At 42.6% G+C, this 265,012-nt stretch overlaps 1 protein-coding gene and 1 pseudogene across 9 annotated transcripts; both read right to left on the reverse strand.

Annotated features, from left to right (window-relative positions):
- Positions 1-9,923: 9,923 nt before the first annotated feature.
- LOC134350696 (ras and Rab interactor 2-like) lies at positions 9,924-185,795 on the reverse strand. 9 transcript variants are annotated; one of them, XM_063056254.1, is made up of 13 exons: positions 185,426-185,795; positions 121,174-121,267; positions 72,206-72,291; positions 67,937-68,031; positions 63,290-63,482; positions 56,856-56,967; positions 51,847-51,919; positions 36,686-36,777; positions 35,146-36,267; positions 28,389-28,694; positions 25,572-25,703; positions 19,822-19,988; positions 9,924-18,567 (listed from the first exon to the last, which is right to left on the reverse strand). In XM_063056254.1, exons 3-13 carry the CDS (start codon positions 72,245-72,247, stop codon positions 18,244-18,246), a joined length of 2,658 nt encoding a protein of 885 aa, XP_062912324.1. In that variant the 5' UTR covers positions 72,248-72,291; positions 121,174-121,267; positions 185,426-185,795; the 3' UTR covers positions 9,924-18,243. The 9 variants fall into 9 exon arrangements, with proteins under 9 accessions (XP_062912324.1, XP_062912322.1, XP_062912326.1 ...); XM_063056252.1 differs by lacking the exon at positions 121,174-121,267; XM_063056256.1 differs by lacking the exons at positions 121,174-121,267; positions 185,426-185,795 and adding an exon at positions 185,138-185,418.
- LOC134351158 (ferritin heavy chain, oocyte isoform-like) lies at positions 122,057-122,544 on the reverse strand (annotated as a pseudogene).
- Positions 185,796-265,012: the final 79,217 nt, after the last annotated feature.

Here is a 265,012-nt window from a genome sequence, read left to right on the forward strand (position 1 = left end):
AGACCCCTCACACCCTCTCCATGAACTGTTTGTTCTTCTGCCATCAGGCAAATGTTACAGGAGCATCAAAACTAAAACCACAAGGCTACTAAATAGCTTCCTCCCACAGGCAGTCAGACTGCTAAATAGCTGCTCCACCTGACTCTGCTTTTAACTTGCACTGGACACTTATAACTTGATTTTAACTGACATGTGGCTGTTGTGTTTTACTATTTATTGTTATGTTTATTATTTAGTGTTGCGTTTGTTATGTTATGATTGCACTGCTCCTGGGAAACGCTGTCTCATTCTGCCCTGCAGAGCTGATGTACAGTTAGAATGACAATAAAGTTTTTTGAATCTTGAATATGCCATTTTCCTTAATAATACCATTATTTCGTGATTCCTTTAATACATAGAAAGATATATACTCAGTGTCCACTTTATTAGCTATAGGAGTGTACCAAATAAAATGGCCACAGGAGCGGAATTGGTATGGTCTTCTGCTGCTGTGGCCTCTCCGTTCAAATTTCAACATATTGTGCATTCAGAGATGTTCTTCTCCACACCACTGTTGTAACATGTGGCCATTTGGATTACTGTTACCTTCCTGTCAGCTTGAACTAGTCTGGGCATTCTCCTCTGACTTCTCTCAAGGCGTTATTGCCCTCATAACTGCTGCTCATTGGATGTTACTTTGTTTATCACACCATTCTCCATAAACTCGAGAGTGTTGTGCAGTTTCTGAGATACTCAAACCGCCCCATCTGGCACCAACAATCATTCCACAGTCAATGTCACTTAGATTACATTTCTTCCCCATTCTGATGTTTGGTGTAAACAACAACTGAACCTCTTGACCATGTCTGCATGCTTTTATGCATTGAGTTATTGCCACATGGTTAGCTGATTAGATATTTGCATTAATAAGCAGGTGTGCAGGTGTACCTAATAAAGTGGTCACTGAGTGTAGGTGACAATAGTAAACCAAATACCAGTCTAAGTATATTATTACCCAAACCAGGGGTATAGCATCAGGAATTAGAACTGAATGGTATGAAGAAGGAAGACAAGTTTTTTCCAATGTGAGCCTAAAAGTCTTGATGAAGGGTTGTCTCTTTATTCCTTTCCATGGATGCTGCATGACCTGCTGAGTTCTTCTAGCATTTGTGTGTATTACTGTGAAAGATACTTAATCTGACACTACATTGAGCTCTATTTTTGGGTATCCCTGGAAGCTGTCTAATATTGTTTTAGGATAATCAGTGAGGGTTTAGGCAGTAATGGGATCTCCACACTGTTTGTAGCTTTCCAGATCCATTCTCTTGATACCCTGTCTTTCACCATATTAGCTCATTGTCCACACAACTGCTCCCCATTTCCTACCTTCCTCAGTCTCACAAGCAGATATTGATTTGCAAAACAATTGGTTGACAATAGAAGGGGAACACAGTATATTTAGCCTCACATCTTACAGTTTATTGTATTAAAATGCAAGATGAATTGTATAACATAGGACTGTATAACATATAAGGAGAAACCAGAATATATCTGAAGAATGCAGGAGAAAGTGTAAATTACATAAACTACAATTACTTTATTCAATAAATGCAGATAATTACTATAGAAAAGAAGGACTGAGAAGAGGGTAGTTACATACAAACTAAGTGCATAAAACTAGTATTGATGAGGTAGAGCAGTAGATGTAATGTATATGGATTTCAGCAAGGCATTTGATAAGGTACCCCATGCAAGGCTTATTGAGAAAGTAAGGAGGCATGGGATCCAAGGGGACATTGCTTTGTGGATCCAGAACTGGCTTGCCCACAGAAGGCCAAAGAGTGGTTGTAGATGGGTCATATTCTGCATGGAGGCTGGTGATTAGTGGTGTGCCTCAGGGATCTGCTCTGGGACCCCTACTCTTTGTGATTTTTATAAATGACCTGGATGAGGAAGTGGAGGGATGGATTAGTAAATTTGCTGATGACACAAAGGTTGGGGATGTTGTGGATAGTGTGGAGGGCTGTTAGAGGTTACAACGGGACATTGATAGGATGCAAAACTGGGCTGAGACGTGGCAGATGGAGTTCAACCCAGATAAGTGTGAGGTGGTTCATTTTGGTCGGTCAAATATGATGGCAGAATATAGCATTAATGGTAAGACTCTTGGCAGTGTGGAGGATCAGAGGGATTCTGGGGTCCGAGTCCATAGGACACTCAAAGCTGCTATGCAGGTTGACTCTGTGGTTGAGAAGGCACATGGTGCATTGGCCTTCATCAATCATGGGATTGAGTTTAAGAGCCGAAAGGTAATGTTGCAGCTATACAGGACTCTGGTCAGACCCCACTTGGAGTACTGTGCTCAATTCTGGTCGCCTCACTACAGGAAGGATGTGGAAACCATAGAAAGGGTGCAGAGGGGATTTACAAGGATGTTGCCTGAATTGGGGAGTGTGCCTTATGAGAATAGGTTGAGTGAACTCGGCTTTTTCTCCTTGGAGCAACGGAGGATGAGAGGTGACCTGATAGAGGTGTACAAGATAATGAGAGGCATTGATTGTGTGGATAGTCAGAGGCTTTTCCCCAGGGCTGAAATGGCTAGCACGAGAGGGCATAATTTTAAGGTGCTTGGAAGTAGGTACAGAGGAGATGTAAGGGATAAGTTTTTTATGCAGAGAGTGGTGAGTGCGTGGAATGGGCTGCCAGCGGCGGTGGTGGAGGCAGAAACAATAGGGTCTTTTAAGAGACTCCTGGATGGCTACATGGAGCTCAGAAAAATAGAGGGCTATGGGTAAAGCCTAGGTAGTTCTAAGGTGGGGACATGTTCGGCACAGCTTTGTGGGCTGAAGGGCTTGTATGGTGCTGTAGGTTTTCTATGTTTCTATGTTTCTAGCACTGCCTGATGTGATTAATACAGAAGAATGCCCATTGGCTGGTGTGACAAGTTGGACCAAATAGTCTGTTTCTACACCCTAAAATGCTATGATTCTATGTTATTATTGTTGTTGCAATCTTCATTAAAGATTCCAACATTTTGCCTAAAGATGTTATCTATAGCACCCACTATCTCTAAGGTAATCTCTTTCAAAACTTTGGGATGAAAATCATCTGACCCATGGGATTAATCTGCTTTCAGGTCCACAAACCTCTCTCATACTATTCTTTGATCAGTAGTTCTATTTTTGATTTCTGGAGATTTCACATGCTCACCTGGTGAAGATTGATGCAAAGTCTTGGCTTGATTCCTCTACCACAGGGAGCCCACTGAATTCAGGGTTCACATTCACTTTTCTCCCTCATACACTGATCCCACCTACTGATAAAAGAGCTGCCACTAACCTTTGGCAAGATTTTTCAGCTAACCAGGGATCCCCAGAGTGGAATGAGCTGAGTGCCAGGTGTTGACATGAGACCTTTGAGTCCTAAGTGCTCCCAAGTAGCTGCATGAAGTGTAATTGGATCAGGGAACAGTAGCTACTTTGAATGTGATCCATGACCAAGGTCCAAAGAATCAGACAAATTTGACTAGGCATGTGGCAGTTTTAGGATTGCTTGTGTGACTATTCAGAGCTGGAAGCAGGTGGGGTTGAAGAAGCACATGGGATGGTGGAGGGAACGGTCATAGCTCTTTCCTTGGATTAGTGTGGTGGGTAGGACAGGGGCAAGACATGTGGAGTTTCAGGGTCTGTTTGTGATCACAGGTGGCAATAAGGTAAGTGGGAATGAGGAAATATGGTTTGGAGACTGTGATCTCTATTGAGAGCCCTTGGAAGGGATGTCAGTGGGTTGGGCGTTAAGAGAATCGGGGTGGTCTTAGAAGGATTGGAAATTCTGCATGATTGGGATGTTGGGAGGGTCAAAGAGGTCATGGCTTGGGCCCTGGAGGATGTGCAGTGTGGGGGGTGGAGGGGAAGGGTGAGATAGTCAAAAGTGTAAAAAGTAAAAGAGGACCTTACTTGATAGGGGTCCCGATCCAGTGCTGCAGAGGAATGACCTAATTGCCCCTGAATTTCCAATGACATTTACTTCCAGACTGCTTAGCCCTAATTCCCTCATGATGTTCTAAAGGGAGTATTGCAAAGGGAATGATGTCATGGTGTGCCTGCTGATACAGAAGAACTTTTTTTGGAGACTGTGTGTCTCTAATACCTGGTTGAATTTCCCATGTGATGCTAAATTATCAAATTAGTCTTCATTGTGTTTCAGTCATGGTGGGGGCAAGGGGAGGGTGTTGTAGAATGATACCTAACTGCATAACACTTTGGGAAGAAAAATGCATTACCGAATCAGAAATTGGTTGGAGCCCAGAAAGATATCATTCATCCCATCCCACTACCAACACTCACCCCACAGTCCAGCAAATTCTTCCCTTTCAGATACTGATCCAGTTATCTTTTGAATGGTATGACTGAATCTGCTTTCACTCCTCTCCCTGGTGGTTCATTAGAGACTCTACCCACTCAAAGTAAAATGATTCTTCTCAGGGTACTTTTGGGGATCACCCTAATTCAATATACCTGGGTTCTGCCAATGAAGTGATTGAATTTCTTAGCCTCGGGAACAAATATAGGAGGGAATTTTATTTACAGTATCAAGACTCACCACCTTGGCAAGTTGAAATGCTTCCTTTAGGAAAGATCCCTAAAATGTATCTGAATAAAATTATTTTTGTAGCAATTGTCTCACTGAATAGAAGTGTGAAGATAAGTCATTCTGTATCAGTATTTCCAAGAGGTTCCAATCTGCAATGTAGGAAGGAAGAAGGAAGAGGAAATAATTTGGCACTAGGAAGCCTGAAACTCTGAAACTCAGAATTTCCCATGGCCATGGGCCAATCAGAGGAGGTCTGTCTCATGCAAATTGTCCAAGAAATGGTTTCCACTTTCTTCTGGCCCACACAGCATGCAGGAAAGGTACAGGCAGATCCAGCCCTTCCTGACTGTCCTCAGCCGTACGGTTTCCTGAGATCTTGGGAAATCCAACCTGCAGGTATTAAAGCTAATTCCTTAAATTGGAAACATGCAGCTTAAAATAAAGTGGCTTTCTGATATAGGATTGGTTCAAAATTCAAAGTGCATTTATTATATAAGTATGTATACTATATACAACCTTGATATGTCTCTTACAGGCAGTCATAAAACAAAGAAGCCCATTAGAACCCATTAAAAGAAGACCGTCAAACACCCAATGTGCAAAAAAAGAACAAATTGTGCAAACAATAAAAAGTAAGCAAATAAGTTTCAGAACTAAGGTTCATGAAAGTGAGGTCACAGCCAAAAAGCCAGTCAATATTGCAAATTGTCCAGGAGCCCGTTAGTTGCAGGCCACAGCCCCTGTTCAGCACAGAGACAAGTAAGCCTCGCCAAGCAGTGAACTGAACTCCAGCTCGTCCCTTGCCTCTGGTCCCAACACCTTGATCTTTTCAATCTGGCCTGGCATTGAACATCAGCTCATTCCTTGCTCTCGACTATGCCTTATCTGGGATCTGCCGCTTTCGATCAGCTCCAAGTCTGCTTCGGCAATGTCCGAGTATTGGCTCATTCCTCACTCTCGGGCCCAGGCCATGCTCCCTCGATACGGCCCATACACGCCCCAACTGTCCTGCAGCTTCAAGACTTCAGCCCACACCGCAAAAATGTCACATTGTGCAGGCTGTTCGAAAGCTCAGCTCCAGAAAGGAAATTACAGGCTATTGATTGCAGTGATCGTCGTCCAGAAAAAGGGTGATCAATAGTGTAGTGAATAGCTTTGTTTGCTGCCAGTGAGCCGTCGCTGCATTTCACCAGCGCCATCTTACATCGGTTATCTGTCCCTTTTAAAGGTGGTCATTTAGGGATCTATGGCCAATACACCTTTATCTCCTATCTGCCCTGGGAGATTAAATTAAACAACATCTCCATCTTTATCCCCGACCTCCCATGGGAGATTAAATTAAACAACATCTTTACTTCAGTATTGTCAAAAGTGAAAAAAAATCAATACTTGAGGCCAGAGAAAAATGTTACAATCGGAGTAGGGCCAAACTGCTGTGGTGGAGCATACCAGAGGAGTGATTGAGGGTAAATGGCATGTTTTTAATACACTGTTTCCACTATTCTCTGCTTTAAAGGAATAGAGCTTCACAAGAGCTGTGTTTACATAGCAATATTCCAGTGTGTCATGCTTCAAACTTTTTTCCTTCTCTTGTCCAAAACAACAATCCTGATTATGTCCAGGCGCTGAGTCGCTTTCCTGTTTTTAAAAGTGACGAGTTCCATTGAAACTGCCTCTGACTCATCCGTCTGTGCCCTTAAAAGAATCTGGTGGAGTCAGGAAGCTTTGTTTCAGAAGCAAATAGATTTAACTAACCAAAATGAGAAACATTTTTTGGGGTGGGAACATAAGAACTCAGTGCTGAAGCTAAATTTTGTCATTAGTACAGTGTGTAACTTTTAACAAACATAAGCTCACAAACTGGTCAAGTGGATACACATGTCCAACTGGGGAAGTGGCTGAAACTGTGAATCATTCTGCTGAACAGCTGTATGTTGTGTAACACATTGATTTCTTTCCTGTGTTCTCTACATTGATGCAGGGTGCTCTGACACTATAGCACAGGACATTTACAGTTATAATCAAGAGTCATCAACCTGAAAATTTAGCCCTTTTTCACTCTTAGAAGATGCTATCTGAACTACTGAATGTTTCCAGGTAATTTATCTTTGGAATTCTTGGTTTCCAAAGCAGGGAATTCTGCAAAGTGTGGATGAAGCAGAATACAACCTCAGTGGCACTAAACATCCATTTTTTGTCAAGGATTGGTCTCTAATGTCACTGTCCCAAATAGTAGCTGGGTGGGGGGCGGGGAGAACAGGAGCATAGAAGCCAAGTATTTTCAAATTGATCTTAGATGCTACTGAAAGCCAAGGAATATAGGTGACAAGCAAGTTTCAGTGTAGAACAGAGCAAGTGTTCAAGAGGTATAAAAAATTGATATTAGGAGCAACAAATGTGTGGCAGTCACACCTTTGCAAGTTTTAAAATACTTCAAACCACATCATTCCTCCACAACTCTACTCACTTTATACAAATCACTGTGTGGCTAAGCACAGCTCCAGTGCCATATTCAAGTTTGCTGATGACACCACTGTCGTTGGCCATATCAAAGGTGGTGACGAATCAGCATTCGGAGGGAGGTTGAAAATCTTGCTGAGTGGTGACACAACAACCACCTCTCCCTCAATGTCAGCAAGACCAAGGAGTTGACTCTTGACTTCAGGTGGAAGAAGCAGAAGGTTCATGAGCCAGTCCTCATCAGGAGATCAGAGGTGGAGAGGGTCAGCAACTTTAAATTCCTCAGTGTTATCATTTTGGAAGATCTGTCCTGGGCCCAGCATGAGTTCCATTGCCAAGAAAGCACAGCAGCACCTCTACTTCCTTAGAAGTTTGTAAAGATTCAGCATGTCATCTAAACTTTGACAAGCTTCTGTCGATGGATGGAGGAGAGTATATTGACTGGTTGCTTCACAGTCATACAGAAACACCAATGCCCTTGAATGAAAAAGCTTTCAAAAATTAGTGGATGCAACCCAGTCCATCGTGGGCAAAGCCCTCCCCACCATTGAGCACATCTACATGGAGCGCTGTCACAGGAAAGCGGTATCCATCATCAAGGACCACCACCATCCAGGCCATACTCTCCCTCTCTAGCTTGGAATTGGGAAGGAGGTACAGGAGCCTCAGGACCCACACCACCAGGTTCAGGAACAGTTATTACCCCTCAACTATCAGGCTCTTGAACCAGTGAGGATAACTTCACTCACTCCCAACACTGAACTGTCTCCACAACATATGGATTCATTTTCAAGGACTCTTCATCTCATGTTCTCAATATTTATTGCTTAAATTATTATTATTTCTTCTTTTTTTATATTTACTGTGAACACCTGCAAGAAAATGAATCTCAGGGTTGTATATGTGACATAAATGTATTTTGATAATAAATTTACTTTGAACTTTTACTTTGATAAAGATGGTTTCTTACTATAACTTCAGTGTCATTGCAAGGTTAGTAATTAACCTGGATTAAATGGATATGATACTTCAAGAGGAGGCAGCACTGTAGTTATTAGTTTTATTGTAATGTGGTCTATAACCCTTGATGTTAAACCAGTTAAGTTTGCTGCATAAACTCAACTCAATAATGTTACTCTTACCTCCAGATGTGAGGATACTTCAACCTCTGCTCAAGTGACAAGCTAATTCGAGCTATTACTTCATTTGGATAACAAGGACCTGCTGCATAGTTCGGCTTTTTTCTTGCCTGATGAGAAATTAAACTATGACAGATTTGAAGGAGCAAGAGGAAATCTTCTTGATATTCAGTCATTCTTTACTATGTCAGCTGTAGCTCAGTTGATGGCAATTTTGCATGTCTTTAGATTGTGGGTTTAAGTCCCTCTGATTTAGAATTAGAATCAGAATTTATTTTATTTCTACACAACCGATTAACAGGCGATGCCATAGCCACAGCACTACACAACGTCGTCACTCACCTGGAGAAGAGGGATGCTTATGTTAGAATGCTGTTCTTAGACACCATATTTAACACCATAATCCCCCCCAAGCTCAACAAGAAGCTCAGAGATTTTGGCCTGCACCTCGCCTTGTGCAGCTGGATCCTGGACTTCCTGTTGGATTGCTGGCAGGTGGTAAGGATAGGCACATTCACCTCTGCCCCTCAACACAGCAGCCCCTCGGGGCTGTGCCCTGAGCCCCCGCCTCTATTCCCTATACACCCACGACTGTGTTGCCACACACAGCTCCAATCTGATCAAATTTGCAGATGATGTAACATTGATAGGCCTTATTTCCAACAGTGATGAGACAGCCTACAGAGGAGTCCATGCCCTGACGCTGTGGTGCCAAGGAAACAATGCCTCCCTCAATGTCAAAAAAATGAAGGATTTGATTGTGAATTGCAGGAGGAACGGAGACAGGCTAGCCCCTATTGACATCAATGGGACTGTAGATGAAAGGGTGAGTATTTTCAAGTTCCTCAGTATATACATCACTGAGGATCGCACCTGGACTGTACATACTGGCTGTGTGGTGAAAAGGCACAACAGCATCTCTTTCAACTCAAGACAGCTAAAGAAGTTCGGCATGAGTCCACAAATCCTCAGGACTTTCTGCAGGGGCGCCATCGAGAGCAACTTGACTGGCTGTGTCACCGCCTGGTAAGGGAACCGTACCTCCCTCAATCACAGGGCACTGCAGAGGGTGGGTGTGGACAGGCCAGCAAATCTGTGGATGTGAACTTTCCTCTTTTCAGGACATTTACAGCAGAGGGCCGTAAAAAGGGCCCGGAGGATTATCAGGGACTCCAGTCACCACTTCCACAAACTGTTTCAGCTGCTTCCATCTGGCAAACGATACTCTGCACAGGCTTGAGCAAAGAAACACAGGCTGTCACATCAGAACAGTAATAAGAGTTGCAATGTTTGAGACGATGTGTGCAGATGAGCTCTTAAATAAGACTCAAGAGGGTTCACTGATGCAGGAGATTCCATAGCACTATTTCAAGGAGCTTTTCTTGGTGTGCTTTTTAGTGTTTTTCCCTCGATCAGAATCAGGTTTAATAGCATTGGCATTTGCCGTGACATTTGTTGTTTTGTGGTAGCAGTACATTGTAATACATAATAATAACTACAAATTACAATAAATATATAATAGTGAAAAAAGGAAAAAATAAAGAAGAAATCAACTTTTCTCTTGACTTATTACATACACCTAAGGTGCATTCTCCAGTTACCTTATAAGGTAACCGTAGCCGTCAGCCATAAGTAGATGTCATCAGGTGGTTCCCAACCTTCACTGAGTGTTTCGACCCTTAACCGTGACACTCTCCAGTTGGTAGGCTGGCAGTGGTGGCCAAATCACTGCCCGTCTGCTCCTGGCTTCCAGCTTCCCTCCTCTCGCCTACTCCAAATCCAACAAGAGGCTGGTTCTGCCTCTTCCCCCATCCTACGACCTTCTTGTTTTTTTGCTCCTTTTGTCCAGGCCCAGATCTGACAACAACCGCCATGCTGATTTGGCTGGGAAACCTCTGCAGCCGATCTCCACAGGGAACAACCATGCCTGCCATCCCTTGTCTTTACACTCCTGCAGTAAGGGCTGGTACTTCAAGGCCTTTCTCTCGTGGGCCTCTTCCCATCCCTCCTCCCAGGGCACAGTCAACTCAACCAGAATTATTTTCTTGTCTTCCGTTGACCACGGTACAATGTCCGGGCATGGGGTTGTGTGCACCACATCCGGGAACTGCAACCTCCTTCCCACATCGACCCTCTTCTCCCAGGACCTGGCCGTTAGCAGCAGATTGGGCTTTGGTTGTTTGGTTACGAAAGGCCTAGCTCCCTCTTTGATGAAGGTGATGGCCTTCCTCAAATCTGTGCCAGCCGTCCTCTTCTTGCATCTCTCCCACTCTAGTGTGTCAGCAAGAGCCAGAAGCACCTTATCATGGCACCACCTATACTGTCCTTGAGTTAGAGCTGTTTTACACCTGGACAGTATATGAGCCAGTGTCCCCTTTTGACCACAGAGCTTACAGTTCAGGTACAAGATAATGTGGTACAAGTTCTTCCTTTCACCAAAATGGTCATTTGCCTCACAGTCTGGTGAAACGACATTCTTTTCACACTACAACACACATTAAAGTTGCTGGTGAACGCAGCAGGCCAAGCAGCATTTGTAGGAAGAGGTGCAGTCGACGTTTCAGGCCGAGACCCTTCATCAGGACTTTTTTTCTTTTTTTGTTCTTTTCACACTACCTGCTGTATCTCTACAATTATGGAGTAAAATCATTTATTTAAGCATTTGGGAGAATAACGATGAGGTCAAAAGTTTTCAGATTCTTTCTAAACTCGTGTCAAACTTAATTACATAGTTTAGAGAAAAACTTGGTTTAAATGCATGCAGAGATTTTAGCTCACAAAATGTTTTTCATTTTAATTATTAGAAGTAATTCACTCATAAAAATGCAGAAAATGAATTGGAAGCTACAAGTTAATGGTGTCATTACAACATCATTCAGTAAACCAGCTGGTTGACAGGTCAGATGTAATTACTTTCTATGAATGACGAGCCCCACCATTCTCATAACAGGAAAGTGGGAATAAATAGGAAAGCATACCAGCTACTCACAACACACATAAAATGCTGGAAGAACTCAGCAGGCCAGGCAGCATCTATGGCAAAAAATTACAGTTGACATTTCGGGCAGAATCCCTACGGCAGAACTGGTGGAAAAAAAAGCTGAGGAGTAGATTTAAAAGATGGGGGAGGGGAGAGAGAAACACCAGGTGATTTTGGAGGGGGAGGGGTGAAGTAAAGAGCTGGGAAGTTGAGTGGTGAAAGAGACAGAAGGCCATGGAAGTAAGAAAAAGGGAGGCACCAGAGGGAGGTGATGGGCAGACAAGGAGATAAGGTAAGGGAGGAAAAAAGGGATGGGAGATGGTGAAGTCGGGTGGGGGGGGGGAGGAAGCGGTGGAAGGCATTACTGGAAATTTGAGAAATTGATGTTCATGCCATCAGGTTGGAGGCTACCTCATTTTTTCCAGTCCTGCTGAAGAATTTTGGCCCGAAATGTTGACTAATTCCCCCCTCCCCCGATAGATGCTGCCTGGCCTGCTGAGTTCCTCTAGGATTTTGTGTGTGTTGCTCGGATTTCCTGCATCTGCAGATTTCCTCTTATTTGTGATTTGACAGCTACTCACAAATACATTGATCAAAAATTTAGCTTCAGGCTAGCACCAGAAATTCTGTAGGGACTGTCTGTAGGATGAGGTTATGTTATTTTAATCATTGAGTCTTACAGCATATAAACACACCCTTCAGCCCACCATTAAACACCCATTTATACTAATCCTATTTTCCCATATCAGCTCCCTCCCCAGATTCTACCACTCACCTACACTCAGTAGCCACTTTATTAGGTACAGGAGTGGAACCCAACGTCGTCATCTACTGCAGTAGATAATCCAAGTCAAGGTGCAACGTGTTGTGGTTTCAGAGATGCTCTCCTGCTCACCACTGTTGTAATGCATGGCTTTTTGAGTTACTATCACCTTCCTGTTAGCTTGAACCAGTCTGGCCACTCTCTCACTAACAAGGTGTTTTTGCCCACAGAACTGCCACTCACTGGATTTTTTTGTTTTTTTTTACACCATTCTGTAAACTTTAGAGACTGTTGTGCACAAAAATCCCAGGAGATCAGCAGTTTCTGAGATGCTCAAACCACCCCATCTGGCACCAACAATCATTCCATGGTCAAAGTTACTTGCATCACATTTCTTCCCCATTCTGATGTTTGGTGTGAACAACAACTGAACCTCTTGTCCAAATCTGCAATGAATTGCTGCCACATGATTGGCTGATTAGGTATTTACATTAATGAGGTGTACAGAGGTATCTAAATAAAATGGCAACTGAGTGTATACACTAGGGGCAAGGAACAGCAGTGAACTGACCTATCAATCCACGCATCTCTAAGGTGTGGGAGGAAGCCAGAGCATCTGGTTAGGGGGAGGACATGCAAACTGTACAGGGAACGCTGGAGGATAACATTGAACTGGGTCATACTGTCGGAGCTGCAGGATTTCAGCTTTAATTATTTCATTGTTCTGCAGCCACCACTTAAAATGCAATATTTATGGGAAATGGTTCTGTTGTAGGAAATTTTTCCTAAAAATGTGATGACATTTGGCATGAGCTGAGTTGGTTATAAAAGTTTTTGCTGTACAAACAGGATGCTGCTGCGACTTACATTTGATAACTTTCTTTCAACGAGCTCTGAAATTACTTTTACACTTGCACAAAACTTCCACATGGGAATGAAAAAATATAGGTTTACTTCTGTGTTTGAATTTTAGGTGCCACACTGCTAAACCATTGTGCTTTGCATGTTGACACAGCTTCTATTTATCCAAGTCGATGTTGGGCACTTCCATGGGCAGCACAATAGCAGAGCTGGTAGAGCTGCTAACTCAGAGCTCCAGTGAACAAGGTTTGATGCTAACCTCTACTGTCAGTCACATGGAATTTGCACTCTTCCTCGGGGTGGGGTGGGGGGGAGGAAACTATTTGCACTAGTTTCCTCCCACATCTCAAGGACATGTGAGTTAGTAGGTTAATTGGCACTATAAATTGCTGCTACAATGTAGCTGTATGCTAGTATCTGTGGTGAGATAATGGGAATGTGTGAAGAGGGCTTGTTTTTGCTCAATACAAGAATGGTTACACACCCTGAAAATGGCAGGTCACAAGCAACAGGTTGTTCAGCTTAGGCTAACTCTTGGACACTTGGTTAATTGCTATCTGCTGGAACTCCAAAGTACTGGATAAGATACATAATTATAAAGAAAACTGCTTCATGTTTCCCTGTTAATGTCACAAGATAACCAGATATATTTGAACTGAAACACACACACACACTACATAACTGAAACATTCAATTTTTATTGAGTGCAAAATCCAATATTTCGGTTGTACGTAGTATGCACAGTATGTGGCTACAGTATAAAAGGGGTTTGGATTGATGTATCCAAATATTTTTGTCACAATGGTATACAAATTCTTAGTGCTGTTCTAAACTACAAATACAAATCACAAATGCGGTTTCATTAAAGAGACAATCTACCTAAAAGTAATCTTGATGCAAGCCAATTTTAGGTTAACAGTTTGTTCCCATAGTTTACAATGGTATAACCTACACTGAACTGGCAATTGTCAATTTTGCTTTCTAAACCGTCTGATGCACAGAACAAAGCTCAATTGTATCACTGAAATGGAAACTTGCATTAACCAGTGAATGAGCTGCCATTGCATAAAATGCCTAATTTTTCTAGAAATATACAAGTAAAAGAGATATGGTTCATGAAAACCTTGAAAATAAAAGAAGATAAACTTAAATGAAACTAATGGAAATCTAGAAACTCTTGGACTATAGGCTTGTTCAGAAGAATATAATGCCAATTCATGGGAGTCAAATCACAAAGTAATCCAGAAATCAGATAATGAATACAACCCACAGGAGAGCAACTCCCAATGCCTGTGGTTCTCTTGCGATTTATCAGTCTTGCAACTGCTGACAACATCAAGGAGGCTCATGTATAGAATATATATCTTACTGGCTTATATGGTTGAACAGAGAATCACACATCATGTGACCAGAATCAGAAATGAAATAGTTTAAAACATTTTTTGCAGCTAAGATATTATACTTTGTATGGCAGTCAACATTAAGCTTGGAAGACTTCAGGATATTTATCCAATAGTTGGCAAATAGCCAGGACTGCAGTGAGCAGCTCAAGAGAGGGATTAAATACTTGATGATGTGCAAATGATATAAATGCCTCTCATGCCCTATTAGTGGAAAATTTTGCATGTAGAATTTATATATATCTTTGCCTGTTTGACAAATCACCTTTGTGGAGGCCAAAAATGTCAGATCCTGGCCGTGTTGATGCCATCCTTTTGTTACATAGAGCCCAGTCACTGTGCAGATACAAACTGCATATGGAGCAAATTTATAGTATTTCACTTAAAATATTTGATTCCATTCTGTTTTTCCCTTAGACTTAATTTGCTTCCATGTCTTTCAGCATCAAGCTTTTCCTTTGGATTTATAAGCAAATAATAATTTTATTCTACAATCAGTTGGGAAAGTTTGGAGAAACATGGTAGAGCTCTTTATTATATTATTGTGGCCATCTGGAAGGGATGGTTCAAGGAAGTGGAGCATTTTGTGCTCCACTTTTAATGATATCACTGAGCACATTCAGCTTTGGTGCTGCATAAATCCCCATTTTCTGGGGACTGTCCATTCCATGAACCAAGAAGGAGCAAAAGGTTGGAGACCCAGGTTGCTGATCTTTTTGAAAAACAAACTGCTGGAGGAACTTAGCGAGTCAGGTAAGTATTTGTGGAGGTAAACAGAAAATCTGATGTTCTGAGTTGAGACCTGCATCAGAACTGGTCCACAGATTTTGCCTCACCCACTAAGTTTGTCCAGCAGCTTGTTTTTTTTTCCCAGATCCAAACATCTGCAGTTTCCTGTTATCTATGATCTTTTTTTTTTGTTGCTCCAAGGTTCCCTGTAGGAACAAATCTGACCAGACAATGTACACCAGACTGACCACACTAACAAAGTTTCAGAAGGCACTCCTCTTACCAGCAACTACACTTGTCGAGTGCTTATTTGCAGAGGTAAATCAGAACTGGAATCACAAGATTCATAGTTCTGACATGGTTTTATGCGTATATCTCTTTCTCTTCCAGTGACAACTAGAATATTCTCCACTGTGAGTTTCAAAGATCCAGGCTCTGCTCCTGATTTTCCTGTTGTGAATACCAGCATGAGGTCAACTATGAACTAGGACAAAGCAGGAAATTTAACACTGTCAGGATTGGACAAGTTCAGTGCTCCCGTTTACTGACCAGGAAGAGAGGTACCAGGAAGCAAGCCTTCCAAATGGCCTCATTGTTTCAATGTGAAGATTTCCACTTCCCATCACCCATTTTAAGCACCTTGAACTTAGTCCATCAACTTTAGAACCACTTTCTTACAACAGTCCAATTACAGCACAAAGAAGTGTTTGATTGTGTTAATCCCGGCTGAATCTTCACTCGAATTGTTGACATGAGAAAAGTACTTTAAAGTTAATCTAATTTCACAGTATAACACAAAAGGTCAATGCAGACTACAGTCAGTAATTAGTAGTGGGGCCCTCAATGCAAGTTGTAAAGATAGCGGCCATTGAAAAGTTACCGTTTAGTATAGCACACTCAAAACTGCTAGCTCGGAATGTTGAAGTTTCAATCGATTGCAGTAAAGATACAGTAATGTAAACAACTGACTTTAGATACAGTATCAGGTTTTCCTTTCTACCCTGAATATCATCTGGCATCCCAGCAGCAAAGGATGACAGTAGGTGGACTTACTGTAAGTGAGAGGTAAAGCTAGAAGCTAAATCTATGATTATCTCTCCAGGTCCGTCTTCTTTCCTGCTTGGTTCACTCTGACCTTCTGAGACACCAAATCATTTTGTTATTCTCTTATGCCAATCACTTCCTCCCATCCCTTCCTCATCCACACTTTACAATGCCCAACTTTATAATATTAAAGCTCCAAGGGGCTGAACCAATTAACATGAATTCTGTTCTCATCAAGTGAGTGATGATACTTATAGGGAAAACAGCATGCTTCATTTTGGGCATCTAGTGTTCATAAACACTTGGCTTAGATACAGCATGCCAGGTGAGGGGAACCAGTAAGTTAAACCCAGGCTGGGTCCACAGAAAACAAGTCACCACTAAACTCAGTCACAGTGTGGAGTGATACTGAATCTGCAGTGAACACTGTCACATTAATCCATACAAATCCCAGGCATACAGATGCCAGGTAATGAGGCTTAAAAATATCATTACCCTCAGAATTACATGCCTCTCATTATCTTGGTCCATGGGATAAACACAAGCCGGGCCTGATCAACTTTAGCTAGGTCGCGTTGGAAAGGGTGTCTAATGATTAAGACTCAAAACACCCAGTGACCCCAGGCTGCATTACTGATGACGTGTCCCTTTGAACATCCAGTTCATTAAGCCAAGTGGTATCGGACCAAAATAATGAAAGCCTTGGGCTGAATTAAAGTGGCTCCACTACATTACCCTATCCACCATAGCACCTCATACTTCACCACACAAAACTGCACAACCATATCTTTCCCAGACCCACATGTACATCCGCTAGTCCTACCCTCAAACCTAATCCTAAAGTCCAAGCAGGCACTCAACCCCACTAACCCTAGGTACACCCTGATTAACCCTGGCCACACCCCCACAAACCTGCAGCCACAACACTACCCTATCCGCCAATATCCCACATCCTCACCACACAGAACTCCACAACCATATCTCTCCCAACCCCACAATACATCCACCAGCCCTACCCTCAAACCTAATGCTAAAGTCCAAGGGGACACACCCCCCAACTAACCCTGGCCACACCCCCACAAACCCGATGATTTGTGTAAGGAGGAGCAAGATCCAATAAAGGCAAGTGTTGGACCTGGTTAATAAAGGTGTGGGCCAGATCAAAGTGGCAGGGTTGCGTGACACTGAATCACTATTAGTGTGCTTCAATACCCAGCCTCTTACTGTTTCCCACACCTTGTGTTTTCTCCAGGTTCATAGGAATGATATAGCCCTTCGTTCAAATTCTAGCTCTGCAAATGTCACCTCTAATTCCCTTGCCAATTGTTTAAAATTGATGCCTGCTGATTACTGATTCTATCAACTGGAAAACATTCCTCTTATTCACTCTATCATTCTGAAGACCTCCATTACACCTCCTCTTAATCATGTCTATTCCAAGGAAAACAACCTAGGTTTCTATAGTCTCTCCACATAACTATAGTCCTGAATCCCAGACATTGTTCCAATAAATCTATTCTGCACCAATGTGGAAATGGACACCAATCACTATGCCTGGAAGAGTAATCCCTTTCCTGTACAAAGGCTACAGAATATTGTGCAGCATGATACTGTAATCCATTTTGATGCTGGGGCCAAATCGAAATACCAATGATGTTGCAAGACAGAAAGCACCGACACACTACTACATTATTGTACAACATGTGTAAGGAGAATGATCCAAAGAATAATTTCATTCATCAGCGCAAACATTATGGTCAAGATTTAAAAAAAACAATATACATAGTGAATAATAAAAAAAAATCCCCAAATTAATTGTTACCATTATATGCCCAGATGTTTATAAGAATAATAAATTCTGGCTTATAAAATATAATAATAAGAGACCTCTCAGTTAACCAGCAACTGCTATCAAATTAATGTCTCTGGGATCCACAGAAACAGTCTTCCTATAGACATAAAACCATTTATGCAGCCTGCGCCCAAACTGATTTTATTCCCACTTTTTGTTTTAAATCTAAGAGCAGGATGCAAATCATCCAACTACAGTGACAGTTTTACTGATGCATTGCATCTAACTGGTCTTTGCCACACAGAGCGAATTCCTATTGCAAGATGATGCAGTAACCCAATAACCAGCTGCATCCCTTGCAAAGCATTGCACATGGTTCCATGAACATTGGCAAGGCTTCACATGTTAAGGTTTAATAGCATGCACCCTCAGCATGCTATTAAAGTGAGCACAAGTAAAATGAAATGGCCTTCAGGGTGTCTGACGGCAACAAAAATCCTTGTTCACGAAGTTCTGTTACATTCCTCAGAAACGACATTGTTGTTGTTGGGAAGGTCACTGTGCAGGCGCTTGTAGACAAAGTGGAAAAGCTGCGCTTGAGGCCTGCTGTGTAGCTCTGCTTTGATCTTCTGTGGGAAGGTGTCGAGAGCCAACTGCTGCCAAGTGTCATTTATGAGGAGGAAAAGCCCATAGTTCTGAGTGTCCTCGACTTGGAACTTGGCTGCACAAAGAGCACATAGCTCCTCTGTTGTAGTAAATGGTTGTACCAGTAAAGTCTTGGCTGTACAGCCACTTGTCATGTTGTTGAAGGCCACACGCAGGTAGTTCTATGTGGAGAGAGAAAAAGGAAGGAGATCATTGTAGCATTGTGTTTACGAAGCACAAAGTTGATCACGTCTAAGGATCTCCATAAGGATGAGTGATTGAGTACAAATGGATAATAGACCGGGCTTGAATGAAACAATACCTATAGATGAAGTTCTCTGTCTGAGGCCCAATACATTGAGGTACAATCATTGCTAAAGACTAACACTGCTGCAAAAAGACCAAACTACATAGAAATGATTCTTCTTTTTAAAACATTAAAATCTCTAATGTTTAATGGACTGTATGATTTCAGGTAAAAGAAAATGAAAGCAATTGGGTCTTGCTGAATTATTAAAGTGGTGCCTAATGTCATTTAGTTATATCCATGCTTACAGCTTCTGTAGCTGGCGCCACTGGGAAAACCAATACAAGATGCAGTCTATGGTGCTATATTGCTATCACAGTAGCTTATTAATTGCATCCCTAAACTTGTTCAATGCCAAGACCTACTGGTTCCCAATCAATACTGGGCTTAAAGTGCAGGAAGTGACTCCACATAAACCATGTTATACAAACTGTCAAAAATTACCAAGATACGTGTATCAGTAATTTATGAGATTACTAATAATGGTTTACACATCCATTGAGATCTCTAATTATTTAATTACACCTCAACACAGAAGTTTCTATTTTGAGGGTAAAGCTCACAGTGCAAGAGACTGTTCAACAACACAGAACGTAACAGCTATTTTAGCTATCAGTCCACTGCCTCCTCTTCTGTCACATTGAAGCCACTCTCAGGATGGAGGAGCAGAACCTCATATTCCATCTAGGTAGCCTCCAACCTGATGGCATGAATATTGATTTCTCCTTTGGGAAATTTTTTTTCTTTTTTTCCCTCCCCCCGCCCCCCTTCTGGTCCCTACTCTGGCTTCTTAACCTCTTCTCCTCACCTGCCTATCACTTCCCCCAGTGCCCCTCCTTCTTCCCTTTCTCCTGTGGTCCACTCTCCTCTCCCATCAGATTCCTTCTTCTCCAGCCTTTTTACCTTTTCCACCTACCTGACTTCACCTATCTAGCTTGTCCACCTCCCTCCCCCTCCCCTCCTCCCACCTTTTAAATCTGGCCTCTTCCCCCTTCCTTTCCAGTCCTGATGAAGGGTCTTGGTCCAAAATGTTGACTGTTTATTTGTTTTCATAGATGCTGCCTGAGTTGCTGGATTCCTCCAGTATTTTGTGTGTATTGCTGTTGTTGCTTTTCTTTGAGAGCCGCACCTGAAAGTCCTCCACAGAGGGAATGCTTCTATTGTTAGTGGTCCTCCTTTTGTGCCATTGATTCAGAGTATTCCTGGTCTGGGAGCTCAGTAACCTGGCTGCCTGTTCCTCTTGGAAATTCTTTATTAGTGAGAGGGCTCCATATGCACTAGTCAGGTAATAGCCACCTAGAAGGAATGAAACAACAGGGATTATAAGCACTTAAAAAAGTAGTGTTTGCCTCAATTAACTGACTGGATCCAGTTAAAACTCTGACATCACAAGCACTTTAATGCCTTAAGATTCAATGTCTTGTGAGTTCACTGAGAAAAATGCAGAATTAGGAAAGTGCATAGCCCTCAGTTAAGTTGACTGGTGAATGCTAACACTTTCAGCATTGTTGAGGTCAAAAGGATGTGAACGAGGTACTGTAAAGGGAAGTTCTATCAAAAGTAATGTATTGTGTACAACTGACAAAATTATAAGCAAAGAAAGCTAGAAATATGCAAGATAATTGTTTTTTTAGACATAAGACATAGGAGTAGAATTAGGCCATTTGGCCCGTCGAGTCTGCTCCGCTATTCAATCATGGCTGATCATTTTTTCTCTTCCTCAGCCCCACTCCCCGGCCTTCTCTACTCAACCTTTGATGCCTTGTCCAATCAAGAACCTATCAAGCTCTGCCTTAAATACACCCAACAACCTGGCCTTTACGGCTGCCTGTGGAAACAAATTCCACAGATTTACCACCCTCTGGCTAAAGAAATTTCTCCACATCTCTATTTGAAATGGGCACCCCTCTATCCTGAGAATGTGCCCTTTTGTCCCAGACTCCCCCACCATGGGAAACATCCTTTCCACATTGACTCTATCTGGGCCTTTCAACATTTGAAAGGATCCCTCCTCATCCTTTTAAACACCAGTGAGTACGGACCCAGAGTTATCAAACTTTCCTTGTGTGATAACCCTTTCATTCTTGGAATCATCCTTGTGAACCTCCTCTGAACCCTCTTCAATGCCAGCATATCTTTTCTAAAATAAGGAGCCCAAAACTGTTTACAATACTCAAGGTGAAAGTCTCAGCATCACATCCCTACTCTTGTATTCTAGACCTCTTGAAATGAATGTTAATATTGCATTTGACTTCCTCACCACCAACTCTACCTGCAAGTTAACCTTTAGGTTGTTCTGCACGAGGACTTCCAAGTCCCCTTGCATCCCAGATTTTTGGATTTTTTCCTCATTTAGAAAATAGTCTGCACATTTTTTTCTACTACCAAAGTGCATGACCATGTATTTTCCAACATTGTATTTCATTTGCCACTCTCTTGCCCATTCTCCTAATCTGTCTAAGTCCTTCTGCATCCTACCTGTGCCCCTCCACCAATCTTTCTATCATCTGCAAACTTGGCAACAAAGCTAGTTATTCCATCAGCTAAATCAACTGATATACAGCATAAATAGAAATGGTCCCAACACTGAACCCTGCAAAACACCACTAGTCACTGGCAGCCAACCAGAAAAGGATCCTTTTATTCCCACTCGCTGCCTCCTGCCAATCAGCTAATGCTTTAATCATGCCAGTAACATTCCGTAATACCATGGGCTTTTAGCTTGGTAAGCAGCATCGTGTGTGGCACCTTGTCAAAGGCCTTCTGAAAGTCCAAATATACGTCATCCACTGCATCCCCTTTATCTATCATATATGTAATCTCTTCAAAGAATTCTAACAGGTTCGTCAGGCAAGATTTTCCCTTAAGGAAACCATGCTGACTTTGTCCTATCTTGTCCTGTATCTCCAAGTATTCCATAGCCTCATCCTTAACAAGTGACTCCAACACCTTCCCAACCTCTGAGGTCAGGCTAACTGGTCTATAATTTCCTTTCTGCTGCCGTCCTTCTTTCTGAAAGAGTGGAGTGACACTTAAGGCTGATTTATACTTGTGTGTCAAATCAACGCCGTAGGTACGGCATAGCCGAGAACCCTACGCGGATCCCTACACCATAGCCTGATGCGCACCTCTCCCAAAATGTAACTACGTGTCGCGACAACGCAGACCGCAACAACTGTGATTGGTCCACTTGGTAGCATCGCATTTCCTCCGATGCTGCAGTAGCTTCCCATTGGGCGACTGAAGGGCAGGGAAGGAACTCTGGCTGCAATGCTTTCCATAAAGCTTTACAGACCTCCGAAATTATGGAGGACACATTTCGCTTTTACGAAAAGAGACACTCACTTTAAACGTGTTACCCCGAGAAAGACTACCATGAACATGAAGCCTTGCATGGGCAGGTGTGTGCGCATGCATGACGTGCGTGAATTGCAGAGCGACGCAGACACACCAACGCACAAGTATAAATGCTCACAACGTGCGTAGCCCACTTGCGTAGGCTATGGCGTAAGCTGGTATGTACAAGTATAAATCAGCCTTTACAATTTTCCAGTCCTCTGGCACCATGCCAGAGTCCAAAGATTTTTGAAAGATCATTACTAATGCCTCCACAATCTCTACTACTACCTCTTTCAGAACCCTAGTGTGCAGTTCATCTGGTCTGGGTGACTTATGTACCCTGAGGTCTTTCAGCCTTTTGAGCACCTTCTCCCTTGTAATAGTAACTGCACTCACTTCCCTAACACCCTTCAACATCTGGCACACTACTAGTGTCTTCTACAGTGTAGACTGATGCAAAATACTCATTTAGTTCATCTGTCATCTCCTTGGTGCCCTTTATTATTTCTCCGGCCTCATTTTCTAGCGGTCCTATATTCACTCTATACTTTTTTGGTTCTGGGTGGTTACACTATGCAGAGCTGGAAGATTTGGCAGAATGTTAATTTACATAAGGAACTGTGGAGGGAATTGATAAGAGTAAAAACATGAATTGTGACAGTGCAGGGTGAATTGCTTTTAGTGACAATGTTTTAAAATTAAAGATGGGCAATGTGATTAAGAAGGTTGTTGGTGGTGCAGAAAAATATTGTATTCATGATGACTCTTATCAATTCTTCTCCCATTACCTTGTACTTAATACTTATTCCCTCATGTACTCACCTATTCCCCTGAGTTACTTTGCCCCTTTAGTTGCACTAGAGGATAATTTACAATAGTCAATTGACGTATCAGTATACCTTTGGGATTTGGAAGGAACCCTGAGCATCCAGACGAAACCCACATAAATAGATGGAATTTTCCCAAAGCAATGGCATTGCTTGTGCTAGAAGTTTGCTCATTTTCACCTAAACTGGCGGAATTTAACGCTGGCTATTATTTGACAGGCTCAGACTGAGCCAGTGCTACCTTTTGTACAAGGATGTTTTGTTGAGGTACTATATTATTTGTCTTTTGATCAGTTGCTCTGCACCGGACGGGAGGGAGCCTGCTGTTGCACCTGGAGAGCGTGCCCAGGTTTTTTATGCATTTTGGATGTGGACTTTGGACTATAGCCTCTATTTCTGTCCTATAGTTTACATATTCTGCGTTTTTTCGTCTGATCTTCTCAGTTTTTCTTGTGCGGGGAGGGTGATTTGGGGGTCGATGTGCCTGATTCTCAGTTTTTTTTTTAAGGCGGGAGGAGGAATTTGGGGTTGATGTACCAAATCAGTTTTGTTCGTTTTTTTTTATGCAGGAAGGCAGATTTAGGGTTGATGATTGTGCTGCCTTTCTTTTCTTTCTTGGTTTCATGGCTGCCCAGGGAATTGAAGAATTTCAGAGTTGTATACTTTGATAATAATTGAACCTTTGATTTCTTGAAACCACATGAAGTGGGCCACAATATGTTTAAATCAGCAATTTATTTCCATTTGGGATCCACTGTCTGAAAAAGTCAACATGTTTGGACTGTTGATTATGGTCTGGTGAACCCTGGTGGTATGTAGGTTTTTTACAAGCATGGAAACAGCAGAATGAACAAAGTCACTCATTTCAGAAGTCCAATCAAATGGAGTTTGAAGAGATTTGGCATGTCAACAAATACACTCAAAAACTTCTATAGATGTACTGTGGAGAGCATTCTGACAGGCTGCATCACTGTCTAGTATGGGGGGGGGCTACTGCACAGGACTGAAAGAAACTGCAGAGGGTTGTAAATTTAGTTATTATTTTGTGGATTTTGATTATCTGATGCAATGTGCCTGCCATGATGCTGTAAGTTTTTCAGTGCACGTGCATAGATGTTCTTGTGCAAATGGCTCTAAACTCAACTTTGGCTCAGCATGATTTTGCCAGACTGTGCGTGACTCATACAATTCATCAAAGTACCCAGGACATCTTCAAGGAGTGGTGTTTCAGAAAGGCAGTGTCCATTATTAAGGACCTCCAGCACCCAGGGCATGCCCTTTTCTCACAGTTACCATCAGGTAGGAGATACAGAAGCCTGAAGGCACACACTCGGCGATTCAGGAACAGCTTCTTCCACTCTGCCACCCAATTCCTAAATGGATATTGAACCCGTGAACATAACCTCACTTTTAAAAATATATATTATTTATGTTGTTTTGCATGATTTTTAATCTATTTAATATACGTATATTGAAATTTATTTATTTATTTTTTTCCTCTTCTATATTATGTACTGCATTGAACTACTGCTGCTAAGTTGACAAATTTCACGACGCATGCTGGTGATAATAAACCTGATTCTGATTCTTGAATAGCCACAAACTTACTTCAATTAATGAATTAAGACATGGTTCTAAAATTAATGATTTTCTTTATAATCAGACATTTCCTATTTAAGTGTGCTTATGTGTCATCATAGACACTTGAGCCAAAATGCAAAATGGAGCAGGAATAAGAACACCCAGTACCCAAACAATAAATTTCTGTCTTGTAAACAGGATGTACGAACTATTTTCTTACAAAATCATTCCCAGTTAAACCCTGGTTAAGTGCCAGGAATGCATTCTGATGAGTTCCCCTGTATTCATTTCATTATTCACTCAAAAGCAACGGAATTGTTGAGAATTTATTTAACAGTCATTCATCCAAATTCATTCAACTTCAGGTTTTGAATCTATAATACAACAGATTAAATAGTGGTTTATCTCAATTTTACATCAAGACAACATATTTCTGATTCATCCCAATTACAAACAAGTAATGTGAAAGCTTTCCATTACTTTTGAAATTTAGATCCATCTTCTATTCCTCCTCTTCTAAAATTCTCTGTAGCTGTGTGTAATTTCAATGTAGGGGCAATGACACATCTAATCATTTATTAAGTAGATATAACTACTGACCTTTCTCTGATCTCCTTTCCCACTTGAGAAAGCTGCACTACTTGCTCCGACAACACAAGAGCTTGTCCTTTGGATAACCGTGGAAGCAAATAATTTTCTTCCTTTATTGTATGGTTGAAGGAACCGCTACTTCCCTTCAATGATTCGATTTATGAATCAGTCTGCTTAAGCCTAATCACTCCATCAGTACAACACTATGACCACTGGATATAATTGTGTCCTTCCTTGTAGAAATTGTGTATACTTTGTTTAACTGATGTTCTTATTTTGTGGATTTTGATTATCTGATGCAATGTGCCTGCGATGATGCTGTAAGTTTTTCAGTGCACGTGCACTGATGTTCTTGCGCAAATGGCTCTAATCTCGACTTTGGCTCAGCATGATTTTGCCAGACTGTGCGTGACTCATACAATTCATCAAATTACATAAATAAATCTTTGTATTAGACCTACTTCCACATCACTGAGCTAATGTAAATTGTTTGGCTAGTTCCATTCTAATCAACATTATGAATTATAGCTGTGTTATGTACCTTCACCATGCAGCAGTGATGGGTCCAAGAGCTCCATCATGTATTCAATTTCAATATCCAACTCAGGCATGTCACACTGGGCTATTATATAGGTCAACATCGGCAAGAAGTCATCAGCCCCATATAATCTCCCTGTGGATACAATTACACGTTGATTAGAAGATTTTTCTCAATTTTCTTATGATAGCAAAATGCGTTTTAAAAGAAAATGAGCTTTTGTACTGTAAACACTCTCATTCACAGGATGTTGCACTTTTTTAAACAATAACTTCCACTTGGTATTCATTCTCAATCATTCCTTGTCCATGAGGAACTCAGAACAAATACACTGGCAAGTTAGACATTGGGCAGACTGGGCAAAGGCAGAATTCCTGCCAGGAACCACATATTTCCTGTTTACCTTTACTGAGATTACATTTTTTTTAAATTCCCAATTTTAAATATGCAAAACAAAATCCAAGTTGAAAATTAGTTAGAAAACATTAAAGATTACCGGGAAAGAACTAGAACTGATAGATCCAGTGGGGATGCGATAAACGTGCAGGGATAAAAGGGGCAGAAGGGCGCCCCTGAGTGCCAACACAGCACGAGTAGATTGCAACCTAGGCAACTGAATTTGCCAACCCACCTACTTTCAGTTATAATTCCTATTACAAGAATAGCAAAATCAAACTCCACTTTAAGCGACGTTGCTTCTACTGCTTTAAGCAGTTACTTAATCAGCTGGCAACACTGGGATGTCACTATTGCATGTAAATATTGTTCTGAAATGAGATGCAGATGTACTTTTACAAAGATAACTTCATCGTTAGGTAGGCAGCAAGGTTGTAGAAGATGACAATGGAAATTCACATTGCTCCACATGCCTGTTTTTTGTATGTTGCTTGAATTATTCTATTGTCAAATTTGAGATACCCACTGGTGTTTGATTCTGAGCCTGCATTCAATTTGATGGCAGAACAGCCTTTGAGTCAGGTCATCTCATTCACAGAATATAAAGTCGGAATTCTATATGGAAGTATTCAACTGCGTCAAGGACCTTAAGGCAGTTAGCCAACATTACTGGCCTTACACATCCCAAAGCTCAGTGGCTAAACCTTGAACATCACACTGAGGAAGCTCCATTCCAAAATACACTAGGACAGCCGACAAAGCTAAGGGTGGCTGGCTCCAAGATTAAGTTTATCAAATTGTGATAAATTGTTAAAACAGTAACAAAGCTACCCAAAACACTTAAAAACCACAATAAAAGTTTAAAAACTTTAAAGCAAAATAATTTAAATATATCCTTATACCTAATCCTCATCTCACAATTCCCACTGGAATTATTGGTCTCTTGGACTCTGTGACAGGCACCGACAGTTCCTTTGTTCTCTACAACACCCCACTCAGCAATTCTCTGCAAAATGTCTGTGTCCTAACATTCTGATTTTGACTAAAGGTCAGGACATATTAAACCCATCTCTCACTCTCTTTCCCCACCTCCCACACTCACCCACACCCAGCAGGTGCACCTTGTCCAACTGAGTATTTCTAATATTTGCTGATTTTATTGGTATGAATGTTTGCTTTGCAAGTAAAACACAGATGGATGCTCTTCAGCCCATCAGGTTTATACTAGCTCCAAAAGACTACGCCTATCAGTCTCAATCACCCTGTCCTAGTCTTCTGTATTCTCACAACTGATTCTCTCTCACATACCCACTTTAGCTTATTTGCCTGTTACCGACACTGTGTGTTATTTTGCAGCAACCAATTAATAGACCAGCATGTCTTTGGGATGAAGGATGAAACCCGAGCACCCAGCAGAAAACCGTATGGTCAAGAGGAGAACATGTAAATTCCAGACAGACAAGGCCCAAGGACAAGATTGAATACTGATCCCAGGGACAGTGAAGCAGCACCATAAACACAGCACCAATAAGCCGCATTTCCGGGTTCAGCATTACCTTTTTTACTTCCAATCTGTATTTTCCTAAGCAGATGACTCACTTTTTTTCAGATTTCAGGATTAAGTTACATTTAGGCAGTATAAATTATTTTAGAAAGTGGATTTGAGCAGATCTACACAAAGCCACAGTTTGTAGATTAAATATCAGTGAAGACTTAGAGGTCACCCATTAACAACAAACTCTCTCATCTCCCCCACAACAGCCATCTGGCTCCAACTCTGGACAGGGCAAGTTAATTATCATTTATTCTTCATGTTTTCTTGTTAAAAATGCAAAGTGCAATATGTTTTATCTATTACACTCTATGTTGATTTGCATAATGGAAAGTGATGCCATGCAGAAATATCTAGTCTTGTCTTTTCAAAGCACAAACTGGGGAGGTCTGTCTGAGTCCAGTTGTGAGGGTCACTATCCAGTTATTACTGTATAATTCTGAAGACAGCATCCCAGTTAAAGCAAGCTTTCCAAGACTGTTAATTAGATCCACATCTTTCTCTCTCTCTCTTCCCCATGAAATTTATCCTGGCATCAACCTTCTCCAATTATAACTTCCTTGAAGTTCTTACTGGTCTCTTCATAGTTAGAAGCACTTCCTACTTAGTCATTTATACAACTTCTGTGTTCCCACATCAAACGTGTTTCCTGTTTATCAAGCATCAACTTGTGTCTCCTGTTTATCAAGCATTAATACATTTTATCAAGCCAATTAAAACATACCATCCCTATCAATCCACACTCATTTCATGAAATTATTGAGATATGATTTATATAATTCCGTAACACTTGCCCTTAATTTACCTTTGCCTGAAACATTAAAATTATCCATTTGCTAAACTATCGATAAATCAGTTAACTAGTATTGTACCTGAGTTGTTTTCCATTACAGTGTAGATAACTTTGCAGACCCTGAGCAGGAGAAACACCTTCTTCTCAGGAGAATACGTCTTGTGCATTTTTGAAAACTTATGTTTTATTTTCTCCAGGGTCATAGTATCAGGGATGGCCGCATTTACTCCCAGCTCCTGAGGTACTTTCTGCTTAACGGAGAGTAGATTTTCTTTTAGCTGCTTCCAGGAGCCATCAGCAGCATGAAATTGTAACAGGGTCGTATAAATGTAAGATTTCAGGGGCTTCAGAATGCATTTATGCATTGCTTTTTCTAAAACAATATCTGGAAAGAATACAAGAAATGAAAAGTTCAACAAGTCTGTAATGCACACATTATAATAATTGACCATGTCTTTCACAACAAATAAATCACATTAAAACATGCCACATATTGAAAACCTGTAAGATAAAGAACCTGAACTGATATTTATTGCAGTTATGGTTAGGCAAAATTAAAAGGAAAGTTTGCATCATTTAAATAACATGGTGAAAGGGCACAGGTATTCTTCTTTCATGATGTTATAGGAGGAATAAAAACATTTTATTCACCATATAACATAATGAAAGAAGATGAGTTTTAAAATAACACAAGAAGATGGTGTGGAGGAGAAATGGTATTAACATTTCAGGCGCACAACATTAAGCAAACGCAGTATCAGACATCAATTCATTGTTAGTTTCAGGATGGGTTTAAAGGTTCTCTGAATTGGTAGGGGGAGGTGTTGAGGCTGAAAGAAGAGAAAGCTTATGAAAGCCAGCACAAGAGAACACTAATAGTGAGAAAAGAGGGAGAAACGCTGCTGAGAGATCCCATCTGCGTTTAGGTCAAGTTAAATGCCTATAAATGTAAATTATTGCTTTGGAGCAAGTAATAAGAGCCCTTAAGTTATTCTCGCTCTTAATTAATATATTGGTGCTATGCATATATAACATATACAATTGACTAGTGTTGATGAAGCAAACCATTCCAAATATGGAAGAACAGGATGTTTGCCCTTTTTTTCTTCCAGTTTAAAAACAAATGTCTAGAAATTGCTCTATTCTACGTGAGGCTCACAGGACAATGTTGTTGGGTTTTCTGGATAACACTGTACTGAAATCATCATATTCCCTGTTAAGGTACTGTAACTTCCTACAGTTCTAAGGAGGCTGGTAAATAGCAATAGCCTTTCTCCCCCTGAATTCCACATCTACCTAACTGATTTGCTCAATTCCAGATCAATGAATTTCAGATTTATTTAAGATTTAAATTACCAAGCTGCAAGATGGGCTTTGAATTACCATTTTAACTTTGTGTTTTGCTTCAAAAAATTGGATAATTTACTGCTAGTCCAGTAACTTAACCAATTCTCAAATTTAAGAGAATAGCAGCTTCTTGAAACTACAGGAAAGAATTCCAGAATTTCAGCCCCTGACAGCTAAAGGTACAGCCATAAGAATCAAGGTGAAGGAAGAGGGGGATGGGAAAGATACCAGAGTTCACCAAAGCCTGTAAGGCTGGAGGATGTGATAGGGATAGCAAGGACAAGGCTGCGGAGTGATTTGATCAGAGGGATGAAGGAAGTTGGTGAGCACTGACCACACTTACTTGGATTGACAATTCGTTATTGAACAGAATAACTGGATCTTTCTCACATTGGCAGGCTGCTACTAGTCAGGTAACACAGGATTGGTGCTGGGACCAGACCAACAAATTCCAATATCATGATTTAAAGGCCGGGCCAGATTGAAAAGGCAAGGTATGGGGACCAGAGACGAGGGTTGGGCCGGTTTTGCTCACCACTTCACGATGTTTACTCAGCTCTGTACTGAACTGAGACTGTCGCCTGTTCCAGCTGCAGTGATGCCTGGCTTCATGCCTGCGGACTCACTTTCATTCTGAATGCTATTTGCCTACTTTTATTGTTTGCATGATTTGTGCTTTTTTTTTTACCCCTCTCCGCAGACAGGGCTCTTTTGGGTTTCTTTGTTTGTGGCTGTCTATAAGGAGACGAATCTCAAGGTTGTATAATGTATATAAAACTGTGATAATAAATGTACTATGCTCTGTATCACTAATTTGGTTGAAGGGACCAAATATCATGTTTCCTTAAGAAGGATGTGCCTGTTAGAGAAGATTCACTAGACTGATTTCAGGGATAGTGAATTTGCTGTATGGAACAAAATTTAGAAGATTGAGCCCACCCAGAAGAATGAGAGGTGATCTCACTGATTCATCCAGGGTTCAACAGGTTAGATGTACGGATGGTGTATACCACTGCACTGAAACCATTATATTCCCTGTTGAGGTACTATAACTTCCTACAGTTTGAAGGATACTAGTAAATAGCAAAAGCTTTTTCTCCCCCCGCCCCACCCCAGTCTCAAGATAAAGGATAGGACATTTAGGATACTGATGAGCAGAACATTCTTTTTTGAATCTCTACCCCAACAGGCTGTAGAAGCTCAGTTATTGCACTCATTCAAAACAGAGATTGATAGATTTCCGAAGATTAATAGAAGCAAGGGATATGAATATAGAGCAGGAAAACGGCAAGATCTTGCTGAATGGAGAGCAGGTTCTAACAGTTAAATAGCCTTCTCTGGCTCTTATTCATTACACCCTTGTAGAGTAAATTTGAAATATGAAGTGTTTGACAGCTTCGATCAGTGCATGCCTGTGAGCACAAGGCAAATGAGAAGGATAGAAGATAGCATGAAATAGAATACTGGCAGCAGAATTTCAACTTCTAGTTTAAGATGGCGCTACCGAAGACATGTGGTTTGAAAGCAAAGGAATTTGATTAAGAACATTATTAATAACACTTGTTTTAAAAAAAGTAAATTATGGTAAACTATCACCACAAACAATGAAGAGGCGAGTGAGGGCAAAGAGAACACAAAAGTTGGCCATGCTGGTACGCTGCAAAATCGATACACTTGGAATTGGAGCTGTATTGGCTGGAGTAGAAGATTCGGATGGGAGAAAGCAGGATGGAGGAGTTCCAATGCCTGTCCAGCTGGCCCGGGAGCGGGGGTGGACCATTCTAAGCACCAAGCTGATTTGGTGAGGTTGAGGACGGCTTCTTTGGCAGAAAAATCCAGGTCCAAAGCGAATGGCTGAGCGGCATGCTCTAGGCCCTGACAATTCACCAAGGTGAGGCCCGGGTCCTAATGCGAGGTACAATATGCTATTTGGACAATCTAAACACCAGCCCAGATAGACTGGAAGGGCAGGGTGTCAAGACTCGGGTGAGGTTGGATCACTCTAAGTACTGAGCCAATTTGGAGAGGTCCAGAACGGCTTCTCCAGCAGTGAAATCTAGGCCCAGAGCAATTTACCACAGCAAACCTGGTTATTAGTGTGAGATTTGGACAATTTAAACGCTGGCCCAGAAAGTCTGGGGGATCCTCTCTCCGCGACACTAAGGCTATGAGACTGTCCCAAGTTGCTGTGCTTCATGTCTGTGAACTTTGCGGTAACTTGCCCCGCTAATATGATGGACTGAATACCGAGGCTTTGGGCCTACTCAGAGCTGCTCCAGGTATTTGGTTCTAAGGATTCAATTTGATTCAGAATACTATTGTTGTTGCTGCTTGCTTCAATTGTTTCCACGATTTGTTTTGTTCTTTCCTCTTTCTCCGTGGGCACTGGGGGTTGGTCTTATTTTTCTTAATTGGGTTCTTTCGGGTTCCTTGCTTTGCAACTGCCTGATAAGCAAACAAATCTCAAGGTTGTATAATTTATACATTCGTTGATAACAAATGCACTTTGAAACTTTATCAGTCATATCTATCATGTAAACAACATTAATGCAATGACTGTTTCTATTTAAGATAGATGTATCTTGTTGCTATGTTGACATGGTTTGGATGGGAAACTGTCAGAGTGATTTTTGGGTTTAGCACATTTACATTTAGCAAATGATTTCTCAGCCATCAATCTTCAGATCTGAATGTAAATTATAGATTTAATTTAAATGAACAATAGGTTTTTTAAAGCTGTGAATCACAGACCTGACAATGATGATTAAAACTAATTTAGATGTCTGTGGTGTGGGTGAAAATCAGGAGATGTAAAGTTTGTGTGTAAATATGGAATTGTCCTTTGATGTTTAGCGCATAAAATACCGAGCTATATCTTGGGCCAGCGAGACCTTTCCACCAAAATGATGCTTTCTGTATCTTGTTTTGTCAACTACAGAAGCTGCTTTACACCTGTCCGTACTTTTCTCCCGTGACATCATTCACTGAACAACAGAGACAACATCCATCCATATATTTTATTTTTTATATATATATATTTATATACACACACACACACACACACACACACACATATATGTATACATAGATCTCTCTCTCTCTCACACACACACACACACACACACACACAAAATATACGTAGTAAACAAACTGGTTAAACAAACAGTCACAGCAATAAGGATGGCATGGGACCACATTTTTATTTTTCTACATAGTAAGCCAAAAGCTAAAACTGATCTCATTGGAAGCTTTTACAACTGATCAGTGTTCACTTAAAGACCAATGTTCAACAGACAGCACAACAGTTGCACTACAGCATAATGTCTCAAACTGGCAGCCAGGGAGTAGCTGAGCAGCAAGGCAGACCAGCAGTTAAAAGGTTAACTAGTGGTATTTACTTTGCTGTCTCTGGCAGTTACTGAAGTTGTTAAGCAATTCAGTTTTTCAGTCTCTGCAAAATGCTGAAGTCGCCAACTCTGAGTGACATCATCCCCTGGCGGGGGATAGTATTGTGCTGATTATTTTTAGAAACTGCAATCTCGTGCCTGGTGTTCATTTCCACTTCTATGGACTATGTTTTGTTGAAGATTATTAGCCCTCCCTTTAAGTATCAGTTTCTCCAAAGTTAATCGATTTCAAATCCAAAAGTCATAGTAAAAGTTAAAGAGCACAGATAGGCTCATAACTTACATGCAACAGAACCCGTTTAGGTTAAACTCATTTCTGATGAGGAAATTTTCCTTTCAATATGAGATCTGCAGAGTGATAATTGCATTTTCTATTCCCATTTCAGAGTTCAATCCCTCCATATCCCTGAAATTCTGAGATCTTTACCAGTTACATTATCCTCATAAATGGAGCTACTTTGTAACGTAAAAAGACAACTAATAAGGAAAATTTTGATCAGACTGCTTATATCCTGTTTAAAAAGTTGCTAATTCTGTTGTTTATCATATGGCACTATGCTATGTCAGCGATTCACATGCCAAACCTCTGGTTTAGAGAGGTTGTCACACAGTGCTGTCAAGGGCTGTCGGGCACAGAAGGCAAATCTCTGAGGGGGAACATTTAAGCAGCACAATAAACAAAGTACTAGTTTTACCTTTTGCCTAATTTAACACAGCACACTTTTTCCTCTCCCTCACACACTTTATATTTGTTCCAACTTTTAGCTGCCAGCTTTGCCTACTAGTAGATTCCCTACTTCATCAGTGCTGCTACAAATTGGACAGGTAAAGTAACAGAAAGATAACCCACAGACAATTCTTCTATGGATCATCTTTCCTTCTATGCAAGACTTTCTTTTGTTACTTTACTGTAAGTACAGATCAAATGAGATAAAATACTATGAACTTATCATTATGATTGACCGACCGTGTACCTGAAAGAGTAACTCTGCATTTCTCTCCACAGATGCTGCCTAGTACTTCCAGCATTATTTTGTTTCTGCTTACCAATAGATATGATTAAATACATGGAAAATGTTTCCTATCATTACAAGAGAAGGTCTGATTCATCCATTTCAACTTGTCTGACTTTTGACAAATAATCCGAACAAATCATTACAAACAATTCCCTATTCACTTAGCTCATTGCATAAATAATCTGGTCCAATTAAATAAATTATAAAACATTTTGTCAGAAGTGAAAACTGATAAAAAATACATTGTTTTCTTTTAAATTTGTCTTCCAGATGAACGATTATAACTGATACTGATTGACTATCAGTTATCAAGTCTTCATGAAAAATGGAAAGCGCTTTCATGCATTTCCTAAACACTGAAATTAAAAACATGTTTCACATTCAAAAGTAAAACCATATTTAGTTATATTGTTTCTAGGCTCAGAAATATCACAGTAGAGTTCTTGTAATATAGCCACATAATAAAGCAGTAGTTATATTTCTCTATAACTTCAGAGACTTTTTTTTTATTTAAAAGAGTTTGACACATTGCCTTAATTATTTTTTCCATTAGTTTTCAAGGGTGGCACCAGATTGGTCCAATGTTGAGAACCCATTACAATAAACCCCCTACTGGACACAACCAACAAGAATCAAAGGTTAACAAACATTATTTGTGCGCAATATGATGATGCACTCTCAGTTTTGTTACAGTGACAAAATGAATTATTTTAATGTAACTTCTCACACTAGCTTTCTGTGGCAGCAAATAAGGCCTCTTCTAACCAAAAATAAAGATTGTCCAAAGACTATGGTGCTGCACACTTTGTGATACAGTACTCTTTAATCCCATAAATTGCAGTATTTCCCATTATTTATTCAAATATCTAACAACAATAATTTCCACAAAGAGGAATGTTGTTTTCTCTGTATTGAGATAGAGCAATCTTATTACATGCAAAATAACTTGCAGAAATCAATAGTCTTCAGGATTTCTGCATATCACATTCATGTATTGCAGCAAGAGACCGCAAACTCTCAAGTAATTTCTGAAACTAAAAAGGGATATCAGCAACAATGTGCTTACCTATTTCATCTTCTGGAATGAGAGATTCTATTGGTGGGTTCAGTTCTGAGCTCTGGGTCAAGTAGATTTTCACTTGGGTCATGAACTGGCGAATAGTGAGCAGCATGTCTGTGCTGGAGACGTGGCAGTCCCTGTTTTCCTTGAAGAAGTTGATGTAGTCCTGGATCAGGCACCCAAAGTATGTGTGCTTGTCCTGGGCCATCTCTGCAATTTTCTTCACCATCCTTTTCTCTGGAGTCATAAAGGAACTGAACACGCCACTCACTTTTTGAATGTGTGTCTTTACAATCTTTGGGAAGACGAAGGACCCATGCCTTTTCTTCTTTGGGGTGCAAGGTGGGGGGTCAACCTCCTGATCGCTCTCGGCATCAGAATCTTCCAAACTGCTGTTTGTGTCACCTTCGTGATTGTATGGGCAATTGCGCTCAATGTCCATAGTGCTAGAATCCGATTCCGTAGATGTGGTTGACATGCTCATGTCACTCAGCCGCTGTCTGTCTTTGATTTCCTGGATCTGTGCACTAATACTTGCAGCTGATCTCTCACTGCTGCAAGCCACGTTGTGCAACATCTGAACCTCGCCCTTGCTTCCAGCAGTTACTGCCTCTTCTGCTGTGCAATCAAAAAGTTTCACTGCAGTCCTCAGCGGAGGTGTCGAATTTCTTTCTATTTCTGAACTAGTAGCCAGTTTCTTGTTGCGAGGCGGTGGAATTGGAGTCACTTTTGAGTCTGGGAGCTTGAACGTGCCAGTGTCTTCACTCGCCTGGTTGCTGCTTCTCCTTGTGCTGCTTGCCCGGTTCATATTTGTGCTCAGCCGTGGTGGTGGTGGCCGAGGAGGAGGGGAATAGGGCCTGCCTGTCTCCCTGGTTTTTGAACACTGCCTTTTCAGGCTGCTGTTAATATCTTTACTGTGCACTTCTAGAAAAAGGGGATTTATAAAGCACAAAGCACCATTGGTCTGGCTGCATTCCAGCTCTGAAGGCGTTCGTGTTCGTATGGAATGTAGTTCATCGGAGAGCGAGTGCTGCTTCTCCTCTGTGCAAGTACTGCCTCTGCCGAGAGGACTGGTAGGAGGTGCAGGGCTCTTGGCTACTCTCTTGTACACAGGAGAACTCCAGAACTCTGAAACAAAAGAATGCTGGAAAGTTCAGAACAGATGGGTTTTAGTTTCCAAACAGAATACGTTATTATGGATTAGAAATTAACTCCATAAAGGAATATGTTATTGCTGGATTAGAAATTAATTCACAGGGGTAGTCCGCAAACAATTACTAGTTTTCCCTCAAATGTCTCTTTATCAACATGTGAATAATTCAGTGACACACCCAAAAATGTGTTGTTATAAATTAATCATATCTTACTTTATCCAAAACATTACCGGATGTAATCAATGTAATAGACCTTTGATCTTGCATTCAAAAGGGTCAAAGTGTGAATACACAAGGGAAAACATCTTTGGTCACTTCTGTCTACAGACAAAGGCCACTGGGCTCATATTCTTGTACTTCATGCAAAATCTAAAGACCTAAAGTGTACTTACCCAGACCCAAGAACGCAATTGCTTCCAATTCTGTCTCTGTCTTGGCAGTTCTGATTCCATGAGGAAGTTTTAAAGGGAAAGGCAGCACGTCCCTTTTTCCAAACAAAAAAAAAGCCAAAACTAAAACCAAATGTTGAACCCACGTAAGGTTAGTTATCTAACAGAGAATATTTTGTCCCTTTGGGAAACCAAATACAAAAAATTTGGAGAGTCCCTTGTTTTGTCTGTAATCATTTATACATTCCTTGGTACTTTGAAAAGCATGCAAGGGTTGAGGCAGGTATTCATGCCAAGAAAATTTCCAATTTCATCAGACTATAATTTACAGCTCTGAACATTAACCTGTTTTGTCTGGCTTCAGGTGACTGGATCAAATTAGTGTGCGAAGGGCAGTGAAACTAATTTATTTTTGAAGAAAGCATCGCTTTGTCTCTAGAGCCTCTCATACAATAAAATGAAATAAAACAAAATTAGAAATACTCAGCTTGTCTGGTACCATCTGTGGAGGGAGAAACGGCTAATGCTTTAGGTTTGATGACCTATCATCAGAAGAAATATGCTGCTACAGGTCAGGTTGTGCTTCTCTGTAGCAACGGGTGCAGAGGAAACCATTTCACATCTCCACTCTGCCATTTAGTGAGTCTTTAGAAATGCATCCCAAGCATAGACAGCCAGTATCTGGCCTCTGTTCTTCCACTGAAAGTTCTGGTTCAAAGTACATTGAGGGGCTAGATGCATTTCATATCTGGTCCCTCAGATTTGTGCCAAACCTAGCTCCTTTTATTTGAAAGGGGCCACTAAAGGTAAATGAAGGGGAGTGGTTTTATTTCTCCTCTACCTTGCTTAGTATTTCAAAATTTACTTTCACAACATGAATTTTAAATAAATAGATTTAATTTCTTTATTAATACATTTAAAAAATTATATTTTTCTTTTACCCATCTCAAATACTTTGACCATCAGAGACATGTAGAACATGTCCTGGATAGCCTGATCCGTAAATAGACCATCAAGTGGTTAGGAATATGGGTGAGCCTCAGTCATTGCTTGCTGATCTCAGCACTTTGTGGGACACCTGCAGTAGTGAGAACTTGAGTTCAATTACATCTGTCAGGCTGAATTAGCAATTTCACTTACAAATCAGCCAGCAGTGGAGGAAGTGTGAATGCAAGGCACAGGCCAAATCAAACAGAATGCAGCATAGTAGTACAACTACCCTTTCCACAGATGTTACTGCCTGCACAGTATTTCCCATTTCTTATTCTATTGGGTAGTGTTCAAATATATAATTTGCCAGCTCAAGAAATTCATTAATTGGACACACCCCAGGTACAAAGTGCATCTATATAGTTACTGCTGATAATATAACTGAGGCAAGCTTACAGAGGGGATAATACTGCTACCACCAGTGTGGCAGGTCCTGAAAACCTACTTCTCCCAACAGCATGTTAATAAAATCCATAGATTATTTTGACCTGACTACGGGAAAATGATCTTCGTAATCAACCTATAAGAGCTTATGATACTATCAAGAGGAATTTATCTTTTTTCATCAACCACGGGTAAGGTCAGATCTACAGATATACCGTGGAGAGCTTTCTGTCTGGTTGCATCACCATCTGGGATGAAGGTGCCAACGGACAGCATCAGGAAAAGCTGCAGAGCGTTGTAGACACAGCCAACTGCATCATGGGCACTGGCCTCCCCAACACTGATGACATCTTCAAAAGGCGATACCTCAAGACAGCGACATCCATCTTGAAGGACCCTCACTGACCAGGACATGCCCACTTCTCATTACTACCAACAAGGGGAGGTACAGGAGACTGAAGATGCACACTTAATATTTCTACCCCTCCACCAATAGATTTCTGAATGGTTCATGAACCCATGAAAACTACCTCACTATTTTGTTCTTTTCTTGCACTATTTATTTATTTTCAATATATTTGTTATTGTAAGTTATAGTGATTTTTTTTATGTACTGCACGTGCTGCTGCCACAGAACAAATTTCATGACACACATCAGTGATAATAAACGTGATTCTGACTCTAATTTCAAAATGTTAAAAGGCAAATCCCTTCATAAAAGCTGTAGAAGATGTACAGCACAGGAACAGGCTATTCCTCTCATAGAGTCAGAGAAGTACAGCTCAGAAACAGGCCCTTTGGTCCATCTAGTCCATGCCAAAACCATTTAAACTTGCTACACCTATGACCTACACCAGGACCATAGCTTTACACGCACCACTTGTGCTGCCAGCTCATTCTACACTCTCACGAGTGAAGTAGTTTCCCCTCATGTACCCCTTAAACGTCTCACCTTTCACCTTTAACCCATAACCTCCACCTGTCGTCCCACCCAACCTCAGTGAAAAGCCTGCTTGCATTTAGCCGAACAATACCCCTCATAATTTTGTACAGCGTCCTTATAACTCAGGTCCTCCAGACCCGGCAGCATTGTGGCCATCCCTGTCAAAAACATGATCCAACTTCATCCCAATCAAATTTCTCAGTGTTGCATAATATCCTTTTAAACCATGACACATCACGAAAAATCCTGTTTGAAATACAATGAAAGGTTCTGCTTCTACCTCTGTTTTGAGCAGTGAATTCCAAATTCCCACCACTCCTCAGATCAAAATTTTTCTCTATTCCGTTCAAATCCTTTTACTAGTCTGCTTTGTGGCTTCTCTGCTGAAGAAACAGAGCAGATAAGGAGACACAAGAGAGACTGCAGATACTGGAAATCTGGATCAACACGCAGAAAACACTAGAGGAAACAGCAGGTCAGGCAGCATGAAGGAAGGAAATGAATAGTCTATGTTTCAGCCCGAGACCCTTCATAAGGACTGGAGAGGAAGGGGGAAGACCACTGAATAAAAAAGTAGGTGAAAGGGAAAGAGCAGGAGCTGGCAGATGATAGGGGAATCCAGGTGAGGGAAGCCAGAGGGTGGGTGGGGAGGAATAATTTGAGAAGCTGGGAAATGATAGGTGGGGAAGGCAAAGGGCTGAATGACTCTGATAGATGACAGTATACCATGGAATGAAGGCAAGGAGGTGGGGAACCAGAAGGAGGAAGGTGAGGACGATGGGCAGGTTTGTGATGCTGAGGAAGGCGAAATAAAGGAGTAATGGGGCCACAGGGACAAAGGAAAGGGTGGAGGAAGAAGAGTGTGGTTCCTGAAAGCTTGAGAAATCAATGTTCATGCTGTCAAGTTGGAGATAGCCAAGACAGAATATGAGGTGTGGCTTTTCCAATCTGCATCAGGCTTCATTGCAGCCATGGACGGACATGTCAGTGTGGGAATGGGAAGTAGAATTGAAATTGGTAGCCACCAGAAGGTCCTGGCTCTTGAAGAAGCAAAGGCACTCGACAAAGTTTTCCCCCTATCTAGAGGAAGCCGCACTGGGAGCGTCAGATAAATAACCCCGATGGGTACACGTGAAGAGATGCCTCTCGTCTAGAAGGAATGCTTAGTGCCCTGAATGGTGGTGAGGTAGGAACAGATTCAACATTTAGTCCAGTTGCAGGGATAAGTGCCTAAGAGGGTAATTGGTAGGGATAAACAAATGGATAAGGGTGTCACAGAGAGACGAGGTCTGCAGAAAGTGGAGAAGGGAGGGGAGAGAAAGATGTGCCTGGTGGTGAGATCCCATTGGAGATAGTGGAAGTAGTAGAGAATGATATGTTGGATATGGAGGCTAGTGGGATGTAGGTGAGGACGAGAAGAACCCCAACACTCTTGTTGGGTAGGAGGGAAATGGGATGTCAGCAGACATGGGAAATGGATGAGATGCTGTTAAGGACTGTATTGATAGTAGTGGAGGGGAAACCCTGTTTTCTGGGGAATAAAAGGATTTTTTGGATGTGCTGGTGTGGAAAACCTCATCTTGGGAACAGATGCATTGGAACTGAGAGAAGGGAATGGCACCCTTGTAAGTGACAAGTTGTAAGATGTACAGTTGAGGTGAATGTGGGAGGCAATGAATTTTTAAAAGGTATTTGTCTCTGGAGCTGGAGACAGGGAGATCAAGCAAGGGGGAAGGAGGTGTTGGAGATGGATCAAGTAAATCTGAGGGCAGGGTAGAAGTTCAAGGCAAATGTGAACTGATGATCTCAGTAGGGATGCAGGAAGCAGCACCATTGCAGTCATTGGGGCAGAGAAAGAGTTGGGAAGCATTATCGATGTGGAAAGCTTCAACTTGGTAACAGAATAAGTGGAGATGGAGAAACTGAACATAGAAAAGTACAGCACAGGCCCTTCAGCCCACATTGTTTTGCCAACCCTCAAACCCTGCCTCCCATATAACCTCCCACCTTAAATTCCTCCATATACCTGTCTAGTAGTCTCTTAAATTTCACTAGTGTATCTGCCTCCACCACTGACTCAGGCAGTGTATTCCACGCACCAACCACTCCCTGAGTAAAAAACCTTCCTCTAATATCTCCCTTGAACTTCCCACCCCTTAACTTAAAGCCATGTCCCCTTGTATGGAGCAGTGGTGCCTTGGGGAAGAGCCACTGGCTATCCACTCTATTTCTCTTAGTATCTTGTATACCTCTATCATGTCTCCTCTCATCCTCCTTCTCTCCAAAGAGTAAAGCCCAAGCTCCCTTAATCTCTGATCATAATCCATACTCTCTTAACCAGGCAACATCCTGGTAAATCTCCTCTGTACCCTTTCCAATGCTTCCACATCCTTCCTATAGTGAGGCGACCAGAACTGGACACAGTACTCCAAGTATGGCCTAACCAGAGTTTTACAGAGCTGCATCATTACCTCGCGACTCTTAAACTCTATCCCTCAACTTATGAAAGCTAACACCCCATAAGCTTTCTTAACTACCCTATCTACCTGTGAGGCAACTTTCAGGGATCTGTGGACGTGTACCCCCAAATCCCTCTGCTCCTCCACACTACCAAGTATCCTGCCATTTACTTTGTACTCTGCCTTGGAGTTTGTCCTTCCAAAGTGTACCAGCTCACACTTCTCCGGGTTGAACTCCATCTGCCACTTCTCAGCCCACTTCTGCAACCTATCAATGTCACTCTGCAATCTTCTACAATCCTCTACACTATCTACAACACCACCAACCTTTGTGTTGTCTGCAAACTTGCCAACCCACCCTTCTACCCCTACATCCAAGTCGTTAATAAAAATCACGAAAAGTAGAGGATCCAGAACCGATCCTTGTGGGACACCACTAGTCACAACCCTCCAATCCGAATGTACTCCCTCCACCATGACCCTCTGCCTTCTGCAGGCAAGCCAATTCTGAATCCACCAGACCAAACTTCCCTGGATCCAATGCCTTCTGACTTTCTAAATAAGCCTACCGTGTGGAACCTTGTCAAATGCCTTTCTAAAATCCATATAGATCACATTTACTGCACTACCCTCATCTATATGCCTGGTCACCTCCTCAAAGAACTCTATCAGGCTTGTTAGACATGATCTGCCCTTCACAAAGCCATGCTAACTGTCCCTGATCAGACCATGATTCTCTAAATGCCTATAGATCTTATCTATAAGAATCTTTTCCAACAGCTTTCCCACCACAGATGTAAGGCTCACTGGTCTATAATTACCCGGACTATCCCTACTACCCTTTTTGAACAAGGGGACAACACTCGCTTCCCTCCAGTCCTCCAGTACCATTCCCGTAGACAACGAGGACATAATGATACAAGCAACACACATAAAAGTTGCTGGTGAACGCAGCAGGCCAGGCAGCATCTCTAGGAAGAGGTGCAGTCGACGTTTCAGGCCGAGACCCTTCGTCAGGACTAACTGAAGGAAGAGTGAGTAAGGGATTTGAAAGTTGGAGGGGGAGGGGGAGATCCAAAATGATAGGAGAAGACAGGAGGGGGAGGGATGGAGCCAAGAGCTGGACAGGTGATAGGCTCCTGTCCCATGATCCTCTCGTATCCCTTTTGCCTATCACCTGTCCAGCTCTTGGCTCCATCCCTCTCCCTCCTGTCTTCTCCTATCATTTTAGATCTCCCCCTCCAACTTTCAAATCCCTTGCTCACTCTTCCTTCAGTTAGTCCTGACGAAGGGTCTCGTCCTGAAACGTCGACTGCACCTCTTCTTAGAGATGCTGCCTGGCCTGCTGCGTTCACCAGTAACTTTTATGTGTGTTGCTTGAATTTCCAGCATCTGCAGAATTCCTGTCGTTCGAGGACATAAAGATCCTAGCCAGAGGCTCAGCAATCTCTTCCCTCGCCTCGTGGAGCAGCCTGAGGAACATTCCGTCCAGCACCTAGGAATTATCTGTCCTAATGTATTTTAATAACTCCAACACCTCCTCTCCCTTAATATCAACCTCACTCATATTGTCCTCACCGTCATCAAGTTCCCTCTCATTGGTGAATACCGAAGAGAAGTATTCATTGAGCACCTCGCTCACTTCCACAGCCTCCAGGCATCTCTTCCCACCTTTATCTCTAATCGGTCCTACCCTCACTTCTGTCATCCTTTGTTCTTCACATAATTGAAGAATGCCTTGGGGTTTTCCTTTACCCTACTCGCCAAGGCCTTCTCATGTCCCCTTCTTGCTCTTCTCAACTCCTTCTTAAGCTCCTTTCTTGCTACCCTATATTCCTCAATAGACCTATCTGATCCTTGCTTCCTAACCTCATGTATGCTGCCTTCTTCCACCTGACTAGATTTTCCATCTCACCTATCACCAATGGTTCCTTCACCCTACCATTCTTTAGCTTCCTCACCGGGACAAATTTATCCCTAACATCCTGCAAGAGATCTCTAAACATCGACCACATGTCCATAGCACATTTCCCTGCAAAAACATCATCCCAATTCACACCTGCAAGTTCTAGCCTTATAGCCTCATAATTTGCCCTTCCCCAATTAAAAATTTTCCTGTCCTCTCTGATTCTATCCTTTTCCATGATAATGCTAAAGGCCAGGGGGCGGTGGTCACTGTCCCCCAGATGCTCATCCACTGAGAGATTTGTGACCTGACCCGGTTTGTTACCTAATACTGTATCTAGTATGGCATTCTCCCTAGTTGGCCTGTCAACATACTGTGACAGGAATCCATTTTGGACACACTTAAACTCTGCTCTGTCTAAACCCTTGGAACTAATCAGGTGCCAATCAATATTAGGGAAGTTAAAGTCACCCATGATAACAACCCTGTTATTTTCGCACCTTTCCAAAATCTGCCTCCCAATCTGCTCCTCGGTATCTCTGCTGCCACCATGGGACCTACAGAATACTCCCAGAGTAACTGCTCCCATCCTGTTCCTGACTTCCACCCATATGGACTCAAAAGAGGATCCTGCTACATTACCCACCCTTTCTGTAGCTGTAATAGTATCCCTGGCCAGTAATGCCACCCCTCCTCCCCTTTCCCCCCCTCTCTATCCCTTTTAAAGCACTGAAATTCAGGAATATTGAGAAACCATTCCTGCCCTGGTGCCAGCCAAGTCTCTGTAATGGCCACTACATCATAATTCCATGCATGTATCCAAGCTCTCAGTTCATCACCTTTGCTCCTGATGCTTCTTGCATTGAGATACACACACTTCAGCCCTTCTACCTTACTACCTTTACACCGTTTATTCTGCTTCTCTTTCCTCAAAGCCTCCCTATGTTAGATCTGGCTTTACTCCATGCACTTCTTTCACTGCTCTATCGCTTCAGGTCCCATCCCCCTTGCAAATTAGTTTAAACCCTCCTGAACCATGCTAGAAAAACTACCTGCAAGGATATTGCTCCCCCTCGAGTTCAGGTGCAACCCATCTAATCTGTACAGGTCCCACCTTCCCCAGAAGAGATCCCAATGATCCGAAAATCTAAAACCCTGCCCGCTGCACCAACTCCTCAGTCACGCATTCAACAGCCATCTTCTCCAATTCTTACCATCACTGTCACGTAGCACTGGCAGCAATCCTGAGAACGCCACCCTTGAGGTCCTGTTCTTCAGCCTTCTGCCTAGTTCTCGAAACTCACACTTCAGGACCTCAGCCCTCTTCCTGCCTATGTCGTTGGTCCCAACATGTATCACGACTTCTGGTTGCTTTCCCTCTTGTACCAGGATGTCGTGCACCCGGTCAGAGACATCCCGGACCCTGGCACCTGGGAGGCAACAAACCATGCGGGTGTCCTTCTCACGTCCACAAAATCTCCTGTCTGCTCCCCTGACTATAGAGTCTCCAATGACAACAGCTCTCCTCTTCTCCGTCCTACCTTTCTGCACCACAGGGTCAGACTCAGTGCTGGAGGCCCTGCCACTGTGGCTCACACCTGGTCGGTCATCCCAGCAACAGTATCCAGGACGGTAAACTTATTATTCAGGGGAATGGTCTCAGGGGTGCTCTGCACTTTCTGTCTATTCACCTTCGCTTTCCCCCCTCTGACTGTCACCCATCAACCTGCTTCTGGCAGCCTAGGTATGACTACCTCCCTGTAGTTCTCATCTATGACTGCCTCATTCTCTCTTACGAGTCGAAGGTCATCCAGCTGCTGCTCCAGATGCCTTACACGGTCTTCCAGATCGCCCAGCCGCGATCTGGAGAGAAGGGAATGACATCTTTTCAAGTGACAGGTGGGAAGAGGTATAGTGAAGTTAACTGTGCGAGGCAGTGACTTTGTTACCAGTGTAGACTTGGAACATGAACTGTTCCATGTAGCTGACACAAAGGCAGGCATAGCTAGGGCCCATGTGGGTGCCATTAGGGCAAGTACCAATTCTGCCAGCTAGAAGGTGGTGGTGGAGGGGAATTGTTTGGGCCTGTTGCCAAGAAAGAACTGCAGAGCCTTAAGACCTTCCTGATGGGGGATGGAAGTGCAGAGGGACTGGATGTCCATGATGGAAATGAGGCTGGGGAACTCTTAAGTTGTTGAAGTGGTAGAAAGCACAAGAAGTCTCACAGATGTAGGCAGGAAGGAACTGAATCAAGGGGTACAAAATGGGGTAGAGAAATAAGGACACAAATTCAGTGGGGCCAGAGCAGGATGAACTGTCTAAATATGTTTTTTTAGTATCTCCCTTCAACCTCCTTTACTCCAGATGACGCAGCTTTCCTAACTTATCCTAAAGCAGAAACGAAGGAGTCATAGTAATAATCAGCCACATATCCTCCCAAGTGTAACAACCTGACATCAAGTCTGCAAACGAGAGGTTCAGTAGATGTGGGAGCATTTAGCAGGTCAGGGGGCACCTGAGAAAGAGAACAGAGACTGCTCTGATGGAGGGTCTCCGACCTTTAGTACTAACTCTTTCTCCTCGTTTACCTGCCGAATGTTTGCAGGACTTTCCGTCTTTATTTCAAACTTTTAGCAGCTGCAGTTTTACTGATTTTTAGACTTAAAACAGAGCTTCCTCTATTCCACCACATAGTTGAATTTTATCCAAGGAATAGGAATTTATCCAATTAAAATCTTTTAATATTCCCTTAATCCTCATAGTCCCCCTCTTTTTGTGAGGATAGATATTCATTAAGAGCCACAACAGCAGAGGGCATCTACTTCATCTCTCAATGAGAAGTAACCAGAGGTGAATGCCTCTTGGCAAAGATGAATGTTTATTCATCTAGGCAGTTGGCTGATCACCAACACTCCCACAGCTGGCTGGGCAGCAGTCTACTGGTTAAGTGAATGGTCCGAAAGACGACTTCTCCTGAAGTGTCAATGTCAGCTTAGTTTATTAAATGGCAGGGTAGGGTTTAAAAACTAAGATGGCAAGCTTGTCCTCACATGGTTGCATGCATGCATATTGCTGTTTGTACAGCTGAATTTTTTGGCCACCCGGTGCATCTTTTCATAGAGAGGTATGCACTTGATCACATATAAATCAGTCTCCCACAGTGCAACCGGGAGCCAAATTCAAATTCCTTCTTCTCTACAGCTGTATGTTTCCCCCAAAGAATGAGAGGTAGGAACTGTTTGCTCCACATCTCATTAATAACACCCATCAAGTGCTAAAGGATTAGCATACCACCAGTAGTCTAAATCCCTTAGACATCAAGGAAGCTGGAGTTCTAGCCTCATCTTACTCATTAGTATAGGAGTTAACATCTAACATTGGTCACCCCCAATAAAACAGCGATACCCCTCTATTCAATAATAGTAAGCAGACTTATCCTCACTGCCTCTGTGTACCCAACAATCAGCCACTCTCTCAAATATCAGGCACTGTCCCCAAGGATCCTCACCTGCTGGCTTTCCTTATAAGCTTTGCTCAAAGAACCCCGTGGACTTCTTTCTCCACCATCCCCACCTCCCATCTCAGCATTAATTAAATTTAAGCCTTTCTGGTCTGCTTCTCATCAGGACATCACAGTCAGTGCAAATTGGTAATAACATCTCTGCCTCACTGGCAGTCAGCACAGGCACACCTCAAGGACGTGTGCTTAGCCCGATGTTCTACGCTCCATACTCATGATTGTATTGCTAGGCGCAGCTCAAGCACCATCTATAAACTGACGAATGACACCATTGTTGCTGGCAGAATCTCAGGCGGTGATGATCAGGCTTACAGGAGTGAGATAGACCGGCTGGTTGATTGGTGATGCAACAACAACCTTGCACTGAATGTCAGCAAGACCAAGGAATTCTTTGTGGATTTCACAAAGACAATTTCTACAGATATTTGGGGCAGAGCATTCCAATTGGTTGCATCACTGCCTAGAATGGAAGCTCCAATGCACGGGATTGAAAGAGATGCAGTGTGTTGTGGAGTAGGCCAGCACCATCATGGGCAGAAGCCTTCCCATCAAGGAGATCTTCAAAACGTGGTTTCTCAAAAAGGCGGCGTTCGTCACTCAGGACCCTCACCATCAGGGACATGCCCTATTTTCATTACTATCGTCAGGGAGAAGGTAAAGGAGCCTGAACATGCACACTCAATGATTTAGAAGCAACTAATATTTAGAGTAACACATACAAAATGCTGGAGGAACTCAGCAGGCCAGGCAGCATCTATGGAAAAGAGTACAATTGATGTTTTGGGCCAAGACTCTTCAGCAGGACTGGAGAAAAAAAGATGAGGCACCAGAGTTAACAGGTGGGGGGAGGGCAGGGAGAAACACAAGGTGAAACCGAGAGGGGAAAGGATAAAGAGCTGGGAAATTGATTGGTGAAGGAGGTATATTGTTGGAGAAAGGAGAATCTAATAGGAGAGGACAGAAGGCTAGGGAAGAAAGAAAAGGGGGGAGGAACTCCAGAGAGAGGTAATAGGTAGGCAAAGAGATAAGGTGAGAGAGGGAAATGGGAATGGGGAATGGTGAAGGGGGTGGGGGGCTGGGGGGTAGAGGCATTACCGGAAGTTCGAGAAGTCAATGTTCTTGCCATCAGGTGGGAGGCTACCCAAACGGAATATAAGGTGTTGTTCCTCCAACTTGAGTGTGGCCTCATCACAACAGTGGAGGAGGCCATGGATAGACATATTGGAATGGGAATGGGAAGTGGAATTAAAATGGGTGGCCACTGGGAGATCCCGCTTTTTCTGGCAGATGGAGCATTGGTGCTCGGCGAAGCAGCCTCCCAACCTACTTCGGGTCTCACCAACATACAGGAGGCCACACTGGGAACACCGGTATATGACCCCAACAGGCTCACAGGTGAAGTGTCGCCTTACCTGGAAGAACTGTTTGGGGCCCTGAATGGTAGTGTGGAAGGAGGTGTAGGGGTAGGTATAGCACTACACCTCAAGTTGGAGGAACGGCACGTTATATTCCATCTGGGTAGCCTCCAACCTGATGGCATGAATATCGATTTCTTCATCTTGCAGTAATGCACCCCCCCTTCCCTCTCTCACCTTATTTCCTTGCCTGCCCCTCACCTCCCTCTGGTGCTCCTCTCCCTTTTCTTTCTTCCATGGCTTTCTTCCTTTCCTATTAGATTTCCCCTTCTCCAGCCCTGTTTCTCTTTCACTAATCAACTTCTCAGCTCTTTACTTCACCCCCCCTCCCAGTTTCACCTATCACCTTGTGTTTCTCCCTCCTCTCCCCCCACCTTTTAAATCTACTCATCTTTTTTCCTCCAGTCCTGCCAAAGGATCTCGTCCTGAAACATCGACTGTATTCTTCCATAGATGCTGCCTGGCCTGCTGAGTTCCTTCAGCATTTTGTGTGTGTTGCGTGGATTTCCAGCATCTGCAGATTTTCTCTTTTTTGTTATATTTATGGTAATTTTTTGTCTTGCACTGTACCGCTACGACAAAACAACAAATTTCATGATATATGTCAATGATAATAAACCTGATTCTGACTCAAGTCCCTTGCAATTACTTCAAAGTTATTTTTACCGAAGCAAAGCAAACCTGACAACGTTAAAGTCTCCAACATCTGCTGAATGATTGCCACCTGAATTGTTGATCAAAGGTAAAAGAGCCACTGTGTATTTCCAAGTGTTTCTTTTTCCATATAATTTGGAGTAGCAGCAGCCTTGTCCTTGACACAAGGAGCCTTTGTGAAGTGATGGGGGAGGATATTTTGACTGGGTCAGGACCAGAATCATTACCATCGCTGCAGGACCCAATTACACACCAAGTGCACAGTGGAAATAAAAACATTTTCATGTTCTCTAGCCTTCATTCGTTTTGCACAAAAACGGGGCATAAATTTAGTCTTAAATAGTAGTTATGCCATCAAATTAATTCAAAAGCAGAGGATGAACCAAGTATACAACCTGTTTTGTCTTTGGTGAAAGGGATTTCAGTCGTTAACAAGATCCTATGGTAGGAGGTTCTAGGGCAAGTCTGAGCCCAACAACAGTCAAAAGTTCAAAGCAAATTTATTATCAAAGTAGATATACCATATCCTACCATAAGTATATGGTAATATATTTATATATAGTATTACATAAGATTTACACTTTAAGATTCATTCCCTTGCAGTCATTTACAGGAAAAATACAAAAGAATTTTATGAAAAACTGTACATAAATGCTGAAAAACATCAATGTGCAAAAGACAAACTATGTAAATAAAATTAATACTGAGAACACAAGTCGTAAAGAGCTGTCATGAATTGTAAACACACACTGATCACAGATTTTTATTTAGATATATAGTGCGGAAACAGGCCTTGCTGGCCCAATGATCCTATGCCACCCATTTACACCTATGTGACCAATTAACCTACTAATCCATATGTCTTCTGAATGTGGGAGGAAACCGGAGCACCCAGAGGAAACCCACACAGTCACGGGGAGACCATAGAAGCTACTCACCGATAGCGGCAGAATTGAACTGGGGTTGCTGCTGCTGTTAAAGAATTACACTAACCACTAAGCTACCATGCCACCATAATGCTGGCCAGTTTGCCTGTCTAGAATGTAGCCCCATGTCATTTAGCTTAGTACTTATACTGTTCTATTTTTGAACGTCTTCACCCTGATTGGTAAAATTTTATAGGAAAATAGGTTGCTCCATGCTGATATCGCACAGGGCAGGATTTTGCAGACAATGCAATTTACTTCCTATTCAACTATACCTCTTCCCACCCTGCCACTTCAAAAATGCCATTCCCTATTCCCAGTTCCTCAGTCTCTGCCGCATCTGCTCCCAGGATGAGGCTTTCTGTTCCAGGACATCTCAAATGTCATCATTCTTTAAGGATCGTGTTTTCCCTTCTACTGTCATTAATGATGCCCTCACCCGCATCTCCTCCATTTCCCGCACTTCGGCCCTCACCCCATCCTCCCGCAATCACAACAGGGACAGAGTTCCCCTTGTCCTCACCTACCACCCCACCAGCCTCCGGATCCAGCACATTATCCTCCGCAACTTCCGCCACCTTCAACAGGACCCCACCAGTAAGCACATCTTCCCCTCTCCACCCCTCTCCGCTTTCCACAGGGATCGGTCCCTTCGCGAATCCCTTATCCACACATCCATTCCCACTGATCTCCCACCCGGCACTTATCCTTGTAAGCATAAGTGCTACACCTGTCCCTACACCTCATCTCTTGCAACCATTCAGGGCCCCAAACAGTCCTTTCAGGTGAGACAACACTTCACTTGTGAGTCTGTTGGGGTCACCTATTGCATCCGGTGCTCCCAGTGCAGCCTCATCTACATCGGTGAAACCCGACGCAGATTGGGGGACCACTTTGTTGAGCACCTCCGCTCCGTCCGCCAAAACAGACAGGATCTCCCAGTAGCCACCCACTTCAACTCTGCTTCCCATTCCCATTCAGATATGTCCATACATGGCCTCCTCTACTGCCATGATGAGGCTAAACTCAGGTTGGAGGAGCAACACCTCATATACCGTCTAGGTAGTCTCCAGCCCCTTGGTATGAACATCGAATTTTCCAACTTCCGGTAATTCCCTCCCCCTCCCTTCCTCTATCCCTATTTCACTCTACCCCCTCCCCCAGTTCCCTCATGGTTCCGCCTCCACCTTCTACTACCCATTGTTTTCAGGGCTATGACGTCAACGCTTCCCCTCTCCCACCCCTTTGTCTTTCAAATTACTGGTCTATCAACTGACGCTACAAGCGTTCTTCAAATCTTTCCCCATCTTTCATTCTTCAGTCCTTACGAAGGGTTCTGGCCCGAAACGTCGACTCATCATTTCTGACTGATGCTGCCTGATCTGTTGAGTTCATCCAGCGTACTGAAAGTGTTGCTTTGATCTTTTACAGCATCTGCAGATTATTTTGTGTTTGCAATTTACTTCCTCCTCTTCCATGCCTCTGTCTTCACTCCCCATTCATCCATCTCAACTGAGAGCTTTTGGCCCCGTTTACAGTTCAACCAGGAGCAACAAACAATCTGGGGGAACTCAGGTCAAGTAGAATCTGTACGTGTGGGTTAGGGAAGGAACAGCTGACATTTCACTTTGATCACTGCATCAGGACCAAATTTAAAGACCAACCTGCTTACTGTCATACCAAGTTCAACACAAGAGTTTAACTTATTCACTTCTACGACTACCACCCAACACAAATTTTATCCTCTCCTTGCTTTGGTTTGTCAAAGGCAACTTGAAAGGATTCTTTTCCTACAAGTTATACACTTCATCACTCAATTATCTAATTAAAGATGTCTGACCTGATCTATCAAGGAGCTGTGACTTCTGTAACTCGATCCTGGTTTAAGTGCAGGACTGGCAGAACATACATACATTATATAATACTGAACTGTAAACCACTTTTTGCTAGACTGTGGCTCTTCTTACCTGCTAATACAGTAGAAAGCGATGAGCCTAAACAAGTCTGCGAAGCTCAAGCAGGAACCTTCAAGTGAGAATGCTGTGTAACAAGAAAGAGCAAAATAGTATAACCAGACCATTAAGACAGCATATGCATCTGAGAAAGCTATCAGACAGCATTGGGTATTCTTTTCAAGCTGTGCAGGAAACTAACCAAGTATCATGCCATATTTCATAACTAACAAAAAATGCAAGATGTCTGCTATTGAGATGCAGAAAGTAGACATGACTGGTTTGTTTTAAGCTGAAGCAGCTGTACCAGGCCCATTCACATGCCAAAATTTACTTGTTCCATACTTGCGGTAACATCTTCAAGGGCTTATTGAAATATCTTTCTTCCTGGGCAGAACAAAGTATATTTAGATTACACTTACATAGAATATAGAGACTGTTATTTTCATTAAAAACGTTGAACTTAATTGAGCAGCAGGGCTGAAAATCCAGTGCAATTTCCTGCAGTTCCATCATTTCCAGCATTTAATAGTAGAGCTGCCCACTTTGTAAACACAAGGACATTTCTGAACAGATGGTTAACATATTGTAAAATCTCTGCTAATATCTTATTGTTTGGAGAGGCTTTTTGTTTAAAGTTACATATAAGCATATTGCTAACCTCAGCAAAAAAAACCATGAGTGCTGTGGAAGGGTGGTTTCCAACAATCCTAATTTGGGAAAAAGCCAATGGAATTGGCGACAGGTCTCCCAGGAGCTGTGCCTTGGGAGAAAATGAATGCAAGTTAGCTTGGCTATTATAAACATTCCACTTGCCTGCAGATTAATCATTCCTTCTTGACCGTAGCAAGTTAGTTGGGATGGAAGTGGGGCGAGGGGAGGAAAACTAACAAAAATCATGTAGGTGGAGGTGGGGGGGGTGTTTGTGGGAGCACAGATTCAGGTCTTTCAGCCTAATGAGCCCATGCCAAGCACAGTGCCCACACAGCCAATCCTAATTTCCTGCACTCCAGCCATTTCTCTCAAAGTCCCACCCCTCCCCTATCCGAGTGTTTCTTAAGTAATACCACTTTACCTGCCGCAACGACTTTTTCTGGAAGCTCATCCATATATTCACCACCCTCCCTTTGTGTGAAACAGTTACCCCTCAAGATTTTCCCTGCAACCTGGCAGCTTTGCTGTTCCTCAGTAAGGCCTAAGCCATACCTCCCTAGAGCTAGCTATGAGTATGGGAGTCATTTTACTAAATGAGTTTTGGGTTTGGTTTTACTTGTTATTTTAAATAACTTATTTTGCAATGTTAAAAATATATAAACACTTTAGAAGTTACTCAGAGCAATGAATTTTTTGTTGCACTGAAAAAATTTGCAGTGTTGCATTGTGATTGATGCTGTAGAAAATCACTGCTGTAACCTTTATTTAATAATTATGCATTGTTAATCTTTTCTATAGTATTAAGTTAATTTGTAGACATATAAAATTGTTATTTACCTGAATGAAATGCTGTGACTTTTGTTTGTTTGGGCTGCCAAGGTGCCTCGCAATAACACTTTCAAACAATGGGTAAATATCATCCGATCAAATTCCCAATACTTCGTCAACCATACACATCCGGACCTTGACATTTGTAACTATTAGAATTTTAGACTTCATGACATCCCAAAGGTTTGGCCGCTGCCATCTCCTGCTGTGTGCAACATGCAAAGTCTACCAGGGCAATTTCCTGTTCCATCCATCAGGACCTTTCATGAGTCCCGAAGAAAGGTCTCAGCTGAAAACTTTGACTGTTTATTCCTCTCCATAGATGCTGTCTGACCTGCTGAGTTCCTCCAGCATTTTCTGTTTTACTCTGGATTTCCATCATTTACAGAATCGCTTGTGTTCCTATTTCACCCAAATTTTTTCAGTTCTCTACAAGGGACAAAGAAACCAGAGTGCACCAGAACAAGCTGGGATAATTTGGAACAGCCGTTCCATCTGCAATGATAAAGGGAATGCTGTATTCAGATTGTACAGCAGCCATTGGTCACCATTAAGATTTAAGCAGCAGCACCATAGCAAATGATGTAGTTCCAATATAGAAACAAAGAAATAGGAGCCACATTGAGCAAATTCAGGTCTACAAGCCAGCTTTGCCATTCATTTATTTATCATATGTGCTGCACATTGAAACATACAGTGAAACGTGTCATTTGCAGTGTCAACACGTCTAAGGATGCACTGGCAGTAACCTACTAGTGTCACCACCCATTCCAGTGCCAACACAGAATTCCCATAATGTTCAGCACAACAACAAAAGCAAAACAAGCCCCTTTCCTCCCTCCTACCCACCCATTCAATCACACATAGATAGGCCTTGGCTTCCATCCCCAGGACAGACCGCTTACGGACCTCCAGTGTACTTGTAGACATTGGGCCTTCAACTACTGGACACGCTGCCCTAGGAGATTCGAGCATTGGTTCTCGACTTCCAGATTCGCCGACTTCCTTTTTCAAGCCTAGCTGTTCGCATCAGTCTTTGGTATCTACTCCAAGACTAGCAGATCATGGACTCTATGCTTTGAACTCCAGACTCACAGGGATGTCCAAACCTGGAAGTTGTTGACGGGGGAGGCAGGGGTGGGGAGAGTCCATAAGGCATAGGAGCAGAATTAGGCCATTCGGCCCATTGAGTCCACTCCTCCATTTCATCATGGCTGATCCATTTTCCTCTCAACCCCATTCTCTGGCATTCTCCCCGTAACCTTTCATGCCCTGACAAATCAAGAACATATCAACCTCCACCTTGAATACACCCAATGACCTGGCTTCCACAGTAGCCTGTGACAATGGATTCCACAGATTCAGCACCCTCTGGCTAAAGAAATTCCTCCTCATCTCCGTTCTAAATGGACTCCCCTCTGTTCTGTGCCCTATGGCCAGAGCCTCCCCCATAATAGGAAACATCCTCTCCATCTAGCCTTTTCAACATTCGATAGGTTTCAATGAGATTCCCCTATTCTTCTAAGTTGCAGCAAGTAAAGACCCAGAACCATCAATCGCTCCTCATATGATAACCCTTTTCATTCCCAGAATCATTCTCATGAAACTCCTCTGAACCTTCTCTGACATTAGCACATCCTTTCTTAATGGCTGACCCTCTCTCTCAGGAGCATTTGCTTGTTCTCTTCAGCGTCATGGAGGACTACAGCACACAAAATGGCCCATTGGCCCACCCAGTCCCATCTGTCTGTACCAGGACCATATCCCTCCAATCCATGTACAGTACTGTGCTAAAGTCTTAGGTATATCATATACACCCTGCCTGGCGTCTCATGGCTGGGTGCGTCTGCGCCCACACCAACCCCGTGCCTGGCACTCCTTTTCTGCCACCTGTCCCACATTCCTCCCGCAGTCCTCCACCCTCACAATTCCCAGCATCCTTTGCTCCCACCAGATTTACAAGCTTGCTCTCAGCTCCATGTCGACAAATGCGGTACTGTGCACCCTAGATATATATAGGTGCTTCAGACTTTTGCACAGTACTGTAATTATCCAAACTTTATAAACGTTGTGAATGAACAACAAACTTCACAATATATGCCAGTGATATAAAACCTGATTCTGATTCATCACTACTGCTGGCAGCTGGATTCACACTCAACTCTCTCTGAATGATGTTCCCCCTCAGGTTCCCCTTAAATAATCCACCTTTCACCCTTAACCTATGACTTATATTTATAGTCACACCCAACTTCAGTCGGAAAGGCCTGCTTACACATACCCTATCTATACCCCTCTAACAACACTCCCCTCATTCTCCTTTGCTCCAGGGAATAAAGCCCTAAATTGTTCAACCTTTCTCAAGTTCTGGCAACTTCACTGTAAACTTTCTCTAAATTAATTCAATCTTATTGATATTTTTCTCTACCTGTTGATATCTTTTGTGTTTAAAAACATAACTACGCATTTTCTAAGTATATTCAATGATTAAGTTTCATTGCCCGGACCAACTACTGAGTTTAGCCATAGCAAGTTGGAGCTTTAGACAAACCTCTTCACTATCTATGGCACCCCAAATTTTCAGATCAAATTTAATTAACCTATCTCCTATATTCATATACAAGCCATAAATTTATATAACCAACGCCAAAGGCCCCACTGCAATCCTTGTTTTACACCACTAGTTCCTGGTTTAAAATCAGACCACCACAACCCATCTGTCTCCTATTATCAAGCTAATTTTGAATCCAATTTGCCAGCCTGCCATGGATCTTAAGGCCATATGGGGCCCTTATTACCATCCATTGTACTCCCCTCATCAATGTGCTTAGTTACTTCCTCAAAAGAAAAATTGCCACAGTATTTTCCATTAACAAAGTCAAGCTGACTTTATGTAATTAATCTGTGTTTTCAAGTGAAAATAAACCCTATCCCTTAGGACCTTTTCCAATGGTTGCCCTACTACTAACACAGAGACAGGATCCAAGGTCATTAGAATTGTGTAGCTGCAACATCGTGTCATCCATAGTTCGAGCATTTTAACACAGGAATGATGTTACAGATCAAGTCAGTTGACAGGCTTGCATAGGAAGTTGGAAGTCCATTTCTTCTGGGTGGTAGAAATCACAGGGTTGCGCAGTGGCATTGAGAAAAAGTTGGTGGGTGTTCAACCTGACCACTAAAGACTCCTAAGGCATCTTATCTACATGCAGGAAGTTGGAAAGGCAGTCACTACGTTCCATCACCAGATTTGATTTTACCAGCAGAGCTCCAAAAACAACTGGTGGAGTTCCAGCACAGCATGAAAGAGAAATGAGAGGAAGATCACACTGAAATAACACTCTTTTGAGTTGGGAAAAATGAAAACAAACCTATCTCCATTTGTTATTTTCTGCTTTGAAACTAAGAATTTATTGACTGTAACAAATTATTTTGCTTCTTCAAAACAGTGATGGTTTCTTGGTATATCTCGTGCATTATTGTAATTACATTATTAACACTTGTTCTTTCAATGATAGCAGAATTAAATGTCAAATACTTACTATATTGGCTTTCCTTTATTGGGAAGTCTTGTATAAAGTGTGGTCCTGGCTCAGATAATCGTACAGATATGATTTTTTTCTGTGTCCTGCCTGATTTTCGAACAAGGAAGATCTGTTACAATAAACAGATATTGATATCAGAGGTGATGGAACTGCTTGGTAATTCAAACAGGACTAATGATAAGGCAGCTCACTTCAAATGAGTCATCTTAACAAAGACTTAGTTAAGTAGTAACTGTTGCATTGAGGCCCAGCAAATCTTGAAGAACAGCACCTCATCTTCTGTCTGAAGATGTCACAGCCTACTGGATTTAATATTGAACTCTACAATGTCAGATATCTTGATTTCTACCTGCATCAAGCAAGTGGCTAGACAGGTCCTTTCTGCTCTGCATACATAATTCGCACATTGTTTTACTTTATCTCTCAGTAACCGCTCATATTCACTCATTGACCAGATAACCTTGTTTACAGTTTAGCTCAATGGTCAACTTGGTTTTACCTTATAAGAGACATCACTCCCTACACCCCCAGCAGCTTAACAAGTTTCCTTTGTCTCCTTCCCAGTTCCATGAAGGGTTGTCAAGCTGAAATGTTCACCCCCAGAGACACAGCCTGACATGCTGAGCACCTTCAGTATTTCCTGGTTTTAATTCAGATTTCCAGCACCTGCAGTTTTTTTTAAACCTGCAGCTGAGCCTTTACTGAGCTTGGCTGAGGGACTCAAAAGGATCAGAGACTGGTCCACTGATAAAATTAAGATGTGTAAATGCTGAAAGCACTGGAGAGCAAGGTCAGAACAAAGATCATCATGGAATGGACCCTCCTGTGCTTCAGTCTATCAGATTCTCTTTACCGCCATGCAAACAGCCTCTGCATTTGTTCATGAAGATCCTTCATATATTGGCTCCTGCTGAGGAAAGACCCTCAACTTGATTTGCCTTTTACAAATCTCTGATTTGTCCTTATCCCATGTTCATCAATACGTCATGGCTTGTAAGTTTGGGCATCTGCAAGGGTTGATGGAGGGGTTACTGTTTTCAATATTGACATGAAGATAACTTGCAGCCAGTTTAAAGGACGCATGATCACAATTTGCAGCAAAGGAGTGTCATGAGCTGGGAAGAGAGAAATAAATGTTTCAAGTGAATGTAGAGGGAAAAGAAATTGATAGTCACTGGTGAAATTTAATCCATGTAAACATAATGTGAATATTGAACAGAAGCACAAGTGGCAAAAAGGCCATAAGCTCCACTAGGCTTGTGGATCCAGAGTCAATCTACATGTGGTAAGATGTAAGATGTCGGTCCACAAATCTCAGAATTTTGATAACATCTCCAAGATGGCCCCTCGGAGGGCAGCAACTCGACCATAGCTGCCAATTTAACATGCTCATCAGCATGTTTATATAGTTTCATGTTTTTCCCTCCCTCTACCACTGTATTCACTCTCAGCCACCTCCCAAACTCTCCATGTCTTTAACTCTCTTTCGCATATCCCTGCCCCTTGTTCGGATTTATGGTGGTTAGTCCTTCAGCCATCTTGACTTTGTATTCTAGAATTACCTCCCCAAAGGTACTCCCTAAAAATCTCCTGTGTGTCCAGGCTGAGATATCTCTCCTCATTCATCCTGCTTTGCCTTGGTTTCCAATGCATCTAAATATGCTTCTGTGAAGCACATCAGAGCATTAAAGGTTTCTGTGGCAGAAAGCACAGTGACCTACGGGAAGATTTAAACATGTCATTCACCCTCCTACATCTGGATATGTCCATCCTTCAGAAGATTAATTTGGACTGTTGCTCACAGCAATGACCTTTAATATTAATAAAACTACCAATCTTAATTTAGATAGTTTATAATCCAGCTGTCGTAATTCATAATAATGACGTGCAGTTTCCTGGCTGTTTTCGTGTTTAAACAAACTGCTTGATCTTCACTTCCCCGACATAGCATGCAAGGTTATATAAACGTTTTGTGAGTTTATTTGATACGTATCTGGAATGGAGTAGGAAGGGGTGGGTGGCAGGGAGATTTACATTGAACAATTTATCAGGAATTTGCTTGCTTTTGGCCGCAATATGTGTTTTTTTTTATTCTAGTCACACACTGTAGCTATTCATTTAGAAATGGAAGAAATCCCTTTGGTAATTTTTTGATGAAAGAAACTTTGAAGTTTTTTTTATAAATTGAAAACTAACAAAAACTTCTTAAAATACAGACCGCCTAACAGGTGTGCCAAATTTTCAATGAGCAGGTGTACTTGGAAGAACAAGCTATAATGCTGAATCAATCACTGACCACTGGAAATTGGATAGTCTTATTTGCTCCATTGCATTTGTTACATTTTTCTTTGTTATCATAAAATTTTACTACGTCATAGCATTGCTAAGTAGTTCTTCTGCAGCCAGAATGGTGAATCTACTTAAAGACCCACCTGCACGTGATAAATATGTCACTCTGACCCTGCACTTTTGGACTGTCTGTGTCTGAGTGTGCCAAACAGTTGCTCTCCCTGCCCAACTTGGGAGACACTAGGCCTTCAGAACTAATGGACCACATGCTGTCTCTCCTGGGCAATCAACATCCTTGCCGAAGGGTCTTGGCCCAATAGTGTCGACTGTACTTTTGCCATAGATGCTGCCTGGCCTACTGAGCTCCTACAGCATTTTGTGTGTGTTGTTTGAATCAACATCCTTGTTTTATTTTTAAAGAACTGTTTATGCAACAAATGCCTGATCAAGTTCGCACTGCCTTTGCTAATATACCCATGAAGGACTAGAGGGAGCTTGCTAAAATGGCCACTAGTCTACACTCAGGCAGGCAGAGGTTCAACATTCCTCTTCCTTTCCCTGTCTCAATAAGCCCCGTCAGCAGAGCCTCCAGCATACTCAGAGGCATGACTCTGAACCAGAAAACGCTGGGTCTATGTTTTTATCATGTATGCGTTGGCACAAACACCAGGAAGTGCTGACTGCCATGCAGCTTCAACAGTGCTTGCACATTGGGACATAGGAGGACTGTGAACACCAGCTGCCAGGGTCATCTATTGTTCATTACAAACACACTTTCATGGATTACTTCCTGTGTGATACAGCTGCTCAAGTGAGTGTGGTGCCAGCCTTGCCCACTGATTATAAGGCAGAGAGTGATGGACCCTTGCTGGAGGCTGCTAAAGGTAGCAGGATCCAGACTTATGGGACACGACACGTGATGCCCTGTTTCACTGGACTACACTGCACATGGAACTTGGTCTTGGTTAAAGTTGCTAGATCTCTACTTGGCGCAGATTCCCTGTGCGCCAAAGAATTGTTAGTAGATCTCAAGAACTGCTGGCTTGTGGACGCAAAAGTCTTTGGGCCATTACCCTGTGGCCCCAGTAAGTTCCTCACGATGACTCTATCTAGCGCATGTACCGTCACATGTGAATTCACTTGCCTGCTAAGCAAATTCCCAACCTTCACCAAGCCCACATTTTCTACTACTCAAAGACTCAAAAGCATGGGGTTCAGTACCCCATTTCCACGAATTGCTCACCAGTCCATGCCCGTGTGCACAGACCATACACAGAAAAGCTGGCCAGCGAGTATGCTAACCTGGAAATGCTTGGCATTGTAAGCAGGTCGAATAGCCTTTGGGGCTCCCCTCTCCACATGGTCTCCAAGTCTCATGGTGGTTGCCGTCAATGTGGGGACTACCACCACCTCAACAAGGCCATCACACCCAATCGCTACCTAGTCCCTTACTTTCAAGACTTTAGCATGTTTAGACAAAACGATAACTTTTTCTAAAGTGGACTTAGTCAGGACTACCATCAGGTGCCTACATGTACTGAGGATGTCCCCAAAACTGTTGATATAACCCTGTTTGGCCAATTTGAGTTTCTGTGCATACCGTTTGGGCTAAAAAAAAAAGTACAGCATGGAGTTCCCAGCAATAATGGACACCATGTTAAAAGAATTAGATTTTCTTTTGGTTTAACTGAACGACATACTTGTTGCCAATGCATCCAGATTCGAACACCTGTCTCATCTCCACATACTTTTCAAGCACTTAAGCCAACATGGGCTAATTACTAACTCCACTAAATTCCAGTTTGGTTTGTCAACTATTGACTTTTTCAGCCACCGTTTCGCTGCAGGAAATGCGACTTCCCTGCCGTCAAAAGTTGCTGCTATAATGGACTTTCCAGTACCCCTGCACCACAAGAATTTTTAGATATGGTGAATTTCTATCACCATTTCATTCCACGAGCTGCTGAACTTATGTTCCCCTTGTATTGTGCCCTTAATGGCAGTGCCCCAATGGCATGCTTGGGTGGTCAGTAGACATGACGAGAGCATTTGATGACACCAAATGAGCTCTTTCAAACGCGACTTTACCGGCCCATGCACTCCCTAACCACTGACGCCTCAGCCTTTGCCATGGGTCCTGTGCACAAACAGCTGGCTGGAGGCATGTGTCAGCCACTCGCCTTCTTCAGCCGGCAGCTCCATCCTCTCCTTCCATGTTTGACTGCGAGGTTCTCAGTCTCTATCAGGCTGCCCGCCAGAGACTGCACAGCAGCCGTGCCACATGGCCTACATTTTGGAATTCACAACTGACGTACTGCACATCAAAGGGAAAAATAATGTCATAGCTGATTGCCTCTCACAGCCCGCCGTCCAAGCTACCAGACAGCAGTCATGGGCCTGTGGCTGGCTGACATCAGATTTGGGGATGCAGGAGTTTCTCTCCTGTGTGATGTCTCAACCAGTCGCCCTTGCCCCATAGTACCTGCAAACTGGAGGTGTACTGTTTTCAACTAGATTCACAGCCTCTCGCATCCAGGTGGGAAGGCTTCAGAGAAACCGGTTGCTTTAAAATTTGTGTGGCCTTGGGAAGGACATGCAAGAATGGAGTGCAGCCTGTGCTGTGTGTCAGCGATGTTTGACCACATCAATATGGACTTGGTAGGTCCTCTTCCCAACTCATGCAGTTTCACGCAGCTCCTTACCATGGTAGACCATACCACCAGGTGACCACAGTTTGTCCCTCTAACATCAACAACAGCTGCGGTCGTGGCTCGGGCATTCATTATCACCTGGGTCACTCAGTTCAGCATCCCATCTGATATTTCTCCCGACCAATGGCCCACAACCTTGGCATTAAATTACATCATACCACAGCGTATCACCGCAGTCCAACGGCCTATGCGAGTGGTTTCACCGTTCCTTAAAGGCTGCTCTGAAGGCCTCCCTGACTGATGAGTGTTGGCACAATCTTGGGTCTCCTGTTGGGCTCAGAATGGCTCCAAGAAAGGACCTGCAGTCCTACGCAGCTGAGTCTGTGTACAGGTAGTCACTACGGGTGCCGGGTGATTTTATTCCTGACAACACAAATGCCCGGTTGGAGTCTCAGCGGCATTCCAGCCTCCTCAGTAAACACAATTCTTTCACAGTTATTCCTACATCCCTTCATGAAATTCAGCACTCGTGGGTTCCAGCTAACCTGCGTTCTACCTCATTAATTTTTGTCCACCACGATGCACATCAACAACCCCTCAAGTCCCCTTATGATGGCCCATTCCGCAGTTTAAAATGAAGTGAAAAGACTTTTATTATAGATAGGAAGTTGAAACCTGAATGTATTTCTACAGATTGCCCTAAACCAGCCCACCAAGACCCGGAAGGTTCCACTACCATACCCCCTGCATGATGACATGACCACGTATGTGTCTGCAGACCTTTAGTTGAGCCAGAGGTCCCAGCTGTTACTCTAAGCAAGGCACATAAGACCCGAGCTGGGCAGCACCAGGCAGACTTACAATGCCAGTTTTGGTGAATTTGGAGTGGGGGGGGGGTGCTGTAGGGTAATGTAGTGGGTGACAGACAACTCGTATTGTTCATAATAGAAACCATTCCACATAATTCACAAACACCGTCATTGAATTGTTGTGGTCACTTCAAGAGACAGTGTCTAACGTAATGACGTCAGTGCAGGGCGACTGCTTTTGGTTTGATCGCAATGAAAGTGAAGGGCTGCGGCTTTCGTTGAGCACCTAAACCAACTCTTGCGTGTTTTATTCACAAAATCCTACAATGGTGGTCAATAGGTAATGAGTGGGGTGCAAGACAAAAGGCTGTATGAAGATTAGCTAAGGCAGATCAGGGATAAGGAGCACAAGTATTGATGTAACCAATTTGTACAGTCTCTGTCTTGTCCTCCATCTAGTGTGCTTTGAAAACTATGAACCGCTCCACTAACCCTCATGTTCTGAGAAGGTTCCTGACTCAAAAACACTAATTGAAGTTTCTTTCCACAGATGCTGCTTAACTCTTCCAGCATTTCCTTTTTTAACTGAGCTGATACAACTTTTCTCAAGTGCATCCTTTGAAAGAGAAATCCGAGGCACCTTACTCAAGTATGTCAGCTATCGTTTTCAGAAGTGACTTACCCCAGCATCCTCGGGCTGCAGAATGCGTAGACAACCCTCATCACTCAAGCCAAGTTGTAGCCAGACTGGATGGGTATGCAGAAGTCGATCAAAGATGCTGAGGTTGCATAGGAAGCTTTCATAGCCGGAATCCCTCAGCCAGTGTTTAGCAGCCTGTTCTCTCTCACGGTCATAATCCATATCCCTTTGCAAACTGAGCAACAAATCATCATCAGTGAGTAAAATAACTAAACCATCAGTTTAAAGTAGGCAGTGATGCAAGTAAACTAAGTATATAATTTTAACATCAGTTTCCCTGAAGGAGCATTTTAAAAAACATTTTCTATTTTAGAAACAACACTACCGCAACTGGGGAAAGAGACATTTTGGTGATCAGTCATTAACTCTTTCAAGTGGCAGCATGTAATCATTCATTTTCAGCTAAAATTTGATGAACAGCCATATAGGATTTCATGGACAACAGTGGCCAACCCAACGATGGACACATCCTTAAATGAATGAACTGGATGTCTAATCTAAGGAGCAACACCAAGAGTGAAGTACCAAGCTCAAATTTAATGTTGTTGCTTAAACTAGGTGAAGCGAAAGATTATTTTTTCCCACAACAGTTCCTGCATTTTGAGTGGAAGAAATCAGTGAACATATTAAAGTTCCAAACTAGTTATCCTTGCATTGCCACAATAACACATACCATGCAACTTGTCAGTGGGAACAAATTTTCTCAGTAATGTCTACGATTAATTACTCATGTCAGATCAGAGACTACCAGCCATTTCACTGTCCTGCAGCCAAGTCCTAATCCATGATAAACAGAGGTCACAGTTGACAATTGTGTTCTGATGACAGCAAGTGTCTGCCCATCCCACTATTTCACAGGTCTGATAACAAGGTGATCAGACTGCATTCTCCAATTTAAGTCTAATAACACAAACACATGCTCACTGTTTGCAACAATAAAATATGGCACTCCGTTTTGTGAAACCTTTGATCTGTTCTGGAGATTCATGTGGGCAGAAATTTGAAATAAGTCACGGTGCACTTAGAGAGCTGGTCACTTTCTTGTCATCATTTTACCCAAACTGGATGTCTATGGATATATGTGTTCTATTGTGAACAATTTTATCACTCAAATTGACAACCCTTGATTAAATTTTGAAGCAATAAGTTACTATTTGAATTTTCGATTTTGCAATCAAATTACACTTTGTACTTTCATCCCACTGTCATCTGAAGAATATGACTTTTGTTATATTGCTCAATGAACAATAATGCTCAGTTCCCCATCACTTATGCAGCAGCAATAGGGGACTATTAGGGGGTCAGATAGGTGATTCTGTGGACGCGGGAAAGAAATGCAGATAATAGATGATAGACAATAGGTGCAGGAGTAGGCCATTCGGCCCTTCGAGCCAGCGCCACCATTCACTGTGATCATGACTGATCATCCACAATCAGTATCCAGTTCCTGCCTTATCCCCATAACCTTTGATTCTGCTATCTTTAAGAGCTCTATCCATCTCTTTCTTGAAAGCATCCAGAGACTTGGCCACCACAGCTTTCTGGGGCAGAGCATTCCATATATCCACCACTCTCTGGGTGAAAAAGTTTTTCCTCAACTCCATTCTAAATGGTATACCCCTTATTCCTAAACTGTGGCCTCTGGTTCTAGACTCACCCATCAGCAGGAACATACTTCCTATCTCCAGCGTGTCCAATCCCTTAATAATCTTATATGTTTCAATAAGATCCTCTCTCAGCCTTCTAAATTCCAGAGTATACAAGCCCAGTCACTCCAACCTTTCTACGTATGACAGTCCTGCCATCTGGGGAATTAATCTTGTGAATCTACGCTGCACTCCCTCAATAGCAAGAATGTCCTTCCTCAAATTTGGAGACCAAAACTGCACACAGTACTCCAGGTGTGGTCTCACCAGGGCCCTGTACAGCTGCAGAAGGACCTCTTTGCTCTTATGCTCAATTCCCCTTGTTATGAACGCCAGCATGCCATTAGCTTTCTTCACTGCCTGCTGTCCTTGCATGCTTGCTTTCAGTGACTGATGTACAAGAACACCTAGATCTCATTGTACTTCCCCTTTTCCTAACTTGACTCCATTTAGATAATAATCTGCCTTCCTGTTCTTACCAGAAAAGTGGATAACCTCACATTTATCCACATTAAACTGCATCTGCCCACTCACCCAGCCTGTCCAACTCACCCTGCACTCTCATAACATCCTCCTCACATTTCACACTGCCACCCAGCTTTGTGTCATCCGCAAATTTGCTAATATTACTTTTAATTCCCTCATCTAAATCATTAATATATATTGTAAACAGCTGCAGCCCCAGCACTGAACCCTGAGGTACCCCACTGGTCACTGCCTGCCATTCCGAAAGGGACCCATTAATCGCTACTCTGTTTTCTGTCAGCCCGCCAATTTTCAATCCATGTCAGTACTCTGCCCCCAATACCATGTGCCCTAATTTTGCCCAAAAATTTCCTATGTGGGACTTTATCAAAGGCTTTCTGAAAGTCCAGGTACACTACATCCACTGGTTCTCCCTTGTCCATTTTCATAGTTACATCCTCAAAAAATTCCAGAAGATTAATCAAGCACGATTTCCGCTTCGTAAATCCATGCTGACTCGGACTGATCCTGTTACTGCTATCCAGATGTGTCGTAATTTCATCTTTTATAATTGACTCCAGCATCTTTCCCACCACCGACGTCTGGCTAACCGGTCTATAATTCCCTGTTTTCTCTCTTCCTCCCTTCTTGAAGAGAGGGACAACATTAGCCACCCTCCAATCCACAGGAGCTGATGGTACTTTGCCTCCCAGATGCTAGGGTCCGGGATGTTTCTGATCGTATCCACGATATCTTGAAGTGGGAAGGTGACCAGCCAGAGGTCGTGGTACATATTGGTACCAACTACATAGGTAGGAAAAGGGAGGAGGTCCTGAAAACAGACTACAAGGAGTTAGGAAGGAAATTGAGAAGCAGGACCTCAAAGGTAGTAATCTCAGGATTATTGTCTGTGCCACGTGACAGTGAGTATAGAAATAGAATGAGGTGGAGGATAAATGCGTGGCCGAGGGATTGGAGCTGGGGGCAGGGATTCAGATTTCTGGATCACTGGGACCTCTTGGCAGGTGTGACCTGTACAAAAAGGATGGGTTGCACTTGAATCTGAGGGGGACAAATATCCTGGTGGGGAGTTTTGGTAAGGCTATTAGGGAGTTTAAACTAGAATTGCTGGGGGGTGGGAACTGAACTGAAGTGATGGAGGAAAGGCAGGCTGGCTCACAAATAGAGAAAGCTTGGAGACATTGTGAAAGGGAGGATAGGGAAGGGATGCACTCAGACCGATGGTTTGAAATGTGTCTATTTTAATGTGAGGAGTACTATGAATAAAGTGATGAGCTTAGAGTGTGGATCAGCACTTGGAGCTATGATGTTGTGGCCATTACAGAGACTTGGATGATGTAGAGGCAGGAATGGATACTTCAAGAGACAGGCTTTAGATGTTTCAGAAAGGGCAGGGCGGGAGGCAAAAGAGGTGGGGGCATGGCACTGCTGATCAGAGATAGTGTCACGGCTGCTGAAAAGGAGGAAGTCATGGAGGGGTTGTCCACGGAGTCTCTGTGGGTAGAAGTTCGGAATAGGAAGGAGTCAATAACTCTACTGGGTGTTTTTTTATAGACCACCCAATAGTAACAGGGACATTGAGGAGCAGATAGGGAGACAGATTCTGCAAAGGTGTAATAATAACAGGGTTGTTGTGTGGTGGTTGTTGTGGTGTGTTCCCAAATATTGATTGGCATCTCCCTCGAGTGAGGGGTTTAGACTGGGTGGGGTTTGTTAGGTGTGATCAGGAAGGTTTCTTAACACAATATGTAGATAAGCCTACAAGAGGAGAGGCTGTACTTGATCTGCTATTGGGAAATGAACCTGGTCAGGTCTCTCAGTGAGAGAGCATTTTGGAGATAGTGATCACAATTCTATCTCCTTTACCACAGCACTGGAGAGGGATAGGAACAATCAAGTTAGGGAAACGTTTAATTGTAGTAAGGAGAAATATGAGGCTATCAGGCAGGAACTTGGAAGCATAAATTGGAAACATGTTCTCAGGGAAATGTATGGAAGAAATGTGGCAAATATTCAGGGATATTTGCATGGGGTTCTGCATAGGTACATTCCAATGAGACAGGGAAAGGATGGTAGGTTACAGGAACATTTCGCTGACATTAAATGTACCCATTCCAAATGTACCAAATGTACGTTATGTATGTTCCCGTACCAAATGTACGTTACAATTAAGCAACGTAATATAGATTCTGAATGCATGCAAATTTAACATGAATTCACTACTGCTTCCCCATCAACCAAAAATGTAGCACAATGGCCTGTTCTGTGCTGCATCTCAATCAATCAATCAAAAAATAAATCAATAAATAAATTGAGAAAGAGCAAGACATTACCACTCTCAGTAGCACTGTGAAACTCATCTGAAAGAACGATGAATTCCGCATAGAGTTAAGGGTTAGAATACAGTACATGCTGAAAGACAATTAGTTAATGTGGAGGTCATCAGCAATAAGTTGTGCATTAAAGTATGCATTATTAAATATGCATGTAAACTCACCATAGCCACCCAGCAGAGTGAGCATCTTCGTCTAAATCAGAAACTGAACTGACCATTTTCAGTTCTCCAATCTCGGACGCAAGCGTGTCAACCAGCTGTGATAAGCAGCCAAGAGTCTATTGTTAGATCATGGAAAGGTGTGGTGCTAATAACTAGTTAACTGGTCTGCAGAAGCTTTAACGTCACTGAGAACACCAAGTATTTAGGGCAGGATTTCCCCTGTACTTCAATGAAACATTAAAACTCAAATTGAAGGCAGGCACTTTCCAATGCATGATGCAGTTTATGGGTCACCTCTTAAATAACAATGACCTTTGTAAAAGATCCTGAAAGTATCGCAGAAAAAAAACTGATGCAGTGAACTGTCAGCTGTGTAGAAAACAGTAGATTAAAAATGTTAGTAACTGAGCTTTTTACATTGTTTGTTACACATGAAGCATTCTGTCAGGTCATTTAAAACATCTTTATTTCACAAATCCTTCTGCAGATATTAGTAAAATTAAACAAATGTGGTAAAGCAGCAGGATAATTCCTTTCTGTTGATCCAATTTTCCACAAAACCAACTGATGACAGTGACAAATGATCATTAATACCAACAGCAAACATCTCCAGCAGTGAAAATGTAAAACTGCAAGTACAGAGATTTTGTTTTCATTATTTTACATTTTTCTCACACTTTGCCACATAATTTAAATTTTGCTCAATAGTTAGTGATTTAGAATCTGCAGGGGCCATTTTACCGCAGTGGGGATGAAAATCTCTAAATTGGGCCTGGGCATGACCTTGAAGCACAGTATCTTCTTGTTTTGGTTTACCACAATATCCAGTCATAACAATGGAGTTCAACATCCCACAGGTAACGAAAGGTGCTTAAAGGAGAACAGAGCCTCTCAAGCAGGTACCACTAGTAAGATGTATACTTAATTCTTGTTTGACCAAAATTTCTACCCAGCATGTCACGAGATACCAAGGAACCTCTTTAAAGTAACTTTAAAAAAACAGAAGTGTCCACAAGTAACTTTCAACAAATAGGATTAACCCAAGGCACATTTATTGGTTTTCTCCACAGCGGTTTTACAGTCTGACTGTCTGCAGCATTTCCAGAGTATAAACAAATTCTCCACATGCTGCTAAGTTCCCATCACAACAACTTTTCCTTGAAAATTTAATGGCACTGAGCCTAAAGGATTAGGATGCATTGACTTGGAGTAAACTGTATAGCAGGGACAATCATAAAGGGAGAGGTTTGTCTCAGTTTCTTCTGCATTACAATGGGGAAACATTGAGGGCAGTTTACCAGAAAACTATTAGATCAATCTGCACAGATGGAGAGCAACTGATTTATTTAATTAACTGGGTGAGCTGCGTCCACATACAAACTTGGAACTAATTAAGATATAAATGTTAGGTTGTTACTTTATTTTCATTTGTAAGCCTATGTGCATTGAGTTGCCTACAAAGTCAATATTTACAGTGTTTTAATGTTATACTGGTTTCAATAAAGATTCAAACATATTCTAAATTTCAACTACTTTGCAAGGTTTGGATAGTTTTACTCTGGCTAGAAAGGGTCAGAGCTGAACACTGCTACCTTCAGCATACATCAGCATCTCTAGACAAATTCAAATCACGACTGTCATCAGTTATTCCAAAATTGCATCCTAAAAGTCAAATTGGTTTGCCTCATCCTGAACCAACATTACAACCATTTCATCCTAATGCATCTCAGCCTGATTGTTTGAAGAACCTCTTGCTCTAGATCTGCCCACAGAGAATCCACTGAATCATGTGCCAGAGTATAGCAAATTGCTACGCAAAAAGGTCATGCAGATCCTGTGGACAGCTGCCAGTGCAGTGAATGGCAAACTTTGTTCCTTTCCTGTTGATGGCAAAGTCAGGGGAGAAGGTACTGTTGTTCTACTCAATTAGTATGAGTGCCCGTCCACAAGTCTTGCAACATCTTACTGCTTCTTTCACAAGATCAACTCTAGCTGGTATCTTAGTCCTGAGAGTGGAGAAAAACTATATTTGTACCAGGCACATTGGTACATTCCAAGCTTCATTTGACATGCACTTTTTAAAAAAAAAATCATTATCAAAGGTAGAGTTATACTAATTCAGAAGTATAGCCAAAATACAATTTGCTTTCAGCCCCAATCAGATGCATGAACATTGAGGAAACATTAAAGTGAGATGCTCAAAAAAATAAAAATGACATTTTAAATGAATAAATCTTGACTTAAACATCATATCAGGGCATTATATATAAATAATGGACAGGAAAGATGCACTTTTAACAAAAATATTCAGCAGGAATGGCTTCTGTGATCTAGTTCAAACTATCTAAACAGTATGCTTACGATTGTTGGAGATAAGTTTTAAAGTAGCAGCAGGCTATTGCATAAAAACTTCCACTGTGGCTAAAAGAAAACAAAGTCACATGTTGCAATATGCATCAGCTGGGTTACAAACAGACTTCCTAAATTCTAAACTGCAGTGACCACAACTGAATTCCACAGAACTCACATTATGAAAACAAGCTTTTTGCCAACATAAGTACCAATTATCTTTGTTTATATTTCTTACAGAAGGGCAGTTATGCAAAACAGAATCTCTAGTCTTTTAACCAGTTAACCCAACTTTTGCTAAAAACATGAAGGAACACGTTTGTATTTATGTGACAGCTTTCAGGGCCCAAGGGTATATTACGATTAGTCACAGTATTTCTCATTTCAACCAACTAAATAATGAATTAGATCACAATGTATACATTTTCACTTGAGAATATGAAATGTAATGACTGTATTACATCATTCAGAAAAAAGAGCAACAGTTTATAATATAAATAAAGTTAAATACAGTTTTCATAGCTTTAAATTATCTTCAGTTACTAAGATTTATGCAACAAAGGGATTTCAGAAGTAGATACAAGGCAACGAGAACAAGCTTTCTCAATCTAACCAATCTTGGTTCCACCCACACGCTTCATTGCCTTTAAATTTTTAGTCTGTTCAGCAACTAGAAGAACAGAATTTTCTTCAATTATTGTGAATGGTCATGCCATTTCTTCTAAACACCCAGTCCATCCCTCTCTCTGTCACTCTCTGTTAAGGAACAGCTCAATTGCTGGATCTAATCTGGATCAAGTGTGTCTACTCATTGCTGTATTTCACTGGTGGCCTTCAGATCCCCTGTCTCCCAGCAAAGCTCAGAAAGTGCCTCTCTAGACATAGTACCTCGCCACTTTGCTTCCAAAGAGCTGCTTAAAATTAACCACCTATATCTCCTGGTACCTCACAGCGGTCTGGTGTTAATCTGTGGTTTATAATACTCTCGTGAAGAACTACTTCCATTGACATAGTTAATAACTTCTTGTAACACCAAAGGAAACTCAACAAAAGGGAAATTAGATATGGAGTATGAACAGAAATTCAGAAAATTAATCTAGCCCCTTTATCTTGGGTCTGATATCCTTGCACTTCTACAAACAAACTCCAGCTGATGCAGTTTTGCACATGCGTTTACTTTGTGATCTATCAGAACAATTTTCTGCTCCAATCTACACTTTTATCATGCCACCTAACGTAGTGCACTGAGCAGCAGACAACATGTACATGTCACCGTTCCTTCACTGACGTCATGGTGAAAAGCTGATGCCTAAGTACCAGTTACATCCTACAGAATTCTCCTTCTATATCCTAGCCTCTATATAAAAAAAGTTGATTCTAATCATATCCAGAGTTATTTTTGTTGACAGCCTTTAATCAAAAGTTGTCAAATTGGCAGCCAATTATAAATAACATCTATATCTAGCATGCTGATGAAGTTCATCTAGGCTTGCTGAACATGCCTTACCTTCTACGAGTCCATTTGATGGATTGTGATCAGCTTGTACTTGTCCTCTCACCCACTCTGTCCCTAGTTAAACTACTAACATTTGCAGCTGAGCTTTTGACTGTCTCAGCAGTACGTCTGCAGGAAAAAAGGAAATACAGCCAGGGTGGGATCATTTCCTCATCTCTCAAGCATGCTTCCTGGCATGTCCACTGATGGTAAAGCACTGACTGGACTGAACTGCTCTACTGCATCCTCCCCCCACTTACCCTGTCCACCCAGACCAAAATAAAAAAGCAACAGGCAGGACGGTAGGGGTTTGGCTGAAGAAATAAGGAAAGGAAAAAAAACAAACTAGCACAAAAAGCAAGGATACACGTTGAAGAGGTTTATAAATTACTTCTGTTAAAAACACTGTAACAAGATTACAATACCTTAAAAAAACTCCCTTTCCTCAGCTCAACCAGACTTGACATTCTCAGAGGCTATTTGGGAAAGTTTCAGGGTTAGCCAGACGGACCTGAAATCAAAGACATTTAATAGTTATTCCATGCTGAAGGAAATACTGATGTGCATTGCAAAACCACCAGCCAAAACACATTCGGCCAAATTCTATGACAGCACTATCCTCTCCTTCAATCCATAAAGCAAAGTAACATTATAAACTGGCCCCAAATCAGAACACAACACAAAGTTTAGCAACACTCTCTTCCAGTGTCCTCTCAGCTCATAATGTTAAAAACAGCTTACTGATCATTAACTATAAAAACTTAAAAGAGATGTCCCGTTCTTCTGTGTTGAGACTGCATGTTAAACACGCAGCTGCTTGCTCTTAAGTTTAAATTTGGAAAACAAGCTTATTCATTAACTTCATTTTTAAACTAATTATAAACCTAATCCTTTCTCAGTTGACCACAAAGTGATTAGTTATAGGTGCAAAGCAAAAATTGTTTTCTCACAACTGGTTATTCTCAAAGAGTTGCCCATATCTGGAGATCCTTTACAATCTTTTAATCAGAGCCAAATATCTCAAAGTTGTTACAGCAGGGCAGCAACATATTGAATAAATTTTATCCCTTTGATACAAGTTCAATTGCTCAAGATCTATGAAATATACAATACACCAATGCACATGTGTGCGCACACACACTCCAGGACTCATAAATGAAAGCCCCCCTCATGAGCCTCTTCTACAATTCATTCTCTCTGGCATGGTCATAGACAGATGCATGTCCAAGATGTAAATTAACAAAGACAATGTCAGGTAGACATGTCCTCCCTGTTGCTTCACTCACTATCTGCCACAGCCACCTGGGTAATTCAGCGCTCCACTAACATTCTCAACCGCTACAGAAGTGAGAGTGCTACCAAATAAACTACTCGTGACTCCTACGTACGTACATACTCACCCAATCATAGATAGGGCTTAAAGACATTTTGCAGCAACTCCACAGATATGTCAAAAAGATAGCTGAAAGGGAAGTGATACTGTTCCTGCCGTTCAGGCTTTTCACATTCAAAGATCAGGGAGTGGGAGTGCTAAGGATTAGGGCAAATGGTGAGATTGGTATTGTTAGTTAAATCACAGTTTCAAGAAGACATGATAACTTTGGAAGGAGCATCAAATGGAATTGTATGGGTTGAGGTAAAGAGTACAAAGGTGGTGGTCATGCTATAACAGGAAGACAGTCCAAGGAAGATAGAAAAGCAGAATTGTAGGTAAAATTGAGAAGTGCAAAAACAGGCAGCCATTTACTGTTTTCTTATTATAATACAGGCCATTCAGCTCATCAGCCACACGGTGGCTGCCAGCAGGGTAGTCCCATTCCACCTCCCCTTATTGCCTTAAAACTTAGTCACTCCCTCACATGCTCATCAAATCTCCTTGGATTCTTATTGTTACATACTTGCACTGAGGACCAATTTGCGACGGCCAATTAGCCTACTAACATGTATTTGGAAAGAGGGAGCAATCTGAAGGAGCCAGCTGAAAGCTACACCGGTACAGGAAGAACATTCAGGGTCCAGGATTGAGCTCAGGATCCTCGGAGATGTGAGGCAATAGTACTAGCTGCTGAACTACTGTGCTCTTGAAACCTTGGACGATTTCAACTAGCTTACATAGAGTTGATAGAAAAAGGCATAGAGTTCCTAAAATACATACAAGAGAATCTTCTGTGCTGATATTAGCAAATCCAACAAGAGAAGGGAAAGTTCTGCATTCAGCTTTAGCGAAAGTTGCTAGGAAATAGAATACGTATCAATATGAGAGCATTACTGTGGTGGTGATAATTCAATTAAAGTTATCATTGATATGGAAATGGATGAAGACAAGATAGAATCAAAGATTCTAATTTGTGGCAAGCGCAGTTTTACTGGATTAGAAGTGGTTTAGTAAGAATTACCTTAAAATAGTTTTGCAGTTAAATCACTCTCAGAGCACCAGGAGGCATTTAAGGAAGTTGTTCAAGGTTAACATTTTCCTACAAAGATATAGTGTGTGACTGCTGAGTCTAGAGGCATCAAAAGACAAAGAAGATATGACAAAAAACGTGTATTTCAGACAAGTTCAAGTTTCAAGCTTAATTATCGTTCAACCATACATGAATATAGCCAAACGGAACAGCATACCTCCTGGGCCAAGGTGCAAAACACATTACCAACAGCACGTTGTAGACAGCACACAGCATAAATAGTCCATATGGCTATGATCTCAGAAAACAGTCTCAAAGGGAAAAATAACATATCCCAAGTCCCTGAGTGGTCCTGGTCTTCCACAGACCGAACACTAGAGGGCAGCATCAACTGAAGGGGCCAGCCCCCAAACCAGTATGAAATCCAGTGGTACACAACCAGCTCCGGCATCTCCTTCACCAGCATCCACAACAACCGAGTCCGAGGCACGTGGGCCTCGTCTGCGCAACAAATGAGGCAACACAGCTACCCCGCCATCAGTCTCACCAACAAACCAGTGCCCTAACTACCAATGTCCAACAGATTGTTGTGATTACAATAGAAGTGTCCAAAACTACCACTTCCACATTTTTTTTTGAACTGTGGACCATTTTGGCACAGTAGTACACAGCAGGTCCAGGCAACAACACAAAAAACAGTTCACAATAAACCCAGCTCCATCGCTATCGAACAACTCGCTGACGTGATAATTCTGAAGTAGTTGATGTTTTTAGTATCTAGCAGTGACTTGTAATTGTAAAAGAGACTTATAGGATGAACAAATACACCTTTGACTGAAGCCAGAGTGACCGCTGTGTCTGAGCACCCAGCCACCTTACTGGAATTGGACGTTGTGAACACGTGGGACTTAGAAAAGCAAAGGAGTATGAAAGAAATACTAGCAGGCAAAATCACTAAAAATCCAAATACGTTTTACAAGTACGGAAGGAGGAGCAGGTTAACTCGGAAGGAAGGCCTGAAGGGCTGAAAGCTAATGTGGAGGTGGACAGCTTGTTTAACTTTCTATGTGGGATAAATCATACAACAAGCAAATGTTTGTAATCCACTTCTGGGAAAGTATGGTTCTTCATTTATAAAGGCATAAGTTAATCAGAGGGCAATCAGCATATTTTAAGGAAATATCCTCTCTTACTAACCTGACTGACATTTTGGTCACCGAGTTCCAAGTATGCCATGTAGATTTCAGCAAGACTTCTGACAAGGTGGCAGATAGGTCAAGACAGCAAAAGCAAATGAAATCCAAGAGATGGAGGCATATTGAATACAGATCAGTACCAGGAAGTACAGGGTTGACAATTGATTAGGGGACTGGAAGGGCCATAACCAGCTCAACAGGAGACAGATCTTCGTTTTTGTAATGTATATTAATGGTTTAAACCCAAATGTCAGAGGCATAACAAAGAGGGTTGCAGATTAGGGAAAAAATTAAGCCATGTAGTTGATGGTGAGGAGGAAATCCTTAGACAGAAACAGAAGGTGTAGAATAAGACAGGGTAATATACAATATGAGAGGGTATTGGGTGGCATAAGTACAAAGAGACATCGGAACGTACACACTCCAATAGCATCTACCTTTGCACAAGAGCTGAGATAGCAAGGACCAACATGCGCATTAACAACAGAGCCAGAGCCGCATCACCCAGAGCACCTACCGCCTTCACCTGCAGCCGCGGTGAAAGAGACTGTCACTCTCGAGAAAGTGCAAATAACCCCAAATCTACAACCCCAAGAACCATCAGAAAAAGTGTCACACTATCATCTCCTGGGAAGTACAGATGCCGCTGATGACAAAGTATAACGAGACACTGGAGAGTACATACACAGGTACGCAAGGTAATAATACAGATTAATAAAGTACATAAGAATTCACACCAGACGCCTTCCTTTATTAGTAGAGACAGATTACAAAAACAGGGAGATTATGCTCAGATTTTATATAAAACAATCAGCTCAGGTACAGTACATAGTCTTGTGGCCACAGATATGATTGCACTGGAGAGGAGGCAGAGGGGTTTCACCAGGACTGAAAGTTACACATATGAGGAAGGTCAGATAACCTGTGGAGTTTTCTTCAGAACAGGGGAGGCTGAGGAGAGACAACTGAAGTGCATAAAATTACAAATAAACTAAATAAATAACAAAGATCTGTAAACAACAGGAATTCTGCAGATGCTGGAAATTCAAGCAACACACATCAAAGTTGCTGGTGAACGCAGCAGGCCAGGCAGCATCTATAGGAAGAGGTACAGTCGACGTTTCGGGCCGAGACCCTTCGTCAGGACTAACTGAAGGAAGAGCTAGTAAGAGGTTTGAACAAAGATCTGTTGTTTTTTTTTCTCAGAGTTGTAAATCGCAAGGCATGGAATTAATTGGTGAAAGCATTAGAGGAGAGATGAAAACTTCACTAACGGGTAATATGGAGGCTAGGAATTCTGTCTGAAGGAGTAATGGAGGCAGAAGGCATCACCACACTGAAGAGCATTTGGATTTGTACTTGTCAGTAAGGTTGGCATTGGTAGCTCGTTTACCACCGACACCAATAAAAGATTTCCCATCACAAATAATAAATTTTCTGTTATGAAAATGGAATTAATATCAGTATAACTTTACAATTTACATTTCAAAAGGACTAGAATACGAAAGCAAGACTTTATAAAGAACTGGTGAGGCCTCACTTGGTGTATTGTGAGTAGTTTGGGGCCTTTATCTTAGAAAGGACGTGCTGAAACTGGAGAGGGTCAAATGAAGTTCACAAAACTGATTCCAGGATTAATCAGCTTGTCATATGAAGAGCGTTTGACGACTCTGGGACTGTATTCACTGGAATTCAGAAGAATTGAGGGGTGACCTAATTGAAACCTATCGAATGGTGAAAGGTCTTGATAGAGTGGAAGAGGACAGGATGTTTCCTATGGTGGGAGTGTCTAAGACCAGAGGGGACAGCCTCAGAATATAGGGGTGTTCTTCAAGGATGGAGATGAGGAGGAATTTCTTTAGCCAGAGAGTAGTAAATCTGTGGCCAAATCTTTATGTATATTTAAGCCAGAAGATCTGGGCTGAGAGGAAAATGGATCAGGCAAGATGAAATAGTGGAACAGACTCAATGTGCCAAATGGCCGAATTCTGCTCCGATATCTTACGGTCTATGGTCTTTACAAGAAAATATTATCTTATGATATGTATATATTATCATTAATATAGCTCAAAGGTCATGATGCAATGCATGAAGCTAAATATTTTTGAAATGTGGTTACTGTGCTAGATTTTTATGGTTAAAACTTTGCTAATGAGTCACAATTTAATAGTTTATTGACAGAGAAACAGTAAAATTGGCTAAGAAAACTTCTTAGTGCTCTCCACATTGCCTTATCCCACCACCAACCATTCCAAACCCCAGACATTGCTTTAAAATGGACAGTAATTCAGTATGTATTCAGTCTTGCAATAAGGTTCAGGACTGGCTCAATTCTTGCTAAAGCAGGAAACGTCTGCTCCGCCAACTCAGCTGAAACAGTTGCTATACCAACTGCAACAGACAGCTCCCCTCTCCAGAAAAATGCTGCTGTTTCTACATTAATTTGTTTACACAGTCTATGTTTTTATGAATGGAATACTGGTCCAACATCTCATCCAACAGGAAGCAACACAGCATGGTCAGTGTCAGTGCTCTGAGGTACGAGGAAAAATAGCAAAACACAAACTTCCAGGCTGGAAAGGATATCATCATCATCATTATCAGGTGCCATGCCCAGTTTGAGATCTGACTGCCATGGCCCACACACTCCTGTTTCGGGTCAAATGGATCAATTAATTGGTATTCATTTACAGTTCTCTGGCTGCTGTCTCCATCATCATTTGTCTTTGTCTTCTTCTTGCTTTCTTCCTTTCAGTCTTTCCCATAATTACAGTGCATTCTAACTCCTCTTTCCTAATCACATGTCCAATGAAGTTACGTTGCCTTTTCATGATCTCATACATTATTTCTCTTTTTGTGTTTGGTCTGTTCATGACATGCTCGTTAGATAATTGTTTCATCCATGATATTCTTTGCATCCTCCTCAAAAACCTCATCTCTGCTGCAACAATTCGTTTCCTCATGTTACTAAATATTGTCCAACATTCTGAGCCATATAACATAACAGGATAAACATAACATTTCTGTACTCTGAGGCGGGTTGTCATGCCTAGTCAGTATACTCTTCATTCTCGTAAAGGTGTCTTTTGCCATCTCTATTCTTCTTTTGATGTCGAAGTCGCACCTGCCATCTGATGTCACCCAGCTTCCTAAGTAGCAAAAGTTCTTTACTTGTTTTATGTCTTCCCCGATTATTCTCAGCCTGCAGATAGGATTCTCCTTCTTTCTGGATATCACCATACATTCTGTCTTTTTGCAATTGATAGATAGACCCATTTTTGCACTTTCTTCAACAATTATATCAATTAAGTTTTGTAGCTCTTCCTCTGTACTTGCAATTAACACAGTGTTATCTGCATATCTGAAATTATTGATGTTTTCACCACCAACTTTGACTCCCAAGATGTCTCTTATTTTTTGTAATATTGTTTCACTGTCCACATTAGGGGAGAAAATACACCCTTGCCTAATGCCTCTCTTTATTTTCGAAAACTGACTCACTTCTCCATCTATTCTTACAGCGGCAGTTTGCTCCCAGTACAGATTTCTGATTAGGCGGACGTCTTTCGAATTTAGATCTAGAGTTTCTTGTAATATTTCAAATAACATTGTGCTTCACTTTACCAAATGCTTTTGTGTAGTCAATAAAACAAACAAACCTTTTTGCACTTGAATAGCTGGGTCTGATAGTATCCTTAACATCAATATTGCGTTTCTTGTACCTTTGTCTTTCACAAAACCACATTGTTCTTTGACTATTTCAGCTTGTATCTTACTTTTAGCTCTCGTCATCAAAATTCTTAGAAGTATCTTGGTGATTTGACTCATTAAACTTATGGTCCTATTTAATTCACATTCTATTGCTCCAGCTTTCTTAGGAAGAGTGATAAATACTAATTTTTTCATCTGTTCCGGTATTATTCCAGTCTCATAAATGTCATTGATTAAATCAGTAAGTTTTTCAATTCCATAACCTTCAAGGGCAATAATTTGTTCTATTACTAATTCATCAGGACCTGCTGCCTTTTCTTCCTTCATCTTATTTATCGCATTACGAACTTCAGATTTTAAAATAATTGGACCTTCAATGTTTTTCTTAATTTCTGGTTTTTCGCCTCGATCGTCTTCAAACAATTCCAGAATATACTCAGCCCATCTGTTCATAATCTCATCTTTTTTCATGATAATGATACCGTCCTTTACTTTCAAACATCCACCTGAAGAACAGAGGAGCTTTTTACCAGTGATATTCTTGATTTGTTGATGTAACCTTTTTGGATCAGTAATAGGGATTCTTTCTATTTGCTCACATTCCTGGTTTAACCATTCTTCTTTAGCTTTTTGACATAAGCTTTTAACTTTTTATCTAAGGACTTATATACTATAGAATTTGCTTTCTTCTGTCTCCTTTCTTCCATCAGATTTTTGATTTCATCTGTCATCCATTTATTCTTTGTGCTTTTTTTCTTTTTCAGGAATCACTGACTTTGCTGATTCTACCAAGGCATCCTTTAGAGAGTTAAATTTCATTTCTACATGATTGCTATCATCTTCAACAGATTCTATTTCTAGACTTTGAAATCTATCCTTTACTTCAATTGTAAATTTTTAAAAAAGTTTTAGTAAAACTTAAAAAACTAAAACCTGAACTACTTCCTTGACTACTTGCAATTAATTAAAGAAGAAAACTTAAGACAAAAATTTACAATTTAGGTAAGGAAAGGAGATACAACATAATTTATCTTTGACAAACTTCTAAAGACACACAATGAAGAGCATCATGGCATGGTATGGAAACCCAAGAATGTAAATGACTACAGGAAGTCCATCACAGGGAAGGCCCCCCCCCCAAAAAACATCGAAAACCTCTACACGGAGAGCTGCCAAAAGTAGCAGCATCCATCAAAGACCCACACCATCCGGGCATGTTCTCTTCTTGTTACTACCATCAGACAGGAAGTATAGAAAATGTGGGTCTCTCACCACCAAATTCGGGAACAGTTATTGCCCTACAACCATCAGGCTCCTGAACCAGTGTGGATAACTACACCGGCCACAACTCCAAACTGATTCTATGACCTATCCTCCCCCCACCTCTTTATTCTGGCATCATTCCCCTTCCTTTCCAGTCCTGAAGAAAGGTCTCAGCCTGAAACATTGACTGTTTATTCACTTCCATAGACGTTGCCTAACTTGCTGAGTTCCTCCAGCACTGTGTGTGTGTGTGATGCTTTGGATTTCCAGAATCTGCAGAATCTCTTTTGTTTATAGAAACCCTACAACACAATACAGGCCCTTTGGCCTACGATGCTGTGCCGAACAAGTACTTACTTTAGAAATTACCGAGGGTTACCCATAGCCCTCTATTTTTTTAGGCTCCACGTACCTATCCAGGAGTCTCTTAAAAGACCCCATCATATCTGCCTCCACCACTGTCGATGGCAGCCCATTCCACGCCCTCACCACCTTCTGCGTAAAAAACTTACCCCTGACATCTCCCCTGTACCTGCTTCCGAACACCTTAGAACTGTGCCCTCTTGTGTGAGCCATTTCAGCCCTGGGAAAAAGCCTCTGACTAACCACACAATCAATGTCTCTCATCATCTTATACACCTCTATCAGGTCACCTCTAGTCCTCCGTCGCTCCAAAGAGAAAAGGCCGAGTTCACTCAACCCCAAGTTCATTCAACTCAAACATTTATCACAAATGTTTAATTAGAATACCACCTTAAATTAAGGGACTCACCCATTGAAATTGAAGGACTGATACTAGCAACTTTTTCCACACAATGGGATAATGGAAAGTATTTATGGACAAAAAATTGGGGGATAAAACTAATTAGATGCAAAGGGAAAATGTGGAGTTTAGACCTTGGACATGAACAAAAATGAGATGAATGACACCTTCTTCATCTGCAGGTTTCTTGTGAAGAGGTATTTGATGCTTGTTGTTACTTGTTGTCATCCCCTTTGCATCCTGTGAAATGATCCTGCAGGCTATTATTCAGCTTAGAGCAAAACAACTGATGGCGATCTCAGCAAGTTGAGCAGCATCTGTCGGGGGGGGGGGGGCGCGTGGTGACACACCAAATCAGCCAAATGGTTTTATAAGTCACATAGTTAATTAAATGGAGGTCTGTTTTTGGAGACCTGTGTGCAGAACTGTCTGTTTCAATTGACTGTAGTAAAAATACACCTGCATCCAGAAGGTCCAACTGCTGGTCAGTCAGCAGCCTGGCAAAAACTATACCACAAAGAGAAAAGAACACTCCAAGCAATGCTATGAAAAAGTTATTGAAAAGCAAAAGTCGGGAGATGGATACAGAAGTTCCAAATCACTGAATATCTCTTGTAGTACAGTTAAGTCAATCATCAAGAAATGGAAAGAATATGGCACAGCTATAAATCTGCCTAGAGCAGCCCGTCCTCAAAAACTGAATGACTGTGCAAGAAGGGGACTAGCGAGGGAGGACATGGGAGAGACTGCGCATGCAACAACTGTTGCCCGGGTGCTTCACCAGTCACAGCTTTATAGGAGAGAGGCAAAGAGAAGCCACTGTTGAAAAAAACTCACATGAAATCTTGGCTGGAGTTTACCAGAAGGCCTGTGGGAGACTCTGAAGTCATCTGGAAGAAGGTTCTATGGTCTGATGAAACCAAAATTGAGGTTTTTGGCTATCAGACTGAACACTATGTTTGGCATAAGCCTGCCAAACACCGCACATCATCAAAAACACACCATCCCTACCGTGAAGCATGGTGGTGGCTGCATCATGCTGTGGGGATGGTTCACTGCAGCAGGCCCTGGAAGGCTTGTGAAGGTAGAAGATAAAATGACTGCAGCAAAATAGAGGTAGGAAAATCAGATGCAGTCTGCAAGAGAATTGCAACTTGGGAGAAGATTTGTTTTCCAGCAAGACAATGACTCCAAGAATAAAGCCAAAGCTACACAAGAATGACTTAAAAACCACAAAGTTATTGTCTTGGAGTTACCAGGTCAGAGTCCATACCTCAATCCAATTGAGAATTTGTGAATTTAAAAACACAAACACGAGGAAATATCAGATGCTGGAAATTCAAGCAACACACATAATAAATGCTGGTGAATGCAGCAGGCCAGGCAGCATCTATAGCAAGAGGTACAGTCAACGTTTCGGGCCGAGTTCTGACGAAGGGTCTCGGACTTGTGACAATGTGACAGAGCTTGTGCAGTTTTGCAAAGAAGAGTGGGGGGAAATTGCACTGCCCAGATGTGCAAAGCAGCAAGAGACCCATCCACACAGACTCTGCTATAATTGCTGCCGAAGGTGCATCTACTGAATACTGACTTGGGGGTGGGGGGGGGAAGGTGAATTCTTATGCAATCTATTATTTTGTGTTTTGTATTTGTAATTAATTTAGATCACTTTGTAGAGATCTGTTTTTACTTTGACATGAAAGAATTTTTTTCTGTTGATCAGTGTCAAAAAGAGCCAAATTAAATCCACTGTGATTCAATATTGTAAAACAATACAACATGAAAACCTTCCAAGGTGAGTGAATACTTTTTATAGGTGCTGTGTGTATGTATGTGTATATGTGTGGCTATCACACACTTATACATACACATACATATACACACTGTTACTGATTTATTTATATTTTTCTATATTTATCATGTATTACATCGTACTGTTGCCACTAAGTTAACGAATTTCACAACGTACGTCAGTATTGTTAAGTCTGATTCTGATACACACAAAACACTGCAGGAACTCAGCAGGCCATGCAGCATCTACAGAAATGAACAAACAGTCGGCATTTCGGGCTGAGACCCTTCTGTAGGACTGGAAAGGAAGGGGGAAGAAAGCAGAATGAGCAGCAGAGGGGAGGGGAAAGTGTACAAGCTGGAAGGTGATAAGTGAAGCCAGGTGGTTGGGAGAGGAGGCAGCACGGTAGCATAGTGGTTAATACAATGCTTTACAGTATGAGGAACCCAGGGTCAATTCCTGTCGCTGCCTGTAAGGAACTTGTACATTCTCCCTGTGACCATGTGTGTCTCCTCTGGGTGCACCGGTTGGTAGGTTAATTGGTCATTGTAGATTGTCCCCTGATTGGGCTAGGATTAAACTGGGGGATTGCGAGGCCATGCAGCTTGAAAGGCCTGTTCGGTGCTGGTCTCAATTAATAAAATAAAGAAAGAAGCATTGAGGCCTTGGGTGAAGAAGGTGAAAGGCTGGAGAAGGAATCTAATAGGAGAAGAGAGTGTACTATGAGAGAAAGGGAAGGAAGAGGGGCACCAAGGGGAGATAGAAACCACAGAAAAACTGCAGCACAGAATCAGGCCTTTTGGCCCTTCTTGGCTGTGCCGAACCATTTTCTGCCTAGTTCCACTGATCTGCACATGGACCATATCCCTCCATACACCTCCCATCCATGACAGGCAAGTGAGGAGAAGAGAAGAGGTAAGAGGGGGGCCAGAGTGGGGAACTGAAGTGGAGGGAAAGGGAAAAAATACTAGAAGTTGGTAAAATTGATGTTTGTGTCATTAGATTGGAAGCTATCGAGATGGAATATGAGATCCAGCCTGAGAGTGGCAGTAAAGGAGGCCATGGACTGATATGTTGGAATAGCAATGGGGATTGGAATTAAAATGGTTGACCACCTGAACTCTCTGGCAGAGGAGGTAAAGAAATTGGATACAAACACTTTGTACAAGAGACTAAAAACTCTTATGGGCACTTGAATAGACAAGAAAATGAAGGCTATGGACCTGTGTAGGATTCGGCAGAGTGGGGCAAAACACCAAAATGGAAGTTGTGGACCATAATGCCTGTTTCTTTTATTTGTAATTTATTTTTTTTGAATTTATTTTTTATTGAATTTCATCATCAAACATTTCCATAAGACGTATTTCAGATACTCTGCATATATATCATAGAATCATATTTGTCACAAATCTCCACATAATATTTATCTGAGGTATACACTTATAGAAAGGAGAGGAAAGAAAGAACCATCGAAAGAAGAAAACTATGTACAGAGCAGGGAGTGATCTTTTTACAACATATTCACTGACTTGTGAGAATAAAATCAGGCCTATGAGGTGTTATGTAGTTAAACCATTTTTTAGTATGAATAAAATTGTTCCAACTTATGGTTAACAGATGCTGTTATCTTTTCCATTTTGTAAATGTCCATGGTAATTTCCATCCATACATTTAAAGCTAGGCTCTCCTGAGATAACCATTTCCTGGTAAGGGTCTTTTTACCAGCCACCAGCAGTACTTTCATTAAATATTTATCTCTTTTCAACCATTCTTGAGGTATATACCCAAAATATACGGCCTTACTCTCTACGGGTATTTCATAATGCCTGTTTCTATGTTATATAACTCTTACTCCATAAATTAATGTGTGGGGACATAACAGGGCAGATGCTGAGCCTATTTCCTAAGCCCAAAGAGTGTCAGATAGGATGCGATAGAGCATAGTCTCAAGATTTGGAACCATGTCAAAAAACTGAGATGACGAAATGTGTTTACTCAATATTTTGCAAGTATGCTTGCAGCTGAGATAAATAAACTTTTGACCTCTTACTCGAGTTGAGATGTAAGGAAAGAATGGTTGAGATCGACGATCAGTAAATTTTGAGTGGTAGAACAGACTAATGTGGCTGTATGCCTTGCACCAGCTTCTGTTTCTTAAGGACTCTCCAGGGCCTGGTCTAGTGACAAAGAAGGGTGATATACCGTAATATGGATCTGTAGAATTTTACCAGTGAATTCATAATTGGGAATTCCTGATACTAGCCAGTACAGCATGTTTCTGTTGTCATTTTTCTTTGAGTATGAAGTGTTCTCACCCAAGCCTGTCTCCTGCTGTCTCAAAAGTAGGTATTGCCTTGGTTGATCAACTGTTTAGGTCATCTATTCCCTGAACAATGATGGACTACCTACTGGGTGCGTGGAGTTGCAAAAAAAAAAAGCGGGTTTTGTACACCAGCACTCCACCCAAGTACCATTGGTGGACACCAACTTGTAGGCATTGGCCAACATAGATGAGGGGCTACTTTTAGTGCAGAATGAATGTGTATTTTCATTCTGTATATTGGATCCCAGGTTTATAACTATAACAGGTTCAGTATTTTCCGACTTCAACCTCTTGTGGTCTATTTGGCAGGTCAAGCTAACATTACTGTCACCATCGTCTCATTTATATATTATATAAGACTGCTTCCAATATTTATAGTGTACATTAGTGGCCATCTTATTAACTGCACCTGCTCGTTAATGCAAAATCTAATCAACCAATCATGTGGCAGCAATTCAATGCATAAAAATATGCAGACATCGTCAAGAGGTTCAGTTTTGCTCAGATCAAACATCAGAATGGGGAAGAAATGTGATCTAAGTAACTCTGACTATGGAATGATTGTTGGTGCCATATGGGGTGGTTTGAGTATCTCAGAAACTGCTCATCTCTTGGGTTTTTCATGCACAACAGTCTCTAGCCTTTACAGAGAAAGGTGTGAAAAGGAGAAGACATCCATTGAGCGACAATTCTGTGAGCAAAAACACCCTAATGAGAGAGCTCAGAGCAGAATGGCCAGCTGGTTTAAGCTGGCAGAAGGCTGTGTGTGTGTGTGTGTGTGTGTGTGTGTGTGTGTGTGTGTGTGTGTGTGTGTGTGTGTGTGTGTATACATATATCAGTTCAAGAAAGGGTTCCAAGTTATTTTTAGCAGAGTTGCATGAAGAAAAATCTGTAAAATCCAGGCATGTCATTTTGTTCGGGTAACTGCTGGTACATGAATGATAAATCTGAAAAACCTATACGGCTGGCTGTTACACAGACTTGTCTATTTAGCAATAGCCTTGCTTCCTTTCTCAGACATTTGGCATCTACCAGAGTACTGTAAATAACTCCTTCAGCAAATGCATTCTATTCCAAATTTGCAGAAGCATAAAGTTACATCTAAAGGCACAGAAGTCAAGTCTGTCTTTCTTGTGCATAGAAAACTTAACAGAAGGCTTTGTAAGACCGAGGGCCTATAAATTATTCTGAACATCAAAGTACGTATTGGACAAGTGATCCAATCCAATTTCACTTGAAGGCTCAAAGGAGTCATCTTGTAACATGGACTGTATATGATGGGATTAGTATATTAGAATCATAAATCACAGGCCTACTTTGTGACTCCCAGAGCCATGTGACACTGCCACTTCAGTAGTGGAGTGATTTTAGGCAGGTGTAACCATGAAAGATTAATAGGGTCAAACATCTCCTATCTTCAATGGGGCAAAAGCTGTCATTGTTGGGAACCCAATCAGTAAAGGAGGAAGTTTGACTTGGGAACGGACATCACTGAAGCCATCCTCAAAGATTCCAAGCATTGCTTGACCACCAGACTTGCCAATAGTGGCTTAGGACGGGGAGTCCTGAAAGTGTAACTGTTTCTTTACGAACAGAATGCATTGTGTGATATGCCTGTAGAGACGATGCTACAGGCAGCACAGTAGTGTAGTGGTTAGCACAACGCTTTACAGTACCAGCGACTCAGGTTCAATTCACACTGCTGTCTGTAAGGAGCTTGTACGTTCTCTCTGTGACCACATGGGTTTCCTCCGGGTGCTCCGGTTTCCTCCCACAGCCCGAAGATCTACTTGGGGGTTGTTTGGTGGTGCAGCTCGAAGGGCCGGAGGGCCTAATCCACACTGTCTCTATAAATAAATCGCCAAATGGTGTTGTTGATTGGATATTTTAACGCTGTCCTTTCATGCAAGTTATTGATGGCTGCGTGCCAACCCAAATCTGGTGCGTGTGATATTACACTTGATCTGAAAAACAAATCAAATGCTGCACCAAAATATTACCTTTTATGATAGAATTTCTATCACAATACATTTTCTTTTAAGAGAAAGTCCTCAACTCCGAATGCAGTCATCGGGACATCTTCATGACAGCTTTTTTTTTTAGCAGGCTTTCTTATTTTTACGAGGCTGAGTTGCTAGCTCGACGCTCAACCCAGCACGGATGGAAAGCGTGCAAGGGAGCCGGCTGGATTCTAACTCGGGAGCCCTCGCTCCGAAGTCCGGCGCTGATGCCACTGCGCCACCAGCCGGCTACCCCAATACATTTATCACTAAATTATTTATGAACACTGAATATGAAACCCTCTGAGCTTTTGGAAACTTTCATATCGGGTTATCTTTCTAATACTAAGATAGTCAGCTTGAATAAACTGCAAGAACTTGGCAAACTAAATGTATTTTCTCATTTTGTTACAGGTATGAATGTGGAGAAGGTGTAGTTAATGACGGGGGGTTATAGAATATAGAAGAAAGAACAGTACAACGCAGAGACAGGTCTTCACCCATGATGCTGTGCCAAACCAATTAAACTGTTAATGAAATGCCCAACTAAACTAACACCTTTTGTCTAAACAACATACATATGCTTCGATTCATATTCTTATTTAAGAGCTGCTTAAATGCCGATAATGTACATGTTTCTGCTACCACCCCAGGCAACCACCACTCTATGTATTTAAAGAAAAGACAACTTGCCCTATACCCTGGTGGACAAAAGTATCAATCCCTCGTGTAATCTTAAAAACCTCTATCAGGTCTCCCCATGACTTCCACTGCTCCAGAAAACAAAACACAACCTAAGTTTGTCAACCTTTCCTTCCAGCATATGCCCTCTAATCCAGTCAGCATCCTAGTAAGTCTCTCCCAATTCTCCATATCCCTCCTATAACACGACGACCAGAACTAGATACAATACACTGGATGAAGCCTAACTTTGGTTTTATAAAACTGCAAGGTATTTCCTGACTCATTAACTCAGTTCTTTAACTAATAAAAGCAAGCACGCCAAATGTCTCCTTTACCACCGTATCAGTCTGTTTGGCCACGTTTGGGGAACTAGGTACTAGGATCCCCATATCCCCTGCACATCAACACTCGCCTTTACATCTGATCTCCCAAAGTGCAATACCTCACATTTGGCAGGATTAAACTTCATCTGTGATTTCTCCACACAACCGATCTACATCCCATTGTATCCTTAGACAATTTGCTACACTATCCGCAACACCACCAATCTAGACACAGACCTCCAGCAGAGTATGTTCCATCGAACCTATTGTCTGTGGGTCAGCCAAAGCAGAATCCAAACAACCAAGTCACTGTGGACTCCTCTTGTGCCATGATGAGGCTACCTTCAGGTAGAGGAGCAACACTTCACATTCTGTCTGAGTAGCCTCCAACCTGGTGACATGAATATCGATTTCTCCTTCCAAGTAAAAAAAATGTTTCCTTCCCACTCCCTTCTTCTTTTATTCCCCACTTCAAACCCTTGTGTCATCTCACCTGCCTATCATTTCCCCCTGGGTCCCCTCCTCCTTCCCTTAACTCCTTTGGTCCACTCTCCTCGCCTTTCAGATTCCTTCCTCACCAGCTCTTCCCACACACTTGGCTTCACCGATTGCCTCCCATCTATCTTCCTTCCCCTCCCAACACCTTTTTATTCAGGCATCTTCACCCTTCCTTTCCAGTCCTGAAAAATGCCGACTGTTTGTTCATTCCTGTGGATGCTGCATGGCCTGCTGAGTTCCTCCAGCATTTAGTGTGTGTTGCTCCGAATATCACTCTGTAGGGGTAAGAACACTTTGGCTACTGCTGTGTACTCTGCTTAACATGGTTCACACTGGCAATTTCGGATGCAGCACTGCAGTGAGATGGTTTCACCATTCTTCGCAAAGACAGGACAGCTTAGCCGTTCAAAGGTAGAGGAGGCGAAGTATGCCTTATGATTAATTCATCATGGTGCACAAATGTCTCAGTCCTGCTCACCCCACCTGGAACTTCTTGCAGTCAAGTGTCATCCTTTTTATCTGCCAAGGATATTTCCTGCCATCATCCTGGTAGTGGTATACATTCCACCTCAGGCCAACGTCAGGCAGGCGCTGGAGGAACTGAACAACATAATTAGCAGGCACAAGACTACACATCCTGATGCTTTCCTCATCACTTGCAACAGATTTCAACAAGGCCGGCCTGTAAAAGTCTCTAAATCACTATCACCGCCATATCACCTATGAAACCAGAGGAGCCAACACACTTACTACCATTATACCACCATCAAGAACACTTACCGTGCCATCCCATGCCCAAACTTTGGAAAGTCCAATCACCTGCTGTACCCCTACTCCCAGCGTATAGGCAGAGACTAAAGACCACAGCACCAGTGGTGAGGACCAAGGTGGTATGGGCCAGTCAAGTGAGATGGAGCAGTGCTTACAGTTCTGCTTTGAGTTGGCGGACTGGACGATATTCAGGGATTCATCTTCGAGTCTGAATGAATACGCCACATTTGTCACCGACTTCATCAAGACCCATGTGGATGAGTGTGTGGCTTCGAGAACATATCAGACATATCCAAACCAAAAGCCATGAATGAAACAGGAGATTCATTGCCTGCTGAGGGCAAGATCTGCAGCATTCAGGACTAGTGTATCAGAACTATACAAGTAGTCCAGGTATGTCCTATGGAAGGCTATTTTAAAGGTGAAAAAACAATTGATGCATGTCAGCTCTGGCAGGGTTGCAGGCCGTTACTTCTTACAAAGTGAAACCTAACATGAATGGCTGCGATGCTTCACTCCCGGATGAACTCAATGTTTTTTATGCACTCTTTGGAAGGGAGAATAAAACTACCACCTGTGCAAATCCCTGCAGCATCTGGTGACCCTGTGATCTCTGTTGCTGAATTTTTCCCAGATATTTATTAACCACGGTTGGAATAGCACATTGCTCCTTGTCTTGACAGCAGTGAAGTAGTTCTCTTTCAAATACTAGAAATTTCCATTCTATTTATTTATTCATTCAATTCTGAGATACCACGTGAAATAGGCCTTTCTGGCCCTTTGAGCCATGCCGCCACAGTGATCCCCACAACCCCGATTAACCCTAAACCAGTCACAGGACAATTTACATTGACCAATTAACCTACCCTGTAGGTCTTTGGGAGGAAGCTGGAGCACCCGGGAAAACCCATGCATTCCACGGGGAGGACTCCTTACAGAACGGTGCTGGAATTGAACTCTGCACTAACCGCTATGCTATCGCGGCACCCATTCAAATGAAAAAAGACATTGTTCCATTCTTGAAAATAGAATAATCATCAAATTTCCCAGTGGTACATATTACCACAATGAAGTAGGTGGTAATTTGCTTCTCTTTACAGATTTGTCCCAGAACTTGCTGGGGTTTACTTACAACCTTTAATTTATGTATGTCACATCAATACTGCTCTCTACTTGTAAGAGGCTGCCATGTTATCTAGGAAGTGGCTGTAAAAGATGATTGCAAAGAGGCTTCAGACAGTCATTTTTAAGTGGAAGTTCTTAGAACTGTGATTCCTTTTAGAGTTCCCACTCACTTTGTACAGATCATCAAATTGTTCCTGGGAATTTCCCTGCCTGCATACATTATTACCAGACTCTGCATCACATTTACAACCTGGGATGTTTCATGTCATATTGGCTGGAACTGCTGCTATCTTGGGAGTGAAGGAAATTGGTGAATTTTGAAGCATTGTCTCAGAGATTCTAAATGTTGGATTCAAGATTCAGACAAGGAAAGCTGAGAAGGGTGGTTCATTTTAAAGTTGTATATTTTTCCCAGAGATTATTCTCACTTATCTCAGAGCCCATGTGCTTTGATCACTATCCATGTACGGTTTATGACAAGGTTCCATTCATAATCAGAACAGGTTTCTGTTAGCAAGTCAGAAGTGAACAGAAATAGCTGTGCTAATGAGAAGAGCAGCCACCAGGTGGTTTCACTGGCTCGGTCAGTGCTCCCAGCTCTGCACGGCTTGCCCCAGCCCCTGATTGTCGCGGCTCTGGTGGGAGTGGGGGTAGAAGCTAAAATGCTCCGCTCTCTTCTGGCACAGGATGCAAATTCATCCCGCTGCTCTCCCAAATGCTCATTCGTACATACCGGCAATACATATACCAAGCATTTGTCAGCTGCAGAGGACTTGAATTATGAATTCTGGATGAGTTTTAAAGTGTGACTTTAAGTTGATAGATCTTCCTTTCAATTCCTGGCATCTAATTACAGATCTGTCAGCATGTATTGCAGTGATGGTGTGGGAATGAACTGCAAAAGAATGTATTTGGCACCGGTAGCTTATACTCCACTCCCACCATTATGCTTCCATTGCATTTACATGTCCAGGCATGGCTGTCCGCCTCCTGGGTGAGATGCACTGCCCTTTTCTATTCAGGTAGGAGAGGGAAACATTTGTAATGTGTGTCACTCTGCTTAAGAAAGCTCTTGAGCAGTTTCAACAATTGCAAATTTGCTGCCAAGTTTACAACCATCGATTTCTCTCTTCTAGCACTGCCTTGCGTTAAGGTAGAGCATCATCAGTCAGATTGGGATCCCCAACTGTACCAAGGGTATCACAGGTAGTCCTTGTCATGCTTACAGTATTGTGAGGCAATGATTACATTTGTATCTTGTGGATTTCAAACTGCCTTTAGCCATGAAAACCAATGCTGCCAAGTTAATGGATTTTAGTGTATGGTAAGTGTGCCTGAGTTGCAAAATAATTAGCTAATCTGAAGATGGCTGCACATTATTGCTTCTTTGGAAGGGAGTGGCAGGTGTTTACCCAGGATGGAGTTTGACTGGTTTGAGGAGCAATGTATTTTTCTGAACTTTGCCGCTGAGTGCCCATTGTGACTATTTTCATCATGCAATCAAACCAGAGGAAGTTCTCAGTTGTAGGGTGGGGCTGGTTCATTGTACAAGGTTTCTGTAATAAACAATTATCCAGGAGGTGGCTAAGTTGGTCTGTGGACCTTTATATTTAATTGACCTAGATCTTGCTGGGAGTTGCAAGCGTTTCCCTTCGAGTGGAAATGTGCATGGGAAGTCAAGGAATTGATGAGGGAGGAACGCAGTGGAGTGGATAAGGAGGCACTGTGGTTAGCTTTGAGGTGGGTTGGAGGAAAGCACCCTCAAGTTTGGGGAGAGAAACATGCACTTCCGAGACGGTGGTGAGGGGGTGAAGGGTGGGGAATGGACATCCTGGAGCTAGGCATGGTTGAGGTAGACATGGACATCTAGAGCAAAGTTGATGGTGCAAATAACCAGAGGGAGCTGTTTGCTGATGTTAATCATTATAACTTCCATCAGGGAATGAAGTATAGGGGGATGTGTTGACAGTGCATTCCAAGGAAGCCCAGTAGCTGTCCGGGTGGCACCACACTGGAGTCATTTATTATAATACAGAAGGAGGGCGTTCAGCTGCAGAAAGGGAGGAAGTCATGGAGGAATCATCTACTGAGGCAGTGCAGGAGAAAGTCAGAAACAGGAAGAGACCATCACTCTCATGGAGTGATTCTATAGACAACCCCCCCCCTTCCTCCCATTTATGGAGGCAGATTTTGGAAAGGTTAATTATGCTGAAGCATATTGAGGTTACGAAAGAGGGAGTGTTGAAGCTTCTGAAAAACATTAGTCCAGATAAGATAAACCCCAGATTACGACTTGCAGTTGGTGAAGAGATTGCTGGGGCATTGACGATGATTTTTGCACCCTCCTCCTCCCAACAACAAGAGTGGTACCAGAGAATGGCAGATGTCCCATTGATGATGAAAGATAATAGGGATTATGCTGGGAATTATTGACCAGTGAGTCGTACGCCAGTGGTGGACAAGCTATTGGAGAGGACTCTTAAGGACAAGATGTGCCAGCATTTGGAGAAGCAAGGTCTTTTGGAGATGGTCAACATGGCTTTGCGAGGGCAGGTTGTCCCTCATGAGTTTCTGAAGAGGTGACAAAGCAAGTTGGTGAAGGTAGAGCAGTGGATGTGCTATATATGGATTTTAGTAAGGCATTTGATAAGGCTCATCTAGAAGTCATGAGACATGGGGTCCATGGAAACTTGGCTACTTACCCACAGAAGGCAAAGGGTGGTGGTACATGGAGAGGTCAGTGACTAGTGGTGTTCCACAGGGACCCCTGCTCTTCGTGATTTTTATAAATGAATTGCATGAGGGAAGTGGAGGGATGGGTTACAAAGTTACAGATGACGTGAAGGTTGGAGGTGTTGTGGATAGTGTAGAAAGTTGTCATAGTTATAGTGGAATACAGACAGGATACAGTGTTGGGTAGAAAAGTGGCAGACTGATTTCAGTCCAGAAAAGTATGAATTAATACACTTTAGAAGATCAAACTTGAAGGCAGAGTACAAGATTAATGGCAGAAAAACACACACACATCACTACACAGAAAACACATGTACTGTCCAAGTCCCTGAGCTACATGCAAATTGATGGTACAGCTCATCGCAGTCCAGCCTGTCTTTTCACCAGTTGAACACTGGAGGGCAGCACTGATAGGAGGCCAGCTCCCAAGCAAGCAAGAACTCCACACTACATTGCCTCCAGTGTTGTCTCACCTGGACTGCAGCAGTAGGCAACCCTGCGTGGGGCCTTGTTCTTGCTGCAACCGAGGTCACGCTACTGCCTCATCACCTAACAAGGGAAACAGGCATGCTGAACCTCACAACATCAATGTCCAACAGGGTCTTGGGATCACAAGAGCAATGCCCAAAATACTTACAATGCACACACCAACTTTGATGCCTCGAGTAGTCAGCAGCAGCACTGTTTACACCTGGGTCAGCTCCTCAGAACTCTCTCTGGCCTGTCCTCCAGCTTCTCCTTCTCCACAAGCTCTTTCGTCACGTCACCCCAGCCAGCGGCTCTGAATGACGAACAGATCACTGATGTGGTAGACCTGCCTTACGCGTTGTTCTTGTAATCCAGTATAGTCTTACGATCATAATAAAACACATTTTAAAAAGTACACCATTGGTTGGCCCCCGATAGGCCACTCCTTTCGAACGAGCCACTGTCTTACTGCAATGGTGGTTTGGGACTGCTTTGCTGCCTCAGGGCCTGAGCAGCTTGCAATCATTGAGGAAACAACTAATTCAAAATTCTATCAAGACACTTTACAGGAGAATGTCAGGATTGTAGTTTGTCACCTGAAGCTTAACAGAAGTTGAATAATGCAACAAGACAATGATCCGAGACATAAGAGTAAATCAACAACGGTTTAAACAGAAGAAAATTTGTGTTTTGGAATGGCCAAGTCAGAGTCCAGACCTTAACCCAATTGAAATGCTGTGGACAACCAACAGGAATTCTGCAGATGCTGGAAATTCAAGCAACACACATCAAAGTTGCTGGTGAACGCAGCAGGCCAGGCAGCATCTCTAGGAAGAGGAACAGTCGACGTTTCAGGCCGAGACCCTTCGTCAGGACTAACTGAAGGAAGAGTTAGTACAAGATTTGAAAGTGGGGGGGAGGAGGGGGAGATCCAAAATGATAGGAGAAGACGGGAGGGGGAGGGATGGAGCCAAGAGTTGGACAGGTGATTGGCAAAGGGGATATGAGAGGATCATGGGACAGGAGGTCCAGGGAGAAAGACAGGGGGGTGGGAGAACAGAGGATGGGCAAGGGGTATAGTCAGAGGGACAGAGGGAGAAAAAGGAGAGTGAGAGAAAGAATGTGTGTATAAAAATAAATAACGGATGGGGTACGAGGGGGAGGTGGGGCATTAGCGGAAGTTAGAGAAGTCAATGTTCATGCCATCAGGTTGGAGGCTACCCAGACGGAATATAAAGTGTTTTTCCTCCAACCTGAGTGTGGCTTCATCTTTACAGTAGAGGAGGCCGTGGATAGACATGTCAGAATGGGAATGGGATGTGGAATTAAAATGTGTGGCCACTGGGAGATCCTGCTTTCTCTGGCGGACAGAGCGTAGGTGTTTGGCAAAGCGGTCTCCCAGTCTGCGTCGGGTCTCGCCAATATATAGAAGGCCACATTGGGAGCACCAGACGCAGTATATCACCCCAGCCGACTCACAGGTGAAGTGTCGCCTCACCTGGAAGGACTGTCTGGGGCCCTGATGGTGGTAAGGGAGGAAGTGTAAGGACATGTGTAGCACTTGTTCCGCTTACATGGATAAGTGCCAGGAGGGAGATCAGTGGGGAGGGATGGAGGGGACGAATGGACAAGGGAGTCGCGTAGGGAGCGATCCCTGCGGAAAGCAGGGGGTGGGGGGGAGGGAAAGATGTGCTTAGTGGTGGGATCCCGTTGGAGGTGGCGGAAGTTACGGAGAATAATATGTTGGACCCGGAGGCTGGTGGGGTGGTAGGTGAGGACCAGGGGAACACTATTCCTAGTGGGGTGGTGGGAGGATGGAGTGAGAGCAGATGTGCGTGAAATGGGGGAGATGCGTTTGAGAGCAGAGTTGATGGTGGAGGAAGGGAAGCCCCTTTCTTGCTGTGGCATGAACTGAAGAGGGCTGTTCATGCAAGGTATCCCAAAAATAATGGTGAACCGAAAAGTTTTGTATGGAGGAATGGGTCATTGGCCATTGTGCAAGTCTGATCAGCAGCTACAGGAAACATTTGGTGGAGGTTACTGCTGCTAAAGGAGGTTCTACCAGATATTAAATACAAGGGTTCACGTGCTTTTTCCAGCCAGACGGCGAATGATTAAACAATGTGTTCAATAAAGACATGAAAAGTACAAGCGTTTGTGTGTTATTGGTTTAAGCACATAGTGTTTGTCCATTATTGTGACTTAGATAAAGATCAGACCACATTTTATGAGTAATTAATGCAGAAAACCAGGTAACTGAAATGGGTTCACAAACTTTTTCTTGCAACTGTATGTTGTGCTATTATTCTGGAGCGTAATTTTAAAAAATTCAAAGTGTGTTGGAGCGTTCATAAATAACATCGGCTAGTCTGGACAATCTGTTAGCCCAGTTCCACAAAAGACTCAAGCATTTCAAGGTAGACGCAAAGTCCACTTTATTTAGTTCTATCTTTTACGGATATTTCAGAATAAAGCCACTCTCTCGTCTACTGCAACAACACATTTCAGTAACTAAGTAATAACCTCCAGCATGAATTTAGCACACGTCACATTAAAGCGGCTGCTGCTTTTTGTATCGTTTTCAAAAGTGCTTGTATGTTTTACAGATGTAGCTTAAATAACTGTTACCCTCCCTTTCTAGAAGAGCCGACTTATCCAGTTTTGCGAGTTAGTCATTGAAATGAACTCTTTCTATGCGTGGGTTTAGACCAAGAGTTTCAACCAAAAGATTCTGATCAGTACTTTATTCACACAATAGGGTGTGAGCTGAGAATTGAACCTGGAAATCCCAGATGAACTCCCTTTTGTTTACTGGTGCCATTTTTACATACAAGTACACCAAGTTCTTATTTCCTGTGATGATATGGGAATAGACTTTCCGCAGGTAACAAAACACTTGGATGACAAAGGCCCCTCTCTTCAAGTTCTAAATGCATTGACATACATTAATGAACACGTCACTAAAAACAAATGGTATTAGTAAACAAACTTTCTATTGAAACTTGCAAGCAAGGATTGATTTTGAAATCTCAAGGTGCAGCTATGTAATAAAGACTATTCTCTCTATCAGAGCAACGTACATCATGAAGCCACTTGACACAACTGGTTTGGAAATTGATAGATTTTATTTATGTTTTTATTTAGCGATACAGTGCGGAGCAGGCCCAACAAGCCACACTGTCCAGCAATCCATCTATCTAACTATAGCCTAATCACAGGACAATTTACCAGTTAACTTTCCAGCCGATACGCCTTTGGAACATGGGAGGAAACCGGAGCAACTGAAGGAAACACACGTGTTCGCAGGGAGGGCAAAGAAACTCCTTACAGATGGCAATGGAACTGAACTCTGAGCTCCGCTCCAAGCTGCAATAGCATCCTGCTAACCACTACGCAACTGTGAGGCCCAATTTACACTTTACCGTTTATTATTGGCTCCTGAATGTGTACAATTATAGATATGTAGGAAAACATTCAATATGGGACCTTGAGTGACCTCACAAGTACATGGATGGCAGATCAGTGAATGACCGAATGAGTTGGAGTTGGCCTTTTGATTTTGTCCTTTATTGCATGCTCACCATTTAATAAGCTTTTTAAAATAAAAATCAGCACAAATAGAACATAGAACAGTACAGCACAGTACAGGCCCTTCGGCCCACAATGTTGTGCCGACCCTTAAACCCTGCCTCGCATATAACCCCCCACCTTAAATTCCTCCATATACCTGTCTAGTAGTCTCTTAAATTTCACTAGTGTATCTGCCTCCACCACTGACTCAGGCAGTGCATTCCACGCACCAACCACTCTCTGAGTAAAAAACCTTCCTCTAATATCCCCCTTGAACTTCCCACCCCTTACCTTAAAGCCACGTCCTCTTGCATTGAGCAGTGGTGCCCTGGAGAAGAGGCGCTGGCTATCCACTCTATCTATTCCTCTTATTATCTTGTACACCTCTATCATGTCTCCTCTCATCCTCCTTCTCTCTAAAGAGTTAAGCCCTAGCTCCCTTAATCTCTGATCATAATGCATACTCTCTAAACCAGGCAGCATCCTGGTAAATCTCCTCTGTACCTTTTCCAATGCTTCCACATCCCTCCTATAGTGAGGCAACCAGAACTGGACACAGTACTCCAAGTGTGGCCTAACCAGAGTTTTTAGAGCTGCATCACTACATCACGACACTCAAACTCTATCCATCGACTTATGAAAGCTAACACCCCATAAGCTTTCTTAACTACCCCATTGACCTGTGAGGCAACTTTCAGGGATCTGTGGACATGTACCCCTAGATCTCTCTGCTCCTCCACACTCCCAAGTATCCTGCCATTTACACTGTACTCTGCCTTGGAGTTTGTCCTTCCAAAGTGTACCGCCTTACACTTCTCTGGGTTGAACTCCATCTGCCACTTCTCAGCCCACTTCTGCATCCTATCAATGTCTCTCTGCAATCTTCGACAATCCTCTACACTATCTACAATACCACCAACCTTTGTGTCATCTGCAAACTTGCCAACCCACCCTTCTACCCCCACATCCAGGTCGTTAATAAAAATCACGAAAAGTAGAGGTCCCAGAACCAATCCTTGTGGGATACCACTAGTCACAATCCTCCAATCTGAATGTACTCCCTCCACCATGACCCTCTACCTTCCACAGGCAAGCCAATTCTGAATCTACCTGGCTAAACTTCCCTGGATCCCATGCCTTCTGACTTTCTGAATAAGCCTACTGTGTGGAACCACACTAACCTGTATCTTTTTCTGCATTTAAAATCTACAGAAATGTTATCTATCTTTGTCTTAAATATATCAGCAACTGAGCTTCCTTAGCATTCTGCAATTCCAAAGGTTTACTACCCTCTGTGTATGGAAATTTATTCTACTCTGGGAACTGATTGGACCATCCTTTTAAATGGTGTGACTCCATGATCCAGATTCCTTAGCTCGGGGAGATGCCAATAATGTAATTATCCTGTAAACCACTATCATATTTTTAAGTGTTACAACAAGATGATTTACCATTCTTCCAAACTCTAAAGAGTACAGATTGGGCCTGCTTAATATCTCTTTGAAAGACAAACTTTCCACGCCATGAACCTTTGCTGCACAAGCTCTTTCAAGATACAATGTAGTTTCCATATAATTGGAGCAAGATGTCTCTACTCTCCTTTTCAAATTATCTTGCAATAAAGACCTACATATCATTTGCTTTCCTCACTGTGCAGATCAAGTATCAGTCCTGGAATCATATCAGTATAAATCCGGACACACCAATATTACTGTATTAATTTCTGGACATTGACAGTATGTGAAAGACTTAGAAAAATAAAGGCTAGTGCTCATATTTTAGAGTATGCAAATCAGTAAAGACTGGCCAAAGACCACCCCAGTGATGTTCTTACTAACTAAAAAAATGTTATACATCCAATTCAGTGATGTGGCAGGAAATACTGCTAACTAGCTTCATGGCTATGACCAAATGTAGTCTTAATGTAGGACTGATATTCAACAAATCATCAGTCTTCCACTCACAATATGGACTAATCCCGTCGAGCTGATGGCCAGGTTCATAAAGTTATAAAGGAGCTGGATATATATATATATGTTTGTGCTGATCTTCCACAATTACCACGGACTATTGGGCACTGTCAAGTGTAATGTGGTTATTCACACAGGGAGTGAAATCTGAGCGGTGCAGACAATGTGGCCTGAAATGAATTGTTAGGAAACTGCTGGGATGTATTATTACAGAGTGGCAAAAGTGTGTGGAAGGAAAATGATAACGTGGTTTTGGAGGGGTCAATACGTATAACAAATCCAGTGGAGGTTTTTTGCTAAAGGATGTAATTAGAAAGGTTAATTAAAGAAAGTAGAAAGAATTCCGTTTATTTGTATTTTTAAAAGGCTTTTCATGAATTACATGAAAGGTTTTTATGGAGCTCATTGGGTGGGGTCTTTTAATGGTGCAGACGGAAGATTAATTAAAGAACAGTTAATAGATGCTAAAAGCAAAGGCAGCATTCTCAGATTAGATTAGATTAGATTATGAGGACACGCAGTCCTCTTTTATTGTCATTTAGTAATGCACGCATTAAGAAATGATACAATATTCCTCTGGTGTGATATCACAGAAACACAGGACAGACCAAGACTGAAAAACAAAAACCACATAATTATAACATATAGTTACAACAGTGCAACAATACCATAACTTGATGAAGAACAGGCCATGGCACAGTAAAAAAATTCAAAAGTCCCACATCTCACGCAGACGGGAGAAGGAACAAAGCTCGACCACAGTCCGACTCTGAGTCGTCCGAAAACTTCGAGCTCTGATCAGCCCTCCGACACCGAGTACCGAGCACAATCTCTATCCAAACGCTTCGACCTCAGCCTCAGTCGCCAGCAGCAGGCAAAGCTGGGGATTTTGGGGCCTTCTCTCTGGAGATTCTCGATCGCACCAGTAGCAGCGGCAGCGAACCGGCATTTCAGAAATCTCTCCAGATGTTCCTCTGTGCTTTCACGTCTGGCTCCATCAAATCAGAATTGTCCACAGCCCCTATTTAACAGTTACGATATCATTTCACCGGAGAGCTGCGCGCGCTGCGTCGCGCTGCCATCTTCTCCTCCCGCCGAAGTATTGGCAGGCTGTTATTAGTGTGTCGACAATACAAAGTGAGGAAAAGCTGTGAGAGGACGCAGAAGAATAGGGGGCTTCAGAATCAGAATCAGATTTACTATCATTGGCATGTTGTGAAATTTGTTATTTTGTGGCAACAATATATATAAAAATTAAACTAAGTGCAGTAATCATCATCATGTGACTTCTCACACTCTGAAACTTTTCGATGATTTTAAGTTCCCTGGCCCCCACCGCTTTATTTTCACCAGTCCCTATATGCTTCCATCCCCCATCAGGAAGGTCTCAAAGCTCTTCGCTTCTTTTTGGATTCCAGAACTAACCAGTTCCCCTCGACCACCACTCTGCTCCGTTTAGCGGAATTAGTCCTTACTCTTAATTATTTCTCCTTTGGCTCCTCCCACTTCCTCCAAACTAAAGGTGTAGCTATGGGCACCCATATGGGTCCTAGCTATGCCTGCCTTTTTGTTGGCTTTGTGGAACAACCTATGTTCCAAACCTATTCTGGTATCTGTCCACCATTTTTCCTTCGCTACATTGACGATTGAATTGGCACTGCTTCCTGCACACATGGTGAGCTCGTCGACTTCATTAACTTTGCCTCCAACTTTCACCCTGCCCTCAAGTTTACCTGGTCCATTTCCGACACCACCCTCCCCTTTCTAGATCTTTCTGTCTTCATCTCTGGAGACAGCTTATCTACTGATGTCTACCATAAGCCTACTGACTCTCACAGCTATCTGGATTATTCCTCTTCTCACCCTGTCTCTTGCAAAAATGCCAGCCCCTTCTCGCAATTCCTCCGTCTCCGTCGCATCTGCTCTCAGGATGAGACTTTTCATTCCAGGACGAAGGAGATGTCTTCCTTTTTTTAAAGAAAGGGGCTTCCCTTCCTCCACCATCAACTCTGCTCTCAAACGTATCTCCCCCATTTCACGCACATCAGTTCTCACTCCATCCTCCCGCCACTCACTAGGAATAGGGTTCCCCTTGTCCTCACCTACCACTTCACCAGCCTCCAGGTCCAACATATAATTCTACATAACTTCCGCCACCTCCAACAGGATCCCACCACTAAGCACATCTTTCCCTCCCCTCCCCCCCACTTTCCACAGGGATCGCTCCTTATGCGACTCCCTTGTCCATTCATCTCCCCCCATCCCTCCCCACCGATCTCCCACCTGGCACTTATCCTTGTAAGCGGAACAAGTGCTACATATGCCCTTACACTTCCTCCCTCACTACCATTCAGGGCCCCAGACAGTCCTTCCAGGTGAGGCGACACTTCACCTCAGAGTCGGCTGGGGTGATATACTGCGTCCGGTGCTCCCGATGTGGCCTTCTATATATTGGCGAGACCTGACGCAGACTGGGAGATTGTTTCACTGAACACTTATGCTCTGTCCGCCAGAGAAAGCAGGATCTCCCAGTGGCTACACATTTTAATTCCATGTCCCATTCCCATTCTGATATGTCTATCCATGGCCTCCTCTACTGTAAAGATGAAGCCACACTCAGGTTGGAGGAACAACACCTTGTATTCCGTCTCCAACCTGATGGCATGAACATTGACTTCTCTAACTTCCGCTAATGCCCTACCTCCCCCTCGTACCCCATCCTTTATTTAATTATATACACACATTCTTTTTCTCTCTCTCCTTTTTCTCCCTCTGTCCCCCTCACTACACTCCTTGCCCATCTTCTGGGCTTCCCCCCCTTTCTTTCTCCCTGGGCCTCCTGTCCCATGATCCTCTCATATCACTTTTGCCAATCAACTTCCCAGCTCTTGGCTTCATCCCTCCCCCTCCTGTCTTCTCCTATCATTTCAGATCTCCCCCTCCCCCTCTCAAATCTCTTACTAGCTCTTCTTTCAGTTAGTCCTGACGAAGGGTCTCAGCCCGAAACGTCGACTGTACCTCTTCCTAGAGATTTTAACGCAAACAACAGGAATTCTGCAGATGCTGGAAATTCAAGCAACATACATCAAAGTTGCTGGTGAACGCAGCAGGCCAGGCAGCATCTATAGGAAGAAGCGCAGTCGACGTTTCAGGCCGAGACCCTTCGTCAGGACTAACTGAAGGAAGAGTGAGTAAGGGATTTGAAAGCTGGAGGGGGAGGGGGAGATGCAAAATGATAGGAGAAGACAGGAGGGGGAGGGATGGAGCCGAGAGCTGGACAGGTGATAGGCAGAAGGGGATACGAGAGGATCATGGGACAGGAGGTCCGGGAAGAAAGACGGGGGGGGGTGACCCAGAGGATGGGCAAGAGGTATATTCAGAGGGACAGAGGGAGAAAAAGGAGAGTGAGAGAAAGAATGTGTGCATTAAAAAGAGTAACAGATGGGGTACGAGGGGGAGGTGGGGCCTAGCGGAAGTTAGAGAAGTCAATGTTCATGCCATCAGGTTGGAGGCTACCCATACGGAATATAAGGTGTTGTTCCTCCAACCTGAGTGTGGCTTCATCTTTACAGTAGAGGAGGCCGTGGATAGACATGTCAGAATGGGAATGGGATGTGGAATTAAAATGTGTGGCCACTGGGAGATCCTGCTTTCTCTGGCGGACAGAGCGTAGATGTTCAGCAAAGCGGTCTTCCAGTCTGCGTCGGGTCTCACCAATATATAAAAGGCCACATCGGGAGCACTGGACGCAGTATATCACCCCAGTCGACTCACAGGTGAAGTGATGCCTCACCTGGAAGGACTGTTTGGGGCCCTGAATGGTGGTAAGGGAGGAAGTGTAAGGGCATGTGTAGCACTTGTTCCGCTTACAAGGATAAGTGCCAGGAGGGAGATCAGTGGGGAGGGATGGGGGGGACGAATGGACAAGGGAGTTGTGTAGGGAGCGATCCCTGCGGAATGCAGAGAGAGGGGGGGAGGGAAAGATATGCTTAGTGGTGGGATCCCGTTGGAGGTGGCGGAAGTTACGGAGAATAATATGTTGGACCCGGAGGCTGGTGGGGTGGTAGGTGAGGACCAGGGGAACCCTATTCCTAGTGGGGTGGTGGGAGGATGGAGTGAGAGCAGATGTACGTGAAATGGGGGAGATGCGTTTAAGAGCAGAGTTGATAGTGGAGGAAGGGAAGCCCCTTTCTTTAAAAAATGAAGACATCTCCCTCGTCCTAGAATGAAAAGCCTCATCCTGAGAGCAGATGCGGCGGAGACGGAGGAATTGCGAGAAGGGGATGGCGTTTTTGCAAGAGACAGGGTGAGAAGAGGAATAGTCCAGATAGTTGTGAGAGTCAGTAGGCTTATAGTAGACATCAGTGGATAAGCTGTCTCCAGAGACAGAGACAGAAAGATCTAGAAAGGGGAGGGAGGTGTCAGAAATGGACCAGGTAAACTTGAGGGCAGGGTGAAAGTTGGAGGCAAAGTTAATAAAGTCAACGAGTTCTGCATGCGTGCAGGAAGCAGCGCCAATGCAGTCGTCAATGTAGCGAAGGAAAAGTGGGGGACAGATACCAGAATAGGCACGGAACATAGATTGTTCCACAACCCTAGAGATGCTGCCTGGGCTGCTGCGTTCACCAGCAACTTTTATGTATGTTGCTTGAAATTCCAGCATCTGCAGATTTCCTCGTGATTGTGATTGTGTGACGTATTGTGTGATGTTGGTGATCATGATTATTCTTTGTACAGAAATGGTTTGCCATTGCCTTCTTCTGGGCAGTGTCTTTACAAGATGGGTGATCCTAGCCATTATCAATACTCTCCAAAGATTGTCTGCACTACAGTAAGTAGTACAAAAACTGAGAAAAAAAATATAATGAAGGTGTGTTCACGGGTTCAATGTCCATTCAGAAACCTGATGACGGGGGTGGGGGGCGGGGGGGGAAGAAGTTGTTTGTGAAATGTTGAGTGTCTCTCTTCAGGCTCCTGTACCTCTCCTATGATAGTAGCAATGAGAAGAGGGAGAATCATGGGTGATGGAGTTCCTTAATGTTGGATGGTGCCTCCTTTCTCTAAACTCGAGAAAGTTTCGGCCAAATCTGCTTAATCTCTTCTCAATCAACAAGCTTGCCATCCAAGGAAATAAATCTAATAACCTACGCTTCACTTTTTGTGTTGTCAGAATATTCTTCCTGTTATTGGAAGACCATATTAGTACACAACATACTAGATGCTGATTCTATACAACTGGAGAAAGCTGCCCTTACTCCTATACTGAGATCCGCTTGCAAAAACACCAATGTATCATTTCCCTTCTTAATTATTTGCTGTACTAGCACAACAGTTTTCAATTCATCATATACAATGACTTCTCGGTCCCTCTGAATGCCAGCACCTTTCAGCCTGACTTTTCTTAAAAAGCTTCTCTGTCTCTCTTTTTTGCCCCCACCAAAGTGAACAATTTCATACTTTTCCCATATCACGCTCCATTTGACAAGTTCTTGCCCGTTTACCTTAAAGATAAAGATACACCGTTGGAATGTGGGAGGAAGCAGGGGCGCCAGAATCCGCACACAGAACATACAAACTCCTTAGACACAGCGGCAGGAATTGAACCATGATCAGCACTGAGTGACGTGCTAACCACTATGCTACAATGCCGCAATATTTTCAGCTTTCCAACCTGAAGCTTCTCTGCATCCTCCTGGAGTCCACGTTCCACCCAGCCTTGGATATATTACACATAGTCCTATCTGAGTCACTGAAGGAAAGTGTGAACAGCTGGGGCACCAGCAATGATCACAGTCACACCCATTAGTCAGAGCTCCCAACCCAAAAATTACTATTTCTACTGTGGGCTGTCCACTACAGGTTTCCCCCGCCATCCGAAGACAGAGCATTCCTATGAAACGGTTCGTAAGCTGGAATGTCATAAAGCGAAGAAGCAGTTACCATTTATTTATATGGTAAAAATTTGTGAGCGTTCGCAGATCTAAAAATAACCTACCAAATCATGCCAAATAACACATAAAACCTAAAATAACAGTAACATATAGTAAAAGCAGGAATGATATGATAAATACACAGCCTACATAAAGTAGAAATACTTTTCTACAATCATTGCTGCACTGTCTACCGTAGCGAAAATCTCACACAAGCGCTCTCGGCAGAAACACTCTCTCCAGTAACATTTAAGTTATAAAGCTGCCAAATCATACCAAATAACACATAAAAATACACAGCCTATATAAAGTAGAAATAATGTACAGCACAGTATCACTTACCGGAATCGGGAAGGCAGTGCCGAGCACACTGATGATGGTGTGTTGTGTGTTGGGCTGAGTCGTCGGAGGTTGGGGAGGTGCAGTGGTCCCCACCCTCCGGGCAGCAACCCATACCGATACCAATCTGTGAAGAATGCAGTGGCGCAGCTGTAACTGGGATGCACCCAGCGCATCTTTAAGAAAAAAACCGAAATAAACAAGCTAATTAATTAGGTGCCGCCCGGCACGTAAATCTCAGCCCAGATCAGAAGCGATGCAACCAGTAATCACCTCTGATCTGGGCCGACATTTACGTGCCGGCGGCACCTAATTAATTAGCTTATTTATTTTGGCTTTTCTTAAAGATGTGCTGGGTGCGTCCCGGCAACTGCTGCATGCTTTGGGGCAATGTATCAGTCCGCGGCCTGGAGGTTGGGACCACTTAGGTGGTGGGACACTGAGGTGTCATCTCGTCATCGTCTGTTTCCATCAGGGCAGGCAAGTCATCTTCTTCTATGTCTGCCTGCCTCGATGTCGAAGGTCAAGGTTCGTCGTCTGCTTTGGCTGACATGGAAAGCTTGAAAAACAACAGTATGCTTGACTGCTTAGCTTCGCACATTTTTCTGTCATACAGTTCTTTGTAAGCACTCAAACCATCCTGCAAATATGCCCTAAACCTACGTGCCCTTTCAAAATTAAAGTCGTACTTTCCTGCAATCATTGCAGCGAAAATGTCATGCAGTTGCTTCACGTTCAGTACGACTTCGCTTTCGGTCTGTTCGCTACTGCATTCAGTTTCGATTGTTATCCTTTCCTCTTCCAATTGCATCAGCTCTTCATCTATCAGTTCTTGGTCATGGGATGCCAAAACCTCTTCAACATCATCTTCGTCAACTTCCACAAGCCAAACTCACTTTGTCCTTACTTCGTTCACCACGATCGAAACGCTTAATTATGTCTAGTTTTACACTAAGTGTAACACCCTTACCAGCTCTTTTAGGCTTTTCCAATACCTTAGAACTCATCTTACTAACGGATGCTCAAAATAAATCAACATAAAGTACAGATGCTCACAGGCACGTGTTTAAGCAATGCCGGCTAGAATGCAGTTCCAGGGGAGGAGCTTGGCTGCTCGGGGCACGCGCTGCCTTTTTTCGTAACAATGAAAACACTTTCTGTTAGCAAAAACAGGTAACTAATGTAGGTCTTTCGTAACAGTGAGGTTTTGTAAAGCCAACATTCGAAAAGCGGGGACACCTGTAACTGATTCTAACTGCATGTCAGTCCAATGTCTCCAATATTACATGGTCTAATTTCGTTTAATGACCTTTGTGTAATATTGTAATGACAACCTTCTAAAAATCCAACACCACTGCATTAATTGGCTTTTAATGATTTTCACTGCTAGCTCCAACCTCAAGAAGCTAAGCTTTTACAAGCATAAGTTTCCTTTCATGAATCCAAGTTATTTCTGCCCAACTCTGCCTAAATATTTTTAGGTTCTCTTATCATCTCCTCAATGATAAATTCCAGCAATTTCTCTACCACTGATGGTTCTGAGGTCTGCTCTTTTTCTTGCCTTTCTTAAATAGTGGGGTCACATTGATACTTTTCAGTCAAAAGCAGCTGTTCTAGATTCTATCAAATACTGTGAGATGGTTACAGTATAACCACTTTCACCAAAACCATATCCTGGAAGATGTACCAAATGATAGGGCAGGGATAGAGGTGGGGTTGATCAACTTTCACCATTTCTTCAGCTGTCTAGCTCCCTTCTCACAGGAATGCAGTGTTAAGAAGGGTGTGGGTCAAGGGATCAAAGTAACTAGGACATTGGCTCTTGCACACACAAAGAAAAGTACTGGGCATAACAGCCAGGATGAAAAAAAATCAATCCCTGCAACACAGGGTCCCTGCCTGAAAAGTCGACTGTACCTCTTCCTATAGATGCTGCCCGGCCTGCTGCGTTCACCAGCAACTTTTGTGTCTGTTGCTTGAACTTCCAGCATTTGCAGATTTCCTCGTGTTTGCGTTTTTAAAATCAATCCCTGCAACTCAGAAATAAAATGCACATTACTTCTGCAGTCTTCCCCCCAACCAGTTCTCCAATTAATTTGCCAGGCACTGAAGAGGATTTTGCAAGAAGAATTTTAATGTCCACTGATAAAAGGGAAGAGATTTTAAGTTGATATGATGCAAACTATGTGGATAAACATGGATTCAATTTTAATCATCCAGATTCCTGTGGGATAACAATTGAGAAACCCAATCATTTACTCATCATTTAAGTTTCTTAGAAAGCTTAAAAAGGTCATGAATGAAAAGAGAGAAGTGGATCCCAAATGCATCATTGACAATGGGACTTAAAAAACTAAGATCATGAAGCAGGCAGACAGTCACAGCAACAAGTAGATTTAAAAAGTCAAGTTTCCTTGTGGTCTGAGTGTTACGGGCATTTTTCTCTTGGTCCTAAATAGGAAGCCTTGGGTACACATTGCTTCCAATTCACTCTCTTTGCCTCCTCTCTCTCCTCCAGTGATTTTCAATATCTGTTGCAAAAGGCCTGCTGTCAGGTCACAATTATCCAAATGTTGTTTGGACTGGCCAGGCATTTATGTATTTGTGTTTCCTTGAGATCTCCATATATCGTGGATAGTTGTGAAGAAAAAGCATTTCAGGATGTATATTGTATACAATTCTCCGACATTAAATCGGACCTTTGAATAAACATTATCCACTTCACATCATTTTTATACTTATATCAGCCGTCTCCAATTATACGGCATCTTTGGCAAGGCCCTATGTCCACAAGAGCTACACCAAAAAAAATGTGATAAAGGAACCACATAAAGGAGAAAACAGACTAGACAGCCAAAAGCTCAAAGTGATAAGTTTTCAGAAGAATCTTAATAGTATAGGAGCTAGGTTGCAGAAAAAGGTTCCAAAGTTTTAGATGGAAGGTAAGTCCCTGTGTGAGTTGAGCAAATGGTCAGAATTTGAGTCAAGTGCTGTTTATCTTTAGAACACTGCTTAAGTATTGAGATAATGATAGATCCCAATAATTAGATTCACTAACAAAGCTATTCCTGTTACAACTTTATGCTTGTTTCTAGAGGCAATAGCTTGACAAATCTACCAACATCAGCTCATCCATTTTGGATCCAATGGATTTTATTTAAATATGGAAAAATATGGCTTAAATAAAGAAGGAGAGCATGTTGTGAGCAATTCCCTTCCAACAGCTTTATTTAAGCACATATCCATATTTGATAAGTATTTCAACAAATTGAAATTATGCCACAAACTTTGCTTAACTCTTTGCCAAGGCTAGCAGTAACTGAACAAAGAATACAGCAACTGAGGAATCAGAATGTTCAAACCAAATTCATTAAAGTATAGTCACAGTTCCAGCGGAAAAGAAAGCAGGATGGTGGGCCAGATGAGTTATTCATTGTTCTTGTCAGCTACACCCATACTGTTTCCATTTTAAAAATTGTGGACTTAGAGAACAATAATTTTTTTCACATCAACCAAGGACTATCAGCAACTATTCGTGAGCACCACTGTCCAGCCCACGTTCACTAGAAACTAATTTTGTGCAAAGCAGAATACTCTAAAGGTTTTACTGCCTAGAAACCACATTCTAAGTCTAAACACTCTCATAATATTATTCTGACCATTTTAAGGTGGTGTCAACCAATTTAATATAGCTCCACTCTTGCCTCATTTAAAATACGGCAAAAAAAAATTGCCATGGGCATTTGTGCCTTTATCACACCAGTCCCTAACACTGTTCTTCTCTTGTAGGAGCACTATATGAATTGGCAATATTGCATCAGAAAGCTCTAGCAGTGTATGGAAAATATTACTAATACACTAAAGTCAATTCATCTACAGGTGCTACATTAATTTAAGTAAGCTGGCATACTGTACACCAATAGAAACTTGTTTGTCTTGCCCAAACTTCCAATAATTTCTTTCGCAATAAATTTATGGCATCAAAACAAGTCACTTGGCTCATCAATTTTTGCTGACACTTATAAGCCTTCACCTAGATTACCTCATTGTATATCTTAATTCTTTCTCCCAACATGAACATTAGTTGAACTGTCTCTGCATAACATGAAATGAAAAACATGACGTTTCTACACAAGGGTTCCACTGGATATTAACTAACAAATCCCTAATGCAGCTGCCCACACTGACTCCTCCTAACTACACTGTGGGGAATCAAGTTTCCATTAAGATTTAAAGATTTATCAGATAGAAAAGTAAAAATATTCCAAAATATTTCAGTTAAAGCCATGATTTATAACTTTTCCAGTTTGTCACATGATCATAAATGATAAAACAATAAAAAAAATCAAACAGTAAACATGAAATCAAACAGCAAGTTACTTTCCCCACGTGATAAACAGCTCTAGTTAAAATAAAACATTGTTGGCATATTACCTCACAATCCTACAGCAGTTGAGGTACGCAAGATAATGTACTGTAAATGGAAGGCTTACGAATACACCCTGCAGATTCTGCTCAATTAAGCTTAATTTGTGTACATTATGCAAAATTTATATTACAGTTTCTCAGTACTTCCAGCATTTTCAGTTTTCCATCATTCCTGGGTGTTTTGTTTTTATATCCGCAATTTCTGACCAACTTACTATAACAACGACTTTCATTTTTATGCAGAAAAAAAAGAGAAATTGCTTCACTAGAGTACTATCAAAAGGTCAAAATAGAAATAATTCAGTGGTTCATTGCCTTAAATATAGATATTCATTTAACACATGCCTGAGTCTCTCCCCCTATGATACCACATGCATAACACAAATTAAACATATCACACATTAGTTATTGACTGCAAAAACACAAGCTATTGCAAAAGCTTGCTAATAATGTATGTACACACAGAAGGAAAAGATGAAGCTGTACATGTGTTTCTTGGACGACAAATAAACATTCGAGTCAGACTCCTCAGATTAGGTGGTTACATGAAACACTGATAGCAGATTAGCTACAAGAATCAGTTCTCAAGACACACTTACCTAAAGCAGCTCTAGATAATTTGAACAGAACTGTGGCAGAAGCAGCATTCTTTACGAAGCTCAGGCATTAACGGAAACAAAGCAATGTACCGCCCTGTATCCTGCAAGTTGCTCTCCAGATTCCCACAGCATGTCTCTCTACTGGGGGAGCCAACAGGAGGAAAATTACTTTCACAGAGATTGTATTATGAGGTCATTTAATGGAAAGTTGGGCCTACAATCAAACAACGTTGTTTTTTGCCAGTGGACTTGTGTCTGGGATCTACCCAAATGTTACTTATTTCTAGAACTGCTGGTTCACGGCTCACTCCAGAATTCTAGCAAGGTAGAAATAAGTTCTGCAATACCTTCACAGCTTTACTTTCTCTTACTAACTACCCTTATTAACCAATCATCAAATGGCTTCATTATACAACTTATTAGCCTGTCAAATATGTTCTTTGTCCAATGCATCCCTCCCCCACCCTCAATGTAACTAAGCTTGATTTCTTATATTTCCACTTCTGTTGCTAGATCTTTGTCCGAAAACATTAATTCTGCTTCTTTACTCCCACTTACCCACAGATGCTGCCTGACTGGTTGAATATGTGTTTGTTTCAAATTTCCAGTTTTTGTGATTATGGCTTCTTCCAGACGTACATATTAATTTAATCTTTACATTATATTTGTGCCCATAACATTTTTTGCATTAGTTACCACAAAGTTGTATGTATCATTACATTTGCATTATTATACTCATTCTTCAACAAAGGCAACAGTGGAGTTTTTTTTCGATGATGTTGCAGAGATAGCCAATACAGCATATGCAATTAATATGGCGGTATATATAGAATTCCCCAATGAGGTTTTTTTTTAAAAGCTATGTAGTCCTGGAGGAGGATCTTGGCCTGAAATGTCGACCATCTATTCACTTCCACAGATGCTGCCTGATGTGCTGAGCTCCTCCAGCATTTTGTGTGTGTTGCTTTGGATTTCCAGCATCTGCAGACTTCGTCGTGTTTATGATGGGATTGTGATCAAGATTGAAACCCAGAGAATTAACGGGTCTGTAGTTCTAAGGAATGGAAATTGGTTCAGTGACCTGAAACAGGAGTACTAAAAGAATTATTTCTTCTGGATTGGAAGGAAGTATACAGCAAGTTCCCCTGGGGCCAGTACTGTGCCTACCATCTTTCTTCATGTATTAATCACATGGATTTGGACACAAGGGTAAAGTCTAAATGTGCAGATGACAAAATGAGGCACAGGGAATTGTGAAGACTGTACTATTGAAATCAAGGAAATAGAGAGAGACTCTAGGATGACTGGATAGCTGGCAATTGATATGTAAAATGAAGTGTTATATTTGGAAAGAAGAAAGGGAAGTGATAGAATCTGAGGGCACAATTTGAAAAGGAGTACAAGTGCAGAAAAGTCTGGGAATATTTGTTCCAAGTGGTGAGGCAGGTGGAGGAAGTGACTGGAAAAGCAGATGAACATTAGACTTTACAGAGTGTGCAGAAAGTCAAAATGAAATCAATTCCACAACTGTAATATTGTGGTTCCATTCTAGGTATCACTCTTTAGGGAGGATGCAATGGATTGAGCAAGGGTGTAGAAAAGATCTAGTAAAATTCTCCCTGGGAGGAGGCAATTTAATTACGTGGAGAAATGGAAAAAGCATGGTTGTTGTCTTTTTTTTCAGAAAATGAGGCTTTAGGAGGGTCAGACATAATTATTTAAAATTTATGAAGGATAGACAAGAGTAGAACATAGAAAACATACAGCACAATACAGGCCCTTCGGCCCACAAAGCTGACCCGAACATGTCCCTACCTTAGAACAGATAGAAAAACTATTTTCAGTGGCAGAAGGACGAAGAATGAGACAGAATGATAGTGACAGATAACAGAGCCAAAAGTGACAATAGGAACAACTGAGATTTTTATCCAGTGGCGTTGGGGTGTGGAATGAACAGCAGTGCTAGTGGTGGGGCAGATACATTGGCAGCATTTAAAAAGGAGATGAATCAGAAAGAACATTCAGCAACCCGGGACAGGGCTGTGGACTGGAACTAGCTGGATTGCTTTTGCACAGAGCAAGTATGAACTTGTTGGACTGAATATCCTTCCTCTGTGCTGTAACAGTTCTGTGACTTGTTTAAGGATTGGTACAAGAGGACTACTGGTACAGAATGCTGAAAAGTAAAGAATGATGGTTTTTGGGCGTCCTTCACAATATTAGCGACGCTGATTTGGGAAGAAAGAACGTAAGCTGAGATGTGAAAAGCAAAGGAAGTTCTCTGATTTTTGTGACTTGAGGCCTCTATGTGAAACAGTTCTGAACAACTGGTACCCACTGTTGTAAATAAGATGAAATATAACCAATAACTGAGAGGTAGTCACACCTTCCATCTCCTTTCAGATAGAATATATGTCACCAACAAGGTAGATTGTTAAATATATACTCCTTAAATGCCTTAAGGCAGTATGGATACATTCAGAGTCTGGCTCACTGAATTAGAAACAATTTATTTTCCTATTCTCATTTTGAAATGAAATTTTGAAAATCTTTCCTACAACTCTCCTCCCCCACCACACGCCCACAATCCTACCTCCCAAAGAAATTGGATTCACCAGAAGAGCAAGTTTGCACATATTCCTGGACATCGCACTGTGCATCAGGAAATTCTATACCCAATTTTTTGGTACTATTTTTGTTTGCCCCAGTATTATTTTCTCTATTGTAAAACACCCACCTCATAGTATGATGCTACTTCCACCATGCTTTACAGTAGGATGATGTTATCTGGCTGGTGCACAGTATTAGATCTACGGTACATTTTCCGCTAAAAAAAGAGCATATCCTTGCCCGTCCACTTTGCAAAGTGTCACTTAGAAGATACTGTAAAGATGTGGAATAAGGGCTTGTGGCCGGATGAGACTAAAGTGGAACTTTTTGACCTCAACACTAAGTGTGGCGTAAATCTAATACTGTGCATCAGGCAGGTAACACCATCCCTACTGTAAAGTAGAGATAGCATCATGCCATGGAGATGCTTTTCATGCAGGGACTGGAAATCTGGGTCAGGATTGATGGGAAGATGAATGCTACTAAATACAGAGAGATCCTGGATTAAAAACCTGCTAGCCTTTGCCAGAAAGCTAAAACTAGGGAGGAAGTTCGTCTTTCAGCAGGGCAGTGACCTAAAGCACATTGTGACAGCAACCATGGAGTGGCTTCAAATGAAGAAAATTTATGTCCTCAAGAGGCCCAGTCAGAGTCTTGACCTTAACCCGAATGAACATCTCTGGCAGGACCACAGAATTGCTGTTAATTGCCGCTCCCCAACTAACCTGACACAGCTTGAGCAATTTTGCAAGGAAGAATGGGCAAATCTTGCTCCATCACATTGTGCAAAATTAACAGAGACTTACCCAAAATGACCCCTGACTGTAACAGTTACAAGAGGTGGTTCAACTAAGCACTGAGCAAAGGGGAATGAATGCCTTTGAACTGCTGACATTCCAGTTTTTGAATTTTTAGTTTTTTTATGCTTTACAATTTTCCCTGTTTTTGGACTCTACCGTGGAAAAAAAAAGGAGCATGTGATTCACAAATAAAAGTTCTCAGTTAAATTAAATTCCTGGTTGTAATACTCATTTACATTAACAAAGGGTTGGGGCTGAATACTTTTACAAGGCACTGTATATCATGACAATAAACTTAAACATATTCTGACAGACATTGTGGGCTGAAGAGCTTGTTCCTCTGTTGCATTTGTTCTACCTACATTAAAATCTTTGTTCTATGTTCAAAGTACATCGCTCCTGTTCACTGACATCTGTGCCTTGGCTGCTTCAACCATTGAGGTCAGGGCGGGAGGAGAAGAAGATGGCGACGCGACGCAGCTCGCAGCGGCCACTCCGGTGGTGATATCTGTTATCTGTCAAGTAGGATGCCGTGCACAATCCTGATTTGATGGAGACAGACGTGACAGCATGGAGGAACATCTGGTGAAACTTCTGAAATGCCTGCTTCGCTGCTGCTGCTACTATGTGGTCCAGGATCTCCGGAGAGGAAGGCCCTGAGTCCTTGGCTTTGCTTGTTGCTCAGCGGCCGGGGCGGGGTCGAAGCGCTCGGCAGAGGATGGTACTCGGTGATCGGTGTCGGAGGGCTGGTCAGATGCTCGAAGTTTTCGGACGGACTCAGAGTCCGCTGCAGTCGGGTGCTTCCAATGGTACTGCATCGGCAAGTTTGTGGCGCTTGGAGGTTCATGGCAGGGAGAGTTTAACCCTTCTACCGTCTGCGTGAGATGATGAGGCTACTGGGACTTTGAGACTTTTTTTTTATCGTGCCCATGGTCTGCTCTTTATCAAATTACAGTATTGCTTTGCACTGTTGTAACTATATGTTATAATTATGTGGTTTTTTCAGTTTTAGTCTTGGTTTGTCCTGTGTTTCTGTGATATCTTTCTGGAGGAACATTGTATCATTTTTTAATGCATGCATTTCTAAATGACAATAAACGAGGACTGAGTGTTCTCATAATCTAATCTAATCTACAGTCACACTCAGGCAGCTGATGATCTCTGCTACATCTCACAGTTCAGTGCTTGCGGCTGCATTAACGATGCTGCCCAAACTCAAGGATAGGAGCTATTTTTCCTTTGGCCCATGACGGACGACTCTGAACTGTAGACTTTCGTAGAGTTCACTCACGCTCTTGGAGGCCTCTGCTGCCAGCAGCACCTGACTGTCACTCTGGAAGGTCATCGAGTTTCCCCAGAACAAAGGAAATACCTCCTGAGGCTGCTGCTCTTCATCAGCCTGTCCAGGTCCCCCTCCAGCAAGCTTCTTTTGTATCTTGGTCACATAGGAAGAATGGATCATTTTCCCCGACATGCCAAACACAAGAACGCATGAAAACAGAAGTAGGCCACTTGGCCGCTGAAGCCTGTCCTACCATTCAATGTGACCAGGGCAGATCTACGCTGGCCTGAATTTCTCTCCCGTGTCAGTTCCCCACAACGATCAATTATGGTCAGAGTGGGCTCCCTCAACTCTGCCCCTCTAGTCCTCAATACAGGAGTCCCTCAGGGCTGTGTACTAAACCCCCTCCTTTACTCTCTGTATACCCATGACTGCGTTGCCACCCACAGCTCCAATCTGCTAATTGAATTTGCTGAAGGCTCTACATATTTTGGCCTAATCTTAAATAATAATGAGGCCGCCGACAGAGAAGAACTCATCACCCTGACACAGTGGGGTCAAGAAAACAACCCCTCCCTCAATGTCGCAAAAACAAAGAAGCTGGTTGTGGACCACAGGAGGAATGGAGACCGGTCAACCCCTATAGACATGAAGGGATTGGTGGTTGAGAGGGTGAACAGCTTTAAGTTCCTCAGCATAAACATCATAAAAGCCAGGACCAACAGGCTCCAGGACAGCTTCTTCTACCAGGCCATCAGACTGATGAACTCTTGCTGACACAACTGTATTTCTGTTATATTGACTACCCTGTTGTACATACTATTTACTATAAATTGCACATTTAGACGGAGACGTAACATAAAGATTTTTAATCCTCATGTATATGAAGGATGTAAGTAATAAAGTCAATTCAATTACTTCATCCTTCAACCAATTATCCACCTCCACCTTTAATACTTCCAGCAAGTTAGCCTCCCTGGCTCAACAGGGTAGGTTATTTAGTCACTGTAAATTGCACCTAGCCTATAGGCAAGAGGAAGGATCTGGAGGGAGTTAAAATGGGGGCAGAGGAGGTGAAAGAGGAGCATGGGCAAGGGAAAGTTACTGGGGAAAGCTAACAGATTTGACGAGCTGAAAGACCTCCTTCTACATCACAAAGAAATATGGCAAATATAAGGCCTTCTGATAGAAAACAGACATGTAAAGCAGAAAGACCCAGGTTTAGTCCCTGTCTGTGTTGGTGATTTATAATATGCAGTGACACATTAAAATATGCATTTACAGGTTTCCCCCGCCATCCGAAGGTAGAGCGTTCCTATGAAACGGTTAGTAAGCCGAAATGTCGTAAAGCGAAGAAGCAATTACCATTCATTTATATGGGAAAATTTTGTGAGCGTTCGCAGACCCAAAACTAACCTACCAAATCATGACAAATAACACACAAAACCTAAAATAACAGTAACATATAGTAAAAGCAGGAAAGATATGATAAATACACAGCCTATATAAAGTAGAAATACTTTTCCACAATCATTACTGAACTGTTCTCCGTAGCGAAAATCTCACACAAGCGCTGTTGGCAAGAACACTCTCTCCAGCAACCTTTAAGCTATGAAGCTGCCAAATCATACCGAATAACACGTAAAAATACACAGCCTATATAAAGTAGAAATAATGTATGTAGTGTAGTATCACTTACCCGAATTGGTTCAGCGCCGAGCACACTGATGATGGTGTGTTAGACTGAGTTGTAGCAGGTTGGGTGGTGCAGTGGCCCCCACCCTCCAGGCCGCCAAGCGATACATTGCGGCGAAGAACGCAGGGGTCCAGCGGTAGCCGGGAGGCGCACAGCACATCTTTAAGAGAAAAAGCCGAAACAAACAAGTTAATTAATTAGGTGCCGCCCGACACGTAATTGTCGGCCCAGATCAGTGCCGATTTCTGATTGCGTTGTCTCTGATCTGGGCCGACAATTACGTGCTAGGCGGCACCTAATTAATTAGCATGTTTATTTTGGCTTTTTTCTTAAAGATGTGCTGTGTGCCTCCCGGCTACCGTTGCATTCTCCGCGAATCGGTATCTGTCCTTGGCCTGGGTGTTGGGGTGGTGGGACACTGGGGTGTCATCTCGTCACCTGTTTCCATTAGAGCGGCCGCTCATCTTCTCCTATGACTGCCTGCCTCGATGTCAAAGGTCGAGGTTCGTCATCTGCTGTGGCTGATGTGGAAGGCTTGCTTGACTGCTGAGCCTCGCGCATTTTTCTATCATACAGGTGTTTGTAAGCACTCAAACCATCTTGCAAATATCCCCTAAACCTACGTACCCTTTCAAAATTGAAGTCGTACTTCATCATTAGTCATTCGGTTTCTATTGTTATCCTTTTTTCTTCCAATTGCATCAGCTCTTCATCTATCAGTTCTCAGTCATGGGATGCCAAAACCTCTTCAACATCATGTTCATCAGCTTCCACAAGCCAAACTCACGTTGTCCTTACTTCGTTCACCACGATCGAAACACTTAATTATGTCTAGTTTTACGCTGTGTAACACCCTCACGAGCTCTTTCAGGCTTTTCCGATACCATAGAACTCATCTTGCAAACGGCTGCTCACAGGCATGTGTTAAAGCAAAGCAGTTCCGAATTTGGGGGAGAGCGGCTGCTCGGGGCGCGTGCTGCCTTTTATTGCGCGCTGAATGTTTTTTTCGTAACAGTGAAAACATCTTCTGAAAGTGAAAACAGGGTACTAATGTAGATCTTTCGTAACAGTGAGGTTTCGTAAAGCGAACGTTCAAAAAGCGGGGGACACCTGTATTTTAATTAATCGTGCATTGGGAAGAGGGCAGATTTCCAGTTCCTGAGTCCCGTCTGGCAAACTACAGGAAACGTGTGTTGAGTAGCAGATGACAACAGAATAAAGTTGGGCTGCAGTACCCCGCACAGGCAAAGACATAGTCAGTCACTTTCATAGCTCTACGCGAATAACTGTAACTTTTGCAAGGTAGTGGGTCACAACCAGCATGAAAAGCAGATATTTCAAGCAGATGAGAGGAAGCGCACAACCACAGAAAGGTAGGGATGCGTTTACAGTAAGTTTTAAACATTCTACACCCACATTATAAAAGAGCCTCATGAATAAATAAATATAATTGCTTCAAGTATGACTCACTTTAAAACTAATTTAATGATAATTCTTTGGAACTGGGCAATTTTCATATTTCAATCTTTCCTAGAAATGCAACCCAGAAAACATTTTTGACATCTTATAATTTCTTAACTGTCATCCTAAAAATAAGTTAAAACATTTAATTCCTCAAAGTTTCATTAAAGTCCCCTCCAGTGTATAGTGTATAAGTGTACAAGAGGACCACAACCTTGCGGTGGTTTGGAAGCTTGTGTGTCTCAATGAGCCGGAGAGCTATATTGGCTTCATGCTTTGGCTGTTGGTAGGATCACCCATGCCAAGTAGGTCAAAGGATAGGGGCCTGACTAAGAGCGGTCCACTGGTCCTCCAGGTTCATCAGTTCAGTTCAGGGCTAACATCCCTGACTATTACAGAAAGAGCAATGAAGAATCCTTCTACATCTGTGTGCGATGGCATTCCTGAGTCTCCACCTGGGACTTGCATGGCTGACAGTAGTGAAAACAGAGAGGAAGCTACCGGCATGTTGTAGAACTCCGAACCACACCTAGGGCACAATACAGAAGATGGCCAAGAACAAAAAGAGATGGGAGACCTTCATTGCTGCCCTATATGCTAGCAGCCACAATGGGCAGTAAGTAAGTGTATTAGAGACACATTTTTTTTAAAGGAAATAAGGAAAAATAACTAATGAAAATATCATGGAATATTGACGCTTCTTCTAAGAAATTAGGTTGAATGTGATATATACCTCACGGGCAGTGATTTTTTCTTTAATAACTTTCTTCAGAAAATATAAAAATACTTTGATAATTGGGGGGAAATAATTGTTTGAAAATACAATTTTTTGTTAAAACACATCATTATTCATATTGAATGTCAGCCTCCATTTTACTAGCAGCAAACAGAGGCTTCTTTCACTCTTGAAATAATTTACTGTACAACTTATCCTCTGAAATCTGAGCACCATGTCTAGGTTTATGTCAAAATTACTTACATGGATTGAATTAAACTCCATGCAGGACACACCAGTCACTTCTAAACAATCTTCAAACCTTCCCAGCTCTTTTCCCTTTAACCCATATTTATTTTTCAGTTACAGGATCATATCAACTGAATAAACTGTGTGAAATATTTATGAGCAGTTACAAACCAACTAGCTTGAATTATTTATTTGTACAACAGAGACAGATAGTATATATTTCTTCAGTATCTTGCCTCATAATCCATTTCAGTAGAGTCCAAAATCTAATCGCCAACACTAATTTATTTCTACATTAACTGAATAAACCAAAATCTTGTCCTCACTTCCTCACTTGCTGCAAGTTTAACTGATGACCCGAAACTGGGGAGGAGTGTGAGCCCTGAAGAGAATGTAGAGGTCTCCGAAATGATGTGCTCAAGTTGAGCGAGTGGGCAAATGCAGTCTAAATGTGGATTCACTTTGGTAACAAAACAGGAAGGTGCATTATCTGATTGAGGAGAGCTTAGGAGAGACCAGATGCAGCAAGGTCTGGATGCTTTTGTGCACCGGTAAGCAGGTAATTAGTACAACAGGTAGTATGTAGTGTTTCAGAGTCAGAGGAATTGCAAATGCAGGCGAACCACGCTGCAGTTATGAAGGGCAAGTGGTTCTACTTTGTTGGGAGTTTTGGAGGGGATTCGGTATGTTAAAGACTCTTAACACTTTCTACAGATGTACTGTGGAGAGCTTTCTGATTGATTGCAGCACTTGTATGGAGGCCCCAATGGACAGGATCACCAGGAGGCCTCAGAGGCTTGCAGACTCATTAGCTCCATCAAGGGCACAAACCTCCTAACATTAAGGACATCTTCAAAAGACATTGCTTAAGGAGATGGCATCAATCACTAAGGATCCTCACTATCTGGAAGATACCCTCTTCTTGTTGCTACCATTGGGGAACAGATACAGAAGCCTGAAGACCCACATTCAATGATTCAGGAACAGCTCCCCCACCCTCCCCTATCATTAGATTTCTAAAAAGTTCATGAACTCATGAGCATTACTTTGTTATTCCTTTTTTTTAAAAAAAAACACACTCTTTTATTTTGTAATTTATAGCAATTTTATGTCTTTGCACTATACTGCTCCTGGAAAACAAATTTCACTTTATTGTTAAGCCAGTGATAATAAACAATTCTGATAGACTATGGCTTAAAAATGAAGGACACTTTTTCGTTCTTGTAATGAGGGAGTGCTGCAAAGATTTATCATACTGATTTTCGGAAAGGCAAGACCAATATATGAAGAGTGACTGGAATGATTGAACTTGTAAATTCTGGAATTTAAAATGAAGTGTGGGGTCCTCATTGAAACTTTAAGCCCTGACTAAACAGACTAACTGCAAGAAAGCTATTCCCCATGGTGGGTAAATCCATAACTGGGGGGGAGGGGCAGCAGGGTGTACAGCCTAGGTTATTTAGGGCTGAGGTGAAGATAAATTTTTTCACCCAGGGAATGGTGAACCCACGGAATTCTCTGCCACAGTGGTCAATTGAAGCCAAGTCATGTAATATATTCAGAATGGCGTTAGGTATTGAACTGAAGAGGAGACAGTAAAGCTGTCTTAATGTAACAACATACAACATTGGTAAGACCGCATTTGCAGTACCAGACAGAGTTTGACATCCTTACCAAAGATGCACTTACCATAGGGGCAGTACAGTGAAGATTCACTAGACTTGTTCTAGGGACAGCAGGTTTGCCATATGAAGCAAGGATGAGTAGACTGTGACTATGTTCCCTGAAGAGAGAGAGGAAACTTCATTTAGGCTTTCAACATTGTAGGGCTTGACTGGTTAGATGTTTCTCTTGCTGAAGACACCAAGGATCAAAATAATGGGTAGGCCACCTGTAACTTAGATAAGGAGAAAGGTCTTCACTTGGAGGGTGGTAATTCTTTACAATTCTGATGTAGTTTCAACCCATAACTCCTCTTCTCCCACTGAATATGTTCACCTGCTGGGTTTCTCCAGTGGTTTGTTTGGTGGTTTTCAATTTCCCTACCCTGTTAAGCCATAGAGATTCAATTTATTGCATTCACTCAGAACAGATTGATAGGTTTCCGGATATTAAGGGAATCAAGGGTGAGGAGATAAGTGCAGAATGTGGCATTGAAGTAGAAATGCAGGCTCAAGGGCCAAAAGGCCCCCTTCCTGTTTCTATTTCTTATTTTTTTGGTTTTTTTTTTAAACTTAGAAATGCAGCACCCCCTTTCATCCCAACAGGCTTGCACTGCCCATTTACAGCCATGTGACGAATTAACCTAACCCAGTCATCTTTGGCATGTGGGAGGAAACTGGAGCACCCGGACGAAACCCATGCAGTCACGGGAAGAACATCCAAACTCAGCAGCAGAAATGAACCCAGGTCACTGGGACAGTAATAGCAATTCACTAACCATCAGGTTTCTGTGCTGTGCTACTTTTATGTGTGTTATTGGAGTTTGTTTTCAATTCATATTAATTTCAAAACTTCCTATAAATTACAAGCGAGGGCTACAAAAATTAAAGCTGAAAACACTCAGGTGCATCTATTCATTTTCCTCCAGGGAAAGCCTGTCACTCCCAGACTGTTCTCAGGGGCTCCCAGGCTCTTCAGGTTGGTGATGTGATCGCCAAGCTCCTTGATCATCTCCACTTGCTCATCCAAGCAGTGGTTCTCCAGGAGGTCACAAAGATGAAGGTCACTGTGCTGAGTGGAGAGTTCGGACAGATCCCGTAGACTCTGGTTCACATCCTTCTGCAAAGATCTCTGCATTGCTTCCAGACCACTGCTCTGGCTTCTTGATGTCCCTTCCAGCATGATCCTGCCCCCAACAGCATGCTTCAGCTCCCCATGAGGCTGGTGCCTGAAGAACTTGGGAAAGTAATGTAGACTAACATCCTGATCAAAGTAAAAGGGTGTGGAGAGATAAACACAGGAGGAATAGAGGTCCATGTTAATCTGCCTGTTGGCAGTTTTCTCACAGTTCTAGTGGCAATTCTGACACACTTGTGAAACATCCTCTTCGGTGAACATCTGCAATTCTCATTCAGCCAAGAAAGCCCCTGAGGAACTTCTGTAAATACGTGGTTACCAAAAATTCTTTGAACAATGCCCAAAAGCACTTCATTCTGCTGAATCACAACAGAGCTATATTTCATTAGAAGTTTGAGAAGACTTGGTATGTCACCAAAGACCCTTGCAAATTGCTACAGATGTACCATGGAAAGCAGCTTAACTGGGGTGGCATCACCATCTGGTATGGAGGGGCCACTGCACAGGATCTGAAAGAGCTGCAGAAAGTTGCAAATTCAGCCAGCTCTATCATAGTCACTAGCCCCCCCCACCCCCACCATCGAGGACATCTTCAAAAGGTGATGCCTCAAAAAGGCAGCATCTATAATTAAGGGCCCCTAGCACTCAGGACATGACATTTTCTCATTGCTCATATGAAGGTGGTGATACAGGAGCCTGAAGACACACACTCAACATTTTAGAAACAGCTTCTTCCCCTTCGTCATCAGATTTCCAAATGGACAATGAACACACACACTACGTTATTTTATTTTGCTCTCTCTGCTTTAACTTAATTTTATAAAAGTATATTTATTGTAATTTATGTTTTTTTATTATTATGCATTGCACACTACTACTTCTGCAAAATAACAGACTTCACAACCTATGCCAGTGATATTAAACCCGATTCTGGTTCTGAAGTAAATTTGCCTTTGAATGTTATCTGCGTTCAGTATTTCTTCTGGGCTCTTGTTCAAAGGAAGCATTGTTTGCTTGCCGAAATCATGCTCTGAATTGTTCTCCCTTCAAGTACAGGCCTTGTCCTTTTTCCCTACTTCTTAAGCAAATTGGCTTTCCTGCTCTACATTAACATAGCCTTAGCTTTACTTTGCAAATAAATGGTAAACAGTTTCACAATGATCAGTCCCAATATGATCAGACTCATACAGAAGGCCAACGACCAGGGCTTGTTCTTTCCCTGTTTTAATAAACAAAAGGGTATCACTAGCATACAATGCACTTTTACATAACGCAACAAAATAGTAAAGCTTCCAATCAATCAAAGACCCAATTTTTGAGGCAATGACATAGGGATTTCTGGGGCTGCCTGCATTTTTCGTGCTTAGTAGGTTCCCAGTTTATCATGTTTTTGATGGCAAGCGTTATGGGGGTTATGATACCTTGACCCTACTTTCCCCTTTCTTTGTGACTTAACGCGATTGCAACATTTTTCATCACTAAGGTCACGATGGAGATTCCTGTAAGCTATTATGTGGAATCCAGTTCCTCTGTCGTTTTGTGTATTACTCCAGATTCCTGGCATTTAGTCTCTCTTGCATCTCCATTTCATGGAATCTCGAGCATTGAAATGAGACATTATTCAGAACAGATCTATGCTGCATGAAAAAGACTAGCAGATGTAGGTGCAAGGACAGGTGAATTCATAACAGGAAACAAAGAAATGGTAGAGCGTGCTTTGGAATTGGTAACAAGAGGTGGCCAAATAATGAGCTTAGGAGGAATTTCTTTGCATACAGTGGTGGAAAGATGAATCTTCCAGATAATTTGACCACCTCTTATTTCTACAACACACATCAAAGTTGCTGGTGAACGCAGCAGGCCAAGCAGCATCTGTAGGAAGAGGTGCAGTCGACGTTTCAGGCCGAGACCCTTCATTTCCAGCATCTGCAGAATTCCTGTTGTTTTCTTATTTCTACATCTTGTTTTGGACTTGCCCCAGAAAGCAAAGTGTTTTTCCAATTTCCTCCAATCAAATAATTCAACCATAAAACAAACTCCTCTGTTTTATTTCCAAATGAGCTCCAGTGTGTTCACTCTTAATCCCAGAAATATTCTTCAAAATACTTCCTGCAGTTGACATTATGACAGCTTTCACAAGGGAGTTACGGAGTACAAGGTAGGTACAATACCTCAGAGGTCCTGGTGAAATACTGTCATATCAATTTTCCAATGATGATTAAGTCTTTCTATTATCTTGAAATGGGACATTGGGAACTGATGAACAAGGTTCGGCTGCAACCAGCGTGCTGTGCAGAGTTCTGGGAACCTTATTTCAGGAAGAGAGATTAATCAAGGGGAGTTGAGGAAAATATCTCAACACCCAACAGACACGAGAGATACGGGTGGTAGTTTCTTAAAAAATCATTTTTGATGTTTGTCTGTGATGTTTCGAAAAAAAGAAGCTGCTTCTTGCTAGGTTCAGCTGCCGCCATAGTAACTTCTTTTGACCTTGAGCAGAACACATTTCCAATAAAAAGGCTTCATCTAATGAATCCACCATTGTTCTTGTGTAAGTTATGACCAGAAAACAGAAATTTGTGGAACACTCTACCCATTGTCCCCACACTTGTCAAACTGTGAGAGACTAAAGACGTTGGTTTTCAAAAGGAATTGGGTGTCCTAGTACTCAAAAAAAACCTATAAATTAACATGTAGGTTGAACTAGTAAACAGAAAGACAATTGTTAATTTGCCCAATACTACAAGATAATTTGAGTTCAATAGAAATACTGTGCTCCAATGTTATGCGGCTCTGATAGGACCGCTTCTGAAATATTGTGCCAAGGTCTGATTTCACAACATCAGGAAGGACATTCTTTTGATAAAGCAACGGCTCACCAGATTGATTTGAGGAAGGGGTTACGCAGACTATGTTTATACTCTCTCAATATTTTAGAATGAAAGGCATCTCATTGAAATGTCCCATGAGATTTTCAAAGAATTTCCATAGTTTTTAAATCATGAAATAGAAACCAGAAAATATAAATCAACTCTCAATTAAGTACAGATCCAAAGCAAAAATTGGGAAACAAAGAATAAAAGTGAAAAGTTAAAAGATTTCTTTTTTCCAAAAACTGTACACATTCAAAATTTCCAGTATCAATTTTATTTTGAGGGAACGAGTCCACATTAATAAAACTGGAATTTCACAGGAGAGAAGTAGTCCAAAAATAATCAATTAATGCATTAAATATTTACTATTGCCAATCACACCATTTTCAAAGCTCACACCAATGGAATCACCTTAATGCAATTTTTTCCAAGGAATGCTACAGAAATATTGATGAAAGGTTCAGAGTTCCAGTGTCACTGGGTCTAACAATACACATGCAGATATGATGTTGCTCTCATATTAATTCCATTAAATTGGTGAACGTTAATCAACTCAATGCAATCATGTACACAAATTCACCCATTATAATATACAATTATTTACCCACTCCTCCCTTTCCTAAGCAATTTTTATACTGTACATAAATTACAACTGCTCCTTAACCCGTGTTACGATATAGAAACATAGAAAATAGGTGCAGGAGTAGGCCATTCGGCCCTTCGAGCCTGCACCGCCATTTATTATGATCATGGCTGATCATCCAACTCAGAACCCCGCCCCAGCCTTCCCTCCATACCCCCTGACCCCCGTAGCCATATATGTACACATAGTTTTCTCATAACTCTATTCTTTCAATGAGCTTATTCTCCACCAACCATAAGGAACAGTAGCCTACTTATGGCTGACTTGAATCCAAGTAGCATCTTTAATATGGTAAAATGCTTCTAAATCTGCCATATAAGCTTTTCTAAGTATAATTTTACAGTAAATAATAAAACCTTATTTGGGCAGATAACCAAAGTTGGGGGGGGGGGGGGGATAAAAAAAATACTGGACCTACCCTGAAAAGACACAGAATGCAGATTTAGTATCTGTGCAGCTGAGACACAGCCATCTGTTGTGGAGAACTGGAGGTATGAAACCTAGAGATATGCAAGGAGCCAGGGTTGGAGGGGTGCAGAGGTTTGCATGAAACCCACAGAAGTACTGAATGGGATACTGTGTTTTGGCATCTTGCAGCAACACGTTCATTCCCACAGCAGAGATTTAAAGACAATGTTAAATTCCTCGCATGCAAGCAGTGATTTCCTTTTTTGCCGAATGAAATAACTTCTCATTTTATGTCCCAACTTGGATTGTCACTGAATACAGTTTAAGTAGGAGGTCACCTTGAGGGCTCTGGTGATAGAAATTCAGGCACGTAGCACATTTTATCCTCTGCACCAAACACACTTTGTTGGAGGTGATGACATTCAAGCTATCGTCACCTACAAAGCAAAATCAAGCAACGTAACTGACAAAGTTTTGCTCCTAGATGACACATTGGTTATTTGTCAGTCTTCGTTTGTGTGTAGTTTTTCACTGATTCTATTGTATTCCCTTGTTCTACAGTGAATGCCTACAAGATAATGAATCTCAAGGTACTATACGGTGACATATACATACTTCATAATTCAAAGTAAATTTATTATCAAAGTACATATATGTCACATATACAACCCTGCGTTTCATTTTCTTGAGGGCATACTCAATAAACCAATAGAATAATAACCATAACAGAATTAATGAAATTCACCAGAGTGCAGAAGACAACAAACTGTGCAAATAGAAAAAGAAGAAAAAATAATAAAAATAAATAAGCAATAAGTATCGAGAACATGAAGAGTCCTTGAAAGCCAGTCCATTGGTTGTGAGAATATTCCAATGTTGGGGCAAGTGACATACAGTGAAGTATCCCCTTTGGTTCAAGGCCTGATAGTTGAGGGGTAATAACTGTTCCTGAACCTGGTGGTGTGAATCCTCATGGTAGCAGCAAGAAGAGAGCAGGTCCTGGGCCCCTGATAATGAATGCTGCTTTCTTGCGACCACGTTTCATGCAAACGTGCTCAATGGTAGGGAGTGCTTTACCTATGATGCCATGTCCAGAACTTTTTGTAGGATTTTCCGTTCACGGGCATTGGTACTTACATACCAGGCTGTGATGCAGCCAGTCAATACACTCTCCACGACACATCTATAGAAGTTTGTCAAAAAATCTCCACAAACTCAAGGTAGTAGAGGCGCTGCTGTGCTTTCTTCATAATTGCACTTATTATGCTGGGACCAGGACAGGTCTTCTGAAATAATAACACGGAGGAATTTAAAGCTGCTAATTCTCTCCACCTCTGATCCTCTGATGAGGAATGGCTCCTGGACCTCTGGTTTCCTTCTCCTGAAGTTAATAATCAGCTCCTTGGTCTTGCTGACATTGAGTAAGAGGTTGTTTTAATGACGCCACTCAGCCAGATTTTTCAATCTCCCTCCTATATGCTGATTCATCACCACCTTTGATTCACCTACTAGAGTGGTGTTGTCAGCAAACTTGAGTATGGTATCAGTCATGTTTAGCCACACAGTCATTAAGTCATACTTTAATAATAAATTTACATTAACTCTTTGAGAATCACCTTTGTGCACCTGATGCTATATTTTCATAATTTCTCACAAAATAGGAGAAAGCCTGTAGTGTTCTCGTGCAGTGTGTTGAAACTCTGACTAAACACAAAGTTAAACTGGAGCCAATGAAGACAAAGTCGTAGTAAGGTTAATCATTTACTGTTCACTCTTCCACATTAACATCGTATGGTGACAACTATTGATAAAAAAATACAAACATATACAGCAAACAACAGGAATTCTGCAGATGCTGGAAATGCTGGAAATTTTTATACACACATTCTTTTTCTCTCTCTCCTTTTTCTCCCTCTGTCCCTCTCACTATACCCCTTGCCCATCCTCTAGGTTCCCCCCCCACTTTTCTTTCTCCCTGGGCCTCCTGTCCCATGATCCTCTCATATCCCTTTTGCCAATCAACTGTCCAGCTCTTGGCTCCATCCCTCCCCGTCCTGTCTTCTCCTATCATTTTGGATTTCCCCCTCCGCCTTTCAAATCTCTTACTAACTCTTCCTTCAGTTAGTCCTGATGAAGGGTCTCGGCCTGAAACGTCAACTGTACCTCTTCCTAGAGATGCTGCCTGGCCTGCTGTGTTCACCAGCAACTTTGATGTGTGTTGCTACAAACATATACAGTGTCTGTTTCATTCTGGAGACCACGCGTGCTCTCTTCTTTTAGCAAGTGTCTCCAGCTGCCCCGAGTAGCGGGCAAGGGGGTCCCGTCAAACCACCATCGGGCTCGAGCCCACCCGTTTGAAATTGAAAAGGTGGCACGCACGGCGCCCCAACCACTGCTTCCTTAACAGATACCGCGTTAATATTTTTACTTCAAATACATTCTTATGAACTTACAGCGTTGCTTCTATAATGTTTCTTTGTGGGTAGAAATGGAGTTCTTCACGATCATGCTGCACGCATGGCACCCACCTTCACACCTTCCTGAACTGGAAGTTACACACAAGATGCAGTGAAACTGTAGGTAACGTCATCACATGCCGCGATATACCATAGACAATGAATTTACCTTTGTTAGACTGTAACTTAATTAACAACCTTTAACTAGAAACTAGTTACAAACAAATCATTTAAAACGTAGACCCAGCAAAGTCAAATAAATGCCTTAAGGGCAACACAAAGCCATTCAGTCTATATTAACTCCCACAGTAATCCCATCCTTCCAATTATTTCTCCACAACCTGTTCTCTTTCACAAAGTCACATACATCTCATCCAGCTACACAAGGCAATTCAGAGTAGCCAATTTATCACCCATTTAGGTCACAAAGACAGCACTGGAGGGATCATTGGAGCAACATGACCTGCATCACCATGGTGCCATTTTAGAAGATAGCAACACTGGATCTCTGCATCAGATACATGTCCTGGAGTGATGCTGGGGTAATTCCAAGGAGCACATGTGCTTGGACTCCAGTTGGAATATTTTAGGAACACCTTCTACCCACTCAGCCATCAGATTTCTGAACTGACAATGAACCAACTCATGAACACTACTTCACTAATTTTGTGATTTGCACTACTAATTTTATGTGCGCGCGTACACACACACACAAACACACACACACACACACACACACACACAATGGATTCCGGTTAACTGGGCCTTCAGTTGATCAGGGCAGCCATTTATTTTGGACAACTCGTAAAGAACAAAAACTAATCAAGAAAATTTCTGGGACTCCCCCCACTTATTTGGGACACTATAATTGGGACAAGAGATTGCTGCCAAACAGGTTCTAACTAGTGTCAATCATGTGCCCTCGCGTGGCTGCCTCAGTTAGCCAAAGTTTCATGGAAATAGAAAAAAAAACATAAAAATTTAAAAAAACTGAGTAACAAATTATGTATTTAAATGAAACAAATTAAAACACTACCAATTCAGAACAAATTAAAATGCTAACAAATAGTACCACAGTACCAAAAAACTCTATTAGTTCCAAATGGTTATCAATGGAGGAATTCATCCAGTGTACATAAAGAACAAAATCAGAGTGTGGCCATTAAGACATAATACCATACTTAGAAAAAACAGTTTTTAAATAGTGTCAGTTCACTGTGTTTGCGTTCAAAAAAGCAGCGATTTTTGACACTGATAGCTGGCAAGAAATAAGCATAAGACAATGCAGAGCTGTCTTGCTGACTGCGGTTTTCAGGCTTGGGTCAGTTGGGAAAATAAAGCAATTTCTCTACATCAACAATTTAAGCATTATGAAGAATTTGAAGGTATCTACAATCTTCTTGAATGTTCCAATGAAAATGAAGATATGGGGGATGCAATCGTCGATATCATTGTATGAATTCAGACAATCATCTGCACCAGAAGTCTGCGCTGATCTCGATCATTATGTGCACTGGATGAAATGCTCCATCCAAAGGCAGTGCCTATAAAAAGTATTCACCTCTCCCCCCTTAGAAGTTTTCATGTTTTATTGTTTTACAACATTGAATCACACTGGATTTAATTTGGTTTTTTTTGACACTGATCAACAGAAAAAGACTATTTTGTGTCAAAGTGAAAAACAAATCTCTACAAAGTGATCTAAATTAATTACAAATACAAAACACAAAATAATTGATTGCATAAGTATTCACCCCTTTTTAATATGACGCACCAAATCATCACTGGTGCAGCCAATTCGTTTTAGAAATCACATATATTAGTTAAATGGAGATCTGTTTTTGGAGACCTGTGTGCAGTCAAGGTGTATCAATAGATTGTAGTAAAAATACATCTGTATCTGGAAGGTCCAACTGCTGGATAGTCAGCATCCTAACATAAACTACACCATGAAAACAAAAGAACACTGCAAGCAACTCCTCAAAAAGTTATTGAAAAGCCCAAGTCAGGAGATGGATATAAGAACATTTCCCATCACTGAATATCCATCGAAGTACAGTTAAGTCAGACATTAAGAAATGGAAAGAATATGGCACAGCTGTAAATCTGCCTGGAGCATGCCATCCACAAAAACTGAGTGACCATGAAAGAAGGGGACTAGTGAGGGAGGCCACCAAGAGACCTATGACAACTCTGGAGGAGTTACAAGCTTTAGTGGCTGAGATGGGAAGATATTGTGTAAACAACTGATGTCTGGGTGCTTCACCAGTCGCAGCTTTATGGGACAGAGGCAAAGGGAAAGCCACTGTTGAAAAAAACTCACATGAAATCTAGGCTGGAGCTTGCCAGAAGGTATGTGGGAGACTCTGAATTCAGCTGGAAGAAACTTCTGTGGTCTGATGAAACCAAAATTGAAGTTTTTGGCCATCAGACTAAACGCTACGTTTGGCGTAAACCAAACACTAAACATCATCAAAAACAAACCATCCCTACCATGAAGCATGGTGGTGGCTGCATTATGCTGTGGGGATGTTTCACTGCAGCAGGCCCTAGAAGGCTTGTGAAGGTAGAGGGTAAAATGAATGTAGCAAAATAGAGGGTAATCTGGAGGAAAACCTGATGCAGCCTGCAAGAGAACTGCGACTTGGGAGATCGGTTTTCCAGCAAGACAATGAGCCCAAGCATAAAGCCAAAGCTACACAGGAATGGCTTAAAAACAGCAAATTAATGTCTTGGAGTGGCCAAGTCAGAGTCCAGACCTCAATCCAACTGAGAGTTTGTGGCTGGATTTGAAAAGTGCTGTTCAGTCACGATCCCCGTGCAATCTGGCAGAGCTTGAGCAGTTTTGTAAAGAAGAATGGGGAAAAATTGCAGTGTCCAGCTGTGCAAAGCTGATAGAGACCTATCCACACAGCCTCAAGGCTGTAATTGCTGCCGAAGGTGCATCTACCAAATACTGACTTGAAGGGGGTGAATACTTATGCATTAATTATTTTGTGTTTTATATTTGTAATTAATTTAGATCACTTTGTTGAGATCTGTTTTTACTTTGACATGAAAGAGTCTTCTTCTGTTGATCAGTGTCAAAAAGAAGCCAAATTAAATCCACTGTGATTCAATGTTGTGAAACAATAAAGCATGAAAACTTCCAAGTAGGGTGAATACTTTTTTTTATAGTCACTGTACACATTTTATGCAACTTATAGTTTATTTTTATGTATTGCACTATACTACCACTGCAAAACAACAAATTTCATGACATATGGCAACCATATTATACCTGATTCTGACTGGTTTTAATAACAAAAAAATTCAGTGATCCCTGTCTGGGAAAACACAGCAAATCCTCCCCAGCAGAGTAATTCAGGGCCCTAAACAGTCCTTCCAGGTGAGATGACACTTCACCTGTGAGTCTATTGCGATCATCTACTGTATCTGATACTCCCAGCATGGCCTCCTTTATGTTGGTGAGACCCAACATATATTGGGAGACCTTTTGCTCTGACTGCCAGAAAAAGAGGGATCACCCAATGGAGTGCATGACTTCCTCTACTGCCATAATGAGGCCACACTCAGGTTGGAGGAGCAACAACTTATATTCCGACTGCATACCCTTCAAACTTCAAGCTGATAGCGTGAAGATCGATTTCTTGAGCTTCTGGTAATTGACCCCCTCACCAGTCCAGTTTCCCTCTTTCATCTTATCTCCTTACCTGCCCATCACTTCCCTCTGGTGCTCCTCCCCCTTCCATTTCTTCCATGGTCTTCTGTCCTCTCCTTTCACATTCCTCCTTCTCCAGCCCTGTATCTCTTTCACCAATTTCCTAGCTCTTTACTTCACCCCTCCCTCTCTCCCACTTTCACCTATTATCTGCCACCTTGTACTTCTTCCTCCCCTTCCAGCACCTTCTTCCGCTAACTTCTCTCCATCCTTTCCAGTCCTGGAGAAGAGTCTTGGCCTGAAATGTCAACTGTTTACCCTTTTCCAAAGATGCTGCCTGACTTGCTCAGTTCCTCCAGCATTTTGTGTGTGTTGCCCAGCAGAGTAATTTCCCTGATGAACAAAAGTCACTGTGCTGGGTAGAGTAGAAATGTACAGTGAGCAGAGAATAGCTACATACAAATTATGCTCATAAGATCAACTTCAGGCATTGACATTAAGGGAATGGAGGGATCCAGAACATGTGCAGGCAGATGGGACTGCTTTAAATTGGCATCATGGTTGGCAAAGATTTTGTGGGCCCAACAACCCTTTCTTATGATCTAGCAGTGTGGATATTTGGCATAAGTAATGAGAATTAACCAATGTACACTGTCTGGGAATAGCTTTGCCACCATTTGAATCTTTTAAAGAAATGAATTGGGCGAGTCTTTGAAATGGTTTAGGTAGATAGGGAAATTAAGGTTTATGGAAAAAAGGCAAGTAGGTGGAGATGAGTCAATGGCCAGATCAGCTATGATCTTATTGAATGGCAGAGCAGGCTTGACAGGTTAGATGGCCAACTCCTGCTCCCATTTCTTATGTTCTTACAGATGCAACTGATGGGAGGCGAGAGACAAAATTGGAGGGTGCTGTGGTCACAGATCCTCACTGTAAGAGTCATGGGGGGGGGGATTTTGGAAGGGAGGTTGTGGGGATGGGTGGGGAAGAAAATAGTGAGAAATATGGTGCTGCAAGACAATGATGAGAGAGTTGACTAGTATTAAGTTCTGAAGCTACACGGAGTGCAGACGTCTGGAAAGCCTTCACAAGGGGCCAGACATCCGTGTGTCTATATCCCGGCTAAGGACAATAAATCTGGCAGGTACTTTTAAAAGTAAGCAGATGTTTCATTTTTAGAAAGGTAGCTCATTGTGAAGCACCAGCACATGCAGGATGTGATGTGGATCTGTGAAAGTTAACTCCTTGAAGTTCATGACTCACATGAGACAACTCATTGAGGGGAAAATAAAAAAAAAGAATCTCCTAAATTTGCACAAGCTCCAAAATGACAGGAGGTCAAATGAGCTCAATAGAAGACATTCTGCATACAAGGAAGTCAACAAAAATCAAAAGGAATTCACTGCAACAACAAGCACAAACATCTGCCCATTTGAACACAGATAAGTCCATTCAAGACCCTGATTATGATTAACCAGAAAATGTGCAATGCACTGAATAATGATGGATATTGAAAATAAAATTCAAATTACATGTCAATTACAAGTTTTTACCAAGTTGTAATTAATCAACGCCTTGATTCAGGTGTTTAAGTTTTCTGCCTTTTGTTTAGTGGTGCCCAGAACTTACAGGAAGTTGGCAGAAGAAAATGAGGTAGATAGGATTACTGGAAGAACATAAGAAATACTAAGGGGGAAGTCCCACAGTAAGGTAGCATGTGCAGTAATATAAGGGAGGTGTCAGGAAAGGCGTTTGCTCACAGTAGTCAATGGAGGGCAGTGAACAGCTGAGGGAAGAGATCAAAATTATCAAGTCAGAGTTGTATAGCACAGAGGCCTTTCAGCCAAATCATCCATGCTGGCCGTGAAACCCATCTATGCTAAATTATTTCCCTCTACGTTTTTGCAATATGTGTTCAAATGTTTTTTTAAATGATCTAATTACACATCCTTCTATCGCTTCCTCCAGCAGCTCATTCCATAAACACACGACGTCTGAACGGAAATATGTGCTCCTGGGTAGGAAATGTATTTCAATGACTTGGCATCCTTAATACAAGAAAGGTTCAAAGTTCAGAATAAATTTAGTATCAAAGTACGCACCGTACATATAATACCCCAAGATTCATTTTCTTATGGGCATTCACAGTAACACAAAAAACGCAATAGAATCAATGAAGAACCACATATAAAGACAAACAACCAATGTGCAAAAGATGACAAACTGTACAAATCTAGACAGAAAAGCAAATAATAACTAGACAAATAAATAAACAAACAAAACTGAGAAATGAGTTGTAGAGTCCTTGAAAGTGAGCCTATCGGCTGTGGATTCAGTGTTGTGGTTAGTGAAGTTAACCACTGGTTCAGAAGCCTGATGGTTGAAAGGTAATAACTGTTCCTGGACCTGGTGATGGAGGAGTTAATCCGTACCACATTTCCGATGGCAGCAGTGAGAAGCCTGGAAGTTAGGGGCTCTCGTTGATAGATGCTGCTTTCTTGTGGCAGCATTCCTTGGTGCTTAATGGTGGGGAGTGTTTTCCTGTGATGGACTGGGCTGTATCCACAACTTTGTGTGGACTCTTCCATTCGTGGGCATTGGTGTTTTCATACCAGGCCGTGAGACAGCCAGTCAGGGTACTCTCCACTGTGCATCTCAAAGTTTGTCAAAGTTTTAAATGACATGCCAAATTTGTGCGAACTTCCAGGAAAGCAGAGGTGTTGCTGTACCTATTTTTGTAATGATACATACATGCTGGTCGCAGGACAGATCCTCTGAAATGATAATGCTGAGGAATTTAAAGTTACTGACTCTCTCTGCAGTGAATTGAATATTTCAGTAATATTTGAGCAAAAATTGTAAATAAATTGTTTAATTAAGCATTTGTTTGTTTACATAACTCATTATCGGTGATACAGAATGCAAGTAGTACATGTATGGCAGACATCACTCTGCTACCACATCATATGTGAATGCCTCACAAAGAAAAAGAAAAGAACTGAATCCCCAACTCCTGTGTTTTTCTGTTTATTAGTTTTCAGAATTACAAAACATAACAGTGGTGACAAGGAAGTTTTAAAACAAACCCGAGACAACTGCTGGAGAGTGGCATGTTTCTTCTTCAGCAGGGGAGAGAGATGGTCAAGCTTAAAAAAAGGCAGCAAATGGACAAAATTAACTGGGTCATTAACAGTGAGTACAAAGTGATAATATTAATAGATTTTTAAAAAGTGGAAATGGCTGGCTACATCAGAAAGATAGATGTGTTTGATTGTACAACAGATACTGTAACTAGGTGATGTATACTGATCAAATTGAGCAGTATTTTGAAGTGAATGAAATAGCCAAGCGAGAGAGTACCGGTGACATTGAGTGCAATTGGTAGAAAAGCATACAGTTTGCTTAGAAGTTTAACTGCTCCAACCAATCCGGCAGAGATGAGCTTTGCTGATATCGTTGAAGGTAGAGCAGGAAGGAAAGGGAGCCCATTTCAGCTTACATTGCTAAATTGAAGATATTGTCGAAAATTGTCAGGTTCAGTGAGTTAAGAAAGGTACTGAATGATGCTACAGTAACGTTCAAGGATGGCACTGGAAAACTCAAACACATTAGGAGTAAAACAGTGTTAAATGAAAATGCTACACCCAAGTTTTACAAAGCCCGTCTGGTTCCTGAGACCATCTGTGATAAAGTAGCCAGTGAGCTAGGTCACAAGGTGGCTGAAGGAATTCTTTCCAATGCTGAGTGCAGCCCATGGGCAATGCCAGTGGTCGCTGTTGCCAAGGATGGGTCTTTCAGGGTCTATGGTGATATTAGGGTCACCATCAACGCAGTATTGAAAGTAGATCAATACCCTCTGCCCAGGATAGAGATACCTTTGCAAACCTTTCTTCAGCAAAGTAGACTTAGCTGAGGCCTACCTGCAGATGAAGATGGCAGGAGAATGTAAAGTGTTTCTCACCATAAATACTCACAATGGACTTTATCGCTATAATTGGCTTAGATTGGAGGCTTAGTAGGCTATATTTCATTTGGAGTTTGAAGAGATTTGGGTTGTTACCTAAAGTATTTGAAAATTTCTATAGATGTACTGTGGAGAGCATTCTGACAGGCTACATCACTGTCTGCTATGGCGGGGGGGGAGGGGGAGTGAGGAATGGGGAGTGGGGTGCTACTGCATAGGACCGACAGAAGCTACAGAAAGTTGCAAAATTAGTCAGCTCAATCTTGGGTACTAACCTCTGTAGTATTCAAGGCATCTTCAAGTAGCGGTGCCTCAGAAAGGTGACGTACATTAAGGACCCCTTAATAATGGACATGCCCTCTTCTTATTGTTACCATCAGGAAGGAAGTACAGAAGTCTGAAGACACACACTCAGCGATTCAGGAACAGTTTCTTTCCCTCTGCTATATGATTCCTAAATGAACATTGAACCCACGACCACTACAGGTTTCCCCCGCCATCCGAAGGTAGAGCGTTCCTATGAAACAGTTCGTAAGCCGGAATGTTGTAAAGCAAAGAAGCAATTACCATTTATTTAAATGAGAAAATTTTGTGAGCGTTTGCAGACCCAAAAATAACCTACCAAATCATGCCAAATAACACATAGAACCTAAAATAACAGTAACATATAGTAAAAGCAGGAATAATATGATAAATACACAGCCTATATAAAGTAGAAATACTTTTCCACAATCATTGCCGACACTGTTCGCTGAAGCGAAAATCTCACGCAAGCGCTGTTGGCAAAAGCACTCTCCAGTAACCTTTAAGCTATGAAGCTGCCAAATCATACCAAATAACCTAAAAATACACAGCCGATATAAAGTAGAAATAATGTATGTAGTGTAGTATCACTTACTGGAATTGGGAAGACAGCGCAGAGCACACTGATGATGGTGTGTTAGGCTGAGTCGTCGCAGGTTGGGGGGTGCAGTGGCCCCCACCCTCCAGGCCGCCGACCGATACATTGCCGCGAAGCGTGCAGGGGCCCAGCAGTAGCTGGAAGGCACACAGCACATCTTTAAGAAAAAAGCCGAAATAAACATGCTAATTAATTAGGTGCCGCCCAACACATAATTGTCGGCCCAGATCAGTGCCGATTGCATCGCCTCTGATCTGGGCCGACATTTACGTGTCGGGCGGCACCTGATTAATTAGCATGTTTATTTCGGCTTTTTTCTTAAAGATGTGCTGTGTGCCTCCCGGCTACCACTGCATTCTCCGCGAATCGGTATCTGTCCGTGGCCCGAGGTTGGGGTGGTGGGACACTGGGGTGTCATCTCATCTTCATCTGTTTCCATTAGAGCAGGCGGCTCATCTTCTCCTATGACTGCCCGCCTCGATGTGATGTCGAAGGTCGAGGTTCGTCATCTGCTGTGGCTGATGTGGAAGGCTTGCTTGACTGCTGAGCCTCGTACATTTTTCTATCATACAGTTCTTTTCAAGCACTCAAACCATCCTGCAAATATCCCCTAAACCGACGTACCCTTTCAAAATTAAAGTTGTACTTTATCATTGCAGCGAAAATCTCACACAGTTGCTTCACGTTCATTTCGCTACTGCATTTGGTTTTGACTGTTATCCTTTCCTCTTCCAATTGCATCAGCTCTTCATCTATCAGTTCTTGGTCATGGGATGCCAAAACCTCTTCAACATCATCTTCGTCAACTTCCACAAGCCAAACTCACTTTGTCCTTGCTTCGTTCACCTCGATCAAAACGCTTAATTATGTCTAGTTTTACGTTAAGTGTAACACCCTTATGAGCTCTTTCAGGCTTTTCCAATACCTCAGAACTCATCTTGCAAACGGCTGCTCACAGGCACGTGTTAAAGCAATGCAGTTCCGAATCCAGGGGAGAGTGGCTGCTTGGGGCGCGTGCTGCCTTTTATCGCGCGCTTTCTTTTTCGTAACAGTGAAAATACCTTCTATTAGCAAAAACAGGGTACTAATGTAGGTCTTTCATAACAGTGACATTTCGTAAAGCGAACGTTCGAAAAGCGGGGAACACCTGTTCCTCACTTTTCAAGACACTTGCCAGTGATAATTAACCTGATTTGATTCTAATTTGGAGTAGCATCTGCACCTGCACTTGCACTCTAGCAGAAAGCTCAGGGCCAGGTGCTACAAGGCTGCCCAGGCTTTCAGTGCTACCTGGGTGGCATCATTGTTACTGATTAGGATGACAAGGAACACCTGCAAGATCTTAAGACAGTGTTAAAGAGTTTTGAAGATTAAGGGCTCAGAGCACAAGAAGTGTGAATCCTTTAAACCAAACATCGCTTACTTCAGCATCAATGCAGAGGTGGGCTGTTTCTCAGAGGACAACTAATCATGGAAATGCTGATGGATTGTCCCGTTTATCCTTGGAAAAGGAAATATCTAAAAAAAATTACAGAGGACACATCTCTTGAAGTATTCTCTCCCATGCAAATTTAAAGTCAGCCTATTACGCAGTGATAATCCAGAGAGAAACCAGTAGAGGCCCCACAATGTCCCAGGTCTACGTGGCATCCAGAACAGCTGGAATGTGCAGCAGACGTTCCAGTTTCCCCCTTTTCTGGAGCACCAGGATGAACTTACCCTCGACGGGAGTTGCCTTTTGTGGAGTTTGAGAGTAGTTGTACCACCTAAGCTGAGAGCTAACGTTTTGGAGGAACAACGTGCCAGTATTCTAGGAGTGGTCAAATTGAGAGCATTGGCTTGAAGCTTTGTCTGATGGCCTAAGATACATCAACAAACTGAGCAGCTTGCCATGCACTGTTCGGGATGCCAACACATCCATTAGATGCCAAAAGCAGCACCTCTTCACCCCTAGGAATGGCCTCCATTGCCCTGGCAGAGGATTCATGTGGATTTTGACGGACTATTCACGGACAGAAATTTCTTGGTAGTACCGAATGCAACTACAAAGTGGCCAGAAGTGTTCCCAATAGCCTCCACTACAACCTCACACACACTGTTGATGTTATGAGAAACCTCTTCTCAAGGACTGGTGTTCTTCAGAACACTTAGTCAGTGACGACGGACCCCAGTTTGTTGCGGAACAGTTTCAGTCATTCCTGAAAATGAATGGAATATAACATATTACTTCTGCACTGTATCACACAGCTACAAATGGCTTGGTGGAAAGGTTTGTCTAGAGTCCAGAAAATGCACTGAGAGCAACGTCAGCAGAACACACTACACTGAATCAGAACCCCACCATTGCATATCACAGTGTAGCACACACTACAATCAACAACTCACCAGCTATGTTGTTCCTGGGTCATCCCTTGCACTCATGCTTGGATCTTCTCACACCCAATCTCAGAAGGACTATGCAGGACAAACAGCTGAGACAAATTGAGGGCTCCGCAAACAAGAAGGTTTGATGTTTCAAAACATAACATTCTCCACCTCCAATCCCCTCATGAGGACTGGCTCAAAATCCTCTGGTTTCCTCCTTCTGAAGTCAATAATCAGCTCCTTTGGTCTTGCTGACACTGAGTGAGAGGTGGTTGTTGTGGCACCACTCAGCCAAGTTTTCAGTATCCTTCCTACATGCTGATTCATTACCACACTTGATTCTGCCAACACCAGTGGTTGTCAGCAAATTTAAAAATAGCATTGCAACTGTACCAAGCCTCACAGTCATAACTATAAAGTGAGTAGCGCAGGGGCTAAGCACAAATCCCTGTGGCGCACTTGTGTTGATGGTGAGTGTAGAGTGTAGAGAATGTTGTTGCCAAACTGAACTGACTGGGGTTTGCAAGCAAGGAAGTAGAGGATTCGGTTGTTCAAGCAGGTATTAAGGCCTAGGTCTTGGAGCTTATTGATTATTCTTTAGGGGATGATAGTGTGGAATGCAGAGCTGATGTCAATGAAGAGCATCCTGATGCATGCATCTTCACTATTCAGATGTTCCCTGGCTGTGTGAAGAGCAAATGAAATGGCATCTGCTATTGACCAGTTGTGATTATAGGCAAATTGGAGCTGATCCAACAGGAGGTATGGAACCAATTGAAAGTAAAACAAGGGAATGAGAGTCTAACTTTGTTCTTTTTTACTTTAATCGAAGTGCACACTTTATCAAGTGATACTGTCATGACGTATGCAATTCACATATTTGTACATATAACCCTTGAGTTATTTAAATGAACAAGAATGCTTAAACAGTATTGAAATATTAAGTACACAACAGAAAGAGTCTTAAAAACTCTTATAAAAAGTTTCAATCTGCCCACCTGCTTTGAAAGACTGAAATGCACAAATTACTTGGAGGCTTACAGCAATCATTCCTGAGTGGAGTCAATCCAAGATTTCTTTAGAAATAGTTTACTGAGTCTGCTCCTCAAGTGAGCATAAGTGTTCTTGGAGAGATTCTCAACAGTCTTTCTTGGATGATTGCTGATGACACAACAATTGTAGGCTGTATCTCGGGTAATGATGAGGTTGAGTACAGAGGGGAAATTAAAAATCTGGTGGCATGGTGCGAAGACAATAGCCTATCCCTCAACATCAGCAAGACGAGGGATTTGGTTGTTGACTTCAGATTGACCACAAACAGTGACAGCACAAGTAGACGCTTACAGGGCATCCATTCTGATAGAGTTTAAAAGTTTAATGTTCATTTTTAGGACAAAATTAGTCTTCTTGATGTCACATACTTCACTTATGGAGTTCAATTTAAAAAAATGCGAAACTGCAATCAAGCAAATTCACATATGAATGTTTGCAGGAATCTATAGAGTATCTGTAAAGAAACGGTTGTAATCTCTCTACTGTAAACTCAAGGCCAACACTATGTAGGCCTATGCCTCATTGGCACAGAATTATCAAGCAATTAAATGGCCGAAAATTACAATAAAATTACAATTTATTCCTTTTGCTTTCCCCTTTGAAATTACTTTGTCAGTTTCATCCCTGTTTCACACAACTTACAATAAAACAACTTTGCAGAAGTTATCAAAATCATCCTGTGCTTTTGTGCTTCATTTATCTAAAAACAAAGTTACCAGTGATAAGATATCGCATGTGAGACTACCTTCCTCTCCCACGCTAAGACATTAATTTATTGCATAGATCCATAGCCCCTGGATCAATAACAGGTAAGAGGCATCAGACTCTTCATTTAATTTAGCACTTTTAATCAACCACTTGATAATGCAGAATTTGACAATGCAGTGCCATCTTCTATGATACATTGTAATCCTGTTGTCCATTTGATCTTTTAGCAGTATGATTGCAGTTGCTGATCAGATTAAGTTTTAGTCAAAAGCACAAGACAAAGCCAAGCTTATTTGATGAACAACTATACAGAGTTGGAGACAGTGTTCACTATATTTGTAAATTGCATTTTTGCCCCTCCCCTAAAAACAGATAAGCAAAGACCACCAACATTTTAGATTTTTTTTGTGAGTATTAGATTTAAAGTACCTACCTAAAACAGAATGCTTGCATATTGTGTAATCAATTAAATGAAGTTACATTTGTAGAAAAAGGTAAAAAAATTAATGAAACCATTACACTTCTGAAATCCATTACTGGTAAAAATAGTGAACCGAGATTTGGGAGCAAACTTGAAGCAGACCTGATCACTATGTTTTATTACGAAATGACTGATAGCAGCAAATGCGTTTACAGAAAACACAAATTCTAGCTTGTTGCGAAATAAATCTGTTCATTCCATTTAGAATAAACTGGCAAGGTTTATTTGTGCACCAAGCATCGGTTCTCCTAAGTAACATTACTCAGGAGCACAAAAACTATTACCAGCGCCATCCAGTGAACCAATTGTGTAACTAATTCTAAAGACCAAGAATTCTATTGTAAACTATAAAACCTTAAGTAATACTTTAATTCAATTTTTATTTATTTAGAGATACAGCACAATACCGCCTTCGAGCCGCGCCGCCCCCAACACACTGGTTTAACCCCAGCTAATCATGGGACAATTTACAATGACCAATTAACCTACTAACCAGTACATCTGAGGGAGGAAACCAGAGCACCCTAGGAAACTCACACTTTGCACACAGAGGATGTACAGGCTCCTTACAGAGGACGCTGGGATTGAACCCAGTAAGATCCCCATACGTACAACACCGGAAGCCATTTAGTCCATTTGATCCATGCCAGTTCTCAGCGCAATCATATTAGTCTCATTTCCATGAGGTCCTACAATTTATATGCCCGTATACATTCTTTCATTCCTCTTGCACTTATCCACATGAGAGATCATTTACAGCATTCAATCAGCCTGCATGCCTTTGGGTCATGGGAGAAAACTGGAGCACAGTGCAGGAAACCCATGCAGTCAACAAGAGAAGATACAAACAGACTGCAGCTGAGTGATGGGCATGATAAGGCAGCAGCACTATCATCGGCACAAGAGTGTGGTATATTTAACAGCAGTGGGCAAAAAAAAAACTGGATGACTACCTCATATTCTATGTTGTTAGTGGCCCAGATTATGCTTAAAGTCTTTTAGTAGACTACTGAACAGCAATTTATAGCCAGTGGGAGCCCAAAAGAGTTTGTGTTGAGTCTGTGCACAACTAGATATATATCAAATAAAAGCATGCATGTGGGAGATGGCTTTAATTGGTGTATTCACATTGCAGTGAGAAAGAGAAAGAGAGAACAGTGCAGATGTGTAGACAACAGATCAATAGGTAAAGCTAACCGGGGGTAAGGAGGGTGTCATTGCTCTAAAAGAAATAGATCCAATACATTACACTTCCTCTCTCCTTTAGATTAATGCAACGTAAAACTGTATGTGTACAAAACATTCACTTGCCCTTTCATAAACCCATATTCCAAATAAACATGCCACAATAACAGTCCATAACTAACTTCACAGTTCTAAAGTTCTTTTGGTGCTCTGTTTCTTTCAGGATAGCGCCTCTGGACCTGTGGAGTGGCGTCAGGTTTGGTAGGTGTCTTGTCTAAGACAACATTCTCAGTTTCTGCTATCAAGCTGCTGTCCGTGAAATCATCACAGAGAGGCAAGTCCAGTGACTAATATGTCTGCTTTGTTGGATGCAATCGACTCAGGTGTGTTCTTCGGTTGAGCATCCAATATCTGGTCCACATGATGTCTCCGTGTCTGATCTCCAACATCCACTGTGTACATCAGTGGTCCAGTTTTTGTAGCTATCCTACCAGGTGTCCATTTGCCTTCTTGGTAATCTTTTGCTAGGATTTCCCTGTCCAATCTCAGAACTCCTTGCTCCTTCACTTGGCAAATGGCTGAACTGTTTACTCTGTAATTTTCTCCGGAGGTCTGGTTTCAGGAGGCTATGCAAGATCTCAGATTCCTGTTCATGAACAGCATTGCAGGTGTTTGATTTGTCATCACATGAACAGAGTTCTGATACACAAAAGGAAGTTGTCCACCTTGTGCTGAAGAGAAGTGTTCTCCTTGTCCATCACTTTAATGGACCTCTTGAAGGTTTGGATGAACCTTTCAGCTCACCAGTTCATTTCTGGGTGAACAGCAGCTGACTTGAAATGCTTGATGCCATTTTTCTTCATGAACAGTCGGAATTCTTCTGATATGTATTGTGGTCTGAGGACTGATGGTTGAGGAGCAGTAACTCACAATTTCTTCTGGTAAGCCATTTCTGGTGAAGATAATCCTCAGAGGGGAGACAGTCTTTGCTGAGGTGGTTGACATCATTAGTATAACCTCCGGCCACTTCAAATGAACATCCACAGCAATCAGAAACATGAAGTCCATCAATGGCCCAGCAAAGTCAATATGTACTCTTTGGCATGGTGAAGACAGCCACTCCCACGGGTGTAACGGTGCTTGTGGTAGGTGACTTGTAAAATTTTGAACTTTTTGGCATCCCGAACAGCATTTGGCCTCACCACCAAGGCCATGCTCTTTTCCTGCTGCTGCTGCCATCAGATAGAAAGTATAGATGCCTCAGGACTCACACCACTAGGTTCAGGAACAGTTACTACTTCTCAATCATCAGGCTCAAACAAAAGAGGATAACTGCACTCATTTTATTCCTGGTGTTCCCACAACTGATGGTCTCACTTTAAGGACTCCATCTTGTTATTTCATGCTCTCATTATTTATTGCCATTTATTTATATTTGCATTTGCGCAGTTTGATGTTCATTGATCATGTTTACAGTTACCATTCTATAGGTTTGCTGAGTACACCCGCAGAAAAAAGAATCTCAGGGCTGTATGTGGTGACACGTATTCTGATAATTTTACTTTGAACAAATACAGGTTGAGTAGCCCCCCCCCATCCAAAAAACTCTGAAATCCAAAATCTTGGGCGCTGACTTGACATCACAAATGGAAATTTCCACAAGGCGCTGGGAAGGCGCCTCTGATCTGGGCCGACATTTTCGTGCTGGGCGGCACCTAATTAATTAGCTTGTTTATTTCAGCCTTTTTTCTTAAAGATGTGCTGGATATGTTCCAGCTACTGCTGCACCACTGCATGCTTCACTGATCGGGATCAGTCCGTGGCCCGGAGGTTGGGGACCACTGCATAGACAGTTCTGAGAAGTGACCTCACATATGTAACGAACAGAAGTTAATGAAAAATAGAAAAAACACTGCGTAAAGCGAAAAATAAAGATCTCACCATGTATTGAAAGACTGGATTAGTTAGCGGAATGAACATATGCCGCGTAACGGTATGCTGATCATGAAACAAGCAGAGATCGATCATGACGAACTGAAAATTGAAGATAATTGTAAACATTCAGCAGGCTGGTGGCCGAAATTTGAGGAAAGGCACAGCATTAGTTTTTTTTTAAAAAAGATTTGTGGTGATAAAGTGTCTGCTGATCACAAAGTAACAAAGAAATTCATTGATAAGTTTTCAGAACGGCTGTATCAGTACATATGCGTGACGAACAAATGTAGAGACCGCTTACCTGTAGCACATAAATTCACAGTCAGAAATGATGGCGGTCCCAAGCTATCTCATTATATATTTCAAATCCAAAAATAATTGAAGATCTGAAACACTTCTAGCCCCAAGCATTTCGGATAAAGTGTACTCAATCTGTACATCGTTTTGGATGCAGTTCGGGAGTGAGCCATCTAGCAGAGGAAAGCCATAGCACTCAGTTGCAACATTTATGAGAAGTTTGGATAGATATATGGAGGAGAGAAGGAAGGAGGGCTACTGTCTGGGTGCAGGGAGATAGGACCAGGCAATAAAACAGGTTGGCAGAGACTAGATGGGCCAAAGGGCCTCTTTCTGTGCTGTATTGATTTGTGATTCTATATAGAAAGCAAAATCAAGATCGAAAGAAATTGAGTGAATGAGATACAAAGACAATATTTTAATTTTTTATGAATTGTTAAAATACATATACTCCAAATAAAACATGTAGAAGTAATTTTAGTTATTAGTTAACTTTAGTTTTTTTTTAAGTTGTAATTAATACTTTCACATATTTAAATCCTCTGATTGTGCATTTTTGGAACAAGCTCCAGAAATTTTTGTTTAAATGCCAGATCTCTCAGCAGAGTTCCAGAGCTCCCAAAGGTGTGAAGTAGATCATACAGCAGCTTAAGGATTTCTGCATTTAACTGTTCATGTTCAGATGCTGCAAGCTGCTGTTTGATTTACTTATTAATAACAGTGAATACTAATAGTCTCCACATGAGTCCTCTCTCAATCACAGGCCAAGAGACCTGCACATGTCCAATGATCTTTCAGACTAATGCTTCACATGGAAGTTGGGATTTCAAATAGACTAACATTCCCCAATTTATTAAACTGAAACACCAGTGCAGGTATATCCTGTTACCATACAATCTTGATTGATCTCAGCCATGACTGAGAAGTGTTGGTAATATACTGCAGGAAAAGCTACAGCACAGACTCAATAATGTGACATAACTGACACAGGAGATACAAAAGATTATAATTTTATGCAAAGACTTGATAGATTATTTTGCTGCAAATTCAGAAAAGAGTGAAGTGGTGATGTTATATGTTTGAGAAGGTAAATACTGAAAGGTTGCTCCCATTGATCAAATAAGATCAAATACAGTATGGTCTTATTCCAAAGAATACCATCAGAAAACATCTTCGTTTCTATGTTGCCACAAAGTTGTACTACTCTTTTTGCTACAGTTGTATTCTGCATATTGTAACTTCCTGAGCCCATCCGCATGCCTTGCTGTAAACCACTGATTGCTATTGTCATTCGGTTTTATCATTCCATCTATCAATAGAGTGGAAAAACTGTGGTACTCAGTCAGATCTCTGAGAAATACCAACATAGCTCTCTCAAAAGAAAACATTGTTTTTAGCTCTATTCACCCCTACTAACAATAGCCAGCTCACCACTTTTACAAGAACCTCCAACCTACTGAAGGATGATTTATACTTGTGCGTCACACATAAAAATTGCTGGTGAACGCAGCAGGCCAGGCAGCATCTATAGGAAGAGGTACAGTCAACGTTTCAGGCCAAGACCCTTCGTCAGGACTAACTGAAAGAAGAGATAGTAAGAGATTTGAAAGTGGGAGGGTGAGGGGGAGATCCGAAATGATAGGAGAAGACAGGAGGGAGAAAGGGATGGAGCTAAGAGCTGGAAAGTTGATTGGCAAAGGGGATATGAGAGGATCATGGGACGGGAGGCCTAGGGAGAAAGAAAGGGGGAGGGGGGAAGCCCAGAGGATGGGCAAGGAGTATAGTGAGAGGGACAGATGGAGAAAAAGGAGAGAGAGAGAGAGAGAGAGAGAGAGAGAGAGAGAGAGAGAAATAAAATTAATAATAAATAAATAACAGATGGGGTACGAAGGGGAGGTGGGGCATTAACGGAAGTTAGAGAAGTCAATGTTCATGCCGTCAGGTTGGAGGCTACCCAGATGGAATATAAGCTGCTGTTCCTCCTACCTGAGTGTGGCTTCATCTTGACAGTAGAGGAGCCAGTGGATAGACATATCAGAATGGGAATGGGACATGGCCATTTTAATTCCATTTTAATCAACTTTCCAGCTCTTAGCTCCATCCCTTCCCCCTTCTGTCTTCTCCTATCATTTTGGATCTCTCCCTCACCCTCCCACTTTCAAATCTCTTACTATCTCTTCTTTCAGTTAGTCCTGATGCTGTACCTCTTCCTAGAGATGCTGCCTGGCCTGCTGTGTTCACCAGCAACTTTGATGTGTGTTGCTGTACCTATGGCGTCAATTTGACGCAGAAGTATAAATCAGCCTTGAGTCGGCAAACAATGGAAGCCCATGCAAGTTATAGCTAGACACTTAATTATTTAACATGAGAGTGACCTCCTCAGATGAGAATACAACTAATTTAACAAAGGAGTCTACATATCTTGCCAATATACAGAAACTGGGGAACAGTGCAAGCTGTAAACAATTAGAAAGCAGGACCTGAAGAGTCTCAGCTCTCCAAACATTACAGTGAATTAACCTTGTAGAAATTTTGCAGGTGAATTTTGACACCACTATAAACTTATGTTCCAGGCCTAAGTAAATATTACCCCTCTGAAAGACTTTATTTCACTTTGCTTCAGAATGAAATTAGAGATGTAATTGCCAACATTATATCAATAACATTTAAAACAAACACCATTAAATCAAGATAATTAAAATAGCCATTATTGGAGTCATGACAAATTCTAATGAAATTATTATGCAAATTGGTTAAATCAGACAAAATAGGTCAACAAAGTTATAAAGAATATGAGCCATTAATTTTGATTTTTGTTTTTCCTTATGAAGGTAAAGATCAAGGTTATGGATCCCACAACCTGCCTGAGTCACAGGGGCACTGCACCAGTTGCCTGCATCTCTCATGGTTGTGGGTTGCAGCAAAGTTCTCTCCAGCCCACTCTTCAATGTTGTCTGCCCATTTCTTCTTCTGTCTGCCCCTTTCTCTTCTCCCCCCTGCACTGTTCCCTGAAGAATGGTCTTTGAGAGTCCACTTGATCTTGTTATGTGGCCGTACCATCTCAGTTTCCTCTTCTTTACTGTGGACAGTAGATCTTCATAGTGTCTCATGTGTTGGGTGATGGTTCTTCATACTTCGTTGTTTGAGACATGGTTTGTATAGGAGATGCCAAAGAGCCTCCTAAAGTATCTCATTTCTACTGCCTGGACCTTTTTTTTGCAGTTCTGCTGTCAAAGTCCATGATTCGCATGTATACAAGAAGATGGAGAATGCAAATACTTGCAGGAGTTTCAATTTGGATTTGAGAGTGATGTTATTCTCTCTCCAGATTGGTTTCAGTTTAGCCAGCACTGCTGTTGTTTGGGCTATCCTTTGCAAGGATGTCAGGCTTTGATCCTTCTTGGTTGATGATGGCACCAAGATACTTGAACCATTTGACAGCCTCTAGTTCTTGTCCACTGACTATGATTTATGTCGTGATTGGCTCCTCACTGTTTCTCATCAGCTTGGTTTTCTCTGCGCTGATGTCCATGCTATATCCAGTAGATGTATTGTCGGGAAGGTTCACAAGGCAGGCCAATTCATCTTCACTTCCTGCCAGCCCATCCACGTCATCGGTGAACCTGAGGTTGGTTATCATCTGCTCTCTGATGCTGATTGTGCTGATGTGGTCTTCCAGGGTATCTGTTATTATTTGCTCCAGGAAAATGCTGATCAGTGTGGGTGAAAGGAGGCAGCCTTGTCAGACTCCAACTGATGTGTGGAACCACTCTCTAACCGTGCCATGAACAAGTACTGCACTGCTAGCCTTGGTGTAGGGCTGCTTGATGGTTTGGATCAGCTTCTGTCCAACGTTGCATCTCTTCATTGTGACTCAGAGTTCATCATGGCATGCCCTGTTGAATGCTTTCTTGAAGTCTATGAACATGTGGAAGGTGTCCTTTTGATGTTAGTTGCACTTCTTGCACAGTACTTGTAGATTGAATATCTGTTCTATTGTACTTCTTCCACTTCTGGATCCAGCCTGCTCTGTGGCGATTATTTCTACTGCCTGTGGTTTCAGATTTCAAATTTCAAATTGTGAAGAACCTCACAAAACAGAGACAGTTGTAAATCAACACCATCCAAGACAAAGAAGGAAACTGTCTCAAAGAAGATGAAGACATATTCTCAACAGATGGACTGAGCATTGTTCAGATCTTTACAACCATTAGACCCAAGGAGACCCCAGTGTACTCAAAAGTCAGGACTTGTCAAACAACAATGACTTTCCAATTCTGTGGGAAGAAGAAGTAGAAGTAGCCATAAGATTGCTGAAGAATGGGAAAGCTGTAGGAATAGACAACATCCTGGCTGAGCTGATCAAGAAGGGATAGTGATAGACATCCTCACCAACACTTGCAACAAAATTTGGCAGACCAAGGAATAGCCAACACCCTGGACAAAATCACTCATCATCACTCTCCCCAGGAAAGGCAACTTCCAGTAGTGCCAGAATTATAGAACTATGTTTTCTCAGCCATGCAAGCAAAATGATGTTAAACAGCTAAAGATTAGGCATGCAAATAAAAGAAGAATGAGATGCCTTCGCAACAAATATCCACGCCACAGCTTGTTTACTTATGTCTATTTATTTCTGGGAACAGCAATCCTTTCAGTTCACATTGCACTTAAGTATGAAGATTTCAGCTGAATTACAAATACCATTAAGCATTTGCAGACCAACACAGTTCCAGAATATAACAATGGACATATTCCAACTTTTAACATAAATAAATGTCCTAAGGCATAACAATTTAAGTAGTGTTGCACAGAAGAAGGAGATATTAAGAGGGTTAGTCACAACATGCTTTCATAGACAAACATGGAGACTTAGTAAAATTTATGGCTGGTTTTCCACAAGTTAGATGGCTAAAGGCACGAGTTATATGCAAGAAGACAAAGTAGACAAGGGTGAACTATTCAATGTGTTTTTGTACAGCAAGTACTGTTCATGACAGATGGATAGATTTATATAAATTAAGAGAAGGAGGGGGATATTTTGCTTGTGCAGGAAAGCAGTCCAGAGGTAAAGGATCAACTGTAAGTGGTGGGACAAGCACTAATGCTGAAAGGTCCACTCCTGCTCTCACTAGTTTTCAGGATAATCTTGGGAGCATGAAGTATTCAGACATGACAATTTCTAGAAGTAACAAGAGGCAGGAATATCAGGGCAATGAAGGCAGAGATAACCAGAGATCACAGCAAGTTACACAAAACAGGAAGAACTGAAAACATGATATAAATGAGCTTAAGTTTGTGGCAGATGAGAAGTTAGTCAGAAAAACATTGCAAAAGCAAAGACTTGAAGGTGTAGACATTGTGGTGAGAGCTGCAGACAGATTTAGGTTTAGCTGGTGGAAACTGCAGTCATTTAATGTTTGTTTAAGTCTAGCTCTAAGATGCTTCCAGGTCCACTATCCAGCTAATTATAACCATCACCAGATTTCCTTTCCACCTCAGTAATAGTCTGGTCTTGTAAATTACATTATCTTCAATCAATGCAACTCCACTAAAGCAAAAAAAAAGTAATGTCTGATATATCAGATCAAGACCTTTCATCAGGACTGAGTGTAAATAGAAGATAAGCAGTTAGTTAGTTAGTTATCTTTTGTCTATACTCAGTCTTGTTGCTGAGGCTTCACCCAAAATATCAACCATCAAATTGCCTTCATAGATCCCGCTTGACCTGCTGATGTTCCTCCAAAAGTTTACTGTTTTTTTGCTCTCGATTCGAGCATCTGGAGCATCTTGTGTCTTCAACTGCTGTATTTCAGCTTAGACAGGAACAAAAGCACAAGGACAGAAGCAGGGATAGGCAGCTCAAGCCTATGCTGCCTTTCAATAATATCATTGCTGACACTATGCCTTATCCAAATTCCACAGGGAATTAGATCACCCATGGGCAATGAAATGCCCTTAAGACCAGCTCTGCCATCCCCTGCTCAACTGACAAGCAACGCTAGGAAGAAATAATGAGAGTACGAAGGGAAAACAAACTCTACTATAGATGACAGCCTCAATGTTCATCACCAAGAATGGCTCATAGCACCACCACTGGCCAAGTTCTGAGGGGCACTGCCACCAAACTGGGATATGAATTAATGAGATATAACCTTAGCTAATCCTTGTCCTGCAATACCATTATCCATATTGACACTGGTAGTAGTGACCACCTCACAGTGTTTATGGAGGCAAGTTTCATCACCAGGCCAAGTCCATTCTCCATGAGTGGCACAACCACTAATATAAATGGGATATATTTAGAATACGCAAGATGGTTCAAGCTAGGAAAGAATGAAGTGACCATCAGCAACAGCAGAAATGTACAACATCACAACCTATGATCTCATGATCTGGTGTATTACTCGTTCCTCTCTCCAATATTCAGGCAGCAGAGTGACAAAACTAAAAGAACCAGTGGCTCATGACTCAGGAGACACATGTTCAATCTGCCTTCAGGTGTTGTTGGTGTGGAGTTTGCACTTCTTCCCTGTAACCTCACTGGTTTTCTCTGGCCACTCTTCTGTCCTCCCTATGTCCTAAAGACAAGTGGGTCGGTAGGTTAATTGGCCAATGTAAAGTTTCCTGTTGTGTAAGTAAATTGGAAAACCTAGGAGGGAGAATTGAAGTTGTGGGGGGGGGGGCACGGAATTTACTATAAAACAGGGGTTTCCAACCTGAGGTCCATGACTCAGTTAATGGTAGGGGTCAATGGTATAAAAAAGGATGGGAACCCTTGCCTTAAAAAGAACAGTTGATGGCTGGTAAAGACCTGATGGGCCAAATGGGCTATTTCACTACTCTGCCTCTTTTAGCACCAAGTAGATGATTCCAGCATTACAGTGGCCAGTCATCAGCAATATAATTCACCTGAAGGTATCAAGAAGTTTGGAGCACTGGAGACATTAATGGATAGGGACAGACAACATCCAGCTAGAGCTCTGAAGAATTGTATTCACAACCCAGTTGAGTCTCCAGCCAAGTAATTACAAGCCTGCTTACTCTCAATCATCAGTGTGATGTAATCAAGTAATTTTTACTCACCAGTACCCTACTCGACTGGTTCAGAATGTGGCTCCCAAATCTCATTACTGCCTTGGTCCAAACATTGACCAACCAACTTTAGGTACAATACTGAGTCATGTCATCTGCAGAAATTCTCTGTTGATTCAGCAATAGTTAGGGGTAGAAAGGAAGGACAGGAGGATGAATAAAGGGCTCTAGTGGAGGACTTTGTCGAATGGTGCAAGCTGAATCATCTGCAGCTCAACATCAGTAAGACAAAAGAGATGGTGATGGACTTTAGGAAAACTTAGCCTGCACTGCTCCCTGATACTTTTGATGGTAAGGACATGGATGTGACGAGGACCTACAACTACCTGGGGGTGCACCTGGATAACAGAATTGAGTGAAGCACCAACACAGAGGCTGTGTACAAGGGTTAGAGTCACCTCTACTTCCTGAAGAGACTGAAGTCCTTTGGAGTATGCAGCCCTCTCCTTCACATGTTCTACCAGTCTGTTGTCACCAGTACGATCTTCTATGTGGTGGCGTCCTGGGGCAATGGCACCAACAGGGGTGATGCCAACAGGCTCAATAAACTGATTAGAAAGGCTGATTCGGTTATAGGAGTCAAATTGGACACACTGGAGGCGGTGGTAGAACAAAGGACCCCAAGGAGAATCTTGGCAATTCTGGACAATTTTTCTCACCGGCTGCATGCCACCTTGGCTGAACAGAGGAGTACTTTCAGTAACAGACTAAGACAGCTGTGCTGCTCCAAAGATTGCTCTACAAGGTCATTCTTACCCTCAGCCAGGAATCAACCTACAGCCAGGGAAGTGATGACCCCCCCCCCAATCTGTTAGACTATTTGAGGTAACTTATTTTTACTTTCTTACTTCTCTTCTACTATTTGTATATCTGTACACTGTAATGCTACTGTGACACTGTAATTTCCTCTGGGATCAATAGATTTCAGATGCAAGGTGACAGCAAGGAAGCACTTGCCGGAGTCTAGCATCAAGCGTTCTAGTTCAACTGAAGTCAACAGAAATCAATAGGATTCAGGGGCACTCCACTGACACATCACATGTGGCAACATAGCTTCTGTTCTTTAAGGCAGTATCACAGGGCTAACTACCTTCAGCTCCTTTATCAATGTCAGCCAATGAACACCTCCAAGTCAGGACAGAAACAAAGATAAACTATAAATAGGAGAAAACAACACAGGATTCTGCCAAGACTCAAACAATACATGGTATCTCTCTGAGAGTAAAACTTGCAGGGGTTACAGTAGTAGTTGGGAGATTTCCCACCATTATCTTTCCCCCACTGCAAATCTGTCAATGTGAAAATATAAATTACACCGTTAACCTCTACAATGTATGGGACACGTGTGTATGGATGACATTGGATATCAGCATTCAATGTACAGGTGACACCATTGTTGTGAAAATGCACTATGAACGAGTGCTTTGTAAATAATTAAGAGCTCAACTGGAAGACTAGGCATTTCCCATTGAGCAATGGACTGCTTAGCATTAAAAGGCCAGTCAGTCCTAATCCAAGACAGAGATTTGATTCATCCAGCTGTTCTCAGGTCATGCTGTTGCAAGTCTTTACATCCTTCATTCCCAAGAGGTCCGACCATTTCGCAACTTGATCAGTCAGTCAGTCACCCACCGCTCTGAATAGAGGGGTGTCCTTTCAGAATGGAAAGGAGGAGGAATTTCTTTGGCCAGAGGGTGGTGAATCTGTGGAATTCATTGCCACAGGCAGCTGTGGAGGTCAAGTCTTTATGTATAGTTAAGGCAAAAATTGATAGATTCTTGATTGGTCAGGGCATGAAGGGATACTGGGAAAAAGTAGGAGATTGGGGCTGAGAGGAAAAATGGATCAGTCGTAATGAAATGGCAGAGCAGACCCAACGGGCCAGCCCCTATATCTTGTGGTCACTCGGCAGCAAATCTGCCCCATTGTAGTGATGGAATGAAATGCAACGCTTCCACTTCTAATTCTGTCTAGGTATAGAAAATATACATCATTCCCATATGTATTGCATCATTCACTCACAACTTCCATCAAAAATGACACAGGTCCTAAAAGAGTGCAGATTCAATGTACAAAATAGTCCCTGCTGCTGCTCTACTGGCAACCAAAATTTCCCAATCCAAGACAGCTTTGGTTAATTCAGCTTCAGAAAATACTTCTGCTTTGATCAAGTGAAACAAATGAACCAAGTTTCATGCTCACAAAATGCAGCTGAATGAACCAAGCAATTCATGGTGTTTGCACAGCTGTAATGGGCAACCAGAAAGACAAATATGTAGATCCCGTGGGAAATGAAAAATGAAGTGGCAACCTTTTCCTCCCAACTTCATAACTGATGGGAGAGGAGGACAATGGATTTTGTTCAGAATGAAGAAATGAGAAATATATACCCCAACAAGCAGCTGCTGTCTTCATGACGTCAAGTTTTTAAAGAACTATTCATTCATTCATGGAATGCAAACATCCTTGGAAAGACGAGCATGTATTATTCAAACAACAGGAATTCTGCAGATGCTGGAAATTCAAGCAACATACATCAAAGTTGCTGGTGAACGCAGCAGGCCAAGCAGCATCTATAGGAAGAGGCGCAGTCGACGTTTCAGGCCGAGACCCTTCGTCAGGACTAACTGAAGGAAGAGTGAGTAAGGGATTTGAAAGCTGGAGGGGGAGGGGGAGATGCAAAATGATAGGAGAAGACAGGAGGGGGAGGGATAGAGCCGAGAGCTGGACAGGTGATAGGCAAAAGGGGATACGGGAGGATCATGGGACAGGAGGCCTAGGGAGAAAGACGGGGGGGGGTGACCCAGAGGATGGGCAAGAGGTATATTCAGAGGGACAGAGGGAGAAAAAGGAGAATGAGAGAAAGAATGTGTGCATAAAAATGAGTAACAGCTGGGGTACGAGGGGGAGGTGGGGCCTAGCAGAAGTTAGAGAAGTCAATGTTCATGCCATCAGGTTGGAGGCTACCCAGACGGAATATAAGGTGTTGTTCCTCCAACCTGAGTGTGGCTTCATCTTTACAGTAGAGGAGGCCGTGGATAGACATGTCAGAATGGGAATGGGATGTGGAATTAAAATGTGTGGCCACTGGGAGATCCTGCTTTCTCTGGCGGACAGAGCGTAGATGTTCAGCAAAGCGGTCTCCCAGTCTGCGTCGGGTCTCACCAATATATAAAAGGCCACATCGGGAGCACCGGACGCAGTATATCACCCCAGTCGACTCACAGGTGAAGTGATGCCTCACCTGGAAGGACTGTTTGGGGCCCTGAATGGTGGTAAGGGAGGAAGTGTAAGGGCATGTGTAGCACTTGTTCCGCTTACACGGATAAGTGCCAGGAGGGAGATCAGTGGGGAGGGATGGGGGGGACGAATGGACAAGGGAGTTGTGTAGGGAGCGATCCCTGCGGAATGCAGAGAGAGGGGGGGAGGGAAAGATGTGCTTAGTGGTGGGATCCCGTTGGAGGTGGCGGAAGTTACGGAGAATAATATGTTGGACCCGGAGGCTGGTGGGGTGGTAGGTACCTACCACCCCACCAGCCTCCGGGTCCAACCTCACCTACCACCCCACCAGCCTCCGGGTCCAACATATTATTCTCCGTAACTTCCTAGGCCTCCTGTCCCATGATCCTCTCGTATCCCCTTTTGCCTATCACCTGTCCAGCTCTCGGCTCTATCCCTCCCCCTCCTGTCTTCTCCTATCATTTTGCATCTCCCCCTGCCCCTCCAGCTTTCAAATCCCTTACTCACTCTTCCTTCAGTTAGTCCTGACGAAGGGTCTCGGCCTGAAACGTCGACTGCGCCTCTTCCTATAGATGCTGCTTGGCCTGCTGCGTTCACCAGCAACTTTCATGTATTATTCAATCCTAGTTGCAGGAGAGTCATCATCTAGGCCTCAGTAAAGTATCTAACCAGATTCCTATTTATTTTCAATAGCATCACCATCGCTGACATCCTAATTTTGATGAAAGGACGACAGCCTGAAACTTTCAATGAATCTCTTTGCAGCTTACCAATAACCATAGCTAAATGTGCATGAAACTGCACCTTATTTTACAATATTGTGTGCAGTTCTGCTCACCCTAGGACACAGCAAGGAAATAATTAAACAAGAGAGGATGCAGAAAAGATTCAGAAGGATGCTGCCAGGACAGGAGTGTTAGAGTTATAAGGAGAGACAGAATAGGCTGGGAAGGTTTAACCTGGAGGTAAGAGGCTGACTGGTAATGTCATCAAGGGTCATAAAATCGAGAGGTGCAGAGATACTTACACTCAAGATGGCGCCAGCGTACAATGCTCCCTCGGTCGAAATCCTCCAGAATGCTCACGAAAATGTCTTTTTTTACTTCTCTTACATAGGTTTTTCACCTCAAATGTGTTCCTGGGATAGTCAGAGCCTGTGATTTACAGTTAGATCATTTGAGAGGCCCAGCACTTTGCTGTCTCTGAGAAGGTGCCGGGAATTGAGCGTGTACCCGGACGGCGTCAATGCGAAGAAACTTCGAGATGGAGAATGAGCCAATGTTCGCTTCTATTTCACCAGTTAAAGTGCCCATTTATCACTGATTAAAGTGTCAAGGAAGATTGAGACAGCCAGGCAAATGCAGATGGTGACTGAGAATTCAGTGACAATTGCCTTCCTTTTGATGGCTGCCAAGGAGTGAGTGGCCCATCACTGTGGCAGGCAGGTAGGCCTCTCTGCCTTGCGATGTTCCTCTCTTTTGATGAATATCAGTGATATCGGAGGATAGCATCGTGGTTCTGCGTTTATGGTCTGTGGACTTCTATATTATGAGTTTTTTAAAAAAATAATCGTCTATTCCTTTTCCGTTTTGTTGTGCAAGGGCAGGGTGTTATTTGGAGGGGATCGATGTTCTGTTAGTTATTTGTGCATGGGAGGGGTTAATTTTTGGGGGTCAATTTTCTTGCTCCATTTTGTGAGAGGGAGGTAGGTTTTGGGGGTTGATGATCAGGGTGCTATCCTTTTTTGTGCGGGGGGGGTTGATGTTTCTCTCTGAATGACTATCATGTACTTTCATTGTTTCGTGGCTATTTGAAGAAGACAAATTTCAGAGTTGGATACATGCTTTGATTATAAATGAACCCTTGATCAGGTGAATGGTCAGTAATTTTCCCATGGTATGAAAGTCTAAAAACTAGAGGGCACAGGCTTAAGCTGAAATGGGAAAGATTCAAAAGGGCCAGTTTCTCCGGACAGAGGTGACCAGTATACGGTGTGAGCTAACAAATGAAGAACTTATCACTATACATTTTAAACTGTAGTAATTGCTACATTTACTATATACAGCAATTACTATGTTTAAAAGATATTTTGACAGGCTACCTCAGTAAATATATTTAAGACAAGGCTGGATAGATTTTTGCATCATAGTGGAATTAAGGGTTATGGGGAAAAGGCAGGGTAGGTAGAGATGAGTCCATGGCCAGATCAGCCATGATCTTACTGAATGGCAGAGCAGGCTCGACAAGCTACTCCAGCTCATATTTCTTAGGTTTTTATGTAAAATCAGTCAGCTCTATCATTGACTCCCAGGAAGAAAAAACTCTTAAATCTCTCAGCTGCTCTTTGTGATGCACACTGAGGGACTTTTGCAGGTGAGGAATAAGGTGCTGATAATTGCCTTGCTGATGGACACTATCCTTTTCATGATTCAGGAGATAAAGGATACTGTCTTTTATTATTAATCCATTTTAAGGCAAGCAACACAGTTTATTCTGGTTAATTTGGTCAATGGTTAATCGGGGCAGCCGCTTATTTGGGACAACTCTTAAAATAGAAAATAGCCTGGATTCCCTTTGTTTATTTCAGACACTATGCTGCTTAGCTGGAACAGAAGACTATTGCTGAACGGGGTCTAACTACCATCAGTCACGTATGCTTGTGTGGCCATTAGACACTACATTGTGCTTAGAGTGAATTGTTTTTAAATAGTATCAGCTATGTGTGTTTGTGTTCAAAAAGAAGTGATTTTTGTCACTGATAGTTGGCATAGAAATAAGCAGTAAGACAATTCAGAACTCTTTTGTTCACCGCTGTTTCAGCATTCAGGCTTTGGAGGTACCAGATTTGGCTGGGAATGAAAGTGAAACGATTGAGCAGTTTAGGAACAATGAGAGTGTGAAGGTATCGACAATCATCCTGAATGTTACAATGAAAATGAAGATTTGTAGGATGCAATCATCAAAAGCACTATATGAAGGCGGTCCATTATCTGCTCTTGGTGATTCGTTCAATGACAGTCAATCAAAAGAATATGGCAGTGTACACTGAATGAATTCATAGTCATACTTTATTGATCCCGGGGGAAACTGGTTTTCATTACAGTTGCACCATAAATAATAAATAGTAATAAAACCATAAATAATTAAATAGTAATATGTAAATTATGCCAGGAAATAAGTCCAGGACCAGCCTATTGGCTCAGGGTGTCTGACCCTCCAAGGGAGGAGTTGTAAAGTTTGATGGCCACAGGCAGGAATGACTTCCTATAATGCTCTGTGTTGCACCTTGGTGGAATAAGTCTCTGGCTGAATGTACTCCTGTGCCCAACCAGTACATTATGTAGTGGATGGGAGACATTGACCAAAATGGCATGCAACTTCGACAGCATCCTCTTTTCGGACACCACCGTCAGAGAGTCCAGTTCCATCCCCACAACACCACTGGCCTTATGAATGAGTTTGTTGATTCTGTTGGTGTCTGCTACCCTCAGCCTGCTGCCCCAGCACACAACAGCAAACATGATAGCACTGGCCACCACAGACTCATAGAACATCCTCAGCATCGTCCGGCAGATGTTGAAGGACCTCAGTCTCCTCAGGAAATAGAGACGGCTCTGACCCTTCTTGTAGACAGCCTCAGTGTTCTTTGACCAGTCCAGTTTATTGTCAATTCGTATATCCCGGTATTTGTAATCCTCCACCATGTCCACACTGAGCCCCTGGATGGAAACAGGGGTCACTGGTACCTTAGCTCTCCTCAGGTCTACCACCAGCTCCTTAGTCTTTTTCACATTAAGCTGCAGATAATTCTGCTCACACCATGTGACAAAGTTTCCTACCGTAGCCCTGTACTCAGCCTCATCTCCCTTGCTGATTCCTCCAGTAACTATAAGGAACTAGTACATGTAAGGGGGTTTCGATTTTTATGTTACTGCGGAGGCTAATTAAAATGGCGTCTTTGTTATGTTAATCTGGGGAATGCGGCTTTGTTGTGTTAAACACTGAGAAAGTTTGCGCTAACAGTTTGTTTTTGCTTTAGTGTGTGATAAGAGAGTGCTTTTAACCAATTGGGATAGTTGTTATGGTTTTGGTGTATTTGAACATACTGTATGCGTGGAGTTTTGTGGCAGAAGGCGGGAGAGCGAGACAGAGAATGGACGAGGTGCTGTGAGTCCGCTAACGGGGTCGGACCCCGAGCGGGACATTCGGCGAGGAGACGGAGACAGACTAGTGTGGAGCGTCTGGTTGACCACCATTGTTGGTCTCAGGCGGCTGGTCGAGGTGGTCTGAGGGGGTCGCAGGGTGAAGAAGAAGGTCCTTGAGCTCCAACGGTTTTTGTGCACGAAGAAATTGAACTTTGATAAGTGTGGCGCCTTTTATTTTCCTTTTATATTTTATTCTCTTTTAATTATATAGTTCCAGTAATATCTATAAACTGTAAATCATTTAATTGCATCTGGTGTATTGTCTGTTATTTGGGCGGGGTGGGGTACCTCACACAGCATCCACACAAACGAATTATCCAGTTTGGCAGGGCCGAGGCTGTTTCCCTAGACGACAGCGAGCTGAGCGACCCTGAGGGTAGCCGGGGGGGGGGGGGGGGGCTACATACAGTTAGAAACATTGACAGCGTTCTAATTTGTTCTGTATTTCATTTGAAGGCATAATTTGTTACTCAGTTAAATGGTAGTTTGTCTTTTTTTTAATATCTTTTTAACTATTTCCATGAAACTTTGGCTAATTGGGGCAGCCGCTTAATTGGGCCAAAATATACTGGTCCCAATGAACCAGAATCCACTGTAACTCAATTTGTTATTTAGTGACATTGCTCGAGTGCCTTTATTCTTTTCTCCAGTAAACCACCATTCCTAATGTCTTTTAAAACTTCCACAATAGATTAATCTTAAAACAGCTTAAGTGGTTGTCAAAATGCATGTGTAACTGGTTTTGGGCTGAGCTGTGTTTAAAATTCCACAAATGTTTTGAGTTGTGCTTCAGTAGATCTGGCATGACTGCAGCAGTATTACTGGTATGAAGAAGGGGAATTCATATCAGCAGGGTTGTGTCAGGATACGACAGTGCAGTTCGGCCTATGGCATTGTCCTAACCTTTTAACCTACTCCAAGATCAATCTAACCCTTCTCTCCCACACAGCCCTCCATTTTTCTTTCATTCATGTGCCTTTTTAAAGAGTCTCTTAAATGGCCCTAATGTGTCTGCCTCTACCACCACATTGCATTCCATGCACCTATCAATCTCTATGTAATAAAATCTATCTCTGACATCCTCCCCACTCAATACTTTATTACAATTACCTTAAAATTATGCCCTCTCATATTAGCCATTACTGCACTGGAGAAAAAATAGTGCTGGCTTCTCACTATCTATACCTCATAACTTATCTCGTTGCTATCACTTGAATTGAGTATGATATGGGACAGGAGGCAGTGGATGAGTGCCAAGGGCAGGAATGCCAGGTAAGATCTTTTGATTCCAAACAATTACTTTATTGATCATTACAGAATCTCTCAGGTGCTTCCCACCCACTCTCTCCCTCTGCCTCCCCTCTTCCCATTCTCAGGCCACAATACAGGCCCATATCAGAATAGGATTTATCATCCCTGACAATGGCATTGCTTACAGGATCTCAGGAACTCAAAAGCTTCTCCACTACAACAAGGTGACCATCCTCAGAGAAGAATCAATTTATTCACCTCTCATCTTCCTTCTCTCCAAAGGCTTGGCTCAGTCAACCTTTCCTCATAAAACATGCTCTCTAATTCAGGCAGCATTCTGGTAAATCTTCTCTGCACCCTCTCAAAGTTTCCACATCCTTCCTATAATTAGGCAACCGGAACTGAACACAATACTCCGTGTGGACTAACCAGAGTAAAACCCAATTTATACTTCTGTGTCAAATGTACACCGTAGGTACCATGTACCCTACACCGTACCCTACTCCGTAGGGTGATGTGCACCTCCCCAAAAATGTAACTCATGCGTCGTGGCGACAACAGTGATTGGTCCACTTGGTAGCATCGCATTTCCTCCTACGCATTTTCAGTTGTTGTTCTCTGTCGTGTCTGTACACTGATGCGAAATGGTTGGAGACGATGAACCAAGTCATCAAGTCTACCTGCCGACATCCAAAGATATCTGAAATGCATTTCCTCGTCCACGTCTCTCACAAAGAAACTCAACACAGTGGCATAGAAACCCCACTGCCAACTAGCGTTTTGGCGGTGAATTGCAGAGCAACGCAGACACAACTACGCATGCTCACTACGGTGTACGGCTACACAAAAGTATAAATCAGGCCTACAGTGTAGGCTATAGCATAGCCTGCACGCACAAGTATAAATCAGCCTTAAAGCTGTAATGTTGCCTCAAGGCACGAACCAGATTCCCTGACTTGTTGAATGCTTCACTGAAATCCACATGCACTGCACCCATCCGCTTTACCTTCATGAATTTGTTTTGTCACTTCCTCAGAAAATTCAATCAGGCTGGTGAGACATGGCCTGCCTCTCACAAAGCCTTGCAGACTATCTCTGAACAGACTATGCTTCTCGAAATGATCATAGGTCCTGAATCTAAGAATCCTCTTCAAAAGTTCATTTATCTATAATTCCCAGGATTATTCCTGTTTTCTTTCTTGAAGAAAGGTTAAAATCACAGTCCAAAATAATTCTGGTCAGGACAGCTATAGTGCCTATAAAAAGTATCCACACCCCTCTCCAAGAATTTTTCATGTTTTATTGTTTTACAACATTGGATCACAGTGGATTTAATTTGGCTTTTTTGAGACTGATTAACAGAAAGAGACTCTTTTGTGTTGAAGTGAAAACAGATCTCTACAAAGTAATCTAAATTAATTGCAAATATAAAACAAAATAATTGTTTGCATAAGTATTCACCACCTTTAATATGACACAACAAATCATCGCTGGTGCAACCAATTGGTTTTAGAAGTCACAATTAGTTAAATGGAGATTACCTGTGTGCAGTCAAGGTGTTTCAATTGAGTGTAGTAAAAATACATGAGTATCTGGAAGGTCTAACTACTGGTGAGTCAGTATCCTGGCAAAATCTACCCACAATGAAGACAAAAGAACACTCCAAGGAATAAAAAGCACAAGTCAGGAGATGGATATAAAAACATTTCCAAATCACTGAATATCCCTTGGACTACAATTAAGTCAATCAAGAAATGGAAAGAATATGGCACAGTTGTAAATCTGCCTGGAGCAGGCCGTCCTCAAAACCTGAGTAACTGTGCAAGTGGACTAGTGAGGGAGGCCACCAAGAGATCTATGACAACTCTAAAGGAGTCACAAGTTTCAGTAACTGAGATGGGAGAGTGGCAAAGCGAAAGCTACTATTGGGGGGAATAAAAACTTATAAAATCTTGGCTAGGGTTTGCCAGAAGGGAAGTGTGAGACTCTGAAGTCAACTGGAATAAGGTTCTATGGTCTGATGAAATGAAAATTGATCCCTTTACCCATCAGACTAAATGCTATATTTGGCATAAGCCAAACACTGCACATCATCCAAAACACACGATCTCTACCATGAAGCATGGTGGTGTCTGCATCAAGTTGTGGGGATGCTTCTCAGCAGGAAGCCCTGGAAGGCTTGTGAAGGGTAAAATAAGTACAGAAAAATTACAGGGAAACCCTACAGGAAAACCTGATGCAGTCTGCAAGAGAACTGTGACTTGGATAAGGATTGTTTTCCAGCAAGACAATGACCCCAAACATAAAGCCAAAGCTACAAAGGAATGGCTTAAAAACAACATAGTTAATGTCCTGGAATGGCCAAGTCAGAGTCCAGACCTCAATCCAATTGAGAATTTGTGGCTAGACTTGAAAAGGACTGTTCATTCATGATCACCATGTAATCTGACAGGGCTTGAGCAGTTTTACAAAGAAAGAATGGGGAAAAATTGCAGTGTCCAGATGTGCAAAGCTGATAGAGATCTATCCACACAGACTGAAGGCTGTGATTTCTGCCAAAAGTGCATTTATTAAATAATGACGAAGTGAGTGAGTGATTATGCGATTAATTATTTTGTTTAAAAATTGTAATCACTGTAGACTAATTTGTAAAAACTTATTTTTGCTTTGACATGACAGTCTTTTCTGTTGAGCAGTGTCAAAAGAGCCAAATTAAATCCACTGTAATTCAATATTGTAAAACAATAAAACATGATAACTTCTGGGGAGGTGGGAGTGAATCCTTTTACAGGCACTGCATTCCACAAATCTGACATGTAATTTTATTTTGTTATGAGTGGCAAATAAATGGTAATTATTATCTTTCCTGAGAAGAAATTTCAAAATCGAGGGGGCAGTTGAAAATGCTGCAGTTTAAAGGAGATGCGTTGAGCAACTGCGTATTTTTAGATACAGAGTGGTAGGTGAGTGAAATGAGCCACCACGGATAGAGGTGACTAGTAGTATCCAAGAGGCATTTAGACATACTTGAGGGGAATGGAGGGACATGGATCATATGAAGGTGCATAAAACACAGAACAGGAATAGGCCCTTCGGCCCACAATGTTGTGCTGAACCAAATAAATTAGAAATCAAATGGCCAACTAAACTAATCCCTTACAATGTCCATATCCCTCCAATTTCCTTGCATTCATCTGCCTATCTGAACATCCCTTAAATATCCCCAATTTTTCTGCCTCTCTAACTACCTCAGGCATCCACCATTCACTGTGTAAAACTACTGCCTCTCATGACCCCTTTAAAATTACCCCCTCCCCACATTAAATGCATGCCCTCTGGTATGAAGCATTTCAACTTTGGGGAAAATGTTACTGCCCGTCTACCCTATCTATGTCGCTCATAAACTTATAAATCTCTATCAGATCTCCCCCTCAGCCTCTAAAGCCTCTAACACAAACCAACCTCTAATTACAGCACATACACCCTAATCCAGGCAGCATTCTGGTAAACCTCTCTGCACCCTCTCCAAACCCTTGACTTCCTTCCCCTACAGGGGTGACCAGAACTGCATGCAACACTCCAGATGCAGCCTAACTTGAGTTTTATAAAGTTGCAACATAACTTCTTGACTTTTGAACTCATGCCTTGACTAATAAAGGCAAAGCATATCATACGCCTTCTTAACCACCCTATTAACCTGTATAGCCACTTTCAAGGCGTTATGAACTTGGATCCCAAGATCCTTCTGCTCATCTACTGTCTCTTTACGATTGGCCAAAGTGCAACATTTCACATTTGGCCAGGTTAAACTCCATCTGTCATTTCCCCGTCCATATCTGCAACTGGTCTATATTCTGCTGTATTCTTTGCCAGTCTTCTGCATTATCAACAACATACCAATCTTTGTGTCATTTGGAAACTTACTAACCTACCCATCTACATTTTCATCCAGGTCACTTATGTACATCAAAAACAGCAGAGGTCCCAGTACAGAATCCTGTGAAATACCACTAATCATAGTGCTCCAACCAGAATAAGTCCCTTTGACCACCAATACTGTGTCTTTAATAGGCAAGACAGTTCTGCATCCAAATGCCCATCACCATTGATCCCATGCATCTTAATCTTTTGGATAAGCATCCCATGAGGACCCTTTCAAATGCCTTATTAAAATCCGCAGCTTTACCTGCTTCAATCACCCTTGTCATCTCGTCTAAAAACTCCAAGTTAACAAGACACGACTTGCCCTGCACAAAGTCATGCTGGCTTTCCCTAGTTAGGCCATGGTTTTCCAAATGCTCATAAATCATATCCGTAAGAATTCTCTCTGGTAATTTTCCTGGCACTGATATAGGACTCAGCGATCCATATTTTCCAGGGTTATCCCTGGTTCTCTCCCTGAACAATAGAACATTAGCTACTCACCAGCCCTCTGGGATGTTGCCTGTGGCTAGAAAGGACACAAAGATATTGATCAAAACCACAGCAACCCTCACTTCCCTCTCAATAACTTCTGGTATATCCCATTAGGCCCTGGGGACTTACCCATCTTAATGCTCTTTAAGAGACCCAAAACCACCACCTCCTCTATCTTAAAACCTGCTAGCATATTAGTACTCTTGGTACTAATCTCCCTATCCTCCATGTCCTTCTCCTTGGTAAATAATGATGCAAAGCACTCATTAAGGCCCTCACCCATGTACTTTGCATCCAAGCAAATGCTCCTCTCTTTATCCTTTAGTCTCACCCTCTCCCTAGATGTTTTCTTGCTCCTGATGTATGTATAAAATTGCCTTGGGATTATCTTTAATCCCGTTTGCGAATGACTTTTCATAACCCTTCCTGGCTTTACTAATTCCCTTGAGTTCTTTTCTGGCTTCTTTATAATCCTCCAGGGCTCTGTTTGATTCTAGCTTTCTAAGCTTTACATACTTTTTCTTGATGAAATTTGTCACGTCTCTCAACATCCAAGGTTCTCTTACCTTGCCATCCTTGTCCTTCCTTCTGACTGGAACATACCTGTCCTGTACTCTGTGTAGTTGGTCGTTACACACCTTCCACACGTCACTGCTATTGCTCTGCCTGACTTTACTCTTCCCTGCTGAGTCTCAGAGCTGGGCCAGAGTATCACTGGCTTGGCTGCTGCTGCTGTGTTATCCCTCCCAGATGATAGTTCATCCCTCCCAGAAATATCCAAAGGGGTGTACTTGCTGCGGAGGCATGAAGCCTGTTGAGCAAAATCTGATCACTCTACAACTGGCCCCTTCACACAATTGCTGCTCCCACTTGCACTTCCTTTCTTTTTATTGAGTCAATTAAAACTCATTCCCAACAAAACCGTCTTTTCAAATGGCTCCTACTCTGCAACGATACTGCTTTCTCATTTTTTAATTCAAAGAATGACCATGCTGTGCATGGTTAGTTTCATTTGGCATCATGGTCGACAGGCACTGCAGACTGAAGGGCCTGTTCCTGTTCTATGGAAAGGCCAAACAATTAGCACATTCACTTAGAATTAATAATGAAAATTTAATCCCTTTCATGGTTGCTCATTTTTAAAGAAACATTGCAGAAATTACCACTAATTTATGTCTTTTGTGGATAAGTGTATTTCAAATAATAATTTAACATTATCAATAGTAATTGACCTATTAATATTTTAATAACCTGAATTACTTGTCCTAAAATATTCTTATGGAAGATTAAAATCTCTCAGGCTACAGGGAGTGTGTGGACTGAAATAATCTTTATTTGGGTTTTGAATTTTCTCAGAAGTCAAGAACTATTTTTGTCAGAGAAATAGTTGGTTTCCTGCCCCATCCACCATCTCCAGCACTCTCAACCACCCTCCAAATTAGATTTATTCACACTTGTCTTTGACCTTGTGATTCTTCTTCAAATTGTTGGTTTTCTACTCAATTATGCTGCAAAACCCACATTTCTTCTGCCTCACTCTCTCTTCCCTCTTTATATTTAACAAAAAACAGGGTAATCAATAACGAAGATGAAGAAAAATTAGAAACAATCCAAAACAAATTCAAGATAACTTTTTTTTAAAAAAACAGTAGTAAGAGGTGCACTAGGCTAGGCATTGGGTCAAATTCATTATTCTGCTTCAACTTCTGCCTTGCTACGCATTATTTCACTTCCTCACTTGGCACTTTAGTGTGAAGCTGACCTATCAAAGTGCATTGATGACCCATGAAAAGTCAAGTCCCAAATGGTAGGTCCAGTTATGATATGGCACCAGGTCCACTGCAATACAGCAGTGGTCTGTTAGAGATATTGGGGTTAACTACTGAGCAATAGCTGGGCTGCAGTTTCAATACATGAACAGTTGCCTCTTGGCTCCTTATTCAGGTAGATAAAACTCCTTGGTTGCAAGTTGAAGGAGTGTTACTTCAGCAGATGTACACAATAATATTTTCCTCAGGGGTTCAGAGGTCCAAAAAGAGCACAAGGACTTGCTTTTGGCCCACACAATAAACCAAGCTTTAGTTTTAGGCAGTGTTCTAGTTTCAGACTAATTGCCTCCTACCATGGAATGAGTAAGTGTGTGCCTCAGAACATTCAACACCCATCTCACATTTTATAAGACAGGATAAACTGGGTGGCTGGTGGAATCAGGGCAGGATGAAAAAAGGAACTGTTGCATGAGTACACTTACAATGTTGCATTTACTTCAACTCAAGTGTAAAGGTGAAAAAGTAATTTCCTCCAAGAAATTGATGGGAAACTTCAATTTGGTAATCAATCTTCACCTTTTACATGAGTGTTCTAACAGCAGTATCAGAATTGTAAGCAAGACATTTTTTGCAAATCTTCATGAGTACAAAGAAAAACAGCACAAAACTTGGTCAGTGTAGGACTTCAAAATTCTCACACTCATAAATAAGGCAGTCCACGCGATGATCTCAATAATCAGAGGTAAATGTGATCTGGATTTAGAACGCACAAGTACATCATTCAGACATGCCAGATTTATTCAAAACATTCAATACTTCTCTTTGAGTGTTCAATAGCAATTACACTCAGTTAATTAAGTGCTAACGCTTAGCTGCAGTTTTGAGTTTTATTACCTTGGCTACAGTCTCTAATAAGGTTACATTGTTACAACCTAAAGTGGCTATCACTTAAAACTGTGTAGAAATATCTTAGAGGGTGGTAGGGTGGTAAATCTCTGAAATGCTCTTCCCCAGAGGCTTGTGAAATCTCTAACTCGAGGTGCTTGAAGGGAAGTTGGGCAAATTTTTGAAGGATTAGGGAATTGAGCATTATGTGAACCAACAGTCCTGGTCAGATCAGCCATAATCGTACTGAGTGGTAGAAAAGACAACATATTCCTGCTCCCGTTTTCTTACAATCACTTGTCTAGAGCTCCAAAAGATAAAACACTCAATCCTGTTAATGATAAAGGAATTTCTGTGTTGGCAAACAGTATGCATTTGGCCAAATTTGACAGAATTAATCTGCATTTTCTCCAGTTACAAATAACAATCTTGTATATTTAGATTTCCACCAGGTACCAACAGCCCTTTTTTTTTTACCTTAACTTGATGACGGACAAGAGATGGGATGGAATAGTCATATGTGAAAGAGGTGAATGAACCAAACAAAAGACCATAAGACATAGGAGCAGAATTAGGCCATTCAGCCCATCGACTCTGCTGTGCCATTCCATCATGGCTGATCGCAGATCCCACTCAACCCCATATACCTGCCTTTTTGCCATATCCTTTGATGACCTGCCTGATCAGGAAATGATCAACTTCCACCTTAAATGTACGCACAGACTTGGCCTCCGCTGCAGTCTGTGGCAAAGCATTCCACAGATTAACTACTATGGCTAAAAAAGAATCCTCCTTACTCCTGTTCTAAAGGGGTTGCCCCTCAATTTTGAGGTTGTGCCCTCTAGTTCTGGATACCCCCCACCATAGGAAACTATCCTCTCCACATCCACCTTATCTTGTCCTTTCAACATTCGGTAGATTTCAATGAGATCCCCATACATTCTTCTAAGTTCCAGTAACTACAGGCACAAATCTGCCCACTGCTCCTTGTATGTTAACCCCTTCATTCCCAGAATCATCCTCGTGAACCTCCTCTGGACTCTCTTCAATGACAACACATCCTTTCTGAGATATGGGGCCCAAAACTGTTGACAATACTCCAAGTGTGGCCTGACTAGTGTCTTATAAAGCTTCAGCATCATCTCCTTGTTTTTATATTCTATTCCCCAAAAGGAGAGGAAGGAGGCTGACTGAGAGTAAAGGAAGAGGAAAGAGGGACATTGGAGAACACAGTGAACTACTTCATTGCAATCAGCAAAGAATCGGGCACAAAAAGCTTTTCCTATCTTAAAAATACAAAACACAAATGAAGCTAAGGTCTCTTGTTTACTCTCCTGGTGACTTAAAAGTTCCATCAAATTATGACAGGAAATGATCCTAATCTATTGGGTTTGAGTCCAAAGCTTTTAAGGACAGAATGGACTGGACCTTTTATTATGCAATACCATCAATGTAGAAGATCTTTTTGTAAACATCTCTGGCTCAGATTGCAAAATATATCATAGCATCCTCAACTGCTTCCAATGCAAATAAACACCCAGTTCAAAAATAGTCTCAGCGAAGTTGACAAAGGAAAGGCTGTGGGTGTTGTTTACAAGGACTTTAGCAAGGCCTTTAACAAAGTTCCACATGGAAGGCTGGTCAAGAAGGTTCAATCGCTTGGCTTCAACTTTGGCTTGATGGGAGAAGCCATAAAGTGGTAATAGATGGTTGCAACTCCGGCTGGAAACCTGTAAGTAGTGGAGTGCCACAGGGATCAGTGCTGGGTGCATTACTGTTTGTCGTCTATATCAATAATCTGGACAGCAATATGGTACAGTGGATCAACAAATTTGCAAATGACAGCAAGATCAGGGGCATAGTGAATGGCAAAGAAGTCTATCAAAGCTTGCAGGGGGGATCTAGACCAACTTGACAATAGCAGATGGCACTGAGAAGTGCAATAGAAGAAAGGGATCTGGAAATACAGATCCATAGTTTCTTGAACATGGTGTCACAGGTGGACGGGTCATCAAGAGCATTTGGCACATTGGCATTCATAAATCAGAGTATTTCAATTAAAAAGATTGAAAGAGTACAGAGAAATTTTGCAAAGAAGTTGCTGGAACTTGAGGACCTGTTGAATAAGTTAAGGCTTTTTTCCTTGCAGCAGAGGAAAAGGAAGTGAGAGTTGATAGAGCTATACAAAATAGAGGGGTTTAGAGAGGGTAAATACAGGCTTTTTCCTCTGGGGTTGGTAGAGACTAGAATTAGAGGTTTTAGGTTAAGGATGAAAACAGAAATATTTAAGGGGAACCTGACGGGGAACCTTTTCCAGTGAGAGGGTGATGCAAATGTGGAATGAGCTGCCAGCAAAAGTGGTTATGATGGGAGGGGTATGAAGAGCTACAGTCCAGGTGTGAGTCAATGGACCTAGGCAGAATGACAGTTTGACCCAGACTACATGGACCAAACTATTGTGGTGTAGTACTCTATGATATAGTCAATCTTGTCCTTAACAGCTACTTGCTCTTGCGTGGAGTAGGACAGAACAAATGCTACTGCAATGCACCCACCTTTCACAGACTGAGTTTTCCTCAATTTTCCCTCAATTAAGAAACTGTATTTTCCAAACTTGTTTTATCTCCCTGTACTGTTGTTGGAGGGGATTGGAGTCGTCGACACTAAGGTTTTCTTCTTTTCCATTTCTAAGTTGTTAGTTTTGCCCAAGTCTTTTAGGTTAGTTGATTAATTTTGTTTTTCTTTGGGGATGGGTTTTTTTTTGTTTTGTTTTTTTTTCTTTTTCATTTTTTTTTCCAGTTTTTTTTTTATTTTGTATTATCCGTGGTTAGTTCTACATGTTTGGGAGCTTTGTTAATTTCCACTACTTGGTTTTGCAATTAATTTTTTTAAGTGTAACATTACATCTCCTTCTATTTGTATTATGGCTATGTTCTGTTTCTGTATTTTGAAATTAATAAAAAGATTGAAAAAGAAAGAAAGAAACTGTATTCAATAAACAAAAAAACGGACATGGGTGCCTATTGTCTAGATGCTCCAGAATGAGCGTAGGGCCAGGGAGAATGTGTCTGCAGTTGACCTATTTCAGCAGTCGGTCAATTGTAGCTGGTCAGGCTTGTCTGAGAGACTGGTTCTGGCCCACATTAACTCCAGGCTCTCAACACACTTCACAATGGTGGATATCAGAGCCATTGGGTGGTAGTCACTAAGGCACTGGGATGATAGTGGTCTTCTTCAAGCAGGCAAGAACCTCAGATTGAAGCAGGGGGAGAACAACAAGTACCCCTGCCAGTTGATCCACATAAGATCAAGGGATGCTGTGATATACAGCATCTGGACCAGATACTTTCTGCAGATTCACTCTTGCATCCACAGCAGTGACAGTGGGTTCAGGTGCACTAGAGACTGTCAGGGTGGATGGTGACATTCCAATCTCTTTCTGTTCAAAACATGCACATAATGCATCAAGTCCATCAGGGAGAGGGATACGCTATTGTTGGTGATGCTGTATGACTGTTCTGTAGCCCATGATAGTACATGAGCCAGGTCACAACTTACTGCTCATCTGGGAATTGAATTTGGAACAATACTGTCCCCTTGCATCTCTGATAGCTCCACGGAGGTCCTATCTCAATTCATTGTAAAGGCCAGGGTCAACAGATTTGAATGCTGTTATCCTAGAACCCTGTAGGGAGTGGATCTCTTAGTTTCTGGAACATCCAAACTGTCTGCTTTGGGACACAGTCCTCAACACACCAGCTGGTAAAGTCCATGACCATGGCGGCATACTCACACAGGCTGGCTGCCGAGTCTTTGAACATTGACCAGTCTAACGATTCAAAACAATCTTAACGAAGCTCATCGGCTTCCTCAGACCAGTATGGTATGATCTTCTTTACGGGATCCTGCTTCAGCTTCTATTTGCGAGCCGGGTGAAGGCCTGCTGTCTGATTGCCAAAATGTGGTTGGAGGTGGCTCAGTAGGCATTTTTGATGGTTGTGTAGTGATGACGAAGGGAGTTTAGGATCCTGGTATTTGGCCTGGTTAAATGCTTACCATTCAGGTATCCATCTAAAATGTCTGAAAAATAGTAATTGTACCCACCTCTACCACTTCTAGCTACTCATTCCACACAACCACCCTCTGTGTTTTCCCCTCTCACCTTAAATTGATGCTCTATTATTTTAGACTACTCTACCATAAGATATGGGAGCAGAATTAGGCCATTCAGCCCATCGAGTCTGCTCTGTCACGATGGCTGATCTTGGATCCCCTCAACCCCATATATCCGTCTTCTCACCATATCCTTTGATGCCCTGACTGATCAGGATACTATCAACTTTCATCTCAAATATACACATAGCCTTGGCCTCCATTGCAGTCTGTGCAGACCATTCCACAGATTCACTACAGTCTTGGCTATAAAAACTCCTCCTTACTTCTGTTATTAAAGGTCTCCTTTCAGTTTTGTGGCTGTACCCTCTAGTTCTGGATACCCCCACCATGGGAAACATCCTCTCCACATCCACCCTATCTGGTCATTTCAACATTTGGTAAGTTTCAATAAGAATTCCCACCCCTCCCCCATTCTCCTAAATTCAAGTGAGTAAAGGCCCATAGCTTCCAAACACTCATGTTAACCCCTTCGTTCCCAGACTCATCCTCGTGAATCTCCTCTGGATTCTCTCCCATGACAACACACCCTGAGATATGTGGCCCAAAACTATTGACAATACTCCAAGTGTGGCCTGACTAGTGTCTTATAAAGGCTCAGCATTATCTTCTTGCTTTTGTATTCTATTCCTCTTGAAATAAATGCCAAAATTGCATTTGCCTTCTTTACCACAGACTCAACCTGTAAATTAACCTTATGGGAGTCTTGCATGAGGACTTCCAAGTCCCTCTGCTCCTCTGATGCTTGGATCTTTTCCCCATTTGGATAATAGTCTGCACTATTCTTCCTTTTACCAAAATGCATTATCATACATTTCCCAACACTGTATTCCATCTACACTTTGAAGCCCATTCTTCCAATTTGTCTGAGTCCTGCTGTAATCATATTGCTTCCTCAGTACTACCTACTCCTCCACCTACCTTCGTATCATCTGCAAACTTTGCCAGAAAACCATCAATTCCATTATCCAAATCAATGACAAACAATGTGAAAAGTAGTGGTCCCAATACTGACCCCTGAGGAACACCACTAGTCACCAGCAGCCAACCAGAATAGGCCCCACTTCTGCCTCCTACCTATCAGCCATTCCTCTATCCATGCCATATCTTTCCTGTAACAAGGTAAAATCCTATGATGTTAAGCAGCCTCATGTGTGGCAACTTATCAAATTACTTCTGAAAATCCAAGTAAATGACATCCACTGCCTCTCCTATGTTCACCCTGCTTGTTACTTCCTCAAAGAACTCTAACAGATTTGTCAGGCAAGATTTCCCTTCACAGAAACCATGCTGACTTTGACTTATTATTTGTCTCCAAGTACCCCAAAACCTCATCCTTAATAGACTAACACTTTCCCAACCACTGAGTTTAGGCTAACTGGCCTATAATTTCCTTTCTTTTGCCTTCCTCCCTCAAAGAGTGGAGTGACATTTGCAATCTTCCAGTCCTCCGTGACCATGCCAGAACCAAGTGATTCTTGAAAGCCCATGATCAATGTATCAGTTATCCCTTCAGGAACCTCTTAGGACTCTGGGATGTACTCCATCTGGTCCAGGTGACTTATCCACCTTAAGGCCTTTCAGCCTGCCTAGCAATTTTTCCTTTGTAATAGCAATGACATTCACTCCTGCTCCCTGACACTCACAGACCTCTGGCACTTGTCCCCCATTACTGCATCACTAGCATAGTTTTCCAGTGGTCCAATATCAACTCTCACTTCCCTTTTACTCTTTATATAACTGGAAAAAACTTCTGGTATGCTGCTTTATATTACTACTACCTGACAGAAGATAGCTTCCTTCGCTCTTATCCCAGTGGTACAGGAATGACATTTCTGTATTATAAATATTCTTTTAATTCTTACAATTATTTTATTCTTTCTTACTTCACTTCTAATATTTGTATAATTGTGCACTTGTAATGCTACTCTGACACTGCAATTTCCTTTAGGATCAATAAAGTATATCTATAACACAGCCCAGATTCAAATCTAAACTGATATTTTATTTGCAATTAAGTTATATTAAAATTTGGCAGCATTCTGAAATTTCTGCACATCACAAGAAGATGGTTAGTTGTTGTCTTCTTTGGTCTTTCAAGTTTCAAAATGAGGGTGGTGATGAAGATCATATTTTGAGCTTATTCTCCATTTCTTCTGACCTAAAAAAACAAGAACTCCAGCTTTATCTTAAACTATTGAAAGGCAGTGAATTTTTCCAAATGCAAATGTCATGCTCAGGAGGGACGGAAGTAGTATTCGTGTAGACAAACAAAATGAGGCATTTTAGGATTTTTTGTTTTGTTTTATAAAGTATATTCTGGAAATCATGAGATTTTGCAAGTGGAGTGCAACTTTTGGTAATTGAGTTCCAGTTTGGACTCTGATGCTATCTTTGTACACAAAAGGCTAAGAAAAAAAATCGTGTGTGTTACAAAATCTCAAACTCGAATGTGGGCTAAATTATTTCTTAACCCTGGTTTCACTTGAGTTTCAACTACCAACATGCTATTTAAGAATTAACTATTTTCTTTGTTATTTCTTGAGACAAAGGAAGCCATGCAGGCCACTGAGTCTATGTTGGCTCTCAGAGAAATCCCACCTTGTCACTTCCCCACTTTGTTCCTTGTATTCTGTTTTCTCCCACATTCCATACTTCCTCTACCTACCCAGCTATATTTGGGAAAATTTACGGTAGATCACTACCCTACCCACTCATACATCTTGGAGACGTGGGAGGAAGCCAAAGCAGCCTTTGGAAACCCAGGCGGGCACAGGGATACTGTGCAAACTTCACTGAAGGTCAGGACTGGACTCGGGTGACGCGGACTGGAAAGGAGCAGCAGCACCATTCAGCTCTAGTTAACTTGATGCGTCAACTAGATGGATTGAAATAACTACTGCATATATTAAGCTGCAGACACACTCTGGGGAAAATCTTATGATCGGTATCTAAAATGAAATAGCTGGGGTTCTAAAACTGGAATATGTCAACCAATTAATAATTTAAGATGCGTATTAATAACTTCTATAGCAATTGTTATTAATAAGCATTCTAATTTCCATAAAGCACCTGAAATGATCTCTCTCACTAAAGCTCGTATTAAAGTGCAAGATGCTGGGATTGAGGAGTATGTTCAAAACTGATTGAACAATACTTTGTCACAGTGGATTCCTACTGGGGCAATGGTGATTGATGCAATTCTGCTTCCTAAGTCTTGAGTACTTTTCTATGTAAATGGCCTTGGTGTGGTATGGAAACAACATACACATGATTGCAAAGCAATGGTATCAAAATACCTTGACTGCAATTTCAGACTATATGAAAGTTAATTAAAGAATGTAAAAAGGTGCATACAGTGCTGTGCAAGGGTCTTAGGCACATGTAAAAAAGATCTGTAAAGCTAAGATGTTTTCAAAAAAGAATGAAGTTTCTAAATATCAAAAATTACTGTAAAGAGCAGTAAACAGTAAAACACTAAATCGAATCAATATTTGCGGTGACCACACTTTGCTTTTAAAACTGCATCAATTTTCTTATGGTCACTGCCGCGCAGTTTTATAAGAACATCCTTGGAGGACTTGCAACGGTTCTTCTACAGACTTCGGCTGTCTCACTTCCTTCTGTCTCTCCCAGGTAATCCCCAGACAATCTCGATATTGAGATCAGAGCTTTGTGGAGGGCATAACATGTGTTGCAGAACTCTTTATTCTTCTTTTCACTGAAGATAATTCTTCAAGACCCTGGCTGTAAGTATGGGGCTATTGTCCTGCTGCAGAATGAAGGTGGGACCGATCAGACCCTCCTTGAAGGTATCACAAGATACACAAGAACCTGCTTGTACTACCCAAAATTGAGGATTCCATTAATTCTGAGCAAATCACTAACATCCAATTCCAGAAAAGCAGCCCCAAACCTGCAAGGAACCTCTGCTGTGCTTCACTGTTGACTGCAGACACTCATCCATGAAGCACTCTCCAGCTCTTCTACACAGAAACTGCCTCATGTTTGAGCCAAAAATTTCAACTCTTCAGTCCAGAGCACTTGCTGCCTTTGTTCTGCACCCCAATCCTTGTGTTTTTGTGCGTAGGCGAGTCTCTTGGCTTCGTTCCCACTTCAGAGGAATAGTTTTTTGGCATCAACTCTTCTATGAAGACAACTTCTGACGACTTCTGACTGTAGAGGGGTGTACTTGGGTTCTAGTGGTTTCTGTGAGTTCAGAGATAGGTGCTGGACTTCTGATTTAGAAGGGGTGTCAGTTTGATGCAGCTCTTGTCTGCACTCAGTTTCCATGGCTGATCACTGTTTCTGGTCCTCAACCTTGCCTGTTTCTTTCTGCTTCATCAAAAGATCTTGGACAACACACCTTGAAAAGCCTGTTCGTCATGAATTTGCTGCTTGTGAGAGACCTTGCTGATGCAAATGACATCAAGACCTTGTCTTGTTGCTGTGCTCACTCTTTCCATGGTATAGATGGGTTTAATGCTTTTTCCACTGAGGTTGGGTGAGACTACAACTAGAGGTCATGGTTTAAGGGTGAAAGCTGAAAATGTTGAGGGGGGAACTTCTTCACTCAGAGGGTCGTGAGAGTGTAGAATGAGCTGCCAGCACAAGTGGTGCATGTGAACTCGATTTCAATGTTTAAGATAAGTCTGGATAGGTACATGGATGGTAGGGGTATGGAAGACTATGGTCTGGGTGCAGCTCAATGGGACTAGGCAGTATAAATGGTTTGACGTGGATTAGATGGGTGAAGGTCCTGTACCTGTGCTGTACTTTTCTACCAATAATTGTTGATTTGAAGGTTAAACTGTCAGATCGACTACACCCTCACCTTTTTAGTCTGACCGTCCTTCACCCAGTTTGAGTCCTTCTACACCCATTTCCATTTCAGTGAATCAGTTTAATCCATTCAATTCATTATGTCATTGATCATCAACATCCTTTTTGTTTCCTTTGTTTCCTTTGTTTAATCCTGCACCGGGCTGTATACCTACAAAGTAATCAGGTTTTATTTGAAAAGTGGTCTATTACTTAATGTTACTTTTTTTTAAATGAAGTACAAAAATTTCTCCGTAATAATTTTTTTGGAAAACCGGTGATTGGAAATCTAAAATTTGCTCTTTTCTATTGATGTACTAATGCAGAAGATAAACATCTAAAACAAAATTTATAAAAAAAAATATCCAGGGTGCTTAAAGTATTGGAACAAAAACAAATACGGCAAGAATTCAGTGAGTCAACAACTTCTGGAATGTGTTCAAAATAGTTCCACTGTAACAGCACATGATGAAGACAACATATTGCCCATTAATGACTGTGTTAAAGAGCAGCACAGCAACACCGCTGGCAGAGCAGCTGCTTTAATGCTCCAGTGACCTGGGTTCAATCATGACCCAAGGTGCTCTGTGTGAAGTTCACACCTTCTCACTGTAAAGGCGTAGGTTTCCCTGGGCCTCCCAGTTTTCTCTCACATCCCAAAAGTTTTGGTTGGTTAACTAACCATCAAGTTATCCTTGGTGTGCAACACAGCACAGTAGTACAGAGGCTAACACCAGCAGTGAGATTGGGCATCGATTTCCCACCACTGTCTGTAGAGTTTATATGCTCTTCCTGAAACCACGTGGGTTTCTTCCAGATGCTCCCATTTCCTCTCACATTCTAAAGACATAAGGTTAGGCTTAGTGTTGTGGGCATGTTATGTTGGCAGTGGAATCATGATGACACTTGCAGGCTGCCCAGTACAACCCTCTGATTTGATTTGATACAAAAGATTCATTCACTATATGTTTCAATGTAGTTGGAGTTATTGTGGAGGCATTAGTAATGATTCTTCAAGAATCACTGGATTCTGGAATGTTTCTGGAGGACTGGAAAATTGCAAATGTCTCTCCACTCTTAAGAGAGGGAGGGAGGCAGAAGAAAGGAAATTATAGTGCAGTTAGCCTGACTTCAGAGGTTGGGAAGATAATTGTTAAGGATGTGGTTTTGGGGTACTTGGTGGCACATGAAGTGGACCAAACTCAGCATGGTTTCATGGGGGGGGGGGGGGGAAACATAGAAAACCTACAACACAATACAGGCCCTTCGGCCCACAATGCTATACCAAAAATGTATGTACTTTAGAATTGCCTTGGGTTACCCATAGCCCTCTATTTTTCCTAAGCTCCATGTACCTATCCAGGAGTCTCTTAAAAGACCCTATTGTATCTGCCTCCACCACCGTCACCAGTAGCCCATTCCATACACTCACCACTCTCTGCATTAAAAAAAACTTGCCCCTGACATCTCCTCTGTACCTGCTTCTGAGCACCTTAAAACTGTGCCCTCTCATGTTAGCCATTTCAACCCTGGGAAAAAGCCTCTAACTATCCACATGATCAATGCCTCTCATCATCTTGTACACCTCTATTAGGTCACCTCTCATCCTCTGTCGCTCCAAGGAAAAAAGGCCAAGTTCACTCAACCTGTTCTCGTAAGACATGCTCCCCAATCCAGGCAACATCCTTGTAAATCTACTCTGCACCCTTTCTAGTAAAGGTTTCCTTAAGTGAAAATTTTGACTGACAAATCTGTTGGAATTCTTTGAGCAGTAAGATGCAGGATAGACAAAGGACAGTCAGTTGATGTTGTATACATGGATTTTCAGAATGCCTTTGAGAAGGCGCCCGCATACATGACGGATTGCTTCTTTTCACATCGTAAGTCAACAACTGGGATAATGGAATTGATAACTTTGTGGCCATGTTTGTGCAAACTACATAAAGATATGTGGAGGGGCAGGTAGCGATGAGGAACCAGTGAATTGGCAGAACTTGGACAGACTGGGAGAATGGGCAAAGAAGTAGCATATGAAATATAGTGTAGCAAAGTGCATGGACACGTACTTTGGTAAAAGGAATAAATGCATAGACTATTTTCTAAACAGGAAAAAAAAGTTCAAAAATCAGAGGTGTAAAGGGGACTTGAGTCCTTGTTGTAGGATTCCCTAAAGGTTAACTTGCAGGTTGTGTCGGTGGTAAGAAAGGCAAATGCAATGTTAGCATTCATTTCGAAAGGACTAGAATATAAGAGCAAGGCTGTGATCCTGAGGCTTTATAAAGCATTGGTCAAACTGCACTCAGAGTGTTGTGATCGGTTTTGGCCTCTCTATCTCAGAAAGGATGTGCAGGCATTGGAGAAAGTCTGGAAGAGGTTCACGAAAATGATTCCAGAAATGCAAGGGTTAACAAGTTTTTGATGGCTCTGGGCTGGAGTTAAGAAGAATGAGGGGACAGGATCTCATTGAAACCTATACGTATAACGTTGAAAGGCCTAGTTCAGGGGTTCCCAGCTTTTTTATGTCATAGAGCATTACCTTTAACTGAGGGGTCTGTGAACTTCAGGATAACATAGATTGTAGAGGATGTTTCCTATAGTGGGTGAGTCTAAGACAAGAGGGCACAGCCTCAGAATAGAGGAACGTCCATTTAGAACAGTGATGAGAAAGAATTTCCCTGGCCAAATGGGTGATGAATGCGTGGAATTCATTGCTATGGACAGCTGTGGAGGCCAAGTTATCGAGAATATTTAAAGCGGAGTTTGATAGGTTCTTGGTTAATCATGGTGTCAAAGCGTATGGGGAGAAGGCAAGGGAATGGGGTTGAGAGGGATAATAATTCAGCCATGATGGAATGGTGGAACAGACTCTACTCCAATTTCATATTGCTTTTGGATAACAAATAACAAAGTTCAATTGAAAATTATGGCCAGCAGAACACTTTCAGTATCCGAGTAGGATCAGGCTAACAAAATGCAAGTTGGGCCAGGGCATGTTCACTGCCAGATTAATCAGAACTAGGCCACCAATGTGCTTGAAGCATTGTTTAATTAAGCAAGTGCTTAAAACTCTTCAAGACAGACAATGTTTCACTTACAGCAACAGAACATCAATTTAGCAGGTAAAGCGGCAACACAACACTCCAGAGAGCACCAATTTACACTGGAGTCTAGACTCCTGCATGAGTCCTGTGTCACCTTGCATCAGCTATGTAACCTCCAGAGCATGGTGAATCTCAAGTAAAAAGTGTTCAGTCCTTAGGTACTCTTGCACTCTGCTAAAGGCCATTTTGTGACTGACTAGGCAAAGATGGTTTTGCTTTCCGAAAATAACATGGTTCCACAGTACTTATAATGTTACTGCACACAAGGGAAAAGGACGTAAATATTCTGTGGATTCCTGCCACAGTTTGCTGAGAATTATGCTATTTTGAAACAATTTATTTGTGATTTATTGGTCAGGGAAATCTCAAGTTCTACTTAGCAGCCATTCTTTCAACTGGAGCCACTAAACTTGTACGCCTAATGCACTATGCTTATTTTAAATTCATTTACAAGGTATGGGTGATGTTGTTAAAATGAGTATTTATTACCAATCCATACATTAGCATTGGAAAATCTTCCTTCAGACTCTTGTCTTCTTTCTTATTAGTTCCTGTTAACAAATTCATTACCATAAAACACAAAACATCTCACAAGGTCCACGCTAATATAGTAGATGTTGTCCTCCTTATTACAGATGGACACTTCCATCACTTGTCTCCTAACTGCTCCTGTCCTAAAATTCTCACTAAGATTTTAATTTTGCCTTCAGTTCTGCCAGGGTTTTTCCCAGTCAATTTCATCAACTTCCTCAAACAGATTTCTGACACTAATTTGTCATTATTTCCATGTACTTCTAGTTTTACCTATTACATCCAGCTCTTTTCTGGCCTTGAACCAAAAAGCATCAATTGCTAGGATAACTAAATCTCACATGACATTTGCTTTAGAATCATACTACATCATAAATATCACCAAGTTCTCAAATTCCCGACATCAATAATCCAACCGATTGTTGAACAGATACACTTCATTGAAGTAATGTGCCAATTTCCTTCCCCAAAGACCAATGAATAATTTGCTTACAAATAGGCATATAAAATTTCCTGCGATACAGGCCAAATACCTTAATTCAGATAAATTTCCTACTGACTTTGGTGTGAGACTCATGAGGGCAGTGAAACACTGACACCCAGATAAATTAGAAGGTGCCCATTTATCAGCACCAAGAATGGACATGGTACCCATTCCAGAAAGGGTATTCCCCCATTCCATCTCCAACCCTCACCAACAGGGCAATATATCAGCGTCTCAGAAAACAGACAAAATGGAGGTTCTGCGAGCATAATTATCTCAGCCAGGCTCTCTCAGGTTATCACCCGAGACACTATAATTCTGAGATTACTCTTTTTGAACACTTGCTTATTTCATCACCATATTTCATGCAATACTTTGGAATTTGTCAGAGAGTGGAAAGGGGGCAGAAACGCAGTTGTCTTACAACTCTAGTGATCCATGTTCAATCACAATGTCAACACTGTGTGCACAATTTCCCTGTGACTACATTTGTACCCATTTTATACTGCCTCTCAATAAGCTGCTGCTCTTAGTTACCCCCTTACTGTAGGTTAACAGCCAAAACAACCAAAGGAAATTTGAATGTGAGAAAGTAAATTTTCTAGGGTGCAGGGAAATAAAAAGATGATGCGATTGATCTGCTGGGACCAGACCAGCCAAACAGTTTCCTTGTGTTACAATAATGATTTGCTTTTTAGCTGGTTTATCACAACATTGTGGGCCAAAAGGCCTATTTCTGAGCTGTACTGTCTCTGTTCTTGGTGAAGTAATCTCTCACTAGTATGCCTCTAAGACTCTAGGACATTCTTTAAAACCAAGCTTTTTATTTTAAAATACAACTAACAATGTTTTTAATTGCTATACCAGTACTGGTTGATGCCTTTACAAAGAATTAGATGCTTCTGGTTATTTATTTCATGTATTACCTTTGCAGTTTACTTCAAACATAAACTGCACATGCTGCCACAGCCAACCTAACTACAACGCAACATACACACTGAACAGTGACATGGCAGCTTAACAGGAGGCTTTCAAGAATGATCCCAGGAATTAAAAGAGTTAACATGGAGTGTTTGCTTCTGAGCCTGTACTCACTAAAGTTTAAAAGAATGAAGGGGAGTGGGAATAAAGGGGGCATTTTCTAGTTGGCTACTGGTGACTAGTGGTGTTCAGCAGCGGTCAATAATGGGACTTCAATTCATGTTATATGTTAATGATTTGGATGATGGAATCGATGACTTAGTAGCCAACTTTGCAGATAAGAAGACAGGTGCATGGGTAGGTTGTGTTGAGGAAGCAGGGAATCCGCAGAGGACTTGGACTGGGAGAATAGGCAAAGAAGTGGCAGATGGAGTGTAGTGCAGGGAAGTGTATAGTCATGCACTTTGAAGGAATAAAGGCGTAGACCATTTTCTAAAGGGGAGAAAATTTCACAGAGGTGCAAAGGGATTTGTGAGTCCTTGTTGTAGGATTCCCTAAAAGGTGAACTTCCATGTTGAGTCAGCAATGAGAAAGGCAAATGCAATGTTAGCACTCATTTCGAGGGTACTAGAATACAAAAGCAAAGATGTGATGTTGAGGCTTTATAAGGCATTGGTCAGACTGCACTTGGAGCATTAAGAGCAATTTTGGGCCTCTTATCTTTTTTTAAAAAATGTGCTGGCATTGGAGAGGGTTCAAAGGAGGCTCATGAGAATTATTCCGAGAATGAAAGGGTTATCGTGATGGTTCTGGGCCTGTACTCGCTGGAGCTCAGAAGAATATGGGGGCATCTCATTGAACCCTATCAAATACTGAAAGGCATAGATAAGAGTGGATGTGGAGAGGATGTTTCCTATAGAGAGTGAGTCGAAGACCAGAGGGTACCGCCTCAGTATAAAGGGACGTCCATTTTGAACAGATGAGAAGGAATTTCTTTAGTCAGAGGGTGTTGAATTTGTGGAATTAATTCACAGAGACAAATATGGACATTAAATTATTTGGCATATTTAAAGTGGAGGTTGATGGGTTCTTGATTAGTAAGGACATTATTGGGTGTGGGGAGAAGGCAGGAGAGAATGGATGTTATCTTGATTTCCAACATCCGCATATTTTCTCCTGATTGTGATTCGACTGCCAACAACTGTGCCCACAGGTATCGATTAAAACTGTAGAACTATTTCCTGCATGTGTAACCAAAGCACCTGTTCAGTCAGGCGTGACAGAAACAATATTTCTGTGGCCTCTGGTGATCAAGAAATGTTATAATCTTTTACGGTATGTGTCCACAAATACCAGAGCCAACAGTAAAGAACAAACCTGATTCTTCAATCAATTGAAAAGGAGCAACATTCATAAAGGCAGAATAGAAATGGCATGATGAGCGAATTTCCACTGATTGTATCTTGTATTAGTGACCATTATACAGGTTTCATTAAGGTATGGTAAATAGATAGCCTGCAATCATGCAAACATCACAGGTCCGCACACAACAAAGAAATCAAATGCTACAAATGAAGGTTAGTGGAGGTAAAAAGCTCAAACTCCAAATGCACTTCATTGTTAAACAGCATTGGAGAGTAATAGATTATATTGTATAACTGGAAACTACAGCACCTAAAGCTGTGCCGAACATGTCCCTACCTTAGAACTACCTAGGATTACCCATAGCCCTCTATTTTTCTAAGCTCCATGTAGCTACCCAGGAGTCTCTTAAAAGACCCTATCATTTCCACCTCCACCACCGGCAGCCCATACCCCGTACTCACCACTCTCTGCGTAAAAAAAACCTTACTCCTAACATCTACTCTGTACCTACTTCCAAACACCTTAAAACTATGCCCTCTTGTTTTAGCCATTTCCGCCCTGGGGAAAAGCCTCTGACTATCCACACGATCAATGCCTGTCATTATCTTGAACACCTATCGGGTCACCTCTCATACTCTGTCACTCCAAGGAGAAAGGGCAGAGTTCACTCAACCTATTCTCATAAGGCATGCTCCCCAATCCAAGCAACATCCCTGTAAATCTCCTCTGCACCCTTTCTATTGTTTCCACCTCCTTCCTGTAGTAAGGCGATATTGAACTCTTCAATAGTAAAGCGAAACATTTTGCACAATACAAGGAATAGAGAGCAAGATATTTAAATGAGATAATTTTGCTATAGACATGTGAGATTACAAGTATGTCATAGATTCCAACCAGGGGCCATTGCATTCCAAGACGGGAAGAAAATTCCTCCTAACCTACGGTATAGTCAAGGGCATGATAGTGTATATCGATTGAAAACCGACTGATTATCTATTATTGGACTATTGGTAATCATACATTCATTAGATTACATTAATTTCCGACCGCCACCCTCATTAATCGGCATTAAAGGTATTATCAGCTTTTCAACTGGCTTAATCGTAACTGCACATTTCTGAGCGAACAAGGCAGTTTCAAGTCCGGGAATTTGCATATTAGATCAAAGGTTGTGTGCACCAGTCTTCCTCTCAGAATTGAGACTTCTTTGCTTGTTGTTTCCGCGATCTAAAAAAAAATTAGGTTTCTTATTTGCAAACAATTAATCGTAATGGATTATGAAAAGCAGTTCTATTTCTCGATGTAACTGCACGATAACAAGGACACAGGCTTATCACCACACTTGGAATAAACTACTGCCATTGGCCAAAATGGATTAGGAAGAGGGCTACATTTCGCAGTACAAACAAAAACACATTGCTTTCGCTCTATCTTTACAAAATCGTAATCGTTACAGCGCAAGCGTTTGAACCCCGAATTCTGTTCAGGTACGTTGAAAGGTCTGTCTAAGAGTACAAATATATGATTACAATAAAAATCTTGATAATAAAGTGAAGCTGCAAAAACAAAACCTTCTTTCAAATATGCATGAGACTCTTCACCAAGATTACCATATCCTCCATTCCTCCACCACTATCCGAACTCCTCCAAGACATGTTGTTCACTTACAAGAGTCTGAGGCTCCACACAACTCGTAGCTGTTTCCACTCACTCGAGCCAGTCTCCCGGGAAACACGCTAGTGTCTTTTTTTTAAAAAAAACACAGGGACCCGGTCGATTTGAGTTGAACGCGAGAGTCAGTCGGCCAGCCTAGTACCACAGCTGCTCGCTCACATCAACGGAAAACAAAAGGCGAAGAGACAAAAGACGCGACCCTTATTTTTCCCTTCAGCGAACACGCGCACTCACGAGCCTCCGTTTACACCTGGCCGCCTTCCTCCGCCTCGGCTCACCCACCTGCACTGAGGCTGAGGGATGTAGCGGATGCCGGCTGCCTCCTCTCACGGTGACATACGTCCGCAGACCTGCTCTCCAAGCCAGTTCCCAGCTCAAAGGCCCGCAGTGCGCAGGCGCCGCTCCCCGCAAAGAAAGAGAAGGAAAACAAAAGTAAACTTTGATCCAACTTAAGAAAGTCACGTGATTCTTTGGGGGCAGGGGAGAGGGTTGCAGCGACGGTGGTATTGTTTATTCTCAAGCTGTTTGTAAATAGTCTCATGGGAAGACGAGGCATTTCTGGTAAAGCAGTAATGCTTTGTTATTTTACTGATGGACGGGAGAAGGGCTGGTGAACAATCTATCTGTTCAGGGTTAATGACAAAAACTTGTAACCTGAATCTATCCAACCCACTTTCTGAAATGGACGCTGAAATGTAAACTGGGTAGCACGTCATTCGCTTTAAGAGTGACACCCACTTTAAGTAGCTATTGCAAGGAGACTGGTGTCCTCCCATATTAACATTTATTGTGGGAAGGCGCATTGACCAATTGAACAGGCTTCCCTTGGCGATTTGTGTTTACTCAACTAATCCCGTGGGGGTGGGGGGGCGGCGGACGAGAGTTCGGATGCAATTTTATTTCTTAAGTACGAAAGTCCTTGTCGCTTTCGGTACATTAAAACACTACACATGTCTTCAGAAATTAATCTCCATCCAACGTCTGATACATCATCCATGCTATGATCTCAGATCATGGGGCTACAACAGAGCCAAACTCGATATAGGCATGTGTTGATCGAGACTCCGTCATCGCCCCAGCACTTCTCGAAATCTTTCTCGCCACAGCTCACCTCTCCCTGGAAGGAAGTTAATTTCCAGAGCACAGCGGAAACCGTTCAATCAACATTAGCAAGATCGCTCTAACCTCAGCCATGGAACAGCAGTACACAGACGATGCATGCCGATGTGCATGTTTGGAAGCTGAGTCCAAGTCAAGTTCAGTTTGTTCATTGAAGAATAGCCTAGGCCTAAACGAACGTGGAACAGCTCAGCACAAGAACGGGCCATTTGGCCCACTATATTATACCAAACTAATTCAATTAATAATACCCAATTAAACTAATCCCTTCTGCCTGTACATAATCTGCACATGGAAGGTAGATTATGAAATGTACTGGGTCAGTACATCACAGCCTTTAAGAAAAAAACGTGTTTCAGATCAAGCTCTCAAATCCAGAACGAAGTCCATGCTACACTGGGTGGCAATGTGTAACTGCCCTCCTGTTAATGTCTGAGTCATGGACAACCTCTAGGACACTGGCAGCATTGGAGTGGAACTATCAATGCCGTTCCACAAAGTCATCCAAAATCCAGGGGAATTCCAATGTCAATTTCCACCACTATCCAATGTTCCCTGCATCAATGCTGTATAATACTCCGTCAGCTCACATCCCCAATTCCATGCACGTAGAAGAGAAACTGTGAGATCCATCAAAGCAAGACATGACCAGGTGGATTTACAGATATGTATTGATCTCCTATAGGTGTATAAAGTTATGAAGGGCATAGAAAGAGTGAATGCACTCAGTCTTTTTCCTGAAGTTGGGGGTTTAAGGTAAGTGGGAAAGATTTAATAGGAATTTGAGGGGTAACATTTTTTTACATAAAGGGTGGCATGTATTGGAATGAGTTGTCAGTTGCTCAGAAAGGCTTAGAAGGTTATGGGCCAAATGGGACAAGTTTGGATGGGCATGTTGGTCAGCATCGACCAGCTGGGCAGAAGGGCCTGTTTCCTTGCTGAATAGTTCCATGACTGCAGAAAGGATACTGGAGTCATGTCAAAGTTGCTCTGAAAAAATGCAACATCCCCATTAACTCAAGGGAAATCCTAACTGAGACTCCTCAAAATGGAGAAGCAACATTCAGGGTCCTACATTGGGAGCACACATAACTGTAAATGGCGGAAGGAGTGTACCACTTCCCGGAAGTACCTATCTACCAACCCTGTCAAGCTCTTCCTGGCCCTCCTATGGTAGAATCTGCAATTCCCACGACGAGCTCAGCAGTTGCCGTTTTAAAAATAAGGACCATGGCTACCGTTTCACAGAAATGTGGCTATCCTCTGCCATTTCAGATGCAGTGCTGCAGCTCGCTGGCTTCAACAATTTCTGCAAAGACAGGGCTGCTCAGTCTTTTAAAGGCAAATGAGGAAGAGTAAGCTTTATGATAAACTCATTGTTGTGCACGTATATGGTGGTTCTGTCTTATTTCTGGTCATCTGACCCGGAATATTTAGTGATCAAGTGTCATCCTTTTTAATCTGCTGAGGGAGTTTTCTGCCATCATCCTGGTAGCAGTGTAGATTCCACCTCAGGCAAGCATTGGAGGAGATGAACTCTATGATCAGCAGGTAGGAAACAGCACACCATGGTGTCTTCCTTTTCATTGCAGGGGATTTCATCCAGGCTAGCCTGAAGAAGTCTCTGAACAACGACCACCAATACCTGTGGAGCCGGAGGAGTCAACACATGTCTGTTTTAATACCACCACCAAGAATGCTTACCCACACTTTGGAAAGTTTGATAACCTGACTGTATTTCTATTCCCAGTGACCAAAGATCACAGCCCCAGTGATGAGGACCAAGAAAGAATGGTCAATGGAGCCAGATGAGCACTTAGAGGGCTGGATAGAGTCAGTGAACAGGCCAATATTTAGGGATTCTTTTTCAAATCTGAATGAATACACCACAGTTGTCACTAACTTCAAGACCTGTGTGGATGAGTGTCTGCCTTTGAGAACATACTGGGTATACCCAAACCAAAAGTCGTGGATGAACTAGGAGATTTGTAGTCTGCCCGGGGACATCCTACAAAAAGCTATTTTAAAAGCAAAGAAACAATTCCAATTGAGATTAGAAATGCACGTCAGCTCCAGTAGGGTTTGCAGGCCATTACTTCCTGCAAAGTGAAACCTAATACTATATTATGAATGGCTGCGATGCTTCACTCCCAGATGAATTCAATGCCTTTTATGCATGCCTTGAAAGGGAGAATAAAACTACACCTGTGCAAACCCCTGCAGCATCTGGTGACCTTATGACCTTTGTGGTGGGAACCAATGTCAGAATATCTTTTAAGAATGTGAACTTTTGCAAGAGAACAGGCCCTGATTGTGTACCTGGTAAGGCTCTGAAAACCTGTGCTAACCAACTGGCTGAAGTGTTCAAGGACATCTTCAATTTCTCACTGCTGCAGTCAGAGTTTTCCACCTGCTTCAAAAGGGCATCAGTGCCCAAGAGCAGTGTGAAATGCTTCAATGGCTATCGCCCAGTGGCACTCAAATATACTGTGATAAAGTACTTTGAGAGGTTGGTAATCAATTCCTCCCTAAGCAAGGACCTGGACCCACTGCAATTTTACCGATTGCCACACTAAGTCAACAGTAGATGCAATCTCACTAGCTCTCCATTCAGCCTTAGCTCACATTACGCTGTAGTTTATTAATTACAGCTCAGTGTTCAATGTGTGGCTCGTGGCCAAGTGGTTAGGACGTTGGACTAGCAATCTGAAGGTCAGGATTCGAGCATCGGCCGAGGTGGCATGTGTGTCCTTGAGCAAGGCACTTAACCACACAATGCTCCAGTCTACCCAGCTGAGAATGGTTACTGGCAAAAATGCTGGGGGTTAACCATGCGATAGAATGGTGTCCTATCCAGGGGGGAGTCTCGTACTCTCAGTTGCTTCACGCCACAGAAATAAGCACCAGCCTGATGAGCCAAAAGGCTCGTGACAGACTTTAATATTTAATCAACATTCAATGCTGTCATACCATCACTTCTAATCAACAAGCACCGAAACCTAGGCCTCTGAACCTCCCTCTGAAACTGGATCCCTGACTTCCTCACCAGGAGACCACAGTCTGTGAGAATTGGAAATAACACCTCCTTGCTGACAGTGAACACTGGCGCACCTCAAGAATGCGTGCTGAGTAATATTGTGAATATATAGTTGATTAAGGATTCTTTGTGTACATAACTTATTATGGGTTATAGGTAAAAAGTACGTGAATGGCATAGGTCATTGGTAACCGTGTCATATATGCATACTTCACTGAAGAAAGAACTAGTACCCAAGTTGTCCCATGTTCCTGTGTGTTTGTGTATTTCTTTTGATTAATTTCTGGGGTTACAAAACACTACACTAGTGATGAGAAATTTTTAAAATAAACCCGAGATGACTACCTACAGGTTGAAATGCAGCACAAGTTTCTTCCAAAGAGGAGAGAGACGATTGAGTTTTAAAAAGGCAGAAAATGTGTGAAATTAACAAGCAAAGTGTACAGTCATGGGTTCATAAATAGTGAGTACCAGATGATAATACTAAATTTGAAAAAAAAAACAAATGGCTCGCTACATCGGAAAGATGCATGTGCACAATTGCACAAGAGATAACTGGATGATGTATTGAGCAGTATTTTAAAGCAAGTTAAATAGCCAATGGAAAGCAACTGCTCGTGTTACTGAGTGCAATAGGTAGAAAAGCACAGAGTTTGTTTGGAAGTTTAACTGCTCCAACCAAACCAGCTGAAATGAGCTTTGCTGATACCATGAATGTAATGCAGGAACATTTAGAACTGAAGCCATTGTTGATTGCAAAACTCTTTAGGTTTCATAAGTGGAATCAAAAGGAAGTCCATTTCAAAGTATGTGGCTTAAGTGAAGAAATTGTCTGAGAATTGTCAGTTCAGTGATGGACTTAATGGTGCATTGAGAGGTTGTTTCATTTGTGTAATCTTACAAGAAAGCATTCAGAAAGGCTCCTATCTAAAGCACAACTTACATTTTAAAAAGCTGTTGAAATTGCTGTATCAATGGAAACAGCAGACAGGCGCAATTGAGTTGCAGTCAGGAATGAAAGTGAACTAGTCTAAAGGAAATTGCAACATTTAAACTGAAACCTGCCTAGCTGAAAAAGCTGTGTTACCATTGTGGCGGGGACTCGCATATACCAGACCAATGCAGATATAAAGGTGAAACTTGCAGAACATGTAACAAACTAAGCTACATACAAAAAACATGTCAGCCAGACAAAAGTAAATGGACTGCCCAAGGAAGAGAAAACAAATAAAAAGTTAAGTTGCAGTTTTAAAAAAGGGCACTAATCTGCATGATGTTGATGAAAAGTTTGATAAGAGTGACACAGGACTGAGTAGCCTTGAGGTTTACAATGTTAAAACTAACAAGAGACAAGCAATATAGCTTACACCAGAAGTGAACGGCAAATTAAGTAAAATGTAATTGGACACTGGCTTGGCTGTTTCAGTCATTCCACAAAATGAGTTTGAATGATTTTTCAAAAATATTGGACTGAAGCCTGCAGATATCCAATTAAGAACTTATACTGGAGAAAAGATAACTCCTGTGGTAATGACATTTGTAACAGTGACTCTCTCCCATGACAGCACTTCCTTTCTGAGATATGTGGCCCAAAACTATTGACAATATTCTAAGTGCGGCTTGACTAGTGTCTTAAAAAGCCTCAGCATTATCTCCTTTCTTTTATATTCTATTCCCCTTGAAATACATGCCAACATTGCATTTGCTGCCTTTACCACGGATTCAACCTGTAAGTTAACCTTCTAGGAGTCTTGCATGAGGATTGAGTCCCTCTGGAGATGGAAGAAGAGTCCAAAGGGTTTCTCACGATAAACACACAAAGGGCTTTATTACTATAATAGGCGTATTTTTGGATGAGCGTTTGCGCCTGCTCTTTGGCAGAAAGCCACAGACCAGGTGCCGTAAGGCTGCACAGGCACACAGTGTTACTTTGCTGACAACATTGCTACCAGTGAGGATGACAAGGAGCATCTCCAATACATGTGTGTATGTATTTTTTTATATATATACACACACACACACACACACACACACACATACATACACACACACGTATATATTGTACATAACCATGTAATGTATATAAAACCTGGAGGTAAAGTACAGTAGAACACATAAAACATGATAATTTATGAAAACAAGGATAAAACCTACAGATGAATCATACATCAATAACAAACGAATATTGTAAGGTACGGAACAAGTTAATCAGTGACACTTCGAATACGATGCGGCCGGGAGTTCAGAAGCCTAATGGCCTGGAGGTAGAAACTGTTTCTCATCCTGACTGTTCTTGTCTTTATGCATTGGAGAAACCTGCCTGATGGTAGAAAGTCAAACAGGATGTTGGATGGATGGTTGGGAACCTTAATAATACTAAAGGTTCTGCGTATACAGTGCGCCTGAGAAATGTCTGTGATGGATGGTAGGGAGATCCCCATGATCCTCTCAGCTGTTCTCACAGCCCTTTATAGGGACTTCTGGTCTGTCACTCAACTGCTCCCATACCAGATGGAGACATAATTTGTCAGGACACTCTCAATGGTGCTCCTGTAAAACACAGTTAAGATGAGGCCTTGCTTGCCTCAATCTTCTTAGGAAGTCGAGGTGCTGCTGTGCCTTCTTGTTCAGAGGGGTGATATTCAGGGACCAGGTGAGGTTATCTGTGATGTGAAATCCCAGGAGCTCTCTCTATGGAGAAGCCATGTATTCGCAGAGGGGGATGGTTCATCTGCACCTTCCTGATGTCCACAATGATCTCCTTAGTCTTCTCCATGTCTAGGTTGTTCTTCTCACACCAATCCACCAGCCACTCCACTTCCTCTCTCTACTCTGTCTCGTCATTGCTCTTGGTAAGCCTAACCACTGTTGTGTCATCTGCAAACTTGATGACACAGTTTGAGCTGGATCCTGCAACACAGTCATGTGTCAGCAGTGTGAACAACAGCAGGCTGAGCACACAGCTTTGGGGGGGGTTCCAGTGCTTAGCAAAATGGGACGAGAGACATTGCTGCCTGCATGGATTGACTGTGGCCTTACTGTTGAGATGTCCAGTATCCAATTGCAACGGGAGGTGTTGAGACCCAGTGAGATCAGTTTCCCCACCATTTTCTGGGGTATGATGGTGTTGAATGCTGACTGAAGTCTATAAGCAGCAGTCCGGCATAAGAGACGCCATTTTCCAGTTCAGGCAGGACAGAGTGGGGGTGTGGGGAAGGGGCTATTGTATTATCGGCGGATCGATGATCGATTTGAGTGATAAGGTCCAGTGTAGCCAGGAGAAAGGGTTTAATAAGCTTCATTACCAGCCACTCAAAGCATTTCATAATGGTTGATGTTAATGCCACCGGCCAATAGTCATTTAGGCAGGTGACTGCCTCCTTCTTTGGCACTGGAATGATGGTTGCCGCCTTGAAATCCGAAGGGACAAAGGATTGTTTCAGAGTGATGTTGAATATGTCAGCACCTCCATCAGCTGGGCTGTGCAGTCCTTCAGAACCCGACCTGGGCATTATTGGGCCTTGCAGCTTTGTGTGGGTTGTCTCCGGACAGGGTCTTCCTCACCTCAGCTTCAGCCAGACAGAGTCTGCTCCCCTGGCAGGGGTGCCTTCCTCACCAGCACTTTGTTCTGTACAACAAACCGGGTGTAGAAGACATTCAGACTCTCAGAGAGTGAAACATTCTGGTCACTGATGCACAGAGTAGACTTGTAGTATGTAAACCTCTAAACTCGCTGCCACGAGTACCTTGTGTCTCTGGTATTGCAGAAGTGGCTGTAAGTTCTCTGAAAATGCTTCCATTGCACCTTTCTGATAGAGTAGGAAAGCAAGTTCTCACTTCCCTGAGAACTGCCGTATCCCCCGATCGAAAGGCAGCGTCACTATCCCTCAGCAGTGCACGGACCTCTGCAGTAAGCCATGGCTTCTGATTTACCCTCACCCAGATATGTTTCGTGATGGTAACATCTTCTGTACACTTCTCCATGTAGCTGGTCTCAGATTCCACATATGCCTTGCTGTTAATGGAGTTGCCATAAGTAGCAGCCTCCCTGAACATTCTCCAGTTTGTTATCAAAGCAGTTCTGCAGTGCAGAGACTGCATCCTCAGGCCAGTTCTTCACCACCTTTAGAACTGGTCAGACCCGTTTGATCACTGGTTTGTATGCTGGAATTAACATTACAGGTAAGTGATCTGAGAGTCTAATGTGGGGTTGAGGGACCGCTTTACAGGCGCCCTGGTATGTTAGTGTAAACCAGGTCTGGTGTATTTTCATCTCTGGTAGCAAAATCAACATGCTGGTGGAATTTAGGCAGGATTGTCTTCAGGTTCGCATGGTTATGATCACTTGCGATAATGAAGATACCATTGGGACTTTGGTTGAAAGTCACTGATGGCAACGTAGAGCTCACATAGTGCCCCACAGCAATAGTGACGGTGGGGATGTGATATATATAGCCTTGCCTGAGTTCGCCGGATTCCTATTAGCCCAAAACATGCCAAAACCCTCCAGCTGGATGGCCGCACCAAGTATGGAGCCCCCCCTCCCCGCCCCCGAAGACAAATTTCTGTGAGGATGAGCATGCAGATGTTTTTCACTCGCTGGTTCAGTCTCAGGCACAGGTAGTCCAGTTTATTTTCAAGTGAACACACGTTTGCCAATAAGAACGAGGGGAGAGTCGGCCTGAAGAGCTTCGATCTGATGTTCCCGGATTCCAGCGCGTTTTCCCCTGTTTTGTTTCCTTGTGCACCTTTTCCTACAGCATCACGCAGTTCACTAGCATGGTGGAACTGGTGTGTACAGTATACTTAATAGCCAGCAGCATTTTCTATAATGACAAAAACATAACAGGACATGGACGAACTATTACACCCAGAGACGAAATGGTCACTGCGTCTGAACGCACCACCATATTGCTCAAGAAAGTTTTGGTCCTTTTTAGGGTTTGTTAATTATGTAACAGATTCCTGCCAAACCAAGCTACTGTGTTCCACCCCTTGAACTCATCACGACAGATTGGGAAGAAATGGCAATGGACAGAGCAATGTGCGTTTGGCTTTCCAAAAGGCAAAGGAAATGGTGACATAACACATTATAACCCACGTTGCCCAGTGAAGCTTGCTTGTGATGCCTCACCATATGGTACACATGTATAGTCATGTCACATGTTATGGGTAATGGAAGTTCTCTTACCACGGCAGAGAAAAATTATGCACAAATTGACAGAGAGGCCTTGAGTCTGGTTTGGGTTATAAAACGTTTCAGAACTTGTCTGGGAGAGTTTATCCTCATTACCAATGATAAACCGCTACTGTCCATTTTCAATCCACGGAAGGGAGTTCCACTAACAGCAACAGCACAAATGCAGCGATGGGCTCTGTTTCTTGGAGGACACAATTACAAGATTGAATTCAAGAGGACAAATAATCATGAAAATACTGATGGATTGTCCTGTTTACCCTTCAAAAAGGATATACTTGAAAAATTTACAGCAGAGAACACTCCTCTTGATATATTCTCCCTAAAGCTAATCAAAAGTCTCCCTATTACAGCTGAGATGATCCAAAGGGAAACCAGAAAAGACCCTGCACTGTCTCAGGTCTACATGGCAACCCAAAATGGCTGGAATGGATGTTAGATGTTCCAGTTTCACGATTTCTATCAGCACTGGATGAACTTGCCCTGGACAGGAGATGCCTTATGTGGGGATTGAGAGTTGTGCCATCCAAACTGATAGCTGACGTGTTGGTGGAGCTGCATGCCAGCCATCTCAGCGTGGTCAAAATGGAAACATTGCCTCGAAGCTTTATCTGGTGGCCTGGGATAGATCAGCAAACCGAGCCGCTTGCCATGCACTGTTCAGGATGCCAACACATCCAGAAGACGCCAGGAGCAGCACCTCTCCATCCCTGGGAATGGCCTGCATTGCCCTGGCAGAGGATTGATGTGGATTTTGATAGATTATTCATGGGCACAAATTTCTCAGTTGTAGTGGATGAAACTACAAAGTGGCCAGATGTGTTCCTGATAGTTTCCACTACAGCCTCACATACTGCTGGTGTGTTGAGAAGCCTCTTCACAAGGACACTTAGTCAGTGACGATGGACCACAGTCTGCAGCAGAACAGTTTCAGTCATTCCTGACAATGAATGGAATAAAACATACTACATCTGCACGTACCACCCAGCTACAAATGGCTTGCTGGAAAGGTTTGTTAAAGTCCAATGAATGCATTGCAAGCAATGTTAGCAGAACATACTACACTGACCCTGAATCAGAACCCCACCAATTTCTTCATTGCATATCACAGTGCAGCACACACTACAACCAACGACTCACCAGCTGTGCTGTTCCTGGGTCATCCCTTCACTCATGCTTGGATCTCCTCAGACCCAATCTCAGAAGGACTATGCAGGACAAACAGCTGAGACAAATTAAGGCTCTTTAAATAACAAGGTTGGATGAGTGCTGTGGTACTGTAGCTGTTAGCAGGATGCTATAAATCATGCAAATAGCAAAAAGAAAACAAGTGAAAAATACAGAATACAAAACATCAAAGCATATTGAAATAGTCTAGGCCAAGTAGAGTGATGCCCCTTGCCAGGAACGATGTTATCCCACAAGAGTAAGAAATCCTCCATAGTGATTAAATCTTTAGGACTGATTGGGACAATTTAAAACTGACTATTCTGTGGTTGTCTAAATATAGTAGTTGTATAACATACTGTGTATACAGTTGAGATGCATTCTCTACTGAGTTGGAGTTTATAGCTCAGCAGAGAGGATTGTTGTGTATTTAATATTTCAGTAATATTTGAGTAATCTTGTACATACAGTATATATATTGTTTGATTAAGCATTCTTTTTCATTTAAACAATTCATTACAGGCTATATGTATAAATACATGAATTGTATACGTCATCATGCTACCACGAGATACATGCGTGCCTGGCTTAAAGTAAACATGAAATTAGACTTGCATTCCCAGACTCCTGTGTCTTCTTTTAAATTAGTTTAATGTTTTAAAGTTTTAAATCAGGGGCTGCAGGGCAGCACAGGGCTGGAAGGGCCAATTCCACATTATATCTCAATAATTAAATAAAAATATTTCACTCCCGGAAAAGCAGGCCTGGTGAGGGACTACAGAGGAGATTAAAAGTGGGTATTTGGAAAGATTAAGGACAGAACTGGTCCTCTCTCCTACACAGTGGAAATTGCGCCTGATGTCATCTGGAAATGACATATCGATCAGTTGGGGAGAACAGAGGCAATTGTTAAAGAAGAAAGGTTGCCAGGGATGTCAGAACCACTTCCTGCAGTCTCAAATAAAACTCCTGCAACCACCATAGAGGAGGCCCCAGAACCTGAGATTATTTCACAGCCACAAGTCTCACCTGCTGAGCAGAGTGATCCCCCTTGTCAGGAAAGACGTTATCCCTTGAGTAAGAAATCCTCCATAGCAATTAAATCTTTAGCACCACACGCAAAATACTGGAGGGACTCAGCAGATGAGGCAGCATCTACAGAAATGAACAAAACAGACGGCGTTTTGGGCCGAGACACTCAGGGTTCCTCCAGCATTTTCTGTGTGTTGCTTTGGATTTCTGGCATCAGCAGAATTTCTTGTGTTTATGATGAAATCATTAGGTCCGAATGGGATAACTTAAATTTACTATGCTGTGGATGTCTATATAATAGTTCCATTATATAGTACAGTTTGTGGGTGTGTGAGAAGCTAGAGAGCAATGCATTACATATTTGAGTTGGGGCGCATTCTATATTGTGTTGGAGGTTATAGCTAAGCAGGGAGGAGTGTTGTGTATTCAATATTTGAGTAGTATTATAAATATATTGTCTGATTTAGCATTCTTTGCTTGCTTACATAATTCATTGCACCTGTATGTTATATGTAAAAGTACATGAATGGCATCACATGAATGTGATGTGCCTCGTGTGGTAGTGTCGTGGGTAGTGCTTGTCACTCTCACTTTCAGCTTCTACCACTGGCTAGCCACCTTGCAAAAAGGAGAGCTGAGTGTGTAAGGCTTTCCCTGCCAGTACATCGCCTCTCTAACAGCAAGCCTCATGTAGTGTTTCCTCACTGGCGACAGATGGAAACTGAACTCCTTTCGGACTCAGGCTGAACTATAGAGGAAGGGGAGGAGGTCTGGCCCCTGCACATGTAGCACAGAGGTGCACTGGTGTCTGGACATGCCCCGGTGCTCATGAACCGGATCTCCAGCTACGGGTAAATAGCTCCTTGTGAGCATCCTCGGGAGAGACGAAGCCTACGGTAGTAAACCCAGACTGCAGATCTGGGGCAGCTGGACGCCATCGAACTTCCTTCCGACAGCTTCTGCAGCCAAGCTAGTGCCAAACGTATTGCTTCATAAGCTTTCCTTTGGACTACACTGGTGAGGCCGAGAGGGGGATCTTGATGACTGGGCAGCCCAGGATCTCCATACTTTCTGCCCAGGTTTGTGATGATGATAATCACCCATTGGCCTTCGAGGCAGACGGATGCCAACCATGCTACAACCATGAATGGTATACATAATTTGTTTTTGCTTTCAGTAAGAGGGGAGCCGGGATCCTTCTGCCTCACAGACCATACGACTATGCGATCAACTTCCTCCTGGGCATCACTCTCCCTGAGAGTGTCTGTTCTCCCTCTCGCCTCCTGAGGCCCAAGCCATGAATGACTACATCACAGAAGTGCTGAAGCACGGCTTCATTCGACCATCCAAGTCCTCAGCCGGTGCAGGATTCCTCTTTGTCAAAACAAAAGAAGAGAGTCTTGGTCTCTGCATCAACTACCGTGGACTCAGCAAAATCACTGTTAAGAACTGCTAGCCTCTCCTCTTGATGGATCGTGCATTTGAAACTCTCCGCAGGGCCCAGATCTTCACCAAACTGGTTGTACAGCGCATGTACTACATAATCCACATCTGCTAGGGTTGCATTTATGAAACCCTCTGGCCACTATGAATACTTGGTGATGCCATTCATTGTTTCCAACAGTACAGTTATTTTCCCAGCCTTCATTAACAAAATCCTACCCAGCGCCGAAATGGAATTGGAGACAGGGAGCTACTCACCAGTAAATGGGCCTTGGAGGAATAGGGCCTTGGCTGATGGGAAACACTGAGCCCTTCCTGATCTAGACTGACCATCAGAACCTCATATCCATACGCCAACCCACATCAGGCTCACTGGGCCACCTTCTTCAAACAATTCAACTTCACCATCTCCTACCCACCCGGCTCCAAGAACACTAAGGCAGATGCCTTGTCATGACAGTTTGACCTGGTCAACGAGGAAGTGTATGGCCCAGAGGAGAGATCTTGTGTGCCGTCCGGTTTCATTTTGAATCCATCACTCGCCAAGGTGTTCCAATCTGGATTATCCTGGGCCAGCCATATGGAGTGAGGAGGTGGTGGCTCTGCCAGGCCTGCACATGAAGGCTCCTCCCAGTCTCCATCCAGCTAACAGGAGTCACCTGCCATCATTTCTAAATAATCACCTGAAGCCAACTTTAACCCAGCTCTCATCCGCAATCCTTGTTCACTCATATGGACCAGCCAGCCTCAACATTTTGCTCCGAGCCTTCAGTTACCTTGTTGCTTTGGTGTTTAGTACCTGTTCTCTCTTGTTTCATGGCCCCTCGTGGCTTATTATTTTGCAGTTTATTATTAAAATTATCACTCATTGCTGAATTGTCTCTGCCGCTGTGTTTTTGGGTCAAGTCTCTTCCACGTTCCCTGACAGGGATAATTACACCACCCTGTGGTGCACCTGTGCTGGTGGTGATTGTGTAGGACAAGTTGTTGCCAATCCCAGCTGACTGGGTTCTGAAAGCAAGAGAATCGAGGATCCAGTTCCATAAGGAAGTATTGATGTCTAGTTGTTGGAGCTCATTGATTAGATATGAGGGGATGACAGTATTGAATACAGAGCAGTAGTCAACAAAGAGCATGAAGAATTCCATTCTATTAAGCATAAGCTGATCTCGAGGCGTAGACTAAATGCTAATTGTTAACCACAGCCTAAGCAGACATTAGAAATTCATAAGTCAGTAGATCTATGGAGACAAGTTTGTAACAAGTCAGCAAGCTCTGGCTCCATCTTGCCACACAGGAATTTTGCATATAAACAAATCTGGCAGCATTATGTAGTAATGTGTTAGATTTCAAAGTTCAAAATAAATTTATTATCAAAGTGTATATATGTCAACATATATAGCCTTAGAGATTTGTTTTCTTGACGGCATTCTCAATAAATCCAACAATCATAATAGAATCAACGAAAGACTGCACCCAACAGGGCGGACAAACAGTGTGTAAAGGACAACAGGTTGTGTAAATACAAAAGAAAAACAATAATAATAAATAAATAGGTGGTAATATTGACAGCATGAGACGACGAGGCCTTGAAAGTGAGTCTATAGGTTGTGGGAAGAGTTCAGTGATGGGGTAAGTGAAGTTGAGTGAAGTTATCCCCTCTGGTTCAAGAGCCTGATGTTTGAGGGGTAGTAACTGGTTCTAAACCTGATGGTATGAGCCCTAATGCTCCTATATTTTCTTCCTGATGGCAGCAGTTAGAAGGGAGCATGACCTGGGTAGTGGGGGTCCCTGATGATGGATGCTACTTCCTTGTGACAACATTTCATGTAGGTATGCTCAAAGGTGGGGAGAGCTTTACCTATGATGGACTGGGCCATATTCACTACTTTTTGTAGGATTTTCCATTCAAGGGTATTAGTGTTTCTATACCAGGCTGTGATGTAGCCAGTCAATATACTCTCCACCACACATTTGTAGAAGTCTGTCAAAGTTTTAGATGTCATTCCAAACCTACATAATCCCTAAGGAAGTAGAGGTGCTGCTGGGCTGTATTTGTAATTGCACTTGCCTGCTGGGCCCAGGACAGGTCCACTGCAGATTTGTGTGCAGATTTTAGAACAAGCTTATTTATACTGTTTTTATTGATGCACTATGTTGAATTCCAAAGAAGCAAATGGTGCGTAGCACAAAAGAACTGCTAGTTTATTTCAAGCAGAATGGCTTAATGGAGACAGTAGAAACTGCTACACTGAAAGCTCATGAGGTCAGGATCGTGCAGCTATGAGAAATATTTAAGTACAATACAGAGACTGGAGTTACCTGCATGTATTGTCACAATACAAAAGTTGATGGAGAATTTGCAAGTAGGCAGAAGTGGAGTGATTTTTGGAAGCTTGACTTTTTAAAGCACTATTTAGCAAACAAATCACATATGGACGGTGTGCAAAAGCTCTGGCGTGAAAAATCCTTCATTACTCACTACAAGCCTGCTACGTATGTTTTGTGAGAGTGCAGATGAACAAGAGTGAAAACGATTAAACCCAGAGGAGATCAAAGTTCTTATTGAACAACAAATTGGATTTAGAAGTTTATTGTCCTTAGAATAGCTTTAGGTTTACTTCCAATTTAAAAAATCAGTGTGTACATATTGTTTTCACTGGGAAAAAAATTGCACAACACAAGATTTTTTTGACACTGGTCAATAAAAAAATTAGAGGGAACCTCGGTGGCAGATTATCTGTTCATGTTCCCAGAAGCTCAGACCTGTATTGAACACAGTGAAATAATACTACCATAGAGCGGAGATAAATGATAAAATGATCAACAATGTGATGGAGGAAAATAAATTGGAGAACTGTTTCACTATTTTGCAAGCCCTGGGAACAGCTGATCTGTCATCTTGAGTTTGTACAAAGGACAATGGGAGAGATGAATAATGAACAGAAAAATAAGCTTGGAGATTGTACACTTTGCTTGCTGCCTCCTGCAATAACACACTTTAGACGTTATTTCAAATGTCTAAGTTCCTGACCTAAGAAAGCAGTAATACTAGTTAAGGATTTTTCGCACTTATATGTTCATGGATGAAAATTTGTCAGAAAGTATTAGATCTTTGTTGTAAATACAGAGCATTGCATTACTTTGTTTTAATTATTCAGTTATGATACATGAACATCACTGAAAATACTCAGGGCTCATTCCTAAGCGCTCCTGAGAAGAGAGAGTTGAACTGTCTTGAAAATAATCCAATACTATTTAGGAGTTCTGGAATTTAGACCAAGCGACAATGAAGGTAAAATGATGTGTTTCAACCTTCTTTCACCTGGCTCCAGTATCCTCTTTGAAAGTCAAAAACAGCAGCTGCTGAAAATCTGAGATCTAAATAGATAATCAGGAAGTCTTTGCAGGTCAGGCAGTGTCTGTGGAAAAAGAGACAGGGTTAACATTTCATCTGAGACCCTTTGTCAGACCTCTTTCTCAATCCAGTCTTTTAAGCCTGAAGCATTAACTGTTTTCATAGATTCCACATGTTGCCTGACCCATTGCATGTTTTATTTCCAGTATCCCATCTGTTGTTTAATCTTTCGGTCCACCACTTCTTAAACTTCCATCTCTTTGCAAAAAAATATTTTTTAATTACAAAGAAAATGCAGTATGTTTCACTGAAAAGTCTTAAAGTGTTCTGAGAAGTTGTGCTTTATCTGAGAATAAAATAAAAAAATATAGGAGTTGCATTTGCAGGTAATTACGAAACCCCTTGAAATGTGTTATAATCAATGAAGTATCATGTACTGTAATGTCAATCAATTTGCAAATTTCTATAAAGAATAATGTGATAATGAGCATAAAACCTGTCTTAAATACTGGCCGGGATAGAGGGCAGGGTTCCATTGATATAGATTGAAAAAGCACAGTAAAATATTTTAGAAAACATTGTTTAGTGTGGGTCTCAAAGTAAAACATTAAGCTATAGAGTCATAGCAAAGGCCATTTGTTCCTCCAAATCCATGCCAACTGTCTAGTACTCACTTAAACTAATCCAGCACTAACCCCATTTTCATCTCCCACATGAGTAATTAATAGAAAGGAGTAATTACCAGAAAGGATATTTTATGAAACATGAGTGAAAATGATGTGAAGGAAGAAGCTGAGAGAGTTTTCTTGTTATTGAGAGCAACTTTTTCACTAAAAAGGAATAAATTGTCTTCATTTTCTCCTGTTTAACTTTGTTACAAAACAAAATGGAAGATAAAGAGGCAAAGGAATCTGTAGCATTTGGGATTTTCCATAATTAGTTCAAAGTGGATTTGTATGTAAGAGAGGGAGGTGGCAGCTGTAAATGAGCTGCATATCTTTATTGGCTCATTTGACAGCACTCTAGCTTAAGTCAAAAGGCTGTGAGTTCAAATTCCAACCCAGAGACTCAGGCATAAAAAGTGATGCAGTGTCCTTGATTGATGTAAAGTTAAAGGAAATTCATTCTTTGTGTTTATACTATCACTGAAGTGGAATTATTCTCCTTTCTTACATTCCTATTTAGCAACCTAAAGATGTTCTTTGCCTCCATTTGACTTCCCACTGATATTCCATTGTATCTCAATCTTACCATGACAAACCCATATCAATTCAGTCCTAAGTATAGTAGAACTCCTTTTACAGAACTTGGACCTCTTGGACTTCCTTAAGAGAGAACAAAACAGTTTGCTGCAACAACTGTGTTTTAATCAGAACTTTCAGTTCAGTTGGAAGCACTAAGTAGACCGTACAGAGTTATTGTGACCTAAGGGTAAAGTGATCAAACAGAATAATTCCTGCTGGTCACTTGAAAAGTAGTATATTTTTATTACAAATAATTTATTGAAACGGCATACTTCTATCCTACAATATTGCTAATCTTTGCCTCAACATGACTTTCCATTACCACTAACACTGTCAAAAAGTACTTTAATTATTCCAGGACTGACATTTGAAGATTGGCATCCAGGGAGTCACACCCTTAGTTAAAAATGTCTGGGGTATGGCAGACATCCTACCCTGCAAAAACTCTTTTCAGGGAGGTAGCACCGCCACCCCCCCCCCCCCACCGGTCGACCTCCGAGTGTGTATGTAATACTTTGTTTAGTGATTTTGTCTAATCTGTAAACCGAGTTGAGTATATGCAGAAAATGTGACATTAAAATATGTACTTATATTATATTATCATGTTTATTCTATTACAACTTTATGCAAGTCTACAGGGAGTTTGGCCTCATCACGTGGGACATCAATAGAGTAGCTCCTTAGCAGCTAGCCAGCTAGTTTAAATAACATTAGCTATGCTAATGAATGAATGACACCTGTTAAACTCACCTCAGCATGTCTTTTACATTTTAACCCACCGGGGCAATAGAAAAGTCACTGTTGCAAACAGTGCAGCGAGCAACACTGTCATTATTTTTGAGGTCGACTGTAAAGCTCGCCCACAGAGAAAACTGATAGGTCTACTTAGCAGTGTTCCCAACCTTTTATGCACTGTGGACCGGTTTAATATTGACAATATTCTTGCGGACCGGCCAGCGGGGTGGGGGGGGGGGGGCTGTTAATCACGACCAGAATATGGGTGATAAGTCAACTATAAGTCACTTATAAGTGGCAAATACACTCAATTTTGTTTTTAAAAGGGTTTAACTAACAAATTTAATATTAAACACACAGCACATATTTTCCTCGCTTGAATATAGTGATAATTATAAGTCACTTATAAGTCAATAGCATCATAACATTTTAAGTAACGTTTGGATATTAAACACACAGCGCATATTTTCCTCATATGAACATATAAAATCATTGCAACACACCAATATCAGTGAATCAGTGGGAGCCCTGGGCTTGTTTCCCTGCAACAAGACGGTCCCATCGAGGGGTGATGGGAGACGCGATACTCGAAGGGGTTCCTTATGTCCAGTCTATTCCGCAAGTTAGTTTTCATTACATTCATTGCAGAAAATCCTGCTTTGCAGAGATATGATGTTGGAAATGGAAGCAACGTTTTCAGTGCTTCCGTGGCTGTCTCAGGATATTCAGCCTTGACTTAGATCCAGAATGCCAGCAGAGATGTTATGTCAAACATACATTTCAGCCCACCGTCATTTGCAAGCTCAAGGAGTTGATCTTCTCCCTGTGCTGACATGGATGACGTGTGGGTAATGACCTCGCGTGCGTTCAAGTTCAACAGTGAATGAGGAAAGGTGCAGCTGACTCATGTCGCCAAACCATATTGTTTCCTTGTGGCCCGATGGGTGAGGACCACTCTTAGCATGAAGGGAGACTAATCAGGATGCTCACTCTCGCTCTCCCTCTCAAAAAAATCGATTTCTGGGATATTGTATGTAATTTCCGGGTGTCAAGGAGCTGCTATCAATATGCAGGAGACTCCCGGAACTTCCAGGAGAGGTGGAATGTCTGGGATGAGGAGAGGTGGGATGAGGAGAGGTGGAATGTCTGGGATGGGGAGAGGTGGAGTGAGGGCAGCAGATGGTAACTATGGGCCAATTAGCCTATTGTGTATTATTGGAAAAGCTTTAAGATTAATGGGAAATGTCCTGGAGATGTTGTGGGACAGACACTCTGTTTCTGAGCAAACTGCCCAAATAATCTGGCAAAATGCTCCATTGCCAAAACTCACCAATGTAGGCACCAAGATCTTTTATGGCTGGCAGTGAAAGGGGCCCTCACCAGCAGATCCTTCCTGTACAAACAACATTATCATGCCTAATACACATTGCTCCTGGAACAACTGTGGTGGGGGAGGGACAATCACCTAACATTTTTCAGACTGGATTTGCTAAGAGGATGTGGAGGAGGATGCAAGGGTTCTTGCCTTGGTTCATCTCAATCAGTTATGTAACAGAAGACTATGATCTACGGGCTGTTCCCAGGGGCACACACAAGCAGACAGTAAGTGCTGCTGGAAGCTCATTATCACAGTGCAAGATGCCTTTTGCTCTGCCTGAGACTCATTGCTCTTCCAAGGCAGTGAGATGTCAGCAGAGGAGTGCTGCCAGTGGGTATTTTCCAGGCTGCAGGAGCACCTGCAGAGGGAGGCACTGAAGCTTGGTACGCCTAATGCAAAAAATCTGTGGGGAAGGACCACAGTCCAGGCTTTTTCTGCTATTACACATGGAGGGGCAGAGTTCAGACATTGAAAGTATGTACCACCTCAGGGGTCCACAAGAGTGCCAGTGGTGCAATGGTTTTTAATACAACTGATTGCATTGACCCCAAATGTAAAAGTTTTGCCTTGTTTCTTCTTTCCTATGCTATTTTTTAAAATTCTAAGTGATTATTTTGAGATAAGGGAGTATTAACAGAACACTTGGAAAGTCGTAATCTGACCAAACAAAGTCAGCCTGCCGGTGAAATCATGCCTGGAAAAAACAAGAGTCCTTTGAAGAGGTATCGGTCAGAGTGGATTAAGGGGAATATATCAGGATATTGTAAAGGCATTCAAAAAGGATGCCACACAAAAGGTTCTTATGCAAGACCAGAGTTCATAGCATTAAAGAATAGGTGAACTTGGAGAGAGGACTGCCCGGTTGGCAGGAGACAGGGTGTAGTGATCAGGGGGCATTATCAGGTTGGCAGCCAGTAACCCAGGGGAAGCCATAGCGTTCAGTGCTGGAGCTCAGCTGTTTACAACATTAATGAATGAGAGGAAGAAAGTAATTGTGCTGCATCCAGATGGTGAATGATTTAAAAAGTGGCTTATGTGAAGGGGATGTGATAAAAAGAGATTTTCTTTTAGTGGAAAAAGATTGAGGAAGACTACTGCACAAAGGGTGTCCTGTAAACAAAACAGTGAAAGCTGATGATTCAAGAGATTGCTGGTGCTATGATCTGGAGCAACACAAGAAGGGTTGAAGAACTCAACAGGTCAAGCAGCACCGTTCTTCATTTGGACTGTAAATGTAGGTACAGTAGGGAATTGGGAAGGTTAATGGAATATCGGCAATTATTTTAAGTGAATTGGAGTGTAAAAGTAGGAAAATGCTCTGAGTAATGGACAAGGTGCTAATCAGAGCACATTCAGGGGACTGTGATTTGTTCTAGTCTCTTTATAGAAGGAAAGAAATATCGTCATCAGAGCTGGTTCAGAGAAAACCCATAGCAAAATTTGGATGTGGAAGATTACCTTATAAGGAAAGATCAAACTCTTAGATAGGCATATGGATGATAGGAAAATGGAGGGCTATGTAGGTATAAAGGGCTAAATTGGTCTTTAATGTCAGCACAACTTTGCTGACCGATGAGCCTGTACTGTGCTATAATGTTCTCTGTTCAAGTGGATAGGGTTTGTTCTCATCAAAATTTAAAAGTTGTCAGAATTGAGGAAGAGCAGCATCTATAGGAAGAGGCGCAGTCGACGTTTCAGGCCGAGACCCTTCGTCAGGACTAACTGAAGGAAGAGTGAGTAAGGGATTTGAAAGCTGGAGGGGGAGGGGGAGATGCAAAATGATAGGAGAAGACAGGAGGGGGAGGGATAGAGCCGAGAGCTGGACAGGTGATAGGCAGAAGGGGATACGAGAGGATCATGGGACAGGAGGTCCGGGAAGAAAGACGGGGGGGGGGGTGACCCAGAGGATGGGCAAGAGGTATATTCAGAGGGACAGAGGGAGAAAAAGGAGAGTGAGAGAAAGAATGTGTGCATAAAAATGAGTAACAGATGGGGTACAAGGGGGAGGTGGGGCCTTAGCAGAAGTTAGAGAAGTCAATGTTCATGCCATCAGGTTGGAGGCTACCCAGATGGAATATAAGGTGTTGTTCCTCCAACCTGAGTGTGGCTTCATCTTTACAGTAGAGGAGGCCGTGGATAGACATGTCAGAATGGGAATGGGATGTGGAATTAAAATGTGTGGCCACTGGGAGATCCTGCTTTCTCTGGCGGACAGAGCGTAGATGTTCAGCAAAGCGGTCTCCCAGTCTGCGTCGGGTCTCACCAATATATAAAAGGCCACATCGGGAGCACCGGACGCAGTATATCACCCCAGTCGACTCACAGGTGAAGTGATGCCTCACCTGGAAGGACTGTTTGGGGCCCTGAATGGTGGTAAGGGAGGAAGTGTAAGGGCATGTGTAGCACTTGTTCCGCTTACACGGATAAGTGCCAGGAGCGAGATCAGTGGGGAGGGATGGGGGGGACGAATGGACAAGGGAGTTGTGTAGGGAGCGATCCCTGCGGAATGCAGAGGGGGGGGGAGGGAAAGATGTGCTTAGTGGTGGGATCCCGTTGGAGGTGGCGGAATTTACGGAGAATAATATGTTGGACCCGGAGGCTGGTGGGGTGGTAGGTGAGGACCAGGGGAACCCTATTCCTAGTGGGGTGGTGGGAGGATGGAGTGAGAGCAGATGTACGTGAAATGGGGGAGATGCGTTTAAGAGCAGAGTTGATCTGCTCTCAGGATGAGGCTTTTCATTCTAGGACGAGGGAGATGTCTTCATTTTTTAAAGAAAGGGGCTTCCCTTCCTCCACTATCAACTCTGCTCTTAAACGCATCTCCTCCATTTCACGTACATCTGCTCTCACTCCATCCTCCCCCCCTCTCTCTGCATTCCGCAGGGATCGCTCCCTACACAACTCCCTTGTCCATTCGTCCCCCCCATCCCTCCCCACTGATCTCGCTCCTGGCACTTATCCGTGTAAGCGGAACAAGTGCTACACATGCCCTTACACTTCCTCCCTTACCACCATTCAGGGCCCCAAACAGTCCTTCCAGGTGAGGCATCACTTCACCTGTGAGTCCACTGGGGTGATATACTGCGTCCGGTGCTCCCGATGTGGCCTTTTATATATTGGTGAGACCCGACGCAGACTGGGAGACCGCTTTGCTGAACATCTACGCTCTGTCCGCCAGAGAAAGCAGGATCTCCCAGTGGCCACACATTTTAATTCCACATCCCATTCCCATTCTGACATGTCTATCCACGGCCTCCTCTACTGTAAAGATGAAGCCACACTCAGGTTGGAGGAACAACACCTTATATTCCGTCTGGGTAGCCTCCAACCTGATGGCATGAACATTGACTTCTCTAACTTCCGCTAAGGCCCTACCTCCCCCTTGTACCCCATCTGTTACTCATTTTTATGCACACATTCTTTCTCTCACTCTCCTTTTTCTCCCTCTGTCCCTCTGAATATACCTCTTGCCCATCCTCTGGGTCACCCCCCCCCGTCTTTCTTCCCGGACCTCCTGTCCCATGATCCTCTCATATCCCCTTTTGCCTATCACCTGTCCAGCTCTCGGCTCTATCCCTCCCCCTCCTGTCTTCTCCTATCATTTTGCATCTCCCCCTCCCCCTCCAGCTTTCAAATCCCTTACTCACTCTTCCTTCAGTTAGTCCTGACGAAGGGTCTCGGCCTGAAACGTCGACTGCGCCTCTTCCTATAGATGCTGCTTGGCCTGCTGCGTTCACCAGCAACTTTGATGTGTGTTGCTTGAATTTCCAGCATCTGCAGAATTCCTGTTGTTAGAATTAAGGAAGAATTTATTCTTTCAAAGACTCTGAGTCTTTGCAATTCCTCAAGTCAGAGAGCTGTGGAGGCTGAATCCTTGAATATATTCAAAGCTGAAATGGGTCACCTTTTAAACAGCAAGGTAATTGAGGAGCTTGGGAAGAGGACAGGAAAATGAACATGAGAAAAGTTGGATCAGCAATATTCTTATTGAATGATAGAGCAAACTCAAGGGGCTGAATAGCCAGCCACCTCCTCTACCTATTCCTAAATTTATACTTCAGCAATACCAATTCATCCAGACACCTGTTAGGTCCCATTCCCAAATGAAGATCATCATGTTGATCCAAACACTTCAGGAGCTGTCTTTCTAGCACCCCACCCCAGTTTTTGCCCAATAATTCTTAGTTCCTCATCTTTATCACATCCCAGCTTTCCACAATGATTTGTATGTGGTCTCTACCCAAACCCACTGTGTTCACAGTTATCAGTTGACATTTTTTATTGTAGTCTGATGAGCCCCGACATGCATGACTAAACTCTGATAGCGGAGCAGATATTTGAGCGGGTTCCTTACTGCTATAATAGCGGAGCGGGATCCGCTGTTTTCCCTGTTTTTCCCATAACCTCCAACCTTCCTGTTTTGATAAGGAATAGAATTAACAAAGTGCCTTCAGCACACACTGCAAACTTACAGAGCTTGATAACTGTCAGCCAAAGTCAATTCCAGAAGACGTTTTTAACACATTAAACCTCGCCTTACTAAACGTTAGGCTGGCAAATCGCTTTTAATTAATGACTTAATTATCAGGCACAATCTTGATTTTATGTTTCTAATGGAGAATTGGCTAGACCAAAATAACAGTGCAGCAGTTCTCAGATCAGCTTTTCAGATTTATATGTGAGACCAGGATACCAGGATAAAGAAATGGGGGTGGGGTGAGGGGTGAGATAGCTGTTCGGTTTAATAATTCTTGTCAGTGTAAGCAGATATCATATGGAACATTTGCAACTTTTGAATATCTTGCTCTTCAGTTGAAATCCTCCTGTCATGTTTTATTTTTAACTATATAGAGGCCACCAAAATATTGTGCAACTTTTTTTGATGACTTTGCTGAACTACTGCCTATTATTTGCATTGACTTTGACTGGGTAGTCATTGTTGGTGATTTTAATATTCATGTTGATAGCCCCAAGGACAGTAGTGCTAATGAACTGTTCTGCGTCTTAGACAATTATGAACTGACACGTGTGACAGAGCCCACACACAGTAAGGGCCACACTCTTGAGCTAATCATTTCCAAAAGTGTCTTTAACACATCTAAGGCTGTGGTAACCAATGTTGCTCTTTCTGATCATTTCTGTGTTTTCTTTGGAATTACTATGTCTCTATCCATTAGCGCCAAAAACAAAGGTAATTACAAAATGGTATATCACTGAAAACTCCAAGGTATTGTTCTTTCTTTCTTTTTCAATCTTTTTATTAATATCAAATTCTTAAACATTACGAAGAATTGATACAAAGCTATTGGGATTACATTGTTAATAATTAGTATATATAAATATAAACACAGTTAACACACAGATATTAACCTCCCAAAATCTTACAGAGTACAAATATAATATATAGAAAAAAATCCAAAAATATCATGGAAAAAGAAAAAAAGAAAAAAATATATCCCAATAAGAAAGAGAAAAAAAACCCTAATCTAAATCAACCTAATCAACTAAACTAAAACAAAGAACAAGAAATGGGCTGTTATGTTACATCAGATAAAACCAATAGTGTCATTAACTCCGCTCCTCTCTCCATATATTTAAAGGTAGCAGAATAGAATTGGAGAGGGTCAAATTACATCATGTGAAAGTATTGAATAAATGGCCTCCAAGTCTCTTCAAATTTAATAGAAGGATCATAAATGACACTTCTAATTTTTTCTAAATTTAAACATGACATAGTTTGAGAGAACCATTGAAATGTAGTGAGAGGATTACTCTCTTTCCAATTCAATAGTATGGATCTTCTAGCCGTTAATATAACAAATGCAATCATCCGACAAGATGAAGCGGTCAAATGACTTTGTTCTATCATTGGTAAACCAAAAATTGCAGGAATGGGGTGAGGTTGTAAATCAATATCCAGAACAGTTGAAATAATATCAAAGATATCTTTCCAATATTTCTTCAACAGAGGACATGACCAAAACATATGAGTTAAGGAAGCTGTCTCAGAATGACATCTGTCACAAATATGAGAGTAATAACGGGCTAATTTATCCTTAGACATATGAGCCCAATGTACTACTTTAAACTGTATCAATGCATGTTTAGCACATACAGAGGAAGAATTAACTAATTGAAAATTTTTTTCCCATTTCTCTGTAGGTAAAGTGAGGTTAAATTCCCTTTCCCAATCGTTCTTAATTTTATTAGATACATCTGGATTTATTTTCATAATCATGTTATAAATAATTGTTATTAAACCTTTCTGAGAGGGATTTAAATCTAAAATTTTTTTTAGAGTATTGTTCATGCAGGCCTTTTCTTTCACACCTGCCCTCTCTCCGACCTCTGTCAATGATCTTGTAGACCATCTCAACTCTAAAATTACAGATGTCATTGATTCAATCACCACCCCCACAAAAGTAAAAATAGTTTCTGGAAAGAAAAAAGCACCATGGAGAAACACCTCGCTGATTAAACTCCAAAAAGGAGAGTGTTGAAAAGCAGAACGCGGGTGGCAGAAAACAAAACTCCAGGTCTGTTATGACTTTTATAAAGAAACTCTTTGCATCTGTAATTTAGAGTTGAGATGTGCAAGGCAATCCTTCTTTTCTGATATTATAAACAAAAACAGCAATAATGCACATGCCTTATTTGCTCCAATTGATAGGCTCACACATCCTCCCGTATCAGTAGCACCTGAACTTCTCTCTACAGTCATATAATGACCTTGCGTTCGTTCGTACTGACAAAATTCAGGAGATTAGACATGCTGTCAATGTCTGTGTGTCAGATCAGATTTAACTGTCATCCTTTCACTCACTCAGAATTTAGTTAGGATGACACAATTCAAAGCTATTGACTATACAACTTTAGAAGAAATTATGCTACATCTGAAATCCTCCTCCTGTTCCCTTGACATTTTACCTCCAGCCTTTTTAAAAAAATGTTTTTAGTTGCATGGTGCCAGACATTCTGCGAATAGACAACACTTCTTTCAGGCTGCTACTATGCTCCACATATCTGGAATAACCTTCCAGAGGATCTGAAGTGTGCCCCAACTTTAAGCTCTTTTAAATCGAGGCTTACAACTTTTCTTTTCACGGTAGCTTTTTATTAGAATCTTCTGCACTGTAACTTCCATTTATTAAACCCAGGACATGCCCTTTTCTCACTGTTACAGAAGCCTGAAGGCACACACACAGTGATTCAGGAACAGCTTCTTCCCCTCTGATTCCTAAATGGACATTGAACCCCTGAACACTACCTCACTTTTAAAATATGTATTATTTCTGTGTTTGCATGAATCTTAATCTATTCAATATACATATACTGTAATTGATTGATTGTTTGATTTATTTCTTCTATATTATGTTGAACACTGAACTGCCGCTGCTAAGTTAACAAATTTCATGACACATGCTGATGATAATAAACCTGATTCTGAGCCTCCAGAATAGCCATCAATATTAGTCTTTTAATCTCTTCACCATCCACCTCACTTAAAGTGAAGTTATTTATTCCCATCACTAATGTTCCTTGTTAATGATAAATATTTGCTTACAAAAATCCTATACTGAGTAGCCTAGATTTTCCAGTCACACAACTGATATAAACACTCAAATCGATGGGTTACACTCAGCATTGTGTCTGAATATTTATCTCCAGAGCTGTCAACTTTAGACTTCATTCAGCTATAAGGAAATGGTATACCAAATTTACATTATGATCACCTTTTAATCTGGATGCAAGTTTGAGTTATTTGATTCTTCAAATAAATTGCAGTATGCCTTTATATTAGCTAACAGGTCTAGTCTATGACTTCATTTGGGCGGGGGCAGGGGCAATGAATGATTTTCCTACTGCAGTAGCGGGACAGTTGGGGCTTCTTCACTAAATATATTGAAAATACAGTGAGATAGATTTTTACATAATAGGGGAATTAATGGTTATGGGGAAAAGACAGGTAGATGGGGCTGAGCTTACGGACAGATCAGCCATGATCTTATTGAATGGCGGGGCAGGCTCGATGGGCCGGATGGCCTACTCCTGCTCCTATTCCTTATGTTCTTAAGACAGTTGAACGTGCAGCTGAAGATTTACAGTGCTTGTGTTGTGGACTGACACAAAACTTTGAAGTGGCTTCCTTGCATTTTTCTCTCATCAGACTTTCATAATAAGTACAAACAGATGTTTGTTATGGGACAACAATATTTCCAAAGGCAAGTTATTAAGGGCTGTGTTTGTCACTGACACAGTGATGTATTTTACTGGATGTTTCAATGTACATGTGACAATTAAAGCAAATCTTATGTTTACTATGCAGTTCTCACCCCTATAAGATGAAAGCTCTACTTTACAAATTCTCCTACCATCCCCAACATAGAGGTTGAGTTCAGTTCAGAGCAACATAAAGTGAACCACATTCTTATCTGTATGTTATGCTTCCTGCAGATTAAATAAAGAAGGTGGAGGTTCCCAGTAACAGTGATGGGTGAGCCACCCAAGCTGATTTGTTTCCTGGTCTTTTCCCCCCACCCTGTCTTATAGAGGAGAGGGCTCATGGACACAGCCTTCTGTTAGGAAGGCAGCCCCAGGGGAATGAAGAGGCCCGGCACAGCACAGCCCTCTCAGGGAATAAGTGACTTGATAGCCAGTGAAACCTTTCCCTGGCGTATCGACTGCCGACACTGATTTCCATATCACAATTATTTCAAAGAGCAGTCAGTGATGCGGCCGGTGGAGCTACCTCTTCTCAGCACCAGAGGCCCAGGTTCAATCCTGACTTTGGGCACTGTCTCTGTGGAGCCGGCATGTTCTCCCTTGTAAAGAAAAAGATTGGCTTTATTTGCCTCATGCACATCGAAGCATACTGCGCCTTGCATAGTTTGCATCAAATCAACCCAGCAAGGATTGTGCAGGGCAGCCTGCACCAACATAGCGTGCTCACAACTTACTGACCCTAACCACGTGCCTTTAGAACATGGGAGGATGCCAGAGCACCCAGGGGAAGCTCATATTGTCACGAGGATAATGTACAGCCTCTAATCGCTACAGTGGTCCTTTACAGCCTCCAATCACTGCAGACAGTGGTGGGGATCGAACCCTGATCAGCAAAGATGTAAAGCCATTGTGCTAACTACTATAAATCTATGCCACCCATTGTGGTTCATGGGCTTTCCCTGGGGGCTTTTTTTCCCCACAAGCCACGCGTGTTTAGCTTAACTGGCCTTTATAAACTGCTTCAGGCCTCAGGTGTGTAGGTGAGTGGTAGAATCTGGGTGGAGCTGGTGAGAATAAAGGGAGAACAATACAAAGGAATAAGGTAGAATTGGTGTAAATGGGCATCTGAGGGTTAGCACAGACTCAGTGGGCTGAAGAACCTGAGTCCACACTGTATCTCTCTATGACTCCAAAAGTAGAGTGGCATGTTTAAAAAGAAACAAAAATTACGATTGCAAACATCAAAGTGATCAAAACATTGTTAATTAAAATAAAAGCTGCAGCACACATTTAAGAACATTTAAAACAAATAAAGTAAATAAAAGAGAAAAGAAATTAATGCATACTTGCAGCGGTTCCCAAAGCTGTTCCTTCCCATTGATTTCACTGGGCCTGCTGGATCTCCGTTACCATAGCATTGGAGAGGGATAGGAACAGACACGTTAGGAAAGCATTTAATTGATGTCAGGGGAAATATGAGGCTATCAGGCAGGAACTTGGAAGCATAAGTTGGAAACAGGTGCTCTCAGGGAAGTGTACAGAAGAAATGTGGCAAATGTTCAGGGATATTTGCACGGGGTTCTACATAGGTACATTCCAATGAGACAGGGAAAGAATGGTGGGATACAGGAACCATTGTGTACAAAGTCTGTTGTAAATCTAGTCAAAAAGAAAAGAAGAGCTTACGAAAGGTTCAAAAAACTAGGTAATGATAGAGATCTAGAAGATTATAAGGCTAGCAGGAAGGAGCTTAAGAATGAAATTAGGAGAGCCAGAAGGGGCCATGAGAAGGCCTTGGCAGACAGGAAGTCCCTTTACAAGGGAGTTCTTCCCATGCACTTGGAGGATCTGGGGTGGAGCCTGCTGCATGAAGCGGTGCCCTACAATAAGTTCTTTAGTTTGTACATGGATCTCCCAGCCACATGTCACTTCTGCGGGCTGAAGCAGACCGTGTACCACATGTACATGGAGTGTGTGAGGCTGCAGCCCTTTTCTGTGTATCTGCGTGGGCTGCTCCTCGCCTTCTGGTTGCATTTTAGCCCCACCCTATTTATATACGGTCATCCAGTAAGGAGGCGGGGCATGGAGGGATGTCAACCTTGTCAACTTGCTCCTGGAGCTGGCAAAATCAGCCATCCGTGGGTCTTGGAAACGGGTGGCGGGAGGACGTGCCCGGGTAGTCTGCCTGGCTATGTTTAGGGGGTATGTTCGTGCCCGGGTAAATATTGAGAAGGAACACGCTCTGTCCACGGTGACCATAGAGGCGTTCTGGGACCGTTGGACTCCGCGGGGGGTAATTGCCATCATTGACAGAGATGGAAACATTTTGGTTTAATGTGTATTGTCCATTTGTAGTGAAGTAATTGTGTTAGTCACTGTTTTGTATATATAGTACTGAATTTGTAATAAAGATATTTAGTATATAAAAAAAGGCATTCTACAAGAGGATAAGACATGAGAGAATAGGACCAATCAAGTGTGGCAGTGGAAAAGTGTGTTTGGAATCGGAGGAGATAGCAGAGGTACTTAATGAATACTTTGCTTCTGTATTCACTACGGAAAAAGATTTTGGTGATTGTAGGGAAGACTTACAGCAGATTGAAAAGCTTGAGCATGTAGATATTAAGGAAGAGGATGTGCTAGAGCTTTTGGAAAGCATCAAGTTGAATAAGTCACCAGGACCGGACGAGATGTACCCCAGGCTACTGTGGGATGCAAGGGAGGAGATTGCTGAGCCTCTGGCGAATGGAGATGGGAGAGGTTCCGGAGGATTGGAGGGTTGCGGATGTTGTTCCCTTATTCAAGAAAGGGAGTAGAGATAGCCCAGGAAATCATAGACCAGTGAGTCTTACTTCAGTGGTTGGTAAGTTGATGGAGAAGATCTTGAGAAGCAGGATTTATGAACATCTGGAGAGGCATAATATGTTTGTCAAAGGCAGGCCGTGCCTTACGAGCCTGATTGAATTTTTTGACGATGTGACTAAACACATTGATGAAGGTAGAACGGTAAATGTAGTGTATATGAATTTCAGCAAGGCATTTGATAAGACACCACATACAAGGCTTATTGAGAAAGTAAGGAGACATGGGATCCAAGGGGAAATTGCTTTGTGGATCCTGAACTGGCTTGCCCACAGAAGGCAAAGAGTGGTTGTAGATGGGTCATATTCTGCATGGAGGTCGGTGACCAGTGGTGTGCCTCAGGGATCTGTTCTGGGACCCTACACTTTGTGATTTTTATAAATGACTTGGATGTGGAAGTGGAGGGATGGGTTAGTAAATTTGCTGATGACACTAAGGTTGGAGGTATTGTGGATAGTGTGGAGGGCTGCCAGAGGTTACAGCGGGACATTGATAGGATGCAAAACTGGGCTGAGAAGTGGCAGATGGAGTTCAACCCAGATAAGTGTGAGGTGGTTCATTTTGGTAGGTCAAATATGATGGCAGAATATAGTATTAATTGTAAGACTCTTGGCAGTGTGGAGGATCAGAAGGATCTTGGGGTCCGAGTCCATAGGACACTCAAAGCTGCTGTGCAGGTTGACTCTGTGGTTAAGAAGGCATACAGTGCATTGGCCTTCGTCAATCATGGGATTGAGTTTAAGAGCCGAGAGGTAATGTTGCAGCTATATAGGACCCTGGTCAGACCCCACATGGAGTACTGTGCTCAATTCTGGTCACCTCACTATAGGAAAGATGTAGAAGCCATAGAAAGGGTGCAGAGGAGATTTACAAGGAGGTTGCCTGGTTTGGGGAGCATGCCTTATGAGAATAGGTTGAATGAACTCAGCCTTTTCTCCTTGGAGCAACGGAGGATGAGAGGTGACCTGATAGAGGTGTACAAGATGATGAGAGGCATTGATCATGTGGATAGTCAGCAGCTTTTCCCCAGGGCTGAAATGGCTAGCACAAGAGGGCACAGTTTTAAGGTGCTTAGAAGCAGGTACAGAGGAGATGTCAGGGTTAAGTTTTTTTACGCAGAGAGTGGTGAGAGCGTGAAATGGGCTGCCAGTGATGGTGGTGGAGGCAGATACGATAGGGCCTTTTAAGAGACTCCTGGATAGGTACTTGGAGCTTAGAAAAATAGAGGGCTATGGGTAACCCTAGGTAATTTCTAAGGTAAGGACATGTTCAGCACAGCTTTGTGAGCCGAAGGGCCGGTATTGTGCTGCAGGTTTTCTATGTTTCTATTAATGCTAACTCAAGCTGGCACAGGCTCAGTGGGCAGATATCCTAATCCAGGTGCTGGGAAGTTTGAGGATATCTGCACTCCCCATGAGGAATCCAACAGGATTACCCAGGATCAGAATTAAGCTGAACAGCAGGCTAGACTTCAGCCTTCTCTTAAGAGTTTCAATTTTTCTGCACAGATATGTAAACAGATTTGAGTAGTTGGTTAGCTTTTGATTGGAATACTCGTGGTAGTATAATTTGAATTCAAGCAGATTCTAGGCATCCGTAACTCTCTGAATAAAAAATCATACCCCTCCCATCGCCCTTGAACCTACCCCCTCTCACCTTCAATGCAATGTTAACATTGGCTTTCTTCCACACATGTTTCTGGTCTGATAATGCTGGAGAAAGACTGAAGTCCACTAGAGGCCTTTCACTATCAGTTGGGATTGGAGGATTTGGAAAAATGAATAATTGAAATATTGTATTACTTCTGTTTTACAATTTAGCATCTACTTACTCATGTGGTAGTGTAGTGGGTAGTGCTTGCCGCTCTCACTTTCAGCTTCCACCGCTGGCTAGCAGTCTTGTGAAAAGGAGAGCTGAATGTGTAAGTCTCTCCCTGCCACTACATAGCCTCTTTAACAGCAAGCTTCCTGTAGTGCCTCCTCGCTGGCGACACACGTAAATTGAACTCCTTTCGGATTCAGGCTGAGCTACAGAGGACGGGAAGGAGGTCTGGCTCCTGCATACGCAGCACGTAGGCCCACTGGCATGTGGACATGCCCTGTTGCTTGTGAACCAGATCCCCAGCTCTGGGTGAATAGTTTCACTGCCTCGTGGGCAGCCTCGGGAGAGATGAAGGCTGTGGTAACTTCTACTTTGAAAAAGGCACACTCGACAACTTCATGCCCAAAAAAACAACTTCATCTGGAACGTCAAAACCGATATGTATATACAGAGGCTTTCACAACTCGTACGGCATGGCAGGAACACTATATACAAAGCACATCGGAAGGAAAAAAAAAGAATGGAAGTAAAACCCCCCCATTATCCTAATTAGTATTAACTTACTTTTAACAATGTGCACATTACAACACTTCTCCCCCTTTAAAATCCAACATTCCCCAAATGTAAAAAACTAGGAAATAAAAAAGTGGTGTTATTAACTTGTGTACCCCTGAAAACTTATACTAGTATCTCAGCAACAGTTTATCAATACAAAACATCTGGAAAACATGACAGATTCAGCATTCAATCTAACAACAACAAAAAACCTGTCCCGTCAAAGATTCAGTCTGTCAGGAGGTTTACAAGTGCGCTGTGATTTGCACACTACCCCCAGTAACCCAGCAGGCACCGCTGGTAAGGGTGTTTTGGGTGGATCTGGTTTTGGGAGCATGAGAGGGGTCTGTGTGTCTGCATGAGAATGTCCATCTCTCTTCAGGGGATCCCGACCCCTCTGCCAACGTCTCTCCCTCTGGCAAAGTCACTGGTGGACATGCTTCCACAGTAGTCTGTCTCACTTTTGCCTTCATGTCCGGGTGCAGCAGGTCCAATCTTGACTTGGGCCTACGCCCCATCAGCATCTCTGTTGGAACACGAGCATTTGTAGCCTGTGGCGTGAGGCGGTATTTAAACAGGAAATGTGAAAACCGAATGCTAAGAAAGTCCCCTGTCATCTGCTTCAGGCCTTCGTTCACTGTCTGAACAGCCTGCTCAGCCAAACCATTGGAGGCTGGGTGGAAAGGGGCCGTCCGAATGTGATGAATGCCATTCTGCTGCATGAGCTCACTGAACAGTTCACTGGTGAACGTCAGGCCATTATCAGTGACCAGAGTGTCAGGCAACCCGTGGACTGCAAACACTTGCCTGAGTTTGTTTATGGTTGAGGGAGCTGTGATGTTGCTCATGATGTGAGCTTTGATCCATTTAGAATGCAGATCTACCATTACAAGAAAAATCTGCCCCATAAAAGGGCCAGCAAAGTCCAAATGTAGCCTAGGCCAGGGGTGGTCTGGCCACTCCCATGGGTGCAAAGGAGCTGATGGTGGCATATTCTGATTAGTCTGACATTGCGTGCATGATCTTACCTTGTTCTCCAGATCCTGATCCATTCTTGGCCACCAAACGTAGGATCTTGCAAGGCTTTTCATTCAAGACACTCCTGGGTGAGCCTCATGAATTTCCTCCACACTCTGTGAACAGCCAGGGGGAGGCTCGATGACCCTCACCCCCCCAGAAAATGCAGCCATCCTGCAGACTGGGTTCTGTCTTGCATTTGGCATAAGGCCTCAGTTCCTCTCCTTCCATGACTCTGGACCAACCTTGTAAAAGAAAAGTCTTGACTTGGGACAGGACTGGGTCCCTATCTGTCCACTGCTTGATCTGGGTCACCTTTACAGGTGTCTCTGACAGCCTCTCCAATGAAAACACAGTCTCTGGAGACACATATGTAGCAACAGGTGTCTCAGGTAAAGGTAGCAGATTCAGTGCATCGGCGTTTGCATTATCCTCACCCACTCTGTACACTATAATATACTGGTAAGCTGACAATGTAAGAGCCAAATGCCGTATCCTGGCTGAGGCTAGTGGTGAGATGCATCTAGTCTCACTGAACAGGCTCATCAGTGGTTTATGGTCTGTATAAATTGCAAATACGCGTCCATAAAGGTACTGATGAAAACGTTTGACCACAAAAACAATGGCCAGACCTTCTTTGTCTAGCTGTGAATATCCCTTCTCAGCAGCTGTCAGGGTACGTGAAGCAAATCCAATAGGCTTCTCTGAACGGTCCTCCATTACATGTGAGAGAACTGCCACGACTCCATAGGGCGAGGCATCGCATGCAAGGGTGATCTCCCTGTCTGGGTCATAGTGAACAAGCAGCTTTGCTGAGTGGAGTTCTTTCACTTCCTTGAAAGCTTTCTCCTGCTCTTCACCCCACTGTCACTTAGTGTCATTGTGAAGCAGGTTATACAGTGGGGTCAAAACCCTTGAGAGGTCAGGAAGAAACTTGCCATAATAATTCACCATGCCCAAAAATGATCTGAGTTCCGTGACGGTCTTGGGGCTTGGGGCTTCCTTAATAGCTCTCACTTTGTCCTCCACAGGGCAAAACTCCTCAGCTGTGATCGTGTGTCCCAGGTAAGTCACACTCGATGCCAGGAACACACGTTTTCCGCGTTTCAACCGCAGCCCTGCGTCTGAGAGCCTCTTCAGCACCCGTTCTAAATTAGCCAAATGCTCCACCTCTGTAGCCCCCGTGATCAAAATATTATCAAGGTACACAGCTACGTGTGGAATCCCCTGCAGCAAAGTGTCCATTGTCCTTTGGAAAATGGCAGGGCTGGACGCCACTCCAAACACCAGGCGATTGTACTTGAATAATCCCCTGTGCATACTAATTGTGATGTACTCCTTTGAATCCTCATCGAGCAGCAGCTGTTGGTAGGTGTGGCTCATGTCCAGGTTGTGAACAGTTTAACCCCTTGACAGGGTCGCAAACAGCTCATCCACCCGTGGCAGTGGGTACTGTTCCAGCCCAGAGACCTGATTCACCGTCAGTTTATAATCCCCACATATCCTCACCGTTTTGTCTGCCTTCAAAACTGGAACAATGGGAGCTGCCCACCTTGAAAACTGGACTGGCTCAATAATGCCCAGCCTCTGTAAACATTCCAGCTCGTCCTCGACTTTGCCTTTCATGGCATAGGGCACCGACCTGGGCTTTAAAAAACGTGGTGTGGCCTCAGGGTCGACATGGAGTTTCACTGTCACTCCCTTCAGTGTCCCTAGCTAGTCCCTGAAAACGTCACTGTACCGCTGCAGAATGTCCTCCATCATGTGTGCATACTTAATTTCATGCCAGTTTAGTCCGATTTTGCAAAGCCAATCGCGACCCAAAAGACTGGGCCCCCTGCCCTTGGCTATCACTAGCCTGGCTTCAGCCTTCTGACCCCCAGCTGAAATGTCCACATATTACACCCCTAAATGTGGTATGGGCTGCCCTGTATAGGTTCTGAGTTTGAGCTTTGATGGTCTGATGAGAGGCAGGTTGGACCCCCAGGTCCTCCTGTAGGTCTCCTCACTAATGACTGATGCAGTAGCCCCTGAATCAATCTCAAACTTAATGTCCTTTCCCCTGACAGTGACTGTGGCATAATATGGTTCAGGTGGTTCCTCACCTGTTTCCACTGCAAACATGTTGTAGGCACACGCTGCCTTTTCATCTGCTTCTTCTAGATGGTGTGTGGCTGCCTGGGCCTGTTGAGCTTTGCCCTGCCCAGGCTTAATCTTACCCTTTGAACTTCTGCACTTGTTAGCTAAATGCCCCTTTTCGCTATAAGCATGGCAGACAGTGTCTTTGAATTTGCAGTCATTTGTATAGTGCGTCCCTCCACACCGGAAATATTCCACCCACTTTGCCTGTTTACCAGTCTCCCTCCTGACTTGGCACACTGCCGCTGACAGCGACCTCCCCCATGCCCTTTCTGGATATCCTTGACATTGTTAGCAGCCATCTCCATGCCTTGGCCAATCTCTAAGGCTTTCTTGAAAGTCAATGGTGGGGTTTCCCCTAACAGGCGGTGTTGTATGCCATCATTATTAATGCCACATATCATTCTATCACGTAGCATGTCACCCAAAACCACTCCGAAATCACAATGCTCCGACAGCTGCTGAAGCTCGGCCATGAAATCGGGCACAGACCGACCTGGCTTCCTGAAACGGCTGTGAAACTTACACCATTGGACTATCACGGAAGGTTTCGGATTGTAGTGATTCCCCACAAGCTTAACCAGTTCGTCATATGGAATGTCCCCCGGTTTCTGCGGTGCGGCTAAATTCCTTATTAGTTTGTAAGTCTTTGCCCCACACACACTCAGGACAATAGAGCGCTTCTTAGCCTCCTCAGTAATTCCATTAGCACAGAAAAAGTGTCCCCACCTTTCCTCATACTCCAGCCAGTCCTCTGTTAACTCCACAAATTCACCAATAGTCCCAAACGTAGCCATCCGAACGTGAGGCCCCTTATTGGCGCTGCTGCTCCCATTCGAAACGTAGTAGTCATAGTCATAGTCATACTTTATTGATCCCGGGGGAAATTGGTTTTCATTACAGTTGCACCACAAATAATAAATAGTAATAGAACCATAAATAGTTAAATAGCAATATGTAAATTATGCCAGTAAATTATGAAATAAGTCCAGGACCAGCCTATTGGCTCAGGGTGTCTGACCCTCCAAGGGAGGAGTTGTAAAGTTTGATGGCCACAGCCAGGAATGACTTCCTATGACGCTCTGTGCTGCATCTCGGTGGAATGAGTCTCTGGCTGAATGTATTCCTGTGCCCACCCAGTACATTATGTAGTGGATGGGAAACATTGACCAAGATGGCATGCAACTTAGACAGCATCCTCTTTTCAGACACCACCATGAGAGAGTCCAGTTCCATCCCCACAACATCACTGGCCTTGCGAATGAGTTTGATGATTCTGTTGGTGTCTGCTACCCTCAGCCTGCTGCCCCAGCACACAACAGCAAACATGATAGCACTGGCCACCACAGACTCGTAGAACATCCTCAGCATCATCCGGCAGATGTTAAAGGACCTCAGTCTCCTCAGGAAATAGAGACGGCTCTGACCCTTCTTGTAGACAGCCTCAGTGTTCTTTGACCAGTCCAGTTTATTGTCAATTTGTATCCCCAGGTACTTGTAATCCTCCACCATGTCCATACTGACCCCCTGGATGGAAACAGGGGTCACCGGTACCTTAGCTCTCCTCAGGTCTACCACCAGCTCCTTAGTCTTTTTCACATTAAGCTGCAGATAATTCTGCTCACACCATGTGATAAAGTTTCCTACCGTAGCCCTGTACTCAGCCTCATCTCCCTTGCTGATGATTCCAACCATGGCAGAGTCATCCGAAAACTTCTGGAGATGACAAGACTCTGTGCAGTAGTTGAAGTCTGAGGTGTAAATGGTGAAGAGAAAGGGAGACAAGTCAGTCCCCTGTGGAGCCCCAGTGCTGCTGATCACTCTGTCGGACACACAGTGTTGCAAGCACACGTACTGTGGTCTGCCAGTCAGGTAATCAAGAATCCATGATACCAGGGAAGCATCCACCTGCATTGCTGTCAGCTTCTCCCCCAGCAGAGCAGGGCAGATGGTGTTGAACGCACTGGAGAAGTCAAAAAACATGACCCTCACAGTGCTCGCTGGCTTGTCCAGGTGGGCGTAGACACGGTTCAGCGGGTAAACGATGGCATCCTCAACTCCTAGTTGGGACTGGTAGGCGAACTGGAGGGGATCTAAGTGTGGCCTGACCATAGGCCGGAGCAGCTCCAGAGCGAGTCTCTCCAGGGTCTTCATGATGTGGGAGGTCAATGCCACCGGTCTGTAGTCATTGAGGCCGTGGCATCTTCGGCACAGGGACGAGGCAGGACTTCTTCCACAGTACAGGAACCCTCCGGAGCCTCAGGCTCAGGTTGAATACATGGCAAAGTACTCCACATAGCTGAGGGGCACAGGCTTTGAGCACCCTGGTACTGACACCATCCGGTCCTGCAGCCTTGCTTGGGTTGTGACGTTTCAGCTGTCTTCTCACCTGTTCAACTGTGAAGCCCACCATGGTGGTTTCGTGTGGGGAAGGGGTATAGTCATGAGAGCAGAGTGGGGGACTGTGAGGAGGGGTAGGAGGGGAGAGTGGAGTATGTGTTCATTTGGGGCCGATAACAGATGGTTCATGTGGGGGATGGGCAGGGGCCACAATGTCAAATCTGTTAAAGAACAGGTTAAGTTCATTGGCCCTGTCCACACTGCCTTCAGCTCCTCTGCTGCTAGTTTGCCGGAACCCCATGATGGTCCTCATCCCCCTCCAGACCTCTCTCATGTTGTTCTGCTGGATTTTCCACTCAAGCTTCCTCCTGTACCTGTAAACGTCCACAAAACCAGTTCACCTCGTCGCCAAAAATATGTGGTCACTTCTACTTTGAAAAAGGCACACTTGTCAACTTCATGACCAAAGAAACAACTTTATCTCAAACGTCAAAACTGATATGTATATACAGAGGCTTTCACAACCTGTACAGCATGGCAGGAACACTATATACAAAGCCCACCGGAAGTAAAAAGAACGGAAGTAAAACTCCCCCGTTATCCTAATTAGTATTAACTTACTTCTAATAATGCTTACATTACAACAAAGGCTACAGGAGTAAACCCAGACAGCAAATCCGGAATGGTGCCCTTATGGCAGCTGGACGTCATTGAACATTTTTCTGACAGCTCCAGCAGCCAAGCCGGTGCCAAACATATTGCTTCATAAGCTTTCCTTTGGACTACGTCGGTGAGGCTGAGAGGGGGATCTTGCCGACTGGCCATCTCATACCATCCATCCAGGCTTGTGATGGTGATCATCATCACCCATTGTCCTTCGAGACAGACGGATGCCAACCATCACTAAGTAGAAGACATTCATTTTTCAAATGTAACCACAGATTAGTTCAGAAACTTTCTTTGTTGCCCACTCCATGCAAATAAATAGCAGTGCAAATAACTATAATTTGTAGCTTGTGCATCCTTGTGGTTGTTTGCTTGCTAGGCAAGTCTGTTGACCAACACACAATTAACACTACCCTAAGCAGGATCCGACGTTTGGTTTTAGGATTTACCAACTGCCCGTAAACCCCTGCCAGTGCATATTTAATCCCTTAAATGTAAATCATCATCTGCTTGAACCAGTTTCCCTTGAAACAATCGTTACACAATTCACCTGCCTCCTGTAGGTCTCCATGAAACCTCTCTGTTACCCCTAACCCCCAACTTTATGGCAAATGCACAGAGCATGACAAAACCAATTCCCCCCAATTTCACCTGCACCCTCATAGAACATGGCTTTGTGTAGCACTGCTTAGGAACCTCTGTAAGAGATTAATCCTGTGTCTTCATTTCATTAAATAAAAGCATGGTTTTAATCCTTGCTAATGCTATAGTGAAAACCAACTAAAGCAACATTTAAAACTATTATTTACGGTGGGATAATTTGAATTAAGCAGACATTTTGAGGGACATTGATGGTTTATCAATCACTCTAAAGCACTCCTCGATATGCCCCAGTATCTTCTTAATCCAAATTGCATGATTTTTTAACCTTTTTTCCTATTGCTTATCTCTTAACAGTGTTTGGCTTTACTCATATTCAGTACATTGCATGTGCATGCCACTCATCCCCAGAACTTTGGTCATTTCTATGTGAAGTCAAGCACAAGTGGCAGCAGATGTTAAATTGCAAAGTGAATACAGAAGACTTCGATTCTCTTCTCACATTTCCGGCAGGTATCAACTTCTTGCCAACTCCTACCTGTCATATCTCGAAGCTCTTAGATTCACTTCCTGCATTCTACTTTTCTACCTCTATCAGATTAGATTAGATCATGAGGACATGCAGTCCTCTTTTACTGTCATTTAATAATGCATGCATTAAGACATGATACAATGCTTCTCCAGAATGATAGCACGGAAACACATGACAAACCAACTGAAAAACTGACAAAAACCACATAATTATAACATATAGTTACAACAGTGCAAAGCAATACCGTAATTTAATAAAGAACAGATCATGAGCATGGCAAAGAGTCTCAAAGTCTCTTGAAAGTCCCATCATCTCACGCAGATGGTGAACCTCCAGCGTCGCAAACTTGCCAATACAACATCCTGGAAGCATCCGGCCACAGTCTGACTCCAAGTCCCTCCAAAAACTCCGAGCCTCCGACCAGCTCTCCGACACCAAACATTGAGCACCATCTCTGTCGAGTGCTTTGACCCCGGCCCCGGCAACAGTCAATAGGCAAAGCCGAGGATTTGGGGCCTTCCCCCCCGGAGATTCTTGATCACACAGTAGCAGCGGCAGCGAAGCGGGCATTTCAGAAGTTTCTCCAGGTGTTCCTCCATACTTCTCACAGCTGTCTCCATCAAATCAGGATTGCGCATGGCATCCTAGTTAACACATACGATATCATTTGGAACGGCCGCATGCGCTGCGTCGCGCCGCCATCTTCTCCTTACTTCCTTTCAGTTCGGATATTTGGATTAGCTCCCAACATCTCCTCCACAGTCTCCATCAGCACAGACGCACCACAAGGCTGTGTGTTTAGCCTCCTGCTCTACTGACTTTACACTTATGACTGTGTGACTAAGCACAGCTCCAAGACCATATTCAAGTTTGCTGATGACACCACTGTCTTTGGCAGAATGAAAGGTGGTGACAAATCAGCATATAGGTGGGAGATTGAAAATCTGGTTGAGTGATGCCACAATATCAACCTCTCACTCAATGTCAGCAAGATTAAGGAGCTGATTATTGACTTCAGGAGAAGAGAACCAGAAGTCCATGAGCCAGTCATCAATGGAGGATCGGGGTGAAGAGAGTAACTTTAAATTCCTCAGTGTTATTATTTTGGAGGACTGTCTTACACACAGTACATATGTGAAAATATGAAGCAAGCACGGCAGTGCCTCTAGGAGTTTATGAAGATTCAGCATGATATCTAAAATTTTGACCAACATCTATAGATGTGTAGTGGAGAGGGTATTGACTGGTTGTATCACAGCCTGGTATGGAAACACCAATGCTCCTGAATGGAAAATCCTACAAAAAGTAATGCATGCAGCCCAGTCCATCATGGGTAAACGCCTCCCCACCACTGAGCATATCTAAATGAAGCACCGTCACAGGAAAGCAGCATCCATCATCAGGGACCCCCACCACCCAGGCCATGCTCTCTTCTCAACGCTGCCATCAGGAAGAAGGTACAGGAGCCTCAGGACCCACACCACGAGGTTCAGGAACATTCATTACCCCTTGACTACCAGGCTCTTGAACCAAAGGGGATAACTTCACTCAACTTCACGTGCCCCATCATTGTAATGTTCCCACTATCTATGGGCTCAATTTCAAGGACTCTTCATCTTATGTTATCGATATATATTGTTTATTTATTTATTATTATTATTTCTGCATTTACACAGTTTGTTAATTTGCATATTGATTGAATGCCCAAGTTAGTGCGGTCTTTCATTGATTTTATTTTGGCTATTATTCTATTATGGATTTATTGAGTATACACACAAGAAAATGAATTTCAGGGTTGTATATGGTGACATACAGTGATATGTGCTTTGATAGTAAATTTATTTTGAACTTCAAACTTTATGCCTCCTTTATAAGGCATTAGTCAGACTGCACTTGGAATATGGTGAGTAGTTTAAGGGCTCTTACCCAAGACAACATGTGCTGGCTTTGGAGAGGGTCCAGAGAATGACCCTGACAATGAAAGGGTTAAGGTATGAGGAGCATTTGATGGCCCTGGAACTGTACTTGCTGTAGTTAAAAGAATGGGGGGGAGGAATCTAATTAAACCCTATTCAATATTGAAAGGCTTAGATAGAGGTGACGTTTCCAATATTGGGTGAGTCTAGGACCGAAGGACACAGCCTCTGAATACAAGGATCCCTTTAGAACAGAGATTTAACTGAAAGATAGTTAATCTGTCGAATTCATTGCCACAGATGGCTGTGGAGGTCAAGTCATTGGGTATATTTAAAGCGGAGGTTAATAGGTTCTTAATTAAGTAAGGGTGTCCAAAGTTATTAGGAGAAAGCAAGAGAATGGAGCTGAGATGGATAATAAATTTAGCCATGATTGAATGCTGGTACAGAATCAATGGGCTGAATGGTCTGATTTAACTCCTATGTCCTGACTTTACCTGTGCCACCTCTGGCAGTTGTAACTTCCTTCATCTGTCAAGGTTCCTGAATTTGGAATTCTCTGCCCAAGCGTCTTCAATCTCTACAATTTTTTCCACCATTCTCTTCCTGCTTTAAACATTTGGTCAGCTGTCCTCATGTGGTTTGCAGTCAAATTTTACCTGATAATGGTACGGTGAAACACTTTGGGACTAGTTACTGGTTATAAAATGCTTTAATCATGACTGCAAAGAGAAGTATGCATTGATGTGGGGAACATTTGATAGCAAGAAAATAAAAGTCATAAAAACATTTGGATCAAGTTGGGGCTTGATCCTCTGGAACATTACCAAAGGTAACTGCTGAGATCTTGCAGTGAAGTTCTTTCTTTACAATGGAATTCATCATTTTTCAGAAAAACTAACTGCACTGACAAAAACATTTCTGCTCAGAATAAGCTATGTTGTTTTATGTCTTTTGCTGCAAGTGTATGAAAAGAAGTCCATTTCACAGTATTTCTCCTCAAGACTAGAAATCCTTTTCTGATGTTACGTTTATTTTTCCTCGTAATCCTGGCTGATATGGGCTCATGTGCTGTACTCCCGATTACTTGTAACGAGAGAACGAGAAAGTTTCAAGCGAGTGATCTTTTGTCTGTCCAGGTGCTGTGTTTTAATGGGAGAGGAAGGTTGGAGAGAACACTGAGGGATCTTGTCATGCAAGTGTAATTCTACTCTGTTAAGCAGCGTGTGATTGCCAGGGCAGCATGAGGGGGGGAAGCAGCAAGTGAAAGAATATTTTTCCACATCCTAGTGTTGCTATCATCAGCTTGCTGAGAGCTCAGCGTTGGCACTCTCATCAAAGTGAACCACAGTATTTGACCGGAGCAACTTGACCATCCGGGGGGAAAATATGACAAATACATGTAACCAAGTGAAATTCAGCGGAGGTGTTACCATGCTTGTACCTGGAGCTCAGACCAGATTGCTTGGCGAAAAGAATGAATAATTTAAGAGACGCACCTTCCTCTTCTGGAACTGTGCAAATTGGATCATCAGAACTAATGTGTTGATGTCCAAAATTGTTAAGTTCATAACCATGGCTGTAAAATTCTAACTCCTTCACAATTTTACATACTGACAAAATGCTATGCATTTGTTTAGGTTGGATTGACATCCAATTTGTTTTTCATGAGTAGCCAAGAATCTTCAGTGGGTGAAACAAACCCACTGTAGAGGATGTAACCTCTTGCCCCTTTGGTGCTCTACAGCAGCAGCTCCCACACGCATTATCTCTTTCCTGCACTGCAGGGAAGTGACTGCTTGCTGGTGTTTATTGTGTTCTTTACGATGGATTTGCCCATTATTAGGAACAGCTGCAGGCAGATTTGATGAATGTAGGCTTAATGCAGAAATAATTGAAGCAAAAACATGGGTGACTCGGTAGTGCAGCGATTAGCACAACACTATTATGGCTTGGGGAGCATTGGAGTTTGGAGTTCAACTTCAGCGTCCTTTGAAAGAAAGTTTGTACGTTCTTCCCGTGTGCGCACGGGTTTCCTCCGGGTGCTCCGGTTTCCTCCCACAGTCTAAAGAGGTGCTGGTTAGTAGGTTAATTAGTTATTGTAAATTGTCCTGTGAGTAGGCTAGGGTTAGATAGGTAGGTTGCTGGGTGGTGTGGCTCATTGGACCGGAATGGTCCGTTCCAAGGTGTATCTCTGAAAATGTACCTTGTGGATTTCTATTTAACAACAAATGACTACATATACCAACATATCCACTATATAATGGACTGGTTGGGCACAGGAGTACATTCAGCCAGAGACTCATTCCACCGAGATGCAACACTGAGCATCATAGGAAGTCATTCCTGCCTGTGGCCATCAAACTTTACAACTCCTCCCTTGGAGGGTCAGACACCCTGAGCCAATAGGCTGATCCTGGACTTATTTCCTGGCATAATTTACATATTACTATTTAATTATTTATGGTTTTATTACTATTTAATTATTTATGGTGCAACTGTAACGAAAACCAATTTCCCTTGGGATCAATAAAGTATGAGTATGACTATCAGACTCCTCCTCTCCTATACCTTCAATTGAGGTACTCATTGACTTGAAAAACACCGTGGATGTATTTGAACTTTCTGGCTCAAATTTTAAAAAGAAATGTGCCAAAACTGGAATGTAAAATTGTGCTGTCCCAGTACATAGTTGAACCTCTGCAAACATTTCATTCAAAATCTTTTACAAATGACCCTTACAGCCTGTAACACAAAGTCAATTCATTTAAAAAGAACTCATTTGGATAACAGAATGAAAGCATCAGCTGGCAGGGATCTTCCTATTTCTTATTTATAAAAATAGCCTCCAATTTCCAGTCATGATTTGAAGATATCTTTATCATTTCATGGGTCCAAAGTCCTCAGTTACATTTTCTGGTCACAAATGTGCTTGCGCTGTTCTTGAGAATTTGCTGATGAATGCTGTGGTTGAGAACAAAAAAAAACAACAAATTATCATCAGAGATGATTCATCTTGCAAGTTAAGTGGCAGTAGGTTTCATTCAGCGAACTGAAAATCTTCCTGACACTCTCTGGCACTGAGATAGCGTATCTCGTCTAGGATATCCCACAACAATGAACAATAAGACCAAGTATGTGCTTATATTGATTTCTCTGCTTTGAATTGAAAGCAACAGCATTCAGTGGGGTGAACTATGCTGTCTTTTAGGGAAGAAACTAAAGATACAAATCTACAGAAGCATTAGTTAATGAAATACTGCAAATAATTTATCTGTAAGAAGAGCACTCAGCCCTTAAGTGAGCATGCTCATTTTGCAGATCAAGATGGATTCCCACACTGGACTCTTCACAATCAAGGACATCTTCAATACGAAGCACTTCAAAAAAGGTAGCATCCAACATTATGGACTCCCACCACCTTCTCATCTGAGAGGAGGTACTGGAGCCTGAAGACACACATTCAACATTTTAGGAATAGCTTCTTCCTTTCCACCATCAGATTTCCGAATGGACAATACCTCAGCACATTTGCTCTCATGATGCACTAATTTAATTTCTTATTTAAATTAATATTCTTATTTTAATGCATATTTTAAAAAATCATTGCACTATACTGTCGCCACAAAACAACAAGCTTCATGACGATGTCAGTGATAATAAATTTGATTCTGATCCTGATATTTGATCACTGCCGGTCTCTTCTTTGTGAGAGACAATGGCAAATATGTATGAATATTTAACACTTTTTTCTCACCTGTCACTCTGTTTCCTTCTCCTGTCTCTAAAGGAGTTACTTTGATGCCATGACCAAATTTTGTCAAAGAATAGCACAGGCCATTGACGGCAGCAGCACTGCATCTCTCCTCATCCAACATTCCTCTTTCCATTCGTTCCTTGTGCACAGTGGCACTACATTTATGGCCAGCCCCTGCCATAGTAAGCATTAGGAGTCAACCAATGCTGTTATTAAATGCTGACCCACTACAATCCAAGTCTTGCCACCTTCTACCAGTAGGAGGTACAGAAACCTGAAGACCTACACCACCAGGTTCAAGAACAGCTACTTCCCTTCAACCAATTATTCCTTGAATCAACTGACATAATCCTAATCATTACCTTATTGACTAATTTAATACCTTTGCACTAAAATGGACTTGCTTTTTGTTCAAATTATGTTTCTTGTAAAATTGATGTGTTTTCTTCTGAATGCTAATTATATGACGTAATGTGTCTCTGATGCTGTTGTGTGTTTCTCATTGCACTTATGCACATGTACTTTTGTACTTGACAATAAACTCAAATTTGACTTGGATCCTAAGCGGAATCTTTGCTGACCTACCTTCTCTAATTCAAGAGGTTGAGGAATATTTGCAGTGCCCATGTTGGAACCAGAGCAAAGAAAAAATCTCAACTGGTCAGGCAGCATCTATGGAGATGAATAAACAGTCAACATTTTGGGCTGAGACCCTTTATCAGGACTGGAAAGGAAGGGGACTCCAGAATGAAAAAGTAGGGGGAAGGGGAAAGAGGACAAACTGGAAGGTAATGGGTGGATCCAGGTGGGAGGGAAAGGCAAAGGGCTAGAGAAGAAGGAATATGACAGGAGAGGTGAGTGGACCATGGCAGAAAAGGAAGATGGAGGGGCACCAGGGAGTGGTGATAGGCAGGTGAGGAGAAGAGATAAGAGATCAGAGTGGGGAAGAGAAGAAGAGAGAAAGTGGAGGTGAAAAAATAATTAATGGAAGGAGAAATGAATTTTTATGCCAACAGGTTGGAGGCTACCTCGAGGAAACATGAAGTGTTGCTCCTGCACCCTGAGGGTGGCTTCAACATGGCAAAAGAAGAGGCCGTGGACCAACATGTCAGAGTAAAAGTGGGGATAGGAATTAAAATGGCTGGCCACCAGGAAATTCTGCTTTTGGTGGATGGGAAGGAGGTGCTCAACAAAGAGATCCTCCAATTTATGTTGGATCTTACCAATGTAGAGGAGGCCGCATCGAGAGCACTGGATGCAATATTCATCCCCAACAGATTAAACAGGTTGTTTAGGACCCTGAATTGAGGTAAGGGAGGAGGTGAATGGGCAGGTGTAGCATTTCTGTCTCTTGCAGGGAGGAACAAATGTTCAAGGGAATCACAGAGGGAGTGACCCCTGTGGAAAGTGGAGGGGGTGGGGGGGGAAGAGATGTTATTTGTGGTTGAATCCTGTTGAAGATGTTGAGAGTTGTGGAGAATGATGTGTTGGATGTTGAGTCCCATGGGGTGGTATGTGAGAGGAACTTTATTACTACTAAGGTGGCATGAAGATGGGGTGAGCATGGATGTCCAGGAAATGAAGGAGATGCAGGTGAGGGCAGCGTCAATAAGGTAGACTCTGGTCCTGTTCTTTGAAGAAGGAAGCCATCTCTGATGTCCTGGAAAAGAACACCTCATCCCAAGAACAGATGTCGTGGAGATGAAGGAACTGAGGAAAGAGAATGGTATTTTTTTTTTAGGAGATAGGGTGGGAAGAGGCAGAGTCAAGATAGTCATAGGAATTGATAGGTTTATAAAAGATGTTGGTAGACAGTTTTTCCCCAGAAATGGAGATAGAGAGATTGAGAAATGGGAGCGAGGTGTCAGAAATGGACCAAGTGAATTTAGGGGCAGGGTGGAAATTGAAGGCAAAATTGATGAAATTGATGAGTTCAGCATGGGTGCACGAAGCAGCAGCAATGCAGTCGTCAATGTAGTGCAGGAAGAGTTGGGGAGTATTACCAGGGAAGACTTGTTCTACATAGCCATCAAAATAGCAGGCAAAGCAATTTTGCAGGTGCTCATGGGTGCTCCTTGAGTTTGGAGAAAGTGGGAGGAGCCAAAGAAGAAATTGTTGAGGGTGAGGACCAGTTCTGCGAGATGGAGGATGGTGGTGGTAGAGGCAATTGGTTGATCTTTTGTTGAGAAAGAAGCTGAGAACCTTAAGGCCTTTTTGATGGGGGATAGAAGTGTAAAGGGACTGGACATCCATGGTGAAAATGAGGTGGTCAGGGCCAGGGAATTGAAAGATGTTCATGAGATGAGAGCATATGAAGTGTTGCAGATGTAGGTGAGAAGGGACTGAATCAAGGGGGATAGACTCTATTTGAGGTATGCAGGCATGAGCTCGGTGGAGCAGAAGCAGACAGAGACAATAGGCCCTTCCCTCTTCTATTCCCCACTCTAGCCTTTTACCTCTTCTCCTCACCTGCCTATCACCTCCCTGTGGTACCTCTCCTTTCTCCCCTTCTCCAATGGTCCACTTTCCTCTTAAATCAGAGTCCTTCTTCTCTAGCCTTTTAACTTTCTTTCCCACCTGGATTCTCCTATCACTTTCTAGCATGTCCTCCTTCCCCTCCCTCCACCTTTTCATTCTGGTGTTTTCCCCCTTCCTTTCCTGATGAAGGGTCTCAGCTCGAAACATAGTCTGTTTATCATTTCCATACCTGCTGAGTTTCTCTAGCAATTTGTGTGTGTTGCCTTGGATTTATAGCTACTGCAGAATCTCTTGTGATAAAGAAGGAAACTTCTTGGAATGTCCATGTACATTTGTCATAGGCACATTTCAACAATTGGAAGTTAAATAAAACAAGTTTGCCAACGACGTGACAGTGGTGGAGCTCATCACCAACAATGATGCGGCTGCCTACAGAAAGGAGGTAAAAGAGCTTGAGGCCTGGTGCCAGGCTAATGACCTCTTCCTCAGAATCAACAAGATTTCATCGACTTCAGGAGAGTTTGCACCTCTCAGATCCATCGGCGGCACAACAGTGGAAACTGCAAGCAGTTTCAAACTCCTGGGAGTGCACATCTCGCACAATCTCTCTTGGTCCCAGAACACATTATACACAATCAAGAAAACTCACCAATGCCTCTACTTTTTGAGGAGGCTGAAGAGAGCTGGACTATGTACATCAATACTTAGGCCCTTCTACAGATGTGCAGTAGAGAGCATCCTAATATACTGATATTATGGAAACTGCACTACAGCAGACTACACTACAGTACAGTAAAAATATGGGACAAGCTCTCCTCTACAATCACTCTGAGCACCGGTGCCCCACAAGGGGCAGTGTACTCAGCCCCCTGCTGTACTCACTGTACACCCATGATTGTGTAGCCAAGTTCCCATCAAACTCAATATATAAGTTTGCTGATGACACAACAATTGTAGGCCGTATCTCGGGTAATGATGACTTTGAGTACAGAGAGGAAATTAAGAACCTGGTGGCATGGTGCGAAGACAATAACCTATCCCTCAACGTCAGCAAGACGAAGGAATTGGTTGTTGATTTCAAAAGGAGTAGTGGACCGCACGACTCAATTTACATCGGTGGTTTGCAAGTGGAACAAGTCAAAAGCTTTAAGTTCCTTGGGGTCAATATCACAAATGACCTGACTTGATCCAACCAAGCAGAGTTCACTGCCAAGAACGCCCACCAGCACCTTTACTTCCTGAGAAAACTAAAGAAATTTGGCCTGTCCCCAAAAACCCTCACTAATTTTTATAGCAGCACTGTAGAAAGCATTCTTCTAGGGTGCATCACAACCTGGTATGGAAGTTGTCCTGTCCAAGACCGGAAGAAGCTGCAGAAAATCATGAACACAGCCCAGCACATCACACAAACCAATCTTCCGTCCTTGGGCTCACTTTACACTGCACGCTGTCAGAGCAGTGCTGCCAGGATAATCAAGGACACGACCCACCTAGCCAACACACTTTTCATCCCTCTTCCCTCCGGGAAAAGGCTCAGGAGCTTGAAGACTCGTACGGCCAGGTTTGGGAACAGCTTCTTTCCAACTGTGATAAGACTGCTGAAGGGATCCTGACCCGGATCTGGGCCGTACCCTTCAAATATCCGGACCTGCCCCTTAGTTTTTTTGCACTACCTTACTTTATATTTTCTATTTTCTATTTATGATTTATAATTTAATATTTTAATATTTACTATCGATTTGTACTCCAGGGAGTGGGAAGAGCAGAATCAAATATCGCTGTGATGATTGTACGTTCTGGTATCAATTGTTTGGTGACAATAAGGTATAAGGTATAAAGTAAAAAGACTGGAAGATTACGCAACAGGAAGTAAAAATTGCCCAATGCATCACCGGCACCAGTCTAGATGCCATCACGACTTATCATTTCCTGTCAGAGTCACCTCCTGTACAAACACTCCTGTGCCCAGCACAACTTTAAGGACAATTATGCAATCAATGTATGTATGATACAATCAATCCAAGTATGTATTTAAGGTATCTTATGTATTTATATTTATTGTGTTTTTTATTAGCGTGTTCTTTATCTGATTGTGTTTTTATATGCTGCATCAGATCAGGAATAACAATTATTTTGTTTTCCTTGACACTTGTGTACTGGAAATGACATTAAACAATCTTGAATCTTGAAGATAAAGGTGCTGGAAGTCATAAGGAAGCGAGAAACTTCAGGTAAACAAACCTTTCTTCCATAACATCCATTCAACATCCTTCTACCAAAAAAAAAGGGACATGAGAGGACACTAATTATGAGTGCTACTACTTTGCCCTTTTGATGGTTTTTTTAATGGTTTTTCCATATTAGGAAAAGGGAGAGATGAAAATTGGTGACATAATTTCATAAGGGAGTTATTAAGAGCCTTAACTATGAAAATCAACAACAGCCACTAATCATGATTATTGCACGTTATGTTTAATTTGTAATAGTAGATTGTTGCAAGCTGTGTTTAAATTAAAAATTCCAAATGTAAAATGTTTAACATTAGGTGTGTGGTGGAGATAACGTCTCTACCAAACGAGGTAACAGACGTTCCTTCCCTCCGTCAGCCTCCAATCAGGGTCACATGAAGCCGTGGGAGCAGTTGGTGGATGATCATATGAGGAGCTGGTGTATCTCACAAGACCTGGTTATGTGACCATTGATGCCAGGCAGACAATCTCTGAAGAGTATTAATAATGGCTGGGGTCACCAGTCTTATAAGGACATTGCCCAGAAGAAGGCAATGGCAAACCATTTCTGTAGAAAAATTTGCCAAGAGCAATCAAGGTCAAAAGACCATGATCGTCCATGTCATACGACACAGCATATAATGATGATGAAGATCTTTAGCATTAAAATGAACCACAATTGTGCCATAGCACTGAAGTGTCATGAGACACATGGCCAAGGGCAAAGGGACACAGCAGATGATTCAGGGGCTCAAGAGACACTGCTGGTGTTGGAATCTGAGAACAAAAACAAACTGCAGGAGGAACTCAGTTTGTCAAGCAACATCTGTGGAGGCAATGGGTTGGTCGATGTTTTATATCTACATCCTGCATCAAGCCAGATGGCCTGCTAACTCAGCCCTGACAGGTCCAAGGTGTAAGTTAACATAGGAATAATGAATTAAGTTGAAACCTTGAGATCCAGGAATATTGATAAGAATAGAAAACAACAATTTTGCAAATAGTTGTGAAGTAGACCCAACTGACTGATAAAGCCGCTGAGAGTAATTAGACCAATTATGAATGGATGAATGGGATAGGCTATATTGTCATAATACATGAGGAAATTTTGTATCTGACCCAAAGTCGTGATAACAAGGGGCTTTCAATCTCAAACCTCTCCACAGAACGGTGAGATATCCCAGACAGCTGTCTGTCCATTCTGCTACACAGGAATGATTTCATGGTTAATGATTCTCAGCAAAGGAATTCTCCAGATATCTTCCTGTCCACTAGTGTGACCATAGCTGGTCATGTCCACATCCAGTGGATCAATAATTATCACTATAACCAAGCTGTATAAAATACCATGAATTTTGATTTTCAGAGAAACTGATTTGATCAAACATCCATGCTTACAACAATATCAAATACACAATTCTAATCAACAATTCAAAAGGGAAGGTTCTTTATCTGCTTGAGAAAACATTGTTGTTATACTTCAATCTAAACCTGTTCAGGCAGCTGTCATTATGGATTGGTGGGACAGCAGACAGATCAAACAATTTGCTCACCTCATGGAGTTTGACCAAAGTCCACTGCATGCCTTCACACCTTAATGTGATGGGTCTCCTATCATTAAGTAACAAGAAAAATAAAATCTGCTTTAAAGTGAGAAAAAGAGAAGGAGATTGAAAATAAGGGTTTTAGTTAATAGCAATGTCAGCACACAAAAAAAAACACTTCTCATCAGTGAACTCTAGCACCAAAAAGCATAGGGTAAGTCTTTATGTTTTAATTTAATTTAAATTTCAATAAAAACTCATTAAAAATAAAAAAAAAGCATAATAATACTCCACACATACGAGTTAGACCATTAATTCGAATGGAAAAGGGGGATACCTCATTATAACACAAGATTGGCCAACAATGGAGCAGAGTGCAAGTTTCAGACCTTTACCGGATAAAGCAGAAGTCCAGCACCCACTTGCGTGTGAAGGGTTGAATGCTGGTGTTGTCTTGGTATCTGCCAACCACAGTGAGCACAATGCAGTTCAGCATTTTGCAGTGCAAGACAACAGAATAATTTTATATAACCATATAGATATATACAGATATAAACTCAGAAGAGAAGATGACAGCGCGACAGCAGTGCGCGCGGCCTCTCCGTTGAATGATATCTGTAATCTGTCAAGTAGGGGACCGTGCACAATTCTGATTTGATGGAGACAGACGTGAGAGTATGGAGGAACATCTGGAAAACTTCTGAAATGCCTGCCTCGCTGCCGCTGTTACTGTGTGATAACCGGAATCTCCGGAGCAGAAGGCCCCGAATCCTCGGTTTTGCTTGTTTCAGCGGCCGAGGCTAGGTCTAAGGCGCTCAGCAGAGGATGGCGCTCGGGAGGCTGTATCGGAGGGGCTGGTCAGAGGCTCAGAGTTGTAGGTGTTCCGGTTTCCTCCTAAAGATGTGTGGGTTGGAAAGTTAATTGGTTTCTTTAAATTGTCCTCAGTGTGTCAGTGAATGATAACATCTGAGGGAGTTAAGGGAACTGCGGGGAGAATAAAGTGGGAGCAGAGTGGATTAGTATAAGTGGAATGTTGATGTTCAAAGGGCCAAATGGCCTGTCTCCTTGCTATATTATGCTGCGATTCAAATCCCATTGGGGCTCTTTACAACCAGGGCTATCCAATACATGTCTGGTATTGGATCAGTTCCTAAGACTGATAAAATCTCCTGAGGTTCTAATTAACTATTGGAGCTCAGTGATGAGGAGGGTCAGATGACTATTTTACAACACGACCAGGATATCATTTGCTGCTCTTCATTATGCAATGACTGTTCCAACAATTTGTACTTACATGACACCTTTTACAGAGCAGAACAATTCAAAATGTTTTGCAGGTGGTTATTAAGTAAAATTGGAGCATTGGGCTATGCAGAAAGTTATTAGTGTCGGTGACTTAGACCAAATGCTGCAGGAGAAGGACGTGTAGAAAGATTTAAGGGAGGAGTGCTTTCTGGGAGGATTTAATGTTGAATTACAATAAAAGCTGAAAGCTCAGTTGCCCATGACAGATCAAAAGGTCAGTATTGTAGATACTTAGGATGGATGTAAAGCTGGGGGAAACTTAAGTGATTGTGTGAGCTGAGGCCATGAAATAATTTGAAACCCAACTAGAGCCTTTGTAGGTCAGAGAACGCAGGGATAATGTGCAAGTAAGGATTGAAGCAAATTGAAACACTGGCAGAGTTGGTTAGTGTTACAGAGATTAACTGAGTGTCACTGCAAATCTGTGACTTAATGTTCATTCAGGGATAGAAGAAGCACCGAGGTTTAGAACAATAATTTATTCTTGACTTGGGGTGCATCTATGTAGAAGTATAGGTTTGCACTATGGAAACATGGTTTTCTCCAGGTGCTCCAGTTTCCTCCCACGTGTCAAATATGAGCAGATTATGAAGTTATTTGCCCACTATGTTAGTTGGAATCTAGCTGGCTGGGAGGGAGAACCAGGAAGATATTCAGGGATACAGGTGAGAAAATAGTTTACAGGGAAATGTGGGGGTAATGAGATTCATGTACTGAAATACAAACATGATCATTTTTTCTCGAGTTATCAAAAGTAATTAAATCATGCGTCATTTAAAAGGCAATCTCATGAGGTGAGACTGCAGGAAAGGAAATGAAAGATACGTCTGTTGTGACATCATATATTTTTCTGAGACTTCTGGGAGGCTGTGGTCGAGGTTGACTCATGGAAGACCTCTAGTCATATTGGATTGCGTGCTTCTGATATAGGGAGGCACAGAAGCATTGTCAGACTCAAAATACAAAAGCACGCAATCCAATATGATTAATAATTAAAGCCTTTTTAATTTGGAAAACCAAGGGAATAATCACTTTATCAGATTTGTTTTTAGGGAACTGTTCAATGTCTTTTTATCAGTTAGTGGATAAATATGATTTATCTAATGTATACATTTTTAGGTATTTACAAATTAGGAATTTTTTACGTGGCTTGTTGCCAAATCACCCTTCTGCTTATCCACCTAATATGACAGATGCTCTTTTTCAGTTTAAACCATTTCAAAAAGGGTTGATAGCTATAATCTATAAATGGTTATTGAACTCATGAATGATACCTAATGATAAAATTAAATGCGCTTGGGAATCAGAATTTCAAGAGTCATTTTCAGATAATCAATAGAGTAAAATTTTTCATTTGGTTAACAACTCATCTATCTGTGCCTGTCATTCCTTGATACAGTTCAAGGTAGTGCATCGGGCCCATATGTCAAAGGATAAACTAGCGCGTATTTTCTCCAATATCAATCCTATTTGTTACAGATATAATACTGAGCTGGCCACTTAACTCAAATGTATTGGTCTTGTATAAAGCTAGATAACTTTTGGAGAGATGTTTTTCAAACACTATCAAAAGTTTTGGATCTGGATCTACAACCTAATTTGCTTACAGCAATTTTTGGGATTATCCCATTGGAAGCAGGAAATATTCCTGTTTCCGCTCAACATATGATAGCCTTTTCAACTTTACTGGCTAGGAGAGCCATTTTATTGAAGTGGAAGGACCTAATCCACCTACGGTCTTTTATTGGCTCTCCTCTATTATGTCCTGTTTAAATTTAGAGAAAATAAGAAGTCGGTCATTTGATACATCCTTTAAATTTGAGCAAATCTGGTGACCTTTTATCCAATATTTTCATTTAATTTGATTTACTACTCTTTCAATCTTTTTTTCGAAGTTTTAGATTTGATCAGAAAGTTTTTCTTTCATTTTTTTTGGTTGTATCCTCAAAATGGACTGTCTGGTCTCTCTCTTTTTGTTTTTTTTATATAGTGTAGCGGGTTTTTTTCGCTTCATTTAAAACTTAATGGTTTTTCTTTTCTCTTCATAAATTGATAAGTTTTCATTTTTTAATTATATATTTTATTGTGGCGGCCCACTTTCCAGCGCACTCGAATCAGCTCACAAAACGGCGCACGCCAGTAGAGAGGCCGGCCCCAAAAAGGGCGCCAGGCCATCTTCACCAGCGGGGGAAAATCCCGTGCGCGGAAAGGGTCTGCAAATATGCATTCCTCACAGCAGTCCCGCCCAGGCAGGGTGGGAACGGGAAGGCTTTAAAGGAGGCCGCGAAGTTTGAAAAAATCTCTTTTTTTCGCAACTACAACTCACCAATTACGTGTCATTATTCTAGCGCTGTGTATAGCACACCGCTACATTTGGTGACCCCAACAGCCCAAACGATATTTGGACCAGAGATGACCAACGCTGCATCTGTTCATGCAGTTTCGTTAAAACTTCCAAGCTTCTGGACGCTGCGACCTCGCCTATGGTTCGAACAAGCAGAAGTCCAATTCCACAATGGGCAGATAACCTCAGATTCCACTTGTTACTACTATGTGGTGAGTTCCCTCGACCAGGAGACAGCTGCACAAGTTGAGGAGTTTATACAGTCGCCCCCGGAGGACGGCAAATACACAGCATTCAAAGCCCTGCTCATAAGGAGTTCTGGACTTGCATGGCGCGAGCGAGCTGCCCGCTTACTGCACCTGGATGGTTTGGGAGACAGGCTGCCATCGGCATTAATGAACGAAATGCTGGCCCTGGCTGAATGACACAAACCCTGTCTCATGTTTGAGCAGGCGTTCCTAGAGCAACTGCCCGAGGACATATGCCTGCTGCTGTCCGACGCAGATTTCAGCGACCCCTGGAAGGTGGCTGCCCAGGCAGATGTGCTGTGGAATGCCAAGAAGGAGAGAGGAGTGTCTGTCGCACAGATAACCAAGCCCCATGCCCAACGGCAGACCAGACCAGGTCCAGCAGCAGAGCCTACAAAACCTGGCGACGGGAGTGAGGAGCCCAACGAACAATGGTGCTTCTACCACCAGCAGTGGGGCACAGAGGCCCACCACTGCAGACCACTCTGCAAATTCCCGCTGCCGCTAATGGCTACGGCGGCTGGCCATCAGGACAGCCTCCTGTATGTCTGGGACAAGCAGTCGGGACGCCGTTTTTTGGTCGACACCGGAGCGGAGATCAGCGTTTTACCTCTAATGAGTTACGACACCCGCAACAGAGAACCGGGACCCACCCTGTGGGCCGCAAATGGCAGCACAGTACGGACCTACAGCACTCGCACGGTGTGGCTGCAATTCAGCTCCAGCCGGTTCACGTGGGACTTCACACTGGCCGCCGTGGCCCAACCGCTCCTGGGGGTGGATTTTCTGCGAGCTCACAGCCTGCTGGTCAACTTGCAAGGGAAGCGACTAGTCCAGCGGTCCCCAAGCACCGGCCCGTGGACCGGTGCTGGACCGCAAAACATGTGCTACCAGGCTGCGAGGAAACGATAGGAGTCAGCTGCACCTTTCCTCATTCCCTGTCACACACACTGTTGAACTTGACCGCATGCGAGATCATTACCCACCTGTCGTGCATGTCAGCGCGGGAAGCAGATCAACTCCTCGAGCTTGCAAATGACAGTGGGCTGAAAAGTATGTTTGACATAACATCTCTGCCGGCATTCTGGATCAAACTCAAGGCTAAATATCCTGAGATAGCCACGAAAGCATTGAAAACGTTGCTTCCATTTCCAACGTATCTCTGCAATGAATGCAACGAAAACTAAATTGCGGAATAGACTGGACGTAAGGAACCCCCTTCGAGTATTGCTGTCTCCCATCACCCCTCGATAGGACCGTCTTGTTGCAGGAAAACAAGCCCAGGGCTCCCACTGATTCAGTGTGTTGCAATGATTTTATATGTTCTTATGGGGAAAATATGTGCTGTGTGTTTAATATCCAAACATTACTTAAAACGTTATGATGCTATTGACTTATAAGTGACTTATATAACTATATAACAATTACAGCACGGAAACAGGCCATCTTGGCCCTTCTAGTCCATGCCGAACACTACTCTTACCTAGTCCCACCGACCTGCACTCAGCCCATAACCCTCCATTCCTTTCCTGTCCATATACCTATCCAATTTTTCTTTAAATGATAATATTGAACCTGCCTCTACTACTTCTGGAAGTTCGTTCAACACTTACTTAAAGCTCCCCTGTCCTTCCCTGATAATTGACTTATCACTATATTCATGCGAGGAAAATATGCGTTGTGTGTTTAATATTAAATTCATTAGATAAACGCTTTAGAAACGAAATTCAGTGTATTAGCCACTTATCACCTATATGCCAGTTGTAATCGTCAAAAACGATTTGTAGAAAAAAATCGGCACGTAGACACATGCGCACACAGATGACCGCGCAAGGCTTCATGGTCATTGTAGTCATTCTCGGGGTACACACAACGTATTTGACTGCTACTCTTGTTCATTGGCAACCGTACCCACCCCCCCCCACCCTGGTCAGCCGGTCCGCAAGAATATTGTCAATATTAAACCGGTCCGCAGTGCAAAAAAGGTTGGGGACCCCTGGACTAGTCCACGCCAAGACTTTTCAAACGTTCTTCCTGGGTGAAGCAAAGTTACCAGCCCCATACCTGGACTCCAGCACGCTGTCCGACGATGAATTCACCAGGGTCCTGGCGGATTTCTCATCAGTTCTGACACCGCAGTTCATGGCAGCCATGCCCAGACACAGAGTGCAGCACCACATCCCGACCCAGGGACCACCCCTCCATGCCCGTGCTCGAAGGCTTCCCCTGGAAAAGCTCCGACTGGCGAAGGAGGAGTTCAAGAAGATGGAGGAATTGAGGATCATACGACGGTCCGACAGCCCTTGGGCCTCCCCCCTTCACATGGTGCCCAAGGCAACGGGAGGCTGGAGACCATGCGGCGACTACCACAGACTGAACGAGGCTACAACGCCAGACCGCTACCCTGTGCCGCATATTCAAGACTTTGCAGCAAACCTACATGGCGCAAGGATCTTTTCCAAGGTAGACCTCGTCCGGGAATACCATCAAATTCCGGTACATCCGGACGACATCCCCAAAACAGCACTCCACCCCGTTCGGCCTTTTCGAATTCCTTTGAATGCCGTTCAACCTAAAGAATGCCGCACAGACATTCCAGCGGCTAATGGACGTGGTGGGACGTGACCTGGACTTTGCATTCATCTATTTGGACACATCCTCATAGCCAGCAGTAGTCGTCAGGAGCATCTGTCCCACCTCCGTCAACTCTACGCCTGACTGAGCGAATTCGGCCTTACAATCAATCTGGCCAAATGCCAGTTCGGACTCGACACCATGGACTTCCTGGGTCACAGGATTACTAAAGACGGGGCAACACCTCTGCCTGCCAAGGTAGATGCGGTCCGCCTCTTCCCCCGACCCAACACAACCAAAGGCCTGCAGGAATTCGTGGGTATGGTGAATTTCTACCACCGTTTCCTCCCCTCAGCAGTCTGAATCATGCGCCTCCTGTTCACCCTGATGTCGGGTAAGGACAAGGACATTACCTGGGACGAAGAAGCCACAGCCACTTTCGTTAAAACCAAAGAAGCCTTGGCAAACGCCGCGATGCTAGTGCACCCCGGAACGGGCGTTCCTACTGCCCTCATGGTGGACGCATCCAACACAGCAGTCGGTGTGGATGCGTCCACAGCTGGAGCAACTCATCGAGGGTTGCTGGAAACCCCTGGCATTCTTCAGCAAACACCTACGACCACCTGAACTCAAATACAGTGCTTTCGACCCGGAGCTATTGGCACTATACCTGGCAGTCTGACATTTCAGGTACTTCTTAGAAGGTAGGCCCTTCACCACATTCACGGGCCACAAACCGCTTACCTTTGTGTTCACTAAGGTGGCCGATCCCTGGTCGTCCCGCCAGCTGTGACATCTGTCCTACATCTCCAAATACACGATGGACATCCAGCATGTCTCGGGAAAGGACAACGTCGTGGCAGGCTCACTTTCCAGACCTACCGTACAGGCCTTATCCCAGGGGGTGGACTATGCAGTGCTGGCGGAGGCACAGCAGGCAGACGATGAGATCCCTAGTTACAGAACTGCGGTCTTCGGTTTGCAGCTCCAAGACCTCCCTGTAGGCCCAGGTGAGAGGGCCCTACTGTGTGACGTAGCTACAGGCCAACCCCGCCCCGTCATCCCGGCAACCTGGCGGCGGCAAGTTTTCAACTCCATTCACAACTTAGCGCACCCCTCCATCAGGACAAGCATCCGGCTGGTCTCCAATAGGTTCACTTGGCATGGACTTCGTAAACAGGTCAGTGAATGGGCCAAAACGTGCATGCAGTGCCAAACGGCCAAGGTGCAGCGGCACACCAAGGCTCCGCTGCAGCAGTTCGAACCCACCCGCCAGACATTCGACCACATTCATGTGGATATCGTGGGGCCCCTGCCAGTGTCACGAGGAGCGCGGTACCTCCTAACTATGATAGACCGCTTCACCAGATGGCCAGAGGCGGTCCCACCCACCGACACCACCTCTGAATTCTGCGCCCGAGCACTGATCGCAACCTGGGTAGCACGCTTTGGGGTACCGGCCCACATTACCTCCGACAGGGGCGCCCAGTTCACTTCCAGCCTGTGGTCGGCTATGGCCAGCCTCTTAGGAACACAGCTACACCACACAACTGCCAACCACCCACAGTTGAATGGACTAGTGGAGCGTTTCCACTGTCACCTGAAGTCGGCTCTCATGGCCTGCCTGGAGGGGCCTAACTGGGTGATGAACTTCCCTGGGTCCTGCTCGGAATCCGCACCGCACCCAAAGAGGATCTGCACATCTCGTCGGCCGAGTTGGTGTACGGCGCACCCCTGGTAGTCCCAGGAGAGTTCATACCAGCCCCAAGGGGGCAAGAGGAAGAACCCACAGCAGTCCTGGACAGACTACGTGAGAGGCTCGGTAACCTGGCCCCCATACCCACTTCACAGCACGGACAGAGCCCGACCTGCGTACCCAAAGACCTGCAGAACTGTAAGTTTCTTATTGTACGACGGGGCGGACACTGGGCACCACTACAGCGGCCCTACGAGGGGCCGTTTAAGGTGATCAGGAACAACAGGTCCACGTTCATACTGGACATTGGGGGGAGAGAGGAGGCTTTCACAGTGGACCGACTCAAACCAGTCCATGTGGACTTTGCACAGCCGGTCCGGGCTCAGGCACCGTGGCGCAGAGGCAGACCTCCCTAACAGAGGCCAATTTAGACTGTGGACATTGGGGGATGTATCGCCGGCTCTGGGGGCGGGGGGGTGGTTAAGTGGTGACCCGATCTCCAGTGCACTCGAACCGGCTCACAAAATGGTGCGCGCCGGCAGAGAGGCCGGCCCCAAGAGGGGCACCAGGCCATCTTCACCAGCGGGGGAAAACCCGCGTGCGGGAAGGGTCTGCGAATATGCATTCCCCACAGCAGTCCCGCCTGGGGATGGCAGGAATGGAAAGGCTTTAAAGGAGGTCGTGAAGTTTGAATAAATCTCTTTTTTTCGCAACTATAACTCACCGACTATGTGTCGTTATTCTAGCGCTGTGTGTAGCACACTGCTGCATTATACCAGTTTAACAATATCTATGATTTTGACAATGTCTGTCTTAATCTCGGTTTGTTTTGTTACTGATATATATATTTGAGATAATTCTCCTCTTGATTGTATTTATGCTTCTTTTAAATCAATAAAAAGCTTAATAAAGAAAGAAAGAAAATACAAAAGTAAGCTACATCATTGTAGGGATTGAAATACAAAGAAGTGACGTATTTTGAGCTTGAGCTCTACGGAGATGGTCTCCAAGAGCATGTCGGCTTGTTATGATGAATAAAGAGCTTTATATCACCCAGCTTCAGTGTCTCTCCAGTGACTCTGTTCACAGTCAGAATAGGTCGGTGGTAGAATTCAATGATGGGAATGTGTGGAGACTAAAATGGGATTAGTGTAAATGGGTATGCTTGATGGTCAGAGCCACTAGATGGGCTGAAGGGACTGTTTCCCCAAGAAAACCACAAATAAACTCACCAGAAATTATATTCCTGCAGTCTGGAGAAGCGTAAATCCAGTCAATCCATTGTGGGATGGGCCGGAATAGGAACATGGAGAGGAAAGATGATTCACTTGGGTTTTACATGCCCTGGCAAAGTAGCATCTTAAATGTTACTGTAAGTGTGTGACTGTGAGAAGTTCTAAAAACCCAACAACTGAGACGAATTGAAGTTCAGGAGGTGGTGGCTGGGGTTGCTTTCGCTTCATTTCCTTTAACTTGTGTGATGCTCTTGCCAGCCAAGGATCGGATCCCACCCAAGTGCTGCTGGAATCGGGCCGAGGCTGGCACGTGGTGGAGATAGAAAGCGTGAAGCTGAAGCTGAAACTGAACAAAATCAAGAGGTAATAGATGACCAATGACAAGGCAAAAGGCGGATGCAAAAAGGGTCCTTTCCTCAACAATGGCAACAGCTTTGTTCAGGAGGTGCAACCATTGTTCTTGACGCAAAAAAATGTTGCTTTACGGCTCATCTGACTCCAGTCACTGAAGGCATTTCCTACTTCGATCTCCATTAATGACTCTTTAACTTGCATTTTATTAGGTTGAATGCTGCCTTGTTATTGAGGGTAATAATTCTGCACAGTCAACCTTAGCTTAATTAAATTTTAACTGTATAAAATACAGGAATCTACAGCATAAAATGATGAAAACTCATCATGTCTTTGCCTGACAAAAATTGGACAATGGGTTTTCCCACGACATGAGAGAGATATATATTTTTCCTCATCCCGCCCCCACCCCCGGATCTTTTGCAGTTTAACTTAATTTACTGACCACTCTGACAGGGGAAGTGGGGCCTTTTGTTTGTTTTCCTGGGTCTCTCATAATTTTATATGCATTAATTAAATCTCCTCATGCTCCTTTCTCCCCCCAAAGAAAGCAAACCTGAACATCAATTTCTCAAACTTCCAGTAATGCCCCCACCTGCCCCCCTTCACCATTTCTCAACCTGTTTCCCCTCTCTCACCTTACCTCCTTGCCCACCCATTGCCTCCCTCTGGTGCTCCTCTCCCCTTTTCTTTCTTCCAAGGCCTTCTGTCTCTTTCACCAATCAACTTCCCAGCTCTTTACTTCATCCCTCCACCTCCAGGTTTCACCTATCACCTGGTCTTTCTCTCTCCCATACCCCCACCTTTTAAATCTACTCCTCAGCTTTTTTCTCCAGTCCTGCCGAAGGGTTTTGGCCCAAAACGTCTACCGCACTCATTTCCTAGATGCTGCCTGGCCTGCTGAGTTCCTCCAGCATTTTGTGTGTGTTAAACCTAAACAGTCTCTCCTTCCAACTATAATTTCCAGCCCTGGCAACATGCTGGTAGCTCTCTCTTGCATCAGGGCCAGTGCATGATGTAATGCAGGGACCAGAAGAGCAGTCTCTTTGATTGGATGGGAACTTCCTTCCACCACATTTTTGTGAGTTAGAGGTGGCTGAAAGATCCCATCTGCTACAGGTGGGGCAGATGGTGCTCGGTGGAATGGATGGATGGGTTGTATGAAGGGTTGGAGGGGGAACATTTACACTTGGCCTCTGCCTGGTCTCACCATGCTCAGTGCCATCCTGAATGATTCTTCTCCATTTTCAGTAGTCACTGGTCTGAGTTTCTCATTAGCCCATTAAGTAGATCCCATGAGCCTCATTGGAACCGTTTCTTATCTCCAGTAGATTGCTTGCATGTTGGAGTTCAAGACAGAAAGCTTGGACCTCTGCTCGCAAGGCATGCAAGTGCCTTCTGGAGCTGGCTAGTGTCATCGGAACCTCAAAGCTGGGAATATTGGCTAGAGAGATAAGTCAGATGTTAGATCAACTATCTTGATCAATAGACTTGGAGAGTTCAACAGAGTCACTGTTGGTAGAGCTCCTCTGCTGCATTGTGATCTCCAAAACATACAGAAAGGAGCAGATCACTGCTACTGAGAAGACAATAATCTTGGTGCTGGGTTTGTGCAGAATACTCTAGCCATAGCCAAAATGATGTTTTATATTGGTTGAGTATGACAGTGAGGTCAGATCAGATTGTGGAACAACACGGAGTCAGCAAGAACAGCTTTCCACGACAGAACAATATAGAAAATGAAACCCAGAAAACCTCATTTGCTGGAAATCACTAATGAAAACAGAAAATGCTGGAGGTATTCAGAAAATATGCACAGCTAGAACCAGAGCCATTACTAGGGGTAAATAACTTTTCTTCAGAATGGAAACAGAAATGGCTAATTTGTGAACGTATGTAGATCAAAGAAAGTCTCTAGACCTTAAGGTACATTTGATACCAACATACAGGAGAAGTATCGGAAGGATAGGAAGGTAGGCAGAGGGGGAGGCGTGGCTTTATTGGTAAGAAATGATATTAAATCATTAGAAAGAGGTGATATAGGATCGGATGGTGCAGAATCTTTATGGGTTGAGCTAAGGAATAGCAGGGGTAAAAGGACCCTGATTGCAGTTATTTATAGGCCTCCAAACAGCTGCAGGGATGTGGACTACAAATTACAACTGGAAATAGAAAAGGCTTGTCAGAAGGGGAGTGTTATGATAATTGTGGGGGATTTTAACATGCGAGTAGATTGGAAAAATCAGGTCGGCACTGGATCTCAAGAGAGAGAATTTGTAGAATGTCTGCGAGATGGCTTTTTAGAACAGCTTGTTGTTGAGCCCACTAGGGGATCGGCTGTACTGGATTAGGTATTGTGTAATGAACCGGAGGTGATTGGAGAGATTGAGGTGAAGGAACCCTTAGGAGGCAGTGATCATAACATGATTGAGTTCATTGTGAAATTAGAAAAAGAGAAGCTGAAATCTGATGTGTCGGTGTTTCAGTGGAGTAAAGGAAATTACAGTGGCATGGGAGAGGAACTGGCCAAAGTTGACTAGAAAGGGACACTGGCGGGACAGACGGCAGAGCAGCAGTGGCTGGAGTTTATGCGAGAAATGAGGAATGTGCAAGACAGGTATATTCCAAAAAAGAAGAAATTTTCGAGTGGAAAAAGGATGCAACCGTGGTTGACACGAGAAGTCAAAGCCAAAGTTAAAGCAAAGGAGAGGGCATACAAGGAAGCAAAAATTAGTGGGAAGACAGAGGATTGGGAAGTTTTTAAAACCTTACAAAGGGAAACCAAGAAGGTCATTAAGAGAGAAAAGATTAACTATGAAAGGAAACTAGCAAATAATATCAAAGAGGATTCTAAAAGCTTTTTCAAGTATATAAAGAGTAAAAGACAGGTGAGAGTAGATATAGGACCGATAGAAAATGATACTGGAGAAATTGTAATGGGAGATGAGGAGATGGCAGAGGAACTGAACGAGTATTTTGTATCAGTCTTCACTGAGGAAGACAGCAGGATACCGGACACTCAAGGGTGGCAGGGAAGAGAAGTGTGCGCAGTCACAATTACGACAGAGAAAGTACTGAATAGGCTAAAGGTACATAAATCTCCTGGACCAGATGGAATGCACCCTCGTGTTCTGAAGGAAGTAGCTGTGGAAATTGCGGAGACATTAGCGATCTTTCAAAAGTCGATAGATTCTGGCATGGTTCCGGAAGACTGGAAGATTGCAAATGTCACGCCGCTATTTAAGAAGGGGGAAAGGAAGCAAAAAGGAAATTATAGACCTGTTAGCTTGACGTCGGTGGTTGGGAAGTTGTTGGAGTCGATTGTCAAGGATGAGGTTACAGAGTACCTGGAGGCATATGACAAGATAGGCAGAACTCAGCATGGATTCCTTAAAGGAAAATCCTGCCTGACAAACCTATTACAATTTTTTGAGGAAATTACCAGTAGGCTAGACAAGGGAGATGCAGTGGATGTTATATATTTGGATTTTCAGAAGGCCTTTGACAAGGTGCCGTACATGAGGCTACTTAACAAGATAAGAGCCCATGGAATTACGGGAAAGTTACATACGTGGATAGAGCGTTGGCTGATTGGCAGGAAACAGAGAGTGGGAATAAAGGGATCCTATTCTGGTTGGCTGTCGGTTACCAGTGGTGTCCCACAGGGATCAGTGTTGGGGCCGCTTCTTTTTACATTGTACATCAAAGATTTGGATTATGGAATAGATGGCTTTGTGGCTAAGTTTGCTGACGATACGAAGATAGGTGGAGGGGCCGGTAATGCTGAGGAAACGGAGAGTCTGCAGAGAGACTTGGATAGATTGGAAGAATGGGCAGAGAAGTGGCAAATGAAGTACAATGTTGGAAAGTGTATGGTTATGCACCTTGGCAGAAAAAATAAATGGGCAGACTATTATTTAAATGGGGAAAGAATTCAAAGTTCTGAGATGCAACGGGACTTGGGAGTCCTTGTACAGGATTCCCTTAAAGTTAACCTCCAGGTTGAGTGAGTAGTGAAGAAGGCGAATGCAATGTTGGCATTCATTTCTAGAGGAATAGAGTATAGGGGCAGGGATGTGATGTTGAGGCTCTATAAGGCGCTGGTGAGACCTCACTTGGAGTACTGTGGGCAGTTTTGGTCTCCTTATTTAAGAAAGGATGTGCTGACGTTGGAGAGGGTACAGAGAAGATTCACTAGAATGATTCCGGGAATGAGAGGGTTAACATATGAGGAACATTTGTCCGCTCTTGGACTGTATTCCTTGGAGTTTAGAAGAATGAGGGGAGACCTCATAGAAACATTTCGAATGTTAAAAGGCATGGACAGAGTGGATGTGGCAAAGTTGTTTCCCATGATGGGGGAGTCTAGTACGAGAGGGCATGACTTCAGGATTGAAGGGCGCCCTTTCAGAATAGAAATGCGAAGAAATTTTTTTAGTCAGAGGGTGGTGAATCTATGGAATTTGTTGCCACAGGCAGCGGTGGAGGCCAAGTCACTGGGTGTATTTAAGGCAGAGATTGATAGGTATCTGCGTAGTCAGGGCATCAAAGGTTATGGTGAGAAGGCAGGGCAGTGGGACTAAATAGGATAAAATGGATCAGCTCATGATAAAATGGCCGAGCAGACTCGATGGGCCGAATGGCCTACTTCTGCCCCCTGGTCTTATGGTCTTATGGTCTTATGGTCTTATTATTAAGAAGCAACCTACCTACCACTAGTGAGCCCTGGTAAGTTTATAACTTGAAATTTAATCAGGAGTATGAAGATTTCTGCACAAGCCAAAAGCTGCAGGCGCTGGAAATCTTCAGTAAAAACAGAAAAGAACTGAGATTCCCAATGGGTCAGGCAGCATCTGCAGACAGAGAAACTGAGCTAATGTTTCAGATTGACACTACTGTATTCTGATGATAATGTGTACAAGATCATCAGGATTCAAGGACAATCTAACCATCTAGACAAATTTAGAAGAACACGTTCTACCAGATTTTGGACTTAAAATGGGAACAATGACAATCACCTTTGAAGGGCCTGCTTGTTTTGCCTGATATTTGTCAAGGGTGTGGGCTTGCCTTAACACCCAGGTATCATAGTACCTATCTGAAACAGGTGCATGTAGAAAAAGGGATCTAACAGCGGACTAACAAACTCCTGCACTAAACCACTGGGGACTGGATCCCGATCCTCTCAGCCCTCTCTAGTGCTTGCAGCGAAGTTAGCAGCTACCGTCACAATAAAGGTATGGAGAAAAAGAGAAGTGAGAGCACTCCATCCCTCTCTTTGAAGCATGCATCTGAACCACGTGGACCATTATGTTTTGTAACTCTAAACCATAAAACGAATTCAAAGAAAACACAGAGCCAGGAACACGTGCCTCAGTTTTGTTTTTTACTTTTAGCAAGACACGCTAATGACGTGGTGGCGGAATAATGTATGCCATTCACGTACTTTTACATATAGCCCATTAATTAATATATGAATAATAATGAATTATTTAAACAAAGAATGCTTGATAAAACAATATATTTACAATTTTCTGAAATATTACTGATATATTAAATACACAACACTCCTCCCTGCTTAGCTATAAACTCCAACTCAATATGGAATGCATCTCGACTTATGTTGGTAATGCATTGCTCTGTAGTTATCTACTGTATATATACTGTGTGTATGCATACTATATAATACAACTACTTATTATACATATACAGCATTGTAAATTTTAAATTGTCTCATTAAGCCTAAATATTTAATTGCTGTGGAGGATTTCTTATTCTTCTGGGATGTTTTTTTCCTGACAAGAGGGGTCACTCTGATTGACAGGTGAGACTTGTGGCTGTGAAACAAGCTGGGGTTCTGGTTCCTCCTCCATTGTGGTTGTAGGAGTTGACTCTGGGACTTCAGGCAGTGGTTCTGATAGCTCTGGCCACCTTTCTTCTCTATTCTGGGCAGAGGTTATTGATGTACTTTCAGCACTGGGTTAAGGATGACCTTAAAATCACCACAGATCCTGACAGAATCATCCCTCTTGGCTACCGGGACATCTGGAGTTGCCCATGGGCTCCACTCAACCTTGGAAATAATTCCTTCAGCCTCCATGTGATCTAGTTCACTGGCTACTTTATCACGGATGGTATAATGAAAACTTGCGTGTTGCATTTTCACGTAACACTATTTTACCCTTGAAATATTTGAGTTTTCCAATGTCATCTTTGAACATTGCCTTAACATGTTGGAGAGAGAAGCCCCCAGATTGACTGCCGGCATTTAAATTGTCTGAACCTCACATTTGGACCCGGGCCCTGCAGCTGATGAATTGCTCTGGGCCTAGATTTCACTGCCGAAGGAGCCGTTCTCGACCTTTCCAAGTCAGCTCGGTGCCCAGAGAGATCCAACCTGGCCCGACTCCCGATATCCTGCCTTCCCATTTAGATTGTCCAACAGCAGATTGCAGCTCACATTAGGACCCTGGCCTCGCCAGGTGAGTTGCTCCAGCCTTTGGACACGCTGCCCATTGATTCGCTTCGGACCTTGATTTCACTGTACAGAAACTGTTCTCGACCTCTCCAATTTGGCTTGGTGCTTAGAGTGACCCACCCTTGTACACGGGTTAGTTGGACGGGCATCAGAACTCCTCTGTTCCATTGTCTTCCCTTTGAATTGTTCACTCCAACTCCAAGTGTGTCGATTTTGCAGCGCACCAGCAGGGTATGTCCCGCGAATTCACCCTACCTTTGGTCAGTTCTTCATTGCTTGCTGTGATAGTTTACCACAACTTACTTCAAAAAAAGTGTTATTAATAATAGTTTTAATGGAATTCCTTTGCTTTTGAACTAAAAGCAAGCTGCCATACATTTTCGGTGGCGCCATCTTAAAATTTGTTGTGGCATCCGTTAGTCTCACGAGACCATGGATCTGCACTTGGAAAGTCTGTGTTAGAGCAGTGTCTGTTGTGGCTGTAGAGGCCCACACGGGAGTGACAGTCTCGGCTGCAGTGACTGCACTTGAAAGCACTGTCCTCCAGTGTTGTCTTGGTGCCGTTTTTCCGATGAGTGCGCTTTTCTTCAGCAGCAAGCCTCAGCTTCTCTTTTCCTCTTTTTAGACCTCTGCGTAGTTCCAGCCTCCAGCGAGAGCGACTGCTTGCGATGTCCTCCCACCTCTCCACATTCATGTTCAGTGACTTTATTACTCTCTTGCAGACATCTTTGAAACTAAGATGGGGCCGCCCGCGTGCTCTCTTGTCAGTGGTCAGTTCCCCGTACGGAAGGTCTTTCGGGATCCTTCTGTCTGACATGCGGCGTACGTGGCCCAGCCAGCGGAGATGGTGTTGTTGGAGCAGGGTGAAGAGGTTGGGTATCTGGGTGCGGGCCAGGACCTCATTGTTGGTGACTCGGTCAGTCAACGTGATGTCCAGAATGCGTCTCAGGCTGCGATGGTGGAAGGCATTGAGACACCGCTCTTGTCTGTAGTAGAGGCTCCTGGTCACGGTGCCGTAAAGCAGTGTGCTGAGGATGCAGGCCCTGTAGACTGCAACCTTGGTGTGTATCGTCAGCTTTCTGTTCTCCCAGACTCTCTTTGTCAGCCTGGCGAATGTTGAGGCTGCTCGTCTGATCTGACTGTTGATCTCGGGGTCTAGGGAGAGACTGTCCGTGATGGTGGAGCCAAGGTATGTAAACTCGTGAACTACCTCCAGCTCATAGTTGTTGATGGTAATGGCAGGGGGGTGCTCAATGCCTTGGCCCAACACCTTGGTCTTCTTCAGGCTGATGGTCAAGCTGAAGTCCTGGCAGGCTCTTGGGAAGCTGTCCATGAGGCGTTGCAGTTGCTCTTCAGAGGGTGTTGCCACTGCTGCGTCGTCTGCAAACAACATATCCCTGATGAGTACTTCACGAACCTTGGTTTTCACCCTCAGCTGGGACAGACTGAACAGCCTCCCGTCCGATCTGGTGTGGAGGTAGACAGCATCAGTTGATGTTCCAAAGGCGTGCTTCAGCATGACTGCGAAGAAGATGCTGAGCAGGTTGGGGGAAGCACACAGCCCTGCTTCACACCGCTGCGGATGTTGAAGGCCTCTGAAGAAGAGCCGTCGAACTGAACGACACCCTTCATGTCAGTGTGGAATGATTGAACTATCCTAAGGAGCCTCGGGGGACAACCAAACCTGGCGAGGATTTTGAACAGGCCGTCTCTGCTCACGCTGCTCACGTGCTTCGTACGGTCAATGAAAGCGATGCAGAGTGGTTGTCTTTGCTCTCTGCATTTCTCTTGTAGCTGGGGAACGGAGAAGATCATGTCGAATGTGGAGTGGTCTGACCTGAAACCGCACTGAGACTCAAGATACACCTTTCAGGCTATTTTCTGCAGTCTGTTCAGGACCACACGGGCAAAGACCTTCCCAACGATGCTCGGCAAGGAGATTCCCCTGAAGCTGTTACAGTCGCTTCTGTCCCCTTTGTTCTTGTATATATATGGTGAGAATGTTGCAGTCTCTCATGTCTTGCGGCACTGCTCCCTCTATCCAGCACTGGCACAGTAGTTCGTGCACGTGGTTTAGCAGGACGCCCTTTGTACACTTGATGGCCTCTGGTGGAATGCCATCCAATCCTGGTGCCTTCCCAGTGGGCAGGCTGTCGATGGCTTTACTCAGCTCTTTGGCAGTCAGCACTGCATCAAGTTCCTCGATGATAGGCAGGCATTCCACGGCATCTAGCTCGCTGTCCGAGATGCTGTTTTCTCTGGAGAAGAGTTCGGACTAATGCTCCACCCATCTCTCCATCTACTTGCCTTTGTCATTGATGGTCTCGCCTGTTATGGTTTTCAATGGTGCTGTCTTGCTCTGGGCTGGCCCGATGGCTTTCTTGATCCCCTCGTACACTGCACGGATGTTGACTGTGTCAAATGATAACTGAATGCTTTTGCACGGTTATAGCCAGTAGTCATTTGCACAATTTGTAAAATTATATTTACAATATTAATCAAACATTACTGATATATTCAACACCCAACATTGTTGTCCTTTCATTTATCTCACTTCCTGAAATATTCTGCATAAATTTAACTGTTTGTTTTCCTCCATAGACGCTGCCTGACCTGTTGAGTTCCTCCAGCATTTAGCGTGTGTTATTTCATTTTCTGCCTTATCTTCTTCAGCAGGAACTTTTAACTTATCACATTTGTTTCTGATCAATAGGTGTCATAAATTCATTCACTTTTGAATTCATTGCACGCTTGAACCTTCACCTTGTTTCCATCTCCCATATTTTGTATGTTGAGCACACCGTATCTCCCTGTTGTTTCCCTTTCTTTCTCATATGTGCCTTCTGGATGGTCAATTCATGATCTTCATTTTGTTTTTGGCGGTAACTCTGGATTCTTGCTTATTCCCACTGTCATCTGGGTGTGTGTCAATCTTGCCTTGTACAAGTCTAGTTTCAGCAGTTCTTGATCATTGCCTCATCATGTTGAGGGTGAAAAAATAGCGGAAACGCAGGGAGAAAAGGAACTCATTCCAAAACTGAAACTCATCTAAGAAACCACAAATAATTCAATAGAAAATAACAATTCCCAAGTATAGCAAGTTGTTTAGACCATCATCAAAACTGAAGAACTATATACCTTCTGAACTGTTAATTTACTGGCAGGCTCACTTCAACCTGTTGAGCAAGAGGTAGAACCAGAGACTACTGAAGGTTTCAGAATCCTGTACTTCAAAATGCTTTAATAAACACACAGCAGTGTGGAGCTACTTAACTCAGCTAAGAAACAGCTGATTTTTTTTTAGGTTCCATAGCTGCTGAATTAGCTGTATCGTGCATTCGAAACTCAAGAGTGATTTCCATTCCGGGAAATGCACTACTACATGTGCTACTCTTGCATGCCAGAAGTACGTAGAGCACATAGATCATGCAACCAGTTTGCATTTGACACTAATTTGATGCTAACACTTCTATACTGAACCTTGCCATTGCAACTATCACAAGTTGTTCAGTAATGTTCAATATCTGGAAGGAACAAGCGTTTAACAGCAGAGTGGATCCCTGTCCCCTTCATTACCATCCTTACAACCTGGGCTATTTAAGGGGACCAACAGGTACCTTGAGGTTCATTGCAAAACATTGGATGGAGCGATAGTTTCCAGATGTTGTAGCAATTTATAAACTCCACCTGCAGCAGTCTTGCAGAAGGAAGGATTGTGTGTCTCCAGTTAAGAGATTTCAGACCAATGCTTTGCTAATATAGAAGGGTGGCTTAGTTAACACAGCCTTAGGGCATGGTAGGCAGGATGAGGAAAGGATATCTTGAGAAAGGCGACCTGCTCAAAGCGGGGGAGGTGGTGAAAAGGCCTCAGTGAGGAGCTACATCTGCCAAGAGTCTTTAAAGGACAATCGCTTACCATACCCCTCAGTTCAGCAAGAAGGTGCTGACAGAGATGCTGCTTTGCACTGTCACAGTCACAGGAGCAGTCACTTTGCTGGTGTAGCGAGAAGTAGCTGTTATCTCTTTCACTACTGGGTCTTTCCTGCTTGGAGCTGGAGGCAATCCAAATCATGTCACGGTTAGGGAGGTCACACCAAGTCCGAAACTGGTAGGTAGTGAGCGGGATTAGATTGCACTATCACTGTTTGGAACTGGACTACTTGCTGTAGCTGTCTCATAACAACATCATCATCATCATCATCCTCAGGTGCCGTGCCCAGTTTGAGCTTTGACTGCCATGGCCCACACACTCCTGTTTCGGGTCAAGTGGATTAATTCATTGGTATTCATTTCCAGTTCTCTGGCTGCTATCTCCATCATCATTTGTCTTTGCCTTCCTCTTGCTTTCTTCCCTTCAGTCTTTCCCATAATTACCATGCATTCTAACTCCTCTTTCCTAATCACATGTCCAATGAAGTTACGTTGCCTTTTCATGATCTCATACATTATTTCTCTTTTTATGCTTGCTCTGTTCATGACATCCTCATTAGATAGTCATTTCATCCATGATATTCTTTGCATTCTCCTCAAAAACCACATCTCTGCTGCTTCAATTCGTTTCCTCATGTTACTAGATATTGTCCAACATTCTGAACCATATAACATAACTGGATAAACGTAACATTTCAGTACTCTGAGGCAGGTTGTCATGCCTAGTTTAGTATTGGTCAGTATACTCTTCATTCTCGTAAAGGTGTCTTTTGCCATCCCTATTCTTCTTTTGATGTCCATGTCACACCTGCCATCTGATGTCACCCAGCTTCCTAAGTAGCAAAAGTTCTGTACTTGTTTTATGTTTTCCCCATTTATTTTCAGCCTGCAGATAGGATTCTCCTTCTTTTTGGATATCACCATATATTGGCTTTTTGTAATTGATAGACCAATTGTTGCACTTTCTTCAACAACTTCAATTAAGTTTTGTAGTTCTTCCTCCGTACTTGCAATTAACACAGTGTTATCTGCATATCTGAAATCATTGATGTTTTCACCGCCAACTTTGATTCCCAAGATGTCTCTTATTTTTTGTAATATTGTTTCACTGTACACATTAAATAAATCAGGGGAGAAAACACACCCTTGTCTAACGCCTCTCTTGATTTTCGTAAACTGACTCACTTCTCCATCTATTCTTACAGTGGCAGTTTGTTCCCAGTACAGAATTCTGATTAGGTGGAGGTCTTTCAAATCTAGATCTGGTGTTTCCTGTAATATTTCAAATAACTTATTGTGCTTCACTTTATCAAATACTTTTGTGCAGTCGATAAAACAAACAGACAAATCATAACATAGAACATAGAATAGTACAGCACAGGTAGAGGCCCTTTGACTCATGATGTCTGTGCCAAAGGCAATGCTGAATTAAACTGTATTTCTGCCTATTCATGATGCATATCCCTCCATCCTCCTTTCCCTGTATATTCATGTAACTACTGAACAGCCTCTGATGCATCACTATTGTCTCTGCTTCCACCGTTACCTCTGGCAACCCATTCCAGGCATCTACCATTCTCTGTGATAATGAAAACTTGCCCCCCACATCTTCTTTAAAAATCTTTTCCTCCATCTTAATTGCATGTCATCAAATATTTGATGTTTCAACCTTGGAAGATTCTCCCAGTCTACTCCATTTACACCCCCATAATTTTACAAATGTCTCTGAGGTCTCCCTCAGTCTCCAGCACTCCAGGGAACACAAGACAAGCTTGTTCAACCTCTCCTTATAGCTGATGCCCTCTAAACCAGGCAGTGTCCTAGGAAACCTCTCAGAACATAGGACATTAACGTCTACAACTTCTTTAAATCCTCCACACCCTTCCTGTAATGGGTTGAACACCAGAATTGCATACAGTACTCCAAGTGTGGTCTAACCAATGCTTTAAACAACTGCAATATGACTTCTTGACTCTTACACTCAGCCAATCCAATGGAGACACACATACTCTGTGCCTTCTTCACCACTTTATCTGCCTGCATGACCATTTCCAATGAGGTTCACTCCCACTATATTTTAACGATTGCCTGGGGATGTCATGTTCTCCCTGTCACTGCAAGAAATGCCTCTGGATACTCTAGTGTTCTCCCGCATCACAGAATGTGCTGGTGGATATGTTGCCTGGTCACTCTGAATTGTGCCGAGTGCGTAGGTGAATGGGTAGTAGAATCGGTGGGGGGGGGGGAGGGTTGATGGGTATATGAGAGAGGATAGCTGACAGGAAAATGAGTGGGGGTGTAGGACTGATGGGAAAGTTCTGAGCTGGCAGAGGAGGCCATACAACCCATTACTGGTGTAAGAAATTATGAGCAAAATATGCTTCTCATGTTTTCCAATAGACATGAACTATAAATAAGATAAATTTCTGTCTGAATGAGCAAATCAACATCAGATTCCTCTCTCAGCCTCCTTAGTATTGAGACTCTAATCACAATCGGCGAGTTCTGATGGTCAGGACATGTTGTTTGCACACCCAACACCGGATTCCCATTGCAGGCACTCTGAACTCTGTTCGCTGAAAGAGATTACCAGGGGAACTGTATAAATGATTCAGAAATGTCTTCAAAGCCTCCTTGAAAAAGTCTATCATGCTGGACCCACATATGGGAGATCCTGCAGGAGATTATACAGATCTTGAGATCCTCCATAACAAGCACGTGAAGACATTCTCCTCTCATGCTCAGCCCATCAATCAACCATCAGCCCCCTTGCCCCATACCACAGTTATCACACCCATCTCCTCACAGCTGAGTAGAAATGTCACACTCAACCCCGAGAGGGTATTTAAGACGAGGATGACTTTCCGTGAATTGACTTTCAAGAATTCCATTGCGTATTGAGAAATCAATAGTTGATTTATTGTAATAATTTCCCAAGGAAAATAACAAGACCCAAGTATCCACAAAAGTTACTGTTGTCTTCAGATTTTTTTCAACAGCTTTGCTGAGATCTGCTTTCTTTATCGGTTTTGTTAAAAACTGAAGTTCATGAAGCAATGAGTTTCATCAATTGACATTTTCACAACAAACTGATTCAATTAAGATGTAATAAAGATAACAGACCAACAAATCAAAGAGTTGTTTTTTTTGCTAATTGTGTCCATGGAGCAAAGTATAGACAGCGCTTCCAAACCTGTAAAATGTTTCTCAATAATGCATTTACTGAATTGCTAAAAAACTTCATAACTTTCTAAGTTTACTCAAAATGCATAATGTCAGTAGCTTTATGATTATGATAAAATTCTATTTAGTGCAAACTATAGTTTTCCCATTGCTGAAGCAAATGAAAATGATCTCTCCACATTTATAGGGAAAAGGTTGAACGAAATATTGATGGATTCAGGATTGCTTTACCAAAGGCAAGGATAAGTCCAAAACATTACCACAAAATCCCACAGCTTATGCTTAATGGAATTATTTTCAAACCATAGGGGGAAGGTTCAGCAAATCTTGAGCTTTGTGTATTAGTTTAAAACAATGGGTAAAACTAAACTTCTGGCAGGGCTTTGTATGTGATCTTGATTGTATATGAGTGTAAAATAAGGGAAGGCAGTTCTGTAACTTGTCTTGCATCTATTTTCATTTTTATTTTCAAAGATTGTGAAAGCTGCTGACTTCTTATGGGCTGTTGTTTACATTTTATAACAATGTCAGTAAAGCAATGAACATGTCCCAAATTTTCTCCATCTATCACCAAGTGCAAAAAATGTACAGGAACACCACCCTTGCATGTCATCCTCCAAGACGCACACAATCCTGAACTGGAAGTGCATCAGTGACCTTTTATCACTGCTGCATCTGAATCAGTCAAAGTAAATTTATTATCGGAGCATGCACACAATTGGAACCATTTTATTAGGTGCATCTGGTCGTTAATGCAAATATCAAATCAGCCAATTATGTGGAGCAACTCAAAGCATAAAAGCATGCAGGCAAGGTCGAGAGGTTCAGTTGTTGTTCAGACCAAATATTAGAATGGAGAAGGGACATGTTCTAAGTGACTTTGACAGTGGAAGGATTGTTGGTGCCAGACAGTGGTTTGAGTATCTCAGAAATTGATCTCCTGGGATTTTCACACACAACAGTTTCTGGAGTTTAAAGAGAGTAGTGCAAAAACAAACAAGCACAAAGAATCCAGTGAGTGGCAGTTCTGTGGTTCTGTGGGCAAAAATGCCTTGTTAATGAGAGACAGCAGAAGAGAATGGCAGGTGGTTCAAGTTGACAGGAAGGTGATGGTAGCTCAAATGACCACATATTACAACAGTGGTGTGCGGAAGAACATCTCTGTATGCACGACACTTTAAACATTGAAGTGGGTGGGCTACAGGAACAGACATCCACATATGTACACTCAGTGGGTACTTTATTAGGTACAGGAGGTACCTAATAAACTGGCCACTGGGTGTATGTTACCATGGAACTCCCAACCCAACAGTACTACAGGAGGACATCCATCAGAAGGTCTGCAACAGTTCAAGAAGGCAGTTCACTACTACTTCTCATGTGGATTTGGTCAAAAAATGTTAGCCTTGCCAGTGATGCCAACATCACAAGAAAAAATGCATAGGAATGTATTTTCATCAATAACTCATATACTTAATTGGTTTAAACTTTTAAAAATAAATGCAATCTACAAATGAACAGAAGGTAGGTGCTAATCTCCCAAGAGCTACTTTGGAAACCAAGACAGACGTATTCGATGCCCAGTTCTGGACACTGCATTGATAGTTCTTTGTGAAATTACCAACTAGAGAGAAAAAAAGGATTTCAATCACTAGATCAGTGTCTAAAGAATATTGCTGGTGTTATTCACTGTACAATTTGTCTGCACATTTCTGATACAGAGACAGAAACAATGGAATTAGTTGTTGCATACCACGTGGAGCAGAACTAGAAGGGACGGATTATGTGTAGTCGTGATGGCATTTGTGTGTTACGATCCAAGCTGCAAGTTATCTATGGAAGCCTTCTTCTGCCTGCCTTGTCCAAGAATTTTAAACAAGCTATTGATAAAGATCATTTAAAGCAATCCAAACTGACTTCTTCCTGACGATGGACAGGGAAAATTAATCCCATATTTTCCTGAGGAATTCAGCCAGCTGAGTCTATGTTTGCTCCCAAGGCAAATCCATCAATCCCATTCTTCACAGAGGCAATTTATTGTAGTGAAATAACCTACCAAACAGTACATATTTAGGATGGTTAAGGATGGTCTACTTACCTCTGCCTGTGGACTCAAAGCAGCAAATTCCTGTTTGGTAAAAGATGAGTGACTGCTCAGGGTTTGAGAAGGGAGATGGGGTGGAGTGCTCATCAATGTTCTAATGTCATTTCACAGTTAGTGTAAGTACTATAGAATAAGCAAAATTAGATATTTATTACATTTCTCCAAGGGGTTACTTTTATCTTTTCCTGATGTTATAGTGGAATTTGCACAACCTATGGGAATCTTCTTGACTGTCTAGTTGCTATTTACACACTGTAAAGTCAAAATTAGCAAGAGGTAAACAAGAGGCAAAGACCATTTGTGGATGAATGAAAACATTACATAATATGGAATGCACAAATATAGGTAGCTTCTCATCAGTATCTGTCTTAAATCATTGCTAGAGACTTAACTAACACACAACAGTTATTATATTAAATGACATATCGCAACATTTTACTTCAGTAACATTTTTGATACTTAAAGTACAAAACAGTGGTGCCTTGTGTAAAACAAAGAGTGTTGCTTGTTCTGTGTTATGCTGGATCACAGGAGTTTGCTTTCATCATCATTATACTTTAGGCTCTTCTTAATAGTAAATCTTTTGATCTTCAAGTTCAAACAGAGGAGACTTGTGTAAAGGAGCACTGCAAGAGTATTTTATTTTAACGTTTAAAAGGAGCTTGGATTGGTACTGTACAGGGAAGGAGGGGGTATTGACGGCTATGGTCCGGTTGCAGGTCATTTGGACTATGCAGATTAATGTAGATGGGCCAAATGGCCTGTTTCTGTGCTGTAGCGTTCTTTGATTCTATAACTTTATCACAGATTCAATTCAACCAGACACATTATTGGATTCAGGTGGTACTGTACACTGATAGACTCAGAAAGATAAAAGCACCATATTTGACAAGCCCATTAAATGTTATTTGTTGTTGACTTCCTATGTAGGAAATAGTTGTCTGGAAAACATATATAAATAAATCAGAAACATGAGAAAATCTCCAGAAGCTGGAAATCCAAAGCAACACACACAGCAGGCCTGGCAGCGTCTATGAAAGAGTGTAAGCAGTCGATGTTTCAGGCAGAGACTCTTTATCAGGACTGGAAAGAAAGAGCAGAAGTCAGAGTAAGAAGCTGAGGGGGGGAGGGGAGGAAGAGGTACAAGGTGATAGGTGAAACCGGGGAGGGGGAGGGGGTTAATGTAAGGAGTTGGGAAGTTGATTGGTGGAAGAGATAAAAGGTTGGAGCAGGGGGAATCTGATAGGAGAGGACAGAATACCATGGAAGGAAGGGACAGGGGAGGAACACTAGAGGGAGATGATGAGCAGGTAAAGAGACAAGGTGAGAGAGGGAATTATTTGATAAGGTACCCCATGCAAGACTTATTGAGAAAGTAAGGAAGTATGGGATCCAAGGGGACCTTGCTTTGTGGATCCAAAATTGGCTTGCCCATAGAAGGCAAAGAATGGTTGTAGACAGATCATATTCTGCATGGAGGTCGGTGACCAGTGGTGTGCCTCAGTGATCTGTTCTGGGACCCTTTCTCTTTGTGATATTTATAAATGACTTGGATGAGGAAGTGGAGGGATGGGTTAGTAAATCTGCTGATGACACAATGGTTGGGGGTGTTGTGGATAGTGTGGAGGGCTGTCAGAGGTTACAGCGGGACATTGATAGGATGCAAAACAGGGCTGAGAAGTGGCAGATGGAGTTCAACCCAGGTAGTGTGAGGTGGTTCATTTTGGTAGGTCAAATATGATGGCAGAATATAGTATGGTAAGACTCTTGGTCATGTTGAGGATTAGAGGGATCTTGGGGTCCGAATCCATAAGGCACTCAAAGCTGCTGCGCAGGTTGACTGTGTGGTTAAGAAGGCATATGGTGCATTGGCCTTCATTAGCAGTGGGATTGAATTCAAGAGCCGAGAGGTAATGTTAAGCTATATAGGACCCTGGTCAGACACCACTTGGAGTACTGTGCTCAGTTTTGGTGTCTTCACTACAGGAAGGATGTGGAAACTACAGAAAGGGTGCAGAGGAGATTTACAAGGA

Source organism: Mobula hypostoma, chromosome 8 (genome assembly GCF_963921235.1).
Source record: "Mobula hypostoma chromosome 8, sMobHyp1.1, whole genome shotgun sequence".
NCBI lineage: Eukaryota > Metazoa > Chordata > Chondrichthyes > Myliobatiformes > Myliobatidae > Mobula > Mobula hypostoma.

Bases quoted from the DNA above. Each gene is read 5' to 3' on its own strand.
- LOC134350696 (XM_063056252.1), bottom strand. From the start codon at position 72,247: ATGTCAAGTCTGGTTGAGCTGAGGAAAGGGAGTTTTTTTAAG. The intron at 68,032-72,205 runs GTATTGTAATCT...TGCTTATCACAG, and splicing joins GGAAAGGGAGTTTTTTTAAG to CTGGTTGACACGCTTGCGTC. The intron at 18,568-19,821 runs GTGCGGCTCTCA...CTCTCCACATAG, and splicing joins CCTCTGTGGAGGACTTTCAG to AACTACCTGCGTGTGGCCTT.